General features: G+C 48.0%; 11 protein-coding genes across 23 annotated transcripts in view; 5 read left to right on the top strand and 6 right to left on the bottom strand.

The window, feature by feature from the left end:
- The window catches only part of dennd2a (DENN/MADD domain containing 2A), a 45,818-nt gene extending 43,334 nt beyond the window's left edge, over nt 1–2,484 (top strand). For both annotated transcript variants that reach the window (XM_031898522.1, XM_031898521.1), the window contains one exon: nt 1,760–2,484. In XM_031898522.1, the coding sequence (XP_031754382.1) occupies nt 1,760–1,788 (29 nt within the window). In that variant the 3' untranslated portion in view covers nt 1,789–2,484. The remainder of the gene's footprint in view (nt 1–1,759) is intronic.
- A 7,579-nt stretch (nt 2,485–10,063) lies between these two features.
- LOC100485794 (pseudouridine-metabolizing bifunctional protein C1861.05) lies at nt 10,064–25,705 on the bottom strand. The gene is made up of 19 exons (XM_031898520.1): nt 25,593–25,705; nt 22,132–22,235; nt 21,897–22,011; nt 21,617–21,791; nt 20,334–20,445; nt 20,155–20,261; nt 19,722–19,829; nt 19,454–19,593; nt 19,275–19,360; nt 17,861–18,003; nt 16,280–16,339; nt 15,634–15,700; nt 15,414–15,508; nt 15,209–15,337; nt 13,764–13,878; nt 13,552–13,689; nt 11,014–11,174; nt 10,748–10,836; nt 10,064–10,544 (listed from the first exon to the last, which is right to left on the bottom strand). Exons 2-19 carry the CDS (start codon nt 22,223–22,225, stop codon nt 10,316–10,318), a joined length of 2,163 nt encoding a protein of 720 aa, XP_031754380.1. The 5' UTR covers nt 22,226–22,235; nt 25,593–25,705; the 3' UTR covers nt 10,064–10,315.
- A 7,507-nt stretch (nt 25,706–33,212) lies between these two features.
- Nucleotides 33,213–43,915, top strand: mkrn1 (makorin ring finger protein 1). Of its 5 annotated transcripts, none has more exons than XM_004912456.4 (8): nt 33,213–33,418; nt 35,511–35,639; nt 35,718–35,929; nt 38,332–38,546; nt 39,943–40,157; nt 40,827–40,937; nt 41,067–41,208; nt 43,488–43,915. In XM_004912456.4, exons 1-8 carry the CDS (start codon nt 33,297–33,299, stop codon nt 43,695–43,697), a joined length of 1,356 nt encoding a protein of 451 aa, XP_004912513.1. In that variant the 5' UTR covers nt 33,213–33,296; the 3' UTR covers nt 43,698–43,915. The 5 variants fall into 5 exon arrangements, with proteins under 5 accessions (XP_004912513.1, XP_017948272.1, XP_017948274.1 ...); XM_018092783.2 differs by having other exon boundaries at nt 33,247–33,418; nt 35,574–35,639; XM_018092785.2 differs by having other exon boundaries at nt 33,248–33,418; nt 35,574–35,639; nt 35,718–35,821.
- A 2,618-nt stretch (nt 43,916–46,533) lies between these two features.
- On the bottom strand, nt 46,534–51,502 carry rab19 (RAB19, member RAS oncogene family). Of its 2 annotated transcripts, none has more exon segments than NM_001017246.2 (4): nt 46,534–47,299; nt 48,054–48,237; nt 48,554–48,834; nt 51,465–51,502. In NM_001017246.2, coding segments are annotated over 3 exon segments (642 nt in total). In that variant the 5' UTR covers nt 48,749–48,834; nt 51,465–51,502; the 3' UTR covers nt 46,534–47,036.
- Nucleotides 51,503–55,586: 4,084 nt separating this feature from the next.
- Nucleotides 55,587–69,178, top strand: slc37a3 (solute carrier family 37 member 3). The gene is made up of 15 exons (XM_002941610.5): nt 55,587–55,788; nt 59,171–59,353; nt 59,469–59,580; nt 59,659–59,751; nt 60,602–60,685; nt 60,776–60,921; nt 61,025–61,121; nt 62,523–62,607; nt 62,836–63,023; nt 65,258–65,399; nt 65,770–65,871; nt 67,682–67,729; nt 67,814–67,965; nt 68,068–68,133; nt 68,221–69,178. Exons 2-15 carry the CDS (start codon nt 59,253–59,255, stop codon nt 68,311–68,313), a joined length of 1,509 nt encoding a protein of 502 aa, XP_002941656.2. The 5' UTR covers nt 55,587–55,788; nt 59,171–59,252; the 3' UTR covers nt 68,314–69,178.
- Nucleotides 69,179–91,649: 22,471 nt separating this feature from the next.
- kdm7a (lysine (K)-specific demethylase 7A) lies at nt 91,650–147,032 on the top strand. Of its 2 annotated transcripts, NM_001079196.1 has the most exon segments (22): nt 91,690–91,845; nt 113,796–113,881; nt 122,889–123,006; nt 125,862–126,022; nt 127,408–127,549; nt 128,558–128,744; nt 129,006–129,168; nt 129,353–129,440; nt 129,957–130,063; nt 130,356–130,447; nt 132,925–133,014; nt 135,346–135,552; nt 138,673–138,797; nt 139,704–139,864; nt 139,952–140,049; nt 141,282–141,451; nt 141,541–141,702; nt 141,704–141,752; nt 141,754–141,766; nt 142,927–143,009; nt 143,678–143,963; nt 145,364–146,996. In NM_001079196.1, coding segments are annotated over 22 exon segments (2,784 nt in total). In that variant the 5' UTR covers nt 91,690–91,744; the 3' UTR covers nt 145,459–146,996.
- A 5,268-nt stretch (nt 147,033–152,300) lies between these two features.
- On the bottom strand, nt 152,301–165,781 carry LOC100485192 (cystine/glutamate transporter). The gene is made up of 12 exons (XM_031898518.1): nt 165,308–165,781; nt 162,704–162,830; nt 162,458–162,573; nt 162,178–162,303; nt 161,832–161,931; nt 156,551–156,595; nt 155,699–155,822; nt 155,378–155,481; nt 154,660–154,756; nt 153,676–153,825; nt 153,425–153,602; nt 152,301–152,580 (listed from the first exon to the last, which is right to left on the bottom strand). The coding sequence occupies exons 1-12, from the start codon at nt 165,528–165,530 to the stop codon at nt 152,516–152,518; spliced, it is 1,455 nt and encodes a 484-aa protein (XP_031754378.1). The 5' UTR covers nt 165,531–165,781; the 3' UTR covers nt 152,301–152,515.
- A 1,581-nt stretch (nt 165,782–167,362) lies between these two features.
- Nucleotides 167,363–175,848, bottom strand: sinhcaf (SIN3-HDAC complex associated factor). Of its 2 annotated transcripts, none has more exons than XM_002941602.5 (6): nt 175,688–175,848; nt 170,592–170,745; nt 170,329–170,428; nt 169,417–169,537; nt 169,184–169,334; nt 167,363–169,078 (listed from the first exon to the last, which is right to left on the bottom strand). In XM_002941602.5, exons 2-6 carry the CDS (start codon nt 170,717–170,719, stop codon nt 168,931–168,933), a joined length of 648 nt encoding a protein of 215 aa, XP_002941648.1. In that variant the 5' UTR covers nt 170,720–170,745; nt 175,688–175,848; the 3' UTR covers nt 167,363–168,930. The 2 variants fall into 2 exon arrangements, with proteins under 2 accessions (XP_002941648.1, XP_004912509.1); XM_004912452.4 differs by lacking the exon at nt 175,688–175,848 and adding an exon at nt 173,097–173,200.
- Nucleotides 175,849–178,857: 3,009 nt separating this feature from the next.
- dennd5b (DENN/MADD domain containing 5B) lies at nt 178,858–242,292 on the bottom strand. 4 transcript variants are annotated; one of them, XM_031897714.1, is made up of 23 exons: nt 241,996–242,292; nt 224,334–224,384; nt 222,320–222,429; nt 217,336–218,002; nt 215,007–215,194; nt 208,562–209,098; nt 206,534–206,765; nt 202,090–202,240; nt 200,362–200,455; nt 196,822–196,932; nt 194,664–194,795; nt 191,964–192,116; nt 191,677–191,755; nt 191,486–191,567; nt 187,648–187,776; nt 187,445–187,566; nt 185,941–186,086; nt 184,224–184,342; nt 183,930–184,117; nt 183,465–183,547; nt 183,104–183,230; nt 182,287–182,461; nt 178,858–181,712 (listed from the first exon to the last, which is right to left on the bottom strand). In XM_031897714.1, exons 1-23 carry the CDS (start codon nt 242,099–242,101, stop codon nt 181,529–181,531), a joined length of 3,966 nt encoding a protein of 1,321 aa, XP_031753574.1. In that variant the 5' UTR covers nt 242,102–242,292; the 3' UTR covers nt 178,858–181,528.
- A 9,927-nt stretch (nt 242,293–252,219) lies between these two features.
- etfbkmt (electron transfer flavoprotein subunit beta lysine methyltransferase) lies at nt 252,220–253,933 on the top strand. The gene is made up of 3 exons (XM_002941617.5): nt 252,220–252,881; nt 253,188–253,318; nt 253,477–253,933. The coding sequence occupies exons 1-3, from the start codon at nt 252,613–252,615 to the stop codon at nt 253,818–253,820; spliced, it is 744 nt and encodes a 247-aa protein (XP_002941663.1). The 5' UTR covers nt 252,220–252,612; the 3' UTR covers nt 253,821–253,933.
- A 1,983-nt stretch (nt 253,934–255,916) lies between these two features.
- amn1 (antagonist of mitotic exit network 1 homolog) lies at nt 255,917–270,628 on the bottom strand. 2 transcript variants are annotated; one of them, XM_031898517.1, is made up of 7 exons: nt 270,562–270,628; nt 269,834–269,966; nt 268,726–268,873; nt 258,653–258,870; nt 258,407–258,463; nt 257,707–257,818; nt 255,917–256,059 (listed from the first exon to the last, which is right to left on the bottom strand). In XM_031898517.1, the coding sequence occupies exons 1-7, from the start codon at nt 270,570–270,572 to the stop codon at nt 255,986–255,988; spliced, it is 753 nt and encodes a 250-aa protein (XP_031754377.1). In that variant the 5' UTR covers nt 270,573–270,628; the 3' UTR covers nt 255,917–255,985. The 2 variants fall into 2 exon arrangements, with proteins under 2 accessions (XP_031754377.1, XP_031754376.1); XM_031898516.1 differs by having other exon boundaries at nt 270,492–270,571.
- Between the last annotated feature and the right edge of the window lie 17,730 nt (nt 270,629–288,358).

Below are 288,358 nucleotides of genomic sequence, written 5' to 3'. Positions count from 1 at the left end.
TTCCCCCAGCCCCCCCCCCACTGTCACAGTGTAACCCCCATATCATATATGCACATAATGTAACTGTATAATATATAGGCACAGATATACCCCCCATCTTCCCCCCCCCCCACTGTCACAGTGTAACCCCCATATCATATATGCACATAATGTAACTGTATAATATATAGGCACAGATATACCCCCCATCTTTCCCCCAGCCCCCCCCCCCACTGTCACAGTGTAACCCCCATATCATATATGCACATAATGTAACTGTATAATATATAGGCACAGATATACCCCCCATCTTTCCCCCAGCCCCCCCCCCACTGTCACAGTGTAACCCCCATATCATATATGCACATAATGTAACTGTATAATATATAGGCACAGATATACCCCCCATCTTTCCCCCCCCACTGTCACAGTGTAACCCCATATCATATATGCACATAATGTAACTGTATAATATATAGGCACAGATATACCCCCCATCTTTCCCCCAGCCCCCCCCCCCCCCCCACTGTCACAGTGTAACCCCCATATCATATATGCACATAATGTAACTGTATAATATATAGGCACAGATATACCCCCATCTTTCCCCCAGCCCCCCCCCACTGTCACAGTGTAACCCCCATATCATATATGCACATAATGTAACTGTATAATATATAGGCACAGATATACCCCCCATCTTTCCCCCAGCCCCCCCCCCCACTGTCACAGTGTAACCCCCATATCATATATGCACATAATGTAACTGTATAATATATAGGCACAGATATACCCCCCATCTTTCCCCCCCCCCCCCCCCACTGTCACAGTGTAACCCCCATATCATATATGCACATAATGTAACTGTATAATATATAGGCACAGATATACCCCCCATCTTTCCCCCAGCCCCCCCCCCACTGTCACAGTGTAACCCCCATATCATATATGCACATAATGTAACTGTATAATATATAGGCACAGATATACCCCCCCATCTTTCCCCCAGCCCCCCCACTGTCACAGTGTAACCCCCATATCATATATGCACATAATGTAACTGTATAATATATAGGCACAGATATACCCCCCATCTTTCCCCCCCCCCCCCCCACTGTCACAGTGTAACCCCCATATCATATATGCACATAATGTAACTGTATAATATATAGGCACAGATATACCCCCCATCTTTCCCCCAGCCCCCCCCCCCCACTGTCACAGTGTAACCCCCATATCAAATATGCACATAATGTAACTGTATAATATATAGGCACAGATATACCCCCCATCTTTCCCCCAGCCCCCCCCCCCACTGTCACAGTGTAACCCCCATATCATATATGCACATAATGTAACTGTATAATATATAGGCACAGATATACCCCCCATCTTTCCCCCAGCCCCCCCCCCACTGTCACAGTGTAACCCCCATATCATATATGCACATAATGTAACTGTATAATATATAGGCACAGATATACCCCCCATCTTTCCCCCAGCCCCCCCCCACTGTCACAGTGTAACCCCCATATCATATATGCACATAATGTAACTGTATAATATATAGGCACAGATATACCCCCCATCTTTCCCCCAGCCCCCCCCCCCACTGTCACAGTGTAACCCCCATATCATATATGCACATAATGTAACTGTATAATATATAGATATATTCACCCTTATTCAGGGGTTGGTATTTTGGCCCAGTCTGTGTTGTTGGACTACAACTCCCAGAATTCCCAGTACTCATCTCTGACATTTCACTTTACTTTTTTAGGAAGCAAATTCTTTCGGAATAAGAAATAGGACGGAGCAGAATTAACAGCCCTGGATTTCCCAGAATCCTCTGGATTTCCCAGAATCCTCTGGATTTCCCAGAATCCTCTGGCTCTGGCAGTGCCTATTTGCCCCACTAACAAGGGGACGGATGTTGGCCGGCCAGGCTACGCGTTGTATTGTGCACTGGATAGGGATCTGATAAGCTCAGCATGGTGGGGGGGTGGGGGGGGGGGGCTGATTTGGAAATATTTATATTAAGGACAAATGAAATCCATCTCGGAATCAAGGGGAAGTAAAGTGATATTTACGAAGCAGTAACGCGTCGCTGAGGGATCATGGGAAGAGACTTATTTCCCCTTTAAATCCCGCCCCTGCTTGTACTGACCACTAGCCACGCCCCTTTCTCCGGCGGGTTCTGCCCGGCCCCGGCGCTGGTATTGATTCCTGGCAAAATTGTGACCTATTTATGCTGAGATTGTGTTTGTACAGGTGAACTTGTTATTATATGAATGAAATACTTGATTATACGGGGACTGTAGGGATCCTACCGGGGGGTGAACTACAAATCCCAGCATCCCTATTCAGCCTCATTGCTTAGAATGGCAGGAACCCCCCCTGGGTAAGTGAATCCAATCTCCCCCCAGTACTTACCCAGGTACAGAGCTCTGATTCTCTGTACTTCCTGCTCCTGGGCTGCTCTCTTTCCCATGGTCAGGCAGGAACCCCCCCTGGGTAAGTGAATCCAATCTCCCCCCAGTACTTACCCAGATACAGAGCTCTGATTCTCTGTACTTCCTGCTCCTGGGCTGCTCTCTTTCCCATGGTCAGGCAGGAACCTCCCCCTGGGTAAGTGAATCCAATCTCCCCCCAGTACTTACCCAGGTACAGAGCTCTGATTCTCTGTACTTCCTGCTCCTGGGCTGCTCTCTTTCCCATGGTCAGGCAGGAACCTCCCCCCTGGGTAAGTGAATCCAATCTCCCCCCAGTACTTACCCAGGTACAGAGCTCTGATTCTCTGTACTTCCTGCTCCTGGGCTGCTCTCTTTCCCATGGTCAGGCAGGAACCTCCCCCTGGGTAAGTGAATCCAATCTCCCCCCAGTACTTACCCAGGTACAGAGCTCTGATTCTCTGTACTTCCTGCTCCTGGGCTGCTCTCTTTCCCATGGTCAGACAGGAAACCCCCCCCCCCCCGCCCTGGGTAAGTGAATCCAATCTCCCCCCAGTACTTACCCAGGTACAGAGCTCTGGTTCTCTGTACTTCCTGCTCCTGGGCTGCTCTCTTTCCCATGGTCAGACAGGAATATCTTCCCCTTACTTACCCAGGTACAGAGCTCATATTCTCTTTACTTCAGTATTCTGGGCTGCTCTCTTTCCCATGGTCAGATAGGATCTTTTAGCTTGATAAGTGAAGTCTGCACCAACCCCAGCAGGGTCTATGGAGGACTAGGGGGCAGTAAAAGGTGGTAGCTTGGGGACAAACATTGTACTGGGGCCTGCAGGACACTAGTTACCGCTCTGATTCACTGTTCCTGGGCTGCTGTAACAAATAAATAATGAAGAATAGGCCATTCTATCAAATACTAAAAGTTAACCTGAAGGTTTATAGGAGAAACTGCTCCCTCTAGTGGCCAGTTATCAGTTTACCTACTTTCCATTTCCTATAAAGATCACTGCAGTAGAGAACCCACTCTGACCAGGGGAAGGAGAACAGCCCAGGAAGTAGAATGAATTAGAGCTCAGTACTTAGGCGACCATTAGTGACAGGACACCGGATTCATGTAACCAGGGGCAACTGCAAGTGGCTGCCTTATCCAATAACTGCAACTCTCCATATGCCAGCACTGCTGTTAGGGGATGCTGGGACATGTAGTTCATCAAGAGACGCCGTGTGTGTGTGACACTTGTTACCAGGGCAACTGCCTGCACCATAGGGTAACACTGGTGGCCAGACAGTCGTAGGTAGAAGCTGCCAGACAGTCGTAGGTAGAAGCTGCCATACAGTCGTAGGTAGAAGCTGCCATACAGCCCACCCCCTTGCTATGATGGGAACCTCAATAAATATGCTCCTCCCACTCCATTGACTAAACATTGGTGGATACAGACACAATGTACTATAGGCCTCCTGAAACCACTAATAATATCTCCTGTAATGCAGATGGACAGAGCTAGACAGCGCCCTCTGGGGGTAGTGCTGTGCATTAATGTATACTTATATATATAAATATCTATAAATATAATTTCTAATAAAACCTTGTGGCTTCTTTTCCTAAATGATTATGCTGGGGGGGGGGGGGGGCAACAGTTTTTTGAAACCCCTAAAGGTAAAGGTTTGACAGCTAAAGTTTATTCCAAACCTCCCATGGTTCTGTTGGGACTTCCCATGGTTCTGTTGGGACTTGCACTGGTTCTGTTGGGACTTGCACTGGTTCTGTTGGGACTTGCACTGGAAACTGGAGATGAAAGAGGTCCCCCCCCCCCCCCCCACATTCTGCAGACTCTAGGGATTGGGGGGGGGGCATTGAAGGGTCAATCCAATAAAAAGTGCCCTAAACCAGCGTTTTTCAACCGCTGTTCCGCGGCACACTAGTGTGCCGTGAGATGTTGCCTGGTGTGCCGTAGGCAGGGCTGCAATTTTTACTTTCAAAAAAAAATCCGGGCCCTGTCATTGGTTGCGCCCCGTGTGTACGGGTGACGTCAGTACGCACGGGGCGCAACGCTATAAAAGGGCCTGTGTGCGGCCGCGTGTAGGCAGAAGTGCAGAGTTGGCGCGCCTGAGGGGAAGATGCTGCTGAAGCCGCCGAAGAGTAAAATGCTGCTGGGCACCAATGTATTAGGGGGGGCCACGGGGCACACTGACTTATGGGGGCACTGCTGCTGGGCACCAATGTACTAGGGGGGCTGGCTCTTGGCACCAATGTACTAGGTGGGCACTGCTGCTGGGCACCAATGTACTAGGGGGGCACTGCTCTTGGCACCAATGTACTAGGGGGGCACTGCTGCTGGGCACCAATGTACTAGGGGGGCTGGCTCTTGGCACCAATGTACTGGGGGGCACTGCTGCTGGGCACCAATGTACTAGGGGGGCACTGCTCTTGGCACCAATGTACTAGGGGGGCACTGCTGCTGGGCACCAATGTACTAGGGGGGCACTGCTCTTGGCACCAATGTACTAGGGGGGCACTGCTGCTGGGCACCAATGTACTAGGGGGGCACTGCTGCTGGGCACCAATGTACTAGGGGGGCACTGCTCTTGGCACCAATGTACTAGGGGGGCACTGCTCTTGGCACCAATGTACTAGGGGGGCACTGCTGCTGGGCACCAATGTACTAGGGGGGCACTGCTCTTGGCACCAATGTACTAGGGGGGCACTGCTGCTGGGCACCAGTGTACTAGGGGGGCACTGCTCTTGGCACCAATGTACTAGGGGGGCACTGCTGCTGGGCACCAATGTACTAGGGGGGCACTGCTCTTGGCACCAATGTACTAGGGGGGCACTGCTGCTGGGCACCAATGTACTAGGGGGGCACTGCTCTTGGCACCAATGTACTAGGGGGGCACTGCTGCTGGGCACCAATGTACTAGGGGGGCACTGCTCTTGGCACCAATGTACTAGGGGGGCACTGCTGCTGGGCACCAATGTACTAGGGGGGCACTGCTCTTGGCACCAATGTACTAGGGGGGCACTGCTGCTGGGCACCAATGTACTAAGGGGGCACTGCTCTTGGCACCAAATGTACTAGGGGGCACTGCTGCTGGGCACCAATGTACTAGGGGGGGCACTGCTCTTGGCACCAATGTACTAGGGGGGCACTGCTGCTGGGCACCAATGTACTAGGGGGGGCACTGCTCTTGGCACCAATGTACTAGGGGGGCACTGCTGCTGGGCACCAGTGTACTAGGGGGGCACTGCTCTTGGCACCAATGTACTAGGGGGGCACTGCTGCTGGGCACCAATGTACTAGGGGGGCACTGCTCTTGGCACCAATGTACTAGGGGGGCACTGCTGCTGGGCACCAATGTACTAGGGGGGCACTGCTCTTGGCACCAATGTACTAGGGGGGCACTGCTGCTGGGCACCAGTGTACTAGGGGGGCACTGCTCTTGGCACCAATGTACTAGGGGGGCACTGCTCTTGGCACCAATGTACTAGGGGGGCACTGCTCTTGGCACCAATGTACTAGGGGGCACTGCTGCTGGGCACAGAGTTAAATTTTTTAACATTTTCTAATGGTGGTGTGCCTCGTGATTTTTTTCATGAAACAAGTGTGCCTCTGCCCAAAAAAGGTTGAAAAACACTGCCCTAAACTACAGATCCCAGCATCCTTAGCAAGCTAGAACCTGTTCTGAACCATCTAGAACCTGTTCTGAACCATCTAGAACCTGTTCTGAACCATCTAGAACCTGTTCTGAACCAGCTTTAGCGAAACTACAGATCCCAGCATCCTTAGCAAGCTAGAACCTGTTCTGAACCAACTATAGCGAAACTACAGACCCCAGCATCCTTAGCAAGCTAGAACCTGTTCTGAACCAACTATAGCGAAACTACAGACCCCAGCATCCTTAGCAAGCTAGAACCTGTTCTGAACCAACTATAGCGAAAGTACAGACCCCAGCATCCTTAGCAAGCTAGAACCTGTTCTGAACCAACTATAGCGAAACTACAGATCCCAGCATCCTTAGCAAGCTAGAACCTGTTCTGAACCAACTATAGCGAAACTACAGACCCCAGCATCCTTAGCAAGCTAGAACCTGTTCTGAACCAACTATAGCGAAACTACAGACCCCAGCATCCTTAGCAAGCTAGAACCTGTTCTGAACCAACTATAGCGAAACTACAGATCCCAGCATCCTTAGCAAGCTAGAACCTGTTCTGAACCAACTATAGCGAAACTACAGACCCCAGCATCCTTAGCAAGCTAGAACCTGTTCTGAACCAACTATAGCGAAACTACAGACCCCAGCATCCTTAGCAAGCTAGAACCTGTTCTGAACCAACTATAGCGAAACTACAGATCCCAGCATCCTTAGCAAGCTAGAACCTGTTCTGAACCAACTATAGCGAAACTACAGACCCCAGCATCCTTAGCAAGCTAGAACCTGTTCTGAACCAACTATAGCGAAACTACAGACCCCAGCATCCTTAGCAAGCTAGAACCTGTTCTGAACCAACTATAGCGAAACTACAGATCCCAGCATCCTTAGCAAGCTAGAACCTGTTCTGAACCAACTATAGCGAAACTACAGACCCCAGCATCCTTAGCAAGCTAGAACCTGTTCTGAACCAACTATAGCGAAACTACAGACCCCAGCATCCTTAGCAAGCTAGAACCTGTTCTGAACCAACTATAGCGAAACTACAGACCCCAGCATCCTTAGCAAGCTAGAACCTTCTGAACCAACTATAGCGAAACTACAGACCCCAGCATCCTTAGCAAGCTAGAACCTGTTCTGAACCAACTATAGCGAAAGTACAGATCCCGGCATCCTTAGCAAGCTAGAACCTGTTCTGAACCAACTATAGCGAAAGTACAGATCCCGGCATCCTTAGCAAGCTAGAACCTGTTCTGAACCGGCTATAGCGAAACTACAGATCCCGGCATCCTTAGCAAGCTAGAACCTGTTCTGAATCGGCTGTAGCGAAACTACAGATCCCAGCATCCTTAGCAAGCTAGAACTGTTCTGAACCAGCTATAGCGAAACTACAGTACCCAGCATCCCCTGAAATGTTAGTAGCGCCTGGAGTCACATGTCAGTATATTATGGGATATATAGAGCGTTTATCAAAATACAATATTCTGACCCTCTGATAAATACATAAATATACATTTATTCCGCTTGGTTGTGCATCAAAGGGCAAGTAGGCAAATGGGTTACATTAACAGTATAGAGGCGCTGTTATGCTATGAAGCCATGGCGGCCATCATTTGGCCCATTTTCTCACTGTGGCGCTGTTTTATTGCATCCCTATGGGAAAAGTGGCTGCTGGCTGAAAGTGGCGGGAAACGGTACTGCAACTGAATATATGTTTTATGTCAAGGGGAGTCCAATAGATTGGGGACAGTTGCGCAGTAGTTTTGAGAGACGGCACCTTGAGTGTTCTAAGGCAGCTTTGGAGGTGACAATATAAAGAAGCCCACGCTTGAGTATAATGTCCATATTTGGTCCCTTAGTTGGATACAGCAGCAGGTAAGTAGCAGACGAGGTTGGCAGTAGAAGCAAAGGTCAGTGTGATAAACAGCTTGGCTAAAACCATCTGTTCCACTTCCAAAGCCTAGAGTTGTGCTATTGGTTTGTATCTGTTCCGAGCTCTCCAGAAGGTCCTTCTTCAGGGGCTCACCATGTCGATTTCAAGAACCTTCTGAAGATTCTCATGGAACTGAGCTGTGGGAGAAGAAGAAGAAAGGCAACCTGAACCATCTTCTTCTCTTTAATGCTTAGATGAGAACCCAACTGGAAGACTTGCCCCAAACCTAGAGTCCATACCACCATCAGAACTTATCCTACAAAGATATAGGAGTGTGGAACATGGAATGCTCACCTAGATCAGACCCTCAACTACCAATATGAAGACCAAAGCCTACAGCAAACCTTCATTCAATGTTTAAACCAAAATTGACTTCAAGTCTAGTCTAGAACCTTCATTAGACCCTAAACCAGTGGTTCTATAACCTTGGGGCTGCTGTCCCCCTGGCAATAACAGGAGGTCTCAGCCTGAAGGCCAGTTAGGGTGACATTTAGGGAAAATGGCCATTGCCTTTCCCAGATACACCTGAAATTGTAGCTTGGAGGTCAGTTAGTGTGAGATTTGGATGTTGCCCCCCCCCCCAGTCCCATCATTGGACCCAGTTACCTGCCCTCCTGGTGACACTTTTCAGATTGCACTTGCCCTGGGGTATCTGGCAGCTGAAGAGTCCCAGGCAACCATCGCAGTCAGAAGGTTTGTTGCAGGAACGAGCAAAGATCCCATCACAGGAATGCTGGCCAAAGAGAACGCAGAGTTTGGGTTAGCCAATCAGATTTAAGCAACTAGTTCAACCTCTAGGTTTTTCATCACTCAAGACACCCAAAATGACTCCTCAATCTTCCTAATGGCAATTGCCCCGACCCTCATGGTCGCACTTGAGGACCAGGCCAAATTGTACTTATTGAACCACTTTAGGTCCATGGACATCTGATGCCCCATATACTTCCAACATTGGACTTTGGACAAGGGACCTTTACCTGGACCTAAAATGAAGCCTAAGGCAATGAGGTTCTCTATAAAAGCAATGCTCATTGGTGGCTACAGCTTAACAGATCTACAATACTGGGGGCTACAGTCAACAATAGCTACAAACCCACATGTTGGCCGCCCAACAGTCTCTTACCGTGTCCGCATTGAACGTGCCAAATCCCTTCAGCGGATGATTAGACCCAGAATCCTTCACCCTCAGCGAGTTCCCCTCTCCGGCCACTGTGTCCTTCTGTCCTTCAGCTCCACCAGCGGGTTTGATCCAGGAGTTCATACCCCCATCGGGGGTAACTACCCCGCTCTTGGTCATACGGCCTCCGGGAGTGATGCCCATTCTGTGGAGCATCTGGGGGGTCCTCGTGGGCAGTTTTCTACTGTCCCTTTTCTTACCGGCTCGAGTCAATGGACTGAGTTCCACCACCAAGATGGCAGCCCACAGCAGGTACCAGAGCTTCATGGTTCCTCTTTGCTTGGTCAGAAGTCTTCAGCACCCTCTTGGTATGGGATGGGACCTCTTGGTATGGGACGTTGGCCGATCTACCTCCCCAGCACCCATCTGTAGGGCTTATATAGCAACTCCGCTCCCCCCCACCCTTATTTTTCAATGACAACACAATTCCTCTACACACCTGGGGACTCACCACCACAATGGAAAATATCCTTCCATCCTGACATCACCCTTCATATACCCCCCCCCCACCCAACGCCACCACCCAAAGGAGCCCGTGCATTCTTTCCAACCCATCTTTCAACATTGAAGGTCCCAAATACAACACCGACCCCCTTCATCCCATAGTTCTGCACAAACCACATACGATGAGGTCATGGGTATCACCGTAACTACCATTGGATATGGTTGCTACCGCCGCCGCTGCCTGCAAAGCTGCCTGTACGGCCCTAAAGCGCACGGCTTAGCTCTCTTCTTAATAAGTCAACAGGGGATCTGCTATGGGGATTTCTATAGAGCTTTTGGGATTTAGGCAAAACAATGACCCCCCCTCCGCCCCCTTCTTGAGAACCACATCTGTTCCGTGCAGGTTTTCGCCCACTGGAATAACAGTCGGAGAAGTGAGGTCACAAATCGGTGCTTTATTTCTGTTCATCACAATCATTCTCTAACCCATAGAGCTTACAATCAAATGATAATGTCATAGGGACGGAGAGAAGAAAGTCATTGGCCCGAGGGATGGGGACGTCGGCAATGGAACCTATGGGAATTCAATACCTTCTACATTGCCCAGGGCTTCCTTAACTGGGTGTGGAGCTGCCATATTGATTCTATCAGTTGGCCAATGTTACCAAATCCATGGGCGTGTCTCCTCTAGGATTTTGACTGGTGGCTACTGGTGAGCAATGGGCCAATGGGCCACTGTTTGGGTTCTGGCCAGTCTATGGCTTCCACTTGTTGAGGGTTGACGCTGGCCGCAGAGATGAGGGACGAGATGGGCCCCTGGGAGCAGAGAGAGAGCCGAGCGGCTAGGAGCCCCATCCTCACACAGGTGTTTGGGTCCGACTGGGCAAGGACCCCGGACAGTAACCCGGCCATGAAGCTGCAGGAATGGAGAAAGAGACCCAGCTCATTATCGTTCCCTCCCCTGGACCCGCCCACATTTCTCCTGGTTCTGTGGCGAGAGAACTCCAGGGTTGGACCCAGAACCCATTCTCAGAACCGTTAGATAAAAATATATAGAAAAAGTTCAATTTTCCAATAATAATTAATGCCTATTGCCCAATCAGGATCCAGGATTTTTACCTGTCGCCGGCGCCGGATACATTGACGATTTCCTCCGCTGCAACAGGGGCTGCTGGGTAATATACGGCACACATTTCCCCGGTGTGGATCTGGCAGAGTAAGGACAATAAGATTATGATACAATTGAATTTCAATGTATTCAGTTGGACTTGTGGGTTTACTTGGCCTTTAAATGAATCAGTTCTAAAACCCTATTCAGCTTCGGGCATGCAAGGGTTAAAGCTTCTCCAGTGTTTGATTGGGCACAAGGTACCCAGGGTACTCACTTTTGTTTTGAGGCCAAGCGACAAAGTCCCCCTGTGTGAGTGGCCGCACAACAGGACGCCATTAGCACCGAGCGTCACGATCACACAGGCCAAATGTTCCAGCAGCGGCACGGAGAGGGTGAGCGCCATGTCCAGGGTGTCATCAAGGGCACGGGGAAGCTCTGGGCAGAAGAAGAGGAAGGAATGTTCTGGGCACACAATAAGCTGTACCCCCATACTGTACTGTCTAAGGGAAACACTATGGCACCCCCTACCCATATGTATAAATACAAATATACAGAGAAGGAATGTTCTGGGCACACAATAAGCTGTACCCCCATACTGTACTGTCTAAGGGAAACACTATGGCACCCCCTACCCATATGTATAAATACAAATATACAGAGAGGGAATGTTCTGGGCACACAATAAGCTGTACCCCCATACTGTACTGTCTAAGGGAAACACTATGGCACCCCCTACCCATATGTATAAATACAAATATACAGAGAAGGAATGTTCTGGGCACACAATAAGCTGTACCCCCATACTGTACTGTCTAAGGGAAACACTATGGCACCCCCTACCCATATGTATAAATACAAATATACAGAGAGGGAATGTTCTGGGCACACAATAAGCTGTACCCCCATACTGTACTGTCTAAGGGAAACACTATGGCACCCCCTACCCATATGTATAAATACAAATATACAGAGAGGGAATGTTCTGGGCACACAATAAGCTGTACCCCCATACTGTACTGTCTAAGGGAAACACTATGGCACCCCCTACCCATATGTATAAATACAAATATACAGAGAAGGAATGTTCTGGGCACACAATAAGCTGTACCCCCATACTGTACTGTCTAAGGGAAACACTATGGCACCCCCTACCCATATGTATAAATACAAATATACAGAGAAGGAATGTTCTGGGCACACAATAAGCTGTACCCCCATACTGTACTGTCTAAGGGAAACACTATGGCACCTCCTACCCATATGTATAAATACAAATATACAGAGAAGGAATGTTCTGGGCACACAATAAGCTGTACCCCCATACTGTACTGTCTAAGGGAAACACTATGGCACCTCCTAGCCATATGTATAAATACAAATATACAGAGAAGGAATGTTCTGGGCACACAATAAGCTGTACCCCCATACTGTACTGTCTAAGGGAAACACTATGGCACCCCCTACCCATATGTATAAATACAAATATACAGAGAAGGAATGTTCTGGGCACACAATAAGCTGTACCCCCATACTGTACTGTCTAAGGGAAACACTATGGCACCCCCTACCCATATGTATAAATACAAATATACAGAGAAGGAATGTTCTGGGCACACAATAAGCTGTACCCCCATACTGTACTGTCTAAGGGAAACACTATGGCACCCCCTACCCATATGTATAAATACAAATATACAGAGAGGGAATGTTCTGGGCACACAATAAGCTGTACCCCCATACTGTACTGTCTAAGGGAAACACTATGGCACCCCCTACCCATATGTATAAATACAAATATACAGAGAGGGAATGTTCTGGGCACACAATAAGCTGTACCCCCATACTGTACTGTCTAAGGGAAACACTATGGCACCCCCTACCCATATGTATAAATACAAATATACAGAGAAGGAATGTTCTGGGCACACAATAAGCTGTACCCCCATACTGTACTGTCTAAGGGAAACACTATGGCACCCCCTACCCATATGTATAAATACAAATATACAGAGAAGGAATGTTCTGGGCACACAATAAGCTGTACCCCCATACTGTACTGTCTAAGGGAAACACTATGGCACCTCCTACCCATATGTATAAATACAAATATACAGAGAAGGAATGTTCTGGGCACACAATAAGCTGTACCCCCATACTGTACTGTCTAAGGGAAACACTATGGCACCCCCTACCCATATGTATAAATACAAATATACAGAGAAGGAATGTTCTGGGCACACAATAAGCTGTACCCCCATACTGTACTGTCTAAGGGAAACACTATGGCACCCCCTACCCATATGTATAAATACAAATATACAGAGAAGGAATGTTCTGGGCACACAATAAGCTGTACCCCCATACTGTACTGTCTAAGGGAAACACTATGGCACCTCCTACCCATATGTATAAATACAAATATACAGAGAAGGAATGTTCTGGGCACACAATAAGCTGTACCCCCATACTGTACTGTCTAAGGGAAACACTATGGCACCCCCTACCCATATGTATAAATACAAATATACAGAGAAGGAATGTTCTGGGCACACAATAAGCTGTACCCCCATACTGTACTGTCTAAGGGAAACACTATGGCACCCCCTACCCATATGTATAAATACAAATATACAGAGAAGGAATGTTCTGGGTACACAATAAGCTGTACCCCCATACTGTACTGTCTAAGGGAAACACTATGGCACCCCCTACCCATATGTATAAATACAAATATACAGAGAAGGAATGCTCTGGGCACACACTAAGCTGTATATGGGTATTATGTCGGGTAGGACAGCCCCCCATATCTCACCTTGAGGCACGGGGTACCCCAGGGCCCTGTTGATCCCTATCAGCTCCTTGAGGTTTGGGGAGATGAAGCTCAGGGCTGTCCAGCTGTCCGAGAGGAACGGTTTACACGATTTATCCTCATCCGTCGGCTCAAAGCAAACTGCCGAACATGAAAACAATTGGGATTTGCTTCATCTATAGAGACACCTATAATAATATTGGGGGGGCACTGACCTGGCACCCCATGACGCCTGCTGAGCCCGCACACGTATTGGATGGTTGAGAGGGGAATGTTTCCATCTATACAGACCAGCCGGGCCTGGGCGAGACAGTCTGCAAACTGAGACACCTGAGGGGAACCATTAATACCATAGAAACACATGATGATGATGATGATTTTATCCCATTGGTCAGTGTACAGGATACAACATGGCCGCTCGCGTCACACTTTCCATCACCCCCCCCCCCCCTGCATGAAGTCTTTTCTTGGCCCTGTCACTCACAACAAATTTTAGGATTTTCCTGTCATCGAGAGGCTTTGGCAGATCCAGAGGCCTTAGCAACAAAGTGCCTGTAGGGGCGGAGCTACCCTGTAACTACCCCCCCCCCAGCCCCCGCTGCATTCCTGAGCTCCATGTAACTATTGCCCCATGCATAAAGGCCCCCAGTGCCCCAAAATAAAAGCCCCCCCCCAAAGGATCCAATCATGACAACTGTCAAATTATGCTGGGGGGCTTTTATTTTGGGGCACTAGGGATAGGGGGCCTTTAGTCATTTATAGATTAAAGGGTAAATATGCCACTTATCTTATAAGTAGTTTTACCTACAGATATATACAGATATGGGACCCATTATCCAGAATGCTCGGGACCTGGGGTTTTCCGGATATTGGATCTCCTACCTTAACTTTACTAAAACAATTATTTCAACAGTAATTTGACCCAATAGGGCTGTTCTGCCCCCAATAAGGGGTAATTATATCTTAGTTGGGATCAAGTACAGGTACTGTTTTATTATTACAGAGAAAAGGGAATCATTTAACCATGAAATAAACCCAATAGGGCTGTTCTGCCCCCAATAAGGGGTAATTATATCTTAGTTGGGATCAAGTACAGGTACTGTTTTATTATTACAGAGAAAAGGGAATCATTTAACCATTAAATAAACCCAATAGGGCTGTTCTGCCCCCAATAAGGGGTAATTATATCTTAGTTGGGATCAAGTACAGGTACTGTTTTATTATTACAGAGAAAAGGGAATCATTTAACCATTAAATAAACCCAATAGGGCTGTTCTGCCCCAATAAGGGGTAATTATATCTTAGTTGGGATCAAGTACAGGTACTGTTTTATTATTACAGAGAAAAGCAATCATTTATAATGGAGTCTATGGGAGATGGCCTTTCCGTAATTCGGAACTTTCTGGATAATGGGTTTCCGGATTAGGGGTCTGTATAAACATTCTGGACCATTCCAGGGAGGACAAACCTACAGTCAATCAGAGCATCAGAATGGACGCAGGGCTACACATACTTTAGGACATTGACCTGTATCCAATCAGAGAATTAGAACCTTCACAGGTTTAGATGTAACCTGTAGCCAATCAGGGTTGCATACTTTCACAGAGCTAGGGTTATTAGCCAATCAGGGAAACAGAACAATCAGATTGGTCCATCTTACATAGTTTTCAGTTATTTGCTGATGGATATCCATGTCCCCGAGTCCCAGGCTCAGCTCGCCGGTCCCGCTGATCACGGCGCAGTAGGTGGCGGTATTGTGGCCCTTTAGGCGGGCAACTCCGCCCATGTCCTGCAACAAGAAGGGTATTTAAAGGGGAAATTAACCCAATCACAAACCTTGGATTATGTATAAAGGTGAAACTCACCATATGGGAGCAATAGTGCATCACGGAGTTTGCGTGCTCGTCCTGCCCCAACGCGGAGATGAATAAGGGCTTGGCCCCCAGCCGGCACAGGCAATCTGTATAGAGTAGGGGTACACAGGGTTACAGTTTGTGGGGTTCCCACTTACCCTCTATCAGCTGGCACTTTCTAATATGAGTGGGTCCATCACTAGCCAGTCCAACCAGAATGAAAACTGCTCACCTGCAAGGTTCCGACCCACCCCTCCGAACGACTGGTGGACTTGCCCGGGGTTCGTCTGTCCTCCGAACTGTAGGGGGGGAAGCAAAATGGAACATCCCATTAATGGTGTTAATTGGCCTCAAAAAAGATCAGGGGAAAGTGTTGGAAGGGTTACTGCCTGCCCTGCTCTCATTTCCCTACAGAAATAGGGGTTGGTAGCACTAGGTAGGTACCTAATATATAGGGGCAGAGACAGGGGAAAGTGTTGGAAGGGTTACTGCCTGCCCTGCTCTCATTTCCCTACAGAAATAGGGGTTGGTAGCACTAGGTAGGTACCTAATATATAGGGGCAGAGACAGGGGAAAGTGTTGGAAGGGTTACTGCCTGCCCTGCTCTCATTTCCCTACAGAAATAGGGGTTGGTAGCACTAGGTAGGTACCTAATATATAGGGGCAGAGACAGGGGAAAGTGTTGGGAGGGTTACTGCCTGCCCTGCTCTCATTTCCCTACAGAAATAGGGGTTGGTAGCACTAGGTAGGTACCTAATATATAGGGGCAGAGACAGGGGAAAGTGTTGGAAGGGTTACTGCCTGCCCTGCTCTCATTTCCCTACAGAAATAGGGGTCGGTAGCACTAGGTAGGTACCTATAGGAAGCACAGGACTTACCACCATAGAGTCATGAGCTGCCTTGGCTATAAAGTCCACATTGATGCCGCCAATCACAACCTAGAATACATAATTATAATAATTATATAATTTTAAGGAAAAGTAGAAAATATTAACATAGCTTACTGTGTGCAGGAACAGCCCCCTAAGTTTGCCCATAGCCTGTACAGAGAGATACCATAAAACTATGGCACATAGGGATTCCCCTGTACTAAGCACAATTCAGCAGGAACAGCCCCCTAAGTTTGCCCATAGCCTGTACAGAGAGATACCATAAAACTATGGCAGCATAGGGATTCCCCCGTACTAAGCACAATTCAGCAGGAACAGCCCCCTAAGTTTGCCCATAGCCTGTACAGAGAGATACCATAAAACTATGGCACATAGGGATTCCCCTGTACTAAGCACAATTCAGCAGGAACAGCCCCCTAAGTTTGCTCATAGCCTGTACAGAGGGATACCATAAAACTATGGCACATAGGGATTCCCCTGTACTAAGCACAATTCAGCAGGAACAGCCCCCTAAGTTTGCTCATAGCCTGTACAGAGAGATACCATAAAACTATGGCACATAGGGATTCCCCTGTACTAAGCACAATTCAGCAGGAACAGACCCCTAAGTTTGCCCATAGCCTGTACAGAGAGATACCATAAAACTATGGCACATAGGGATTCCCCTGTACTAAGCACAATTCAGCAGGAACAGCCCCCTAAGTTTGCCCATAGCCTGTACAGAGAGATACCATAAAACTATGGCAGCATAGGGATTCCCCCGTACTAAGCACAATTCAGCAGGAACAGCCCCCTAAGTTTGCCCATAGCCTGTACAGAGAGATACCATAAAACTATGGCACATAGGGATTCCCCTGTACTAAGCACAATTCAGCAGGAACAGCCCCCTAAGTTTGCTCATAGCCTGTACAGAGGGATACCATAAAACTATGGCACATAGGGATTCCCCTGTACTAAGCACAATTCAGCAGGAACAGCCCCCTACGTTTGCTCATAGCCTGTACAGAGAGATACCATAAAACTATGGCACATAGGGATTCCCCTGTACTAAGCACAATTCAGCAGGAACAGCCCCCTAAGTTTGCCCATAGCCTGTACAGAGAGATACCATAAAACTATGGCAGCATAGGGATTCCCCCGTACTAAGCACAATTCAGCAGGAACAGCCCCCTAAGTTTGCCCATAGCCTGTACAGAGAGATACCATAAAACTATGGCACATAGGGATTCCCCTGTACTAAGCACAATTCAGCAGGAACAGCCCCCTAAGTTTGCTCATAGCCTGTACAGAGGGATACCATAAAACTATGGCACATAGGGATTCCCCTGTACTAAGCACAATTCAGCAGGAACAGCCCCCTACGTTTGCTCATAGCCTGTACAGAGAGATACCATAAAACTATGGCACATAGGGATTCCCCTGTACTAAGCACAATTCAGCAGGAACAGCCCCCTAAGTTTGCCCATAGCCTGTACAGAGAGATACCATAAAACTATGGCACATAGGGATTCCCCTGTACTAAGCACAATTCAGCAGGAACAGCTTAGAGTAACTGAAGTGATAACTTACTGGCCTGGAATCCATGGGGGGCTCACTCTCTGTGCCAGGGGTGCCAGGCTTTTTCCTCTGCCCACCCTTAGGATTTCTCAGCTGGCTGAGTGCAACAGCAATTCTGCTGCCCACCCTGGCATTATTCTTTATGAGTGCAATATCTAGACAAAACCCATGTAAGGAAACACTTCAGACACTTATCAAATTCCTTAATTGGTCCAAACTTACTGGTTTAAATTCCCAGAGACACCATATTATCATATACAGGTATAGGATCCCTTATCAGGAAACCTTTTATCTAGAGAGTTCTGAATTACGGAAAGGCCATCTCCCATAGACTCCATTATAAGCAAATAATTCCAATTTTTAAAAATGATTCCCTTTTCTCTGTAATAATAAAACAGTACCTGTACTTGATCCCAACTAAGATATAATTACCCCTTATTGGGGCAGAACAGCCCTATTGGGTTTATTTAATGGTTAAATGATTCCCTTTTCTCTGTAATAATAAAACAGTACCTGTACTTGATCCCAACTAAGATATAATTACCCCTTATTGGGGCAGAACAGCCCTATTGGGTTTATTTAATGGTTAAATGATTCCCTTTTCTCTGTAATAATAAAACAGTACCTGTACTTGATCCCAACTAAGATATAATTACCCCTTATTGGGGCAGAACAGTCCTATTGGGTTTATTTAATGGTTAAATGATTCCCTTTTCTCTGTAATAATAAAACAGTACCTGTACTTGATCCCAACTAAGATATAATTACCCCTTATTGGGGCAGAACAGCCCTATTGGGTTTATTTAATGGTTAAATGATTCCCTTTTCTCTGTAATAATAAAACAGTACCTTTACTTGATCCCAACTAAGATATAATTACCCCTTATTGGGGGCAGAACAGCCCTATTGGGTTTATTTAATGGTTAAATGATTCCCTTTTCTCTGTAATAATAAAACAGTACCTGTACTTGATCCCAACTAAGATATAATTACCCCTTATTGGGGCAGAACAGCCCTATTGGGTTTATTTCATGGTGAAATGATTCCCTTTTCTCTGTAATAATAAAACAGTACCTGTACTTGATCCCAACTAAGATATAATTACCCCTTATTGGGGCAGAACAGCCCTATTGGGTTTATTTAATGGTTAAATGATTCCCTTTTCTCTGTAATAATAAAACAGTACCTGTACTTGATCCCAACTAAGATATAATTACCCCTTATTGGGGCAGAACAGTCCTATTGGGTTTAAATGATTTTTTAGTAGACTTAAGGTATGGAGATCCAAATTATGGAAAGACCCCTTGTCCAGAAAACCCCAGGTCCCGAGCATTCTGGATAACAGGTCCCATACCTGTATATATAGAACACATTTCTATAGGGCCCCTATATATGCTGTGTATATGGGTTTCCATACAAAGGATACTGGACTCCAGGGACTGCCCCCCCGTCAGCTCATTCACTCTCTGCAGCAGGAATGGGGTCACTTCCTTTCCTTGCACCCCCTGAAGTCTAAAAAAAAAAAAAAACAATATTATTGGGGATAAATAATCAGATAAAATTGTTTTATTAGGGTTTACTTGTCCTTTAAAACTTACCACTCACCTGGCCTCCCTCAGAGCTTGCTGAACTGCCTCCTCGATCGCGTTCCCGGGGGCCGCGTGCTCCGCAGGGATGGGCACGGCCAATAGGATGCCGCTGCTGAGCCCCAGCTCCAATGAACGAGCTGATAGGACCCAAACATACTCATTAGGTAACAGTGACACCTAGTGGGCAGGGTGGAATATGAGCAACTTTGCCCCTCTTTGATATTGACTTTACTTGTCCTTTTTTTCTAGCATGCTGTAGTCCTGGCATTTGCTCACCAATAAGCTTTGCTGCTTCCACCTCGACACGGAGCCTTGAACCCGCTCTTGGGAGTGAAGAATGCTGGGAAATCCGTGGAGTCTCCAAAGGTAGAAACACAAACCCCTTCCGTTTCCTGAAACCATGATGTTATTAGTTTACTTTGACTTTATGCAGCAGTTTTACACCGCTAATAACACAAATATGTAACAATGTCGCCCCCTGGTGGAGAAGCTATAAGCTTATATTGCTGATACTGGAAGCATCTCCTGACTCTATGCTTCTTCTATGCTCGGTCCCATTGGAGAGAAGAACTGGGCAGAGAAGCATCAGGAGACTCTTCCAGCATCAGCAACATAAGCTTCTAGCAGTTTAAAACCGTGGAAACCATAATAACTAAAATCATGTCAACTGCAAATGTGCTCAGAAGAGCAATTTTACATTACAGAGAAGCAACTGACCAGATATTCCAAGGTCCGCCCAATATCCAGGATGGATTTCACTCCCGCGGAAATCACGGCCACCGGCGTCCGGCCCAGTTCAGTTAGGTCGGCGCTGACGTCCATGGCTAAAGGGGAAGCAATTGGGTCAGACAATCTTATTGTGAATATGGCCCACGTTTGGCTTTACTCGCACTTACTCTTCTCTCCTTCGTGGTGAACCCCCCCGACCCCTCCAGTCACAAACACAGGGATTCCAGCTCGATGCGCCGCGATCATTGTCCCCGATACTGTGCTGCCTCCTGAGAGACCCTGTAACATATATTCACTATGAATAGGCCCCATACTGTACTGGCAAACACTATGGCACCTCCTACCCATATGTATAAATACAAATATACAGAGAGGGAATGTTCTGGGCACACAATAAGCTGTACCCCCATACTGTACTGGCAAACACTATGGCACCTCCTACCCATATGTATAAATACAAATATACAGAGAGGGAATGTTCTGGGCACACAATAAGCTGTACCCCCATACTGTACTGTCTAAGGGAAATACTATGGCACCCCCTACCCATATGTATAAATACAAATATACAGAGAAGGAATGTTCTGGGCACACAATAATCTGTACCCCCATACTGTACTGTCTAAGGGAAACACTATGGCACCCCCTACCCATATGTATAAATACAAATATACAGAGAAGGAATGCTCTGGGCACACAATAAGCTGTACCCCCATACTGTACTGTCTAAGGGAAACACTATGGCACCCCCTACCCATATGTATAAATACAAATATACAGAGAAGGAATGCTCTGGGCACACAATAAGCTGTACCCCCATACTGTACTGTCTAAGGGAAACACTATGGCACCTCCTACCCATATGTATAAATACAAATATACAGAGAGGGAATGTTCTGGGCACACAATAAGCTGTACCCCATACTGTACTGTCTAAGGGAAACACTATGGCACCTCCTACCCATATGTATAAATACAAATATACAGAGAAGGAATGTTCTGGGCACACAATAAGCTGTACCCCCATACTGTACTGTCTAAGGGAAACACTATGGCACCCCCTACCCATATGTATAAATACAAATATACAGAGAAGGAATGCTCTGGGCACACAATAAGCTGTACCCCCATACTGTACTGTCTAAGGGAAACACTATGGCACCTCCTACCCATATGTATAAATACAAATATACAGAGAAGGAATGTTCTGGGCACACAATAAGCTGTACCCCCATACTGTACTGTCTAAGGGAAACACTATGGCACCTCCTACCCATATGTATAAATACAAATATACAGAGAGGGAATGTTCTGGGCACACAATAAGCTGTACCCCCATACTGTACTGTCTAAGGGAAACACTATGGCACCCCCTACCCATATGTATAAATACAAATATACAGAGAGGGAATGTTCTGGGCACACAATAAGCTGTACCCCCATACTGTACCTGACTTAGGACATATGGCAGGTCCCTACGAGACACTTTAACACAGTCTTTGCTTTGTGCCAGGAACTGCAGCTCCTCGTCACAGAGACCAACATGAAGCCTGCCCTGCAGGATGCCCACCGTGGCTGGCACAGAACCATTCGCCTTAACGATTTCCTCCACTTCCTTTGCCATTCTGTGAGTCAGTTAATGATAAAATCAGTGAAGCAACAAACTATATGGCAGCTCCCGGCCATTCATATAAATACAAATATACAGAGAAGGAATGCTCTGGGCCTACCTTATATTATAGGGATAGGGCATTCCATGTGTGATAATTGTGCTCTCCAGGGCCACAACCGGTTCCCTGGTGGCCAATGCCTCCTGCACTCGGGGGTGGATCCTGAGGGGCGCGTCTGTACAGCGGGGAGATGTTATTGGCTGGTTGCACATTAGCTGTGACCTATTAGCTCACAGCATGAAAGGATTTCATCAGCAAAGAGTTTGGGCCAACCGGCCAACTTTTGGCCACTTACCATGAAGACGTCTCTGCGGTGTCACTGTGGGCCCTGAGCGAACCCCGGCATTGGCTGCACTGGGAGCCCAACGTCTCAGCGCCGACACCCACATCGCTGTTACCCTGGAAACAGAGAAATAATGCCTTTTGCATGGTATCTATATTGGCCCTGGTTTCAGGTTGGTCTATGAACTTTCTCATGTTCTGATTGGCTACAGGTTGGATTAGCTCCATGGATGTTCTAATGCTCTGATTGGCTACAGGTTGGGTTAGCTCCATGGATGTTCTAATGCTCTGATTGGCTACAGGTTGGGTTAGCTCCATGGATGTTCTAATGCTCTGATTGGCTACAGGTTGGGTTAGCTCGTTAGATATTCTAATGCTCTGATTGGCTACAGGTTGGGTTAGCTCCATGGATGTTCTAATGCTCTGATTGGCTACAGGTTGGGTTAGTGCCATAGATATTCTAATGCTCTGATTGGCTACAGGTTGGGTTAGCTCCATGGATGTTCTAATGCTCTGATTGGCTACAGGTTGGGTTAGCTCCATGGATGATCTAATGCTCTGATTGGCTACAGGTTGGGTTAGCTCCATGGATGTTCTTATGCTCTATTTGGCTACAGGTTGGGTTAGCTCCATGGATGATCTAATGCTCTGATTGGCTACAGGTTGGGCTAGCTCCATGGATGTTCTAATGCTCTGATTGGCTACAGGTTGGGTTAGCTCCATGGATGTTCTAATGCTCTGATTGGCTACAGGTTGGGTTAGCTCCATAGATGTTCTAATGCTCTGATTGGCTACAGGTTGGTTTAGCTCCATTAATGTTCTAATGCTCTGATTGGCTACAGGTTGGGTTAGCTCCATTAATGTTCTAATGCACTGATTGGCTACAGGTTGGGTTAGCTCCATGGATGTTCTAATGGTCTGATTGGCTACAGGTTGGGTTAGCTCCATGGATGTTCTAATGGTCTGATTGGCTACAGGTTGGGTTAGCTCCATGGATGTTCTAATGCTCTGATTGGCTACGGGTTGGGTTAGCTCAATGGATGTTCTAATGCTCTGATTGGCTACAGGTTGGGTTAGCTCCATGGATGTTCTAATGCTCTGATTGGCTACAGGTTGGGTTAGATCCATTGATGTTCTAATGCTCTGATTGGCTACAGGTTGGGTTAGGTCCATGGATGTTCTAATGCTCTGATTGGCTACAGGTTGGGTTAGCTCCATGGATGTTCTATTGGTCTGATTGGCTATAGGTTGGGTTAGATCCATTGATGTTCTAATGCTCTGATTGGCTACAGGTTGGGTTAGATCCATTGATGTTCTAATGCTATGATTGGCTACAGGTTGGGTTAGATCCATTGATGTTCTAATGCTCTGATTGGCTACAGGTTGGGTTAGATCCATTGATGTTCTAATGCTCTGATTGGCTACAGGTTGGGTTAGGTCCATGGATGTTCTAATGCTCTGATTGGCTACAGGTTGGGTTAGATCCATTGATGTTCTAATGCTCTGATTGGCTACAGGTTGGGTTAGCTCCATGGATGTTCTAATGCTCTGATTGGCTACAGGTTGGGTTAGCTCCATAGATATTCTAATGCTCTGATTGGCTACAGGTTGGGTTAGCTCCAAGGATGTTCTAATGCTCTGATTGGCTACAGGTTGGGTTAGCTCCATGGATGTTCTTATGCTCTGATTGGCTACAGGTTGGGTTAGCTCCATGGATGTTCTAATGCTCTGATTGGCTACAGGTTGGGTTAGCTCCATAGATGTTCTAATGCTCTGATTGGCTACAGGTTGGGTTAGCTCCATTAATGTTCTAATGCTCTGATTGGCTACAGGTTGGGTTAGATCCATTGATGTTCTAATGCTCTGATTGGCTACAGGTTGGGTTAGGTCCATGGATGTTCTAATGCTCTGATTGGCTACAGGTTGGGTTAGATCCATTGATGTTCTAATGCTCTGATTGGCTACAGGTTGGGTTAGGTCCATGGATGTTCTAATGCTCTGATTGGCTACAGGTTGGGTTAGCTCCATGGATGTTCTATTGGTCTGATTGGCTATAGGTTGGGTTAGATCCATTGATGTTCTAATGCTCTGATTGGCTACAGGTTGGGTTAGATTCATTGATGTTCTAATGCTCTGATTGGCTACAGGTTGGGTTAGATCCATTGATGTTCTAATGCTCTGATTGGCTACAGGTTGGGTTAGATCCATTGATGTTCTAATGCTCTGATTGGCTACAGGTTGGGTTAGGTCCATGGATGTTCTAATGCTCTGATTGGCTACAGGTTGGGTTAGATCCATTGATGTTCTAATGCTCTGATTGGCTACAGGTTGGGTTAGCTCCATGGATGTTCTAATGCTCTGATTGGCTACAGGTTGGGTTAGCTCCATAGATATTCTAATGCTCTGATTGGCTACAGGTTGGGTTAGCTCCAAGGATGTTCTAATGCTCTGATTGGCTACAGGTTGGGTTAGCTCCATGGATGTTCTAATGCTCTGATTGGCTACAGGTTGGGTTAGCTCCATGGATGTTCTAATGCTCTGATTGGCTACAGGTTGGGTTAGCTCCATGGATGTTCTAATGCTCTGATTGGCTACAGGTTGGGTTAGCTCCATGGATGTTCTAATGCTCTGATTGGCTACAGGTTGGGTTAGCTCCATAGATGTTCTAATGCTCTGATTGGCTACAGGTTGGGTTAGCTCCATTAATGTTCTAATGCTCTGATTGGCTACAGGTTGGGTTAGCTCCATTAATGTTCTAATGCTCTGATTGGCTACAGGTTGGGTTAGATCCATTGATGTTCTAATGCTCTGATTGGCTACAGGTTGGGTTAGGTCCATGGATGTTCTTATGCTCTGATTGGCTACAGGTTGGGTTAGGTCCATGGATGTTCTAATGCTCTGATTGGCTACAGGTTGGGTTAGATCCATTGATGTTCTAATGCTCTGATTGGCTACAGGTTGGGTTAGATCCATTGATGTTCTAATGCTCTGATTGGCTACAGGTTGGGTACCTCTGTGACCTCCCTACATGCCCTCCTCCCAACTACAACTCCCAGACAACACACCAACGTTCAGTCTCTGGGTTTCTCCGCACTGCCGTTCCCCGTGGCATGCTGGGAATTGTAGACATATCCCATTGCCCTGTTTATACATTAACTCTACAGGGGTATTTCCCCTTTAAAAGTTCTTTCACTCTCTCCCATAATGCCCTATGACAATGTATAGAGAGACTATGGGGAGATCCCAGAGAAAGGGCAACTTAATCCTCACCTGCTATATGTACATACTGGGCTGCTGATTGGTGCTTTCGGGTGATGCAGACTGCACTGCTTTCTATACAGCCATGCAATGAATTGCTAATTGGCCAAACACGGTGTGGATTTCAGACGTGAGTGGGGGGGGGGTAAGTCGGCCGACCCTGGCTACTGCTTGTCCCCCCCTGACTCCCTTGTTTGGACTGAGTTCCCATCTTACCTCTGTGAGTTCAGGCTCCCAGGAGTCACTGGGCCCAACGTGTTTGTGGCTCTGGCCTGAGGGGCAGTTTAGGGGGAAAATCCCCTCCCCTCCCCGCATAGCTCTGCCCCACGCTCCCTAGCCCATACACTGTAGGTGATCATTAACTACTACAGCAGCTGGTATGGGGCGGGGCTGTACTGGTATGGGGCGGGGCTGTACTGGATGGGAGGGGTCAACCCCCTTTGGTCCTAATATGGGCAAGTGGGGGAAGGGTACTATCCTGTTATCTGACACCGGGACTGTAAAACCTTCCATGCTGCAAAACTACAACTCCCAGAATCCCCTGTGGATATACATGCAGAAGCCATACAAAGCAATGTAAATAGTGCAGACAGGCTCTGTAGCTCCTCAATAGGCTGCACTTGATAGGCCAGTTCTGCCAGGCTGTTTAAAGGCAGGAAAGACTATTCCGTGTTTATACAGGTCTGTCCCTGTGTGTGATTAAAAGGGATTCCCCTACTATACATTACTGGCAGCATGTGATTCCCTATAAATACTCTCCTATTAACCATGTGATCACCTCCTAATTAGCACCCATTCACCCACGGGCACCTACCCACCCCTTCTCTGCCAGGAACTTGCAGCTAAATGTGTCCCTTGACTTCACAGAGTACAGGGGAATCCCTATGTGCCATAGTTTTATGGTATCTCTCTGTACAGTCTATGAGCAAACTTAGGGGGCTGTTCCTGCTGAATTGTGCTTAGTACAGGGGAATCCCTATGTGCCATAGTTTTATGGTATCTCTCTGTACAGTCTATGAGCAAACTTAGGGGGCTGTTCCTGCTGAATTGTGCTTAGTACAGGGGAATCCCTATGTGCCATAGTTTTATGGTATCTCTCTGTACAGTCTATGAGCAAACTTAGGGGGCTGTTCCTGCTGAATTGTGCTTAGTACAGGGGAATCCCTATGTGCCATAGTTTTATGGTATCTCTCTGTACAGGCTATGAGCAAACTTAGGGGGCTGTTCCTGCTGAATTGTGCTTAGTACAGGGGAATCCCTATGTGCCATAGTTTTATGGTATCTCTCTGTACAGTCTATGAGCAAACTTAGGGGGCTGTTCCTGCTGAATTGTGCTTAGTACAGGGGAATCCCTATGTGCCATAGTTTTATGGTATCTCTCTGTACAGGCTATGAGCAAACTTAGGGGGCTGTTCCTGCTGAATTGTGCTTAGTACAGGGGAATCCCTATGTGCCATAGTTTTATGGTATCTCTCTGTACAGGCTATGAGCAAACTTAGGGGGCTGTTCCTGCTGAATTGTGCTTAGTACAGGGGAATCCCTATGTGCCATAGTTTTATGGTATCTCTCTGTACAGGCTATGAGCAAACTTAGGGGGCTGTTCCTGCTGAATTGTGCTTAGTACAGGGGAATCCCTATGTGCCATAGTTTTATGGTATCTCTCTGTACAGGCTATGAGCAAACTTAGGGGCTGTTCCTGCTGAATTGTGCTTAGTACAGGGGAATCCCTATGTGCCATAGTTTTATGGTATCTCTCTGTACAGGCTATGGGCAAACTTAGGGGGCTGTTCCTGCTGAATTGTGCTTAGTACAGGGGAATCCCTATGTGCCATAGTTTTATGGTATCTCTCTGTACAGGCTATGAGCAAACTTAGGGGGCTGTTCCTGCTGAATTGTGCTTAGTACAGGGGAATCCCTATGTGCCATAGTTTTATGGTATCCCTCTGTACAGGCTATGGGCAAACTTAGGGGGCTGTTCCTGCTGAATTGTGCCTAGTACAGGGGAATCTCTATGTGCCATAGTTTTATGGTATCTCTCTGTACAGGCTGTAGGCAAACTTAGGGGGCTGTTCCTGCTGAATTGTGCTTAGTACAGGGGAATCCCTATGTGCCATAGTTTTATGGTATCTCTCTGTACAGGCTATAGGCACACTTAGGGGGCTCTTCCTGCTGAATTGTGCTTAGTACAGGGGAATCCCTATGTGCCATAGTTTTATGGTATCTCTCTGTACAGGCTATAGGCACACTTAGGGGGCTCTTCCTGCTGAATTGTGCTTAGTACAGGGGAATCCCTATGCTGCCATAATTTTATGGTATCTCTCTGTACAGGCTATAGGCAAACTTAGGGGGCTGTTCCTGCTGAATTGTGCTTAGTACAGGGGAATCCCTATGTGCCATAGTTTTATGGTATCTCTCTGTACAGGCTATGGGCAAACTTAGGGGGCTGTTCCTGCTGAATTGTGCTTAGTACAGGGGAATCCCTATGTGCCATAGTTTTATGGTATCTCTCTGTACAGGCTATGGGCAAACTTAGGGGGCTGTTACTGCTGAATTGTGCTTAGTACAGGGGAATCCCTATGTGCCATAGTTTTATGGTATCTCTCTGTACAGGCTATGGGCAAACTTAGGGGGCTGTTCCTGCTGAATTGTGCTTAGTACAGGGGAATCCCTATGTGCCATAGTTTTATGGTATCTCTCTGTACAGGCTATGAGCAAACTTAGGGGGCTGTTCCTGCTGAATTGTGCTTAGTACAGGGGAATCCCTATGTGCCATAGTTTTATGGTATCTCTCTGTACAGGCTATGAGCAAACTTAGGGGCTGTTCCTGCTGAATTGTGCTTAGTACAGGGGAATCCCTATGTGCCATAGTTTTATGGTATCTCTCTGTACAGGCTATGGGCAAACTTAGGGGGCTGTTCCTGCTGAATTGTGCTTAGTACAGGGGAATCCCTATGTGCCATAGTTTTATGGTATCTCTCTGTACAGGCTATGAGCAAACTTAGGGGGCTGTTCCTGCTGAATTGTGCTTAGTACAGGGGAATCCCTATGTGCCATAGTTTTATGGTATCCCTCTGTACAGGCTATGGGCAAACTTAGGGGGCTGTTCCTGCTGAATTGTGCCTAGTACAGGGGAATCCCTATGTGCCATAGTTTTATGGTATCTCTCTGTACAGGCTGTAGGCAAACTTAGGGGGCTGTTCCTGCTGAATTGTGCTTAGTACAGGGGAATCCCTATGTGCCATAGTTTTATGGTATCTCTCTGTACAGGCTATGGGCAAACTTAGGGGGCTGTTCCTGCTGAATTGTGCTTAGTACAGGGGAATCCCTATGTGCCATAGTTTTATGGTATCTCTCTGTACAGGCTATGAGCAAACTTAGGGAGCTGTTCCTGCTGAATTGTGCTTAGTACAGGGGAATCCCTATGTGCCATAGTTTTATGGTATCTCTCTGTACAGGCTATGGGCAAACTTAGGGGGCTGTTCCTGCTGAATTGTGCTTAGTACAGGGGAATCCCTATGTGCCATAGTTTTATGGTATCTCTCTGTACAGGCTATGAGCAAACTTAGGGGGCTGTTCCTGCTGAATTGTGCTTAGTACAGGGGAATCCCTATGTGCCATAGTTTTATGGTATCTCTCTGTACAGGCTATGAGCAAACTTAGGGGGCTGTTTCTGCTGAATTGTGCTTAGTACAGGGGAATCCCTATGTGCCATAGTTTTATGGTATCTCTCTGTACAGGCTATGAGCAAACTTAGGGGGCTGTTCCTGCTGAATTGTGCTTAGTACAGGGGAATCCCTATGTGCCATAGTTTTATGGTATCTCTCTGTACAGGCTATGAGCAAACTTAGGGGGCTGTTTCTGCTGAATTGTGCTTAGTACAGGGGAATCCCTATGTGCCATAGTTTTATGGTATCTCTCTGTACAGGCTATGAGCAAACTTAGGGGGCTGTTCCTGCTGAATTGTGCTTAGTACAGGGGAATCCCTATGTGCCATAGTTTTATGGTATCTCTCTGTACAGGCTATGAGCAAACTTAGGGGGCTGTTTCTGCTGAATTGTGCTTAGTACAGGGGAATCCCTATGTGCCATAGTTTTATGGTATCTCTCTGTACAGGCTATGAGCAAACGTAGGGGGCTGTTACTGCTGAATTGTGCTTAGTACAGGGGAATCCCTATGTGCCATAGTTTTATGGTATCTCTCTGTACAGGCTATGGGCAAACTTAGGGGGCTGTTCCTGCTGAATTGTGCTTAGTACAGGGGAATCCCTATGTGCCATAGTTTTATGGTATCTCTCTGTACAGGCTATGAGCAAACTTAGGGGGCTGTTCCTGCTGAATTGTGCTTAGTACAGGGGAATCCCTATGTGCCATAGTTTTATGGTATCTCTCTGTACAGGCTATGAGCAAACTTAGGGGGCTGTTCCTGCTGAATTGTGCTTAGTACAGGGGAATCCCTATGTGCCATAGTTTTATGGTATCTCTCTGTACAGGCTATGAGCAAACTTAGGGGGCTGTTCCTGCTGAATTGTGCTTAGTACAGGGGAATCCCTATGTGCCATAGTTTTATGGTATCTCTCTGTACAGGCTATGAGCAAACTTAGGGGCTGTTCCTGCTGAATTGTGCTTAGTACAGGGGAATCCCTATGTGCCATAGTTTTATGGTATCTCTCTGTACAGGCTATGGGCAAACTTAGGGGGCTGTTCCTGCTGAATTGTGCTTAGTACAGGGGAATCCCTATGTGCCATAGTTTTATGGTATCTCTCTGTACAGGCTATGAGCAAACTTAGGGGGCTGTTCCTGCTGAATTGTGCTTAGTACAGGGGAATCCCTATGTGCCATAGTTTTATGGTATCCCTCTGTACAGGCTATGGGCAAACTTAGGGGGCTGTTCCTGCTGAATTGTGCCTAGTACAGGGGAATCTCTATGTGCCATAGTTTTATGGTATCTCTCTGTACAGGCTGTAGGCAAACTTAGGGGGCTGTTCCTGCTGAATTGTGCTTAGTACAGGGGAATCCCTATGTGCCATAGTTTTATGGTATCTCTCTGTACAGGCTATAGGCACACTTAGGGGGCTCTTCCTGCTGAATTGTGCTTAGTACAGGGGAATCCCTATGTGCCATAATTTTATGGTATCTCTCTGTACAGGCTATAGGCAAACTTAGGGGGCTGTTCCTGCTGAATTGTGCTTAGTACAGGGGAATCCCTATGTGCCATAGTTTTATGGTATCTCTCTGTACAGGCTATGGGCAAACTTAGGGGGCTGTTCCTGCTGAATTGTGCTTAGTACAGGGGAATCCCTATGTGCCATAGTTTTATGGTATCTCTCTGTACAGGCTATGGGCAAACTTAGGGGGCTGTTACTGCTGAATTGTGCTTAGTACAGGGGAATCCCTATGTGCCATAGTTTTATGGTATCTCTCTGTACAGGCTATGGGCAAACTTAGGGGGCTGTTCCTGCTGAATTGTGCTTAGTACAGGGGAATCCCTATGTGCCATAGTTTTATGGTATCTCTCTGTACAGGCTATGAGCAAACTTAGGGGGCTGTTCCTGCTGAATTGTGCTTAGTACAGGGGAATCCCTATGTGCCATAGTTTTATGGTATCTCTCTGTACAGGCTATGAGCAAACTTAGGGGCTGTTCCTGCTGAATTGTGCTTAGTACAGGGGAATCCCTATGTGCCATAGTTTTATGGTATCTCTCTGTACAGGCTATGGGCAAACTTAGGGGGCTGTTCCTGCTGAATTGTGCTTAGTACAGGGGAATCCCTATGTGCCATAGTTTTATGGTATCTCTCTGTACAGGCTATGAGCAAACTTAGGGGGCTGTTCCTGCTGAATTGTGCTTAGTACAGGGGAATCCCTATGTGCCATAGTTTTATGGTATCCCTCTGTACAGGCTATGGGCAAACTTAGGGGGCTGTTCCTGCTGAATTGTGCCTAGTACAGGGGAATCCCTATGTGCCATAGTTTTATGGTATCTCTCTGTACAGGCTGTAGGCAAACTTAGGGGGCTGTTCCTGCTGAATTGTGCTTAGTACAGGGGAATCCCTATGTGCCATAGTTTTATGGTATCTCTCTGTACAGGCTATGGGCAAACTTAGGGGGCTGTTCCTGCTGAATTGTGCTTAGTACAGGGGAATCCCTATGTGCCATAGTTTTATGGTATCTCTCTGTACAGGCTATGAGCAAACTTAGGGAGCTGTTCCTGCTGAATTGTGCTTAGTACAGGGGAATCCCTATGTGCCATAGTTTTATGGTATCTCTCTGTACAGGCTATGGGCAAACTTAGGGGGCTGTTCCTGCTGAATTGTGCTTAGTACAGGGGAATCCCTATGTGCCATAGTTTTATGGTATCTCTCTGTACAGGCTATGAGCAAACTTAGGGGGCTGTTCCTGCTGAATTGTGCTTAGTACAGGGGAATCCCTATGTGCCATAGTTTTATGGTATCTCTCTGTACAGGCTATGAGCAAACTTAGGGGGCTGTTTCTGCTGAATTGTGCTTAGTACAGGGGAATCCCTATGTGCCATAGTTTTATGGTATCTCTCTGTACAGGCTATGAGCAAACTTAGGGGGCTGTTCCTGCTGAATTGTGCTTAGTACAGGGGAATCCCTATGTGCCATAGTTTTATGGTATCTCTCTGTACAGGCTATGAGCAAACTTAGGGGGCTGTTTCTGCTGAATTGTGCTTAGTACAGGGGAATCCCTATGTGCCATAGTTTTATGGTATCTCTCTGTACAGGCTATGAGCAAACTTAGGGGGCTGTTCCTGCTGAATTGTGCTTAGTACAGGGGAATCCCTATGTGCCATAGTTTTATGGTATCTCTCTGTACAGGCTATGAGCAAACTTAGGGGGCTGTTTCTGCTGAATTGTGCTTAGTACAGGGGAATCCCTATGTGCCATAGTTTTATGGTATCTCTCTGTACAGGCTATGAGCAAACGTAGGGGGCTGTTACTGCTGAATTGTGCTTAGTACAGGGGAATCCCTATGTGCCATAGTTTTATGGTATCTCTCTGTACAGGCTATGGGCAAACTTAGGGGGCTGTTCCTGCTGAATTGTGCTTAGTACAGGGGAATCCCTATGTGCCATAGTTTTATGGTATCTCTCTGTACAGGCTATGGGCAAACTTAGGGGGCTGTTCCTGCTGAATTGTGCTTAGTACAGGGGAATCCCTATGTGCCATAGTTTTATGGTATCTCTCTGTACAGGCTATGAGCAAACTTAGGGGGCTGTTCCTGCTGAATTGTGCTTAGTACAGGGGAATCCCTATGTGCCATAGTTTTATGGTATCTCTCTGTACAGGCTATGAGCAAACTTAGGGGGCTGTTCCTGCTGAATTGTGCTTAGTACAGGGGAATCCCTATGTGCCATAGTTTTATGGTATCTCTCTGTACAGGCTATGGGCAAACTTAGGGGGCTGTTACTGCTGAATTGTACTTAGTACAGGGGAATCCCTATGTGCCATAGTTTTATGGTTTCATCACTAAATTCTGCTAACACTGCTGGTTCTGAGCTGTAATTATAAACAGACACAAATTTCACAAAAAGGAACCGATTCAGAATGGGATATTTCTCTAGGCAGACAATATGGCAGCTCCCGTACAGACACAATTGTACATGACAGGACTGTGAGGAGCCGCTAATGGAACCCAGTTACTATGACATCACGCTGCACTGAAGTAACCGCACTGTCAGTTCCCACAGAAATCCCAGGTTTAAAGAGGGCGGAGCCAGTAAATGTATTCCGCTATTGGCTAAAACGCCAATCAATTACTCAGAAGGGGGTTGGTCGAACTGAATCCACGCCCCCTCCCTTCTTTGGTTACCGGAAGTTTTGGAATCGGGCGCCTCAGCGCGCCGGAAGCATGTGACCGCGGAAGTTCCGGTGTTGTTTATAAGGGGGGGATAAACAGGAATGGCGGAGGCAGCGGCGGCTCCTGCACCTCTCACATCAGCAGCCGCGGCAGGGAAGGCCCCGCTGCCCGCTTTCCCCGATAATCCCCCCGTGGGTGGCTGGACTCGGCACGTCGCCTGCAGGTACTTAGCATCCGGGGGGGCGGGGGGGCTAGACGCACAGTGTTACCGGGGGGGGCTGTCAGGGGGGGGGGCTGTCAGGGGGGGGGGGCTGTCAGGGGGGGGGGGGGCTAGACGCACAGTGTTACCGGGGGGGCTGTCAGGGGAGGGGGGGCTAGACGCACAGTGTTACCGGGGGGGCTGTCAGGGGAGGGGGGGCTAGACGCACAGTGTTACCGGGGGGGCTGTCAGGGGAGGGGGGGCTAGACGCACAGTGTTACCGGGGGGCTGTCAGGGGAGGGGGGGCTGTCAGGGGAGGGGGGGCTAGACGCACCAGTGTTACCGGGGGCTGTCAGGGGAGGGGGGGCTAGACGCACAGTGTTACCGGGGGGCTGTCAGGGGAGGGGGGGCTAGACGCACAGTGTTACCGGGGGGCTGTCAGGGGAGGGGGGCTAGACGCACAGTGTTACCGGGGGGCTGTCAGGGGAGGGGGGGCTGTCAGGGGAGGGGGGGCTAGACGCACAGTGTTGCCGGGGGAGGGAGAGCAGCTCCATTGAGGGATGTGGGGAATAAACCTTCCGTCTGCTGAAACAGACAATGCTGATCATTTACTGATAACTGTCTGTGTGTTTAGCAGAGGGGATTCCCACTATTGTCTATGGCAGGGGATTATCAGGCGTTTAGTAGCTGCTACTAAGTAGCATGGGACTGGCGGGGCGCGGGTTCCGTAGGGCTGGGACTGGCGGGGAATGGGTTCCGTAGGGCTGGGACTGGCGGGGAATGGGTTCCGTAGGGCTGGGACTGGCGGGGAATGGGTTCCGTAGGGCTGGGACTGGCGGGGAATGGGTTCCGTAGGGCTGGGACTGGCGGGGCACGGGTTCCGTAGGGCTGGGACTGGCGGGGCACGGGTTCCGTAGGGCTGGGACTGGCGGGGCACGGGTTCCGTAGGGCTGGGACTGGCGGGGCACGGGTTCCGTAGGGCTGGGACTGGCGGGGCACGGGTTCCGTAGGGCTGGGACTGGCAGGAATGGGTTCCGTAGGGCTGGGACTGGCGGTGCACGGGTTCCGTAGGGCTGGGACTGGCGGTGCGTGGGTTCCGTAGGGCTGGGACTAGCGGGCATGGGTTCCATGAGGGTGGGACTGGCGGGGCACGGGTTCCGTAGGGCTGGGACTAGCGGGCATGGGTTCCATGAGGGTGGGACTGGCGGGGCACGGGTTCCGTAGGGCTGGGACTGGCGGGGCACGGGTTCCGTAGGGCTGGGACTGGCGGGGCACGGGTTCCGTAGGGCTGGGACTGGCGGGGCACGGGTTCCGTAGGGCTGGGACTGGCGGGGCACGGGTTCCGTAGGGCTGGGACTGGCAGGAATGGGTTCCGTAGGGCTGGGACTGGCGGTGCACGGGTTCCGTAGGGCTGGGACTGGCGGTGCGTGGGTTCCGTAGGGCTGGGACTAGCGGGCATGGGTTCCATGAGGGTGGGACTGGCGGGGCACGGGTTCCGTAGGGCTGGGACTAGCGGGCATGGGTTCCATGAGGGTGGGACTGGCGGGGCACGGGTTCCGTAGGGCTGGGACTGGCGGGCATGGGTTCCATGAGGGTGGGACTGGCGGGGCACGGGTTCCGTAGGGCTGGGACTGGCGGGCATGGGTTCCATGAGGGTGGGACTGGCGGGGCACGGGTTCCGTAGGGCTGGGACTGGCGGGGCACGGGTTCCGTAGGGCTGGGACTAGCGGGCATGGGTTCCGTGAGGGTGGGACTGGCATTCCAGGTGCATTAGGGCTGGGGGAAATTGATAAAGGTACTTTAGTTCAGGGGAATTGTGGGACAGGGTTAGCAGGGCGGGGCCAATATATTTAGGGGGGTATTTACTAGAGAGAGATCAGATGAGAGGGAAGCATTGGGAGCCCGTTAGTTCATGCAGTGAGAGACTGTTGGGGCAGGACTGTGAGTAAGTTTGCTGGAGGCACAGCCCTGTCCTTCTCAGTTAAAGGGTCGGCCAGATCAACCTTTTAGGGATTAAAGGGGGGTGTGAGGGTGCCGGCTCTGTCACTGTATAACGGAGAGTGATCCCTCTGTCTGATTGGTTGCTGGCTTGTCTGTCACGGTGTTTATGATGCAGGTACTTCATGCACGGCGTGTGTAAGGAAGGAAGTAATTGTCGTTATTCCCACGATCTCACCAGCAGCCGATCGACCATGATTTGCCGATATTTCCAGCGAGGCTGCTGCGCGTATGGAGACCGCTGCAGGTAAGTGAGCGCCACTGAGAGCTGTCTATTCCCCCAGTGTGAGCGCTCTCGGCTCATCTCTCTCTCCCTCGTTGCAAGGTACGAACATACCAAGCCACTTAAGGAAGATCTGATTGGAAATACCTCTACTGCGCGGAGCTGGCCGAGTGAGTCCCCCGCGGAACCGAGCAGCAATATAAACAGTAAGGCAGCTGAATTGGCAGCTAGTGAGCTGGCAGCTGGGGGTCCACAAGCTGAAGACTGGGTCAATGCCGTGGAGTTTGTTCCGGGGCAACTCTACAGTGGACGTGGTAATTGCTTGGGCGGGGAGCACCATACCAGCCAGGCAACCCCACAAGTTCCTTTGTTTTTACTTTCACTTTTATTTTTATATACTTTTTAATCACCCCCAGCTCATTATCATCTGAACTGTTCCCCCCCCCCCCCCAGGCTGCACATTTGGTTTGGCCAAGGCTTAAAGGGGTGTTTTACCTTTCTTCTTTCAAATGGGGGTCACTGACTCCGGCAGCCAAATACCTATTGCTCTGTGAGGCTCCAGTTTTATTGTTATTGTTACTTCTCTTTCTATTCAGACCATCTCCTATTCATATACAGGTATGGGATCCCTTATCTGGAAACCTGTTATCCAGAAAGTTCCGAATTACGGAAAAGCCGTTGCCCATAGACTCCATTTTTATCAAATAATCTAGAATTTTAAAACTGATTTTCTTTTATCTCTGTAATAATAAAACAGTACCTGTACTTGATCCCAACTAAGATATAATTACCCCTTATTGGGGCAGAACAGCCCTATTGGGTTTATTTAATGGTTAAATGATTCCCTTTTCTCTGTAATAATAAAACAGTACCTGTACTTGATCCCAACTAAGATATAATTACCCCTTATTGGGGCAGAACAGTCCTATTGGGTTTATTTAATGGTTAAATGATTCCCTTTTCTCTGTAATAATAAAACAGTACCTGTACTTGATCCCAACTAAGATATAATTACCCCTTATTGGGGCAGAACAGCCCTATTGGGTTTATTTCATGGTTAAATGATTCCCTTTTCTCTGTAATAATAAAACAGTACCTGTACTTGATCCCAACTAAGATATAATTACCCCTTATTGGGGCAGAACAGCCCTATTGGGTTTATTTAATGGTTAAATGATTCCCTTTTCTCTGTAATAATAAAACAGTACCTGTACTTGATCCCAACTAAGATATAATTACCCCTTATTGGGGCAGAACAGCCCTATTGGGTTTATTTCATGGTTAAATGATTCCCTTTTCTCTGTAATAATAAAACAGTACCTGTACTTGATCCCAACTAAGATATAATTACCCCTTATTGGGGCAGAACAGCCCTATTGGGTTTATTTAATGGTTAAATGATTCCCTTTTCTCTGTAATAATAAAACAGTACCTGTACTTGATCCCAACTAAGATATAATTACCCCTTATTGGGGCAGAACAGCCCTATTGGGGTTTAATGTTTTATTGATTTCTATAGTAGACTTAAGGTATGGAGTTCCAAATTATGGTCCGAGCATTCTGGATAACTGGTTCTATACCTGTACCAGTCTCTCATTGCAACTCTACCTTAGCAAGTCCCTGGTTGCTAAGGTTATTTAGACCCTAGCAACCAGATAACAGCTAAAATTCCAAACTGGAGAGTTGCTAAACAAATAGTAAAATAATTAAACCATAAATAAAAAATGAAGACCTGCTCTGTTCCATTTAATTGCCTTATGTTCAAGGTGCAGAAGAGCTTGCAATCACCACAGGTCTCCGTATTACAGGGGCAGATTTCCCAGAAATGAATGGGAAGTGTATCCAGAGACACTGGGCTCTAACGCCTACAGCCTTAAAGGGGTGGTTCATCTTCTAGTATGTTACAGAATGGCCAATACTTGGTCACTTTTCATTCAATTGACTATTTTCCTTCTTCTGACTCTTTGCAGCTTTCAAATGGGGGTCAGTGACCCCGGCAGCCAGAACCTATTGCTCTGAGCAGTATTACTATTGTTACTTTTTGTAACTTGTCTATTCAGCCCCTCTCCTATTCATATAACTGGGTCTCATCCAAACCACCCCCTGGTTACTAAGGTAACTGGGACCCTAGCAACCAAATAGCTGCTGAAACTCCAAACCGTTGAGCTGATAAATTAAAAATGAAATAACTAGAAAAAAAATGAAGACCAATTGCAAATTGTCTCAGAGTATCACTCTCTACATCATACTAAGTTAACATCTGCTTTACCAGCGACCTTTGGATTTTGCCGCACCCATTACTATCCGCTGGGTGGTTCCTGTATTAACCATTTCATGGGTTCATGCTGTATCTGCCCCACTTCATCTTCCTCCTTGGCAACTGGTGACTTGCAGTATGGGAGGAGCTGTGGGATTAGGGTGAAAAATCCAGTCCTATGTTTTTCAATGTGTTTTTTTTATTGGGGGGGGGGGGGGGGGGGGGGGCAGTAATAAGCATTTATCCTGCTTATACCCCCCCTTCCTTATATTGTATTTAATTACAGGTTGTTTTGGCCAATGTTTGTTCCTACATTCAATGTGTCACTGTCGCTTGATATGTCCCCCACCACCACCACAAAATGGATTCTCCCTGTTTGTATGCTTTTATTAATTTAATTGGTGTAGCCTTTTTGAGTTCACTGATTGGTTCTGCCTTTTTTTTTCCCCCCTCTGCCAGCCCCAGACGCCTACACTCAGGGAACTCAGAAAGAAGACGAGTGCAGGGAGCAGCCTGCCGACCCGGAGCTAAAGAAACAACTGTGCCCGTACGCCGCCGTGGGGGAATGCCGCTACGGGGAGAACTGCGTCTACCTGCATGGGGATCCATGTGACATGTGCGGGCTTCAGGTGCTCCATCCTGTGGATACAGCTCAGAGATCACAACACATAAAGGTAAGGCTTTGCAGCAGTTGCTTTTTGGCAGAAGCCACATCACCGTGTCACACTGCCCAATGAGCATCAGTAGCGTCCGCCAGTGGGGCGTGGTTATGTAACAGGCTGGGGCTGAGGCAGACAGGTAGTGGCCAGGGGTAAGGGCCAGGTAAATGACCTTGGGAGACCATATCCGGCCCACGGGCCATAGTTTGAGGACCCCTGTCTTAAACCTTCCTTGCCCTAATTTCACGAATGATGCTAAATCCCATAATAGTGATTCAGTGCATCCTTACTAATAGTAGTTATTGGGCCAGTTGCCATGGCGCTGCAATGCCAAGTAACTTTCACATTGCCTTTTAAAGGATAAGTTAAGCCTTTTATTTTAAAATCCCCTAAAATTAGTCTAAACAGCCCCCAGAATAACTAACTCCTTCTCCTCTTCCTCCTTCTCCTCTTCCTCCTTCTCCTCTTCCTCCTTCTCCTCTTCCTCCTTCTCCTCTTCCTCCTTCTCCTCCTCCTCCCTCCTCCCTCCCTCCTCCCTCCTCCCCTCCTCCCTCCTCCCTCCTCCCTCCTCCCTCCTCCCTCCTCCCTCCTTCCTCCTTCCTCCTTCCTCCTTCCTCCTTCCTCCTTCCTCCTTCCTCCTCCTTCCTCCTCCTCCCTCCTCCTCCTCCCTCCTCCTCCTCTATCCAACTATAAAGACCTCAGAGGTTCCCTGTGTGTATTCCTGATTATTAACTCAACTGTGAGCATGCCCAGTAGGCACCTCTCTGAGGTATTCATTGCTCAGAACGCAAAAGGGGCGGAGCTTCACACTAGACCAGGAAGTAGCAAAAAGCTGTAGTTGAACTGGCTGCAAGAGAAACCAAATAAATCTGGATGCAGAGAGAAAAGTATGTTCTGGGGGGTGTACAGAGTTTATTTAGATTTTAAAAAAACAAAAACAAAGGGGGGGTTGTTTATCTTTAACTTTTGGTGTGCTGTAGGGAGTGATGTTCTGAGACAATTTGCAATTGGTCATTTTTTATTTGTGGTTTTTGAGTTATTTAGCAGCTTTCCAGTTTGCAGTTTCGGCAGTCTGGTTGCCAGGGCCCAAATTACCCTAGCAACCATGCATTGATTTGAATAAAAGACCGGAATACCAATAGGCGAGGGCCTTAATAGAAAGAATTAGTAATAGAAAGTAGCCATAACAATAAATTTTGTTTTTGTTTTTTTAAATGGGGTCAGTGATCCCTATTTGAAAGCTGGAAATATTTTAAAGAAAAAGGCAAATAATTAAATGAAGACCAATTGAAAAGTTGCTTAGAATTAGGCTCACTATAACATACTAACGGTTAAAAACCTATGCAAACTGTGGAATTTGGCCTTTTCTTCCCCTTTATTATTCTGCCCCCCCCCCCCCCCCCCCCCCCAGTCTTGCATTGAGGCGCACGAGAAGGATATGGAACTGTCATTCGCCGTCCAGCGGAGCAAAGACATCGTGTGCGGGATCTGCATGGAGGTCGTGTACGAAAAGACCAACCCGGGCGAGAGGCGATTCGGCATCTTGTCCAACTGCAGCCACTCGTACTGTCTGAAATGTATCCGCAAGTGGCGCAGCGCCAAGCAGTTCGAAAGCAAGATCATCAAGTGAGCGCCGCTGGGCCGTACCATGGGCGGGGGGGTTGGTTATCAAAATAGGAGGGTCACTGACCTCTATGAGATGGAACAAAACTGCTCCTATTCATCTTCCAGTCCCATTGACGCCACTGGTTGCTAGGGACCTGTTTACCCTGGCAACCAGTGGTGAGAGCTGCTAAAATTCCAGTCTGTATCTGCTGCACTAAAAACTGAATTCATTGGTAACAAAACAGACCAAGTGGCCATTTTATCTCAGAATTATGGTCTGCGTCGTGAACTTCAGTCACTTCTTACCCCCTTTCCCATATGTAATAAAAGGCAGCGTGCTTGCAGTAACCCCTAGCAACCAATAAGATGTTTAACAGGTGGCCTGTAAATGCTTCCTGCTGATTGGTTGCTATTGGTTATTGCACCTGGGGTGCATGTTAACACTGGAGGCAAATGTTGCCCAAAGCAACTTGCAGGTGACATAACGAATTGCTGATTGGTTGCTATAGGCAGCATCACTGGTAACGTTTGTCGCCAATGTGCGCTTTAGGTTTTATTTGTTAAACCTGATTGGACAGTATGAATACTGTAACCCCGCCCATTGGTTCAGGTGGGGCAAAAATGGCTTATTTCTTATGAACCATTATTTATCTGCTTCCCCCACACACAATTCAACTTTTTATTTTCCAGATCTTGCCCAGAATGTCGTATCACTTCAAACTTCGTCATTCCAAGTGAATATTGGGTAGAAGAGAAAGAGGAGAAGCAGAAGCTGATCCAGAAGTACAAAGAGGCCATGAGGTAACGCTCCGAAGCTGCCAAAAAACTACAGCTCCCAGCATGCCTCACCCTTCATTATATGTTACATTGTTCTGGGGTTTGTAGTCCAGCAACAACCAAATAAATTTATTTATATTTTTCTTTGTGCAGTAACAAATCTTGCCGATATTTCGATGAAGGCCGCGGGACCTGCCCATTCGGGGGCAACTGCTTTTACAAACACGCTTACCCCGACGGCCGAATCGAGGAGCCGCAGCCTCGGCAAAAGAGCGGAATGTCCAGCAGATATCGGGTGAGGGGGGTTCTGGGGGATTGAATACGTTGAGCTCAAACAGAACTGGGACTTCTATGGGAGATGGCCCACAATTTGGGACTTTCTGGATAATGGGTTTCCGGATTTTTCCTTGGGCTGTCAGGGAATGCTGGGAAGTGTTTAGTAAAAACTACAGGCACCCGTTAAAATATACAGTGCTATTCTGAGACCATTTTCAATTAGTCTTTATTTTTTATTTTTTTTGGGAATTTAGCTGTTTGTTGAGCGGCTCCCCATTTTGGAATTTCAGCAGCTATCTGGTTGCTAGGGTCCAATTTAACCTAGCAACCAGGCAGTGGTTTCAAAGAGACGGGAATATGGCCCCAGCATTTCAAGTACACAGAGGCCCAAACAGCCCCTTACAGCAGCCCCTCTAGCTTTTGCCAGAACCCACACATTGCCAGTCCGGCCTTTGCAGGACCCACACATTGCCAGTCCGGCCTTTGCAGGACCCACACATTGCCAGTCCGGGCCTTTCCAGAACCCACAGATTGCCAGTCCGGCCTTTGCAGGACCCACACATTGCCAGTCCGGGCCTTTCCAGAACCCACACATTGCCAGTCCGGGCCTTTCCAGAACCCACACATTGCCAGTCCGGGCCTTTGCAGGACCCACACATTGCCAGTCCGGGCCTTTGCAGGACCCACACATTGCCAGTCCGGGCCTTTCCGGGACCCACACATTGCCAGTCCGGGCCTTTCCGGGACCCACACATTGCCAGTCCGGGCCTTTCCGGGACCCACACATTGCCAGTCCGGGCCTTTCCGGGACCCACACATTGCCAGTCCGGCAAGGCCTTGAGTGACCTTTTTTGAGTTTTTACTCCACGCTCCCCCTAGTGGCAGAAGTTATGTTTGAGTTAAAATTAAATAAAAGTGACACTAAGTACAAGTATGGGATCCGTTATCCAGAAACCCATTATCCAGAAAGTTCCAAATTACGGGAAGGCCATCTCCCATAGACTCCATTATAAGCAAATATTAAAAATGATACCCTTTTCTCTGTAATAATAAAACAGTACCTGTACTTGATCCCAACTAAGATATAATTACCCCTTATTGGGGCAGAACAGCCCTATTGGGTTTATTTAATGGTTAAATGATTCCCTTTTCTCTGTAATAATAAAACAGTACCTGTACTTGATCCCAACTAAGATATAATTACCCCTTATTGGGGCAGAACAGCCCTATTGGGTTTATTTAATGGTTAAATGATTCCCTTTTCTCTGTAATAATAAAACAGTACCTGTACTTGATCCCAACTAAGATGTAATTACCCCTTATTGGGGGCAGAACAGCCCTATTGGGTTTATTTAATGGTTAAATGATTCCCTTTTCTCTGTAATAATAAAACAGTACCTGTACTTGATCCCAACTAAGATATAATTACCCCTTATTGGGGCAGAACAGCCCTATTGGGTTTATTTAATGGTTAAATGATTCCCTTTTCTCTGTAATAATAAAACAGTACCTGTACTTGATCCCAACTAAGATATAATTACCCCTTATTGGGGCAGAACAGCCCTATTGGGTTTATTTCATGGTTAAATGATTCCCTTTTCTCTGTAATAATAAAACAGTACCTGTACTTGATCCCAACTAAGATATAATTACCCCTTATTGGGGCAGAACAGCCCTATTGGGTTTATTTCATGGTTAAATGATTCCCTTTTCTCTGTAATAATAAAACAGTACCTGTACTTGATCCCAACTAAGATATAATTACCCCTTATTGGGGGCAGAACAGCCCTATTGGGTTTATTTAATGGTTAAATGATTCCCTTTTCTCTGTAATAATAAAACAGTACCTGTACTTGATCCCAACTAAGATATAATTACCCCTTATTGGGGCAGAACAGTCCTATTGGGTTTATTTAATGGTTAAATGATTCCCTTTTCTCTGTAATAATAAAACAGTACCTGTACTTGATCCCAACTAAGATATAATTACCCCTTATTGGGGCAGAACAGCCCTATTGGGTTTATTTAATGGTTAAATGATTCCCTTTTCTCTGTAATAATAAAACAGTACCTGTACTTGATCCCAACTAAGATATAATTACCCCTTATTGGGGCAGAACAGCCCTATTGGGTTTATTTCATGGTTAAATGACTCCCTTTTCTCTGTAATAATAAAACAGTACCTGTACTTGATCCCAACTAAGATATAATTACCCCTTATTGGGGGCAGAACAGCCCTATTGGGTTTATTTCATGGTTAAATGATGCTACTTTCTCACCCCCCCCCCCCATCTCCAGTCCCAGCGCCGGAATCGGTTTTGGGACTTTGACGAGCGAGACGGCGCCGACCCGTTTGAGAATGACGAGGATGAAGTGGTGACGTTCGAGCTGGGGGAGATGCTGCTCATGCTATTGGCCGCGGGGGCAGACGAGGACCTGACGGACTCGGAGGACGAGTGGGATTTCTTCCATGACGACATGGACGATTTTTATGACCTGGACCTATAGCGCCAGTCAGAGGAGTTTGGACTGTCTGGGCGGCATCAGACAGTAGCTATTTCCTGTGGTGTTTGGCAGTGCCGGTGTTCCTCCCGAGGCAGGCCTATCAATTCCAGGTGCTGTTGTAATCATTTTTATCCCGATGTCTATTTACCCCCCCGGCCCCCCCGAGTGTGTGTTTCTGTTTCAAGAAAAAAAAAATAAAATTGAAAAAACAAAAATCAGCACAAAACAAAGTAATGTTAAAAAGCCGCACCATTTTGTATCTTTTGGATCAGAACCGTTGATCCGAGTGTCGACCACTCGCCCCGGTTAGTGCCCCCCCTTAACCACCCACAGTGTGTCACATGGGGCGAGTGATGTCACTAAAGATGGCTGACAGGAGAACTCCAAGTGGGGGGATTGGATTCTGCAGAATAAAGCGAATAGTTGGGTGATTATTCCCTAAGGTTTACTTTCCCTTTACATTCTTTATAAGACCCCCCCCATGCCGTATCTCTGTGTGGACTGAGGGAGGGAGCTAAAGGGCCCCTGGGCAGTTGGATAACCTGAGAGGGGGGGGGGGCTGGCGGCTAAAGGGCCCCTGGGCAGTTGGATAACCTGAGAGGGGGGGGGGGGCGGCTAAAGGGCCCCTGGGAAGTTGGATAACCTGAGAGGGGGGGGGGGGGGGGCTGGCTAAAGGGCCCCTGGGCAGTTGGATAACCTGGGGGGGGGGGGCTGGCTAAAGGGCCCCTGGGCAGTTGGATAACCTGAGGGGGGGGGCTGGCTAAAGGGCCCCTGGGAAGTTTGATAACCTGAGAGGGGGGGGGGGCTGGCTAAAGGGCCCCTGGGAAGTTGGATAACCTGAGGGGGGGCGGGGCTAAAGGGCCCCTGGGAAGTTGGATAACCTGAGGGGGGGGCGGGGCTAAAGGGCCCCTGGGAAGTTGGATAACCTGAGGGGGGGTGGGGCTAAAGGGCCCCTGGGAAGTTGGATAACCTGAGGGGGGGGCGGGGCTAAAGGGCCCCTGGGCAGTTGGATAACCTGAGGGGGGGGGCGGGCTAAAGGGCCCCTGGGAAGTTGGATAACCTGAGAGGGGTGGGGGGGCGGGCTAAAGGGCCCCTGGGAAGTTGGATAACCTGAGGGGGGGCGGGGCTAAAGGGCCCCTGGGAAGTTGGATAACCTGGGGGGGGGGGGCGGCGGCGGCTAAAGGGCCCCTGGGCAGTTGGATAATCTGTATAGATTGACTGGGCCTTTATCTAAATGTCATTTTCTGCCCTTGCTAAAAGCCCCACAACCCTGGCCAATGCTCTTGTTGAACTGGACCCCCGCAGAGGCCTCTGACCCAAACTACAGCTCCACACCCCAATATATCACCGCTCCCCTGTACCTCATAACAGCAGGGTGGGGGTCGGTGGCTGCCATTTTGTTCCTCCCCCAGGCTCTTTGGCCAATGGGGGTATGTGCAGGTAAAGCCAGGGCTAGTGCCCAACTTCTAGTTTTCCCTCTAGGACTACATGTGTGAGGGATCTATTGCGCTGCTATGGATTGTGGGAAAGTGACAGCTATAACATTCAGAGACAGCAGGACAGTCTGAAAGCCGTTCAGCCGCGGCGCACCTGTTCCCCCAGGCTCCCTGTACAAACAAACACCCTGCCCTTTATATAGTGTCTCTTTATAGATTCTGCCTCTGGCAAAGGGTAAAGTCTGTACGTGTAGCTGCAACAGAAGCGACTCTGGCCGCTCTTTCCTGCAGAGAGAGATCCCAATTACCCCCCTTTGTTTGATGTTGGGGGGGGGGGCTGAGCCTCTTGTAACTGTCCCCACCCCCTTCCTGAACTCTGTTGGTAAATAAAATGCTGTTAAGGTTCCAGGAGAGGCTTTATTACAACAAAACCTACAGCTGGGCAGTTGCAGTACCGCCTCTCACCAGTTTTCCCTCCATAGAGCTGCAATAGAACAGCGCCCCTATATATATATATATATATATAATCTTCTCCAATGGCATAGCTGGGAGCCCACTGAGCACGTGCAGTGCCACTGACACACAAGATGGCCGAACAAGATCCAAGATGGGTCAACTGGATCATTACTGCTATAGGGCTGGTACAGTATATAACATACAACAATAGTTTAGGGGGTGTGGCCCTTTAACACAAGACTAGCTGTTGCCCAATCAGAATGGCCGTTCTATTTCAGTCGCACCTGAAAGGAATGCCATTGTTTTTATTAACAAGCCGACCTCCCTTCCTTCCCATTCTGCCTCACCGGTCCCCAACCAGCGGTAAAACCAGTTTATTTACTTGCCCGCAGAGCTATGTCGCCAATCCCGTCCGGGCACAAGTCTAACCACGGGATTGGCCGCACAGGAAGCACGTGTCGCCCGAGCCAATCAGAACTAATACATTACCCAACTGTTTATTAACAGGGAGGTTTTACATAAAAATATCACTTGGGGGATCACGTGATCCTCCCAGCGGGGCAACATAGTAGCTGAGGCTGAAAAAGGACTCCAAATACAGATATTTTGTTCTGCAATAGCAATTCCAAGCAACTTTTCAATTGGTCCTCATTATTTCTTTCTTATAGTTTTTGAATTATTTCCCTTCTTCTTCTGACTCTTTGCAGCTTTCAAATGGGGGTCACTGACCCCGGCAGCCAAACCCTATTGCTCTGTGAGGCCCCAGTTTTATTATTATTGTTACTTTTTATTCCTTATCTTTCTATTCAGCCCCTCCCCTATTCATATACCAGCCTCTCCTCCAAACCACTGCCTGGTTGCTAAGGTAACTTGGACCCTAGCAACCAAAAACCTATTGCTCTGTGAGGCTCCAGTTTTATTGTTATTGTTACTTTTTATTCCTTATCTTTCTATTCAGCCCCTCCCCTATTCATATTCCTGTCTCTCATCCAAACCACTGCCTGGTTGCTAAGGTAACTTGGACCCTAGCAACCAAAAACCTATTGCTCTGTGAGGCTCCAGTTTTATTGTTATTGTTACTTTTTATTCCTTATCTTTCTATTCAGCCCCTCCCTTATTCATATACCAGCCTCTCCTCCAAACCACTCCCTGGTTGCTAAGGTAACTTGGACCTTAGCAACCAAAGAGCTGCTGAACTGAAAATGAAATAACTAAAAAACTACAAATAATAAAAAATGAAGACCAACTGCAAAATGTCTCAGAATATCACTCTCTACATCATACTGAAGGTTAACTCCTTAATGTCCGTCTCGTATAAACACTCAGGTCCCTGGGTGAGCTCGATGCAGGTACGTATTTAGAAAAAGTAGTCCGGTTGCTGTGCAACTTGCCCTTTACTCCATGGGATTAAGAGGCGGAGCAGCAGGAGGGCCGCCCCCGGCCGGATTTACTAACACAGGCAGTTCTTGTCCGGCTCCGGGGGGGCGAGGACGGGCTTGGAATCCAGCATGAAGCTGTTGCGGGGGCTCTCGCTGTGGTAGTGGAAGGTGTTGCGGGCGATGAGCTCTTTGGCCATCAGGAGAAACACCTCGTCCACGTTGTGGGACTCCTTGGCCGAGGTCTCCAGCACCGCCAGCAGCCCGTGCTTCTCCGCTAGAGTGCAAGCCTCCTCGAACAGGATCTGCCTCTTCTCCGCCAGGTCCGATTTATTCCCTTCCAATGGGGAGAGAGCGCAGGGTTAGCAGGTAATTACCCCCCCCCCCCCCGACTTGTCTCAAATGCCCCTCTAGGCCCTCAGTATGTGAAGGAGGTGAGCTGGGTTGGGTTGAAACCAGTTTAGAGTCAATGCACTGCTGGTTCTGACTCATGAAACATTGTAGTAGAAGCCCCCATCCCCCCCCCCCCCGGGTGCTACGTTGATACCCTGATTTGTCTCATGATTGTCCCTTTGGGGAGAAGAAAAGGAACAGGAGATGCTTCATGGCTCAGTAATAACCTATTTCATGGTATTAGGTGGGGGGCGGAGCATAGAAGCAATATGGCAGCTTCCACTGTGGGCAATTAGTACCTCAAACCTAATAACTGTGAACTTCGCCCCCCCCCCCAGAAGGAGCAGAAGTAAACTACTGGATAGGGGCGGGGCTGGCAGGATGGGGGGGGGGTCGGTATCATATGCACCAAAGATTTCTACGGTTTCCCATAACAACCAAGTGTATCCTGCCCTTTTTCTAACTTCAACAATTGTATGAACTAATAACTGCTGCTTGGTTGCTATGGGTTACAGGACCCCCTCCATCAACCCAACTTGATTTGCTTCTCATTGCAGCGGTCCAGCAAAGCCCCACCCCTCTAGATGACCATGGGATACAATTAACCCCCCCCAAGTGACCCTAAAAGAGACAGTCCCGCCTCTAGGGTTCCCCCTATGGGACCCCTGTACCCCCAAAGCCCCCACTGCAGAACCTACCAATCAGCATCATCATTAGGTTGGCGGCGCCGTATTTTTCAGCTTCGTAAATCCAGTGCGGCACCGACTCGAAGGACTGGCGGCGGGTGATGTCGTAGGCGATGATGGCGCCGTGGGCGCTACGGTAATAGCTCTGGGTGATGGTGCGGAACCTTTCCTGCCCGGCAGTGTCCCACACTTGCACCTATGGGTAGAGAAGGGGCAGAATATTAGCGGAATACTGGTACCAATTCGTCCCTTGTTCCTCGGGGGCGGGGCTATGCAAGTGAATTTTTCACTCCCTTGCTGAGAAGGTATCCAATCAGATTCCCCCCATACAGAAATCCTCCTTATCTGTAAGCCAAAGGCTCAGTTGAACCAGATATAGGTGGGGGGCAATAAACCCCACCTCCCTGGGGCATGTAGGGGTGGAGCTTCAATGATTATTTGTAAACATCCCTTGGACTACCCTTATTTCTATGGCAACCTGTGCCCCTATAGGCAGCACCGCAACCACTTACCTTCACCTTCTTCCCATTAATGTTCATGTTCCTGACGGTGAAATCCACCCCGATCGTGTTCTGCTGATTATGAGCGAAGACCCCCGACTGGAACCTGTGCACCACGCAAGTCTTCCCCACGTTGGAGTCCCCAATGAGGATGATCTTAAACAGGAAGTCAAAGGGGTCGTCCTCTAGGGAATTGCTCCCCGGCATTCTGTGCCCAATGTCCCAAAGGTACCGGAGAGTTCAAAATGGTTCCACTTGGTTCCAGGGGGAGGAGCACATTCTGCAGTCACAACCTGAGGTGAGAAGGGAGGTTATTCAGGTACTGCCCCCCAAACATCCTATCTGATCCCCCCCCCCCATTGTAAGCAGCAGTCCTGCCCTGCTTTATGGCTGAGATTCTAGCTATCTGTATAACAGAGCATTCTGTCACAGTGGCACAGATCCTATCTGATCCCCCCATTGTAAGCAGCAGTCCTGCCCTGCTTTATGGCTGAGATTCTAGCTATCTGTATAACAGAGCATTCTGTCACAGTGGCACAGATCCTATCTGATCCCCCCCCCCCATTGTAAGCAGCAGTCCTGCCCTGCTTTATGGCTGAGATTCTAGCTATCTGTATAACAGAGCATTCTGTCACAGTGGCACAGATCCTATCTGATCCCCCCATTGTAAGCAGCAGTCCTGCCCTGCTTTATGGCTGAGATTCTAGCTATCTGTATAACAGAGCATTCTGTCACAGTGGCACAGATCCTATCCCCCCCCCATTGTAAGCAGCAGTCCTGCCCTGCTTTATGGCTGAGATTCTAGCTATCTGTATAACAGAGCATTCTGTCACAGTGGCACAGATCCTATCTGATCCCCCCCATTGTAAGCAGCAGTCCTGCCCTGCTTTATGGCTGAGATTCTAGCTATCTGTATAACAGAGCATTCTGTCACAGTGGCACAGATCCTATCCCCCCCCCATTGTAAGCAGCAGTCCTGCCCTGCTTTATGGCTGAGATTCTAGCTATCTGTATAACAGAGCATTCTGTCACAGTGGCACAGATCCTATCTGATCCCCCCATTGTAAGCAGCCGGGGGGGGGATGAAAGCTATATATACCTGCGAGGGAGCTCAGTACCCACATGAATAGAAGTCTATGAAAAATTAAAGATCTTCCCATCATCCTTTTTTAATGCAAAAGTTTCAGTTACGGGAACCAAATGCAGCATTCACTATGTACTTGGAATATGTGCTGTGTGCGTGGGAGGAGAAGGAGAGTCCCACAGACCTAAATCTGCCAGTTTGTAAGGTGACAACTGTCATATCACTGCACCTCGACTGTCAGTCTTAGTTTAACTCATTTGTTCCTAGCTGGAACACCCACAGACTGCACAAAGGAAAGGGTTTAAATACTGGTTATCTTGCTTAATGGGCCTGCCATGGCATGTTCTGGGCACACAATAAGCTGTACCCCCATACTGTACTGTCTAAGGGAAACACTATGGCACCCCCTACCCATATGTATAAATACAAATATACAGAGAAGGAATGTTCTGGGCACACAATAAGCTGTACCCCCATACTGTACTGTCTAAGGGAAACACTATGGCACCTCCTACCCATATGTATAAATACAAATATACAGAGAAGGAATGTTCTGGGCACACAATAAGCTGTACCCCCATACTGTACTGTCTAAGGGAAACACTATGGCACCCCCTACCCATATGTATAAATACAAATATACAGAGAAGGAATGTTCTGGGCACACAATAAGCTGTACCCCCATACTGTACTGTCTAAGGGAAACACTATGGCACCTCCTACCCATATGTATAAATACAAATATACAGAGAAGGAATGTTCTGGGCACACAATAAGCTGTACCCCCATACTGTACTGTCTAAGGGAAACACTATGGCACCCCCTACCCATATGTATAAATACAAATATACAGAGAAGGAATGTTCTGGGCACACAATAAGCTGTACCCCCATACTGTACTGTCTAAGGGAAACACTATGGCACCTCCTACCCATATGTATAAATACAAATATACAGAGAAGGAATGTTCTGGGCACACAATAAGCTGTACCCCCATACTGTACTGTCTAAGGGAAACACTATGGCACCTCCTACCCATATGTATAAATACAAATATACAGAGAAGGAATGTTCTGGGCACACAATAAGCTGTACCCCCATACTGTACTGTCTAAGGGAAACACTATGGCACCTCCTACCCATATGTATAAATACAAATATACAGAGAAGGAATGCTCTGGGCACACATATATATATATATACAGTCTATAGAGCCATGCAGTGACACTATTTATAGTCTGTTTATACAAACACTCAGACAATGCCTGCCTATCAGGGTAGAAGTCACACTCCCGGCGGCTCTGACTCCCATATAAACTATTCTGGATCATGTGACTCCTGGTTTGAGATTTGCCCTGAAGCTCCGGGTGGGAAATTTCAGACTAGAAAATCAAGATTCAGGCAATGATTGTGTTTGTTTTAATGTAACAGATTGTGTTTGTGCCCTAAATCCCCCCGTGTAATAAAGCGACTCCTGAAATCCAAATACACTCAACTTGCCCTTTATTTTCTTATTAAATATTAATTCACGTGTAAAGGCAACATTATATCTATGTATTATTGTTATTAGCCGGTACTGCTTACTCCTGTGTACAAGCTGTGCCTGTCTGTAGTATCTGCCGCTTCTCTGCACTGCCGGTTCCGACTCCTGAAACAATGTAGCCGAAGCCTCGTAGCGACAATGAGGAATGAATGGAAAACCGCTTAGAATTAGATTTCCTTTCCTCATACAAAACAGTTTTTCCCGAGGTTGAGCTTCCCCTTTGATTCACTGCTATACACGACTCGCCAATACAATTAGGAAGGAGAGGAAAAGTCGCTCTCTGAGGGATATTTTACCTTTGAAGCCGACGCTGCTCCCTTAGTGGCCCCCGCGGCCGCCTCTTCCCCCAGAGGGTGTTGATAGATCCCTTACCTGGAGGCTCACCTGTCACACACACACACCTTGCTGGCTCTGCCCCTTACCTGGAGGAACAGGTGAGGCAGCTGTGAGGCATGCTGGGAGTTGTAGTCCAGGAACTGAGCAATAAGGAAACAATGAGAAGGAGAATTAATAACCTTACTGTGCTCTTGGATTTCCTTGGGTGCAAAGGTGGCCCTTCTAGGGCTCCTTATCTATAGTCACCGAGCCGGGGCCCCAGCCGCTGTAAATAATAGGGCCCGGCCGCTGTAAATAATAGGGCCCGGCCGCTGTAAATAATAGGGCCCGGCCGCTGTAAATAATAGGGCCCGGCTTTGGTTGCAGCCATCCCTGACCGACTACAGAGCCTCATTGTAACTGGGAATCCACTGGGGTTTGGCACAATGACTTTCTATGCAAGTGGCCACAAGGAAGCCTTTGTTGGGCCCCCGGGAAACCGCGTCACAGTCGGGGACAGCAGTGACACCGTCGGTTCAGACTCACGCCCCTCTGCCCTAATAACTAACGGCCGTAGGGGGGGCCTCAGTTAGGGGGGTATTTAATCGGATTCTCTATGTGTAATGAACTCCTCCTTATCTGCACAGCCTGAGACACAGTGGCCCCGAGGGGGAGGAGTTCATTGTTTCACAATAAAGGGGTAGTACACCTTTAAATTAACTCATACCAAGATGTCGACGATTTGCAATTGGTCTTCATTTTTTATGGTTTTTCAGTTATTTAGCTCTCCATTTTGGCAGCAATCTGGTTGCTAGGGTCCTTGCTTACCCTAGCAACCGGGCAGTGGTTTAAACAGGAGGTGGCAATATGAATAAGGGCTGAATAGAAAGATAAGGAATAAAAAGTAACAATAACAATAAAACTGGAGCCTCACAGAGCAATAGGTTTTGGCTGCCGGGGGCCGGTTATCCTGTTGCTAGGGTTCAAATTACCTTAGCAACCAGGGATGAGAGACTGGTATATGAATAGGGGAGGGGCTGAATAGAAAGATAAGGAATAAAAAGTAACAATAACGTTAAAACTGGAGCCTCACAGAGCAATAGGTTTTTGGTTGCTAGGGTCCAAGTTACCTTAGTAACCAGGGAGTGGTTTGGATGAGAGACAGGAATATGAATAGGGGAGGGGCTGAATAGAAAGATAAGGAATAAAAAGTAACAATAACAATAAAACTGGAGCCTCACAGAGCAATAGGTTTTGGCTGCCGGGGTCAGTTATCCTGTTGCTAGGGTCCAAATTACCTTAGCAACCAGGGATGAGAGACTGGTATATGAATAGGGGAGGGGCTGAATAGAAAGATAAGGAATAAAAAGTAACAATAAAACTGGAGCCTCACAGAGCAATAGGGTTTGGCTGCCGGGGTCAGTGACCCCCATTGGAAGAAGAAGGCAAATAATTCAAAAACTATAAGAAATAAATAATGAAGACCAATTGCAAAGTTGCTAGTTAACATAAAGGTGACCCGCCCCTTTAGTTGAATCTAAGCCAATCCGGAAAGGGAAAGCTAAAAACTAAAACATGATCTGTTTGGCCACTTTAATAGGGTTTAGCACCAATAAACCCCAGTGCTGCAGGGCCGGTTGCCAAGCGATGCATAAGAAGAGCGCATGGGTTGCCCCGGAAACCAGCAGATTGCCCTCTGCCCTGATTGGCTGTCAGCCCGTGCAGTGTTTTATAGATGCTTCAGGGCAATTATCCCTGCTTTGTAGTTGTTAATATTCACTTTATATTTGTGCTACATTGTATATGGGGGAGCGGCCATATTGTTCACTAGCAACCCAAGCCCCTCTTAATAGGCATTAAAGGGCCGGCTCACCTTTAACTGGTTAACGTTTAGTATTTAATATAGTGACCTATTCTTAGCAACTTTTCAGTTGGTCTTTTTTATTTGTAGTTTCTGACTTATTTCCCTTCTTCTTCTGCCTCTTTCCATCATTCTAATGGGGGTCACTGACCCCGGCAGCCATAACACTATCACTCTGTGAGGCTCCTGTTTAATTGTGTTTGTTACTTTGTACTTTGTACTTATCGTTCTATTTTCATATTCCTGTCTCTCATTCAAACCACTGCCTGGTTGCTAGGTTAAATTTGGCCCTAGCAATCAGATAGCGGCTGAGATTCCAACCATCCCATCCAGTCCTGGACCTTTGTTTACCCCCCTAGGTGACCCCCTAGTTATATTATATATAATAGAACTGGGAATATTAGAAGGGAAGATCCTCAGATGTATAGACAGATGAGAATTTCTGCTTTTTCCCTGTTCTCATCAACCAATTAACCCCCCTGTGATAATAAATGTCCCGCCCCTTCCTGCTTCATACCCTTTTCCATCTCTATTTTAGCTTGTCTCATCGTATGATGTAGAAAGTCATATTCTGAGACAATTTACAATCAGTCTTCATTTTGGTTGGCTATTTGGTTGCTAGGGTCCAAGTTACCTTAGCAACCAGGCAGTGGTTGGGATGAGAGACAGGTATATGAATAGGGGAGGGGCTGAATAGAAAGATAAGGAATAAAAAGTAACAATAACAATAAAACTGGAGCCTCACAGAGCAATAGGTTTTTGGTTGCTAGAGTCCAAATTACCTTAGCAACCGGGCAGTGGTTTGGATGAGAGATGGGTATATGAATAGGGGAGGGGCTGAATAGAAAGATAAGGAATAAAAAGTAACAATAACAATAACACTGGAGCCTCACAGAGCAATAGGTTTTTGGTTGCTAGAGTCCAAGTTACCTTAGCAACCAGGCAGTGGTTTGGATGAGAGACAGGAATATGAATAGGGGAGGGGCTGAATAGAAAGATAAGGAATAAAAAGTAATAATAACAATAAAACTGGAGCCTCACAGAGCAATAGGGTTTGGCTGCCGGGGTCAGTGACCCCCATTTAATCATATTAATACTTCAAAAACTATAAGAAATAAATAATAAAGACCAACTGAATAGTTGCTTAGAACTGACCATTCTATAACGTACTAAAAATGAACCTACCCCGGTCCGTATCAGAGTGCCCAGACCCCCAGCTCCACATTGGCCTCTGCAAGAAAACATTGTTATATTCAGTATCTACATCAGAGAGATCCAACCTCTGCTCTTGTTGAACTGCAACTCCCAGTAGCCAATGAACTTCCAGAACTGGTTGGTCCCTCTCTGCTCAGGGAAGATGTAATACCCACAGTTGCCACCAGGTGTCAGTCTTCTCCCAGCATTTTCACTCCTCAGTTATATTCTTAGCTACTTTTCCATTGGTCTTTATTTTTTTTTTTTTTTTTTAAATAATTTACTTTTCTCTTCTGCCCCAGCACCCAAAAAGTACGGTTCTGTGGGACTAGCGAGTAGGGCCCAGGGCAGGTCACAAGGGTACCGCCCGCTTTCCCTTTAATACTGGATAAGAGCACACACTTGCCCTTTAGACTTTGCAGCAGGGAGATTATTAAGCCAGATGTTGTTGTTCAGTTGCAACTCCCAACAGGGCTTATTGGGAGATTAGGTGTTGCCCCTAGTGAAGTCTGTACCAGGGGGTGACGGGAGTTCATTCGTTATTAGTCTGGGGCAGGTAGTGACCAGAGACCCTGGGCCTCAGGCCTCTGCATCAGTTTTTTACGCCTTTGCCTGGTTGCTAGGGACATGGGACCCTAGCAACCACATAAATGTTTAGATTCTAGACTAGAGTTGCTGGGCACAAACTTATAGAATTGAGAAGAAAAGACCAATTGCAATTGGTCAAAGGTCCCAGGGGGAATGTTTCCTTTACTATAAGAGGGAGGGGAGAGGCAAAGCTCCCAGGTAAGTCCCTGTGTGTGGGAGAGACCAACCCCTGTGCTGAGGGCACAGTCTCCCTCTGGTTAGTCTCAAGTCCCCTCAGAATTAGATGCCAATAAAAACACCGGAAGTGAGGGGTGCATAGGGAACCAGTTCCCCACCAGACAGCAGTCCCAGGGTCAGGCAGCCTTACTGTAACCCCCCCCCCCCGCATAGCTCCAGCCTAGGGACAAACTCAGTGACTGAGTGAGGCCATTGGGGGAGTAAGTGCAACTGTGTGTGCCCCTCACTCACTCACATACAGTCCCGGGCGGAACTACAACCCCCAGAATCCCCCGCGCCCTGACGTCACCATTCCAGGAAGTGCTGCAAGAATAGGGGCGGGGCTTGGTACGTTGGCAGCTGCTGGTCCGGGACCGATGAGCCGGGAGGGAAGGAGGCCGAGCTGCGGGGGAGCGGGGGCTGTGACTCGGAGTATCCCGGGCGGGGTAAGTACCCCTGTGCCTCCATGTACCCCTGTGCCTCCATGTACCCCTGTGCCCCTATGTACCCCTGTGCCTCCATGTACCCCTGTGCCTCCATGTACCCCTGTGCCTCCATGTACCCCTGTGCCTCCATGTACCCGCTGTGCCTCCATGTACCCCGTGCCCCTATGTACCCCTGTGCCTCCATGTACCCCCTGTGCCTCATGTCCCCTGTGCCCTATGTAACCCCTGTGCTCATGTACCCCTGTGCTCCATGTACGCCCTGTGCCTCCATTACCACCCTGTGCCCTCCATGTCCCCTGTGCCCTAATGTACCCCTGTGCCCTCCATGTACCCCTGTGCCCCTATGTACCCGCTGTGCCTCCATGTACCCTGTGCCTCCATGTACCTCCTGTTGCCCACATGTACCCTGTGCCTCATGTACCCTGTGCCTCCATGTAACCCCTGTGCCTCCATGTACCCCTGTGCCCCTATGTACCCCTGTGCCTCCATGTACCCCTGTGCCCCTATGTACCCCTGTGCCTCCATGTACCCCTGTGCCTCCATGTACCCCTGTGCCTCCATGTACCCCTGTGCCTCCATGTACCCCTGTGCCTCCATGTACCCCTGTGCCTCCATGTACCCCTGTGCCTCCATTACCCCTGTGCCTCCATGTACCCCTGTGCCTCCATGTACCCCTGTGCCTCCATGTACCCCTGTGCCTCCATGTACCCCTGTGCCTCCATGTACCCCTGTGCCTCCATGTACCCCTGTGCCTCCATGTACCCCTGTGCCCCTATGTACCCCTGTGCCCCATGTACCCCTGTGCCTCCATGTACCCCTGTGCCTCCATGTACCCCTGTGCCTCCATGTACCCTGTGCCTCCATGTACCCCTGTGCCTCCATGTACCCCTGTGCCTCCATGTACCCCTGTGCCTCCATGTACCCCTGTGCCTCCATGTACCCCTGTGCCTCCCATTGTACCCCTGTGCCTCCATGTACCCCTGTGCCTCCATGTACCCCTGTGCCTCCATGTACCCCTGTGCCCCCATGTACCCCTGTGCCTCCATGTACCCCTGTGCCTCCATGTACCCCTGTGCCTCCATGTACCCCTGTGCCTCCATGTACCCCTGTGCCTCCATGTACCCCTGTGCCTCCATGTACCCCTGTGCCTCCATGTACCCCTGTGCCTCCATGTACCCCTGTGCCTCCATGTACCCCTGTGCCCCTATGTACCCCTGTGCCTCCATGTACCCCTGTGCCCCTATGTACCCCCTGTGCCTCCATGTACCCCTGTGCCTCCATGTACCCCTGTGCCTCCATGTACCCCTGTGCCTCCATGTACCCCTGTGCCTCCATGTACCCCTGTGCCTCCATGTACCCCTGTGCCTCCATGTACCCCTGTGCCCCTATGTACCCCTGTGCCTCCATGTACCCCTGTGCCTCCATGTACCCCTGTGCCCCTATGTACCCTGTGCCTCCATGTACCCCTGTGCCTCCATGTACCCCTGTGCCTCCATGTACCCCTGTGCCTCCATGTACCCCTGTGCCTCCATGTACCCCTGTGCCTCCATGTACCCCTGTGCCCCTATGTACCCCTGTGCCTCCATGTACCCCTGTGCCCCTATGTACCCCTGTGCCTCCATGTATGTGCCCCTGTGCCTCCATGTACCCTGTGCTCCATGTACCCCTCCATGTACCCCTGTGCCTCCATGTACCCCTGTGCCCATGTACCCCCCTGTGCCCCTATGTACCCCTGTGCCCATATGTACCCCTGTGCCCCTATGTACCCCTGTGCCTCCATGTACCCCTGTGCCCCTAGGTACCCCTGTGCCCCCATGTACCCCTGTGCCTCCATGTACCCCTGTGCCCCATGTACCCCTGTGCCCTATGTACCCCTGTGCCTCCATGTACCCCTGTGCCTCCATGTACCCCTGTGCCCCTATGTACCCCTGTGCCATGTACCCTGTGCCTATGTACCCCTGTGTACCCTGTGCCCCATGTACCCCTGTGCCCCTATGTACCCCTGTGCCTCCATGTAACCCTGTGCCCCTATGTACCCCTGTGCCTCCATGTCCCCCTGTGCCCCTATGTACCCCTGTGCCTCCATGTACCCCTGTGCCCCTATGTACCCCTGCCCTGAACCCCTGTGCCTCCATGTACCCCTGTGCCTCCATGTACCCCTGTGCCCCTATGTACCCCTGTGCCCCTATGCCCCTATGTACCCCTGTGCCTCAGGCTGCCACTCACTCTATCCCTGTGCCTCAGGCTGCCAGTCACCCTATCCCTGTGCCTCAGGCTGCCAGTCACCCCAGTGCCTCCCTGTGCCTCAGGCTGCCAGTCACCCAGTGCCTCCCTGTGCCTCAGGCTGCCCCAGTGCCTCCCTGTGCCTCAGGCTAACACTTACCCCAATGCGTTCCTGTGCCTCAGGCTGCCAGTCACCCCAGTGCCTCCCTGTGCCTCAGGCTAACACTTACCCCAATGCGTTCCTGTGCCTCAGGCTGCCAGTCACCCCAATGCCTCCCTGTGCCTCAGGCTAACACTTACCCCAATGCGTTCCTGTGCCACAGGCTGCCAGTCACCCCAATGCCTCCCTGTGCCTCAGGCTAACACTTACCCCAATGCGTTCCTGTGCCTCAGGCTGCCAGTCACCCCAATGTGTTCCTGTGCCTCAGGCTAACACTTACCCCAATGCGTTCCTGTGCCTCAGGCTGCCAGTCACCCCAATGCGTTCCTGTGCCTCAGGCTGCCAGTCACCCTATCCCTGTGCCTCCCTTTCCCAGGTATCAGATACACAGTAGCTCCCTCCTCCCTCTGTTCATCTTCAGTATTTAGAGAAAGCCCCCCCCCCCCCCCCCCAACAGGCACAAAGGTGAATTCATGTGGAATCCCAGAAAGAGCCCCATTCACTCCCTCACACTGGCACATTCATCCCCGGTGCCCCCAGCTCTGCCCCGGCCCCCCCAAAGCCCCCCCCTGCCCCCCCCCAAAACCGCCACTGCCCCGTATGAATACGTTGGATCGGTTTGGCTGTAGTTTCTAGTTAAAGGCAAAGTAGACATAGAAGGGGGGGGCAGTTTCTTTTGATGTTGAAACCTACTGTCTGCAGTGGACTTGTCTGGCAGCTGGCACTAAGGAAATCTCCCAGAATGCTGTGTGGTACGGAGAGATTTGGGAGTCTCTAGTAAGCAAGGGGGGGGGGGGGACACTGAATTTCTTTATCATTTGCAAACAAAAGGAATTCTGGGAATGAATTCCAAACTCCTAAAAAGCTCACTTTAGCCTATAGGATGAAAATGGCATTTTTTTTTTAGGAGTTTGGAATTCATTCCCAGAATTCCTTTTGTTTGCTTGTATCTGTATGAGGCCGTCTCCCCAACCTTAATGATTTCTTTATCATTTGCAGAAACGGCAGCTGAAACCCTCGGTCACGAGCCGGCGGCGGTGACAGAAGCAGAAGTGGGCGGGGACCTGTGGCGCTTGCAATCATGGACTTCCCAGTAGGCTCCAGAAGGCTGGCCGGACGGAGGGGCTGCTTCTCCCAGTATTCCCATCACCACGTGGCCGTCTTTCTATTGACCTTCTTCAGGTAGGAGGCAAACGGCCGGACTCGGGGGGCTTCATACAATCTGTTGCTCAGTTGTTGCCCCAGAGTTGCCCCACCGCTTATCTCACTCACCCCCTTATCTGTTCTTCCCGCGCAGCTACGCGCTTCTCCACGCTTCCCGTAAGGCCTTCAGCAACGTCAAGGTCAGCATTTCCAGCCAATGGACGCCCCTCGGCCTGAACTCTACGTACATTGTGCTCCCGAACGAGGTGGGTGGGGCAAAGAATTGCAGCCAATGGCGCCGGGGCTGTTTGGATAAGTAGCTGACATTTGCTTTCTCCCGACAGACATGGAATGGGAATACGCTCTTCCCGGATACCAAAACCGCCACCATCTTCCTTGGGCTGCTGGACACAATCTTCCTTTTTGCCTACGCTGTGGTGAGTTACACGCAGAGCCGGGACGAGAGGTACCAGTTCCCATGGCAACAAGGCCGCCCAATCATTACAAACTCCACCCATGATCATTCCGGCCACTCGTCTCAAGTTCCGCCCCAACCTGGGGGTCCCTCCTCTTCCATGGGGTCCCTGACTATAATACCTCCTATACCCACCCCCCCAATGGCAGGTACAGGGTCAGACTGGGGGGTGAAGGGCCCACCGGGGCTCCCGCCCCAGGGGCCCTGCAGGGCCCCCCACCCAACGCCCTCCCCCGAGTGCGTAAATTTAACGTGTCAGGGCAGGAGCGGTCAGGCAGGGGGAGCGCCGCAAGGGTCGGGTCTGGGCCGCTGGGGCCCACCGGGATTTTTCCCGTTGTCCCGGTGGCCCAGTCTGACCCTGCCTAGGCCCCTGGGTAGTGAGGCCCTACAACAATTAAATGGGGCTCCATTTCTCCATAGCGATGCCTATGAGACACCCTGACCACTCCCCAATTATCCCAAGCTCCACCCATGATCCATCCCACACCACCTCCAATCATTACAAACTTCACCCATGATCATTCCAGACCCCAGCCACTCGTCTCAAGTTCCGCCCTACCTTGGGGGCCCCTCCTCTTCCATGGGGTCCCTGACTATAATACCTCCTATACCCACTGATGGCGGCCCTTATGGCAAGTACCCCTCACTCATCCTCTTGTCTCAACAGCCCCCCCTGCTGCTTGCTCACCTTGGGGCTAATCCCCCAGTAGCCCACTAGACACAACCCAATTCTGCCTTCCAGCCCTTGTGGCTCCCCGTACTTACCTTCCTACACCCCATTAATACAGAACCACTTACCTCCTGACTAACAGGGCCTCTTTATCAGTGGGATCATCGGGGACCGCCTCAACATGCGATTGGTCCTTACTTTTGGGATGTGTTCCTCGGCAATCACAGTAAGTAATTATTAGCCTTATTGTACCCCCATGTTGCCCTGTGAGTGTAGATTGCCCCATTAATCCCCATTGGGGCTGTTTGTGTTGCAGATGTTTGTGTTCGGGACACTCACCGAGTGGCTGCGCTTCTACAATAAGGTTTTCTACTGCCTGGTGTGGATTCTGAATGGCCTCCTGCAGTCTACCGGCTGGCCCTGCGTCGTGGCCGTCATGGGCAACTGGTTCGGGAAGTCGGGGTTGGTCCAGTTTTGTGTTTGAGCTAAATCTCCCCTACAGTGTTCCTCAGATTTACCCCGGAACCCACCATGGCCAAACTGACCCCCAACTCTTTCCCTGCAGGCGAGGATTTGTCTTTGGCCTATGGAGCGCCTGTGCCTCGGTGGGGAATATCCTGGGTGCCTTCCTTGCTTCTTCGGTGCTGCAATATGGCTATGAGGTAGGTGCCCAACGGCATCAACTTATCCTGTCTGTCTCTCCTGCGCCTACTTACCCTGCCGTTATCCCTTCATCTGATCATGTGATAATAGCAGGATAAATATAGGCCATAAGGTGCTTCTACTGACCTGTAATAAGATTTAGCTGGGGGAAGGATTTTGAACAGAACAGAACATTCCTTCTCTGTATATTTGTATTTATACATATGGGTAGGAGGTGCCATAGTGTTTCCCTTAGACAGTACAGTATGGGGGTACAGCTTATTGTGTGCCCAGAACATTCCCTCTCTGTATATTTGTATTTATACATATGGGTAGGGGGTGCCATAGTGTTTCCCTTAGACAGTACAGTATGAGGGTACAGCTTATTGTGTGCCCAGAACATTCCTTCTCTGTATATTTGTATTTATACATATGGGTAGGGGGTGCCATAGTGTTTCCCTTAGACAGTACAGTATGGGGGTACAGCTTATTGTGTGCCCAGAACATTCCCTCTCTGTATATTTGTATTTATACATATGGGTAGGAGGTGCCATAGTGTTTCCCTTAGACAGTACAGTATGGGGGTACAGCTTATTGTGTGCCCAGAACATTCCTTCTCTGTATTTTTGTATTTATACATATGGGTAGGGGGTGCCATAGTGTTTCCCTTAGACAGTACAGTATGAGGGTACAGCTTATTGTGTGCCCAGAACATTCCTTCTCTGTATATTTGTATTTATACATATGGGTAGGAGGTGCCATAGTGTTTCCCTTAGACAGTACAGTATGGGGGTACAGCTTATTGTGTGCCCAGAACATTCCTTCTCTGTATATTTGTATTTATACATATGGGTAGGGGGTGCCATAGTGTTTCCCTTAGACAGTACAGTATGGGGGTACAGCTTATTGTGTGCCCAGAACATTCCTTCTCTGTATATTTGTATTTATACATATGGGTAGGGGGTGCCATAGTGTTTCCCTTAGACAGTACAGTATGGGGGTACAGCTTATTGTGTGCCCAGAACATTCCTTCTCTGTATATTTGTATTTATACATATGGGTAGGGGGTGCCATAGTGTTTCCCTTAGACAGTACAGTATGGGGGTACAGCTTATTGTGTGCCCAGAACATTCCCTCTCTGTATATTTGTATTTATACATATGGGTAGGGGGTGCCATAGTGTTTCCCTTAGACAGTACAGTATGGGGGTACAGCTTATTGTGTGCCCAGAACATTCCTTCTCTGTATATTTGTATTTATACATATGGGTAGGAGGTGCCATAGTGTTTCCCTTAGACAGTACAGTATGGGGGTACAGCTTATTGTGTGCCCAGAACATTCCTTCTCTGTATATTAATAGATATGGGAGGGAGAGTATAACTTACTACATGACTAATTTTATAACCCCCCCTCTCTAACAGTACGCCTTCCTGGTGACTGCATCAGTGCAATTTGCTGGAGGAATAATCATCTTCTTTGGACTCGTCACATCCCCTAAAGAGTTAGGTATGTGGTATGATCCAAAAGGTATGCTGTTTTTGTCTATATACCTATTTGTAAGTTTAATCTCAATATTCACCTTTTGGATTACATAGGAACCCTAAGACTAGTTATTTGCAGTTGGTCGTGTTTTTATATTCTTTGTGGGTGTGAGCTATAGCTACATGAATGCAAGGGGGGGGGGGGTTGATTTTGTAACCCGTAGCAGCCAATAAGATGTTTGCTTTTATACAGGTCTCCCAGAGACCGGAGAGGGGGAGACGGACAGGGCAGCCCGAGAGGAAGGGGCAAACCGACCGCTCATCAGCGGAAATGACGACGGAGACGACGAATCAAATTATTCCATTCAGAGCGACGATGTTGTCAGCGCGCCCAAAGCCATTGGTTTCGTGCAGGCGTGCTGCCTGCCCGGGGTCCTATTGGTGAGGCTTAACCCCTTAGCTGCCAATGGCGTATACACAAACACACACAAACACTTCTTTTTTTCATTTTACCACTTTGTTTTTAGTTTCTTTTCCCTGTTTATTTTGACAGCGTGACTATTGGATCAGATATTCTGACCACTAATTACGCTGTCATGTGACTTATTGACTCGTGACTGTTTCTCACTGTTTTTTCACTGATTTGCACAATTTTTGTGGTTTTATTGCAGTTTTTATCCCCGTATTAGTGTTCCTGTTCTTAGCGTAGCTTTGCCAGGTGTAACTTTGGTGTAGGAAAATAACTTTAACTATTTTGAATTCATCTGAATGTGTATTTTCCAAAAATATATGGTTTTCTGGGGGTCTCTGTATAGTTAGGGGGGGATACGGCACATAATACGCTGTTGGGGGGTGAGAAATCCATATGTGCTATTTTCATTTTGGGGTCTGTATATACAACGTACGTCGGTATATCTATGCATATTGGGGATCAAACTGTTCAGTAGACCTTTGGGGTTTCTATTTGGGGGGATTTGCCTTTATCTGCAAGAAATTGTGTGAGATAAATGCGGCAAATTGCAACATTTTTATGCGATTTTCTGAAATGTCATAAAAGTTAGGAAAGCTTTGCGGCTTGGTACTTTGGAGTAGAAAGACATGGGTACCCATTATAGATTCGGGGGAATGTGTACTTTCCAAAAATATATGGCTTTCTGGGGTGAGCGTACTTTTTACTAACTTTATTCCACATATAATGATGTAAATGTGTTGATTTTGCAGGAAATGATTATATGGGGGTATGTTCCCATTGGGGCCCCTATTGGGGGGGCCACATACTTAGCTAAACCTATACATATTGGGCATCAAACTGTTCAGGGGACCCCTGGCGTTCATATTTAGGGGGTTTTATTTGGTTACTTTATGACCTGTAGGAGATAAGATTCTATAGACTGGAAGCTTAGAAGTGATTTTTTAAAAATTTCACAAATTTTGATAAAAAAAAACAATAACTTTAGGAAAGCATTGTGACTTGGTAGTTTGGAGCAGACAGAAAGTTGTGCCTATTCTGGATTCCCCAGAATCCGTTCTTTACAAAAATGTATAATTTTCTGGCATAAACTTTCTGTTAGTGGGAGTTTTGGCCCTAAAATCTAAAGTATGCAGCTTTCTGGCGCAGTGCTTTGGGAATTTGGTAGTGTCCTGCCGGGAGTTTGTGGCCTATACAAGTGAGAAATCCCCATAAAACTATATATATTTGGTATCGGCACGTTCAGGAGACATGGGACTTTGCAAATCAGTGGTAAATTCATGCATAACATAATTTTTGTCTCTGGTGTGTGTGTTTATATAATGGAAAATGTTATTTTTTTTTTATTTTTTAGACATTTAGAAGCCTGTATCTTGTTACAGAATTGGAATTACATAAACATTCGACCATATCTTGAAAGCTTAGGTTGTCCTGAAAAAAATGATATATTGTTTTCCTGGGTAAACTAAAAGTCCCCCCCTGAGGAAAGGCCCCTAAAGTGTAACTGTCTGGCAATACAAGTTCCGCTTTGACCAAAACGGCTGGCAGTGAAAGGGTTAAACAGCTGCTGTATTTTGGTTTAGATTGGGGGCCCTCCAGCTGGAGGCCCTGGGCCAGATGTGGGGTAATTTTTATGGTCCCCTCAGCCTGCTGATTAGATTTTTGTGTGTAATACAGTATATATCTGACATGCAGTCTGCCTATTGATCTGATCTGCCTATTACATGTACATGGCCAGGACTTCCACTAGGGGGCAGCACTGTACCGAGATCCAGCTGTACTCTGGATATAGGCGGCCATACACGGGCCGATTCTAGCTGCCAATATCGGTCCCTTAGACTGATTGGGCAGCTAATCGGCCCGTGTATGGGCACTAACGACGGGCCTGCCCGACCGATATCTGGCCTGAAATCGGGTAGATATCGATCGGGCAGGTTAAAAAATTTAGTCGGACCGACTTTGCCTATGCCCGTCGTTATAATTCGATCGTTTAGCCCCAGGGCCAACCCATAGGTGGGGATATTGGGAGAAGATCCACTCGCTTGGCGACATCGCCAAGTGAGCGGATCTGAAAGTGTATGGGCACCTTATCTGTCTCCCAGATCTCCCGTCTCTCACTGGCAGCATAAGATAACAATTGGAGGGCCCAGGGGCCCCAATGACTTTGCTCTCACTTAAGCACCATGTCTTCTTCTCCTCTGCACAGTACTCGCTTGCTTATGCCTGCCTCAAGCTGGTCAATTACTCCTTTTTCTTCTGGCTGCCCTTCTACCTGAGCAACAACTTCAAGTGGAAAGAAGCCGAGGCCGACCAGCTCTCCATCTGGTACGACATTGGAGGAATCATCGGTCAGTACCCTACAATAACTGCCGTAATGGCTTCCCATTAATGGTTCGGGAGATGCCACATACGGCTTTGCCACTCCTGTGGTCGGAATAGAAACACTCTCTAATGTACCACAAGGGCCACAAACCCCAAACTCCTGTTTCCTGGATTTACTGGAATCGATTTTACTTCCCGTTTTTAAAAAAAAACATGATTTGTGTAACCGATTGCGTAAGGTCCTTATGGGCCGTGGGAATGTAAGGAACACAGAGCTGTTACTGCCGGTATATTGGTCGGGCAGGTTCATCGCCGGGGCCCATACACAGGCCGGAGGGACCAAGTCGGCAGCTTTTATCAGAAGGGGTGTGTAAAAAATCTGTTTTTTGCTTGCAGGTGGGACAGTCCAAGGGTTAATCTCGGACTTAATGAAGATGAGATCCCCGGTGCTCACTGTGAGCCTGCTGTGTGCCGTGGGCTCCCTGTTTGGTTACAGCCGTAAGTACCGTGGTCAGTCTAGAGCAGTGGTTCCCAACCTTCCTAATGCCGTGACCCTGTAATACAGTTCCTCATGTTGTGGGGACCCCCAACCATAAAATTATTCCCAAGACCATCGGAAATATGTGTTTTCCAATGGTCTTAGGCGACCCCTGTGAAAGGGTTGTTCAACCCCCAAAGGGGTCCCGATTCACAGGTTGAGAACTGCTGATCTAGCCAGTGGGTAACAGAGCAGCTGGGCCCTCGTGTTTGGTCAGTTTTGATTGAACGTGTGTGTGCGAGGGGGGGGGAACGTGTGTGTGTGGGAGGAGAACGTGTGTGTGTGGGAGGAACGTGCGTGTGTGAAGGAACGTGCGTGTGTGCGCGGGGGGGGGGGGAACGTGCGTGTGTGCGCAATATCAAAAACAAAGCATTTTATGCTTATACTTTCCCTTTGAGGGGTGTTGGGCCCCGGTCATCTTCTCTAAGGGTGGCCATACACACTAATATCTCGCCAAGCGAGCGGATCTTCTGCAGATATCCCCACCTACGGGTGGGCAATATCGGGCTAATTCGGTCGTTAGGCCCTGGGGCCAAACGATCAAATTAGAACGCTGGGTATAGGCGCAGTCGGTTCAGGGACCGCATCAATGAGCCGATGCGGTTCCGGATCCAACTATATTTTTAAACCTGCCTGATCGATATCTGTCTGATTTCAGGCCAGATATTGGTCGGACAGGCCCGTCGGTAGTGCCCCTACACGGGCCGATAAGCTGCCGCGTCGGTCTAAGGGACTGATATCAGCAGCTACAATCGGCCCGTGTATGGGCCCGTCGGCCAATATCGTTTTTAGTACAGAGAGTGGCCAAATAGGAAGGGAAGTGCTTGATTCACTTATAGGGGTTGTTCACCTTTGAGTTAACTTATAGTATGATGTAGAGAGTGATAGTCTGAGACAATTTGCAATTAGTATTCATTCTTTATTTGGGTTTTTTTTAATTGTTTTACTATTTGTTTAGCAGCTCTCCGGTTTGGAATTTTAGCTGTATCTGTTTGCTAGGGTCAAAATGACCTTAGCAACCAGGGACTTGCTAAGGTAGAGTTGCAATGAGAGGCTGGAATAGGGGAGGGTCTGAATAGAAAGATCAGTAATAAAAAGTAACAATAATAAAACTGGAGCCTCACAGAGCAATAGGTTTTTGGTTGCTAGAGTCCAAGTTACCTTAGCAACCAGGCAGTGGTTAGATGAGAGACAGGAATATGAATAGGGGAGGGGCTGAATAGAAAGATAAGGAATAAAAAGTAACAATAACAATAAAACTGGAGCCTCACAGAGCAATAGGGTTTGGCTGCCGGGGTCAGTGACCCCCATTTGAAAGCTGCAAAAAGTCAGAAGAAGGCAAATAATTCAAAAACTGTACAAAATAAATAATGAAGACCAATTGAAAGGCTGCTTTCAACCCCTCCACTAACTTAAAAGTGAACCAAAGGGAGGGAAGTGACTGTACAACCCTAACAATATCCGATATAAATAAACAAACAGTGCGTCGCTGGGATTACTTCCCCTGCCAAATACTGAAGATAAAGGGGAACTTCCTCTATTGTAGAACGGGGCGCAGCCTAGATCTGATAGATCCGATTGCTCTGTTTGTGGTTATATCTGTGCCTGTTGTACCTCCCCCCCGTCACAACAACCGGATGCATCAGTCAGTTTGTGGTTACTTGCAATTTGGAAAAAGAGACAAATCACTGCCTTCTGGTACAAACAGGTGACAGAAAGGCTGCACGTGATTGGCTGTACCATCATTCTATGATCTTTCTTGTCTTTCAGATTCCCCTAACGACAAGGTTATAAATGCCTTTATCATGTCGGTGACAGGTAGGCATTAGCCCTGTTGTTTACTGTATCTTTTATATTGGGAAAAACGTATTTTATAAACATATTTTCCACGGTTCCCCGCAGGGTTCTTCGTCGGCGGCCCCTCCAACATGATCAGCTCGGCTATTTCTGCGGACCTTGGGCGCCAGGAAATGGTGAGGGGCAGCAGCGAGGCGTTGGCCACTGTCACGGGGATCGTGGATGGGACTGGGAGTATCGGAGCGGCATTGGGCCAGGTGAGGAAGCAGCGAGGTTGCCCCCTAGTGGCCGGCTGGAGAAGGGAAGCTGCATTACGTTACTGCCATAAAGTGAATAATATTAACCCTTTCTATTTGCAGACCCTGGTATCTTTAATCCAGAATGCTCTCAGCTGGATGTGGGTCTTCTATTTCTTCATATTCATGGTAAGATGCACCTACGGGCGACTTTTGCTTTTGCGTGATCTAACTGCCAGCCTACTATACCTTTCCCTTTACTCTGTCGCCCAACAGATCTGCATGACCGTCGTCTTCATGGTGCCCCTCGTGGTACGAGAAACGCGGGACTGGCTACGGCAGAGGCGGGCTTCGCGGCTGGCCAGGTGACTCACCGTTTTTCAGGGGACAATTAAACTGACCAAAATGACCGGAACTGACGGCGGGAAGGTCAATCCTCCGTGGGATGAGGAATAATTCGCTCCGTGCTGCGCCACTGATGATGGGACCTTAAAGACTGACGGACCTTCCTCCTTGGATCCAGATTTGTTTTACAGAACCGTCCACTCTGCAGTATTGAAGCTCTTAGAATAAATACGGTGTCCGGACGCCACGTGCAATAGTAGCCGGAGGCTCGGTTTACGGTGCAACTACGGTTTACTTCAAAAATCGTTTACCTGCGTAGTGAGAACCTGCTCTGAGGGGATTTTAACCCCTCCAGTAACTGTCCAGCTCTTTCCACAGGGAAGTGGATTTAGAGCATGGCCCTTTAAATACAATGGCCATTATTTTACTTTTTACTTACTACTCTTCCCATTGGCTGCTGCGGGATGCAATCCATAAGGGATGATTTACACTTGGTTTGTGTCATTGGCCTCTCTGTGCCTTCGGTTAAAAGCACCTCCCTCCTACAGCTGGAACTGGCACGTCCGCGTCGGCAGCATAAAACCTGCTGGCATTCGCAGGGTTAAAGAGAGACATTTTTACACTACTAATTCTTACCAAGTGGATTCCAGTTTCATCCCCCCCTATTATATACGATAATCGCTCTATTATCAAATCATTTGTACACATTTTGGGATGTAAGGGGTTTCTTTCTTTGTTTTGGGGGGGTGCGCTAGGGTGTAAAATCCAATATTCCGTTGGCACAAGGGGATTTATGTAGGCAGACTCATTTAATTCCGTTGTTAATTAGTTTGTTATAAGTTACCTTGCTTGGGAACCAGGGATTTTTAACTGACGTTTTCGCATTAAAGGGTAAGTAAAGCAATGAAGCAGGTATCCTCGACCCCCCTCTGTGTGGCCCCCCACCTGTCTGGCTGCTTTGATGGCTTACCTTTGTGTAAGCTTTAAATGGTATCAGTACTGAGATTAACTGGCCCCCTGCATGGTTATCACCTCAGATTCAGGCTGTAATCCCTCTGTATTGTTTAAAAATGTAATCCCCTGTACTGTTCACACCTTTTAATCCCTGCATTGTTCACCCCCTGCATTGTTCACACCTCAGGCTCAGGCTATAATCATTCCCATTGTTAACCTCTTCACACCTCAGACATTGTATGTACTGCCTGGCCTATGCTGCCTGTGTATAGGCAGCATAGTGTAGGCAGAGTATGGCACATAGGGCAGGCAGAGTATGGCACACACAGGCAGCATAGGACAGGCAGAGTGTTGCCTGTGTGTGCCATACTCTGCCTACCCTATGCTGCCTGTGGGAGGTGAACCTGGCAGGGGTTTGTTCTGGGAGTTTGTTAGCAGTATGAAATAGCCATTAAATGGTCCCTAAGGTGTGTAATTATATGCTGGGGGTTGCTCTGCTATCCACAGGGGAGGAGGAGGAGGCACATGGATTTAAGGGTGTGTCTTAATATGACATAATATAATTCTTTAACATATGAATGATGGTTGTTATCCCAGCAGCGACCATTGTGATAAAATGGGTGTGGTTTGAAGTGGGTTTGGTTTAAAATGGGGGAGTGGCCAAAACTGGCTTCCATCAGCGGCCCTCCAACCATGTATGCGAGAGAAATTCTGGCCCTCGGCACCGCAGAAGTTGGACAGCACTGAAGTAGAGAATCAGCGATGATGGGTGTCTTCCCACCTATCTGCCCTGAACAAGGGCCAATCTGAATACCTGTGCAAAAGAATAATCATTGCTAGACTTCTCCTTTAACAATATGATTGTGTCTTTTTTTTTTTTTTTAAATTGACTGTTCTATAATGTGCTTATTATATCTCGTCTGAAAATATCAGCTCGAATGGACATTCTTTGTTTCTAAGACACTCAGCCTGCAGCTTTGTGCCTTTATATGGGCACAGAACCCCTCAGTGGCTGCTAATATCCTTATCATTTACAGTAGGGGGTACATTATCCCTTATAATACATGAGTGATACTCAGAGTTCCCTGTATAACTCAGCCTGCAGCCTTGTGCCTTTATATGGGGGGCACAGAACCCCTCAGTGACTGCTAATATCCTTATCATTTACAGTAGGGGGTACATTATCCCTTATAATACATGAGTGATACTCAGAGTTCCCTGTATAACTCAGCCTGCAGCCTTGTGCCTTTATATGGGGGGCACAGAACCCCTCAGTGACTGCTAATATCCTTATCATTTACAGTAGGGGGTACATTATCCCTTATAATACATGAGTGATACTCAGAGTTCCCTGTATAACTCAGCCTTGTGCCTTGTGCCTTTATATGGCACATATAATGCAATGTGGTGTCTGACCCTCCCTGTTGCAGTGCTGAACTGCTTAGAATAATCATATCAATATATAGATTCGCTGGTGCTATAGTAAGGCAAGGGGGAGTCAGGGGAAGGGGCTGTAACTGAGGGACACTGTATACAGTTATTTTAATTATACTTCAATACTAAAGTAATAGAATGTGAAATTCCATGAACAGCAACAGTGTTATCTGAAGCACCATGAGTAAATTAATTCCTATAGATTTCAGCATCATATGGGGATTGGCGGGGGGGTGGGGGGGTTACGTGCATACGTTCTGACTGAAAAGGGAACAAAGGATCTGTTACCTGTGTGTGTGTGTAATTCTCCTGTATGGCCTGTAGAGGGAGCATTATATATCAGTCAGGCACTACAAGGTTATTATCTGGTTCAGATTGTCCTTTCAACAATACAGCTCTGAGCAGAATAAATACTGCTGTAATGTCTGTATCATATATGCACATAATGTAACTGTATAATATATAGGCACAGATATACCCCCCATCTTTCCCCCCAGCCCCCCCCCCACTGTCACAGTGTAACCCCCATATCATATATGCACATAATGTAACTGTATAATATATAGGCACAGATATACCCCCCATCTTTCCCCCAGCCCCCCCCCCCCCCACTGTCACAGTGTAACCCCCATATCATATATGCACATAATGTAACTGTATAATATATAGGCACAGATATACCCCCATCTTTCCCCAGCCCCCCCCCCACTGTCACAATGTAACCCCCATATCATATATGCACATAATGTAACTGTATAATATATAGGCACAGATATACCCCCATCTTTCCCCCAGCCCCCTCCCCCACTGTCACAGTGTAACCCCCATATCATATATGCACATAATGTAACTGTATAATATATAGGCACAGATATACCCCCATCTTCCCCCAGCCCCCCCCACTGTCACAGTGTAACCCCCATATCATATATGCACATAATGTAACTGTATAATATATAGGCACAGATATACCCCCATCTTTCCCCCAGCCCCCCACTGTCACAGTGTAACCCCCATATCATATATGCACATAATGTAACTGTATAATATATAGGCACAGATATACCCCCCATCTTTCCCCCAGCCCCCCCCCCCCCCACTGTCACAGTGTAACCCCCATATCATATATGCACATAATGTAACTGTATAATATAAAGCCACAGATATACCCCCCATCTTTCCCCCAGCCCCCCCCCCACTGTCACAATGTAACCCCCATATCATATATGCACATAATGTAACTGTATAATATATAGGCACAGATATACCCCCATCTTTCCCCCAGCCCCCTCCCCCACTGTCACAGTGTAACCCCCATATCATATATGCACATAATGTAACTGTATAATATATAGGCACAGATATACCCCCATCTTCCCCCCAGCCCCCCCCCACTGTCACAGTGTAACCCCCATATCATATATGCACATAATGTAACTGTATAATATATAGGCACAGATATACCCCATCTTTCCCCCAGCCCCCCCACTGTCACAGTGTAACCCCCATATCATATATGCACATAATGTAACTGTATAATATATAGGCACAGATATACCCCCATCTTTCCCCCAGCCCCCCCCCCACTGTCACAGTGTAACCCCCATATCATATATGCACATAATGTAACTGTATAATATATAGGCACAGATATACCCCATCTTCCCCCCCCCCCCACTGTCACAGTGTAACCCCCATATCATATATGCACATAATGTAACTATATAATATATAGGCACAGATATACCCCCCATCTTTCCCCCAGCCCCCACTGTCACAGTGTAACCCCCATATCATATATGCACATAATGTAACTGTATAATATATAGGCAGCAGATATACCCCCCATCTTTCCCCCAGCCCCACTGTCACAGTGTAACCCCATATCATATATGCACATAATGTAACTGTATAATATATAGGCACAGATATACCCCCCATCTTTCCCCCAGCCCCCCCCCCACTGTCACAGTGTAACCCCCATATCATATATGCACATAATGTAACTGTATAATATATAGGCACAGATATACCCCCCATCTTTCCCCCAGCCCCCCCCCCCACTGTCACAGTGTAACCCCCATATCATATATGCACATAATGTAACTGTATAATATATAGGCACAGATATACCCCCCATCTTTCCCCCAGCCCCCCCCCCCCACTGTCACAGTGTAACCCCCATATCATATATGCACATAATGTAACTGTATAATATATAGGCACAGATATACCCCCCATCTTTCCCCCAGCCCCCCCCCCCCACTGTCACAGTGTAACCCCCATATCATATATGCACATAATGTAACTGTATAATATATAGGCACAGATATACCCCCCATCTTCCCCCCCCCACTGTCACAGTGTAACCCCCATATCATATATGCACATAATGTAACTGTATAATATATAGGCACAGATATACCCCCATCTTTCCCCCAGCCCCCCCCCCCCCACTGTAACCCCCATATCATATATGCACATAATGTAACTGTATAATATATAGGCACAGATATACCCCCCATCTTCCCCCCCCCCCCACTGTCACAGTGTAACCCCCATAATCATATATGCACATAATGTAACTGTATAATATATAGGCACAGATATACCCCCATCTTTCCCCCAGCCCCCCCCCCCCACTGTCACAGGTGTAACCCCCATATCATATATGCACATAATGTAACTGTATAATATATAGGCACAGATATACCCCCCATCTTCCCCCCCCACTGTCACAGTGTAACCCCCATATCATATATGCCACATAATGTAACTGTATAATATATAGGCCACAGATATACCCCCATCTTTCCCCCCAGCCCCCCCCCCACAGTTCACAGTGTAACCCCCATAATCATATATGCCACATAATGTAACTGTATAATATATAGGCACAGATATAACCCCCATCTTTTCCCCCAGCCCCCCCCACTGTCACAGTGTAACCCCATATCATATATGCACATAATGTAACTGTATAATATATAGGCACAGATATACCCCCATCTTTCCCCAGCCCCCCCCCCACTGTCACAGTGTAACCCCCCATATCATATATGCACATAATGTAACTGTATAATATATAGGCACAGATATACCCCCATCTTTCCCCCAGCCCCCCCCCCCCACTGTCACAGTGTAACCCCCATATCATATATGCACATAATGTAACTGTATAATATATAGGCACAGATATACCCCCCATCTTTCCCCAGCCCCCCCCCCCCACTGTCACAGTGTAACCCCCATATCATATATGCACATAATGTAACTGTATAATATATAGGCACAGATATACCCCCATCTTTCCCCCAGCCCCCCCCCCCCACTGTCACAGTGTAACCCCCATATCATATATGCACATAATGTAACTGTATAATATATAGGCACAGATATACCCCCCATCTTTCCCCCAGCCCCCCCCCCACTGTCACAGTGTAACCCCCATATCATATATGCACATAATGTAACTGTATAATATATAGGCACAGATATACCCCCATCTTTCCCCCAGCCCCCCCCCACTGTCACAGTGTAACCCCCATATAATATATGCACATAATGTAACTGTATAATATATAGGCACAGATATACCCCCCATCTTTCCCCAGCCCCCCCCCCCCCACTGTCACAGTGTAACCCCCATATCATATATGCACATAATGTAACTGTATAATATATAGGCACAGATATACCCCCCATCTTTCCCCCAGCCCCCCCCCCACTGTCACAGTGTAACCCCCATATCATATATGCACATAATGTAACTGTATAATATATAGGCACAGATATACCCCCCATCTTTCCCCCAGCCCCCCCCCCCACTGTCACAGTGTAACCCCCATAATCATATATGCACATAATGTAACTGTATAATATATAGGCACAGATATACCCCCCTCTTCCCCCCCCCCACTGTCACAGTGTAACCCCCATATCATATATGCACATAATGTAACTGTATAATATATAGGCACAGATATACCCCCCATCTTTCCCCCAGCCCCCCCCCCCCCACTGTAACCCCCATATCATATATGCACATAATGTAACTGTATAATATATAGGCACAGATATACCCCCCATCTTTCCCCCCCCCCCCCACTGTCACAGTGTAACCCCCATATCATATATGCACATAATGTAACTGTATAATATATAGGCACAGATATACCCCCCATCTTTCCCCCCAGCCCCCCCCCACTGTCACAGTGTAACCCCCATATCATATATGCACATAATGTAACTGTATAATATATAGGCACAGATATACCCCCCATCTTTCCCCCAGCCCCCCCCCCCACTGTCACAGTGTAACCCCCATATCATATATGCACATAATGTAACTGTATAATATATAGGCACAGATATACCCCCATCTTTCCCCAGCCCCCCCCCCACTGTCACAGTGTAACCCCCATATCATATATGCACATAATGTAACTGTATAATATATAGGCACAGATATACCCCCATCTTTCCCCCAGCCCTCCCCCCCACTGTCACAGTGTAACCCCCATATCATATATGCACATAATGTAACTGTATAATATATAGGCACAGATATACCCCCATCTTTCTCCCCCCCCCCCCCACTGTCACAGTGTAACCCCATATCATATATGCACATAATGTAACTGTATAATATATAGGCACAGATATACCCCCCATCTTTCCCCCAGCCCCCCCCCACTGTCACAGTGTAACCCCCATATCATATATGCACATAATGTAACTGTATAATATATAGGCACAGATATACCCCCCATCTTTCCCCCAGCCCCCCCCCCCACTGTCACAGTGTAACCCCATATCATATATGCACATAATGTAACTGTATAATATATAGGCACAGATATACCCCCCCATCTTCCCCAGCCCCCCCCCCACTGTCACAGTGTAACCCCATATCATATATGCACATAATGTAACTGTATAATATATAGGCACAGATATACCCCCATCTTCCCCCCCCCCCACTGTCACAGTGTAACCCCCATATCATATATGCACATAATGTAACTGTATAATATATAGGCACAGATATACCCCCCATCTTTCCCCAGCCCCCCCCCCCCCCCACTGTAACCCCCATATCATATATGGCACATAATGTAACTGTATAATATATAGGGCACAGATATACCCCCCATTCTTCCCCCCCCCCCACTGTCACAGTGTAACCCCCATATCATATATGCACATAATGTAACTGTATAATATATAGGCACAGATATACCCCCCATCTTTCCCCCCCCCCCCCACTGTCACAGTGTAACCCCCATATCATATATGCACATATGTAACTGTATAATATATAGGCACAGATATACCCCATCTTTCCCCCAGCCCCCCCCCCCACCCACTGTCACAGTGTAACCCCCATATCATATATGCACATAATGTAACTGTATAATATATAGGCACAGATATACCCCCCATCTTCCCCCCCCCACTGTCACAGTGTAACCCCCATATCATATATGCACATAATGTAACTGTATAATATATAGGCACAGATATACCCCCATCTTTCTCCCCCCCCCCCCCCACTGTCACAGTGTAACCCCCATATCATATATGCACATAATGTAACTGTATAATATATAGGCACAGATATACCCCCCATCTTTCCCCCAGCCCCCCCCCCCACTGTCACAGTGTAACCCCCATATCATATATGCACATAATGTAACTGTATAATATATAGGCACAGATAGTGTTCCGACTCATAACATTATGTACAGAATTTGGCATAGACTCCAGTTATATAATATGTGAGCGAGGCCGGATCAGTCCCACGTTGCTGCTTGCGTTATGATTGGGGGCCGGTGCCAAGGATGAGTCAGTCGGGGGCTTAGGAACAACATAGAGGGGCACATTGGGAGACCAGTGAGCAATAACAGAATAATTCCGCCCTGGGCACCGTGCCCACGTTCTGCAGAGAAACCCAGGGTGGAATGGGCACTGCTACTGCTAAATTTCTAAGAGGATTCTGGGAGTTGTAGTTTAACAGCTGAGTTAGCAGCTTTCCTTTCTAACCAAGGGTCCCTATCTGTGGCTGAGGGCCCGGGGCTTATTCTTTCTCTGTCTAGCCCTGAAAGCAGAATACGCCTTGCAGGCTCCCCCAGTACAATCTCTCCCCCCCCCATTTATTTTACATTGGGAATTATATTCAAAAAGTATTTTCAGCAGCCGGATCTGATCCCTTGGGAATGACCCAAAAAGAAGAGGGGAGAAAAGATAATAAAGCCGCTGAGCGCCAGGTTCCCTGCGTGTCGGTTTTGACATTTCAGTCCCAATTAAGGTGCAGGGAGTGACAGGGCGCGGGGAGTGACAGGGCTGAATACATTAGGGTGGCATTAAAGGGACGCCAAGATGCTAATCACACTCGCCCTGGTACCAAAGGGAAAGTTCTAAGTCCATACAGAGCATTGAGAGAAAGCTGTACTGTAGCACAGGCAGAAGCATTTCTTATGTTGTTGCTGTTTGTAGTCAAAGAGGGATTAAAGCTCTTATAAAGTTATTATTATTATTATTAGATAACATGACTTGCAGTACCACTTTTCACCAGCATGTTCTTCAATAGACTGCAAGAGAACAGCGCCCCCATCTATGGCTAATGTACGGCAAACCCACAGATGTTTATCCCATCATTGGGATATAAATAGGAGAAAGGTGGTGGTGAGTCTGCCTTCATCTCCCATCATCTTCCTCAGTGATTCATCCAATGGAAATACAGTAATATCAGAAAATTATTACAGCACAGCTATTCCCTTGTATTAAGCACAATTCAGCAGGAACAGCCCCCTAAGTTTGCTCATAGCCTGTACAGAGAGATACCATAAAACTATGGTAGCATAGGGATTCCCCTGTACTAAGCACAATTCAGCAGGAACAGACCCCTAAGTTTGCTCATAGCCTGTACAGAGAGATACCATAAAACTATGGCACATAGGGATTCCCCTGTACTAAGCACAATTCAGCAGGAACAGCCCCCTAAGTTTGCTCATAGCCTGTACAGAGAGATACCGTAAAACTATGGCACATAGGGATTCCCCTGTACTAAGCACAATTCAGCAGGAACAGCCCCCTAAGTTTGCTCATAGCCTGTACAGAGAGATACCGTAAAACTATGGCACATAGGGATTCCCCTGTACTAAGCACAATTCAGCAGGAACAGCCCCCTAAGTTTGCTCATAGCCTGTACAGAGAGATACCGTAAAACTATGGCACATAGGGATTCCCCTGTACTAAGCACAATTCAGCAGGAACAGCCCCCTAAGTTTGCCCATAGCCTGTACAGAGAGATACCATAAAGCTATGGCACATAGGGATTCCCCTGTACTAAGCACAATTCAGCAGGAACAGCCCCCCTAAGTTTGCTCATAGCCCGTACAGAGAGATACCATAAAACTATGGCACATACGGATTCCCTTGTACTAAGCACAATTCAGCAGGAACAGCCCCCTAAGTTTGCTCATAGCCTGTACAGAGAGATACCATAAAACTATGGCAGCATAGGGATTCCCCTGTACTAAGCACAATTCAGCAGGAACAGCCCCCTAAAGGTGGCCATACACGCACCGATATTATCGTACGAAACCTCGTTTCGTACGATAATCGGTGCGTGTATGGCATGTCAGCGAGCCGACCGATATCGCAGGAAGCTGCTGAAATCGGTCGGCTCGCCGATCGGCCAAGTTAGAAAATTTTGATCGGGCGCCATAGAAGGCGCCTGACCAAAATTCTCCCTTCAGAGCTGAATCGGCAGAAGGAGGTAGAAATCCTATTGTTTCTACCTCCTTACCTGCCGATTCAGCCCTGAATGGTGTGTGGCGGATCTGACGATGTTTCGTGCGACCGACGGTCGTACGAAACATCGTGAGATCGCCACGTGTATGGCCAGCTTAAGTTTGCTCATAGCCTGTACAGAGAGATACCATAAAACTATGGCACATAGGGATTCCCCTGTACTAAGCACAATTCAGTGGGAACAACACTTAAAAGTGAATTTACGGAGCAGAAACCCCAGTGTATAAGGTACTTTTTGGAACCAGCAGGCCGGCACGTGTTACTTATGCAGTGCTGTGGGGGAACAGGGGCACATTGTGCAGTAATGACGCTGTGGCTGGGGAAGGGTTAATCGCCGGAGGCTCGGGGACTAAATTACCCGGCTGAGCGCTGACAGACAGACAGGGATCCCCTCCATTCTCACAGCAGCCCTGAAACTAACAAGCCAAGAGGCATAACCTCACCTGTGAAGGTGGCGGCACAACGCGGGGATTGCCGGGCGTTTGGGCAGCGCCCCAACAAGCCGAATGTGAGGGAGCGGCACCGGCCTCATTATTCCAACACGTAACTATGGCTGAATAAATAAGGCCTTGTGGGAGTGGGGCCCCCATCAATGTTCCCTCTAATTCATTTAATTTGTTTGCACATTTTCAAAACCCAGGTCAGAGTAAATATAAAACGTTGTGTTTTTGCACCAAATTCTTTGTGTGCGCGGCCCCAGCTATGAGGGAACCTTGGCCCCCATCTCATTTAGGCAGCCGGTGACAAGGGGTCCTGAATCTCATCTCCATACGAGATGTCAGCACAACGGCGAGTCTCATTAATCACATCCCCGACGCGGGGGGCACAGGGACCCACTGTCTGTACTGCAAAACCAGCGCTCCCCTCGGCTAACAGCCCAAAATGTACATTTCTAAAAACTATTTTATATATTAATAAATTCAAATTTTATCCCCTGCGTACAATGGGGGGATCAGATAGGATCTGTGCCACTGTGACAGAATGCTCTGTTATACAGATAGCTAGAATCTCAGCCATAAAGCAGGGCAGGACTGCTGCTTACAATGGGGGGATCAGATAGGATCTGTGCCACTGTGACAGAATGCTCTGTTATACAGATAGCTAGAATCTCAGCCATAAAGCAGGGCAGGACTGCTGCTTACAATGGGGGGATCAGATAGGATCTGTGCCACTGTGACAGAATGCTCTGTTATACAGATAGCTAGAATCTCAGCCATAAAGCAGGGCAGGACTGCTGCTTACAATGGGGGGGGGGGGGGGGGGGGGATCAGATAGGATCTGTGCCACTGTGACAGAATGCTCTGTTATACAGATAGCTAGAATCTCAGTCATAAAGCAGGGCAGGACTGCTGCTTACAATGGGGGGGATCAGATAGGATCTGTGCCACTGTGACAGAATGCTCTGTTATACAGATAGCTAGAATCTCAGTCATAAAGCAGGGCAGGACTGCTGCTAACAATGGGGGGGATCAGATAGGATCTGTGCCACTGTGACAGAATGCTCTGTTATACAGATAGCTAGAATCTCAGCCATAAAGCAGGGCAGGACTGCTGCTTACAATGGGGGGATCAGATAGGATCTGTGCCACTGTGACAGAATGCTCAGTTATACAGATAGCTAGAATCTCAGCCATAAAGCAGGGCAGGACTGCTGCTTACAATGGGGGGGGATCAGATAGGATCTGTGCCACTGTGACAGAATGCTCTGTTATACAGATAGCTAGAATCTCAGCCATAAAGCAGGGCAGGACTGCTGCTTACAATGGGGGGATCAGATAGGATCTGTGCCACTGTGACAGAATGCTCTGTTATACAGATAGCTAGAATCTCAGCCATAAAGCAGGGCAGGACTGCTGCTTACAATGGGGGGATCAGATAGGATCTGTGCCACTGTGACAGAATGCTCTGTTATACAGATAGCTAGAATCTCAGCCATAAAGCAGGGCAGGACTGCTGCTTACAATGGGGGGGTCAGATAGGATCTGTGCCACTGTGACAGAAGGCTCTGTTATACAGATAGCTAGAATCTCAGCCATAAAGCAGGGCAGGACTGCTGCTTACAATGGGGGGGGATCAGATAGGATCTGTGCCACTGTGACAGAATGCTCTGTTATACAGATAGCTAGAATCTCAGCCATAAAGCAGGGCAGGACTGCTGCTTACAATGGGGGGATCAGATAGGATCTGTGCCACTGTGACAGAATGCTCTGTTATACAGATAGCTAGAATCTCAGCCATAAAGCAGGGCAGGACTGCTGCTTACAATGGGGGGATCAGATAGGATCTGTGCCACTGTGACAGAATGCTCTGTTATACAGATAGCTAGAATCTCAGCCATAAAGCAGGGCAGGACTGCTGCTTACAATGGGGGGATCAGATAGGATCTGTGCCACTGTGACAGAATGCTCTGTTATACAGATAGCTAGAATCTCAGCCATAAAGCAGGGCAGGACTGCTGCTTACAATGGGTTGGTGATACAAAGTAACATGAAGCCGTTCTTCTTCAGCAGTAATGCCCCCCTGTGGGAAAAATCTGACTGATTGTTTTCAGGTGGGGGGGGACCCAGCTGTGTGCAGCACCTGCATGGGGGGCATTGGATCATTGCCTATAAGTGCAGAACAAACACTATGAGGTCAGTGCCGGGGTCGCTGGAAGATGCAGGTGTGGGATGAAGCTGGGGACCCCCCCCCTCCATATATTCTGCCCTTTTAATTCTCTTTATTGAATTCAAACGCTCAACTCAAAATAACAGGCAATGAACCCAATCGTTGCCTCCTCTTTGGCCGATGTGTGCAAAGTCAGAGCCCAACGTTTCCCCACGACTTCCGCACGCCCTGCGGATACTCAGAAAAACAAACATGGGTCCCGGAAGGCATCCATCACTCACCTCCAAACCTGCCACTCTCCGTCTGTCTCCCCAGCCCCGTCTGGACAAGAGGTCAGCGAAGTTTATCTTAGGAAGCTCCTTGTGTACAGGCCTGGGGGGTCAGCAGCCCCTTGCACAAAGGGTCTTATGTCTCCTCTAAGGAGCGCTGCCAAGTGCCACTTAATTAGAGAGAAACTCATTAGCTTCATAACAGACTGATTTATTGCAGCAGCGCCCGACTGTACGGCTAATGGCTGCCCCCATCCACAGCCGCCATTACTGTGTCCTATTGGCTCCCAATCAGGCCCCCAACAGTCACCCCAATGTTTCTATATATCTGTAACCTTGTTATGGGCTAAGGGGGCCCAGCCTGAAGGCCAGTTAGGGGGGGATTTGGGGTGAGTGCTTATTTGTGCCCTGGGTACCCCTGGAACTATAGCGGGGTGTCTGTTACCCCAATGTTTCTATATATCTGTAACCTTGTTATGGGCTAAGGGGGCCCAGCCTGAAGGGCAGTTAGGGGGGGATTTGGGGTGAGTGCTTATTTGTGCCCTGGGTACCCCTGGAACTATAGCAGGGTGACTGTTACCCCAATGTTTCTATATATCTGTAACCTTGTTATGGGCTAAGGGGGCCCAGCCTGAAGGCCAGTTAGGGGGGGATTTGGGGTGAGTGCTTATTTGTGCCCTGGGTACCCCTGGAACTATAGCAGGGTGACTGTTACCCCAATGTTTCTATATATCTGTAACCTTGTTATGGGCTAAGGGGGCCCAGCCTGAAGGCCAGTTAGGGGGGGATTTGGGGTGAGTGCTTATTTGTGCCCTGGGTACCCCTGGAACTATAGCAGGGTGACTGTTACCCCAATGTTTCTATATATCTGTAACCTTGTTATGGGCTAAGGGGGCCCAGCCTGAAGGCCAGTTAGGGGGGGGATTTGGGGTGAGTGCTTATTTGTGCCCTGGGTACCCCTGGAACTATAGCAGGGTGACTGTTACCCCAATGTTTCTATATATCTGTAACCTTGTTATGGGCTAAGGGGGCCCAGCCTGAAGGCCAGTTAGGGGGGGATTTGGGGTGAGTGCTTATTTGTGCCCTGGGTACCCCTGGAACTATAGCGGGGTGACTGTTACCCCAATGTAAAACCTTGGTATGTGAGATGCTGTGACAGCTTGGTTGTCAGATAGACGCTGACAGATAAACCCGCCAATCTAACTACTCTCAAAGCCAAAGCATAGGTGGAATTTATGCCCCACATCAGCCCGGGCCTGGGGAGTAGTACGCATGCGCGCTGGTTAATAATAAAGAGCCTGTGTGCGGCACATGTTCCATTCTCCTTTCCACAGAGCTCCCCCTGCAGGAAGGCCTCATCGTGTCCTTACTTCCCCCCCCTGCCCGGCGTCTTCGTCTCCACAACAACGGCGGAATCCCGCCAATCAGCGCGCCCCTCACGTCCGGCACGTCCCTTGGCTGGCAGCGCCGCCTGCCCTACGGCCTAAGCGAAGGGAGGGGGAGCGGGATAGTCCATTCCTCCGCGGAGGGGGTGCTTGCGTCAGTGTAGCGCAATAATCCGCAATGAATAAACATTCATCGGCAGCTCTGTTTGGATATTAAGTACATCGAAGGCGATTACACAACCCACGTTTTCGTTGCAATTTTTAGACTGACTCCCCTTGCCCGAAATCGTAGTTAAAATGAACTCCCCCGTGTGTAGGAATGGGGCGCTCCGCCACTGGGTTACCACAGGATCCTGTGTATTTTATTCATGTGGGAGCTATTTTTGTGTTGGGGAAATGTGCAGCTTTTTATGGGCACTGCCATGAGGGTCTCATATTATATCCCTCCTGCCTGTGTCTTACCTCAGCCCCCTCTCAGGTGGAAACTGCCCTGGCTTTGTCCCAAATATCACTAGTGTTAGTGTAGGTTTAAAGGGGAAGTAAACCCTAGAATTTTGTCTAAAGAAAGACATTTCTGTCACAAGGCTGATTTATGTTTAAGTGCTGTGTTAATAAACGTGTCCTGAATAATCCCTTTCCGCCTTGTGAAACTCAGAAAATGGTGTTTTTTTCCATTTCGAGCTCATTTCTGAAACAAGCAGGTCCGGATTAACCGGTTCAGCAGAACCAGAGTCCTGCCAGTGGTCGTATTTATAGCCGACAAACAATACATACGGTTGCACGGCGTTATCTAATCGCGATCTTTTGAAAAAAGTGAACAGTAATAATGTAAATATATAACATTTCCATCATGTTTTGTGTCATTTTCCTTCTCTGCGATGAGATTCAATTATAAGGTAACTTGGTTTCATGTAGTTAATGTAGGTCACGTGTAGGCCTGGAATATGATTTAATATAGGCCCTGCATTTCAAGTAGACATAGGCCCAAACAGCCCCCCAGCCCAATAAATAGTGACTGTCTGTGGCACCTTACAGACCCCTGGCATTCCCAGTACCAAGAGGCACAAACAGCCCCCCCAGCCCAATAAATAGTGACTGTCTGTGGCACCTTACAGCCCCCCTGGCATTCCCAGTACCCAGAGGCACAAACAGCCCCCCCCCCAGCCCAATAAATAGTGACTGTCTGTGGCACCTTACAGCCCCCCTGGCATTCCCAGTACCCAGAGGCACAAACAGCCCCCCCAGCCCAATAAATAGTGACTGTCTGTGGCACCTTACAGCCCCCCTGGCATTCCCAGTACCCAGAGGCACAAACAGCCCCCCCAGCCCAATAAATAGTGACTGTCTGTGACACCTTACAGCCCCCCTGGCATTCCCAGTACCCAGAGGCACAAACAGCCCCCCCAGCCCAATAAATAGTGACTGTCTGTGGCACCTTACAGCCCCCCTGGCATTCCCAGTACCCAGAGGCACAAACAGCCCCCCAGCCCAATAAATAGTGACTGTCTGTGGCACCTTGCAGCCCCCCTGGCATTCCCAGTACCCAGAGGCACAAACAGCCCCCCCAGCCCAATAAATAGTGACTGTCAGTGGCACCTTACAGCCCCCCTGGCATTCCCAGTACCCAGAGGCACAAACAGCCCCCCCAGCCCAATAAATAGTGACTGTCTGTGGCACCTTGCAGCCCCCCTGGCATTCCCAGTACCCAGAGGCACAAACAGCCCCCCCAGCCCAATAAATAGTGACTGTCAGTGGCACCTTACAGCCCTCCTGGCATTCCCAGTACCCAGAGGCACAAACAGCCCCCCCAGCCCAATAAATTGTGAATGTCTGTGGCACCGTACAGCCCCCCTGGCATTCCCAGTACCCAGAGGCACAAACAGCCCCCCCAGCCCAATAAATAGTGACTGTCAGTGGCACCTTACAGCTCCCCTGGCATTCCCAGTACCCAGAGGCACAAACAGCCCCCCCAGCCCAATAAATTGTGAATGTCTGTGGCACCTTACAGCCCCCCTGGCATTCCCAGTACCCAGAGGCACAAACAGCCCCCCAGCCCAATAAATTGTGAATGTCTGTGGCACCGTACAGCCCCCCTGGCATTCCCAGTACCCAGAGGCACAAATAGCCCCCCCCATAGCCCAACAAATAGTGACTGTCTGTGGCACCTTACAGCCCCCCTGGCATTCCCAGTACCCAGAGGCACAAACAGCCCCCCCAGCCCAATAAATAGTGACTGTCTGTGGCACCTTACAGCAGCCCCACTGGTATTTGCCAGAACCCACAGTTTGCCAGTCTTGTACTTAGAAAGTCACAATGAGTAGTGCTGCAGATTCAGCCTTGACCAGGCCCTTGTGTCAATATATATATATATATATATATATATATTCAAGGCAGATGTGTTTTTTTGTATAAAGCTGGTGCCGATAAAATCATACGAATCCTAGTTTTGTACGATTTTTGGGTGTGTGGGCTCTCAAGTATCTTCCCAAAACTACTGGTATTTTTTTTTCTTTTAATACCATTTATAGTGTATTTTTTGGCCAAGAACCGCCAGTACTGGCACTAAATTTAAATTAAGGGCAGAGGCAGCATGGGGCCCTTCTCCACTGAATATGCTCACAGAGAAACCACCCCTGTGATGGAAGTTTATCCTAAAAACTATAAGAACATAATGAAAACTGTTACTGGAGGAGCATCTCAGACTGTAGGTGGACAGGCAGTGGCCAAGATGTATTGGGTTTATTTCTTGGGCCTTTGTGAGTCTGCAGCGAAATCCGCATGTAAATCCCCCCCGGCTTATTCCACATCCTTCTGCCGAGAGCTCAGAGCAATGAGGAGAGGCGATGTGACAGGCAGCATGTGCTGAGCGAGCGGCACACAGCAGCACTACAGAGATTTGCAAATGGGAAACCTTTCAGCACCTCCGCTGATCCACAGAGATTTTATTCCGTTGGAAATAATAGAGACTCATAAGGGAACAGCTGATGATGAGGGGAGAAAAGACCAACTGAGGCTCTCGCTGGATTTTCATAACCATAAACGCCTACCACTCTCATAAACCCCAAACCGGAGCTCTAGATCAGCATTATATTTTATTACCCACTGAGGAATTCTTTGTCTACCTCCCTCGCTTCCTTTTTTTCTATATCATACTCTATTATACAGATAGCTAGAATCTCAGCCATAAAGCAGGGCAGGACTGCTGCTTACAATGGGGGGATCAGATAGGATCTGTGCCACTGTGACAGAATGCTCTGTTATACAGATAGCTAGAATCTCAGCCATAAAGCAGGGTAGGATTGCTGCTTACAATGGGGGGATCAGATAGGATCTGTGCCACTGTGACAGAATGCTCTGTTATACAGATAGCTAGAATCTCAGCCATAAAGCAGGGTAGGACTGCTGCTTACAATGGGGGGGGGGGGGGGGGGGATCAGATAGGATCTGTGCCACTGTGACAGAATGCTCTGTTATTCAGATAGCTAGAATCTCAGCCATAAAGCAGGGCAGGACTGCTGCTTACAATGGGGGGATCAGATAGGATCTGTGCCACTGTGACAGAATGCTCTGTTATACAGATAGCTAGAATCTCAGCCATAAAGCAGGGCAGGGCTGCTGCTTACAATGGGGGGGGATCAGATAGGATCTGTGCCACTGTGACAGAATGCTCTGTTATACAGATAGCTAGAATCTCAGCCATAAAGCAGGGCAGGACTGCTGCTTACAATGGGGGGATCAGATAGGATCTGTGCCACTGTGACAGAATGCTCTGTTATACAGATAGCTAGAATCTCAGCCATAAAGCAGGGCAGGGCTGCCATAATAATTACAAATATATTAATATTTCACAAGGTAGCAGCATGCACTTTAGTTGCCATGTCACCTCCAAGAAAACATTTACCCGGATGAAAATAGGAACTAATATAACCAAGAGGTTAAAACTACCAACCAAAATAAACAAATACCATATTGTAGGAAGGAAAAATGTGGACTTTGAAGTTTAGTTGCTGGGCAAACACTGAACCTTTCCCTATTCACATGGAAACTGACAGCCCCGCTGACACCTGGAAAATTCATTTCAGCTCAATCAGAGTTGTTTTTTTGTAAATGGACCTGCTATTGAAAGCAAAGCCCACCTGTCCATTGCTGTCCTCTGCACTGCTGGTTCTGACTACATGTATCACTGAAACCATAATACATGTTACCCCAATGTTTCTATATATCTGTAACCTTGTTATGGGCTAAGGGGGCCCAGCCTGAAGGCCAGTTAGGGGGGGATTTGGGTTGAGTGCTTATTTGTGCCCTGGGTACCCCTGGAACTATAGCGGGGTGACTGTTACCCCAATGTTTCTATATATCTGTAACCTTATTATGGGCTAAGGGGGCCCAGCCTGAAGGCCAGTTAGAGAGGGATTTGGGGTGAGTGCTTATTTGTGCCCTGGGTACCCCTGGAACTATAGCGGGGTGACTGTTACCCCAATGTTACTATATATCTGTAACCTTGTTATGGGCTAAGGGGGCCCAGCCTGAAGGCCAGTTAGGGGGGGATTTGGGGTGAGTGCTTATTTGTGCCCTGGGTACCCCTGGAACTATAGCGGCTGCCTGTTACCCCAATGTTTCTATATATCTGTAACCTTGTTATGGGCTAAGGGGGCCCAGCCTGAAGGCCAATTAGGGTGAGATTCGCATTGAGTGCTTATTGACTGCCCTGGAACTATAGCCAGTTGATCGTTACCTCAATGTTTCTGTAAATCAATTTAAATGGATTGGGCCCAGCCCGAAAGCCAATAATAGTGATATCTAGGGAGAGTGCTTATGTGGTGTACTAAGAGTCACAAAAAATCTGCAAACTTCTATTTTAGAGCATAACAACTAAAATTATTTTCATATTCCCAAACTTATATCCTAAATATGTTTTGTTACCTATACCCACATGTAAGAATACTTGCATTGTACTATCAAGAGCTAAGGTGCAGCACAGTAGGACCAAATCTGCCCATAAAATTTGCCCATAAATACGCTGACACTTTCTAGGGATATAAAGAACTTTTAATGCTTTCAGGTATCTTGGCCCAAATCTTTGTTTTATTTTCATTACATAGGAGCATTAGATGCAACGCACCCACAGTGTGGCCAGTGGAATCCGCACCCATGCTAAGTAGATACCCCAGGAGGGGGCAATTGGACAGGGGTCTCGCTATGGAGTAGAAGAGCGGAAGTAACTTTCCCAATAATGATGTACTGAGAAATGACTGAACTGCAAGTCTGTTCCTTGACACATTGTGTAATAGAACACTGGGGGTTTGTGTGGGTGTCTGGGGAGGAGGAGGAGGAGGTTTGGGGAAGAAGAAGAAAAAGATCTGTGACGTCCTGGCATGAAAAGTGTGGATCCTGAATCACCAGATTGTTCTTTTTCTTTATTTCAGGAACCCTGCGTGGGTGGAATCTGTGACTCAGTGATTTCCTCTCCGCTCCATAAGAGGACAGTGTCTTGCCAGTTTCTGGACGCGGCGGATGAGGTGCCCTTTGCCAGACTCGTATAAAGTTTCCTTTTCAGCTTTTAGATTGGATTTTCCAAGCCACCAATACGGTTGGGGAAAACTAATAGGTACATCGGATGATATTGATTTTGCACTTTTCCTAAAGTAAACTCCAAGGGCCACAAGGGCCCTCGTTAGACCACTCATATATATATATATATTTTTTTTTTAATAAAAAGATAATTACAATACAATATTTTGTTTCAGCTCTGCAGCACCCATGGTTGGTGGCAGGGTCCCTTACACCCTGATTGCCATCTTGCCCACCCAGGCAGGTAGGGCATGCCAAGGGCAGGGGTACCCCCTAGCTCCGCTGCTGGATTCAGATGCAATTGCTGCCCCTTAAAGCTGCCACTCTAGGCATGTACCCTCAGGTACCATCATAGACATGGCCCTACAGACATGGGCACTCTGCCCCTTGTAAGTTCCATATTACACCACTACACACTTATGTAAGAGGCAGTTGGAGGCCCATTTCTCTTTGCCCAAGCATTGAAAATTTCTCATTTTGAAAATATGAGGCAATAAAGAATATTGCTTAAGACTTAGACAAGACTTAAGAACACATTGGGGCAGTCTCTAGAACCCTCTTACCACCTGACAGGCCAAGTTACCTGATCATCAGTTACCAGGCAAATCAGGTCATTTACAGGCAGGGGTTTAGAAAACAAGTGACTCCCAAGAGTCTGAGTGCAGATCTATATGCATGACTGCCATTAGACCATTTTGTTTCAAGTTTATTGTCATATACAAATAACAATGAAGCATCATTACTGTAATGAAATTTTTTTGACCCGTGTGTGCAGAATGTCAGCAGTTCAGAAGCCTGATGGCTTTTTGGGAGCTTATCTGACCGAGTATGGGCACCCCAATGGGCCTACCAGACCGAGATCTGGCCTTAAATTGGGCAGATCTCGGTCGGGCAGGTTTGATTTTCTGTTGGATCTTGGACCGCTTGGGGACAGCCCCGAGGCCACCCCCATTCTTCGCCCCCCGCGCGCATGCGCGAACACCTGAAACCAGTGGGTTTTGCTCCCATACGGAGCAGTGGGGAGAGGTCCCCATTGCTCCATATGGGAGCAAAATTTAAAAATGCCGCCCCTAAGTTTGTGCAACCCTAGGCTCGGGCCTTTGTGGCCTCGCCACAAATCCGGGCCTGCCTGGGGAGTTTTTGGCCCCTTAACCACCCAAGGTGGCTCCAATGCCACCCCCCCCCGTGCATACTTTTACAGGGGGTCATCACTACTGTAGAGAGCTCAATTGTGCTTTCTGCACTAGCAGAGCCAAATTTCCATTTTAAAACCTGAAAGTTCAACTCTTAAAGTTACCTAGAGCAATTTTTTGCCACCCCTGGTAACTTTGGGGGCACTGCCTGAACTCGCCTCACGGTAGCAGCGCCCCTGGGGACTGAATCAGCATGTTGATGTCGGTCTGATGGCGACATTTAAAGGAGAAGGAAAGTAATAGCCACTTGGGGGTGTCAGTTTGTTAGGGAACCCCTATTGTTTATAATTACTAAGCAAAGACCCTGGGCCAGCATTCCTCTTCCCTGAAAAACCCAGGCCTGAGGTGGCCTTTACTATGCTGCCCCACTCCGTGCATTACTATTTCAGCGTCGGGGTAGATCAAGGGTGGTGTGGATTGCTAATGCGGAGGGTGCAATTGTGCACTAGAAAAGACAATTTTTCGGAATTTTGGCATTTAATGTTACAAGGAGCGGCTTTTTGCCATCCATGGTACCCAGAGTGCCCCTGGCTAGGTTACATCTTTTTGACTCTCAGTGTGTGTGTCTCAGTGTTGTGCGGGCAAGTCTGAAACCCAAGGGACAAGTCACTGGGCTAGCACAAAACTTTCCCAGCTGGTCTTTGGCCTTACTCTTTCAACAGCCCTCCACGTCCAACACCTCACACTACAGCATTTCCCCCTTAGCCCTTTCCTTTATACACTTGCACCATGGCGGCAGCGGAAGCTGGCAGCAGAGTTGACAGAGAATTATAATTGCAAGTGATTTATTCATTGTAACTATAGAGGATGCAGACCCAGTGTCGGACTGGCCCCCCAGGTTACCAGGAAAGCTCCCAGGGGGCCCAGGTGTCAGTGGGCCCTCCTGCTCCTGACCATTTGGCCTGTTTCATGGCCATTCCCTATTTCTGAATGGGATCAAAGAGGAGAAACAGATGGAAGAATAGATGCTGGCATGTAAATAAAAGCGACTAGGAGAATAAAGAGGTTGGGTGGGGAAAGGAGGAAAAATAGTTTGGAGATTGGGACTATGGTCTAAGGTTTTCAGATGGGCCCCTGGGGTCCCAGTACGACACTGTGCAGACCCCACGGTGGGGGCACCTCTGGACAGGTGGGCCCGGACCACAAGGTCTGCGTCCTCTATAGCTTTATCGGGGGGAAAGTGAGGGGCGGGTAGGTGGGTGCAGGGCCGGAACTAGGGGTAGGCAGAACAGGCAGCAACAATTAGGGGGCACCAGGCAGGAACCTCTCCTGCCTACCCCTAGTCCTCCTTTTTTGCCATTGCCCCCGCCACTTTTCATCGGAGGGGGGTGAGGTGGCCGACCGGGTTGCCTAGGGTGCCCGGTCGGCTTGGCCCACCCCTGGGTGGGTGCGGAATGGATGGGCCAGGTAGTGCTTGTGTTGCAGGGGGGACTCGCCCTGATCTAGAAACGCCATTGGATATATTGATAGTATACCAAATATTTAAGGGGAATAAAGTAAACAATGTCGCACTGTTATTTCCTAAAATAAAAGAAGATTAAAGGAATTAGGGATAAAAGGAGTGGGAAGCCAGACGCAGGCAGGCTGTGTGACATGCCAACAAAATAACATGTATGTGCGAAGTGACACCTACTTCCAGACTCCCGGCGGCTCTGTCACCTCTGGCAGCTGTTACAGTGCGGAACCTGAGCGCAGGAGCTGCCATTGTGATTGCAAAACAGAAGCAATGGGGGAAGGGGCAGAGGTAAAGGCTGCACCTGTTATAGGGACTAGATGCTAGTTTCAGATGCTACATTTTATCCAATGGGTGTATGAAATTCACAGAGGCAAAATTAATGTTTTACTTTCCCTTTAAGGTAATAATAGGTGTTGCATTGTGTTACAACTTCTCCTTTAGAGCGGAGTTACTACTGCGTTGCCAAGGAGACAGACACACGGATGACACGATGCCTCGGTAATCATTAGAGACGAGTAGTAAGGAAATTCGCTGTCACTCCGCACATGTTCGGGGACTCGGGGATTTCCGGACACTCTTTGCCAGCGTTCGGATCTTTCCGCCAGCAGAGGGAAACTCCGCCTCCGCGATTAGCTCTCCAGCCAATGAGGAGGCAGGAGCTAAGGCAGAGTGTGTAGAGGCCGCTGTGCCTCGACGCATGCGTACTGGCTCCCCTCCCCCGCTCTAAGGCTTGTGTGCGATGTCTGGGCTGGAGAGTGGGTTTTAAAGATGGCCGGAGCGGCTCCAGTCTACTGTGTGTGCCGGCAGCCGTACGATGTGAGCCGCTTTATGATCGAATGTGACATCTGCAAGGACTGGTTCCACAGCAGGTGAGGAGAGTGGGGTGCAGCTGGGGGGAGCCGGGGTGCCGGGGGGTCGCTGTGTACAGGGGGGAGTGTGAGTGGGACTTGGGGGAGGGAGCATAACAACAATAAGGTGCTCTGAGGTAATGGGGGAAGTCAGCACCTAGCCTGTCCCTGGCACTGGGGGGCCCCCTCTAGCTCAGGGGTACAGGGGAACTCTCTGGGGGGGCTGCCTGGGGGGCTCAGGGGACTTTAGCTTAGGGAAAGTCATAAGCAGAGACTGAACATGCTGCCCCCCCCCCCCTGCTATACCCTAAGGGGGGGGTCTGTATTATAGTGACATACAGGGCAGCCCTGCCCCCTCTCCACTGAGACCCCTAAACTCTTATACACTTTGTAACCCTCACTCCCCCCCCCTTTTGCATAACAAGTATTTCAAAGGGTTATGGGGACCCCCCCAAAAAAAAAACTTATTGTGTGTTTTCTCTTCCATTGAGACCTTATTACCTATTGATGGTGCCCATATTATATATGATGGGGGGGTCACCATTAAACTCTTAATTGGGGGTTCCCCTCAGCCTAAAGTGGGCTCCCCACGACTTGGGGGTTTTATCAGGTTTGGTGTTTGAGTGTTATAGTGGGGGTGACTGATGTGCCCCCCCCAGTTTCCTTGTCCTTAAGCTTTTGACTTTGTCTGGGACCCCCTAATAAAGCACCCAATGGTACTGGGGCAACGTGTAATCTGCGGGGGCAACTAACTGCCCCTTATGCCCCAGTTATAGGGGAGCAGTGGCTGTTGGATCTTTCTGTTCTCCAGTGGTCCAACAACTTTCCTGAGCCACTTACCCCCCCCCCCCCTTGTGCTTTGATCAGACTCATTATCTATTAAGGGGGTAATTGTTGGTGCCCTGTTACCCCTCTCCCTTTCATGTTCCGCCACTGACCCCTCCGCAGAACTTTTTATTGGTGTCTGGCAGCACTTTCTACTACTGCTTTGTGCTGCCCCCCCCCCCCCCCATGCTTATTAGTGATTGTGCCAGAATGTTATTGTGTCCCCAATGGATGTAACCATCTGTATATGCCCCGCTACAGACCACTAAGAGTTAATCATTAACCCCTGAGGGGCAAGAAGAGTTTTAATGTTCTATAGCCCCGGCCGCTGTCATGGGAGCTGCTGTTCCTGTTTAGGGACATTTAAACAAAGGAAGTAGTTTGAGCCGTGTCCTGCTGTCCCCATGCTTTGCCTCCATACTGCCCCCTTGCACTTTGCTCAACGCGTTTCGCACATGCTTGTTGCACCAGTTTTGCTTTTCCTTTTTGCTCCTCAGCTTTGTTTTCAGGCATTATTTAGCTGTTGGTGGGTGGGTTGGGGGGGGTATTTGCTGAGCCACTGCTGGGGGAGGAGGTTGTGATTGTCAGGGGGTGCTGATGATTAACAGCAGGGCTGTGAGTGAGGACATTTAAATCCTCCCAGCTAACAAAAACACAAGAGATCAGAGTGCCCTCCGTTGCCCCTGGTGGCTACACACTGCAAGTGCAGGCCTCTGTCCTTGTCCCTCCTGCTGCCCTGTGTGTGTGTGTATATGTGTGTGTGTTTCTGTTCCCTGGTTTAAATGGAACAGGGAGTTTTCTGGCCGAGCAGCTGCACATCATGTCAGTCAGCGTAAGGACGGAGCGTCCCTGGAGTTCAGTCGCCCGCACTTTTATTCCGTTCCAGAACCAGCTGTGCCAGTACAAAAACAACTATTTGCTCATGCAATTTGTCGACCGCCGGGAATAAATATCCAATGTTTTTTTTTTCTCGTTATAAAGTAGAACAAGTAGGAGGTGAGCAGCCCCGCTGGTGTAACCTTAAAGGAACAGGAACACCAAAAAATAAAAATGTATCAAAGTATTGAAAGTATAATGCACTGTTGCCCTGCACTGGAAAAAGTTGTGTGTCTGCTTTACAAACACACTATAGTTTATATATATATATATATATATATATATATATATATATATATATATACACACCCCGCTGTGTAGCCCCGGGGGGCAGCCATTCCTGCACTGGTACAGCTGGGGTGTTTGCTACAGAAACCCTACTATAGTTTATATAAATACCCCGCTGTGTAGCCCCGGGGGCAGCCATTCCTGCACTGGTACAGCTGGGGTGTTTGCTACAGAAACCCTACTATAGTTTATATAAATACCCCGGGGGCAGCCATTCAATAGGAGAATTGGCACAGGTTACATAGCAGATAACAGATAAACTCTGTAGAATACAATGGTGTTTTATCAGTTATCGACTTTATAACCTGAGCCTTTTTTCCAGTTTGAACGGCTGCCCCCGGGGCTACACAGCAGAGTATTTATATAAACTATAGTAGGGTTTCTGTAGCAAACACCCCAGCTGTACCAGTGCAGGAATGGCTGCCCCCGGGGCTACACAGCGGGGCATTTATATAAACTATAGTAGGGTTTCTGTAGCAAACACCCCAGCTGTACCGGTGCAGGAATGGCTGCTCCCGGGGCTACACAGCGGGATATTTATATAAACTATAGTAGGGTTTCTGTAGCAAACACCCCAGCTGTACCGGTGCAGGAATGGCTGCCCCCGGGGCTACACAGCGGGGTATTTATATAAACTATAGTAGGGTTTCTGTAGCAAACACCCCAGCTGTACCAGTGCAGGAATGGCTGCCCCCGGGGCTACACAGCGGGGTATTTATATAAACTATAGTAGGGTTTCTGTAGCAAACACCCCAGCTGTACCAGTGCAGGAATGGCTGCCCCCGGGCTACACAGCGGGGTATTTATATAAACTATAGTAGGGTTTCTGTAGCAAACACCCCAGCTGTACCAGTGCAGGAATGGCTGCCCCCGGGGCTACACAGCGGGGTATTTATATAAACTATAGTAGGGTTTCTGTAGCAAACACCCCAGCTGTACCAGTGCAGGAATGGCTGCCCCCGGGGCTACACAGCGGGGTATTTATATAAACTATAGTAGGGTTTCTGTAGCAAACACCCCAGCTGTACCAGTGCAGGAATGGCTGCCCCCGGGGCTACACAGCGGGGCATTTATATAAACTATAGTAGGGTTTCTGTAGCAAACACCCCAGCTGTACCGGTGCAGGAATGGCTGCCCCCGGGGCTACACAGTGGGGTATTTATATAAACTATAGTAGGGTTTCTGTAGCAAACACCCCAGCTGTACCAGTGCAGGAACGGCTGCCCCCGGGGCTACACAGCGGGGGTATTTATATAAACTATAGTAGGGTTTCTGTAGCAAACACCCCAGCTGTACCGGTGCAGGAATGGTTGCCCCGGGGCTACACAGCGGGGTATTTATATAAACTATAGTAGGGTTTCTGTAGCAAACACCCCAGCTGTACCAGTGCAGGAATGGCTGCCCCCGGGGCTACACAGCGGGGTATTTATATAAACTATAGTAGGGTTTCTGTAGCAAACACCCCAGCTGTACCAGTGCAGGAATGGCTGCCCCCGGGGCTACACAGCGGGGGTATTTATATAAACTATAGTAGGGTTTCTGTAGCAAACACCCCAGCTGTACCAGTGCAGGAATGGCTGCCCCCGGGCTACACAGCGGGGGTATTTATATAAACTATAGTAGGGTTTCTGTAGCAAACACCCCAGCTGTACCAGTGCAGGAATGGCTGCCCCCGGGGCTACACAGCGGGGTATTTATATAAACTATAGTAGGGTTTCTGTAGCAAACACCCCAGCTGTACCAGTGCAGGAATGGCTGCCCCCGGGGCTACACAGCGGGGCATTTATATAAACTATAGTAGGGTTTCTGTAGCAAACACCCCAGCTGTACCGGTGCAGGAATGGCTGCCCCCGGGGCTACACAGTGGGGTATTTATATAAACTATAGTAGGGTTTCTGTAGCAAACACCCCAGCTGTACCAGTGCAGGAACGGCTGCCCCCGGGGCTACACAGCGGGGTATTTATATAAACTATAGTAGGGTTTCTGTAGCAAACACCCCAGCTGTACCGGTGCAGGAATGGTTGCCCCCGGGGCTACACAGCGGGGTATTTATATAAACTATAGTAGGGTTTCTGTAGCAAACACCCCAGCTGTACCAGTGCAGGAACGGCTGCCCCCGGGGCTACACAGCGGGGTATTTATATAAACTATAGTAGGGTTTCTGTAGCAAACACCCCAGCTGTACTGGTGCAGGAATGGCTGCCCCGGGGCTACACAGCGGGGTATTTATATAAACTATAGTAGGGTTTCTGTAGCAAACACCCCAGCTGTACCGGTGCAGGGCAACAGGACATTATATTTTCATTACATTGACACATTGTCATTTTTTGGTGTTACTGTTCCTTTAAGCCTTTTCATCTGCCGTTCCAGCCTGAGCAGCTGCAAGTGATTTATTATTACTTTTTATTTTAATGGAAGTCAGACGGAGGGCAGGCGACCTGCTTTCTGACCTGGTGATAAGGCTCAGAGTTTTTGTTATTCGTTTTAACTAGTTTTACCTCTGTTCTTTTGTGTATTCACCCTTTATTTATATGGGAGTGCTGTGAGCGTCATACATACCCACCTTTGTATTGTATTGGGCACCCACAGGGGACACACATTACTGTAGAGAAATAACTATAAATCTACAGTTACAAAGATGAATTGCCTTGTGCTGTGAGACTCCAGGAGGTCCCTACCCCAAAGAGCTTACAGTCTGTCGGCACTGTGAAAAGCCCCACCGCCACTGTTTTGCACCAGTGCATTGCTCAGAATTGTAAAACATCTGTTGTTGTTTTATCTAACAATAAAAGACAATGGCTTGTGTGCTGTGTGTATATAGGTGTGTGAGTGACTGAAAGAATCCACGGCTAAGGCAAAGGGATAATTGGCCGTCCTTATGTACAAACAGGTGTAGCGTCGCGCCTTTATATACTAAATTTCCCTGGGGCCCAGACTGAACCTGATGTATCCTTATCATTTACAGTAGGGGGTACATTATCCCTTATAATACATGAGTGATACTCAGAGTTCCCTGTATAACTCAGCCTGCAGCCTTGTGCCTTTATATGGGGGGCACAGAACCCCTCGGTGACTGCTAATATCCTTATCATTTACAGTAGGGGGTACATTATCCCTTATAATACATGAGTGATACTCAGAGTTCCCTGTATAACTCAGCCTGCAGCCTTGTGCCTTTATATGGGGGGCACAGAACCCCTCAGTGACTGCTAATATCCTTATCATTTACAGTAGGGGGTACATTATCCCTTATAATACATGAGTGATACTCAGAGTTCCCTGTATAACTCAGCCTGCAGCCTTGTGCCTTTATATGGGGGGCAAAGAACCCCTCAGTGACTGCTAATATCCTTATCATTTACAGTAGGGGGTACATTATCCCTTATAATACATGAGTGATACTCAGAGTTCCCTGTATAACTCAGCCTGCAGCCTTGTGCCTTTATATGGGGGGCACAGAACCCCTCAGTGACTGCTAATATCCTTATCATTTACAGTAGGGGGTACATTATCCCTTATAATACATGAGTGATACTCAGAGTTCTCTCAAGGCCTTGGCTTGGGGGTTATAACTGTATATAGGGGTGAGTGCCCTGGGCAAGATGGACGCAGTACGACGGTGACATTAGATAGATATGGCGGATCATGAAGGTGAGGTTAGGGCAAGACAGCGATACTTTATACCTGGTTTGGCCAGTTGGCCGCCCGTCAGCTGCTGTAACTTCCACCTCCCTCCAATAGAAACCTCAGGCCCCACCCAGTGTGTAATTACTGGCACACACGCCGCGCTTTGGACTGCCGAGCAGAAAACCCTGTGCATTCCGCGCCGTGCCTGCGCTTTCATTGCCTCCATAACCGGCTCTCGGAATCTGTTGCTATGTAAATATTTTGCACGTTTGTACAATTATACCTCGCAGCATTGGCCTGCGTTCCATAATTCCCCCTCCCTTCCCGCCGTCACCCCCAGAATGAGTTCATTTTCTTGAAACTTCACTGCTCAGACAAGTGCCGAATCTGCCTTGATTGGTGCCGCGCTTCAAGGACTATTTCCCTATTACACTGAGACTCGTTAGGGCTTTTATTGAAATGAATCTGTATTACTTATAGGAGTATACTTCCCCTTTAGTCCTCTGTTTTTGCAGTGATTAAATGGGGAGTATACCCCCTTATTCAGCACAAGTTCCATTATTCGCCTGTACGTACCTTTTACCTATTAAGTATGAAATGCCCAAATGCATCTGGACCTTTCCTTTGTCTAAAATGAGATAAACAGAACCACTCGCCGCTGAGACCCAAACTGTCTCCGGAAGCTGTGCCAGGACAAGACTGCTCACCCAGAGCCCTGGATTTTTAAGACTCGCACTACTTCATATGACAGTTAGAGATGCAAGTATGGGGTGGCAGATACCAGTAGAAATCTACCTGAAGAGGAGTGGAATAATGGCCTCTGACTGTCCATGGTTTGGGTCCCTGGGTCCAGTAAAACCTGGCAGTTCCATGTTTTGGGGGGCCCTTCCCTGTTGCAGCACAATAATGCCCCCATACACAGGTCCGTACAGAATGGGTTTGCTGAAATGGGAAGAACTTGACTGCACCTGACACCCCTGAGTCCTGACCCCCAACCCAACTGAACCCCTGTGGGATGAACTGGAACCCCGACTGTGAGCCTGATCCCCAACATCAGTGCCCAACCTCTGACTGAATGGCAGCAACTCCCAGCAACATCTAGTTGGGGACCTTCCCAGAAGGACAGGGGCAGTTATAGCAGCAAAGGGAGGGGCAACCCAACTGAACCCCTGTGGGATGGAACCCCGACTGTGAGCCTGATCCCCAACATCAGTGCCCAACCTCACTAATGCTCTTGTGGCTGAATGGGAGCAACTCCCAGCAACATCTAGTGGGGACCTTCCCAGAAGGACAGGGGCAGTTATAGCAGCAAAGGGAGGGGCAACCCAACTGAACCCCTGTGGGATGGAACCCCAGCTGTGAGCCTGATCCCCAACATCAGTGCCCAACCTCTGACTGAATGGGAGCAACTCCCAGCAACATCTAGTGGGGACTTTCCCAGAAGGGTAGGGGCAGTTATAGCAGCAAAGGGAGGGGCAACCCAACTGAACCCCTGTGGGATGAATTGGAACCCCGACTGTGAGCCTGATCCCCAACATCACTGCCCAACCTCACTAATGCCCCTGTGGCTGAATGGGAGCAACTCCCAGTAACATCTAGTGGGGACCTTCCCAGAAGGGCAGGGGCAGTTATAGCAGCAAAGGGAGGGGCAACTCAACTGAACCCCTGTGGGATGGAACCCCGACTGTGAGCCTGATCCCCAACATCAGTGCCCAACCTCACTAATGCCCCTGTGGCTGAATGGGAGCAACTCCCAGCAACATCTAGTGGGGACCTTCCCAGAAGGGCAGGGGCAGTTATAGCAGCAATGGGAGGGGCAACCCAACTGACCCCCTGTGGGATGAATTGGAACCCCGACTGTGAGCCTGACCCCCAACATCAGTGCCCAACCTCTGACTGAATGGAACCAACTCCCAGCAACATCTAGTGCGAACTTTCCCAGAAGTGTAGGGGCAGTTATAGCAGCAATGGGAGGGGCAAGTTCATATTAACCCCTTGGTTTGGGGAAGAGATGTTGTGCAGGCAGGGCTCCCCATATTTTTGCCCATGTAGCATCCATATTTTTGTTTTTTTCTTACACTACGTATATGACCATGATGACTGTATGTGCTCTAAGGGGCACCTAAAGGATAGGCAGTATTTGTTGGGGTGCTAAAAGGGTGCTAAAGATGCTTTGAGAGACGTAAGGACCCTGATTATACTGCTTATGGCTTCTGGTTGCCAAGAAAGCTACAAACACTGTAAAGGTGGTCATAAACGCACAGATAATATGATATAATTGGTGCATGTATGGTGGGGGTCAAGGCAACTGATATTGGATATCCGTCGATCGGGCAGGACTGAAAATTTTGATTTAGCGCCTTTGGAGGTACCCAAACATTGTAACATTGATGCTGAATCGTCTGTTTTTTTGTGTTTTTTTAATGGTTTCTCAGCTATTTAGCTTTTTGTTCAGCGGCTCTCCATTTGGTATTTTAGCAGCTATCTGGTTGCTAGGGTCTTTTTTTTTTTTTTTACCCTATTACCAGGCAGAGGTTTACAAAAGAAATGGGAATATAAATAGTAGAGGGCCTGCACAGAAAGATAAATAATAATAATAATAATAAAAATGTAGCCTTATAGAGCAATAGAATGTGGCTGCCGGGGTCACTGACCCCCATTTGAAAGCTGAAAAGTATCAGAAGAGAAGGGCAAGTAATTCAAAAACTATAAAACATAATGAAGACCAATTGCAAAATTGCTAGGAATAGGGCATTTTATAACATACTAAGAGTTAATGTAAAGGTGACCCACCCCTTTAACATTAGTAGAGTTGGATGGTACCAATGGTCGTGGGAAAGAGCGTAATTGTAGCGTGTATGGCCCCTGTGTTACAGTGTTTATGGTATATCCCTAGGGATTTATTATTCTCTACCTTGAATAAATGTATTTCTCACATTCTCCCGGCAGACTTGGGGCGTCATTTAAATCACCCGGGACCCCGCAACTTGTAGGGAACAGTCAGGTGTTCCCAGTGTCTATCCTCTGGGGAATTTCATTAATGACTCCATCTGCGCTCCTGGAAACCCGCCGCTGGGTGTGCCATATATCAGTGGGAAATATTAGCTATAAAGATAATTGGCTAGTTTGCTTGCCCTTTTTATGTTTACAGTGAAATAGGCTATGCAATAACCAATCAAATGTTTGCTTGATACAGTCAATGCTGCCTTCTGATTGGTTGTTGTGGGTTACCGAGCACTGAAGCCCTGTTATTACATTCCCCTAATACATAGGGCAGTGATCCCCAAGCAGGGGTTATTTGGCATCCCCAAAAGAACTTTTTTTTCATGCTTCTGTGGTAAACAAAAAGGTTAGGGATCCCCGACAATGGGGGGTGATTTATCAGCGTTCGAATTAAAAATTTTCCCACTATTCCAAACTCTCTCTATTTGAATTATGGTTTAAAAACTCAAAGTTTGATAGAAACTCGAATGTAAAACTTGGTTTGTGGGTTTATGTAGAAGTCAGTGGCAGTTATCCTAAAAATTCAAGCCATTGTTTAATATGAAAATCAGATTTTTTTTAAAATAAATAAGCAAACATTTGAGTTTTTGGGGGGTTTTTTTTGTATACATTATGGGGCACTGAATGATGTGTACATAATAGGGCCCTGAATGATGTGTATATATTAGGGCCCCGAATGATGTGTACACATAAGGCCCCCGAATGATGTGTACGTAATAGGGCCCCGAATCATGTATACATAATAGGGCCCCGAATGATGTATACATAATAGGGCCCCGGATGATGTACAGTATACATAATAGGGCCCCGAATGATGTGTACATAATAGGGCCCCAAATGATGTGTGCATAATAGGGCCCCGAATGATGTATACGTAATAGGGCCCCCGCAGAGCCTCCCTTACACCCACACTCCCAAATATGGCCCTGGTACTAAAAGCCAGAGTAGTACCGGAGGGAGGGCTGGCTGTTTTACCCCCCCAATTCTTTGGGGGGGGGGGGGGCGGGATCAGATTCCACCACATGTGGGGAGCTTGGAAGTGGAAAGCAATGAGCCAGACATGGCCGCCACCAACCCCATTGTGCCTTTGGTGGGTAAGTGTGGTTGCGCCGCGTTGACGTAGCCAAACTTGGTCGTACTTACTGAACCACGCTAGCGAGTTTTGCCACGTGAGTTGCGACCGTTTCTCTTCGTGACCAGGTATTGGTCCAAGTGCAGTATGTTGCATTGCCAGGGCCCAGGTGATTGGCTGCCTTTGGCTTGCGTGCCATGCTGGGAAGGAAGAATCTCACAGAGAGGTGAGAGGATAATTAATTTCTGGATTCAGACTCCAGCCGCCTGTAGAACAAAGGCCGGCGAGATGCACTGTGACAAACCTTTTGTCTGCGTGACTGATTGTGCATTAAAATCCTTCATGAATAGCCCCCCCAAACAGCCCCCTCTCCCCGGATAGAGAGATGCTCCATTCCCTGCAGCCGTGTTTGCTCAGAGCTCCCCAGGAGCCCCTCGCTAGGAATTCCAAATGAGACCCAGTCTCTGCGCTCGGCCAAATTGCATTTTATTCAATTTATTGGCAGCGTGTTTGCCCAGAGCTGGGCCTGTGGGGGCCACACACTGAAATTAATCCCCGAATGCCTCGCGCCTGTGGGGTCTGCAGGGGGCAGGAGTCCCACGAGGGCACAGGCCGCACGTTCCTTTGTACTAAGAACCTAGCAAAGGGGAAACACTGATCCCAACTAAGATATAATTACCCCTTATTGGGGGCAGAACAGCCCTATTGGGTTTATTTAATGGTTAAATGATTCCCTTTTCTCTGTAATAATAAAACAGTACCTGTACTTGATCCCAACTAAGATATAATTACCCCTTATTGGGGGCAGAACAGCCCTATTGGGTTTATTTAATGGTTAAATGATTCCCTTTTCTCTGTAATAATAAAACAGTACCTGTACTTGATCCCAACTAAGATATAATTACCCCTTATTGGGGCAGAACAGCCCTATTGGGTTTATTTAATGGTTAAATGATTCCCTTTTCTCTGTAATAATAAAACAGTACCTGTACTTGATCCCAACTAAGATATAATTACCCCTTATTGGGGGCAGAACAGCCCTATTGGGTTTATTTCATGGTTAAATGATTCCCTTTTCTCTGTAATAATAAAACAGTACCTGTACTTGATCCCAACTAAGATATAATTACCCCTTATTGGGGCAGAACAGCCCTATTGGGTTTATTTAATGGTTAAATGATTCCCTTTTCTCTGTAATAATAAAACAGTACCTGTACTTGATCCCAACTAAGATATAATTACCCTTTATTGGGTAATGTTTTACTGATTTATATACTAACATATATAGTCCATTCTATAACATACTAAAAGTTAACCTGAAGGTGGGCCACCCCCAAACATTTTTAAAAAAACATTTTCCATCCCGCCCACTTTTGACATCACTTCCAATTTGACAGCACTTCCTGCTTAATGGTGGTCAGCGCGTTGCGGGTTGGGTCGGGTAGCTGGTCCAAGTGGGTAAAAATGCAGGTCCGTGTTTGAAAAATTGGTTCTGCACAGGAGAATACCCCCAAATTGTGGCCCCCAAAGGGGTGGAGCTTATTATAAAGTGGGCTGAATTTTAGTGCATAGGTGGAATGTCCGGGTTTAAATGGGCATAACCGGGGCAGACTGGGTCTTGTCCTATATTACTCCATTTTGGGGTGGTCCAATGTTGCAAGATATGAATCTTTATACCCTCGTACTATACTTTCTATGGGCAGTGGCGGAACTACCGGGGACGGTTTTGGAAAGCCCTGTGTAATTAGGTGCCAATTAATCGCATTGGCGCTGCCCCTGCGTCTTTGTCTCCACACGGCGCCGGGTGATTGAGAATAAATGGGTTCTGCTCGTTCTTCTCCTCGCCGTGTAATGTGTTATATTGATGTGTAATTAATGTCATAAGTGCATAAATGGAATCATTAGCTCAGGAGGATTTCCCAGCATCTGGGTTGTGGCCCATATTAACCCCGCGTGTTCTGCGTCACCTACATGTCTCATGTGGGCCGTCCTTAATGTATGTCTTTATTAAAGTCGGATTATGTGTGTTGGCCATGAAATCTTGCCAAGCCAATCACAGACCTCTTAACAAATAAGTGGAGAGTGCTAGCCCCCCGACACCCCCCCGGCCATCATGTCCGCCCTCCTACATTGTGAGCCACGTAGCCATTGTGATCAGACCGGTGGGATAGGGCAATAACCGGTTACAGCTGCCACTGAATGGGGCACAACATGGAGCAATGGCGGGGAAGTTGTGACATTTTAAAGGGAAAGTTAAAATTTTAACTACATAGATACAGGCAGGTTTTGACTAATTCTTAACCCTATGTTCATTGGGACCAGATGCATTTTTTTCTTGTGGCGGGGGAAGTTCTTTTGGTGGAGTTCTGGTAGCTGGCCCGGTACTGGGTTTTCCAGGTGGAACGGATCATGGACCCGACTTCCAGAACTGCTAGGAGGAGTCGTGCTTTGGGCAGTGCCAGGGATAGCAATAGTATTGCCTTTAGGGGACCTTACTCAGGCCATGAAAAGCTGCCAACTTGCCCACTTCGGACTGAACCAACAGCTTATTGGATTTTGTATGTATGTGGCCGAATATTGACCAGATATAGTATCTGCATGATCTGATTGCTGGTCCCCAACTGAGTAAAGGTCCCCATACATGTGAAGATTCACTCGCTTGCTCGTCAAGCGAGCGGATCTTCACCCGATATCCCCACCTACGGGTGGGCGATATCGGGGAACATGTATGCGAATTATAATGGCGGCAATGGGGCAGTCAGTTCGGGGAACATGTAGGCGAATTATAATGGCGGCAATGGGGCAGGTGGGCGATATCGGGGAACATGTAGGCGAATTATAATGGCGGCAATGGGGCAGTCAGTTCGGGGAGCATGTAGGCGAATTATAATGGCGGCAATGGGGCAGTCAGTTCGGGGACTGCATCAACGAGCCATTGTGGTCCCCGATCCGACTGAATCTTTTAACCTGCCCCATCGATATCTGCCCAATTTCAGGCCAGATATCGGTCGGGTATGGCCGTTGTTTCTGCCCCTACATGGGCTGATAAGCTGCCGAATTGGACCAAGGGACGGATATCTGCAGCTACAATCGGCCCGTGTATGGGGACCTTAAGATCAGTGCAAGACTTGAGGGTCAGTGACCCTAGCAACGAGCAAGCATTTGGAGATTTTTACATTAATTCACTTTGAGGGTGCTGGGAGTTAGCTTTTTTGGTGGAGAGCTTCTGGGGGTAGGTGGATAGTCAGTTGCCATATAAAAAGGAAAGCATAAAGACCAATATAAAGGTTGCCGTGCCTTTTGCTTAGCGTATTGACGTTGATCCATTTCTCCTGGTGATTAGCGAGACGGGGGCGCACGATGGCCTAATTGTTCCGTGTCGGAGAGAGGCGGGGAGAATAGATTTAATCACAAGCTGCTCGGCGAGGCGGGGGGCTAATTCCCTGAGAACGCAATGTCTCTCCCCTGCCTGTGCCCAGACTGCATTCAGCTGCCGGATTGGGGCACTCCCGAGCCAGGGGACGTTCTGTTCCTCCCAGTACTCCCTGCCCTTCTCTAGCTGCTTCCAGCGGCGGCAGAAAGGGTTGCACTTTGTATTATTGTGGTTTCCAAGCTCGAGGTGCATTGTGGGAGGGTTAAATAAGGTTTTCAGTCTCCCAGTTAAAGGGGAAGTCCACCCTTCACAACTGAATATTATCAAATTATACACTGCAATTTTGTTTTTTGTTTTTTTTTAGTTTGCGCAGTTGTTGTATAATTTTCCCCACTTGTGACTACATTTATTATTTGCATTCAAAAACCCAGTAACTAAATGTGTCAGACTGTAACCGTTGCTTTAGTAAAGCCCAGGGGGCACGATCAGTAGGAGCCCAGATGCCCAACATGGCAAGCATGGCTAGGGGAAGAGTCCTCGGAGAAAGGGGAGGTTGTTGGGGCAGATTCTGCAGAAAGGAAGATGCCCAGCTATTGGCATGGAAGCCAGGGGGTATTGCCTACTAGGGAGAAAGGTGCTTTCATTTATTAAAGGGAAACTATACCCCCACTTCGGACTGAACCAACAACTTATTGGATTGTGTATGTATGTGGCCGAATATTGACCAGATATAGTATCTGTATGATCTGATTGCTGGTCTCCAACTGAGTAAAGGTCCCCATACACGTGTAGATTCACTCGCTTGGGAGGTTGCCAAGCGAGCGGATCTTCACCCGATATCCCCACCTACGGGTGGGCGATATCGGGGAACATGTAGGCGAATTATAATGGCGGCAATGGGGCAGGTGGGCAATATCGGGGAACATGTAGGCGAATTATAATGGCGGCAATGGGGCAGGTGGGCCATATCGGGGAACATATATATATATATCAGTAAATATTGCCCTTTTACATCCTTTCCCTTGAGCCGCCATTTAGTGTTGGGCTGTGCGCTCCCTCAGAGATCAGCTGACAGGAAGTGATGCAGCTCTAACTGTAACAGGTAGTAGTGTGGGAACAAAAGGCGGAACGCTGCCCATTCATTGGCTGATGGGGCCTAGCATGTATGTGTGCCTTGGCTTGTTTGTGTGCACTGTGACTCCTATGATCCCAGGGGGCGGGGCTTAATTCTAAAATGGCAGTTTCCTATTTAGGATTACCCAATGGCACATACTGCTAAAAATGTATAGGCTTAAGCCACACAGTGCTGATCCTCAGCTTACCGACAACCCCAGGCCCTATGTGGCCGTTGACTGGCATGGGTCCTTCTGACCCATATCTGGCCATTTATAAAGTGAATTATGGGTCATTGGGTTTGAGATGCTGTGCGTGTGTTCCTCACATTCCCCCCCCCCCCTGCCTGTGACACTTGATTTATGGTTCCAGGATGCCCTCCTTGTGTAATGGCTGCTGGATAAGATCTGGCTTTGAAGTAGAGGATAAGCCCCCCCTTAGGTAACCAGTTTAGATCAGATAAGCTGCCGGCCTGCGCTACAGTGGTTATATCTCCCTCCCATACTGAGCACTGGGTATAAATACTGTACTGCGTGTGCACTGCCTGCTGGGATTTATCCCCTGCCATATGGGCCATATGTCCCGCTCATTCATTATTCTCATACGTCAGCAGCGCTGGGCTTAAAGGAACAGTAACACCAATAAAGTAAACTGTGAAATGAGTCCATGAGAGATGACTTGTCCTGTAATCCAGAGCTTTCTGGACTGAGCCGCTGGGGTACTGGGAAAAAACCCGGTGGGCCCTGGCAGCCCAGATCCAATCCCCCCTCTGCGGGGGGTGTGAAGGCGGCAGGGGCCATTGGGGGATGCAGGGGTCCCTGAGGCAGAAGCCCCGGTGGGCCCTGCACCACCAGCCCGACCCTGTTTCTGGATAGCGGGTTTCCAAACAACGGGGCCCTGCAGGTGCCCCCACCAGCGCATCCCCTAGCCCCACCGCAGGGTCCCCCACCCGATGTCCTCCCCTGAGTGTGTGTAAGTTTAACGCGTCAGGGGAGGAATGGTTGGGCAGGGAGGGCGCCGGCAATGGTCGGGTCTTGGCCGCCAAGGCCCACTGGGATTTTTTCCGGTGTCCCAGCGGCTCAGTCCGATCCTGCATACATGCTAGGCCCCATCAGCCAATGAATGGGCAGAGTTCTGCCTTGTGTTCCCACACTACTTCCTGTTACAGTTAGAGCTGCATCACTTCCTGTCAGCTGATCTCTGAGGGAGCACACAGCCCATCACTAAATGGCGGCTCAAGGGAAAGGATGTAAAAGGACAATATTTACTGATATATATATTCCAGTTTGGGGAGATTCTTTAATAGGTCCCTTTTATATGATATAAACTGTCTGTTGGTTACGTATTCATTCTGGGGGTGTAGTTTTCCTTTAATAACTAACCCAGTCATTGCTGGAAGGCCATTCCCAGCTTTGGCTTCTCTAACAACAGGAAATACAAAGTAAATTTTCTTATTTTTCGTGATTAATTGCCGAGTGAAACGTGCCCAAAATGTGGCAACTGGGTGGAACACTGGCTGGCAAACCCGGCTGGGTTCTAACTTGTAAGAATCCCTAGGAACACGCTGTGCATCTGGAATCCCTGCCATAAAGCGAGGTGGGGCTGCTCTTTGCATGCAAGGAAGGAAGTGCCAAGGGATACAGTCCTCCATGCCCAAGGGACTATATTGATCCCCCCAAAATGGCCCCCCAGTGATTATTGCTAACCTCCTCCTCTTCTGTAAGAAATGCCCCAGTAATCACTGAAGGAGTTTTTACTGTACAGGTATGGGATCCATTATCCAGAAAGCTCTGAGTTACGGAACACCCATCTCCCATGAATTCCCTTTTCCCTGTAGCAATAAAACAGTACCTGTACTTGATCCCAACTAAGATATAATTACCCCTTATTGGGGCAGAACAGCCCTATTGGGTTTATTTCATGGTTAAATGATTCCCTTTTCTCTGTAATAATAAAACAGTACCTGTACTTGATCCCAACTAAGATATAATTACCCCTTATTGGGGCAGAACAGCCCTATTGGGTTTATTTAATGGTTAAATGATTCCCTTTTCTCTGTAATAATAAAACCGTACCTGTACTTGATCCCAACTAAGATATAATTACCCCTTATTGGGGGCAGAACAGCCCTATTGGGGTTATTTAATGGTTAAATGATTCCCTTTTCTCTGTAATAATAAAACAGTATCTGTACTTGATCCCAACTAAGATATAATTACCCCTTATTGGGGGCAGAACAGCCCTATTGGGTTTATTTAATGGTTAAATGATTCCCTTTTCTCTGTAATAATAAAACAGTACCTGTACTTGATCCCAACTAAGATATAATTACCCCTTATTGGGGCAGAACAGCCCTATTGGGTTTATTTAATGGTTAAATGATTCCCTTTTCTCTGTAATAATAAAACAGTACCTGTACTTGATCCCAACTAAGATATAATTACCCCTTATTGGGGGCAGAACAGCCCTATTGGGTTTATTTCATGGTTAAATGATTCCCTTTTCTCTGTAATAATAAAACAGTACCTGTACTTGATCCCAACTAAGATATAATTACCCCTTATTGGGGGCAGAACTGGGTTTATTTCATATATTTTTTTTTATTTATTTCAAGCTCTTCTCCTTTATATAATTCCTAAGAGAAGGGAGGTGTAATAGAATAGCAGCAGGGAGCACCTAGGTGTCCTTGGTCTCCCTGTGCCTCGGTGATCGCCTACCCCGCCTGCCTTGCCTTTCTCTCTTTCTGTCTAGTTTAATAGGAATTATTGCCCTAATTACAATGTAGTGCCTGTTTCCTGTAATTAACATCAAAGCGCCACTCTTTCTGTCTCAGTGGTTCCACTAGGATATTTACAACTGGAGTTTATAAAAGCATTTGGATCCCCCCCCCCCCCACCCCCAGCCCTTCCCTGCAAGTCTGAAAAAGTAAAAATTTAAACAAATAGGCAGCTTCTTGTGTTAATGCGTCGCATGCGTTTGTGGGGGCTTGGTTAGCAGAGAAAAATGTAAACATTGCGACTCAAGACACATTGTACGAGGTCCTGAGAGACCACAGTAGCGGGAGCCTTCAGCGCTGACCGCAAATGAGCCCGTAATGTCTGCAGCTGGAAATATTAGGCTTGTCGGATACTTAAAGCTTAGGAAAGTGCCTTCTACCCCTTGTAATGACAGACATGGAATGTTCCACTGTATTTAAAGGGCCAGTAACACCAGGAAGTGAATGTGCCCTGAAACCATTTACATATAATGCTCCCTTAGCTTATTGTGTGCCCAGAACATTCCTTCTCTGTATATTTGTATTTATACCTATGGGTAGGGGGTGCCATAGTGTTTCCCTTAGACAGTACAGTATGGGGGTACAGCTTATTGTGTGCCCAGAACATTCCTTCTCTGTATATTTGTATTTATACATATGGGTAGGAGGTGCCATAGTGTTTCCCTTAGACAGTACAGTATGGGGGTACAGCTTATTGTGTGCCCAGAACATTCCTTCTCTGTATATTTGTATTTATACCTATGGGTAGGAGGTGCCATAGTGTTTCCCTTAGACAGTACAGTATGGGGGTACAGCTTATTGTGTGCCCAGAACATTCCTTCTCTGTATATTTGTATTTATACATATGGGTAGGGGGTGCCATAGTGTTTCCCTTAGACAGTACAGTATGGGGGTACAGCTTATTGTGTGCCCAGAACATTCCTTCTCTCTATATTTGTATTTATACATATGGGTAGGGGGTGCCATAGTGTTTCCCTTAGACAGTACAGTATGGGGGTACAGCTTATTGTGTGCCTAGAACATTCCTTCTCTGTATATTTGTATTTATACATATGGGTAGGAGGTGCCATAGTGTTTCCCTTAGACAGTACAGTATAGGGGTACAGCTTATTGTGTGCCCAGAACATTCCTTCTCTGTATATTTGTATTTATACATATGGGTAGGGGGTGCCATAGTGTTTCCCTTAGACAGTACAGTATGGGGGTACAGCTTATTGTGTGCCCAGAACATTCCTTCTCTGTATATTTGTATTTATACATATGGGTAGGAGGTGCCATAGTGTTTCCCTTCGTTATAAGGTTATCTGAACTGGGTCAACTGCATTTTTGCACCTGCCTGAAGTTTCATGTGTCAGGTTGTAATCTCCGTACAGCTAAGCAGTGACTGTGATTCCCTTGGGTTGATTCCAGTAGTGACTCATAGTGAGATTCTTAATGTTAATTCTCAATATAATTTCAGATTTTTCTCAAAACAAGTACGCATTGGTTTGCACAGTCAATGGTTTCTAGTAAAGACGTGTGAATCATTTTATTGAAAACTGCTGCCGCAAATGCTCACTTTTGGTAAACATAATATTTCTTAGTAGTTATACCGCTGGGGGTATTCCCCTGTACTAAGCACAATTCAGCAGGAACAGCCCCCTAAGTTTGCTCATAGCCTGTACAGAGAGATACCATAAAACTATGGCACATAGGGATTCCCCTGTACTAAGCACAATTCAGCAGGAACAGCCCCCTAAGTTTGCTCATAGCCTGTACAGAGAGATGCCATAAAACTATGGCAGCATAGGGATTCCCCTGTACTAAGCACAATTCAGCAGGAACAGCCCCCTAAGTTTGCTCATAGCCTGTACAGAGAGATACCATAAAACTATGGCACATAGGGATTCCCCTGTACTAAGCACAATTCAGCAGGAACAGCCCCCTAAGTTTGCTCATAGCCTGTACAGAGAGATACCATAAAACTATGGCACATAGGGATTCCCCTGTACTAAGCACAATTCAGCAGGAACAGCCCCCTAAGTTTGCCCATAGCCTGTCCAGAGAGATACCATAAAACTATGGCACTTGGGGATTCCCCTGTACTAAGCACAATTCAGCAGGAACAGCCCCCTAAATTTGCCCATAGCCTGTACAGAGAGATACCATAAACCTATGGCACTTAGGGATTCCCCTGTACTAAGCACAATTCAGCAGGAACAGCCCCCTAAGTTTGCTCATAGCCTTTACAGAGAGATGCCATAAAACTATGGCAGCATAGGGATTCCCCTGTACTAAGCACAATTCAGCAGGAACAGCCCCCTAAGTATGCTCATAGCCTGTACTGAAAGATACCATAAAACTATGGCACATAGGGATTCCCCTGTACTAAGCACAATTCAGCAGGAACAGCCCCCTAAGTTTGCCCATAGCCTGTCCAGAGAGATACCATAAAACTATGGCACATAGGGATTCCCCTGTACTAAGCACAATTCAGCAGGAACAGCCCCCTAAGTTTGCTCATAGCCTGTACAGAGAGATACCATAAAACTATGGTACATAGGGATTCCCCTGTACTAAGCACAATTCAGCAGGAACAGCCCCCTAAGTTTGCTCATAGTCTGTACAGAGAGATACCATAAACCTATGGCACTTAGGGGGCTGTTCCTGCTGAACTGTGCTTAGTACAGGGGAATCCCTAAGTGCCATAGGTTTATGGTATCTCTCTGTACAGGCTATGGGCAAATTTAGGGGCTGTTCCTGCTGAATTGTGCTTAGTACAGGGGAATCCCTAAGTTTAGTTGTAGTCTGTGCTGTAAAGGGCATATAGAGCCAACTTTTTCATGGGTTTATGAATATTCTGGTTTCTGCTACATTGATATAATATTGTTTTGTAAAGAGTTACTCTGCAGTGCATCTGGGAAAGTTTATCTATGGTGTTTGTCTCTTTGGTTCTTGGCCATAACCATTTCCGACCAGGCTTTCATCACTGCCTTTAATCCAGCCTTCACATCCTTAGCCGAGTTGCCCTTCCGAGCATCAGACTAGTTAGTTGGCCGGCCAACAAAGCAGACTTAATGTAGCGTTGAGCGTTTACGAGCAGCCGTTTCCCCATAATATTTACTGTGGCTCTTGGTGCCGCTCTCGGGGTATCTTGTACAAATAACAGATTTTCACTCCGCTGGGTTTGGGTAGCAAAGCAAAGGCAACAGAACTTCTGTTTGTCATCAGCCTCGCACGTGGCCGGGACGTGTGTGTATAGCAGCCTCCTGGATTGTGTTGTGTGTTTGTCTCATTAGGCCGCCTGTTTATTCTGGGAGATGTATGTAACATGCCAACATATGTTGCCTGTCCTGCCTCTGAGCCACAGATTTATGTGGCAAATGGAACCTCAGGGCCTGGAGGGGGTTAATGAACCACCATTGGCAGAGGGGGGTATTTCTGTTTGGGGAGGCTAATTAAAGGCATTTGCTATACAGTATGCCAGTGTATAATACCCCAGAACCCACAGCAGGATAAATACAGTGCCAATTCCATGTATAATACCCCAGAACCCACAGCGGGATAAATACAGTGCCAATTCCATGTATAATACCCAGAACACAGCGGATAATACAGTGCCATCCATGTAATACCCAGAACCCACAGCAGGATAAATACAGTGCCAATTCCATGTATAATACCCCAGAACCCACAGCGGGATAAATACCAGTGCCAATTCCATGTATAATACCCCAGAACCCACAGCGGGATAAATACAGTGCCAATTCCATGTATAATACCCACCCAGAAACCACACAGCGGGATAAATACAGTGCCAATTCCATGTATAATACCCCAGAACACACAGCGGGATAAATACAGTGCCAATTCCATGTATAATACCCCAGAACCCACAGCGGGATAAATACAGTGCCAATTCCATGTATAATACCCCAGAACCCACAGCGGGATAAATACAGTGCCAATTCCATGTATAATACCCCAGAACACACAGCGGGATAAATACAGTGCCAATTCCATGTATAATACCCCAGAACACACAGCGGGATAAATACAGTGCCAATTCCATGTATAATACCCCAGAACCCACAGCGGGATAAATACAGTGCCAATTCCATGTATAATACCCCAGAACCCACAGCGGGATAAATACAGTGCCAATTCCATGTATAATACCCCAGAACACACAGCAGGATAAATACAGTGCCAATTCCATGTATAATACCCCAGAACACACAGCAGGATAAATACAGTACCAGTTCCATGTATAATACCCCAGAACCCACAGCAGGATAAATACAGTGCCAATTCCATGTATAATACCCCAGAACCCACAGCAGGATAAATACAGCGCCAATTCCATGTATAATACCCCAGAACCCACAGCGGGATAAATACAGCGCCAATTCCATGTATAATACCCCAGAACCCACAGCAGGATAAATACAGCGCCAATTCCATGTATAATACCCCAGAACCCACAGCGGGATAAATACAATGCCAATTCCATGTATAATACCCCAGAACCCACAGCAGGATAAATACAGTGCCAATTCCATGTATAATACCCCAGAACCCACAGCGGGATAAATACAGTGCCAATTCCATGTATAATACCCCAGACCCCACAGCAGGATAAATACAGTGCCAATTCCATGTATAATACCCCAGAACCCACAGCAGGATAAATACAGTGCCAATTCCATGTATAATACCCCAGAACCCACAGCGGGATAAATACAGTGCCAATTCCATGGATAATACCCCAGAACCCACAGCAGGATAAATACAGTGCCAATTCCATGTATAATACCCCAGAACCCACAGCGGGATAAATACAGTGCCAATTCCATGTATAATACCCCAGAACCCACAGCGGGATAAATACAGTACCAATTCCATGTATAATACCCCAGAACCCACAGCAGGATAAATACAGTGCCAATTCCATGTATAATACCCCAGAACCCACAGCAGGATAAATACAGTGTTGTAGTCTGGATTAATCATGGTTCTTCCCTCTGTCTCTTTCCAGCTGTGTCAAAGTTGAGGAGCACCAAGCGGCGGATATTGACCTGTATCACTGTCCCAACTGTGAAGTTCTTCATGGCCCGTCGCAATGTAAGTACCCAGCGCACCCCACTCTCCCAATCTCCGTTCCTCCCACAGGAACGGTTGTCATTTCTGAAGTCTCTATAATCATTTTCCTTCTTCACGTGTTTATACATCACTGAATACAGCTGAAGCTGCCCATATACATTGTGAGTTTAATAGGTGTGTGCTGGCCAAATGATCCTGACCAATAGGTGATCCCGACCAATATCTATGTACCATGTTGGCCAGTGCCTGGTGTGTCAGCAGGGGCCACAGTTGCCCTTCCTTTCCCACTGTAATGATCAGGATGTATCTATCAGTTTGGATGTTTTTCATGCTCTAAAGCCAGTGTTGGACTAGGGTGCCTGGGGCCTACCGCGGCTGCCACCCTGAAGGTCCCCCACACCACTTTAGGTCCCCCCTGTCCCAGTTGTGAGCTGTTGCCACAATCTGCCACCTCCCTCCGTGGTCGGGGGTGCGCCAATACTTAAGGTGGCCATACACGGGCCGATTGTAGCTGCCAATAACGGTCCCTGATTCGGCAGCTTATTGGCCCGTGTAGGGGCAGCAAGGACGGGCCTGCCCCACCGACATCTGGCTTGAATTCAGTTAAAAACTTTAGTCGGATCGGGGAGCGCATTGGCTCGTTGATGCGGCCCCCGAACCGACTGGGCCCATTACCGTCGCTATAATTCGATCGTTTGGTCCCAGGGCCAAACGACCGAATAAGCCTAAATTTGCCCGATATCGCCCACCCGTAGGTGGGGATATTGGGAGAAGATCTGCTCGCTTAGCGACCTGGCCAAGCGAGCGGATCTTAACGTGTATGGCCACCTTTAGAGCGGCTCTAGGTCAGCAGGGCCCACCGGGTTTTTTCCCAGTGTCCCGCTGGCCCAGTCCGACCTTGTCTACTCTGCTTGTAACTTTCAGTAAAATTGGGTGACCCTTAACCCTTTTATCACCTCCTTCCGCCTGTCAGCAAGATGTTCAGTACTAGGCAGAAAGTACAAATCTGCCTTTGCCGTCATGGCGGTCGATACAAGAGCTGAAAGTATTGGGTTTTGCACGGTTTTGCCTGTGTCTGAGCACAATCATCACTTTCGCCTAGAACAGAGGCGATTTACAGCCTCATTTTTCTTTCAAGTCCCCCAAAGACCAATGATTAATTGCTGGGCGAATCCAAAGGACAGAGAAAGAACTTTCCGAGCTGAATAAACAGCCTCTCCTCTAGGACACAATGAGACCCAGTATAGAATACAGGCCTTGTGTTCTGCAGGGGCTGCACCGCTGGCCTAGGCTGATAAAAACCCCCTTGGGACCCCTGAGCCAGGGTGCTGGGGAAGAAAAGCCAAATTGTTTGAACCTCAGCGGATATATTGGTTATTGTGATCCGGGAGTAACAGAATCTCTTAATGGCCGCGGCCACCTCGCCTGCACCTTCATCTTCAGAGCCGCGGAGTCTGCTGGGCTTTTTGTCTTCAAGGGAAATTGATTTTGGAGGAAGGTTAAGCTCAGCGCATGTAGATGGGAATTCATTGTAATGGAGAAATAACTCGATCACGGATCCTGCGCCAGTCTGGTGTTCCTTCCCTAATGAAACACGAGTAATGGGCCCGGGAAGCCCCCAGCTCCTGCCCTTAATGGATTTCTTTGGTGATAATATAATCCCAGGCAAAGTGATACGATCCGGCTGCAGGAAAGGTTCTGGGAAACAGGTTGGGTCTAACGTTCTGCTGCGTGAGTTATGGGGCTCGAACAACTGGCCTTCAGGCTGGGCCCCCTTGGCTCATAACAAGGTTACAGATATATAGAAACATTGGGGTAACAGTCACCCCGCTATAGTTCCAGGGGTACCCAGGGCACAAATAAGCACTCACCCCAAATCCCCCCCTAACTGGCCTTCAGGCTGGGCCCCCTTAGCCCATAACAAGGTTACAGATATATAGAAACATTGGGGTAACAGTCACCCCGCTATAGTTCCAGGGGTACCCAGGGCACAAATAAGCACTCACCCCAAATCCCCCCCTAACTGGCCTTCAGGCTGGGCCCCCTTAGCCCATAACAAGGTTACAGATATATAGAAACATTGGGGTAACAGTCACCCCACTATAGTTCCAGGGGTACCCAGGGCACAAATAAGCACTCACCCCAAATCCCCCCCTAACTGGCCTTCAGGCTGGGCCCCCTTAGCCCATAACAAGGTTACAGATATATAGAAACATTGGGGTAACAGTCACCCCACTATAGTTCCAGGGGTACCCAGGGCACAAATAAGCACTCACCCCAAATCCCCCCCTAACTGGCCTTCAGGCTGGGCCCCCTTAGCCCATAACAAGGTTACAGATATATAGAAACATTGGGGTAACAGTCACCCCGCTATAGTTCCAGGGGTACCCAGGGCACAAATAAGCACTCACCCCAAATCCCCCCCTAACTGGCCTTCAGGCTGGGCCCCCTTAGCCCATAACAAGGTTACAGATATATAGAAACATTGGGGTAACAGTCACCCCGCTATAGTTCCAGGGGTACCCAGGGCACAAATAAGCACTCACCCCAAATCCCCCCTAACTGGCCTTCAGGCTGGGCCCCCTTAGCCCATAACAAGGTTACAGATATATAGAAACATTGGGGTAACAGTCACCCCGCTATAGTTCCAGGGGTACCCAGGGCACAAATAAGCACTCACCCCAAATCCCCCCTAACTGGCCTTCAGGCTGGGCCCCCTTAGCCCATAACAAGGTTACAGATATATAGAAACATTGGGGTAACAGTCACCCCGCTATAGTTCCAGGGGTACCCAGGGCACAAATAAGCACTCACCCCAAATCCCCCCTAACTGGCCTTCAGGCTGGGCCCCCTTAGCCCATAACAAGGTTACAGATATATAGAAACATTGGGGTAACAGTCACCCCGCTATAGTTCCAGGGGTACCCAGGGCACAAATAATTACTAATCTGTTTGCAGTGGGCTGTGGGAAGGTTACAGCTGACCTGGCCTAGATGGGCAGACTTGCCTGTAACAGAGGGGCTTAATGGCTGTTACAGAGGAGGAAGGAAGTGGGGCAGGCAAAGGTTTGTACGAGCGGCAGGAAACCGGATCTTCGGCCGTTATGCGGCGCGGGCGGCTAATTATAAACCTTTTCCTGCGGAGGAAATGTCAGACTTTTAGTTTCATTGTCGCGTAACCAAAACATCTCACAATCCCTCTCGGGAGCGTTACATCAGAGAGGAAATAGAGACTCTCTCTCTCTGGGGCCCGGCGTATGGAGGACGTGCAGGCTTCAGCCGACCAATCAGGAAATGCGTAACATTCAATTCTGCCCCTGTTCTTATATGGAATGAAATTCATTATGGTGTCACAATAGTGCCTACTGGGCGTTCCAAACCCGTGGGTCGTAACCCTATAATGGGCTCCTGTGTTGTTTGCCCCCAAACAATGTAGGTCTCTATAATAATATATTGCATAAACAGCCCATATGTAAAGCCCTGCTTCATCTAAATAAACCATTTTCATATAAATATACTTTTTTAGTAGTATGTGCCATTGGGTAATCCTAAATAGGAAACTGCCATTTTAAGTACGAAGGGCCGCCCCCTGGGATCATAGGAGTCACAGTGCACACAAACAAGCCAAGGCACACATACATGCTAGGCCCCATCAGCCAATGAATGGGCAGAGTTCTGCCTTTTACTCCCACACTACTTCCTGTTACAGTGAGAGCTGCATCACTTCCTGTCAGCTGATCTCTGAGGGAGCGCACAGCCCATCACTAAATGGCGGCTCAAGGGAAAGGATGTAAAAGGGCAATATTTACTGATATATATATTCCAGTTTGGTCCCATAACATAATAAAAACTGTCTGTTGGTTACGTATTCATTCTGAGGGTATAGTTTCCCTTTATGGCCTTAGTTCAGTTTTCCAAAGCCCCCACCCCACTGCTGATTCAAAGATGGAATGTGGGTGCCTTAATTGGAACCCTGGTTGAAAATCTTGGATTGTAGCTCCCCTGTGAGTAGCGCAGTTGAATGGCGGAAGTGAGTACGCCTGCAGGTTCTGCTTGGCCAAGAATGACAGTTTTGTTGGTATGTTGAGTATCCTGCGGGGGCTTGTTGTAGCCTGTCCCAGGGAGGGGCCCTATATATATATATATATATATAAGTTTGTATTTTACAAAGTTGTTGGATTGTTTATGGTATACAGAGAAGGAATGTTCTGGGCACACAATAAGCTGTACCCCTATACTGTACTGTGTAAGGGAAACACTATGGCACCCCCTACCCATATGTATAAATACAAATATACAGAGAAGGAATGTTCTGGGCACACAATAAGCTGTACCCCCATACTGTACTGTCTAAGGGAAACACTATGGCACCCCCTACCCATATGTATAAATACAAATATACAGAGGAGGAATGTTCTGGGCACACAATAAGCTGTACCCCCATACTGTACTGTCTAAGGGAAACACTATGGCACCCCCTACCCATATGTATAAATACAAATATACAGAGAGGGAATGTTCTGGGCACACAATAAGCTGTACCCCCATACTGTACTGTCTAAGGGAAACACTATGGCACCCCCTACCCATATGTATAAATACAAATATACAGAGAGGGAATGTTCTGGGCACACAATAAGCTGTACCCCCATACTGTACTGTCTAAGGAAACACTATGGCACCCCCTACCCATATGTATAAATACAAATATACAGAGAGGGAATGTTCTGGGCACACAATAAGCTGTACCCCTATACTGTACTGTGTAAGGGAAACACTATGGCACCCCCTACCCATATGTATAAATACAAATATACAGAGAAGGAATGTTCTGGGCACACAATAAGCTGTACCCCTATACTGTACTGTGTAAGGGAAACACTATGGCACCCCCTACCCATATGTATAAATACAAATATACAGAGAAGGAATGTTCTGGGCACACAATAAGCTGTACCCCCATACTGTACTGTCTAAGGGAAACACTATGGCACCCCCTACCCATATGTATAAATACAAATATACAGAGAGGGAATGTTCTGGGCACACAATAAGCTGTACCCCCATACTGTACTGTCTAAGGGAAACACTATGGCACCCCCTACCCATATGTATAAATACAAATATACAGAGAAGGAATGTTCTGGGCACACAATAAGCTGTACCCCATACTGTACTGTCTAAGGGAAACACTATGGCACCCCCTACCCATATGTATAAATACAAATATACAGAGAAGGAATGTTCTGGGCACACAATAAGCTGTACCCCATACTGTACTGTCTAAGGGAAACACTATGGCACCTCCTACCCATATGTATAAATACAAATATACAGAGAAGGAATGTTCTGGGCACACAATAAGCTGTACCCCCATACTGTACTGTCTAAGGGAAACACTATGGCACCCCCTACCCATATGTATAAATACAAATATACAGAGAGGGAATGTTCTGGGCACACAATTAGATAACAGGTCCTATACCTGCAGCTAATGTTGTGGTGTTGCATGAATGGCCTGGGAGTCCACACCTGTCCCCTAGCAATATGAGCAGAACTGTGCCGCCCCTGGTGTGGCCCTCGCAGACCCCCCGTCGCTGCCCTGTAATAGACCTTGACCTAAATTCTCTTGTTCCAGGGAGCTGCCTTTACTCAAACCTCTCTTGTTTAGCCCCAGCGCCGAGTGACAATGGATTGAATTACACTCAGAGACGCCGGAGAGTTTAACTGCCTGCCGCTGGCTCTGTGCCGAGAAAATCCAACTGCCAGCAGCAGAGACCGCCGCTCTGTATTCTTCCATAGAAAATGTCATTTTATGGCTCAAATAAATCCCCAAGTCCTTTTATTTTCTGCCTTATGCCATTTGGTTTTCATGGGGATTTGTACACCCACTGCCCTGTAATTGCTTTCCCGCCTTTGTGTGATTATTTAATCACCATCTTGAGTGTCAGATTAAAGGGGAAATAAGACCACTAATAATGGGCAATACATATCTAAAAGGGCTTCAGATAGTCAGGGGGTTCAATACCATTTCTTCTCAATGCCAGACAAGTGTGGGGGGGAAATGTGATGTATAATAAGGCTGTGTACGTCACACAGTCAGGAGTCGGATGTGGGCCATTGCAGGAATAATAACGCACGTTACTCACCCTGTGTGTTTTCTCTCTCCTAGGTACTTAGCTCTTTATTCTGCAGTGCCCCCTACTGGCGGCCGGGCTGGAATAACTTCAAGCTTGCCCCCACAGTGCTCCAGTACCTACCGGGAGGGTCTTTTACTCAACTGTGGGACTGTGTGCTGCCGACCTGTACTCCGCTCTCCAGAGAACCAATCACTTCTAATAAACCCCCCTTTGCCTCCCAAGCTTGGGCAGAGGGGGGCCATTAAGGGGGATTAACCCGTTCAACTTATGTGATTGATATCGAAGGCTGCGCCGCTGGTTCTGACTCATGAAACAGTGTAGCCGGAGCCTGATAATTAACCGATCTGATTGAAGACGGGGGTTCCACTGCATTGTTTCAAGAGTCGGAACTAGAGAAGAGCAATTACATTTGCACGTAACTTTTAAACCAATAGGAAACTGGTTAGAATTGGGCAAAAGTGTATTTTGGGGTCTTTCCCTTGGCTACTTGCCCTGATTGGGCCATATTTCCTTTTGTGCAGACCCCGACAGAAATGGGACTCCCCGCACCAATGCTTTATTCCTTAAGGTGGCCATACACGGGCCGACTATAGCTGCCGATATCGGTCCCTTGGACCGATTCGGCAGCTAATCGGCCCGTGTATGGGGAGAGCAGATCGGCCTGGCCGACCGATATCTGGCCTGAAATTGGCCAGGTCTCGATCGGCCAGGTTAGAAAATCTGTTCGGATCGGGGGCTGCATCGGCTCGTTGATGCGGTCCCCGATCCGACTGCCCCATTGCCGCCCACATAATCCGATCGTCTGGCCCCAGGGCCAAACGATCGGATTATTATTTTTTTTACCTAAATGGTCCCCGATATCGCCCACCCGTAGGTGGGGATATCGGGGGAAGATCCGCTCACTTGGCGACATCGCCAAGCGAGCGGATCTGCTGGTGTATGGCCACCTTAAGTAATAAACCCAGATAAATTGGATTTATCACTGGCTAATCCCTAGGATCGTATTCTGTAAAGGGAGCTGCCATCAAATTACTCTTTGGCTAATGGCTTAGGCCAGGGGCCACTCCGGGCCACCAGAGGCAGCAGCTTGAGGCTACAATTTGCACGGAATGGCTAAGGCTTATCTAGATCCAAGCGTGTTTGCCTCAGGAACCCAGGCTTGACTTGAATTCGTATTTTTTTTTTCCTGGTTATATTGGGTTTTAATCCTTAGATCCAGTTTCATGTACCTTGAGCACCAAAGGGTTAAAGCATTCCGACCTGCGACCCACGGAACTATATAACCTCATCTCTTTGCTCAGCAATGTTCTGCAGACTGTAATGGCAACAAAACAGTCAATGCCAAGGGTTTGATTGACATGAAAGGAGTTCAATCCAATTGCAAGGCAGGAATCCAATTTATAGGGCAAATCGTTCTTTTCCGTCACCTGGTGCCGCCGGGTTTTCTTTTAACCAAATCACTTTCCCCCTCTGTCTGCCGTTATCAGCCGGAAATTCATTAGTGTTCTTGTGATCTCATCATATGCATGCTGGGAATCTCCGCTCCAGAGTGGCCGATCTGCCCCACTGCCAGTATTCAGAATTTTAATGGGTTCTGTGCCCATATAAAGGCACAAGGCTGCAGGCTGAGTTATACAGGGAACTCTGAGTATCACTCATGTATTATAAGGGATAATGTACCCCCTACTGTAAATGATAAGGATATTAGCAGTCACTGAGGGGTTCTGTGCCCATATAAAGGCACAAGGCTGCAGGCTGAGTTATACAGGGAACTCTGAGTATCACTCATGTATTATACGGGATAATGTACCCCCTACTGTAAATGATAAGGATATTAGCAGTCACTGAGGGGTTCTGTGCCCCCCATATAAAGGCACAAGGCTGCAGGCTGAGTTATACAGGGAACTCTGAGTATCACTCATGTATTATACGGGATAATGTACCCCCTACTGTAAATGATAAGGATATTAGCAGTCACTGAGGGGTTCTGTGCCCCCCATATAAAGGCACAAGGCTGCAGGCTGAGTTATACAGGGAACTCTGAGTATCACTCATGTATTATAAGGGATAATGTACCCCCTACTGTAAATGATAAGGATATTAGCAGTCACTGAGGGGTTCTGTGCCCCCCATATAAAGGCACAAGGCTGCAGGCTGAGTTATACAGGGAACTCTGAGTATCACTCATGTATTATAAGGGATAATGTACCCCCTACTGTAAATGATAAGGATATTAGCAGTCACTGAGGGGTTCTGTGCCCATATAAAGGCACAAGGCTGCAGGCTGAGGGATAATGTACCTGCTTTTTATAACGTGCAGTTGTTATGGTTTATGCAAGTATATCCTTCCTATCTGGACATTCTGCTCTCTGCATTAGCCAAGCTCATATAATATTGGTCACTTGCCAAATGGGCTAAATGTCATTTGGATCCAAGTTTATCTGCCCCTGAGCCAAGTTCACTTGTTTGTTTGCCCTTGCATAACTGGACATTGTGATCTTTTCTGCACAGGCCCCGTATCCCGTGCCATTAATTGTACTAATAAGTAATTACCCCCCTTTGATATATTTTATTTTTAAGCGTTTAGTGGTTTTGTATCTCTGCTTTTCTATTTTTGCCTCCATGTTGTTTGTAGTCGTTGCCTTATCTTGTCATACACCCTAATTTAACTGTTTCTTTGCCAACTGTGTCTGCAGCACATTGCTGAGCTGACTTTTGGCAGAGAAGAGGTTAAAATAGTTAGATTGGGTGTGGGGGGGTGCATTAGTTTCCTAACTCTCTCTTTCTCTGAATATATTACATCTATATACTGATGCACAACATTGCTCTGGTTCCACCTTAAATTGTAGTAGGGGCACCTACTGATTTGCTCTCTTTACATCTTTGCAGTGAAGAAGAGACGAAACTGGCACAGACATGACTACACTGAGCCTGACGATGGTACGAAGCCGGTGCAAGCGGGAACGAGAACTTTTATACAGCAGCTGCAGGCACGGTCGTTCCCAAGGTAAAGAGCTTCCAATGGGGGGGATCAGATAGGATCTGTGCCACTGTGACAGAATGCTCTGTTATACAGATAGCTAGAATCTCAGCCATAAAGCAGGGCAGGACTGCTGCTTACAATGGGGGATCAGATAGGATCTGTGCCACTGTGACAGAATGCTCTGTTATACAGATAGCTAGAATCTCAGCCATAAAGCAGGGCAGGACTGCTGCTTACAATGGGGGGATCAGATAGGATCTGTGCCACTGTGACAGAATGCTCTGTTATACAGATAGCTAGAATCTCAGCCATAAAGCAGGGCAGGACTGCTGCTTACAATGGGGGGATCAGATAGGATCTGTCCCACTGTGACAGAATGCTCTGTTATACAGATAGCTAGAATCTCAGCCATAAAGCAGGGCAGGACTGCTGCTTACAATGGGGGGGATCAGATAGGATCTGTGCCACTGTGACAGAATGCTCTGTTATACAGATAGCTAGAATCTCAGCCATAAAGCAGGGCAGGACTGCTGCTTACAATGGGGGGGGGGGGGATCAGATAGGATCTGTGCCACTGTGACAGAATGCTCTGTTATACAGATAGCTAGAATCTCAGCCATAAAGCAGGGCAGGACTGCTGCTTACAATGGGGGGATCAGATAGGATCTGTCCCACTGTGACAGAATGCTCTGTTATACAGATAGCTAGAATCTCAGCCATAAAGCAGGGCAGGACTGCTGCTTACAATGGGGGGGATCAGATAGGATCTGTGCCACTGTGACAGAATGCTCTGTTATACAGATAGCTAGAATCTCAGCCATAAAGCAGGGCAGGACTGCTGCTTACAATGGGGGGGGGGGGGGGATCAGATAGGATCTGTGCCACTGTGACAGAATGCTCTGTTATACAGATAGCTAGAATCTCAGCCATAAAGCAGGGCAGGACTGCTGCTTACAATGGGGGGATCAGATAGGATCTGTGCCACTGTGACAGAATGCTCTGTTATACAGATAGCTAGAATCTCAGCCATAAAGCAGGGCAGGACTGCTGCTTACAATGGGGGGATCAGATAGGATCTGTGCCACTGTGACAGAATGCTCTGTTATACAGATAGCTAGAATCTCAGCCATAAAGCAGGGCAGGACTGCTGCTTACAATGGGGGGATCAGATAGGATCTGTGCCACTGTGACAGAATGCTCTGTTATAAAGATAGCTAGAATCTCAGCCATAAAGCAGGGCAGGACTGCTGCTTACAATGGGGGAGGGGGGGATAGGATCTGTGCCACTGTGACAGAATGCTCTGTTATACAGATAGCTAGAATCTCAGCCATAAAGCAGGGTAGGACTGCTGCTTACAATGGGAGGATCAGATAGGATCTGTGCCACTGTGACAGAATGCTCTGTTATACAGATAACTAGAATCTCAGCCATAAAGCAGGGCAGGACTGCTGCTTACAATGGGGGGGGGGGGGGATCAGATAGGATCTGTGCCACTGTGACAGAATGCTCTGTTATACAGATAGCTAGAATCTCAGCCATAAAGCAGGGCAGGACTGCTGCTTACAATGGGGGGATCAGATAGGATCTGTCCCACTGTGACAGAATGCTCTGTTATACAGATAGCTAGAATCTCAGCCATAAAGCAGGGCAGGACTGCTGCTTACAATGGGGGGGATCAGATAGGATCTGTGCCACTGTGACAGAATGCTCTGTTATACAGATAGCTAGAATCTCAGCCATAAAGCAGGGCAGGACTGCTGCTTACAATGGGGGGGGGGGGATCAGATAGGATCTGTGCCACTGTGACAGAATGCTCTGTTATACAGATAGCTAGAATCTCAGCCATAAAGCAGGGCAGGACTGCTGCTTACAATGGGGGGATCAGATAGGATCTGTGCCACTGTGACAGAATGCTCTGTTATACAGATAGCTAGAATCTCAGCCATAAAGCAGGGCAGGACTGCTGCTTACAATGGGGGGATCAGATAGGATCTGTGCCACTGTGACAGAATGCTCTGTTATAAAGATAGCTAGAATCTCAGCCATAAAGCAGGGCAGGACTGCTGCTTACAATGGGGGAGGGGGGGATAGGATCTGTGCCACTGTGACAGAATGCTCTGTTATACAGATAGCTAGAATCTCAGCCATAAAGCAGGGTAGGACTGCTGCTTACAATGGGAGGATCAGATAGGATCTGTGCCACTGTGACAGAATGCTCTGTTATACAGATAGCTAGAATCTCAGCCATAAAGCAGGGCAGGACTGCTGCTTACAATGGGGGGATCAGATAGGATCTGTGCCACTGTGACAGAATGCTCTGTTATACAGATAGCTAGAATCTCAGCCATAAAGCAGGGCAGGACTGCTGCTTACAATGGGGGAGGGGGGGATAGGATCTGTGCCACTGTGACAGAATGCTCTGTTATACAGATAGCTAGAATCTCAGCCATAAAGCAGGGCAGGACTGCTGCTTACAATGGGGGGGATAGGATCTGTGCCACTGTGACAGAATGCTCTGTTATACAGATAGCTAGAATCTCAGCCATAAAGCAGGGCAGGACTGCTGCTTACAATGGGGGGATCAGATAGGATCTGTGCCACTGTGACAGAATGCTCTGTTATACAGATAGCTAGAATCCCAGCCATAAAGCAGGGTAGGACTGCTGCTTACAATGGGGGGATCAGATAGGATCTGTGCCACTGTGACAGAATGCTCTGTTATACAGATAGCTAGAATCTCAGCCATAAAGCAGGGCAGGACTGCTGCTTACAATGGGGGGGATCAGATAGGATCTGTGCCACTGTGACAGAATGCTCTGTTATACAGATAGCTAGAATCTCAGCCATTAAGCATTGCGGTTCCTATCTGTGATTGCAGCGCTGATGATCTCCTCCTGAAGATGAATGGGAGCCAGCTGACGCAGAGGTACCTGGAGAAACAAGGCTTCAACCTTCCCATTATGGTGCCCAGACTGGACGACTTGGGCCTCCGGCTGCCACCTCCTACATTCTCAGTGATGGACGTGGAGCGATATGTGGGTAAGCGCCAGTTGCGTTTTCATCAGATTTGAAAGGACGGGACTTAGTGATTGTAGTTGGACTGTTGGCCGACAGGAAGGCAAGGTGGCAAGAGTAACGCTCTATAATCGTGTTGCAACTCTTATCCTTTGGCTGTCAGGGAGCGCCGTACAACTGACAGTTCCACATTAAATACATAATGGGCCCTGCAAAATCTCTCCGGCCCCTGGGGCCCCTCCGCGGCTAATACGAGCCTTGTGGATAACGCAGCGCCTCGCCCCGAAGACTGAACCGGCAAATTATATCCCGATTCCCTTTGTGTTGGTGCAGATGCCTATTCAGCGCTCGGAATGTGATCCCATTAATCCACTGTATGGATCTCCAGCCTTCTGTTTGCCGCACAGGGCTAGTAAGCCGGACGGTTTAATCTGCCTTTGGCTGCCGGCCCATATGCTTATTAGGTTTCCCATAGAATCCTGCTTCGTCTTCAGCGTGACATTAGCAATCACTCGATACCCCAGTGCCGCCTTGGCTCCCACTTTGTAAAGGGAGCAGATGGTTTAATGCCCTTGGGCAAAGGAGGAGGCACGGCAATGGGTTAAAGCCGAGGCCTTGCCCGCTCTGTACGGCTGGAGAACGTAGGGCTGGGAGGGGAGGAATTCTACCCTGGAAACTAGCTGTGCAGGGGATTCTGGGAGTTGTAGTACAACCAATAACTGACCGGTGATATCAACTTAGTACTTAGTCTCATTACAGCCGATAGTGAGAAACCCAACAGCTGGCGCGGCATTGTCCCCACATAACGGCCGTATATCAAATTACAGCGCCGCTTAACTGGATACGGCTAATTGCTAATTGATCACTAAAGAGCATTTGTGACTTCAAAACGAGGCGATTTATAACGTTTCATTACTTGCACCCCCCCCCTCCATTCTCATTGAAAATTGTAAAAATTCCCTGCTACGGATTAGCGCCGACAGCTGCTGAAGTTGTGGCTCCCAAGGGCCCCCCGCAATGTCCTCATAAACCCTTCCGCACTCGCGAGGCACTCGGTAATATTAAACCGCCAAGACATTTTCTCATTGTTTTTATTTTGTTCTATTGCTCAGAATTAAGTTTTTTTCCCCCCCCCCCCCACCATTGTGTCATCGCCAGGCAGGGGCGAGTGTGGAAATAAAGGGAATAAGGAGTAATAAAGGCAAAGAGAAGCCTCAAATGCTTATGGTGCTTCCCAGGCTGGGAAGAGTTGCCCCTGCCAGGGGGTGTTAAAGGGTCGGGCAAGGTGGGGGCAGCAGTGGCAATGGGCATCTGTCTCAATAGGAAAAGATTGGGTCATTCTGATGCTTAAAGCTCCGCCCCTTGCTATCGGAATTCATCCATTAAATCTATTTACTGTCACCCAACAGGCGGAGAAAAGATCATCGACGTCATCGACGTGGCCAGGCAAGCGGACAGCAAAATGAAGCTGAAAAACTTCGTCAAGTATTTCATGAACCCCGACCGCCCCAAAGTATTAAACGTCATCAGCCTGGAATTCTCCGACACCAAGTGAGTGGAACCGTTCTACCTGTGGAAGCAAACGGGCGATGGAACGTTCCTGTAGGGGACCCAGTCATGTGATCCCATACAATGTCATTGGGGCTCATTTATAAATTTGCACCTGGGCAGCAACCAATCAGTGGCATTTCCAGCCAGCTGCAGGTGGAGCAATGAAAGCAATCATCTGATTGGTTGCCATGAGTTAAGGTGGCCATACGTGTTAAGATCCGCTCGCTTAGCGAGGTCGCCAAGCGAGTGGATCTTCTCCCGATATCCCCACCTATGGGTGGGCGGTATTGGGTGAATTTAGGCTAATTAGGTGGTTTGGCCCTGGGGCCAAACGGTCGAATTAGAATGCCGGAATAGGGGCATTTGGTTTCGGGGACCGCATCAACGAGCCAATGCGGTCCCCGATCCGACTAGATTTTTTAACCTGCATGATTGATATCTGGCTGATTTCAGGCCAGAAGTCGGTCGGGCACAGGGTCGGACTGGGGGGTAAAGGGCCCACCGGTGCTCCTGCCCCAAGGGCCCTACAGGTGCCTCCCCCCCCCCCGCAGGGTGCTCCCCTGAACGTGTACATTTAACGCGTCAGGGGAGGAGCGCTGGGGTAGGGGGAGCGCCAGCAAGGGTTGGGTCTGGGCCACCGGGGCCCGCCAGGATTTTTCTCGGTGTCCCGGCGACCCAGTCCGACCCTGGTCGGGCAGGCTGGTCGTTTGTGCCCCTAAACGGGCCGATTAGCTGTCCAGGGGCAAATTTGCCCATTGTTTAAACACGGTAAGGGTAATTTATAAAGAGTTATGGTTGGGCCCCTCATCGTCCATTGTTGGTTGTGGGTTGCAAGGACTTTGGCAACGTTTCTAATATTCCTGAAACCCACAGCAGCTAATCACATGTTGCCTTTAGTTATAGCTGCCCCAGGTGAGTACAAGACAACTGCTGATTGGCTGCTGGGGGGCAATATGGTTATTAGGTTGACCTGGGTTGTGGCATTAACGCTCCTTGCCATGTGTTTAGGATGGCGGATCTGGTGAAGGTGCCGGACATCAGCAAGAAACTGTCTTGGGTGGAAAACTACTGGCCCGATGATTCGTTCTTCACCAAGCCCTTTGTCCAGAAGTATTGCCTGATGGGGGTCCAGGACAGTTACACAGACTTCCATATAGATTTTGGAGGCACTTCGGTCTGGTATCATGTCCTGTGGGTAAGTGGCCGACCCAGTAGAGGTCTCCTAGCCATGGTAGCCACTATATCTGGCTAGCCAGAATTTTTGGTAGTTTATTGGACCTTCTATGAGGGCAAACTGACAGTTGAGGACCACACAGACCTCTATTATGATCCAATCATTGTTCATGGAGGGCTAGTAGATACCCAGCTGGAATGAGGGGGGCATGTATATAGGATTGCTGGACCCGTAGCCCCTCAAATACTCTTAACACTGTCTGTATTTGTCCGTTCCTTTCAGGGGGAGAAGGTTTTCTACTTGATAAAGCCCTCTGACGAGAACCTCGCACTGTATGAATCTTGGAGCTCTTCCGTTACCCAAAGTGAGGAGTTTTTTGGGGACAAAGTGGACAAATGCTACAAATGCGTTGTTAAGCAAGGACACACGCTGTTCGTCCCAACAGGTAACGCTGCCTTATCATTGGATGTTATGGATTTCTGTCAACCAATGATGTTAAGCATATAGAGAACCCGCCTCTTAAAGGGACTATTCAGCTTATTACTATGGAATTGGTCTTCTCCCCACTGCTTTTCCTGGTTAGGAATGGGGGCACAAGGGGCCCTGCCTAACCCTCTGTATCATTGCAGGTTGGATACACGCTGTTCTCACGTCTCAGGATTGCATGGCCTTTGGTGGGAACTTTCTGCACAATCTGAACATTGGCATGCAACTCAGGTATGGCCCCCGGCAGGGCATCCCGTCTATCCAGCCAATCCAAATGTTCACCTTTCTCTACAATAGGGATTAAATTGTTTACAGTTTTGATCTTTTATTATGTTTATTTGAACTTTTTTTTTGCAAAACTAACATAGTAATATAGTAAGTTGGGTTGAAAAAAGACACTTGTCCATCACGTTCAACCATAATGCCTATATATAACCTGCCTAACTGCAGGCTATCTCCCATAACCCTGTATTCCCTCACTTGCTAAATACCCCTCCAGCCCCTTCTTAAAGCTATATAATGTATCGGCCAGTACCACTGATTCAGGGGGGGATCCCACAACTTCACAGCTCTCACAGTAACAAACCCTTTCCCAATATTTAAATGGAACCCCCCACACAATTATCTACAAGCTCCTTCTCCATTATGGATTTGCCCAGTGCAGTCCCATTATGGGTATAAGTAGCTTTATAACTATTATGGCTCTGAGTGCCTCGTCCAATCGGATTGTCTCTTTCCCCCCCGTAGGTGTTACGAGATGGAAAAGAGGCTGAAGACACCTGATCTCTTCAAGTTTCCTTTTTTCGAGGCAATTTGCTGGTTTGTGGCCAAAAATCTCCTGGAAACCTTGAAAGGTAATTTTCTTTATTTTTGTCCCCTTTGGGGCAGAGCTCTATAGGCTGATGGCTGTAAATCAGAAGCTCCTCCCACCATTGGGGTAGTGCTTTAGCGGCCAATAGATTTAATGGCAGGATTTAATAGCCCATAATGCCTTGCAGACTGAACCTTGGCTAGTGTAAGATTAAACCCTGTAAATATACCATGTTCCCATCTCCTCCTCTGGTTGCCCACATTTGTACTTGTATCCACTGCACAATAAAATTAATATTATGTACCCCCCCCCCCCCTCAATGTCACTTTATCCAGAACTAAAAGAAGATGGATTCCATCCGCCAAACTACTTAAAGCATGGGGTGAAAGCACTTATTTCTGCTCTGAAGAGCTGGATGAAGAAAGAGGTGAGTTCTTACTTGGACAGAATCTGTGGGTATAGAAGGAGGGCTTAGACAGTATGGCAACTCCCTTTCATATGTATAAATACAAATATACAGAGAAGGAATGTTCTGGGCACACAATAAGCTGTACCCCCATACTGTACTGTCTAAGGGAAACACTATGGCACCTCCTACCCATATGTATAAATACAAATATACAGAGAAGGAATGTTCTGGGCACACAATAAGCTGTACCCCCATACTGTACTGTCTAAGGGAAACACTATGGCACCCCCTACAAATATGTATAAATACAAATATACAGAGAAGGAATGTTCTGGGCACACAATAAGCTGTACCCCCATACTGTACTGTCTAAGGGAAACACTATGGCACCCCCTACCCATATGTATAAATACAAATATACAGAGAAGGAATGTTCTGGGCACACAATAAGCTGTACCCCCATACTGTACTGTCTAAGGGAAACACTATGGCACCCCCTACCCATATGTATAAATACAAATATACAGAGAAGGAATGTTCTGGGCACACAATAAGCTGTACCCCCATACTGTACTGTCTAAGGGAAACACTAGGGCACCCCCTACCCATATGTATAAATACAAATATACAGAGAAGGAATGTTCTGGGCACACAATAAGCTGTACCCCCATACTGTACTGTCTAAGGGAAACACTATGGCACCCCCTACCCATATGTATAAATACAAATATACAGAGAAGGAATGTTCTGGGCACACAATAAGCTGTACCCCATACTGTACTGTCTAAGGGAAACACTATGGCACCCCCTACCCATATGTATAAATACAAATATACAGAGAAGGAATGTTCTGGGCACACAATAAGCTGTACCCCCATACTGTACTGTCTAAGGGAAACACTATGGCACCTCCTACCCATATGTATAAATACAAATATACAGAGAAGGAATGTTCTGGGCACACAATAAGCTGTACCCCCATACTGTACTGTCTAAGGGAAACACTATGGCACCTCCTACCCATATGTATAAATACAAATATACAGAGAAGGAATGTTCTGGGCACACAATAAGCTGTACCCCCATACTGTACTGTCTAAGGGAAACACTATGGCACCTCCTACCCATATGTATAAATACAAATATACAGAGAAGGAATGTTCTGGGCACACAATAAGCTGTACCCCCATACTGTACTGTCTAAGGGAAACACTATGGCACCTCCTACCCATATGTATAAATACAAATATACAGAGAAGGAATGTTCTGGGCACACAATAAGCTGTACCCCCATACTGTACTGTCTAAGGGAAACACTAGGGCACCCCCTACCCATATGTATAAATACAAATATACAGAGAAGGAATGTTCTGGGCACACAATTAGCTGTACCCCCATACTGTACTGTCTAAGGGAAACACTATGGCACCCCCTACCCATATGTATAAATACAAATATACAGAGAAGGAATGTTCTGGGCACACAATAAGCTGTACCCCCATACTGTACTGTCTAAGGGAAACACTATGGCACCTCCTACCCATATGTATAAATACAAATATACAGAGAAGGAATGTTCTGGGCACACAATAAGCTGTACCCCCATACTGTACTGTCTAAGGGAAACACTATGGCACCTCCTACCCATATGTATAAATACAAATATACAGAGAAGGAATGTTCTGGGCACACAATAAGCTGTACCCCCATACTGTACTGTCTAAGGGAAACACTATGGCACCTCCTACCCATATGTATAAATACAAATATACAGAGAAGGAATGTTCTGGGCACACAATAAGCTGTACCCCCATACTGTACTGTCTAAGGGAAACACTATGGCACCTCCTACCCATATGTATAAATACAAATATACAGAGAAGGAATGTTCTGGGCACACAATAAGCTGTACCCCCATACTGTACTGTCTAAGGGAAACACTATGGCACCCCCTACCCATATGTATAAATATAAATATACAGAGAAGGAATGCTCTGGGCACACAATAAGCTGTACCCCCATACTGTACTGTCTAAGGGAAACACTATGGCACCCCCTACCCATATGTATAAATACAAATATACAGAGAAGGAATGTTCTGGGCACACAATAAGCTGTACCCCCATACTGTACTGTCTAAGGGAAACACTATGGCACCCCCTACCCATATGTATAAATACAAATATACAGAGAAGGAATGTTCTGGGCACACAATAAGCTGTACCCCCATACTGTACTGTCTAAGGGAAATACTATGGCACCCCCTACCCATATGTATAAATACAAATATACAGAGAGGGAATGTTCTGGGCACACAATAAGCTGTACCCCCATACTGTACTGTCTAAGGGAAACACTATGGCACCCCCTACCCATATGTATAAATACAAATATACAGAGAGGGAATGTTCTGGGCACACAATAAGCTGTACCCCCATACTGTACTGGCACTGCTTTATCACTGATATACTCAGCCCGTTTCCCTTTCATTACAGTCAGTAGCAGAACACGCGTTTGAAATCCCAGATAACATCAGACCTGGGCATCTCATTAAAGAGCTTTCAAAAGTAATTCGCTCGGTCGAGGTAAGGATACCAACCTAAAAGCTTTCTTGCCTTATGTTTCCCTCCTTTGTATGCAGCAGGACAGCAAGATGATTGACATTTATGTTTATAGATAGATATAGATGTTAAGGTGGCCATACACGCACCGATATTATCGTACGAAACCTCGTTTCGTACGATAATCGGTGCGTGTATGGCATGTCAGCGAGCCGACCGATATCGCAGGAAGCTGCTGAAATCGGTCGGCTCGCCGATCGGCCAAGTTAGAAAATTTTGATCGGGTGCCATAGAAGGCGCCTGACCAAAATTCTCCCTTCAGAGCTGAATCGGCAGAAGGAGGTAGAAATCCTATTGTTTCTACCTCCTTACCTGCCGATTCAGCCCTGAATGGTGTGTGGCGGATCTGACGATGTTTCGTGCGACCGACGGTCGTACGAAACATCGTGAGATCGCCACGTGTATGGCCAGCTTTAGATAGATGTTAGATATATATATATATATATATATATAGATACAGATAGATAGATGTTAGATAGATAGATGTTAGATAGATAGATGTTAGATAGATAGATGTTAGATAGATAGATGTTAGATAGATAGATGTTAGATAGATAGATGTTAGATAGATAGATGTTAGATAGATAGATGTTAGATAGATAGATGTTAGATAGATAGATGTTAGATAGATGTTAGATATTGGATAGATGATATTGGATAGATGATATTGGATAGATGATATTGGATAGATGATATTGGATAGATGATATTGGATAGATGATATTGGATAGATGATATTGGATAGATGATATTGGATAGATGATATTGGATAGATGATATTGGATAGATGATATTGGATAGATGATATTGGATAGATGATATTGGATAGATATTGGATAGATATTGGATAGATATTGGATAGATATTGGATAGATATTGGATAGATATTGGATAGATATTGGATAGATATTGGATAGATATTGGATAGATATTGGATAGATATTGGATAGATATTGGATAGATATTGGATAGATATTGGATAGATAGAGATAGATATTGGATAGATAGAGATAGATATTGGATAGATAGAGATAGATATTGGATAGATAGAGATAGATATTGGATAGATAGAGATAGATAGAGATAGATAGAGATAGATAGAGATATTAGATAGATAGATAGAGATATTAGATAGATAGATAGATATAGATATAGATATTAGATAGATAGATATAGATATTAGATAGATAGATATAGATATTAGATAGATAGATATAGATATTAGATAGATATAGATATTAGATAGATATAGATATTAGATGATAGATAGATATAGATATTAGATAGATAGATATAGATATTAGATAGATAGATATAGATATTAGATAGATAGATATAGATATTAGATAGATAGATAGATATAGATATTAGATAGATAGATAGATGGATATTAGATAGATAGATGGATATTAGATAGATGGATATTAGATAGATAGATGGATATTAGATAGATAGATGGATATTAGATAGATAGATAGATATAGATATTAGATAGATATAGATATTAGATGATAGATAGATATAGATATTAGATAGATAGATAGATATCTATATCTATCTATCTAATATCTATATTAGATAGATAGATATAGATATTAGATAGATAGATATAGATATTAGATAGATAGATAGATAGATATAGATATTAGATAGATAGATGGATATTAGATAGATAGATGGATATTAGATAGATAGATGGATATTAGATAGATATATATTAGATGGATATTAGATAGATATATATTAGATAGTAGAACCCTTCTACTATGTCTTCTTCTTAGGGATCTCGTACAGTATCTTATGGCCCATAGGCTGATTATAATGTAATTATTCTAAAGGCCACATTTAGTCTCTGTACTGAGCACTAACATGGAAGGTTACATTAAACGGCAGTTGGGGGAGGCAAGCTCCACCCCAGCACTCACCGCCACTTACATTGGCTTCCCCCACTCTATCACGGGAGATTTGCTCAATTAGCAGATACCCTGGGACACACGGTGGGGGGGCTGAGCTTTTATTAATCATTGGGAAGAGCTGCAATGGGCATGCATTATTTATTAAAGCTGCTTTTTTTTAGCTTAATTAAATAGAGGGAGCCAATTAAAGATAAACGAGGGTGGTTATTCCTCACCTTGGTTTCAGTCAATGTACAGAAGGGCAGCGGTTCCCAAGCTGTGTAGTTGGTCCCACCCCTCCTGGGAAGCCCCTCCCACCTCAGTGAAGCATGGTCATCTTCTGCAGTGGCCCCGTGTTATGAAATTGACTTTATTTTCCTTTATTTCTTCTCTCCCACAGGAGGAAGGGAACAGGCCGGTCAAATCTCAGGGAATTCACGGCCACTGCCCAGTCTCCCGCTCCTCGCACGAGAAATCCTCGCACCATTCCGGGCGGAAAGCGCGGCGCCTTCGAGACCATTCCACCAAAACCCCCACCAACCTCGATATTCTGGAGCATCATACGCGGGAGGTTCTGAAAAGGCTTGAAATGTCCCCGTGGGAAGAGGTTCGTGTTCTTATTCAGGCAAAACCGGAGTCTGTACAGGGAACTGCCTACTTCTAAATTTAGTATATGTAGTCAGAACCAGCAGTGCAAGGAAGGGAAAGGGACAGACACAGTGACAGTTACACATAACTATAAACCCAGTGAGAATGAGGAATGAATGGGTATTGGGGAGTTGTATCAGGAGTCAGAACCAGCAGTGCAGAGAAGGGAAAGGGACAGACACAGTGACAGTTACACATAACTATAAACCCAGTGAGAATGAGGAATGAATGGGTATTGGGGAGTTGTATCAGGAGTCAGAACCAGCAGTGCAGGGAAGGGAAAGGGACAGGCACAGTGACAGTTACACACAACTATAAACCCAGTGAGAATGAGGGATGAATGGGTATTGGGGAGTTGTATCAGGAGTCAGAACCAGCAGTGCAGGGAAGGGAAAGGGACAGACACAGTGACAGTTACACATAACTATAAACCCAGTGAGAATGAGGGATGAATGGATATTGGGGAGTTGTATCAGGAGTCAGAACCAGCAGTGCAGGGAAGGGAAAGGGACAGGCACAGTGACAGTTACACACAACTATAAACCCAGTGAGAATGAGGGATGAATGGGTATTGGGGAGTTGTATCAGGAGTCAGAACCAGCAGTGCAGGGAAGGGAAAGGGACAGACACAGTGACAGTTACACACAACTATAAACCCAGTGAGAATGAGGGATGAATGGATATTGGGGAGTTGTATCAGGAGTCAGAACCAGCAGTGCAGGGAAGGGAAAGGGACAGACACAGTGACAGTTACACATAACTATAAACCCAGTGAGAATGAGGAATGAATGGATATTGGGGAGTTGTATCAGGAGTCAGAACCAGCAGTGCAGGGAAGGGAAAGGGACAGACACAGTGACAGTTACACATAACTATAAACCCAGTGAGAATGAGGGATGAATGGATATTGGGGAGTTGTATCAGGAGTCAGAACCAGCAGTGCAGGGAAGGGAAAGGGACAGACACAGTGACAGTTACACATAACTATAAACCCAGTGAGAATGAGGGATGAATGGGTATTGGGGAGTTGTATCAGGAGTCAGAACCAGCAGTGCAGGGAAGGGAAAGGGACAGACACAGTGACAGTTACACATAACTATAAACCCAGTGAGAATGAGGAATGAATGGGTATTGGGGAGTTGTATCAGGAGTCAGAACCAGCAGTGCAGGGAAGGGAAAGGGACAGACACAGTGACAGTTACACATAACTATAAACCCAGTGAGAATGAGGAATGAATGGGTATTGGGGAGTTGTATCAGGAGTCAGAACCAGCAGTGAAGGGAAAGGGACAGACACAGTGACAGTTACACATAACTATAAACCCAGTGAGAATGAGGAATGAATGGGTATTGGGGAGTTGTATCAGGAGTCAGAACCAGCAGTGCAGGGAAGGGAAAGGGACAGACACAGTGACAGTTACACATAACTATAAACCCAGTGAGAATGAGGAATGAATGGATATTGGGGAGTTGTATCAGGAGTCAGAACCAGCAGTGCAGGGAAGGGAAAGGGACAGACACAGTGACAGTTACACATAACTATAAACCCAGTGAGAATGAGGAATGAATGGATATTGGGGAGTTGTATCAGGAGTCAGAACCAGCAGTGCAGGGAAGGGAAAGGGACAGACACAGTGACAGTTACACATAACTATAAACCCAGTGAGAATGAGGAATGAATGGATATTGGGGAGTTGTATCAGGAGTCAGAACCAGCAGTGCAGGGAAGGGAAAGGGACAGGCACAGTGACAGTTACACATAACTATAAACCCAGTGAGAATGAGGAATGAATGGATATTGGGGAGTTGTATCAGGAGTCAGAACCAGCAGTGCATGGAAGGGAAAGGGACAGACACAGTGACAGTTACACATAACTATAAACCCAGTGAGAATGAGGAATGAATGGATATTGGGGAGTTGTATCAGGAGTCAGAACCAGCAGTGCAGGGAAGGGAAAGGGACAGACACAGTGACAGTTACACATAACTATAAACCCAGTGAGAATGAGGAATGAATGGATATTGGGGAGTTGTATCAGGAGTCAGAACCAGCAGTGCAGGGAAGGGACAGACACAGTGACAGTTACACATAACTATAAACCCAGTGAGAATGAGGAATGAATGGATATTGGGGAGTTGTATCAGGAGTCAGAACCAGCAGTGCAGGGAAGGGAAAGGGACAGACAGTGACAGTTACACATAACTATAAACCCAGTGAGAATGAGGAATGAATGGATATTGGGGAGTTGTATCAGGAGTCAGAACCAGCAGTGCAGGGAAGGGAAAGGGACAGACACAGTGACAGTTACACATAACTATAAACCCAGTGAGAATGAGGAATGAATGGATATTGGGGAGTTGTATCAGGAGTCAGAACCAGCAGTGCAGGGAAGGGAAAGGGACAGACACAGTGACAGTTACACATAACTATAAACCCAGTGAGTGAGGAATGAATGGATATTGGGGAGTTGTATCAGGAGTCAGAACCAGCAGTGCAGGGAAGGGAAAGGGACAGACACAGTGACAGTTACACATAACTATAAACCCAGTGAGAATGAGGGATGAATGGATATTGGGGAGTTGTATCAGGAGTCAGAACCAGCAGTGCAGGGAAGGGAAAGGGACAGACACAGTGACAGTTACACATAACTATAAACCCAGTGAGAATGAGGGATGAATGGATATTGGGGAGTTGTATCAGGAGTCAGAACCAGCAGTGCAGGGAAGGCAAAGGGACAGACACAGTGACAGTTACACATAACTATAAACCCAGTGAGAATGAGGAATGAATGGATATTGGGGAGTTGTATCAGGAGTCAGAACCAGCAGTGCAGGGAAGGGAAAGGGACAGACTTTTAACTGATTGAAATGTACATTGTGAAGTTGCTTAGAATCACGTTTTCTTTCATTAGACAAAATCATATAATTTTGTTATGGTTTGGTGGACTTCACCTTTAAAAGTAAAACAAAGCCCCTCTTTGGGAAGCAGAACTTGCACTCTCTGCAGTCTCCTGGTGTTTTTTACAGTATAATAATGAGGTCTCCCTATCTCATCGCTTCTTTGCTTTGCCTTTACCAGGACGCCGGCACCTATAAACTGAATATGAGATTCAATAAGCCGCTGCTGCCGTCTTCGACAGAGCCTGACCAGAAAGTGAGGGATAATGGGATCCGCCTCCTGCTCTCCAACGGACGAATCATCAGGTGGGAACATAATATTAAAGGGCATGTAAACCCTGCTGCACTGCTCAACCAAACCTTAAGTGGTTGCTGGACTACAAACCCCAGAATAATGTAACATATAATAAAGGCTGAGGCATGCTGGGAGCTGTAGTCCAGCAACATCAGGGTTGGATTCTTAAAGCAATATTGCCCAATAAAACTGCATTAAAATGCAAGAAATCCCCCAATGAGAATCCCAGCTGATGTGAGTAAATCCGGCTCCCTGTTCTCTGTTCCTGCAATTGGAGTTGGGAGCAATAAGCACAGTTTCCCAGCACTGAACAAGTCTGTCCCTTTATCCCCATGTCTGATTCCTGTGCCATATAATGACGGGAAAAATGCCATCATTATCTCTATATGTAAGGTACCAGCAAGGGGCCTGACACAGTGCTGGGAATCAGCATTCTCATTGGTCACTTCTCTTGCATTTATAATGAAGTTTTTGGTCTGTAGGATTCTCATTGGTGAACTTTATTGCATCTATAATGTTTTTCTCCAACTTCTACACATATTGGGGGGCCAGAATTTGTGCTCATTCTGCCCCCCTAGTACTCCACCAATGCACCAGTGAAACACCACTGGGTTGGACTGTGGGGCGTAACAGGGCCGGGGGGGGGGGGGGTCTTCTTCCAGTGCCCTAGCAAGCCAGTCTGACCCTGCAGACCCTCTTCTATTCATTTTCCTGTCACTGTTTCCAACCGGTGAATGGTTGCTAGGTTAAAGTGGACCCTAGCAACCAGATAGCTGCAGAAATTCCAAACTGGAGAGCTGCTGCGCAAAAAGCTAAATAATTAAAAAAACTACTAATAATAATAAATGAAGACCAATTGCAAATGGTCTTTAGAATAATTTTCAAGTCATTTATTTAACATGGACTGTTTCCCGCAGAGATGAAAGGCAGCCGTTTACTGACCGGAGCCTCTACACGGCGGACAGCGAGGATGAGGATGACCGGGCGAGGTCGAGGAAGGCAAAGGACATTAAGCAGGAGAAGCCATGCTCGACCTCTGGGATGGAGGATAAAGCGGAAACGCAGAAACCACTTAACAGTAAGTACAATCCCTCGGCCGGGGGTGCGGGGAGTCGTTACGGCCTTAGGTTTATTTCCCCCATCTTCTCTATATTTCCCGCCGCAGTGTTCTTCGAAAGCGTCAAGTCGGAGCTCAGGAACGGATCCTCAGAATATTCCGATATTTCTGATTCCGAGGGATCCGAAGACAATTGCACTAACCAGGTATGGGAGGAAGTAAATGGTAATAAATAGGGGGGGGGGGTTGTTTATCATGCTGTGTAAAAAGTAGAGTTGCCCAGGGCAACCAATCAGCAATTAGATATCAACAGCAAAGCATCTGATTGGCTGCAACATCACCAGTTATGTTTCCCTCCACTTTTTACAGGATAAATACACCCCTTAGTAGGGGGGTCCCTGTTCCCCCTTGTGAGGATGACATATTGGCTCCTTGCACACATTAGTCGGCCAATTGCTTTAATTACATGGGAATGGGGCATCTAGGGCACTTTGGCGCTCAGCCGTCCTGCGTGATGGACCGGGGGCTCGGGGATAATCAATAGGTTATTATGAATAATAAATGGTCATTCAATCTTACGACCTATTTCCCCTCTGTACGAGTCCCATGTTGTCAGATTTCCCGACATTTCTGTCCTCTCTGCTGGGAAGTGGTGGCCGGGCTGTGAAACCTTATACCAGCCGTGCCCCCCCACTTGCTAATGGACTTTCCCATCACTTAACGGGGTAGTTCACCTTTAAATTAACTCTTAGTGTGATGTAGACGTTGATATTCTGTTCAGCAGCTCTCCAGTTGGGTATTTCAGCCGCTTTCTGGTTGCTTAGGGTCTGGTTTACCCTAGCAACCAGGCAGTGGTTTAAATGAGAGAGTGTAATAAGAATAGGAGACAGCTTGCATAGAGAGATAATTAATAAAAAAGTAACAATAGCAATAAAATTGTAGGGGGCTAGGGTCAGTGACCCCCGTTTAAATATGGCAAATGCAGAAGAGGAAGGCAAATAATTCAAAAACGGCAATATTAATATTATTTACAAAGTTGCTAGGAATAGGGTATTCTCTAACATACTAAAGGGTAATATAAAGCTGAACTACCCATTTAATTAGATATTTTACTCGCCAGCCCCATCTAGTGGCCTGAGCTTAAATATCCTTGTTCAGGGGCTTTTAAAGGGAAAATATACCCCCAGAATGAATACTTTATCAACAGTTTATATGATATTAAGTAACTATTAAAGAATCTCCCCAAACTGGAATATATATATCAGTAAATATTGCCCTTTTACATCCTTTCCCTTGAGCCCCGCCATTTAGTGATGGGCTGTGTGCTCCCTCAGAGATCAGCTGACGGGAAGTGATGTAACTGTAACAGGAAGTAGTGTGGGAGCAAAAGGCAGTAGTATTACTGTTAATAAGGAATATATATTGTCTGATTCAGCAGAAACACTTCTCCGAGGAATCGGAAAGCTCAGGTGATGATGATGATGAGGAGGAGGAGGAGGAGGAGGAGCGGCAGGAACCCATTCGTAACCTTAAAGAGGAACACAGCGGGAGGAGATTGCCCTGTGATCCTAATTTCCCATGGCCTGATCATGATTCTCCCCAGAAACGGTAAAGCGCTGCCCTTTTTTTGCCTGATAGGGAATGCTGGGAGTTGTAGTTCAGTCAGGGTAACCGAGGTGCTTATTGTTGTCTCTTAGTGAATGTCCTACCTCGACCAGCATGGAACAGGAAGCTGTACAAGGCATGCTCTCCATGGCCTCATTGCACTACCCGAGCGCTCTCCCCACCCCGGCAAAGAGCACAGACTGCAACATAAGGGGGGGCTACCCCCAACTGCACATCCGAGTCTCCCACTGGCACCCAGGCTTCCCGGCCCCTCCCAACGGAACTTTCACACTGCCCCTAACTCAGGTTCAGCCTGCGGTTTGTGCCTTTCCTGGGGGGTACGGATTTCCGTAGGGGGTACGTGATACTCAGAGTTCCTGTATAACTCAGCCTGCAGCCTTGTGCCTTTATATGGGGGCACAGAACCCCTCAGTGACTGCTAATATCCTTATCATTTACAGTAGGGGGTACATTATCCCTTATAATACATGAGTGATACTCAGAGCCTTGTGCCTTTATATGGGGGGCACAGAACCCCCTCAGTGACTGCTAATATCCTTATCATTTACAGTAGGGGGTACATTATCCTTATAATACATGAGTGATACTCAGAGTTCCCTGTATAACTCAGCCTGCAGCCTTGTGCCTTTATATGGGGGGCACAGAACCCCTCAGTGACTGCTAATATCCTTATCATTTACAGTAGGGGGTACATTATCCCTTATAATACATGAGTGATACTCAGAGTTCCCTGTATAACCCAGCCTGCAGCCTTGTGCCTTTATATGGGCACAGAACCCCTCAATGACTGCTAATATCCTTATCATTTACAGTAGGGGGTACATTATCCCTTATAATACATGAGTGATACTCGGAGTTCCCTGTATAACTCAGCCTGCAGCCTTGTGCCTTTATATGGGGGGCACAGAACCCCTCAGTGACTGCTAATATCCTTATCATTTACAGTAGGGGGTACATTATCCCTTATAATACATGAGTGATACTCAGAGTTCCCTGTATAACTCAGCCTGCAGCCTTGTGCCTTTATATGGGGCACAGAACCCCTCAATGACTGCTAATATCCTTATCATTTACAGTAGGGGGTACATTATCCCTTATAATACATGAGTGATACTCGGAGTTCCCTGTATAACTCAGCCTGCAGCCTTGTGCCTTTATATGGGGGGCTTCAGTGACTGCTATATCCTTATCATTTACAGTAGGGGGTACAGTATCCCTTATAATACATGAGTGATACTCAGAGTTCCCTGTATAACTCAGCCTGCAGCCTTGTGCCTTTATATGGGGGGCACAGAACCCCTCAGTGACTGCTAATATCCTTATCATTTACAGTAGGAGGTACATTATCCCTTTGAGGGAAGGAAGAGTAATTGTAAATTTCCTTCTCCATTAAAGTAAATTTCTGTGGGCTTTGGGGCCAAGTTGGCTAATATTGTTGTACATCTTCCCCCAATCAGATCACCATGTGAAAGATGAAGGAGAATTCTCTGCTTTGGACTGGATTCGGCAGCCAGATGCTTCCTGCAGATTAAGCCCCCAGGTGAGTGAATTTATCTGTTTTTAATCCATTTTAATGGTAAGAGGTAGGTACAGTGGGTTCCCTGGGTATCTGGGGGGGGGGGGGGGTACTTTGTGTGCAGGGGGAGGGGGGCAGTAGGTACAGTGGGTTCCCTGGGTATCTGGGGGGCTACTTTGTGTGCAGGGGGAGAGGGGGGGCAGTAGGTACAGGGGTTCCCTGGGTATCTGGGGGGGGGGTACTTTGTGTGCAGGGGGAGAGGAGGGGCAGTAGGTACAGTGGGTTTCCTGGGTATCTGGGGGGGGTACTTTGTGTGCAGGGGGAGGGGGGGTAGTAGGTACAGTGGGTTCCCTGGGTATCTGGGGGGCTACTTTGTGTGCAGGGGGAGAGGGGGGGCAGTAGGTACAGTGGGTTCCCTGGGTATCTGGGGGGGGTACTTTGTGTGCAGGGGGGAGAGGGGGGCAGTAGGTACAGTGGGTTCCCTGGGTATCTGGGGGGGTACTTTGTGTGCAGGGGGAGAGGGGGGGCAGTAGGTACAGTGGGTTCCCTGGGTATCTGGGGGGTACTTTGTGTGCAGGGGGAGAGGGGGGGCAGTATGTACAGGGGGTTCCCTGGGTATCTGGGGAGAGGGTGGGAAACTATAGTTGCCCCATGCGCTAATATATATCTATATGTATGTAATTCCGTCCCAGGATTCATGCCAAGTTCCCCAGTCGTTGCGGAGGGAATTCGCGCACGAGGAGTACGAGAAGGCGCCGGAAGACAAGCACTACTTGGAGATCGAGCACTGGGACTCGGCAGAATATCAGCCTGAGAAATACGACCCGGAGTCGAGCATGAGTTCCGGCGAATGCCATCTGAGCGACGGCAGCCTCAGTCCTACCCGCATATACGGAGACACCGCGGCGGCCGTGCCCTTGCACCCGACCAAGCGACCGGCCTCCAACCCCCCTCCTATCAGCAACCAGGCAACTAAAGGTACCGGGACCTCCCGTGTGTGTGTGTGTGGGGGGGGGGGGGGTAACACTGTGTATATTATATAATATAATATACACTTTGGTCATTTCCCTATGGGACCAAACTGTAAATTATATCCTTATAAATGGTGCTTAGTGATGTCACCGGTTATAATCTGAGCTTAGTGATGTAATATCTGTCACATGACTCACTAAAACTGGTATATTATAATAAATAAAGTACCCCCTGTTGTAAAACATGAGGATACAAGTATAGGACCCGTTATCCAGAATGCTCGGGACCAAGGGAATTCCGGATATGGGGTCTTTCCATAATTTGGATCTCCATACCTTAAATCTACTAAAAAAACAATAAAACATTAAATAAACCCAATAGGGCTGTTCTGCCCCAATAAGGGGTAATTATATCTTAGTTGGGATCAAGTACAGGTACTGTTTTATTATTACAGAGAAAAGGGAATCATTTAACCATGAAATAAACCCAATAGGGCTGTTCTGCCCCAATAAGGGGTAATTATATCTTAGTTGGGATCAAGTACAGGTACTGTTTTATTATTACAGAGAAAAGGGAATCATTTAACCATTAAATAAACCCAATAGGGCTGTTCTGCCCCCAATAAGGGGTAATTATATCTTAGTTGGGATCAAGTACAGGTACTGTTTTATTATTACAGAGAAAAGGGAATCATTTAACCATGAAATAAACCCAATAGGGCTGTTCTGCCCCCAATAAGGGGTAATTATATCTTAGTTGGGATCAAGTACAGGTACTGTTTTATTATTACAGAGAAAAGGGAATCATTTAACCATTAAATAAACCCAATAGGGCTGTTCTGCCCCAATAAGGGGTAATTATATCTTAGTTGGGATCAAGTACAGGTACTGTTTTATTATTACAGAGAAAAGGGAATCATTTAACCATGAAATAAACCCAATAGGGCTGTTCTGCCCCAATAAGGGGTAATTATATCTTAGTTGGGATCAAGTACAGGTACTGTTTTATTATTACAGAGAAAAGGGAATCATTTAACCATGAAATAAACCCAATAGGGCTGTTCTACCCCAATAAGGGGTAATTATATCTTAGTTGGGATCAAGTACAGGTACTGTTTTATTATTACAGAGAAAAGGGAATCATTTAACCATTAAATAAACCCAATAGGGCTGTTCTGCCCCAATAAGGGGTAATTATATCTTAGTTGGGATCAAGTACAGGTACTGTTTTATTATTACAGAGAAAAGCAATCATTTTTAAAAATTAGAATTATTTGCTTATAATGGAGTCTATGGGAGATGGCCTTCCTGTAATTCGGAGCTTTCTGGATAAGGGATCCCATACCTGTATTACAATACTTTATTCACTATATTATCTTTCTCTTCTTACCCCCCCCCCCCCCATAGGCAAACGGCCAAAGAAGGGCATGGCGACAGCCAAGCAACGCCTCGGCAAAATCTTGAAGCTCAACCGCAACGGCCACGCGCGTTTCTTCGTCTGACGCCCCGGCCGCCACTCACCCCATTATTCCCGCGCATAACAGTATTGGGGCGACCGGAGGCCTGGCGCTTCTGCCCGTCGCCCAATGACGCTGAACTGAAACACATATCCCATCAAGCACTGCCGCTAGAACAAAGATGGCCGCTCGTACACTGTGCCACACCCACTCAGCAATAACCAGAGAATGCTCATGCCTGGACTTGTTTTTTTTTTTGGGGGGGGGTCACCCCGCTAACGCAGAAGGTTACAGATGACGCGGTCGAGATCAGCAGGTGTCGAAAAGAGGGGGGGGGGGCGCAACGGTCTTCAGTAATTTATTTCAGACAGATTTCTAAATAATTTTTTTTTTCCTTTTTTTGGAAGTTTTTTTTAAAAAAAAATATTTATTTCAAAGACTTTCTGAATTTTCGGGGGGGGGGGGGTTTACGCAATGTGAAGGTTTTTATTTTTGTGGGTTTTAATATCTTATTTGCCCCGGTGTGAGGCGAAACCACGGGGGGGGGGGGGGAAGAAGAAAAAGGGGGTGGGGGTACTGTTTGATTTTAACCCTTGCTATTCAGGTTGTAGTCTTAAACAGGGATTTAATGCGTTTTGGTTATTTTTTTTTCTCTTTTTTTTTTTTTTGTAATTATTTTTAAATTAATATGGAATCCATATTTTTATTTTGCTATCAATGTTTTTTTTTTTTTTTTTGTGCTGATTTTATTGATTCTTGATAAGCTGTTGGCTCGGTGGCAGCCGGGTATAAAGTCAACACTGTATTCTGTTTTACTATGTGGGGGGGCGGGGCTTAACGGATGCCACGTAGATCTTCCTGGAAGACGCAAGGGCTACGCCATCTTGCCGTGACGGTGTGTGTTGTATTTTTTATATATTTTGTTACCAGTCGGCATAAAAAAAGGAATTCGCGTCTCGGCCCTTCGGGGGGCGCCGCAGGTTCTGATGATTTGTGTTGGTGCTATGAAACAAAGGGGAACTTATCCACTCAAAAAAATGTCGTTGATGGACTTTTGCTTCGTTATTTGAAACTCGTCTCCCAAAGAGAAGAAGAAAAAAACAAAAACATCTCTGCGCTAACGAACACGGAAACCTAATTGGTTCTGCTTAACGGCTTCGTTGATCTTTTTTTTTTTTGTTCATTTTTGGAAAAGCTTTAAAGACGCGGCAGCATTTTTTTTTGATACCAACTTAACGAGGATCTCAGGGTAATTAATTCGGAGCGCGGCGGAACGGAGCCATTTGTGGTTATTATTATTATTATTGCGACAACTCCATCACTCTTCCATCGATCGTTCGGCATTAAACGTTTCCAGGGCGGGGCTCAAAGACGGGGCGACGCCCACCAGATTCTGAGCCTTTTCTCACCATTTTTTATTTGTTAATTAATTTCCATGTTTTGTGTTTCCTTTTCATTTCTCTATGTACCCGTGTGTTTGTACCCACATCTCTGTGCCACTCTCTGCCAGTTGGAACACATGCCAGTCTCGATTCCCCTTGTACATAATTGCTGATTTTAGATTTTTGTATTTTCTGTAATATAAAATTAAATATTTAACACTCTCCCTTCCCCTTTAATTTAAGTGCATGTTTCGATCGTTATGAATTTTATTTTTTATTTTGATTGCCATTGATTAATTTTGTTGGTGCCGACTGTACTTTCAATCCCGCCAGGTCTGTGGGGAGTTGGGGAAGAAACAGCTATGAGATTATGGTGACGGTGGTTGTGGGTAACCCATCCCCCGGCATGTTATTTGTTTATTATAAACCATATTATTGTTGGTGTCACCAAAACCTCACCCATGGTGAGTCTGCTACAGTGACCCCCTGTTTTAGGGGGTCTACCTCAACATTTCTCCCCTCTCCCCATTGGGAAGAGAGCAGCCCAGGAACAAGGAAGTACAAAGAATGAGACAGGAAGTGGAATCCCTCCCCTCTCCCCATTGGAAAGAAAGCAGCCCAGGAACAGGAAGTACAGAGAAAGAGGCAGGAAGTAGAAAGAGAGCAGCCCAGGAACAGGAAGTACAGAGAATGAGGCAGAAGTAGAAAGAGAGCAGCCCAGGAACAAGGAAGTACAGAGAATGAGGCAGGAAGTAGAATTCCTCCCCCTCTCCCAATTGGAAAGAAAGCAGCCCAGGAACAAGCAAGTATAGAGAATGAGGCAGGAAGTAGAAAGAGAGCAGCCCAGGAACAAGGAAGTACAGAGAAGGAGGCAGGAAGTAGAATCCTTCCCCTCTTCTATTGGGAAGAGAGCAGCCCAGGAACAAGGAAGTACAGAGAATGAGGCAGGAAGTAGAATCCTTCCCCTCTGCCTATTGGGAAGAAAGCAGCCCAGGAACAAGGAAGTACAGAGAAGGAGGCAGGAAGTAGAATCCTTCCCCTCTGCCTATTGGGAAGAAAGCAGCCCAGGAACAAGGAAGTACAGAGAAGGAGGCAGGAAGTAGAATCCTTCCCCTCTGCCTATTGGGAAGAAAGCAGCCCAGGAACAAGGAAGTACAGAGAAGGAGGCAGGAAGTAGAATCCTTCCCCTCTGCCTATTGGGAAGAAAGCAGCCCAGGAACAAGGAAGTACAGAGAATGAGGCAGGAAGTAGAATCCTTCCCCTCTGCCTATTGGGAAGAAAGCAGCCCAGGAACAAGGAAGTACAGAGAAGGAGGCAGGAAGTAGAATCCTACCCCTCTGCCTATTGGGAAGAAAGCAGCCCAGGAACAAGGAAGTACAGAGAATGAGGCAGGAAGTAGAATCCTTCTCCTCTCTCCATTGGAAAGAAAAAACCCAGGAACAAGGAAGTACAGAGAATTAGGCAGGAAGTAGAAAGAGAGCAGCCCAGGAACAAGGAAGTACAGAGAATGAGGCAGGAAGTAGAAAGAGTAGACCAGGGCAAGGAAGTACAGAGAATGAGGCAGGAAGTAGAAAGAGTAGACCAGGGACAAGGAAGTACAGAGAATGAGGCAGGAAGTAGAAAGAGTAGACCAGGGACAAGGAAGTAGAAAGAGTACACCAGGGACAAGGAAGTACAGAGAATGAGGCAGGAAGTAGAAAGAGAGCAGCCCAGGAACAAGGAAGTACAGAGAATGAGGCAGGAAGTAGAAAGAGTAGACCAGGGACAAGGAAGTACAGAGAATGAGGCAGAAAGTAGAAAGAGTAGACCAGGGACAAGGAAGTACAGAGAATGAGGCAGGAAGTAGAAAGAGAGCAGCCCAGGAACAAGGAAGTACAGAGAATGAGGCAGGAAGTAGAAAGAGTAGACCAGGGACAAGGAAGTACAGAGAATGAGGCAGGAAGTAGAAAGAGAGCAGCCCAGGAACAAGGAAGTACAGAGAATGAGGCAGGAAGTAGAATCCCTCTCCTCTCCCTATTGGAAAAAGAGCAGCCCAGGAACAAGGAAGTACAGAAATTGAGGCAGGAAATAGAATCCCTCCCCTCCTTCTAATGCAAACAGTGCAGCCCATGAGTAGGAAATATATATATCTCTGTTCCCTATGAGACACAATATGAGTCCATGAGCGGGAAGTACAGGGAATCAGAACTCTGTACCTGGGCTCTACCAGTACCGGGTACTGACCATGGGAAAGACAGCAGCCCAGGAGCAGGAAGCATATAAGAGCCCTCTCCTTATTGGGCACACTTTATCTGGACCTTTCAATGGGAAAGAAAGCAGCCCAGAGCCAGCAAACAGAGCAGCCTATCAGTAGGGAGTTTATTGGACATGGAAAAGACTATTAGCTCAGAGGCTCCGCCTCTTATTGACAATAATCAAAGGGGAACTTCACCCAAACACAACTTTAGCTAATTTGCAACATGCATCAATTAAAAAATATGTAGTCTTTTTGTGATATTTAATGTAATAATCTGGTTTGGAATGGCTCCCTAAGCCCCGCCCCCTGTTTTCCGGCTGATCCGGCTGACTACTTTGAGACTCATAGTCGACCGTCCTCAGCCTGCCTTTAGGAACATCCCAGTGCAATGCATTGTGGGTTGTGTAGTTCCTGCATGCTGTCTGTAAGCTGTTACAATTTGTAACATCAATGTTTTAGTCCCTCCTCCCCTGCCAGGATTTCACATGATACAGGAAGAGAGGAGCTGGATTTCAGCATATAAAATGGTATTTTTCTATTGAACACAGAGGGGCCCAGAGGCAGAAAGTTCCATTTTTACTTAGAATCCCTTCTCGCTCCCTATTGGAGACATAGTGACCAGGAGCAGGAAGTACAGAGTACCTAGGCTCCGCCTCTCTTACTGACCATGGGAAAGAGAGCAGCCTATGAGCAGGAAATATATAGGATCTCTCTCCTCTCCCTATTGGCAGAGAACGGCCCATGAGCGGGGAGTTAGGCGAATGGCAGCTCTGTATGTAGCTAATTACACTTTATTTAATGCAGTTGGGTGCAACTTACCCTTTAAGCTGGAGTTCCGTGGAGTTACTCGGTTCTAGTATACTGATAGCTCAGTGTTTGATACCCAAATTCTGTATTTGAATGATGTTCCAAGGGGGGAACCAATAAGAAGGAAGGGAGTGGGTGGGGTCATATTGATTGGGGGCGGGATTTGGCCACAATGCGGGATATGGGAGGGCCCATTGTGCAGCGATGGGCGGATATGGGATTGTTTTTTTCTACGGTGCTGGATAGTATTAGTGAATGCGTCATTCATGTTGACAGTCCCTTAAAGGGAAAGTAATATGAAAAAAATGTGGCTAGAAATGGTGTATTTTATATATTGTACTTACTGTACCACCCTATACCAGCAATGCCCCAGGCCTTCACCGTTGCCCCCAGCAGCTCCCCATCTTGGATCTTGTTCGGCCATCTTTTGCGTGTCAGTGGCACCGCACGTGCTCAGTGGTCTCTGGACTGTGTTGACTTTCCCTTTAAAAGGTGTTGAACTGACCAGCAGGGGCACTGGGAAAAAAAAGGGGGGGCACACAAAGCGTATCAGCTCCTGACTGGGGCGGGGGCCCCGGTGGGTCCAAGACACCCCAGACACGAAGCCCAAGGCAAACCCTGTAGCAGTGGAAGTATGTGCCTCTGATGAACCTCACTTCCTGCTTGATGATTTCCCACGCCCCCTAAGCTTAGCTCCTCCCCCAGCTGCAGCCCAGAGCCCACTGAGCATGTGCAGAGCCACTGACACACAAAAAATGGCCGAACAAGATCCAAGATAGGGAGCTGCTGGGGGCAACTGTGAAGGCCTGGGGCATTACTGTTACCTCAGATGGACAAACCTATGCAAACGGCGTGTTCCTTTCTACGGCGCGCCGGGGATCACTCACCTTTTGTAGCTTTTTCTACTTGTTGGGACTTTGCCATAAACATTCGGATACCAAAGTACCCTGACGGTCCCCCCCCCCCACCGACGCCGACTCCTGGCTGGGATTAGGCAATGTGGTATTGATAAATATTGCATGGGGTTGGGGGGGGGGGGTGTTGGTTATACTGGTGCACCATTGTAATTAATTCACTGCCATGTTATTTTGCTTTTAGCTGAAATACTGTGCCAGTATTATGCATACAGCGCCCCCTACCTTATTTCTAAGGATTTTCTGCCCTTTGGCAGGTGAACAGGATAAAGAGAAACAATGGAGCCATTATGGCTATTGGCCCTTCCCCGTGAGGAGTGGGCACCCAAGCCAACTCTATTTGGGGGGGGGCATAGGGACTGTGAGGTGCAGCTCTCACCACCAGGAGGCAGGACACTAGGAAAAGAACTGCCCCCCTGCAATGATACCACCCCCTCCCCCATACTGCCCCTGAGGGGGTACAGAACAGGCCCATAAGTGGCAGACACACTGGGATTCTAGAAGCTTTACATCATGGAGGCTTCCCTTACTGGCCCTTGACTCCTCCTCTTGGGCGGTCCTAGAGCGCCATCTAGTGCTTGCAGATGTATATTGCCCCCATATAGATTCCTTTTAGGCTTTACCCCCTTCTCTCCCTGCACTAAAACCTCCAATGGGTCATGATTGAACCCCAAGGCAGGGAACTGCGGTCTAGTGGTGATGACCATGGATGGATAATACATATATCTATGGAAATAGAATAGAATATCTATAGATAGATAGATAGATAGATGATTGATAGATATATAGATAGATGATAGATAGATTGATAGATAGATGATAGATAGATGATAGATAGATAGATAGATAGATGATAGATAGATAGATAGATAGATGATAGATAGATAGATAGACAGACAGACAGAGGCAGACAGACAGACAGACAGACAGATAGAGAGATAGACAGACAGATAGACAGACAGATAGATAGACAGATAGATACAGTAGATAGAATTCCCAGAATAAATGTAGAATAAGGGATACAATCCTAGGACTTAGTAGGAAGCCAATCAGAATATTCTAAACAGCCAATCACAACATTAGAACCCTCCCAGTGCAAGCAGCCAATTAGAGCATAAGAATACTCACCAAAGGGGGAGGGGCTTGTGCTGACAGTTATAACTATCCTGTTCACCTACAGGCAGGGGCTGGTACTTACCCCACTCTGTTTATTTGCCCCCCCTGACTGGGGCATTGGAGATATCCCCCCACAATGAATAGGTTCCTTTGCTTTGTGCCCCCCCAAACTTTCCTATGATTTTGTGGCCCCCCCTTGTGTAAAGTGTAAATATGGAGATTGTACAGAAGCTTCTGGAACAAGATCATTTCACCCTTTCACTGCCTGTGTCTTTTCTTTGTCGCTTTTTTTTTCAATGCTGATATTTTTCTCATTTCAGGGGGCTACTTGCCCTTTACCTGCAAACACTGGGAGCAGGTTTTTCTCTCCAGAAACCCATATTGCGCCCCCCAGTGGCCAAGTTGGTATCAGCACATTCATCTGGAAATCCATAATCAGGCAAAATGGCCTTTTTAATTAAAAAAAAAAAAAAGCTAAGCAAATGGTTTCCATAGTAACAAGAATATTGAGCTTAAGGTAAAGTTCTACAGAAGCTACAGGCGTTGAAGGGATGATGTCGGCAGTCATGTGATGGTCATGTGTCTCTGCTTCCTGTGTGGCTGAAAACGGCAGTCCTGCCTTGCTTTATGGCAGGGATTGTAGTCATTTAGTAGGTGGCAATTTCCTGCGGTGTCACTTCCATCAGAACCTGCAGCTTCACAGTCAGACCATCTGGATATTTGGAATAAAAGCAAAATACAAGTCAGGTTCTTTCAGGGCCATTGGAAATCACGGGGCCCCTCCCCCTCGGCAACTCCCCCAATGGCCCCTCCCATCAGTACAAAGGACACACAGACATGAGACATTGGTAGCCAGCAGTGCCCCCCCTAATACTTTGGAAGTCAGCAGGGGCCCCCTAGAACATTGGTAGCCAGAAGTGCCCCCCTAATACATTGGTAGCCAGCAGTGCCCCCCTAAAACATTGGTAGCCAGCAGTGCCCCCCATTACACTGGAAGTCAGCAGGGGCCCCCTAATACATTAGTAGCCAGCAGAGCAGTGCCCCCCTAATACATTGGCAGTCAGCAGCGGCCCTCTAATACATTGGTAGCCAGCCCAGCAGTGCCCCCCCTAATACATTGGTAGTCAGCGGGGGCCCCCAAAAAAATTGGTAGCCAGCAGTGCCCCCCCAGTGTATTGGTAGCCAGCAGTGCCCCCCCAGTGTATTGGTAGCCAGCAGTGCCCCCCCAGTGTATTGGTAGCCAGCAGTGCCCCCCCAGTGTATTGGTAGCCAGCAGTGCCCCCCCCCCAATGCATTGGTAGCCAGCCCAACCCAACTTTAGCAGAGTGAGCAGTGTAAAATGGGGGTCATTCCTAATCTGGTCATACAACTCCATAGAGCAAATAAGCACTGCCATCTAGTGGCCTAGTCCTGAATAACACCATGCTCCAGAAATAATTGTAGTGTTGGAAGTGAAAGAACTGTTTCTGGGTTTATTTCCCCTTTAATTCCCCAAATCCCAACAAAGCTCACCCTGGTCTATACCCGGGGCAACTTGGGTGAATGTACAGACTTACTGATGGCCTCCCTCCATGGCCCGGGCAGCCGTGACTTGTGCACCATAAGGAGATAGACGGGCAGCCCGGCGAGGGTGATGGCACAACTCATGCCCGTATTCACCGGGTCTGAATACAGAGACATCCCCACGATGAACAGGCAGGTTATGGTGAATATGAAGGGGATGATCAGCGGAACCTGCAATGATAATTCCGTTACTCATTAACAGAAACGAGAGTGTGCGGCGCTGCCTACTGGTGGGGCAACTTACCTTGAAAGGTCGGGGCAGGTCGGGGTATCTATAGCGATGTACAATGAGGCCGAGAGTCGTCAGACCCATAAACAGCCAACGGGAAAAGCTGTTAAAGTTCAAGAGGCCGTAAAGGTCACCGATAGCGATCATCAGAAAAACCAGAGGCATCTGGGAAAGGGCAAACAATAAGCTGTACCCCCATACTGTACTGTAGGGAAACACTATGGCACCCCCTACCCATATGTATAAATACAAATATACAGAGAAGGAATGTTCTGGGCACACAATAAGCTGTACCCCCATACTATACTGTCTAAGGTAAACACTATGGCACCCCCTACCCATATGTATAAATACAAATATACAGAGAAGGAATGTTCTGGGCACACAATAAGCTGTACCCCCATACTGTACTGTCTAAGGGAAACACTATGGCACCTCCTACCCATATGTATAAATACAAATATACAGAGAGGGAATGTTCTGGGCACACAATAAGCTGTACCCCCATACTGTACTGTAGGGAAACACTATGGCACCTCCTACCCATATGTATAAATACAAATATAAAGAGAAGGAATGTTCTGGGCAAACAATAAGCTGTACCCCCATACTGTACTGTAGGGAAACACTATGGCACCCCCTACCCATATGTATAAATACAAATATACAGAGAAGGAATGTTCTGGGCACACAATAAGCTGTACCCCCATACTGTACTGTCTAAGGGAAACACTATGGCACCCCCTACCCATATGTATAAATACAAATATACAGAGAAGGAATGTTCTGGGCACACAATAAGCTGTACCCCCATACTGTACTGTCTAAGGGAAACACTATGGCACCCCCTACCCATATGTATAAATACAAATATACAGAGAAGGAATGTTCTGGGCACACAATAAGCTGTACCCCCATACTGTACTGTCTAAGGGAAACACTATGGCACCCCCTACCCATATGTATAAATACAAATATACAGGGAGGAAAGGTATTTACCATTAAAATTAGGGCTGGGAGTGGCGTGTGCTTTTTGATGTGAATCATGGCAAGTAATGGAGGCCCTTGACCCTCTCTGGAGGCTGCAAACAACATCCTAGCTCAGAAGGAGAAACAGAGATATATTTTATTCTTCTAGATGGATAGATTAGAAAAATAGATTATAGACTAATAGATGATAGAAACAGACAGAGACACAGAAAAAAAGCTCAACTGGATAATATATAAAGGGATTCATGGGAATGGGATAGGGGCCTTAGATTGTAAGCTCACTGGGGCAGGGACTGATGGGAATGGGATAGGGACCTTAGATTGTAAGCTCACTGGGGCAGGGACTGATGGGAATGGGATAGGGACCTTAGATTGTAAACTCACTGGGGGCAGGGGCTGATGGGAATGGGATAGGGACCTTAGATTGTAAGCTCACTGGGGCAGGGGCTGATGGGAATGGGATAGGGACCTTAGATTGTAAGCTCACTGGGGCAGGGACTGATGGGAATGGGATAGGGACCTTAGATTGTAAACTCACTGGGGCAGGGGCTGATGGGAATGGGATAGGGACCTTAGATTGTAAGCTCACTGGGGCAGGGGCTGATGGGAATGGGATAGGGACCTTAGATTGTAAGCTCACTGGGGCAGGGGCTGATGGGAATGGGATAGGGTCCTTAGATTGTAAGCTCACTGGGGCAGGGACTGAGCCCCTAATAAGGAACATTACCGGGCAGATGCAAAGATCCCTCCGTTTAAGGACCCGAAACACGACATGGCCACCAGGATGGGGATGACGGATGAGATGCGGCCGAGTGTCCGTTCTGCAAAGCTCTGTAAGTAACAAAGTCAGTTCCTATTGGAGCATTAATTACCCGTCCCCCCCCCCCCGTCCCCATATACAGTGTAGGGAAAGGTTGTTTCTTTGGGGGATCAGGGAAGGAACCCATTAACCTGCAAATTAACTTTCACTACAGTGGGGTAACTGGGAGGGACTGGAGCCTCAGCCAATCATTTACCCCCTTACCGAAACATTGGGATTCCTACTCACCACAGCTACAGCCTCCGAGCTGAGAATCTCATTGGGCGTCAGAACCGTGTAATAGGCGACGTTTGTCAGAACATAGCAGATTGTGACTACTGTCAGCGACACGATCACCGTTATAGGGATATTCCTACAGATAGAGAAATATAATATATTTGTTATTGTGTGCCCAGAGCATTCCTTCTCTGTATATTTGTATTTATACATATGGGTAGGGGGTGCCATAGTGTTTCCCTTAGACAGTACAGTATGGGGGTACAGCTTATTGTGTGCCCAGAACATTCCTTCTCTGTATATTTGTATTTATACATATGGGTAGGGGGTGCCATAGTGTTTCCCTTAGACAGTACAGTATGGGGGTACAGCTTATTGTGTGCCCAGAACATTCCTTCTCTGTATATTTGTATTTATACATATGGTAGGGGGTGCCATAGTGTTTCCCTTAGACAGTTACAGTATGGGGGTACAGCTTATTGTGTGCCCAGAACATTCCTTCTCTGTAATTTGTATTTATACATATGGGTAGGGGGGTGCCATAGTGTTCCCTTAGACAGTACAGTATGGGGGTACAGCTTATTGTGTGCCCAGAGCATTCCTTCTCTGTATATTTGTATTTTATACATATGGGTAGGGGGGTGCCATAGTGTTTCCCTTAGACAGTACAGTATGGGGGTACAGCTTATTGTGTGCCCAGAACATTCCTTCTCTGTATATTTGTATTTATACATATGGGTAGGGGGTGCCATAGTGTTTCCCTTAGACAGTACAGTATGGGGGTACAGCTTATTGTGTGCCCAGAACATTCCCTCTCTGTATATTTGTATTTATATAAACAAATGTATATCACTTGTAAATTACCTCTCAGGATCGACTATTTCTTCAGTAACAAAAGTGATATAAAACCTGCAATAAAGGTTAGAAAAACAAGATGTAAATTGCTTTCCCAAAGAAAGTGGTATAGTGTATATATACTGTATAGTGGGCCCGTTATAGTGTATATACTGTATAGCGGGCCCGTTATAGTGTATATATACTGTATAGTGGGCCCGTTATAGTGTATATATACTGTATAGTGGGCCCGTTATAGTGTATATATACTGTATAGTGGGCCCGTTATAGTGTATATACTGTATAGTGGGCCCGTTATAGTGTATATACTGTATAGTGGGCCCGTTATAGTGTGTATATACTGTATAGTGGCCCGTTATAGTGTATATATACTGTATAGTGGGCGCCCGATATAGTGTATATATACTGTATAGTGGGCCCGTTATAGTGTATATATACTGTATAGTGGGCCCGTTATAGTGTGTATATACTGTATAGTGGGCCCGTTATAGTGTGTATATACTGTATAGTGGCCGATATAGTGTATATATACTGTATAGTGGGCCCGTTATAGTGTATATATACTGTATAGTGGGCCCGTTATAGTGTATATACTGTATAGTGGGCCCGTTAGAGTGTATATATACTGTATAGTGGGCCCGTTATAGTGTATATATACTGTATAGTGGGCCCGTTATTTAGTGTAATACTGTATAGTGGGCCCGTTATAGTGTATATATACTGTATAGTGCGCCCGTAATAGTGTGTATATACTGTATAGTGGGCCCGTTATAGTGTGTATATACTGTATAGTAGGCCCGTTATAGTGCTATATATACTGAGTAGGTGGCCGTTATAGTGTATATATACTGTATAGTGGCCCGTTATAGTGTATATATACTGTATAGATGTGGGCCCGTTATAGTGCTATATATACTGTATAGTGGGCCCGTTATAGTGTAGTATACTTGTATAGTGGGCCCGTTATAGTGTATATACTGTATAGTGTGCCGTTATAGGGTGTATATACTGTATAGGTGGCCCGTTATAGTGTATATATACTGTATAGTGGGCCTGTCTATAAGTGTATATATACTGTATAGTGGCCCCGTTATAGTGTATATATACTGTATAGTGAGCCCGTTATAGTGTGTATATACTGTATAGTGGGCCCGTTATAGTGTGTATATACTGTATAGTGGGCCCGTTATAGTGCTGTTATATATACTGTATAGTGGGGCCGTAATAGTGTTATACTGTATACGGGGCCTGTTATAGTGTATATATACTGTATAGTGGGCCCGTTATAGTGTGTATCATACTGTATAGTGGGGAACCCCGTTATAGTGTATATATATACTGTATAGTGGGGTGTTTTTGTATTAGGTTATTCTCTGTATAGTGGCCCTTTATAGTGTATATATACTGTATAGTGGCCCGTTATAGTGTATATATACTGTATAGTGGGCCCATTATAGTGTGGCTATATTACGTATAGTGGGCCCTTATAGTGTGTATATACTAGGTATAGTGGGCCCGTTATAGTGTATATATACTGTATAGTGGGCCCATTATAGTGTATATACTGTATACGTGGCCCGTTATAGTGTGTATATACTGTATATTGGGCCCGTTATAGTGTGTATATACTGTATAGTGTGCCCGTTATAGTGTGTATATACTGTATAGTGGCCTGTTATAGTGTATATTAACTGTATAGTGGGCCCGTTATAGTGTGTATATACTGTATAGTGGGCCCGTTATAGTGTGTATATACTGTATAGTGTGCCCGTTATAGTGTGTATATACTGTATAGTGTGCCTGATAGTGTGTATATACTGTATAGTGGCCCGTTATAGTGTATATATACTGTATAGTGGGCCCGTTATAGCGTGTGGTATATACTGTATAGTGTGCCGGGTTATAGTGTGTATATACTGTATAGTGGGCCTGTTATAGTGTGCTATATACTGTAAGTGGGCCCGTTATAGTGTATATACTGTATAGTGCGGCCCGTTATAGTGTATATATACTGTATAGTGGGCCCGTTATAGTGTATATAAACTGTATAGTGGGCCCGTTATAGTGTGTATATACTGTATAGGTGGGCCTGTTATAGTGTGTATATACTGTATAGTGGGCCCGTTATAGTGTTAGATATACTGTATAGTGGGCCCGTTATAGTGTTAATACTGTATAGTGGGCCCGTTTATAGTGTATATATACTGTATAGTGGGCCGTTATAGTGTGTATATACTGTATAGTGTGCCCGTTGAATATATAGTGTGTATATACTGTATAGTGGCCGTATATAGTGTGTATATACTGTATAGTGGGCCCGTATAGTGTGTATATACTGTATAGTGTGCCCGTTATAGTGTATATATACTGTATAGTGGGCCGTATATAGTGTGTATATACTGTATAGTTGTGCCCGTTATAGTGTGTATATACTGTATATGGGCCTGTTATAGGTGTGTATATACTGTATAGTAGGGCCCGTTATAGTGTGTAGATTATACTGTATAGTGGCCCCAGTTTATAGTGTGTATATACTGTATAGTGTGCCCGTTATAGTGTATATATACTGTATAGTGGGCCCGTTATAGTGTGTATATACTGTATAGTGGCGCCTGTTATAGTGTGTATATACTGTATAGTGGGCCTGTTATAGTGTGTATATACTGTATAGTGGGCCCGTTATAGTGTGTATATACTGTATAGTGGGCCCGTTATAGTGTGTATATACTGTATAGTGGGCCTGTTATAGTGTGTATATACTGTATAGTGGGCCCGTTATAGTGTATATATACTGTATAGTGGGCCGTTATAGTGTATATATACTGTATAGTGGGCCCGTTATAGTGTATATATACTGTATAGTGGGCCCGTATAGTGTATATATACTGTATAGTGGGCCGTTTATAGTGTATATATACTGTATAGTGGGCCCGTTATAGTGTATATATACTGTATAGTGGGCCCGTTATAGTGTATATATACTGTATAGTGGGCGTGTAATAGACTGTATAGTGGGCCCGTTATAGTGTATATAGACTGTATAGTGGGCCCGTTATATGTATATACTGTATAGTGGGCCTCTTATAGTGTATATAGACTGTATAGTGGGCCCGTTATAGTGTATATATACTGTATAGTGGGCCCGTTATAGTGTATATACTGTATAGTGGGCCCGTTATAGTGTATATAGACTGTATCGTTATAGTGTATATACTGTATAGTGGGCCCGTTTATAGTGTATATATACTGTATAGTGGGCCCGTTATAGTGTATATATACTGTATAGTGGGCCCGTTATAGTGTATATATACTGTATAGTGGGCCCGTTATAGTGTATATATACTGTATAGTGGGCCCGTTATAGTGTATATATACTGTATAGTGGGCCCGTTATAGTGTTATACTGTATAGTGGGCCCGTTATAGTGTATATATACTGTATAGTGGGCCCGTTATAGTGTGTATATACTGTATAGTGGGCCCGTCGTATAGTGTGTATATACTGTATAGTGGGCCCGTTATAGTGTATATATACTGTATAGTGGGCCCGTTATAGTGTGTATATACTGTATAGTGGGCCCGTTATAGTGTATATATACTGTATAGTGGGCCCGTTATAGTGTATATATACTGTATAGTGGGCCCGTTATAGTGTATATATACTGTATAGTGGGCCCGTTATAGTGTATATATACTGTATAGTGGGCCCGTTATAGTGTATATAGACTGTATAGTGGGCCCGTTATAGTGTATATATACTGTATAGTGGGCCCGTTATAGTGTAATATAGACTGTATAGTGGGCCCGTTATAGTGTATATATACTGTATAGTGGGCCCGTTATAGTGTGTATATACTGTATAGTGGGCCCGTTATAGTGTATATATACTGTATAGTGGCCCGTTATAGTGTGTATATACTGTATAGTGGGCCCGTGTAGTGTATATATACTGTATAGTGGGCCCGTTATAGTGTATATACTGTATAGTGTGCCCGTTATAGTGTGTATATACTGTATAGTGGGCCCGTTATAGTGTGTATATACTGTATAGTGGGCCCGTATAGTGTGTATATACTGTATAGTGGGCCCGTTATAGTGTATATATACTGTATAGTGGGCCCGTTATAGTGTATATATACTGTATAGTGGGCCCGTTATAGTGTATATATACTGTATAGTGGGCCCGTTATAGTGTATATTTACTGTATAGTGTGCCCGTTATAGTGTGTATATACGTGTATAGTGGGCCCGTTATAGTGTGTATATACTGTATAGTGGCCCGTTATAGTGTATATACTGTATAGTGTGCCCGTTATAGCTGTGTATATACTGTATAGTGGGCCCGTTATAGGTGTATATACTGTATAGTGGGCCCGTTATAGTGTGTATATACTGTATAGTGGCCCGTTATAGTGTATATACTGTATAGTGTGCCCGTTATAGTGTGTATATACTGTATAGTGGGCCCGTTATAGTGTGTATATACTGTATAGTGGGCCCGTTATAGTGTGTATATACTGTATAGTGGGCCCGTTATAGTGTATATATACTGTAATAGTGGGCCCGTTATTATGTATATATACTGCTATAGTGGGCCCGTTATAGTGTGTATAGACTGTATAGTCGGCCCGTTATAGTGTGTATAGACTGTATAGTGGGCCCGTTATAGTGTATATATACTGTATAGTGGGGCCGTTATAGTGTATATACTGTATAGTGTGCCCGGTATAGTGCTTATATACTGTATAGTGGGCCCGTTATAGTGTATATACTGTATAGTGTGCCGCTATAGTGTTATACTTATAGTGCCTATAGTGTATATACTGTATAGTGGCCCGTGTATAGTGTGGTATATACTGTATAGTGGGCCGTTATAGTGTGTATATACTGTATAGTGGGCCCGTTATAGTGTATATACTGTATAGTGTGCCCGTTATAGTGTGTATATACTGTATAGTGGGCCCGTTATAGTGTGTATATACTGTATAGTGGGCCCGTTATAGTGGTTATATACTGCTATAGTGCCCGTTATAGTGTATATATACTGTATAGTGGGCCCGTTATAGTGTATATATACTGTATTAGTGGGCCCGTTATAGTGTGTATAGACTGTATAGTGGGCCCGTTATAGTGTGTATATACTGTATAGTGGGCCCGTTATATGGTGTATATTATGTATAGTGGGCCCGTTATAGTGTATATACTGTATAGTGGGCCCGTTATAGTGTGTATATACTGTATATTGCGCCCCAACTGATGTTACTGCCCCCCCAGATCTGACCCATCCATACCATCCCGCAAAGGCAAACAATCCAGAATAAAACGCCAGGGGGATTTTGTCCAGCGCTAAAGAATCCGTATGGAATGCGTCCTGGAAGTTCTCTGTGCGTCCTGTGAAAAAAACGCAAGGCTTGACCGCCCAATAGAAACGCCCGATTCATCTCTAGTCATGGTAGCCAGGGGTATTTGTAGCCCCTCCCAATGACATCATGATGGGCAAAGAAGCAGCTTCTTGCCTGCGTCTTCCCAAAGATGGAAGGGAAGATACTGGTGGCACAGCATGATGATGTCACTCCTGGCAATGAAGCCAATGAGTATATATGGATCTGCCCACGTATGGGAGGGGCTTCTACTTACCCGCGCCTAGTGCCATCAGCCCAGGAACGATAACAAGCCCAATGGCGATCAGCTTGGAGGCGGCAAAAGCCGTCTGGACATTGGCCGACCAACTGACACTCCAGCAGTTCAGGGCTACGATGAAGGCTAAGGATAATGCAAAGGCTGCAGCTTAGGGAGGAGTTTGTTTATACAGAGCTCCTTGCTTTCATTTGAATAAATACCCTGTACTTATGGAAATATTTGCCACTATCGCTCCTTACTCTGTGGCAGTTGCCGGGGGGGGGTGGCGGATACTCACAGACGCAGAGGGCGCTGATCATCTTGACGGCGACATCCGGCGCGTGACACGGCACAAAGAATGGTTCTATAAGGTACCGCCCAAAGGCCAAACTCACCACGGCGTTAATAGACGGCCTGGAAAATACCCCATGGGGGTGAAGTGTCATCCTCTGGGCGCTGATAAATGGGAATAACAACACTGACAGAAAGTGAGCCTGGCCAGAAGGGCGGCTGGGGGGTCATTCACTGCAGGGGGGAAACTTACCGGATCATGACATATTCTGCCCAGAGCCTGAGGAAAGCCGGCAAGGGGCCCAGGGTCTCCAAAAGGTAAATGTAATGCCCCCCCGACTTCTTGATTGTCGTGGCAAGATCAGCGTAGGACAGAGCCCCTAATGCACAGAGAGTGAGGGCAATAAATATAACTGCCCCTATAGGTACCTACCTAGTGCTACCAACCCCTATTTCTGTAGGGAAATGAGAGCAGGGCAGGCAGTAACCCTTCCAACACTTTCCCCTGTCTCTGCCCCTATATATTAGGTACCTACCTAGTGCTACCAACCCCTATTTCTGTAGGGAAATGAGAGCAGGGCAGGCAGTAACCCTTCCAACACTTTCCCCTGTTCTCTGCCCCTATATATTAGGTACCTACCTAGTGCTACCAACCCCTATTTCTGTAGGGAAATTGAGAGCAGGGCAGGCAGTAACCCTTCCAACACTTTCCCTGTCTCTGCCCTATATATTAGGTACCTACCTAGTGCTACCACCCCTATTTCTGTAGGGAAATGAGAGCAGGGCAGGCAGTAACCCTTCCAACACTTTCCCCTGTCTCTGCCCCTATATATTAGGTACCTACCTAGTGCTACCAACCCCTATTTCTGTAGGGAAATGAGAGCGAGAGCAGGCAAGTAACCCTTCCAACACTTTCCCCCTGTCTCTGCCCCTATATATTAGGTACCTACCTAGTGCTACCAACCCCTATTTCTGTAGGGAAATGAGAGCGGAGGCAGGCAGTAACCCTCCCAACACTTTCCCCTGTCTCTTGGCCCCTATATATTAGGTACCTACCTAGTGCTACCAACCCCTATTTCTGTAGGGAAATGAGAGCGGAGCAGGCAGTAACCCTCCCAACACTTTCCCCTGTCTCTGCCCCTATATATTAGGTACCTACCTAGTGCTCCAAACCCCTATTTCTGTAGGCGAAATGAGAGCAGGGCAGGCAGTAACCCTTCCCCACCCCTTCCCCTGTCCTTGCCCCTATATATTAGGTACCTACCTAGTGCTACCAACCCCTATTTCTGTAGGGAAATGAGAGCAGGGCAGGCAGTAACCCTTCCCACCCCTTCCCCTGTCTCTGCCCCTATATATTAGGTACCTACCTAGTGCTACCAACCCCTATTTCTGTAGGGAAATGAGAGCAGGGCAGGCAGTAACCCTTTCCAACACTTTCCCCTGTCTCTGCCCCTATATATTAGGTACCTACCTAGTGCTACCAACCCCTATTTCTGTAGGGAAATGAGAGCAGAGCAGGCAGTAACCCTTCCAACACTTTCCCTTGTCTCTGCCCCTATATATTAGGTACCTACCTAGTGCTACCAACCCCTATTTCTGTAGGGAAATGAGAGCAGGGCAGGCAGGTAACCCTTTCCAACACTTTTCCCCTGTCTCTGCCCCTATATATTAGGGTACCTACCTAGTGCTACCAACCCCTATTTCTGTAGGGAAATGAGAGCAGGGCAGGCAGTAACCCTTCCAACACTTTCCCCTGTCTCTGCCCCTATATATTAGGTACCTACCTAGTGCTACCAACCCCTATTTCTGTAGGGAAATGAGAGCAGAGCAGGGCAGTAACCCTTCCAACACTTCCCTTGTCTCTGCCCCTATATATTAGGTACCTACCTAGTGCTACCAACCCCTATTTCTGTAGGGAAATGAGAGCAGGGCAGGCAAGTAACCCTTCCAACACTTTCCCCTGTCTCTGCCCCGATATATTAGGTACCTACCTAGTGCTACCAACCCCTATTTCTGTAGGGAAATGAGAGCAGGGCAGGCAGTAACCCTTCCAACACTTTCCCTTGTCTCTGCCCCTATATATTAGGTACCTACCTAGTGCTACCAAACCCCTATTTCTGTAGGGAAATGAGAGCAGGGCAGGCAGTAAACCCTTCCAACACTTTCCCCTGTCTCTGCCCCTATATATTAGGTACCTACCTAGTGCTACCAACCCCTATTTCTGTAGGGAAATGAGAGCAGGGCAGGCAGTAACCCTTCCAACACTTTCCCTGTCTCTGCCCCTATATATTAGGTACCTACCTAGTGCTACCAAACCCCTATTTCTGTAGGGAAAATGAGAGCAGGGCAGGCAAGTAACCCTTCCAACACTTTCCCCTGTCTCTGCCCCCTATATATTAGGTACCTACTAGTGCTACCAACCCCTATTTCTGTAGGGAAAATGAGAGCAGGGCAGGCAGTAACCCTTCCAACACTTTCCCCTGTCTCTGCCCTATATATTAGGTACCTACCTAGTGCTACCAACCCCTATTTCTGTAGGAAATGGAGGCAGGCAGGGGCAGTCAGTAACCCTTCCAACACTTTCCCCTGTCTCTGCCCCATATATATTAGGTACCTACCTAGTGCTACCAACCCCTATTTCTGTAGGGAAATGAGAGCAGGGCAGGCAGTAACCTTCCAACACTTTCCCCCTGTCTCTGCCCCTATATATTAGGTACCTACCTAGTGCTACCAACCCCTATTTCTGTAGGGAAATGAGAGCAGGGCAGGCAGTAACCCTTCCAACACTTTCCCCTGTCTCTGCCCCTATATATTAGGTACCTACCTAGTGCTACCAACCCCTATTTCGCAGACTCACCGCACATGGAGAGGATCCCGCAGGCGACCCAGATGACCAGAGACAGACCCACATTCCCCGAGTTCTTCAGAACCCCTTTAGGAGAGATAAAGATTCCGCTCCCTATGATGGTCCCAATAGTGAGAGACAGAGCCCTAAGCAGAGTGATTTTCCTTCGCAAATAGACTGCCCCCTCGCCATTCCTGCTGCCCTCCTGCCCCGGGGGTGGCTGGGAAGCCCCCATTGCTCATATATAATGGGGGGGATTAGCTCCTCTTCTGCTCTGTGCCGACTGTAGAACTTTTCCACCCGGACTGGGTCTCATTTGGAGTAAAAAGGAAATTGTCCTGCAGTGACTCCCAGCCGCGACCCCCCCTGTAGTGCGTGCAGGATATACAAGTTCAGTTCCCCCCGCTGGGGCCCTTCTGCGCATAAACACTGGGAGAGGCCAAGAGCAGAGAGCGATGCACATGTACTGCCAGCTGTGTGACTGGGTACAGCGCCGTCTGGGGGAACAAACATCTGTTGCACCGAGTTATCTTCTAACCCTGCACTTCCCAACAAACATGATTAGCTTTAAAGGGGAAGTCTACCTTCATTATACATAGTGACTATGTGCCATAGTTTTATGGTATCTCTATGTACAGGCTATGGGCAAACTTAGGGGGCTGTTCCTGCTGAATTGTGCTTAGTACAGGGGAATCCCTATGTGCCATAGTTTTATGGTATCTCTCCTGGTAACGGCTATGGGCAAACTTAGGGGCTGTTCACTGCTGAATTGTGCTTGGTACAGGGAAATCCCTATGTGCCGGACTCAATTATGTATCTCTCTGTACAGGCTATGGGCAAAACTAGGGGGCTGTTTCCTGCTGAATTGTGCTTAGTAGCAGGGGAATCCCTATGTGCCATAGTTTTATGGTATCTCTCTGTACAGGCTATGAGCAACTTAGGGGGCTGTTCCTGGCGTTAATTGTGCTTAGTACAGGGAATCCCTATGTGCCATAGTTTTATGGTATCTCTCTGTACAGGCTATGAGCAAACTTAGGGGGCTGTTCCTGCTGAATTGTGCAACAGAAATCCCTATGTGCCATAGTTTTATGGTATCTCTATGTACAGGCTATGGGCACAACTTAGGGGCTTTCCTGCTGAATTGTGCTTAGTACAGGGGAATCCCTATGTGCCATAGTTTTATGGTGTCTCTCTGTACAGGCTATGGGCAAAACGTAGGGGGCTGTTCCTGCTGAATTGTGCTTAGTACTGGGGAATCCCTATGTGCCATAGTTTTATGGTATCCTCTGTACAGGCTATGGGCAAACGTAGGGGGCTGTTCCTGCTGAATTCGCTTAGTACAGGGAATCCCTATGTGCCATAATTTTATGGTTTCTCTCTGTACAGGCTATGAGCAAACTTAGGGGGCTGTTCCTGCTGAATTGTGCTTAGTACAGGGGAATCCCTATGTGCCATAGTTTTATGGTATCTCTCTGTACAGGCTATGGGCAAACTTAGGGGGCTGTTCCTGCTGAATTGTGCTTAGTACAGGGGAATCCCTATGTGCCATAGTTTTATGGTATCTCATATTAAGGCTATGGGCAAACTCAGGGGGCTCCATAGGGGTAAGTGGCTTTATATACTGTTGGCAGTTTCTGCCCTGCATAAAGCTCCATTGTTATCAGTTCCCGAGCCACAGATTCCCCGCTGTAGTGTGAATGCCCCGACCTACTTTTCCCTTTAACCCTTTCCATACTCGCTCACAGATCCACCAATGAGTATATTCCCCCTTCCACCTCGGTTTGGAGAGAAAACATTCAGATAAAGTACGGGCCAGGAATCAGCGTGGGACGGGCCCTCGGGGACACAGCTGGACGGCTCCTCGGAGACTATGTTTTACCAGGTGGGGTGTAAGTTATTTACAAAAGCAAGAACCACAGAAATCCCCTACAGGGGAGGTTTATTCAGTTGCACAAGGCCCAAGCTGTAGGCGACGGTGCTCATTGGGCAAATCCAGGCCTATCAGCAACACTGAGTGCAAACACCGCCCCCTGCTGGCAGCCCCGAACACAAACACACAGATATATATATATATATAAAGTTTATTGTAGGAAGAATAATATTCCTTATACAGAAACTACAAAATCTTCATGATAAAAAAATCCATGTATAAACATGAGCGTCGGAAATCTCACACGGAGATCAACAGGTTAAAAAAAAAAAAAAAGATTCAGGGGGGTCACACACTACCCCCCCCCCCCCCCCGAAACAATTCCCGGGCTTCCCAGGATCCGGAAAGTCCTATTTAGCTGCCGAAACACGATGAGCCGAACCGTAACGAGGAGGATAAAGGGAATGGAACAAGTATAAATTAGATTCCGATAAACCTTAACGAAGCTTCTTCATTTGGCAGAGACTCCTCCCCTTTCGCCAAGTCTGAGCGGTGCCCTCTGCATAGCGAGGAACAACATGGCTGCCATGAACCCCTCTGGGCAACAAACAGTTAAACCCTACCCCCCCCCCCCCCCCCCCCCCCCAGGGCCAGTTCAGTTTAATATCTAGTATGTTACAGAATGCCCTATGCTAAGCGTCTTTTCAATTGGTCTTCTCTTTACAACATCCAAGGGGGCAGTTAATAACCCCAGCAGATGGGGGGTTCATTCATTTTTAGTATTTTATTCAACCCACTGCCTGGGTGCTAGGGCTAACTGGACCCTAGCAACCCCATGGCTGCAGCAATGCCAAACTGGGCAGCTACTGGAAAGCAAGGGTAAATAATTAAAAACCCATATAGAGTGAAGACCAATTAAAAAAAGGCTTAGAATATAAATACATTATAGTAAAAGGGACAAGAAGACCCTTTAATGAAACTTGGGGTTCATTGCCCCGTCTCCCCCTTTACAGAACAGAGCAGGGGGCATTTAAGTCCCCCAATACCCCATTATAGCTGCCCTTCTGATGCAAGACAAACCTGCCCAGTAATCCCCCTATATACAGGCAGGAAGGGCACATAGTACCCAAATGTAGGATTCTGATTGGAGCACGTTCCTGCATCTGTAATTAGCTTGGCTCCACCTACCAGGAGGGAAGATTGCTCTTGTGCCAAGTCTCACAGTGACCCCTTAAGGGGTGGAAGGAAGGGATTAAATCCAATAGCAATCAGACTCACTGCTGCCCCCTACAGGGAACTTAATGATAGTGACCCCCCCAACTAATGCTTTACTGCATAGTTAAAGAAACAGGCACGGAGGAGACTCCGCCTCAAAAAACAAACTGGCGGCACAAAGGAAATGTCATATTTACACCCACAAAAATACTCTCATAGAAATGCATAGACTTCAGTTACAAATAAAAATAGTGGCCTCGGCGTCAGTATTATACACATACAATATAAAAAATACTAGCCCATAGCTTATGTACACGAGTCCGCTCATCTAGTCAGTACGAGGAAAGGAAAAAACCGTATCACCCACGGGCAAATCTCTTGCTGCCCCCCCCCAGGGCGGGTAAGAGCCATAATATATACGTTAAATATATTATATATCTACATACAGTAGGAAACTGGCATCGACAGGGGGAAAAATAATAAATTGCAGCGAGTTCTTTGGCAGATGGGCCCCAAAGCCCTCACCCCCCCAAGAAACACAAATTCTCCTTTATGTCGGTCTGAGCTGCTGGGGGTCCACGGGCTCCGTTTGTTGGGTCTCCGGCTTCTTATTGGAGCAGCAGGGTTTGAAGAGCTGAGCGTCGATGAGCAACTCCCCGTAGCGGCCTTCATAGACGATCCCACAGCACACCTTCTGCCTGCAGCGAGAAGATTAAAAACTTGTAGTTCCCCTTTAAAAGGTAAATGACAGTTGAGGCGCTCCATCTAGTGGCGATCGGGTAGAATGCATCCCCAAAACTCACCTTTTCCAGTAGGTGGGGTCTAGGAAGGAGAAGCCGGAGTGGGTGCTGGGTGCAGCCCTCAGCTCCGTGTCGGTGTCGGTATCGGAGTGATTGCTGCAGGAGGAGGAATGCTCTGGGGAGGCGCTGGATGCAGTGCTGTGGGCTCCGGAATCTGCATTAGGCATAAAGGGGAAGGTCAGACGGAGAAACACCACTTTGCAACATAACTCAAGTTATGGGGGGTCCCTACTTACACAGACTGCTCTTCAGCTCTGCCCCCTGCTTGTTCTGCAGTCTCCGAGAAGCAAAGGGTCGGATCTTTTTGGGTCGCACCCGCATCGCTTTTAGATTCGGCCCTCCCCGGGCATCGACCACCTGTGAATACAAACTAGAATTATACAGAGAAGGAATGTTCTGGGCACACAATAAGCTGTACCCCCATACTGTACTGTCTAAGGGAAACACTATGGCACCCCCTACCCATATGTATAAATACAAATATACAGAGAGGGAATGTTCTGGGCACACAATAAGCTGTACCCCCATACTGTACTGTCTAAGGGAAACACTATGGCACCCCCTACCCATATGTATAAATACAAATATACAGAGAAGGAATGTTCTGGGCACACAATAAGCTGTACCCCCATACTGTACTGTCTAAGGGAAACACTATGGCACCCCCTACCCATATGTATAAATACAAATATACAGAGAAGGAATGTTCTGGGCACACAATAAGCTGTACCCCCATACTGTACTGTCTAAGGGAAACACTATGGCACCCCCTACCCATATGTATAAATACAAATATACAGAGAAGGAATGTTCTGGGCACACAATAAGCTGTACCCCCATACTGTACTGTCTAAGGGAAACACTATGGCACCCCCTACCCATATGTATAAATACAAATATACAGAGAAGGAATGTTCTGGGCACACAATAAGCTGTACCCCCATACTGTACTGTCTAAGGGAAACACTATGGCACCCCCTACCCATATGTATAAATACAAATATACAGAGAAGGAATGTTCTGGGCACACAATAAGCTGTACCCCCATACTGTACTGTCTAAGGGAAACACTATGGCACCTCCTACCCATATGTATAAATACAAATATACAGAGAGGGAATGTTGGTTAATGTGTGTAACTGACGTACATGATTCCAGTTCTTCTTGGACCCATTGGGGAGTTTCTTCCATCTTTTCACCAGCAGGACACAAGCATTACAGATATCCCCCGTGCGGCTTTCATGAATCCTAATAGAAGAAGAGGCAGCGTTAGTGTTTCACATGGGGGGGGGGCTCATGTTCCAGGGTAAGAGAAAGACCCCTCAGCAGGTAGGTGGATATAATCCCTCTCGTTGCGCTGCAGTTGTGGGAGGATACACAGCTCCCCCTGCTGGCACACACAGGTACTTACCCAAAACAGCTCTGGAAGTCGCCCTCGTAGCGCCGACTGTCGGTGAATCGGGAGCTGGAGGATTTGGCTTTGCAGATGCAGCAGCCCCGGGAGCTCCGGTAGGTCTTGGGCTTGTAGAACCCAATCATCTTCTCTTACAGAATAGTGCAGGCAGCTGCCGTGATACAGAGGGGAGAGCAAACGGGTCAGGGGGGGCGGGAAGTGAATGCCCCAGATGGGGCAAAAGACAAAACATACAATCACTTTCAAAGGGGGACACAGACCGATCCCACTTTGTTCTATTCTATCACATTGTATCACATTGTATCAATCACACTGTATCACATTGTATCAATCACATTGTATCAATCACATTGTATCAATCACATTGTATCAATCACATTCCTACTGCTAGCAGTTTTGTACCAAAGGATATTTATCTTTTTGGGGGGTTGGTGGGGGAATACCCCTTTAATAGGAAAAATTAATAAAGGGGAAGCTCATCATAGCAACATTTTTACACAATTAGCCTTCATTTTTGTATGGTTTTTAAGCCACTATCTGGTTGCTAGGGCCCAATTTACCCTAGCGACCAAGCAGTGGTTTAAGCAACAGACAACAACATGAATATAAGAGGAACAGAAAGAAGTCATAAAAAGCAACAATAACTGATCTGTAGCACAAAGCAAACATTTTTGGTTGCCGGGGTCACAGTTACCCCCCCCCCCCCTCCCATTCGAAGCCAGAAAAATAGAAGGGGCAAAAAAATGAAGACCAATTAAAATATTACGAACCATTAGACATTCTATAACATACAAGGCACTCTATGGTCAGGTTATTCCTGTTGGTGGAAACATTTATTTATGGAGATGGGAAGTATTAACAAAGGTTAAGGACCCGCAAACAGCCTTCCCATCAGCCCCTGCCCCAGTGAGCTTACAATCTAAGGTCCCTATCCCATTCCCATCAGTCCCTGCCCCAGTGAGCTTACAATCTAAGGTCCCTATCCCATTCCCATCAGCCCCTGCCCCAGTGAGCTTACAATCTAAGGTCCCTATCCCATTCCCATCAGCCCCTGCCCCAGTGAGCTTACAATCTAAGGTCCCTATCCCATTCCCATCAGTCCCTGCCCCAGTGAGCTTACAATCTAAGGTCCCTATCACATTCCCATCAGTCCCTGCCCCAGTGAGCTTACAATCTAAGGTCCCTATCACATTCCCATCAGTCCCTGCCCTAGTGAGCTTACAATCTAAGGTCCCTATCCCATTCCCATCAGTCCCTGCCCCAGTGAGCTTACAATCTAAGGTCCCTATCCCATTCCCATCAGTCCCTGCCCCAGTGAGCTTACAATCTAAGGTCCCTATCCCATTCCCATCAGCCCCTGCCACAGTGAGCTTACAATCTAAGGTCCCTATCCCATTCCCATCAGCCCCTGCCCCAGTCAGCTTACAATCTAAGGCCCCTATCCCATTCCCATCAGTCCCTGCCCCAGTGAGCTTACAATCTAAGGTCCCTATCCCATTCCCATCAGCCCCTGCCCCAGTGAGCTTACAATCTAAGGTCCCTATCCCATTCCCATCAGCCCCTGCCCCAGTGAGCTTACAATCTAAGGTCCCTATCCCATTCCCATCAGCCCCTGCCCCAGTGAGCTTACAATCTAAGGTCCCTATCCCATTCCCATCAGTCCCTGCCCCAGTGAGCTTACAATCTAAGGTCCCTATCCCATTCCCATCAGTCCCTGCCCCAGTGAGCTTACAATCTAAGGTCCCTATCCCATTCCCATCAGTCCCTGCCCCAGTGAGCTTACAATCTGAGGTCCCTATACACAAGGGCCAATAGTACGAGGAGCCAGCTGACCCGCCTGTATGATTTGAGGGCATGGAGGAAGCCAGGGGGCCATCGAGCACTCTGATCAGATGGCTGAAGAGGACAAGCCCACTCTGTATTAGCGCCTGACCCCCCGGGGTCCCCAGAGCAGCCATTCTAAGATGGTCACTTTCCCAAAAGAAATAACTGAATCAAAGGCAACAGCACCACCCGCAGGACAAATGGCCACTGAAAGGTCCTGGCAGGGAAACTCTATACAACTTTGAATTCAAACCTTTGGTGAGTGTGTACCCATGATGCACTGCTAATCCATTTACCCAGAATTCTCTAGTCTCAAAGAAGGGAACTATCACAACTGTGTCCCTCAGCCAAAACTCATGCATGGGTTAATTTCCCCTTTAATGGGGGTCTGTACAAGCAATGCCCAATAAAGTGCACTCAGATCAGCAGGGATCTATCCAGTCTCAGTAACAGGTTGCCAGCCCATAACTAGGCCAGTTACTATCACTGGGGGGCCAATGGGCAATACAATAACATTAGACATGACCCCCCTATAGAAATAAGAGCCCCCCAGCACCCCAATCTTACTGGGCCACTTCTAGATAAGAGGCACAAACTGCCCCGGATAAGAGCACTTCTCTGAGTTACTGTTACCCCCCCCCCAAAAAAAGGCATCAGTTGCCCCATGCTCCCACTCACCTTTGCCCCCGGGGGAATAAGCAGATAAATCCGATGGAGTTGCCAGGGACCAAACATAGAACTAAACAAATCCGGTAGTGAATCTGCCCCAGTAACATACCCTGCGGTGGGCGGGGCTATAGGGGCATGGGGGGGGGGGGGGGGGTGTTGTGTCTACGTGCAGCTTCCTCCCCCCCCCCCCCAGCCAAAACACCCCTCCCCCTCCTACATGCGGTCTCCCAGCCCGAACCCCCAGATCGGCAGCATGAGTGTCGTACATTGCGCCAACAACTGGCGCTACAGACGCACAGGGCTGCACACTAGCGCTACAGACGCAGAGGGCTGCACACTAGCGCTACAGACGCACAGGGCTACACACTAGCGCTACAGACGCACAGACTGCTACTAATAGCGCTGCACGTCCAGCCCGCACACCGGGGGGTTAATGTCACAGCCGGGTGTCGGTACGTGACAGTCGTGCAATTACACTAGTGCCCGGCACTCTGTATGGGACACAAGCGCCACAAAAAGCCCAACACTCACTGTATCACTAGTGGCGCAAACGGGCCCGTCACTAAGCGACACCGAGCTGATCAGCGCTGGGCACATACACAGCTCCAATGCCCTCTGTGATGCCACAGGTACCACCCAGGTAACTATAGGGCTGGGCACCCTGTCCCCCCCATACCCCACAGGCTGGAGGGCACCCTGTCCCCCCCATACCCCACAGGCTGGAGGGCACCCTGTCCCCCCCATACCCCACAGGCTGGAGGGCACCCTGTCCCCCCCATGCCCCACAGGCTGGAGGGCACCCTGTCCCCCCCATGCCCCACAGGCTGGAGGGCACCCTGTCCCCCCCATGCCCCACAGGCTGGAGGGCACCCTGTCCCCCCCATGCCCCACAGGCTGGAGGGCACCCTGTCCCCCCATGCCCCACAGGCTGGAGGGCACCCTGTCCCCCCCATACCCCACAGGCTGGAGGGCACCCTGTCCCCCCCATACCCCACAGGCTGGAGGGCACCCTGTCCCCCCCATACCCCACAGGCTGGAGGGCACCCTGTCCCCCCCATACCCCACAGGCTGGAGGGCACCCTGTCCCCCCCATACCCCACAGGCTGGAGGGCACCCTGTCCCCCCCATACCCCACAGGCTGGAGGGCACCCTGTCCCCCCCATACCCCACAGGCTGGAGGGCACCCTGTCACCCCCATACCCCGCTGGAAGGGACCCCGTCCCCCCCATACCCCACAGGCTGGAGGCACCCCGTCACCCCCATACCCCACAGGCTGGAGGGCACCCTGTCCCCCCCCATACCCCCACAGGCTGGAGGGACCAGCCCCCCCCCCATACCCCACAGGGCTGGAGGGACCAGCCCCCCCCCCATACCCCACAGGCTGGAGGGACAGCCCCCCCCCCATACCCCACAGGCTGGAGGGACCAGCCCCCCCCCATACCCCACAGGCTGGAGGGCACCCCGTCCCCCCCATACCCCACAGGCTGGAGGGCACCCCGTTCCCCCCCCATACCCACAGGCTGGGGGGCACCCCCGTCCCCCCCCATACCCCACAGGCTGGAGGGCACCCCGTCCCCCCCCATACCCCACAGGCTGGAGGGCACCCCGTCCCCCCCATACCCCACAGGCTGGAGGGCACCCCCGTCCCCCCCATACCCCACAGGCTGGGAGGGCACCCGTCCCCCATACCCAAGGTGGAGGCACCCCGCCCCCCCATACCCCACAGGCTGGAGGGCACCCCGTCCCCCCCATCCCCACAGGCTGGAGGGCACCCCGTCCCCCCCATACCCACAGGCTGGAGGGCACCCCGTCCCCCCCATACCCCACAGGCTGGAGGGCACCCCGTCCCCCCCATACCCCACAGGCTGGAGGGCACCCCGTCCCCCCCATACCCCACAGGCTGGAGGGCACCCCGTCCCCCCCATACCCCACAGGCTGGAGGGCACCCCGTCTCCCCCCCATACCCCACAGGCTGGAGGGCACCCTGTCCCCCCCATACCCCACAGGCTGGAGGGCACCCTGTCCCCCCCATACCCCACAGGCTGGAGGGCACCCTGTCCCCCCATACCCCACAGGCTGGAGGGACCAGCCCCCCCCATACCCCACAGGCTGGAGGGACCAGCCCCCCCCATACCCCACAGGCTGGAGGGCACCCTGTCCCCCCCATACCCCACAGGCTGGAGGGCACCCTGTCCCCCCATACCCCACAGGCTGGAGGGACCAGCCCCCCCCCCCATACCCCACAGGCTGGAGGGACCAGCCCCCCCGGAGCAGCCACATGGCCTCGCTGGCGGCGCCAAGCTAGTGCCACTCACCCCGCTACAGAGACACCGGGGCCCCCCAGCCCGTATGTTACTCCCCCCAGCAGCCCCGGCCCTGCAGCCCCCATAGTAGCCCCATAGGAGCCCATAGTAGCCCCATAGTAGCCCATAGTAGCCCATAGTAGCCCCATAGGAGCAGCCCCACAGCCGTGCGGTTGGGGATACAAAGTAACAGAGAGTAACAATGGGGCCGTGTAACGGGGTGTCGGAGCCGCAAAGTGCCGGGAAGTTCCCCGCAGGCACAGGGGGCAGTGTCAGGGCTGCCAGTCGCTTTCTTACCTCGGAACCCAAGTCGCAGGACACTCGGCACAGTCGCAGGTACCAAATCGCACTCCCAGGGGCCAGCGCTCAGGGGCCAGCGCCACACTCACAGCCGCACTGCGCAGGCGCCATTCCCACGCTCTTGTTCTACTCAATCAAACTCATTTGCATGGGCGCCCTGACGTCACCCTTCCCGCGTCTCCACTCGCCTTATTTGGAAGAAGGTCCGGGCGGGAAAAATCAAAAGAGGGGCGGGGCGATCACAACCATGGCAACCGGGGCTTCCAAACAACAAGGGGGCGTGGCAAAGGAGCTCAAAGACTCACAACAATGACGGTGATAGGCGCCAAGGCTGGAGTGGAAGGGATTTACAGGCTGTGATTGGTCGCTTGCCGGACTGGGTCAAGCAGATGGCGGCGGAGGGAGATTTCACAGCTATAGGAAACAATGGAGCTTCCCATAGATACACACTGACAGCTGTTGTTTGTTTTGTCTCTAATTGGGTCAAACCAACTTCACCGTGTCCTACATCTTACAACTCCCAGAATGAGTAGTAACTTCTCAGCGGAGAGGCTGTCTGGGGAGGATGCTGGGAACTGTAGTTCAGGAGCAGGAAGTCTGGGGTCCCATTCTGATGAGGTTGAGAGTTGCAGTCTGACAACAACTGGAGGGCCACAGGTTGGCTATTTGCTGTGTACTCAGCCAATGTAATGTGCCCAAGGCTAAATGCCCAGTGGGGCAACTACCAGGGGCCCAGGGAGTGCAACTGCCCCTCCTAATCTGCCCTGATACTAATACTATACCCAGTGCATCTCTATAGGGCCCTGCTCTGTAACCTCTAGCCCGGGGATGTGGCTGAACTACAACACTCAGCATTCTTCAACCAATAATCAAGAAGCAGGACATGCTGGGAGTTGTAGCCTAGCAACACCTGCTGGCCCATGGTTCAAAGACTGGGCTTTAGGCCACCGGCCCACCAGCCAATACTGCTTTGCCCATGGTTTGGGGCAAATTGCCCAAAGCTGCCCCTCCTTACCTGACATGAACATATACAAGCCAGTTCCCAAGATGGCACTGCCTCCCATAGTTCTTAAAGGGTTAAGTTAACTTTTAGTATGTTATAGAATGGCCAATTCTAAGCAACTTTTCAATTGGTCTTCATTTTTTTCTTTTTATAGTTTTTGAGTTATTTGCTTTACTCTTCTGACTCCAGTTTTCAAATGGGGGGTCACTGACCCCATCATCAAGTCAAATTGCTCTGTAGGGGTACAAAGGTATTGTTATTGCGAGTTTTTGTTACCCCTCTTTCTATTCAGGCGACCTCCTATTTATATTCCAGTATCTCATTCAAATCAATGCACGGTTGCTAGGGTATCTAAGACCATAGCAACCAGATTGCAAATACTGCAAACTAGAGAGCTGCTGAATAAAAAGCTCAATAACTAAAAAAACGCAAACAATAAAAAAATGAAGACTAATTGCAAATTGTTTTTAGAATATCACAGGTGAACAGCCCCTGTAATGCCCAATAGGTGGGATTCTGCTGGGCTGCGCCATGTACTTTCTGGGGGGGGGGGTCACAGATTTTCCCACTGCAGACGCCGGTGATGTTTCTGTATCTCAGACTTTATTTGTTTTGCAGAATGTGAAAAGGAAGCGAGTGACTGCGCCTTGAGAGCGGATGAAAGGACCTGCAGGTAATCGGATACGCGGCGCATTCCTTGGATTCCTTGTGAGCAATGAGATTTACTGTGAGTATTCAGGTGCCCAACACTGCCCCGTCCCCTCCTCCCTGATACCTGCACTCAGGGGAGTATAGTATCCCTTATAATACATGAGTGATACTCAGAGTTCCCTGTATAACTCAGCCTGCAGCCTTGTGCCTTTATATGGGCACAGAACCCCTCAGTGACTGCTAATATCCTTATCATTTACAGTAGGGGGTACATTATCCCTTATAATACATGAGTGATACTCAGAGTTCCCTGTATAACTCAGCCTGCAGCCTTGTGCCTTTATATGGGGGGCACAGAACCCCTCAGTGACTGCTAATATCCTTATCATTTACAGTAGGGGGTACATTATCCCTTATAATACATGAGTGATACTCAGAGTTCCCTGTATAACTCAGCCTGCAGCCTTGTGCCTTTATATGGGGGCACAGAACCCCTCAGTGACTGCTAATATCCTTATCATTTACAGTAGGGGGTACATTATCCCTTATAATACATGAGTGATACTCAGAGTTCCCTGTATAACTCAGCCTGCAGCCTTGTGCCTTTATATGGGGGGCACAGAACCCCTCAGTGACTGCTAATATCCTTATCGTTTACAGTAGGGGGTACATTATCCCTTATAATACATGAGTGATACTCAGAGTTCCCTGTATAACTCAGCCTGCAGCCTTGTGCCTTTATATGGGCACAGAACCCCTCAGTGACTGCTAATATCCTTATCATTTACAGTAGGGGGTACATTATCCCTTATAATACATGAGTGATACTCAGAGTTCCCTGTATAACTCAGCCTGCAGCCTTGTGCCTTTATATGGGGGGGCACAGAACCCCTCAGTGACTGCTAATATCCTTATCGTTTACAGTAGGGGTACATTATCCCTTATAATACATGAGTGATACTCAGAGTTCCCTGTATAACTCAGCCTGCAGCCTTGTGCCTTTATATGGGCACAGAACCCCTCAGTGACTGCTAATATCCTTATCATTTACAGTAGGGGGTACATTATCCCTTATAATACATGAGTGATACTCAGAGTTCCCTGTATAACTCAGCCGGCAGCCTTGTGCCTTTATATGGGCCCAGAACCCCTCAGTGACTGCTAATATCCTTATCATTTACAGTAGGGGGTACATTATCCCTTATAATACATGAGTGATACTCAGAGTTCCCTGTATAACTCAGCCTGCAGCCTTGTGCCTTTATATGGGCACAGAACCCCTCAGTGACTGCTAATATCCTTATCATTTACAGTAGGGGGTACATTATCCCTTATAATACATGAGTGATACTCAGAGTTCCCTGTATAACTCAGCCTGCAGCCTTGTGGCTTTATATGGGCACAGAACCCCTCAGTGACTGCTAATATCCATATAAAAGGACAAATAGAATACCACAGGCTTTAGTTCCCCTTTAAAGAAATCTTTAAATAAATAAAGAGCAAAGAGATTTTGTAGCAAGAAAAAAAGAACATTTTATTATGAGGGAAAGCAGTTACATTGAACGGATTTCGTAAGAAAAAAGGAAAGCAAACCTACTCTGCTCCCCCCTGTTTATTTGAGCCAACAGGGCAGGCAACACAGGGGGCAACAAGGCGGCACTCTTGCCCCGGCCTTTGCCCACGATGCAGACGTCGGAGAGCAGGTAGTTTTACAGCAAACCCAATACCTAGACATTATGTTGGAAATGCCAAGGGCCAGTGTTAGGGAGGGGCCCGGAGAGCATTGGCCCCTAAGCATCAGAAGGGGCCCCGGCTACGAGTCCTTAGTAACAACTGTTCATTCCGATGCTCATTAAACAACAGCAGGAGGGTCGCAGGGAGAAAATACCCCAATAATGTCACATTCCCCCCCTCCTGCATTTCCAGGGGGCCCCCCCTCCGTAGCCCTGGGCGTGCAGCTAAAGTGCATTTATTCAGAATACTTTGCAGTAAGAGCAAAACCCAGTGGATATGCATTCAGTAGTTCAACACAAGCCCCCCCCCCCCCCCCCCCCCCCCCCCCAAAAGAAAAACCCCAACAAAAGGCATTTAATGTAACGAGTCTCCGGCGCCGCTGATCCAAACAACAGAACCTTCGAAAAGTAGCACAAAGTAATAATTAAAGGTACAGTGTCTCGTAATGCAGCCAATCAGAGATCATTCCCAGCGCATTCCCAGCAGTCATTAAAGGAACAGTACAAGGTCTCATTCAGGCTGAGGGGGAGCCATGCACGAAGGGGGGGGGGCTCAGTAGTACCGGATCCAAGCGAGTGGGGATAACTATAGATACAGTGTAACCGACAGCCAATGGGATGGGCTTCTCCTCCAGAATAAAAGCAAAATGCCCTATAATTAGAATACTGCAACGGGGATTAAAGGGCAAGTCATTTTATTAGAGAACAATATATAATTCCCGCCCATGGGAATACAAAGCAGCAGTTTATATGCAATTGGCCACTCGATAGATGCTTAAGCCTCTGCCCATTGGTCATGGGATCACTGGGGTGCACATCCCCCTGTGTAACCCCCCTTCTTCCCAATGTGATTGGGTCAGTCCAACAGATCCGATCTGAAGCTAGCAGTGTTTCTTAAAGGGGAAGTTCACCCCTTACACAGAAGCCGACAGCCAACCAGGCAGTACCATGGATATTACAGTACATTGTGCCAATACTTTGGTGGACTACTATACCCATAATGCTCAGCTAGACAAGCATGTAATAACCCGGAGGTTCTACGATGTTCCAGAACACAGAGACAGACAGCTGTTACCTCTGGAACAGAGAGGGGAGAGTTAATACTGATAACAGGGCCCTAGAGACCCAGTAAAAAAGCTTTAGCCATCACTGTCTCTTTAAGAATCCAACCCTGCTGATACTGGACTACATCTCCCAGCATGCTTCAAACCCCCCGATTAATACAAAGGTTTATGTTCCCCTTTAGACAACTGCAGCTGTAGTTGAACTAGAACCCCCACCGCTAGAACCAATGAAAAAGGCAGGAATGGACCAATCGTCTTACTGCCTGGTCACGTGACACTGAATGTCTCTGCTTAGCCTTACAAGGGGTAGTTCATCTTAAACTGAAATTTTCGTATGATATAGAGCATGAGACAATTTGCAATTGGTCTTTATTTTTTTTTTAATGATTTAGTCTTTTGTTCAGCAGCTCTGCAGTTAGGAAACTATAAAAAATAAGAAATGAAGACCAATTGAAAGTTGCAAAGTTAACTTAATCCCACAATGCAATGAAGACCAGTTTGGTGCAAATATAGTAACCCACTGCAGCCAATCAGATGCTTCCTTTCAGCCAGCTCAGCCCCATAGGCAGTTACACTGAGATGAAACACTTGCAACAGCTCCTCTGCAACTCCCGGCACCCTGAAATGGGCGGGGAGTGTCCAGCAGGAGGAGGGGCTGCACATTTAAACCTTTTGATACGTTAAATAAAATAATCAAGTACAATGGGGGGGGGGACCTCGGATTAGGCATTTTACATTCACAAAAAATATATATATTATATTAATATACAAGACGGCCATCGTGAGACTACGGCTTAATACTCTCAGCGGTTTCTGACAACATAAATTAGGGAGAAAAATAGCAATCCCGGGTTTTTGAGGTATTTTTATCACTTTCGTAGGGTCCCAGGCAGCTTACCTTTAGGCCATACCAAGTACATTATATGGGGGGGGGGGTATGTTCTAAAGGGAAAGCATTAGGCATCTTATAGATAAAGGGCAAGTAACTCAGCTACCAAGATCCTCACAGGCGAGCAGAGGATGCTGGGAGTTGGAATACAGTCGGAAAAAAGGGAAAAATCCTTGGAATTCCACCTGGTAATTATAATGTTATTTTTTTTTTTTCTTCTTCTTCTTAAAAAAAACTACAGCAGTATTTACACACACCACAGGAAAAATACTCTATTGTACTAAATATCTGATTCAAATTTACTATATGACACTGCAGCGTTGCCCCCAGAGCAACAATACTGAGTTCCGCGCGCTCCGGGTGTGCCTTTTAATCCGGAACCAAATCCCAAGGTTCTGAGACTAGAAAGGAAGGGGGGGGGGGGCGTCTGAAGCACTTGGTTCCCACGAGCGTCGAGGGGTGCCCTGGCCAACGGAGAGGTTCAGAAGCAAACAAGGGTTAAACGTCGACGCCTTTAACAAGGGAGCCCTCCAGCACGATGTTGAAATCCTGTAAGGTCTGCAGCACCCGTATGAGCGAGTTGACCGTCATGGGGTCTCGGAGAAGGGCGTTCTCCTCGTACATCCTGGTGATGGCCGGGCACTCAGCCAGCAGGGGGATCCAGAGGGCCAGTAAGTGATCCCTGCAATGAGCCAATAGGGACTGAGTATTTAACCCTTCAGTGTAAAAAATAAACCAATAATCATATTCTACCCCTATGGTGTAAAATAGACTATAGTGTAAAGTACAGACCCCAGGACTCTGGACTGGGCCAGCGGGACACAAGGAAAAAACCAAGTGGGCCCCACCGACCCAGACCAGAATGGCACTAACACCCCCCAACACTTTTGTAGCCCCCCCCCCCCATGTCCTGTTGCTCAGGCACTTGGATATCTCCAGATGGGACACAAGGAAAAAAACCATGTGGAACCCAACCGACCCAGACCAGAATGGCACTAACCCCCCCTGCACTAACACCCCCCAACACTTTTGTAGCCCCCCTTCCCCAGCCCACCTCCCAATGTCCTGTTGCTCAGGCACTGGGATATCTCCGGACGGGACACAAGGAAAAAAACCAAGTGGGCCCCACCGACCCAGACCAGTATGGCACTATATCCCCCTGCACTAACCCCTCCCAACACTTTTGTAGCCCCCCCCAATGTCCTGATCCTAAGGTACTGGGATATCTCCGGACTTGGGCACCTTAAGCCACGTACCTTGCCCCTAGGCAGACCAAGAGCTGGAATTTCCCATCTTTTCCAATGTGCCGGGGGGCTGCCACGATCGCATTCACGTAGTGGCAGAAGGTCTTGCAGGACGACCTCGGGATCAGATGATCCGCTTCACCGTCCCCTATTTGGTCGGTAGTTTCAAAGTAAGCCACGGCCTTCTCTGTGGATATAGAATAGTTACATCACATTGCTGCAACATGCTCTCTTTATATTAAACCTGCCAATAAATCTGGGTGATTTGTTGGCAATATTTATTGCCCCATGCATGGGCCAATTACCTGCTGACTTGGTCTGAAGGGACCAGTTATATCTGCCCTGGTTTGGGCAGTAAAGTGCTAAAATCAAAGAGGCTGCACTACACTTCCAGGACCTGTAGGTGGCAGTATAAGCGCCCAATAACCACAGAATTACAAAGCTGAAGCCCAAAGTGGCAGCTTAATGGTCCGATTTTGATATTCCTGGCTGTGAGTGAGAGCGGAGACTCGCTGGGCCCGGCCAATTCCGCAGCAGAGTTACGTAGCCAAAAATAGCTGCATTAGCCAATAGTGAATCATCAGTCCTCGGTCTTTGTCCTACATTAATGTAATAGAGCAGTGTCCGGCCATTCGCAGCAAAGGACGAACACTGGAAATGGAATGGGCTTGTATGGGGGGGGATTGGGAGCTATTTCCCTGGTGGGGAGAACTTTAACCCATGGTGTCCTGTGCCTCATAGTGATTGGACAACAGGAACTAAGGCATAAAATATAAGATACACAAAGACCAGTTCACAGTTAAACCCAATATATTCCATGCGTTTGTACCTATGAAGTCCCAGATGAAGACGCTTTTCTGGAATATCCGAGCGGATTTGAATCCGTGGTGAAAGAGCTGCTCCAGAGCCGAGACGAGGCCACTCTCTCCGCACAGCAGGACGGTCAGGCTGCCTCTCTGCAGGGAGATAAAGGGATGAGAACCTTACGTGGATTAGATGGTCTGTAGCCATAAGAATAGCTGCCATAGGACACTAGGAATTCTCAAAGTAGCCAATGGTAAGAACCGCAGAAGGCTCAGTTGTCCTACATCTCCCAGAATCCCTTGTAAAACACAGAGCAACTGTTTAACACGTGGAGCTGAAATTCTGGGTCTCCGTGTACAATAACCGACAGTATACAGGGGCCGTACCTCTTTCTCAGGTTTGTGGAAATGTTTCACTATGTTGTTTATGGCTTCTCCGATACCTTCCTGGATCTGCCCAGCATTTGGTTCTGCAAGAAACAGGGCAAGTGTTATTAGATAGACACATTGCCATAGTGTTGCAGCCCAGCCCAGTAACTGGTTTAGGGGTTCCCTGCTCCTCCCCTTCTAAGCTTCCATCAGAGTGTTCTAGTCGTGTTCTAGTCCCACCCACTGCTTGCGTTACTGACTTCCTGCCTCTTTCCTATAAGCTTCCATCAGAGTGTTCTAGTCCCACCCACTGCCTGAGTTACAGACTTCCTGCCTCTTTCCTATAGGCTTCCATCAGAGTGTTCAGGTCCCACCCACTGCCTGAGTTACAGGCTCCCTGCCCCACCCCGTTATCTTCCATGAGAGTGTTTTAGTCCCGCCCACTCCTTGAGTTACAGAGCCCCTCCCCCTTAACAAACGTACTGATATTTTTTCCTGTAAGGGAGGTTATGCTTAGTCTGCGCGCCACGGTGGGAGATTTCTGCTGGGGAGGGGTGCGGCTTTGTTTCCCAAGATCATCATCCGACGTGGGGGTTATCAGTTCACCAATCAAAACTCTTTCTAGGCTCCCGTCATCTACCCCTTTCCCCAGCCAGCGGCCACACGGGAACCTTAACGACAGAGAACAAATCATACACTGAACGGCAGACAAGATGGCGGCTGCCATGATGAATAAGTCAGAAATAAAGGCTGATTATTGGCTTAATGATTCCCTACTTGTACGTGTGTCCCGTGATCTCACTTCGGACCACGACGCAGTCGACGAGCCACTTGGCCAAAAGGCCGGAGTTGTCGTGACCCAGCTGAACTGTAGTCATTTTGCCCAAATTCTGGCTCTGGAAGAGAAGCACAAGATTAAACCCTTTGCCCCGATCACCCCCGCCTGCGCCATTACTGTACATAGGGCCCAGGGAACGGCCATCATGGATGTTTCTAACTAGCCAATCATTCTATACACAGACTGGTTTCCATGCCAGGGTAAGGGATAATACCCGACTGGGCCAGTGGGACACCAGGAAAAAAAACCCGGTGAGTTCTGCCGACCCAGACGCAATCCCCACCGGCTCAGCTGTTGCCATTGGCCCCCCGCAGCCCTCTCTCCCCCAATAGCGCAAAAGATTGTGAGCAGGAGGGTGGGGCTGGAAGTGGGTGAGCAATCTGGGGGGGGGGGCTGTGGGCCTCGCACACCCCAAGTTGGAAAGACTATTTTTAACCTGTACATCACTACAATATGCCCCCGGCCCTTTATTATCATGAGTTGGGACCTGTGCTTTCCGCCTATTGTTTTAATTTAGAAAATAATAAATATATATATATACTTTTTTTATTTCTTGCTCTAAACATGGAAGTAAAACCACTTTCACTTTCCAACTTCCTGGTTCTGCCGAGTCACTGTTTGCGGAGGAGAAGGTAGTAACACAAATAACCAGTGCACAGCTAAAGGTCCCCATACACAGGCCGATTCTAGCTGCCGATATGGGTCCCTTAGTCAGATTCTGCAGCTTATCAGCCCGTGTATGGGCACTACCGACGGCCTGCCCGACCGATATCTGGCCTGAAATCGGGCAGGTATCGATCGGGCAGGTTAGAAAATCTAGTTGGATCGGGGACCGTATCGGCTCGTTGATGCGGTCCCTGAACTGACTTTGCCTATACCCATCATTATAATTCGATCACTTGGCCCCAGGGCCAAACGACCGAATTAGCCTGGATTCTCCCGATATCGGCCACCCGTAGGTGGGGGATATCGGGAGAAGATCCGCTCGCTTGGCAATGTGATCTGAAGGTCTGTGGCCACCTTAAGCCAACTGTATACAGATCTGCAGAGCCTAACGAAAGGCTTCTGGTTTGTACCAAGCTCCTTACAGGGGTGGAGAAGGGTAGAATGAAAAAAAAAATGACATTTAGGAATCGACAGGATACAATTTTGACACAAGTGGTATTTATTGTGTAAGTGCCGTGTAAGCATTCCTACTAACCAGTCATTCTGCTGATCAGGGAGGACACAGAGAGGAAACGCCATACTGCCTAGCAGGCATTCCTGTGCATTATAGTGACCCCCCCCCCCCGAATGCCTTGCCTACTAAGCGCTTCTGTGTAACACTAACCCTGCGGGGAAAATGGATCTCTGGCTTTCCAGTGTTTGTTGTACTGTTAGAAAGTGCAGGTTTTAGAATGGCTATTTGGGTGTCACCTTGGGTGGCTGCCAAGTCAACCAGTCCATCCTCACCGGGATAATGGGAAACCGCTCCATCCTTACCGGGATAATGGGAAACCGCTCCATCCTTACCGGGATAATGGGGAAGCCAATGGGTCTTTCAAGCCATATGACATGATGAATTAACGGAAAATTCAGGGCCACATCTAATAAACCCAGGTTGCAGGGCTAGACTTCTAGCTGGGAACCCCGCCCCACCCTGCTGTCGTCACCAACCTCAAAGGTCATCTCCAGCAGGTTTTTGGGAATCTGCATGACCCCGGTGTCCCCCAGCTCCCCCGACACACAAATCCACGGGTTGGACGTGGTGATGGCGTTGCTCAGTTTTTTGATGGGGATGATCACAACCCTGTAAGGAACCACTGGAACAGAAAGGCAACCTTTATATATACATTCAATGTCATGGAATATGGTACTTCTTCAGGTATGGACTCCCTGCCCCTCCCCCTGTGTAAGCTGCCATTAAGGATTTCTAGTCCCGCCCACTTCTTCAGGTATAGCCTCCCTGCCCCTCCCCCTGTGTAAGCTGCCATTAAGGATTTCTAGTCCCGCCCACTTCTTCAGGTAAAGCCTCCCTGCCCCTCCCCCTGTGTAAGCTGCCATTAAGGATTTCTAGTCCCGCCCACTTCTTCAGGTATAGACTCCCTTGCCCCTCCCCCTGTGTAAGCTGCCATTAAGGATTTCTAGTCCCGCCCACTTCTTCAGGTATAGCCTCCCTGCCCCTCCCCCTGTGTAAGCTGCCATTAAGGATTTCTAGTCCCGCCCACTTCTTCAGGTAAAGCCTCCCTGCCCCTCCCCCTGTGTAAGCTGCCATTAAGGATTTCTAGTCCCGCCCACTTCTTCAGGTATAGACTCCCTTGCCCCTCCCCCTGTGTAAGCTGCCATTAAGGATTTCTAGTCCCGCCCACTTCTTCAGGTATAGACTCCCATCTCCTCCCCTGTGTAAGCAGCCATAAAAGTTTTCTAGTCCCACCCACTTCTTCAGGTATAGACTCCCATCTCCTCCCCTGTGTAAGCTGCCATTAAGGATTTCTAGTCCCGCCCACTTCTTCAGGTATAGCCTCCTTGCCCCTCCCCCTGTATAAGCTGCCATTAAGGATTTCTAGTCCCGCCCACTTCTTCAGGTATAGACTCCCATCTCCTCCCCTGTGTAAGCTGCCATAAAAGTTTTCTAGTCCCACCCACTTCTCCAGGTATAGACTCCCTGCCCCTCCCCCTGTGTAAGCTGCCATTAAGGTTTCCTAGTCCCACCCACTTCTTCAGGTATAGACTCCCTGCCCCTCCCCCTGTGTAAGCTGCCATTAAGGTTTTCTAGTCCCACCCACTTCTCCAGGTATAGACTCCCTGCCCCTCCCCCTGTGTAAGCTGCCATTAACGTTTTATAGTCCCACCCACTTCTTCAGGTACAGACTTCCTGCCCCTCCCCCCCGTGTAAGCTGCCATTAAAGTTTTCTAGTCCCACCCACTTCTTCAGGTATAGACTCCCTGCCCCTCCCCCTGTGTAAGCTGCCATTAAAGTTTTCTAGTCCCACCCATTTCTTCAGGTATGTACTCCCTGCCCCTCCCCCTGGGTAAACTGCCATTAAGGTTTTCTAGTCCCACCCACTTCTCGGTGATGACTTATGGGGTGCATTGATCTGCCTGTCACAGCCACTCACTGCTCTTTCCCAACATAGGCCGTTCGCCTGGCTACCCCCGATAATGTCTGAGGGCCACTTACTGATAGTGGTAAAGACGCTGGTGAAGCAGAAGTAATCCACGGCATTGAGAGACAGGAGATGGTAGAGAAACTGCTCCTTCTCCTCCTCGCAGCGGAGAAATGCGTAGCGCTTGTACAGCTTCCTGTAAGCGGGAATGAAGATCAACATGGCCGCCCCATGCATCTCTCAGGTAAGTTATAAAGCCACACCCCCTTGCTCTTACCTGGTGAGGGACTGATTGGTCAGAAGCTGCTTGAGGTGCTGAGACAGGAGCTTCTTCTCCAGGGACAACCGTATCCACCCGCGAGCTCGGCCCACGTCCGTCTTGATCTCACTCAGGTTCTGGATATGCCTGGGGGGGTAGAACACGGCTAGAACTCAGCTAGAACGTGGCTAGAACGTGGCTAGAACGCGGCTAGGATACTAATGAACACTGTTCCCCTATCAATAGTGTGATATATACAGTAAATAATGCATTCCCAATGAGAGGCCCCGATCATATTTGTATTTCTATCTATATAAATATTTGATAAGAGCGTCTAGATCAATAATTCATGGCTCGGCCCGTGGGTCCAGGTCAGTATGAGGGGCACGTCCGCACAGAACCCAAACTAACGATAGAATAGAGGGGTCTGATGGAGGAACAAAGGAAAGAGATCCAAAAAAAACATTTTGGCACAAAATAAAGCAATAAAGTGGCAGCCATTAGTATGCAGAGAGGCGCCTGGAATTAGCCGGCGGGTATGTAAGTCACACGTGGGTGCACTCAGCCAATTAATCCCACTGCTGAACTTACTGGCTTTAATCAATCCAATTTGTGTGCAATTTCAGGGATTTCTGCCCTTTGTGCCCCTAAATGTTCATTTGGGCTTTTATATATTAAATTAACAGTCTGTATCTTTCATACTAAATAGAATCTTTCATTAGTGGGAATAACCCAAACACACAGCATAAAAAAACCACAGCAGTCCTGCCCTGCTTTATGGCTGAGATTCTAGCTATCTGTATAACAGAGCATTCTGTCACAGTGGCACAGATCCTATCTGATCCCCCCCATTGTAAGCAGCAGTCCTGCCCTGCTTTATGGCTGAGATTCTAGCTATCTGTATAACAGAGCATTCTGTCACAGTGGCACAGATCCTATCTGATCCCCCCATTGTAAGCAGCAGTCCTGCCCTGCTTTATGGCTGAGATTCTAGCTATCTGTATAACAGAGCATTCTGTCACAGTGGCACAGATCCTATCTGATCCCCCCCCATTGTAAGCAGCAGTCCTGCCCTGCTTTATGGCTGAGATTCTAGCTATCTGTATAACAGAGCATTCTGTCACAGTGGCACAGATCCTATCCCCCCCATTGTAAGCAGCAGTCCTGCCCTGCTTTATGGCTGAGATTCTAGCTATCTGTATAACAGAGCATTCTGTCACAGTGGCACAGATCCTATCTGATCCCCCCCCATTGTAAGCAGCAGTCCTGCCCTGCTTTATGGCTGAGATTCTAGCTATCTGTATAACAGAGCATTCTGTCACAGTGGCACAGATCCTATCTGATCCCCCCCCATTGTAAGCAGCAGTCCTGCCCTGCTTTATGGCTGAGATTCTAGCTATCTGTATAACAGAGCATTCTGTCACAGTGGCACAGATCCTATCTGATCCCCCCCCATTGTAAGCAGCAGTCCTGCCCTGCTTTATGGCTGAGATTCTAGCTATCTGTATAACAGAGCATTCTGTCACAGTGGCACAGATCCTATCTGATCCCCCCATTGTAAGCAGCAGTCCTGCCCTGCTTTATGGCTGAGATTCTAGCTATCTGTATAACAGAGCATTCTGTCACAGTGGCACAGATCCTATCTGATCCCCCCATTGTAAGCAGCAGTCCTGTCCTGCTTTATGGCTGAGATTCTAGCTATCTGTATAACAGAGCATTCTGTCACAGTGGCACAGATCCTATCTGATCCCCCCCCATTGTAAGCAGCAGTCCTGCCCTGCTTTATGGCTGAGATTCTAGCTATCTGTATAACAGAGCATTCTGTCACAGTGGCACAGATCCTATCTGATCCCCCCCCATTGTAAGCAGCAGTCCTGCCCTGCTTTATGGCTGAGATTCTAGCTATCTGTATAACAGAGCATTCTGTCACAGTGGCACAGATCCTATCTGATCCCCCCCCATTGTAAGCAGCAGTCCTGCCCTGCTTTATGGCTGAGATTCTAGCTATCTGTATAACAGAGCATTCTGTCACAGTGGCACAGATCCTATCCCCCCCATTGTAAGCAGCAGTCCTGCCCTGCTTTATGGCTGAGATTCTAGCTATCTGTATAACAGAGCATTCTGTCACAGTGGCACAGATCCTATCTGATCCCCCCCCATTGTAAGCAGCAGTCCTGCCCTGCTTTATGGCTGAGATTCTAGCTATCTGTATAACAGAGCATTCTGTCACAGTGGCACAGATCCTATCCCCCCCATTGTAAGCAGCAGTCCTGCCCTGCTTTATGGCTGAGATTCTAGCTATCTGTATAACAGAGCATTCTGTCACAGTGGCACAGATCCTATCTGATCCCCCCCCATTGTAAGCAGCAGTCCTGCCCTGCTTTATGGCTGAGAGTCTAGATATCTGTATAACAGAGCATTCTGTCACAGTGGCACAGATCCTATCCCCCCCATTGTAAGCAGCAGTCCTGCCCTGCTTTATGGCTGAGATTCTAGCTATCTGTATAACAGAGCATTCTGTCACAGTGGCACAGATCCTATCTGATCCCCCCATTGTAAGCAGCAGTCCTGCCCTGCTTTATGGCTGAGATTCTAGCTATCTGTATAACAGAGCATTCTGTCACAGTGGCACAGATCCTATCTGATCCCCCCATTGTAAGCAGCAGTCCTGCCCTGCTTTATGGCTGAGATTCTAGCTATCTGTATAACAGAGCATTCTGTCACAGTGGCACAGATCCTATCTGATCCCCCCCATTGTACGCAGCAGTCCTGCCCTGCTTTATGGCTGAGATTCTAGCTATCTGTATAACAGAGCATTCTGTCACAGTGGCACAGATCCTATCTGATCCCCCCCATTGTAAGCAGCAGTCCTGCCCTGCTTTATGGCTGAGAGTCTAGATATCTGTATAACAGAGCATTCTGTCACAGTGGCACAGATCCTATCCCCCCCATTGTAAGCAGCAGTCCTGCCCTGCTTTATGGCTGAGATTCTAGCTATCTGTATAACAGAGCATTCTGTCACAGTGGCACAGATCCTATCTGATCCCCCCATTGTAAGCAGCAGTCCTGCCCTGCTTTATGGCTGAGATTCTAGCTATCTGTATAACAGAGCATTCTGTCACAGTGGCACAGATCCTATCTGATCCCCCCCATTGTAAGCAGCAGTCCTGCCCTGCTTTATGGCTGAGATTCTAGCTATCTGTATAACAGAGCATTCTGTCACAGTGGCACAGATCCTATCTGATCCCCCCATTGTAAGCAGCAGTCCTGCCCTGCTTTATGGCTGAGATTCTAGCTATCTGTATAACAGAGCATTCTGTCACAGTGGCACAGATCCTATCTGATCCCCCCCATTGTAAGCAGCAGTCCTGCCCTGCTTTATGGCTGAGATTCTAGCTATCTGTATAACAGAGCATTCTGTCACAGTGGCACAGATCCTATCTGATCCCCCATTGTAAGCAGCAGTCCTGCCCTGCTTTATGGCTGAGATTCTAGCTATCTGTATAACAGAGCATTCTGTCACAGTGGCACAGATCCTATCTGATCCCCCCCATTGTAAGCAGCAGTCCTGCCCTGCTTTATGGCTGAGATTCTAGCTATCTGTATAACAGAGCATTCTGTCACAGTGGCACAGATCCTATCTGATCCCCCATTGTAAGCAGCAGTCCTGCCCTGCTTTATGGCTGAGATTCTAGCTATCTGTATAACAGAGCATTCTGTCACAGTGGCACAGATCCTATCTGATCCCCCCATTGTAAGCAGCAGTCCTGCCCTGCTTTATGGCTGAGATTCTAGCTATCTGTATAACAGAGCATTCTGTCACAGTGGCAGGGATCATGGCTACTACAACACTTACCTCATGTCTTGGATGAGCGACACTCGTAGAGACGGCAAACTGACGCCGGTATCTGACTTCCTCCTGTCTGGCCCTGGGGCCGCTGCAAATTGGGAAAGGAATAAATTACCAGTTACAATAACAAACAGCGAGGCGCCAAGTTGAGGCGCCAAGTTATTCAGTCGTTGCTATACGCAGGGCGCGACAATTACTTGGCGACTCCGCTGTGCGCTCCAATCGCTCCTCTCTCTCCTGGAACTGAACCAGGTGCGACCACAGCGCCGACTTGCCCTAAAAATGGGGAAAAAAAAGCAAAGTGTTAAAATATTTCCTTTTACTTTGATATTATTAACCCTTTCAGTGGAGCAGACATTTTCTCATTCGCTATACAAAGAAACATGAGAAACCAAGAATCGGACTGCGGCCGAGTGTTCCACAATCCCAGTGGGTTATGTTCAGAACCGGATTCAGCCACATTGCAAATAACCATGAAATGTACCTGTTTAACAAGCAGGCCGTGACTCCATATTCTCTCTAACAGGTCACACAGGCTGGCAATCAGTGTGTTCTCTTCTAACCCAGTTATATTGGCCTCTCCGTGGCCCAACTCCACAGCTTCGTGGCCCATTTTTTCCACCAACATCCGCTTTGTCTAAGGGAACATAATTAGGAGTCACAGCATCTTAATATTAATTAGATATTAACATAAATATTACTAGAAATATGGCAAAAGCACTCACTTCAAATCCCCCCTAACTGGCCTTCAGGCTGGGCCCCCTTAGCCCATAACAAGGTTACAGATATATAGAAACATTGGGGTAACAGTCACCCCGCTATAGTTCCAGGGGTACCCAGGGCACAAATAAGCACTCACCCCAAATCCCCCCCTAACTGGCCTTCAGGCTGGGCCCCCTTAGCCCATAACAAGGTTACAGATATATAGAAACATTGGGGTAACAGTCACCCCGCTATAGTTCCAGGGGTACCCAGGGCACAAATAAGCACTCACCCCAAATCCCCCCCTAACTGGCCTTCAGGCTGGGCCCCCTTAGCCCATAACAAGGTTACAGATATATAGAAACATTGGGGTAACAGTCACCCCGCTATAGTTCCAGGGGTACCCAGGGCACAATTAAGCACTCACCCCAAATCCCCCCCTAACTGGCCTTCAGGCTGGGCCCCCTTAGCCCATAACAAGGTTACAGATATATAGAAACATTGGGGTAACAGTCACCCCGCTATAGTTCCAGGGGTACCCAGGGCACAATTAAGCACTCACCCCAAATCCCCCCCTAACTGGCCTTCAGGCTGGGCCCCCTTAGCCCATAACAAGGTTACAGATATATAGAAACATTGGGGTAACAGTCACCCCACTATAGTTCCAGGGGTACCCAGGGCACAAATAAGCACTCACCCCAAATCCCCCCCTAACTGGCCTTCAGGCTGGGCCCCCTTAGCCCATAACAAGGTTACAGATATATAGAAACATTGGGGTAACATATAGTTAAATACTCAGGAAATCAGTATAATGTAAAGATTTAGTTTTCAACTTTAGGTCTCTCTCTTTTGCTAATAACCCAGAGGAAAGGAAAGGGTTAAAGCTCGGTACCCTGGGCGCCCCGCTCTTTATGTGCAGATTAATAGACATGAAACCCTGGCGCCATTTCAAGAGCCTCTCACTCTGACGGCCGCTGGGGAGTCCCAGGCACATCAATACGGTCACTAATTCATCTCCTTCACACAGAAACCATTTAAAACTGAACGACCAGGGTAAGGGCGTCTCTTTATCACATCTTGTCATTTTATATGTCAACCTCAGCGGTCATAAACATTTTTCACAGAAATTTTATTTTAAATGAATTAGTGTCCAGTTAATTTTAAGCAGGAATATAAAATAAAGAGAAATCTGCTGCCATTGCAGAACTACAGTTCCCATCAGCCTCAACAACTTCTGATATCCTTACGTATTATAAGAGATATAATACACGAGTGATACTCAGAGTTCCCTGTATAACTCAGCCTGCAGCCTTGTGCCTTTATATGGGGGGCACAGAACCCCTCAGTGACTGCTAATATCCTTATCATTTACAGTAGGGGGTACATTATCCCTTATAATACATGAGTGATACTCAGAGTTCCCTGTATAACTCAGCCTGCAGCCTTGTGCCTTTATATGGGGGGCACAGAACCCCTCAGTGACTGCTAATATCCTTATCATTTACAGTAGGGGGTACATTATCCCTTATAATACATGAGTGATACTCAGAGTTCCCTGTATAACTCAGCCTGCAGCCTTGTGCCTTTATATGGGCACAGAACCCCTCAGTGACTGCTAATATCCTTATCATTTACAGTAGGGGGTACATTATCCCTTATAATACATGAGTGATACTCAGAGTTCCCTGTATAACTCAGCCTGCAGCCTTGTGCCTTTATATGGGGGGCACAGAACCCCTCAGTGACTGCTAATATCCTTATCATTTACAGTAGGGGGTACATTATCCCTTATAATACATGAGTGATACTCAGAGTTCCCTGTATAACTCAGCCTGCAGCCTTGTGCCTTTATATGGGGGGCACAGAACCCCTCAGTGACTGCTAATATCCTTATCATTTACAGTAGGGGGTACATTATCCCTTATAATAAATGAGTGATACTCAGAGTTCCCTGTATAACTCAGCCTGCAGCCTTGTGCCTTTATATGGGCACAGAACCCCTCAGTGACTGCTAATATCCTTATCATTTACAGTAGGGGGTACATTATCCCTTATAATACATGAGTGATACTCAGAGTTCCCTGTATAACTCAGCCTGCAGCCTTGTGCCTTTATATGGGGGGCACAGAACCCCTCAGTGACTGCTAATATCCTTATCATTTACAGTAGGGGGTACATTATCCCTTATAATACATGAGTGATACTCAGAGTTCCCTGTATAACTCAGCCTGCAGCCTTGTGCCTTTATATGGGGGGCACAGAACCCCTCAGTGACTGCTAATATCCTTATCATTTACAGTAGGGGGTACATTATCCCTTATAATACATGAGTGATACTCAGAGTTCCCTGTATAACTCAGCCTGCAGCCTTGTGCCTTTATATGGGGGGCACAGAACCCCTCAGTGACTGCTAATATCCTTATCATTTACAGTAGGGGGTACATTATCCCTTATAATACATGAGTGATACTCAGGGACTTACCTTCATACGACATTCTTTTAATAATCCTTCAACAAACTTGGAGTTAGTCTGAGCAATAACCGCCGGGGAGAGATCAGATAATTTCGGTTGCCTGACAGTTTTGCCCAGACTCCTGGCTTCCTGCATGTATTTCTGAAAAGGGGAAAATACACAATTATTAGCATTTCACTCCAGCTCCCAGACAGGAGGTGCATCAACCCAAAACAAGGGAGTGATGTGAGTACAAATATGTGGTTATGTGCATTGTCTGGGCCTAAAGGGTACAAATTCCTCATCAGAGGCTGCACTCCCCAGCTGTTGCAAACTACAACTCCCAGCATGCTCTGGCAGACATGTCTCTTGGGAATTGTAGTTTACCATAATCAAAGACAGCAGCTTGTGTTATAACACACAACTTATGTGGCAATGTGAGAGTTAAACAGCAACTTTTATTTATATGTAAAATGACTGAATGAAATAGTATTGTAGCAATGCTATAGTAGCAGTGGGGGGATAATAGCCTCTGGGAAGGGACTGGGGCTGTGGGATAGCAGGTATAGTAGGGAGAGATGGTGCCTATAGTAGCAGTGGGGGGGATAATAGCCTCTGGGAAGGGACTGGGGCTGTGGGATAGCAGGTATAGTAGGGAGAGATGGTGCCTATAGTAACAGTGGGGGGATAATAGCCTCTGGGAAGGGACTGGGGCTGTGGGATAGCAGGTATAGTAGGGAGAGATGGTGCCTATAGTAGCAGTGGGGGGATAATAGCCTCTGGGAAGGGACTGGGGCTGTGGGATAGCAGGTATAGTAGGGAGAGATGGTGCCTATAGTAGCAGGGGGGGATAATAGCCTCTGGGAAGGGACTGGGGCTGTGGGATAGCAGGTATAGTAGGGAGAGATGGTGCCTATAGTAGCAGTGGGGGGATAATAGCCTCTGGGAAGGGACTGGGGCTGTGGGATAGCAGGTATAGTAGGGAGAGATGGTGCCTATAGTAGCAGTGGGGGGATAATAGCCTCTGGGAAGGGACTGGGGCTGTGGGATAGCAGGTATAGTAGGGAGAGATGGTGCCTATAGTAGCAGTGGGGGGATAATAGCCTCTGGGAAGGGACTGGGGCTGTGGGATAGCAGGTATAGTAGGGAGAGATGGTGCCTATAGTAGCAGTGGGGGGATAATAGCCTCTGGGAAGGGACTGGGGCTGTGGGATAGCAGGTATAGTAGGGAGAGATGGTGCCTATAGTAGCAGTGGGGGGATAATAGCCTCTGGGAAGGGACTGGGGCTGTGGGATAGCAGGTATAGTAGGGAGAGATGCTGCCTATAGTAGCAGTGGGATAATAGCCTCTGGGAAGGGACTGGGGCTGTGGGATAGCAGGTATAGTAGGGAGAGATGGTGCCTATAGTAGCAGTGGGGGGATAATAGCCTCTGGGAAGGGACTGGGGCTGTGGGATAGCAGGTATAGTAGGGAGAGATGGTGCCTATAGTAGCAGTGGGGGGATAATAGCCTCTGGGAAGGGACTGGGGCTGTGGGATAGCAGGTATAGTAGGGAGAGATGGTGCCTATAGTAGCAGTGGGGGGATAATAGCCTCTGGGAAGGGACTGGGGCTGTGGGATAGCAGGTATAGTAGGGAGAGATGGTGCCTATAGTAGCAGTGGGGGGATAATAGCCTCTGGGAAGGGACTGGGGCTGTGGGATAGCAGGTATAGTAGGGAGAGATGGTGCCTATAGTAGGAGTAAGGAGAGTCACTATGATATATTGGACAATATGACTTTATATAAATAATGGGAACTGGCTAGTAATAATGGCGGCACTAAGGCAATAGGAGATTGGGGGCCACACACGACTACACATACAAAATGCTACTGTTCAGTAACAGAGGTACAGGGCTGCCACTTTCGGGATTATTATTCCCAGAAACTGAACTAATCTGCTAATATAAATATAAAGGGCAAGAAAGGGAGGAAATAGAATAAAAAGACAGGGCTATTAGTAGAGAGATGCGCTTTCTTATGAAGACAAAGGGTAAGTAATCCCTGTGAGCAGCAGCCCTGCCCCACTCATTCTAATGCAAACCCAGGAGAGGGAATAAAGGGTAAGTTTGCACACGCGGGGCTGGCGTAGGCCTGTTAGTGTGCAGCAGTCACTATGGGGGGGGGGGAGAAGGGCGGAGCCAACGTACCAGGCAGCACTCAGAGTAGGATTTTTTTGGAGGCCGTGCTGGAGGGGGGGACCCCTGATCCCACTCCCAGAAAGCCATAGAGTTCTGCCGGATCACTATCTCCTCAGAGGGCTAGCGAGGAGACGGATAGCGGCAGAAATGAAGATGGAGCAAAGTAACAGAAAGAGACAGACGGGCATGCACGTTGGGGGGGGGGAGAAAAAAAAACAGAAAAAACGTAAATATGGGAAAGCAAAACATGTCAACAAAGGTTACATGGTATCCAAGCAACGGAGAAATAAATATGGCGGAGACGGCAAAGCGCAGACGGGACATTTACGCTATATTTGCCCCCCTCTCAATTCCTTCATTTCAACTGACACCCCGTACAGCTGCCGGGGGGTGACCTTAACAGATTGTAAGATCAACCGCCCCACCCTTGCATGAAAGCCCCCAGCCCTGCTGCTGACAAAGGGTTTATCCCCCCCCCCGGTGGGAATTGGGCCGTACTGCATTAATTATTAAGATGCTTTGTTTGTCCGGGGGGGTGGGGGGGCGGGGGGGAATCCATATTACATTTATCATAACAGATAAAGGCTTTCTGCGCCTTGAGCTGCTGTAGTCCCTGCAGTATACACCAGTGTGGGCGGGGTTCCTTCTTTCAAAAGGCTCCACCTACTATGATTGACAGGGGGGTTACAGGGGTTGTAAACTCTACCACAACTCTGTCCCACTGGGGGGGATTTCTTGCAGTTTTATTGGGCAATATTGCTTTAAGAATCCAACCCTGATGTTGCTGGACTACAGCTCCCAGCATGCCTCACCCTTCATTATATGTTACATTATTCTGGGGTTTGTAGTCCGGCAGCTACTGAATAAAGTTTGGTTGAGCAGTGTAGTAGGGTTTACTTCCCCTTTAAAGCTTCTTGCTATGTATGATAATTCTACATCAGTGTGTGGGAGGAGGGCCAATGGCTATGCCCCGCCCCCTAGCCAGAGTGGCATAATATACCCTCCCTGCCATAGCCATGCCAGCCGGGCACCCGCGGGATCCATGCAGGGGCCACACACCATGCACAATCCACCCCCCTGCACCACATGACTGGGAAGTGGCACCAAGGCATGTGATTAAAGGGGAACTCCAACCAAAAGTTGTTTTTTGTGATGAAAAAAAAATATATAATGCTAAGAAATGTTCCCAAATACATTAATATTATCGCTGGTTTATTGGCAGGAAATGCTGAGAGAGAAATAACTGTAGCTGACCAATCAATGCTGTCTCTGTATAGCGACCAATGAATGGATTTGCCCAGGAACTTCCCAAAATAGAACCAATGTGACCTCCCGGATCAATGGGTTCCTGAAGGGAAGGGCAACCCCGGCGCACACACTGCTGGCTTCCTGGAAGCGGCCGCAACCTTTTAGCATCCGAGTCTGATAAAATGTGAAACCTCAGCTGTATTCATTCCCCCAGCAAATTAGTTGCTTTACTGCACTGCAGCAAACAAGTATTAAAGGGGAAATACTTATACAACTCCCCAATACCCATTCATCCCTCATTCTCACTGGGTTTATAGTTATGTGTAACTGTCACTGTGTCTGTCCCTTTCCCTTCCCTGCACTGCTGGTTCTGACTCCTGATACAACTCCCCAATATCCATTCATCCCTCATTCTCACTGGGTTTATAGTTATGTGTAACTGTCACTGTGTCTGTCCCTTTCCCTTCCCTGCACTGCTGGTTCTGACTCCTGATACAACTCCCCAATATCCATTCATTCCTCATTCTCACTGGGTTTATAGTTATGTGTAACTGTCACTGTGTCTGTCCCTATCCCTTCCCTGCACTGCTGGTTCTGACTCCTGATACAACTCCCCAATATCCATTCATCCCTCATTCTCACTGGGTTTATAGTTATGTGTAACTGTCACTGTGTCTGTCCCTTTCCCTTCCCTGCACTGCTGGTTCTGACTCCTGATACAACTCCCCAATATCCATTCATTCCTCATTCTCACTGGGTTTATAGTTATGTGTAACTGTCACTGTGTCTGTCCCTTTCCCTTCCCTGCACTGCTGGTTCTGACTCCTGATACAACTCCCCAATACCCATTCATTCCTCATTCTCACTGGGTTTATAGTTATGTGTAACTGTCACTGTGTCTGTCCCTTTCCCTTCCCTGCACTGCTGGTTCTGACTCCTGATACAACTCCCCAATATCCATTCATTCCTCATTCTCACTGGGTTTATAGTTATGTGTAACTGTCACTGTGTCTGTCCCTTTCCCTTCCCTGCACTGCTGGTTCTGACTCCTGATACAACTCCCCAATACCCATTCATTCCTCATTCTCACTGGGTTTATAGTTATGTGTAACTGTCACTGTGTCTGTCCCTTTCCCTTCCCTGCACTGCTGGTTCTGACTCCTGATACAACTCCCCTATATCCATTCATTCCTCATTCTCACTGGGTTTATAGTTATGTGTAACTGTCACTGTGTCTGTCCCTTTCCCTTCCCTGCACTGCTGGTTCTGACTCCTGATACAACTCCCCAATACCCATTCATTCCTCATTCTCACTGGGTTTATAGTTATGTGTAACTGTCACTGTGTCTGTCCCTTTCCCTTCCCTGCACTGCTGGTTCTGACTCCTGATACAACTCGGCCCAATATCCATTCATCCCTCATTCTCACTGGGTTTATAGTTATGTGTAACTGTCACTGTGTCTGTCCCTTTCCCTTCCCTGCACTGCTGGTTCTGACTCCTGATACAACTCCCCTATATCCATTCATTCCTCATTCTCACTGGGTTTATAGTTATGTGTAACTGTCACTGTGTCTGTCCCTTTCCCTTCCCTGCACTGCTGGTTCTGACTCCTGATACAACTCCCCAATATCCATTCATCCCTCATTCTCACTGGGTTTATAGTTATGTGTAACTGTCACTGTGTCTGTCCCTTTCCCTTCCCTGCACTGCTGGTTCTGACTCCTGATACAACTCCCCTATATCCATTCATTCCTCATTCTCACTGGGTTTATAGTTATGCGTAACTATCAGGAGTCAGAGGCAGCAGTGCAGAGAAGAGAAAGGGACATGTTTTTTAGGCAAGTATCTGTTTTCGGGTGCAGTTGCCCTTTAATCAGTAAGTATAACATGGCAGAAATATACAGTAGAAATACAGCACAACTCCTGCGACTGAAGAAAATGATGATGGCAGTAGAAAGATAAAGGAGAAATCCAATTAGGATGCTACTGCTCTAAAGGGATATTAAAGGGGATGTGACAGTTGTGACAGCTCAGCCGGCTCAGGGTGGGCACACACATTGCCCAAGGTTGGGCAAATTAAACCTGTCAGATTGAGATGTTGTCAATTCTAGGCCGTATATTGGTCGGGGGCCCATACACAGGCAGATAAGTTGCCGAATCCATCTGACGGACCCGAGTCAGCAGCTGAAATCTGCCCATGTATGGCCCCCCCACTTTGGGGAGGAAATGGATTATTCCATAGCGTAAATGGGAGTTCAGTGTTGGGCATAAAGCTAGCAATCACTGTACCTATTACCTACCTCCCTTAAGTCATTGTCTAGGCCCAGGTGCTCAGAGTGCTGCCGCAGTTTGTCTTTCCTCCGCTGCGCCGTCGCACTACGGCTCACCCATCGGCTGTCAATAAAAGATACAACATGTACAGGGAGCAACAGGGGCGGGTTGGGGGGCTCCTACCCATATGTATAAATACAAATATACAGAGAAGGAATGTTCTGGGCACACAATAAGCTGTACCCCCATACTGTACTGTCTAAGGGAAACACTATGGCACCCCCTACCCATATGTATAAATACAAATATACAGAGAAGGAATGTTCTGGGCACACAATAAGCTGTACCCCCATACTGTACTGTCTAAGGGAAACACTATGGCACCCCCTACCCATATGTATAAATACAAATATACAGAGAGGGAATGCTCTGGGCACACAATAAGCTGTACCCCCATACTGTACTGTCTAAGAGAAACACTATGGCACCTCCTACCCATATGTATAAATACAAATATACAGAGAAGGAATGTTCTGGGCACACAATAAGCTGTACCCCCATACTGTACTGTCTAAGGGAAACACTATGGCACCCCCTACCCATATGTATAAATACAAATATACAGAGAAGGAATGTTCTGGGCACACAATAAGCTGTACCCCCATACTGTACTGTCTAAGGGAAACACTATGGCACCTCCTACCCATATGTATAAATACAAATATACAGAGAAGGAATGTTCTGGGCACACAATAAGCTGTACCCCCATACTGTACTGTCTAAGGGAAACACTATGGCACCCCCTACCCATATGTATAAATACAAATATACAGAGAAGGAATGTTCTGGGCACACAATAAGCTGTACCCCCATACTGTACTGTCTAAGGCAGCGTTTTTCAACCACTGTTCCGCGGCACACTAGTGTGCCGCGAGATGTTGCCTGGTGTGCCGTAGGCAGGGCACCAATGTACTAGGGGGGCACTGCTCTTGGCACCAATGTACTAGGGGGGCACTGCTGCTGGGCACAGAGTTAAATTTTTTTAACATTTTCTAATGGTGGTGTGCCTCGTGATTTTTTTCATGAAACAAGTGTGCCTTTGCCCAAAAAAGGTTGAAAAACACTGGTCTAAGGGAAACACTATGGCACCTCCTACCCATATGTATAAATACAAATATACAGAGAAGGAATGTTCTGGGCACACAATAAGCTGTACCCCCATACTGTACTGTCTAAGGGAAACACTATGGCACCCCCTACCCATATGTATAAATACAAATATACAGAGAAGGAATGTTCTGGGCACACAATAAGCTGTACCCCCATACTGTACTGTCTAAGGGAAACACTATGGCACCCCCTACCCATATGTATAAATACAAATATACAGAGAGGGAATGTTCTGGGCACACAATAAGCTGTACCCCCATACTGTACTGTCTAAGGGAAACACTATGGCACCTCCTACCCATATGTATACATACAAATATACAGAGAAGGAATGTTCTGGGCACACAATAAGCTGTACCCCCATACTGTACTGTCTAAGGGAAACACTATGGCACCCCCTACCCATATGTATAAATACAAATATACAGAGAGGGAATGTTCTGGGCACACAATAAGCTGTACCTCCATACTGTACTGTCTAAGGGAAACACTATGGCACCCCCTACCCATATGTATAAATACAAATATACAGAGAAGGAATGTTCTGGGCACACAATAAGCTGTACCCCCTTTTCCCTGGCACCCACTTGTTATTGGTCGGTCCGGTCATCAGGACGTCGGACTGCAGCTTGGGGAAGAAGCCCTGCTCGTACTTGCCCTGGCCGATCTTCATATCCAGCAGGTGGGGGTGGATGGCCGTATGATCGATCTTGGTAAGCCGCTGCTCGATGGCCTGGGCTGTAAAACAGATTTATTAGGAATCCCGCCGTACAACACACACTTAGCACGGGAAGGCGCGTCGATGTTTATTGACACGTGTGCTTGGGTTAATAGCCGGCGCTTATTGCAGAGACGCTACAAGCCATTAAGTTTCAATATACCATACTCCTACACTGGTATATACTGGGAACCAGACCAATGCATTGGTATCCCCCTGAGGAGGGGACCCCCATCACCCCTGCTGCTATGGGAAAGGGACCCTGACTGTACTACATATATACAGATTAGCAGATTACAAAGAAGCCGCTGTTGCCGAGTTTACATTGGGCGCCCAGGGGTGAGGTTGCCCCGCTTGCCTTTATGACTAGTGAATACATTTGCCCCCCTGCTGTTGCCTCGGATCAGCTTTATTCTTCTCATTTCCCGAGAAGGCAAACGGTGGCCCCCGACCCTTAGCCGCTTGTGTAATGAAAAACTGTGCCCCTTGGAGTAGGAATTTGCCCCCCAGTATAATTAGCGGCCGGGCGCTCACTATTGACACTTCCCTTGTGATTCAAGCGCTCGGTCTGATCCCTAACAACAAGCAAGTGGGTTAACCAAACGGTGTATAAATTCAACTGTTAGTATGTTATAGAAAAGCTTATTCTAAGCAACTTTTCAATTGGTCATTATTTATTTCTGATTTTTTTTTTTCTTCTCTTTTGCAGCTTTCAAATGGGGGTCACTGACCCTGACAGCAAAATAACTATTGTTCGATGAGGCTACAATTTTATTATTATTGCTACTTTCATTGCTTATTATTTTTCTGTTCAGGTTCTCTCCTATTCATATACAGGTATGGGATCCCTTATCCGGAAACCTGTTATCCAGAAAGTTCCGAATTACGGAAAGGCCATCTCCCAAAGACACCATTATAAGCAAATAATTCTAATTTTTAAAAATGATTTCCTTTTTCTCTGTAATAATAAAACAGTACCTGTACTTGATCCCAACTAAGATATAATTACCCCTTATTGGGGGCAGAACAGCCCTATTGGGTTTATTTAATGGTTAAATGATTCCCTTTTCTCTGTAATAATAAAACAGTACCTGTACTTGATCCCAACTAAGATATAATTACCCCTTATTGGGGCAGAACAGCCCTATTGGGTTTATTTCATGGTTAAATGATTCCCTTTTCTCTGTAATAATAAAACAGTACCTGTACTTGATCCCAACTAAGATATAATTACCCCTTATTGGGGGCAGAACAGCCCTATTGGGTTTATTTAATGGTTAAATGATTCCCTTTTCTCTGTAATAATAAAACAGTACCTGTACTTGATCCCAACTAAGATATAATTACCCCTTATTGGGGCAGAACAGCCCTATTGGGTTTATTTAATGGTTAAATGATTCCCTTTTCTCTGTAATAATAAAACAGTACCTGTACTTGATCCCAACTAAGATATAATTACCCCTTATTGGGGCAGAACAGCCCTATTAGGTTTATTTAATGGTTAAATGATTCCCTTTTCTCTGTAATAATAAAACAGTACCTGTACTTGATCCCAACTAAGATATAATTCCCCCTTATTGGGGCAGAACAGCCCTATTGGGTTTATTTAATGGTTAAATGATTCCCTTTTCTCTGTAATAATAAAACAGTACCTGTACTTGATCCCAACTAAGATATAATTACCCCTTATTGGGGACAGAACAGCCCTATTGGGTTTATTTAATGGTTAAATGATTCCCTTTTCTCTGTAATAATAAAACAGTACCTGTACTTGATCCCAACTAAGATATAATTACCCCTTATTGGGGACAGAACAGCCCTATTGGGTTTATTTCATGGTTAAATGATTCCCTTTTCTCTGTAATAATAAAACAGTACCTGTACTTGATCCCAACTAAGATATAATTCCCCCTTATTGGGGCAGAACAGCCCTATTGGGTTTATTTAATATTTTAATGTTTTTTTAACAGACTTAAGTTATGGAAATCCAAATTACGGAAAGATCCCTTACCTAACAGGCCTATACCTGTACCAGTCTCTCATTCAAACCGCTCCCTGGTTGCTTAGGTAATTTGAACCCTAGCAACCAGATAGCTGCTAAAAATCCCCAACTGGAGAGCTGCTGAACACCAATTGAAGTAATTCAAAATCCACAAGTAGTAAAAAATGAAGACCAATTGCAACCTGTCTAAGAATATTATTGCCTACATCATACTGAAGGTTATCTGCAAGGTAAAAATACCCTTTTAAAGGAGATTATGATGGTGTATTTATAAAGCGCCTACACGACCAGTTCTCACAGCTGTGGTGACCGAGGTCGGTGTCTCGTGATTACAAGTGAAACCGATTTACACTTCCTCAATATAAAGTTCCCTTTCTCTCAGATTTCCCTACAGAGCTGCGTATTCCGGTGTATTTGCAGCAGTGTGGTGCAGCAAGGCCCTAATTAGCCCCATCAATCTCCCCGCTGTGCAGCTGTTAGTGATTAGCGCATCCAGCTGGGAGAGGTTTCCAATGCGGCGCGTTCCGTATCCAATCGCTCAATCACCGCCTCCCTAGCAGAACCGCAGCATGGCAGTTACACCGGCGTGCGTAATGGGCCAGGATAAGGGAAACCATTAATTAACAAGGGGCACCAATCATATTGGCAGCGGTTGTTTCCGTAGAGACACGGCGCTGAATGAAGGAAGCCATTAACATCCCACCCTGCAGGGGGGGGCACGGCAGCATGAATAAATACTAATAAAGGTGATGTCTGAATTCAATTAAAGGGGTTGTTCAGCAGCTCTCCAGTTTGAAGCTTCAGTAGCCAGAGGTGTGCAGGGCCCACCGGGGCTATGGCCCCAGGGACACTGCACCCCCCAAGGTGCCTCCTCCGGCCGCATCCCCCCCGTGCAGGGTCCCCCGCAGCTGGGCACCCCTAATCCCCCCACCACTGCTGGGCACCCCTAATCCCCCCCCGCTGCTGGGCACCCCCAATCCCCCCCCCGCCGCTGGGCACCCCCAATACCCTCCCGCTTCTGGGCACCCCCAATACCCTCCCGCCTCTGGGCACCCCCAATCCCCCTCCCGCCTCTGGGCACCCCCAATCCCCCCCCCCGCAGGGGCCCCTGTCTGTCGTCCTCTCCTGAACGCGCGTATGTGAAATGCATCAGGGGAGGACATTGGAGGCCAGAGGAAGCAGCAATAGGGTCCGGTATGGGCCACTGGGGCCCACCAGGTATTTTCCCGGTGTCCCGGCGGCCCAGTCCGACCCTGTCAGCAGCTATTTGGTTGCTAGGGTCCAAGTTACCAGGGAATGGTTTGGATGAGAGGCTGGTATATGAATAGGGGAGGGGCTGAATAAAAAAGAAAACTATAAAGAGTAACATTAACAATAAAACTGGAGCCTCACAGAGCAATAGGTGACATCTGATTGGCAGTTGGTGGCTACGCCCCTTTTTTCTAATCTGGAACTGCAGTTACCCAGTGACTAACTCTGCAAAGTTTAACAACCCTGGAATTAATACTTAAATAATGGCATAAGTTTAAATATAAATCAATGAAATGTAATGGGTGGAAATGGATTGGCTGTTGGAGGCTCCGCCTACTTTTCCTAACCTTTAACCTTAGTCCCCCGGTCTGGGGGCACTGGCATTAAATGTGTGAGATTGGCAGCAGTTACAATTTCCCTGCTGAAATCACGTAAAGAAATTTGATTGGCTGTTTGTAGCTCCACCTACCTTTGGGTATCCATTTTCATTCATGGTGACCCCATGATTATGTGATTCAAGTTTGGGGGGTGTGGCCTCAAAGCTGTAAGATTGGCAGCAGTTTAAAATTCCCCATTAAAGTCAATGGGTGAAATTTGATTGGCTGTTGTTGGCTCCTCCCACATTGGGTCATCCAACAAATGTCTCTGTTTCATTCAGGGTGACCCCATGATTATGTTACTCGAGGTTGGGGGGTGCAGCTTCAAAGTTGTAAGAGTGACAGCGGTTGGAAAATCTTCCCTGTCAAAGTCAATGGGACAATTGGGGGGTTCAGGGCGGCGCCACCAAAAGACGGGGGGTGGGATCACTTAGAAACGCACAAGCAACCTGCTCCGCTATAGGGCGAAGAGGTGTGGGGAGTTTGGAATAAGTTGAAGAAGCGTATGTGGGTTTTTTAACCCAACATAATAAAGACCAATTGAAAAGTTGCTCAGAACTGGCCGTTCTATAACATACTAAGAGTTAACTTAAAGGTGCACCACCCCATTAAGGGAACAATATGGCCGCTCCAGGCCACCATCCTGCTTACACAGAGCCAGACCCGTGGCTGTAGACACAAACCTGCCTCCTTCAGGGCGGTGCATTTCTTATAATTGGAGGACCTGAGCGCGGGGGCGCGGCCGTTGTACAGCCTCAACTTCTGGATGCGGGAATCGAACACGCGCAGCAGCGGCTCCTTCTCGTCCCACAGGGACATAATTTTATTGTCTATGAAGGTGGCAAACATCTGCGTCTCGATGAAACGGGACAGGAACGGCAGGTACGGCTCCGGCTGGTCGGACAGAAAGGAAGCCTGCGATTGGAGGAGGAGACAGGTCAGTCTGAGGTGTCAAACAAATACGGTAATGCTAATAAAGGGGAACTAATCCTGCTTGGTCTTGTAACACACTGGGGCTCATTTATATGCACCTGGGCGGTAACCAATGGCAACCAATCAGATGTTTGCTTCTGTTGCCCTACCCACAGCTGGCTGTAAAAGCCTAACCGCCAACTGGTTGCTACAGATCACTGCCCAGATATAGATTTGCCCAGTGTTTATACCTAGAATCCCTGCCATAAAGCAACACAGCACTGCTGCTGCTCGTCAGGAAGAGAATAGAAACAGTGAAAAAAAAAAACCCTATCTGTAAGATAACTTTTAGTATAAAATGTCCTATTCTAAGCAACTTTTCAATTGGTCTTCATTATCTATCTATGACCTATTTGCTCTTTTGTATCTAACTCTTCAGCAGCTTTCAAATGGGGGTCACTGACCCCGGCAGCCAAACCCTATTGCTCTGTGAGGCTCCAGTTTTATTGTTACTTTTTATTCCTTATCTTTCTATTCAGCCCCTCCCCTATTCATATACCAGTCTCTCATCCCTGGTTGCTAAGGTAATTTGAACCCTAGCAACAGGATAACTGACCCCGGCAGCCAAAACCTATTGCTCTGTGAGGCTCCAGTTTTATTGTTACTTTTTATTCCTTATCTTTCTATTCAGCCCCTCCCCTATTCATATACCAGTCTCTCATCCCTGGTTGCTAAGGTAATTTGAACCCTAGCAACAGGATAACTGACCCCGGCAGCCAAAACCTATTGCTCTGTGAGGCTCCAGTTTTATTGTTACTGTTACTTTTTATTCCTTATCTTTCTATTCAGCCCCTCCCCTATTCATATTCCTGTCTGTCATCCAAACCACTCCCTGGTTACTAAGGTAACTTGGACCCTAGTAACCAGATAGCTGCTGAACAAAAAGTGAAATAACAAAAAAACTACAAATAATAAAAAATAAAGACCAATTACAAATTGTCTCAGAATATCACTCTCTACATCAAACTAAGAGTTAAGTCAAAAGTAAATAACCTCTATCAACTTATTTGCCTTCCTCTTCTGACACTTTGCAGCTTTAAAATGGGGGTCACTGATCCCGGCAGCCAAACCCTATTGCTCTGTGAGGCTCCAGTTTTATTGTTACTTTTTATTCCTTATCTTTCTATTCAGATTCAGCCCCTCCCCTATTCATATACCTGTCTCTCATCCAAACCCCTCCGTGGTTGCTAAGGTAATTGGAGCCCTAGCAACAGGATAACTGACCCCGGCAGCCAAACCCTATTGCTCTGTGAGGCTCCAGTTTTATTGTTATTGGTACTTTTTATTACTTATCTTTCAATCGAGGCCCTCCTCTATTCATATTCCGGTTTCTCTTTTAAAATACTGCCTGGTTGCTAGGTTAAAGAAGAACCTATCAACTAGTCTAAGAACCCTTTTTTTCGTCTAACTCTATGCAGCTTTCAAATGGGGGTCACTGACCCCGGGAGCCAAACCCTATTGCTCTGTGAGGCTCCAGTTTTATTGTTATTGTTACTTTTTATCATGTGTTTACCTATTAAGGCCCAGCCTCTCATTCAAACTGCTCCCTGGTTGCTAAGGTCATTTGGACCCTAGTAACCAGATAGCTGCTGAACAAAAACCAAAATAACTCAAAAACCACAAATAATAAAATATGAGGACCAATTGCAAACTGTCTCAGAATATCAATCTCTACATCAAAGTAAAAGTTAATTTAAAGGGAAACCACCCCACACATCAAAACGCGGTTTGGCGGTCACCTTGTCGAAGTTCTGCATCTGCTCCCTGTTGTTGAGCCACGACTCCATATCGTGGGCCGACTGAATCACGAAGGCCTCGTAGTCGGAGAACATCTGTGTGAAGCGATTGGCGAAGACCTCCCGGAGCTGCACGTTGAGTTTGTAGTCCTGAAGCTCCTTCTCGGCGCATTGGACTTTCTGCTCGTCCTCCGCGTCCACTAGGGGCGCCGCCAGGTTGATTTTATCCATGGTTATCCCCGTCCGCTTAGTCAGCGCCTGGAGCCGGGCGATGGTCTCGTTGCCCTTTAGCAGTTCGTACATGTTGATGTTGTTGCCGGAGAGGTTGCCGTTCTTCTTGTCGTTGACCCAGTCGTCCAGGGCCAGGCTCTTCAGCTTGGTGGCGCTCTCGCTGCAGTGCAAGTTGCCCTCGGGGGGGATCCCGTATTGCAGCAGGACCTCCGAGATTTCCTGAATGAATTCCAGCTTGTTGGGAAACTGGGGGAACTCCTCGGGCAGCTCGATGAAATGGTTATCGATATCCACAAAGCACAGGTTGGCCTGCGAGAGAGAGAGAAGCGCTGTTACTAATACAGAGCACAGGGCATCTGTCTATATCTCCATTTATAGGAGGAGAAGGAATGTTCTGGGCACACAATAAGCTGTACCCCCATACTGTACTGTCTAAGGGAAACACTATGGCACCCCCTACCCATATGTATAAATACAAATATACAGAGACGGAATGTTCTGGGCACACAATAAGCTGTACCCCCATACTGTACTGTCTAAGGGAAACACTATGGCACCCCCTACCCATATGTATAAATACAAATATACAGAGAAGGAATGTTCTGGGCACACAATAAGCTGTACCCCCATACTGTACTGTCTAAGGGAAACACTATGGCACCCCCTACCCATATGTATAAATACAAATATACAGAGAGGGAATGTTCTGGGCACACAATAAGCTGTACCCCCATACTGTACTGTCTAAGGGAAACACTATGGCACCCCCTACCCATATGTATAAATACAAATATACAGAGAAGGAATGTTCTGGGCACACAATAAGCTGTACCCCCATACTGTACTGTCTAAGGGAAACACTATGGCACCCCCTACCCATATGTATAAATACAAATATACAGAGAAGGAATGTTCTGGGCACACAATAAGCTGTACCCCCATACTGTACTGTCTAAGGGAAACACTATGGCACCCCCTACCCATATGTATAAATACAAATATACAGAGAGGGAATGTTCTGGGCACACAATAAGCTGTACCCCCATACTGTACTGTCTAAGGGAAACACTATGGCACCCCCTACCCATATGTATAAATACAAATATACAGAGAAGGAATGTTCTGGGCACACAATAAGCTGTACCCCCATACTGTACTGTCTAAGGGAAACACTATGGCACCCCCTACCCATATGTATAAATACAAATATACAGAGAAGGAATGTTCTGGGCACACAATAAGCTGTACCCCCATACTGTACTGTCTAAGGGAAACACTATGGCACCCCCTACCCATATGTATAAATACAAATATACAGAGAGGGAATGTTCTGGGCACACAATAAGCTGTACCCCCATACTGTACTGTCTAAGGGAAACACTATGGCACCCCCTACCCATATGTATAAATACAAATATACAGAGAGGGAATGTTCTGGGCACACAATAAGCTGTACCCCCATACTGTACTGTCTAAGGGAAACACTATGGCACCCCCTACCCATATGTATAAATACAAATATACAGAGAAGGAATGTTCTGGGCACACAATAAGCTGTACCCCCATACTGTACTGCTTATCCAAGGGGAAATAAACAGAAGGGAAAACCTAGTGCTAAACATGTTACACAGCTGACAGGAGTAAGAAGCTGCTGAATAAGCCACTTAATGACAATCTTCAAGCTCTTCGCTTTCGGCAGTGATGCCATTCAGCCCCCTATTAGCCAGTGTGTAATTAGATATCCTTCAGCCCCGTCTCAGCATCTCTGTTGTGCTGTTACTTAGCTCTGCTTCTCTGCTCAAGAACATCTCCGCCGCAGCAAATTCTCCAATTACTTCTAAATAAACCCCAAGTGACGAGTGAGAGAAACTACTGACCCTTTATTCTTATGGCTGCGCCTTCAGCAGTAAGCCCCGCCCCCAGAACCTGAGGTCACCCAAACTTAATTATAGGTGGTCATCTATTAAATTTCTATCTTTTGTCTAAAAAAAAAAATATTCCACATTCTCACTGGGTTTATAGTTATGTGTAACTGTCACTGTGTCTGTCCCTTTCCCTTCCCTGCACTGCTGGTTCTGACTCCTGATACAACTCCCCAATACCCATTCATTCCTCATTCTCACTGGGTTTATAGTTATGTGTAACTGTCACTGTGTCTGTCCCTTTCCCTTCCCTGCACTGCTGGTTCTGACTCCTGATACAACTCCCCAATATCCATTCATTCCTCATTCTCACTGGGTTTATAGTTATGTGTAACTGTCACTGTGTCTGTCCCTTTCCCTTCCCTGCACTGCTGGTTCTGACTCCTGATACAACTCCCCAATACCCATTCATTCCTCATTCTCACTGGGTTTATAGTTATGTGTAACTGTCACTGTGTCTGTCCCTTTCCCTTCCCTGCACTGCTGGTTCTGACTCCTGATACAACTCCTCAATATCCATTCATTCCTCATTCTCACTGGGTTTATAGTTATGTGTAACTGTCACTGTGTCTGTCCCTTTCCCTTCCCTGCACTGCTGGTTCTGACTCCTGATACAACTCCCCAATATCCATACTGTGACAGAATGCTCTGTTATACAGATAGCTGGAATATCAGCCATAAAGCAGGGCAGGACTGCTGCTTACAATGGGAGGGGGGGGGGGGGGGGGGGATCAGATAGAGCATTCTGTCACAGTGGCACAGATCCTATCTGATCCCCCCATTGTAAGCAGCAGTCCTGCCCTGCTTTATGGCTGAGATTCTAGCTATCTGTATAACAGAGCATTCTGTCACAGTGGCACAGATCCTATCTGATCCCCCCCCCATTGTAAGCAGCAGTCCTGCCCTGCTTTATGGCTGAGATTCTAGCTATCTGTATAACAGAGCATTCTGTCACAGTGGCACAGATCCTATCTGATCCCCCCATTGTAAGCAGCAGTCCTGCCCTGCTTTATGGCTGAGATTCTAGCTATCTGTATAACAGAGCATTCTGTCACAGTGGCACAGACCCTATCTGATCCCCCCATTGTAAGCAGCAGTCCTGCCCTGCTTTATGGCTGAGATTCTAGCTATCTGTATAACAGAGCATTCTGTCACAGTGGCACAGATCCTATCTGATCCCCCCCCATTGTAAGCAGCAGTCCTGCCCTGCTTTATGGCTGAGATTCTAGCTATCTGTATAACAGAGCATTCTGTCACAGTGGCACAGATCCTATCTGATCCCCCCATTGTAAGCAGCAGTCCTGCCCTGCTTTATGGCTGAGATTCTAGCTATCTGTATAACAGAGCATTCTGTCACAGTGGCACAGATCCTATCTGATCCCCCCATTGTAAGCAGCAGTCCTGCCCTGCTTTATGGCTGAGATTCTAGCTATCTGTATAACAGAGCATTCTGTCACAGTGGCACAGATCCTATCTGATCCCCCCATTGTAAGCAGCAGTCCTGCCCTGCTTTATGGCTGAGATTCTAGCTATCTGTATAACAGAGCATTCTGTCACAGTGGCACAGATCCTATCTGATCCCCCCATTGTACGCAGCAGTCCTGCCCTGCTTTATGGCTGAGATTCTAGCTATCTGTATAACAGAGCATTCTGTCACAGTGGCACAGATCCTATCTGATCCCCCCATTGTAAGCAGCAGTCCTGCCCTGCTTTATGGCTGAGATTCTAGCTATCTGTATAACAGAGCATTCTGTCACAGTGGCACAGACCCTATCTGATCCCCCCATTGTAAGCAGCAGTCCTGCCCTGCTTTATGGCTGAGATTCTAGCTATCTGTATAACAGAGCATTCTGTCACAGTGGCACAGATCCTATCTGATCCCCCCCCCATTGTAAGCAGCAGTCCTGCCCTGCTTTATGGCTGAGATTCTAGCTATCTGTATAACAGAGCATTCTGTCACAGTGGCACAGATCCTATCTGATCCCCCCATTGTAAGCAGCAGTCCTGCCCTGCTTTATGGCTGAGATTCTAGCTATCTGTATAACAGAGCATTCTGTCACAGTGGCACAGATCCTATCTGATCCCCCCCCCATTGTAAGCAGCAGTCCTGCCCTGCTTTATGGCTGAGATTCTAGCTATCTGTATAACAGAGCATTCTGTCACAGTGGCACAGATCCTATCTGATCCCCCCATTGTAAGCAGCAGTCCTGCCCTGCTTTATGGCTGAGATTCTAGCTATCTGTATAACAGAGCATTCTGTCACAGTGGCACAGATCCTATCTGATCCCCCCATTGTAAGCAGCAGTCCTGCCCTGCTTTATGGCTGAGATTCTAGCTATCTGTATAACAGAGCATTCTGTCACAGTGGCACAGATCCTATCTGATCCCCCCATTGTAAGCAGCAGTCCTGCCCTGCTTTATGGCTGAGATTCTAGCTATCTGTATAACAGAGCATTCTGTCACAGTGGCACAGATCCTATCTGATCCCCCCATTGTAAGCAGCAGTCCTGCCCTGCTTTATGGCTGAGATTCTAGCTATCACCTTTCCAGTGATATTAAACAGAGTTGTCCGGAGAGGGAACGGCAATTAATATTATATCTTTACAGTCCAACTGGGAATAGAAATTCGATGTCTGCCTTGTGCGTAGGCTCCTGCCAAATCACATCTTATGACTCAGTAGCTCTGCCCGCCGGCACCCCTGCAGCCTCAGTCAGTTTGTGTCACAGGAAGGCAACACGGATATCAGGAAGGAGCCGTCATTTCACCTCCTACACTGGGAATTCCTGGGCTCTCCTTCATGTGGAGCTCGGATGTTTCTATCACTGGGGGAATCAGTAACCAGGACGCGGCTTCTCCTCATGGTTTCAAGCTCGAGATGTTCTATACTTCGGGAATCAGTAAACTGCAAGGAAACAGCCCCTAAGTTTGCCCCATAGCCTCGTACAGAGAGAGTACCAAAAACTATAAATTCCCTTACTAAGCAATTCAGGAACAGCTCCCTGTTTGCATGGCTGTACAGAGAGATACCATTAACTATGGCAATAGGGATTCCCTGTACTGAGCACAATTGAGCCAGGAACTAGCCCTCCCGTGTCTTTGCCATAGCCATTGTTTCAGAGAGATACTTAAACATCGCAATAGGGATCCCTGTACTGTAGACCAATTATGCCAGGACAGCCCCCTACAGTTTTGTCATGCCTGTACGAGAGGATCCATTAACTATGGCACCTAGGGTTCCCTATGTATGACACATGAGCAGAAGCCCTAGGTTTGCCATTAGCTGTACAGAGATGATACCAAAACTTGGACATAGGGATCCTGTATGAGACAACTGAGCAGGAACAGCCCCCTAAGTTGCCCATAGCCTGTCTAGAGATGATACCATAACTATGGACATAGGGTTCCTGTATGAGCACATGAGCAGGACAGCCCCCTAAGTTGCCTGCCTTTCAGAGAAATCCATAAACTCTGGCAACAAGGATTTCCTGTACTAAGCACTTCGCAGGAACAAGGCCCCTAGTTTGCTCTGCCTGTACAGAGAGATACCTTAAAGCACTATGGCACATAGGATATCCCTTGTACTGAGCAAATTTGAGCCAGACAGCCCCTAAGTTTGCCACTAGCTGTACAGGAGTACCCATAGAAACAAAGGGCTTAGGATTACTCCATGTACTAAGCACATTCAGCAGAAAGCCCCTAAGTTTTGCTCATAGCGTTGTACAGAGGATCCTAAAACTATCGCACATAGGATTTACGCCATGTACCTGAGCACATATGGGGTCAGAACAGTCCCCCTGTTTGCCCGCTGGGATACTAGATGAGGATACCGAAAACATATGGCACAGGGATTCCTGGCTATAAGCCATTGAGCAGTGACAGCTCCCTAAGTTTTCCATGCCTGCGTTACGAGAGATACATTAAACTATGGAATGGTATTCCTGCACAATTGAGCAGGAACAGCCCCTAAGTTTGCCCATAGCCTGTACAGAGAGATACCATAAAACTATGGCACATAGGGATTCCCCTGTACAAAGCACAATTGAGCAGGAACAGCCCCCTAAGTTTGCCCATAGCCTGTACAGAGAGATACCATAAAACTATGGCACATAGGGATTCCCCTGTACTAAGCACAATTCAGCAGGAACAGCCCCCTAAGTTTGCCCATAGCCTGTACAGAGAGATACCATAAAACTATGGCACATAGGGATTCCCCTGTACTAAGCACAATTCAGCAGGAACAGCCCCCTAAGTTTGCCCATAGCCTGTACAGAGAGATACTATAAAAGTTACTTGCCTCTTGAGGAAGTTCAAGTTTGGAGCGGTCGGTCCCTTCTTTGGACTGAAGACCCATCAGGTACGGAACAGGCGCATCGAGGAAATGCAGAAGGGAGGCGGGTAGGATGGGAACGTAGACGTGCTGCCATTGAAAGGGGAATAGGAGAGAGGTGATGCCCTCTGCCACTGTCATTAGCCGCTGGTAGTCTGTGCCGGGGGGGGGGAACGAGAAGAAATATGAACAAAATCATAATATAAAAGTGGATACTAAGAAAAGGAGATATAAAGATACAAACAAATAAAGGGAAAGTTCTGGTTGCCAGGGCTCACTGACCCTAGAAACCAAATATCACTTTCCATTTTACTTTAAAAAGAGGCATTCTATGTGAGGCTGTATGGGGGGGGGGTGTGTGACAATGCCCTAAGGTGACCAATAGGAAACTGGCGTTTATCTGCATCATATCAGAAAAAACTTTATATAGAAGTGAACTTTCCCTTTAGCGACAATAAGGAGTCACGTTCCCCTGCAGAGCGGATTTGGCCCAATCCTTCAGGAGAGGGAAAGTAGGGCAAGTGCAGATTAAGGGTTTTTCATCCCCGTGAAAATAATCATTTTAACCTAATGTGATCCCCGGAACAGAAATAAATGATTTCCAAATAAATGTTATCGCCGTTACCCCTGCAGCTCAGGCAGCAGGATTAAAGGGGAACAAATATACCCGGCCGGCCAATGAGTAACAAGCAAATCTGCCCATAGAACAGAAACGGAACGGTAGGGATAGCTTTCCCTTTAATAGCTCGGCTCTGTAATGGCATTTTCCCTTACGCAGCCGCTTCCACGGGGTGTCGGGTAAAGGAAAGGGCTTAATTATTAATCAGCAGGTAATGTAAGCTCCAAGCCTGGCAAGGCAGGGGTTAAACAGCCTCACTGCAGCTACTGACCACTCACTAAGCCCGGCCTGGCCTAGATTGCTCAAGATGGCGTCACTGCTCCTTTCTCGGCCAATAGGAAGCCAGCCCTGAAAGCCTTTGTTCCAAAAAGTCCCTCATTTCCATGTGGGCCCTCTCGCAGCCGAATTAAAGGGCCAATGACTGTAAGAGGATAAGGCACAAGGCACACGTCTCGGCTGAAATATCCCGACTGCCCTGTGTGCCGCCTGTCACTCCCATAATGCAAACTGTCAGCTTGTGACAGGCAGTTATCAGCCTGTAAACGTCAACGACTGGATTTCCTACGGGTGAGTGATTTATGTTGCAGCACCACAGCCTCCTAACGTCTACGGGCCCCTCTCTGTGCTAGGGCTTTACTGAGAGAGTCTGGGAGCAATCTGGGCCCCCTTTTCCCCAGGCCCAACCATGGCCCTTTTGCCCCTACCACGGCCCCTTTCCCCCCCCCAGGCCCTACCACGGGCCCTTTTCCCCCCAGGCCCTACCACGGGCCCTTTTCCCCCCAGGCCCTACCACGGCCCCTTTCCCCCCCAGGCCCTACCACGGCCCCTTTTCCCCCCAGGCCCTACCACGGCCCTTTTCGCCCCAGGCCCAGCCACGGCCCTTTCCCCCCCAGGCCCAGCCACGGCCCTTTTCCCCCCCAGGCCCAGCCACGGCCCTTTTCCCCCCAGGCCCCACCATGGCCCTTTCCCCCCAGGCCCCACCATGGACCTTTTTCCCCCCAGGCCCTACCATGGCCCTTTTACCCCCAGGCCCAGCCATGGCCCTTTTACCCCCAGGCCCTACCATGGCCCTTTTACCCCCAGGCCCACCTGACGCCCCCTTTCCCCAAGGCCCTACCATGGCCCTTTTACCCCCAGGTCCACCCGCTGCCCCCAGGCCCACCAATTGTCATGGAGTCTGCTGTATTTTAGGGGTACACCACCACTAGAAACCTTATGCTTGGGATTCTGTACCAGCCCATGGCCCCAAGATCTGTGCCTCTGAAGATGCCCTGTAGCCTCCCCTGAACATGCTCTGGGCTGCTATCACTTCCCTGAGCTTGGGACCCACGCACAATACAGTCTATATACAATATATCAGTCACAATACAAAGTATATACAATATATCAGTCACAATACAAGGCTGATTAGAAAATAATTCACAATACATGGCAGCATAGAACCCACTGCAGTCTGCATCAAAACAGATTCATAAACAGCCCTGTACGGCAGCTGATCCTCACTTTGTTTGATGATTTCCCACTCCCCTTAAGCTTACCTTCCCAGCAGCAGCCCAGAGCCCACTGAGCACGTGCAGTGCCATTGACACAGAAAAGATGGCCAAACAAGATCCAAGTTGGGAAATAATTGGGCAAATGTGTAGGGGATGGGGGGGGGGGGGGGGAGACGGAACCCACCTTGGGAATAGAGCAGGATCTGCATTTCCAGCAGGACGCAGGTAAAAAGCTGCACGAGGTTTTCCAGTCCCAACAACTCAAAGGTCTCCCTGAGGGGGTAGTCGGAGAGGGGCAGCTCGCTGGGCCCCGGCCTCTGGCACACAATAGCCTCGTATACCCCGTAGAACTTGAGCGACCTCCCCGGGGGGGGCAGCGGCACCTCGTACAGAATGTTATGGATGTAGCTCTCCAGCGGCAGCGGCGGGGGCTGCGGCGAGGTGACCGCCTTGTACAACTGCGTCAGGAACTTCCTGCACGACTGCATGAACGGCAGCGGCGTGATCAGACAGATGCACTTGGAGACGTACAGCGTGTCCTTACTGATGTCGTACGAGTTGTAGCGCTGGGACTTGGCCAATGAGGCGTCGTCGCTCTCGTCCGCGCTGCTCGCCAGCGAGTCCATGCTGCACGACGACGAGGCGTAGACGCTGTTACTCTGCTCCGCGTTGTGCATCTGGTACAGCGTCTGCATGGCGGCGCAGATCTGCCGGCTCGTCACCTCCTCGTAAAAGGTCAGCACGAAGCCGTAGGTGCGCGAGCCGTCCTCCCGCGTGATGATGAACGAATGGAACTCCGGGTCCCTGTCGTCGGCCTGTGTCCGGAACGATAGGCCCTTGGGCATGCACAGCTGCGGGGGGAAACCATATGTGTGTAACTATACAGAGAGGGAATGTTCTGGGCACACAATAAGCTGTACCCCCATACTGTACTGTCTAAGGGAAACACTATGGCACCCCCTACCCATATGTATAAATACAAATATACAGAGAGGGAATGTTCTGGGCACACAATAAGCTGTACCCCCATACTGTACTGTCTAAGGGAAACACTATGGCACCTCCTACCCATATGTATAAATACAAATATACAGAGAAGGAATGTTCTGGGCACACAATAAGCTGTACCCCCATACTGTACTGTCTAAGGGAAACACTATGGCACCTCCTACCCATATGTATAAATACAAATATACAGAGAAGGAATGTTCTGGGCACACAATAAGCTGTACCCCCATACTGTACTGTCTAAGGGAAACACTATGGCACCCCCTACCCATATGTATAAATACAAATATACAGAGAAGGAATGCTCTGGGCACACAATAAGCTGTACCCCCATACTGTACTGTCTAAGGGAAACACTATGGCACCCCCCTACCCATATGTATAAATACAAATATACAGAGAAGGAATGTTCTGGGCACACAATAAGCTGTACCCCCATACTGTACTGTCTAAGGGAAACACTATGGCACCTCCCTCCCATATGTATAAATACAAATATACAGAGAAGGAATGTTCTGGGCACACAATAAGCTGTACCCCCATACTGTACTGTCTAAGGGAAACACTATGGCACCTCCCTCCCATATGTATAAATACAAATATACAGAGAAGGAATGCTCTGGGCACACAATAAGCTGTACCCCCATACTGTACTGTCTAAGGGAAACACTACGGCACCTCCTACCCATATGTATAAATACAAATATACAGAGAAGGAATGTTCTGGGCACACAATAAGCTGTACCCCCTTACTGTACTGTCTAAGGGAAACACTATGGCACCTCCCTCCCATATGTATAAATACAAATATACAGAGAAGGAATGTTCTGGGCACACAATAAGCTGTACCCCCTTACTGTACTGTCTAAGGGAAACACTATGGCACCTCCCTCCCATATGTATAAATACAAATATACAGAGAAGGAATGTTCTGGGCACACAATAAGCTGTACCCCCTTACTGTACTGTCTAAGGGAAACACTATGGCACCCCCTACAGATATGTATAAATACAAATATACAGAGAAGGAATGCTCTGGGCACACAATAAGCTGTACCCCCATACTGTACTGTCTAAGGGAAACACTATGGCACCCCCTACAGATATGTATAAATACAAATATACAGAGAAGGAATGCTCTGGGCACACAATAAGCTGTACCCCCATACTGTACTGTCTAAGGGAAACACTATGGCACCTCCCTCCCATATGTATAAATACAAATATACAGAGAAGGAATGTTCTGGGCACACAATAAGCTGTACCCCCATACTGTACTGTCTAAGGGAAACACTATGGCACCCCCTACCCATATGTATAAATACAAATATACAGAGAAGGAATGTTCTGGGCACACAATAAGCTGTACCCCCATACTGTACTGTCTAAGGGAAACACTATGGCACCCCCTACCCATATGTATAAATACAAATATACAGAGAGGGAATGTTCTGGGCACACAATAACCTGTACCCCCATACTGTACTGTCTAAGGGAAACACTATGGCACCCCCTACCCATATGTATAAATACAAATATACAGAGAAGGAATGCTCTGGGCACACAATAAGCTATTCACTCACACACCATTCTGCCCATATGATTATTAGATAAATGTACTTAATATTCTGCCCCGCTCTCTCTATGACATTTAAGGCTGTGACACAATCACAGGAAAGACAAATTGGGCAGCTGAGCTCAGATCTTTTATTTATCCCCCCCCTCCCCTCGTGCAACAGCACCGTTACCCAATCAGATTGCTTGCAGGGACATTTGATTTTTTAATGCAGCTGCCCCACAGAATGGGGTTTTGTTTTATCCCGGAGTCGCCCACAGGAAAGGCAGGTGGGAGAGGAGAAAGCTCCCTGTGTTTATCAATTACCCCCCCCCCCCCCCCCGTCTGCCTATTCAATGGCAGCTCCCGCAGATGTGCCGCTGACATCACTGGCAGTCGTAGTGTGAATGCAGAAGAGCCTGTAACCAGCAGAGATGGTAATGGTACACATGGTGGGGGGGGGGGGGGTAACACCAGCACCTACACTTCCTTATGCCCCTTTTACCCCTATTACCCTCAAATCTGTTTTTCTGTACTTCCCCAGGCAGGAGGGATTGTAGATTGATGGGGTTGGGGAAGGGGCAGGGCCTGCAGGGAGCCTGTGGGCGGGGCTTAGTTCTGACATGCAGGAGGTGCTGCTCACACACACAGACGGACACACACACAGACGAACACACCACACACGACGCACACAACACACACAGACGGAACCACACACACAGAACACAACACACACCACAGAGACACACACACACACGACAACAACACACACGACGGACACACACACACACAACACACAGACACACACACACGGACACACACACACACACACACACAGACGAACCACACACACCACCACACGACGGACACACACACACAGACGGAACAACCACACACAGGCACACACACACACACAGCGGACACAACACAAGACACACACACAAGAGGACACACACACACACACACACACACACAGACGGACACACACACACCAGACGGACACACACGACCACAGACGGACACACACACACACACACAGACGGACACACACACACACAGACGGACACACACACACACACGGAACACACACACACCACACACACAGACGGACACACACACACACACAGCACGGACACACACACAAAGACGGACCACACACAACAGACGAACACACACACAGCGGACACACACACACACACACGACGACACACACACACACGGACGACACACACCAACACACACACACACACACACAGGACGGACACACACACACACAGACGGCACACACACACACAACGACGGACACACACACACACACAGACGGACACACACACACACACACACGGACACACACACACACAGACGGGGACACACACACACACACACACACACAGACGGACACACACACACACAGACGGACACACACTATATATATATATAAAAAGAATTCAGCAGTCGCACTCACAGGTCTTAAATGAAAATAAAAAGTTGTTTATTGCCAAAAAGGGTGATATATATATATACACACATCTAAGACAGCTAAGGCTGCCTGTTCTGTCTCACTGCAGACTGGAGAGAAGCAATTTTCTCCTAATTTCTATCATCTTGCTGCCCAATAACAAAAAAAAGATAAACAAAATTGCTTCCCGCAGACTCCTGGGAAGGGACCGACATGATGGGAATATTAAACTGTGTCCTTTCCTGCAGGGATTTTGCTGTGACTTTTATTTAAAGGGAAACTCAACCCACATTCTCACTGGGTTTATAGTTATGTGTAACTGTCACTGTGTCTGTCCCTTTCCCTTCCCTGCACTGCTGGTTCTGACTCCTGATACAACTCCCCAATATCCATTCATCCCTCATTCTCACTGGGTTTATAGTGATGTGTAACTGTCACTGGTGTCTGGTCCCTGTCCCTCTCTGCCACTGCTGGGTTCTGACTCCTGATTAACTCCCCAATATCCATTCATCCTCGATCTCACTGGGTTTATAGTTATGTGTAACTTGTCACTGTGGTCATGTCCCTTTCCCTTCCCTGGCACTGGCTGGTTGCTGACTCCTGATACCAACTCCCCAATATCCATTCATCCCTACATGCTCACTGGGTTTATAGTATGTGTAACTGTCACTGGTGTCTGTCCTTTTCCCTCCCTGGCACTGCTCGGTTTCTGGACTCCTGATACAACTCCTCAATATCCATTCATTCCTCATTCTCACTGGGTTTATAGTTAATGCTGTGAACGGTCACTGTGCCTGTCCCCTTTCCCTTCTCTGCACTGCTGGTTCTGACTCCTGAATAAACTCCCCAATATCCATTCATTCCTCATTCTCACTGGGTTTATAGTTATGTGTAACTGTCACTGTGTCTGTCCCTTTCCCTTCCCTGCACTGCTGGTTCTGACTCCTGATACAACTCCCCAATATCCATTCATCCCTCATTCTCACTGGGTTTATAGTTATGTGTAACTGTCACTGTGCCTGTCCCTTTCCCTTCCCTGCACTGCTGGTTCTGACTCCTGATACAACTCCCCAATATCCATTCATTCCTCATTACGCAGCAGGTGAAGTCTCCCATATTTACGGTACAAGAAAGCCCCGGACTCACCATGTTGACAGCATCTTGATCGAATGGACTCCACTCGACGTTCTGCGGATAGTGGGCCAGAACTTTAGACTTGAAGGTTCTCCTCAGTGGACTCTGCTCAAAGTTTTCCCCTGCAACATTGTCACATTGAGTTAATTAGATCCGCATTGCAACAAGCCAAAAACACATGTAGGCGTTTGAACCGACCAATAGAAACGCAGCACTCGGATACAATCAGTAATAATAAAGTGAGTGTGAGCCTTTGTGATCCAGGTTTCTGTATAATACAAACAAGGCTAATTATACACAGAACAGCGCTTACCTGAGGACACAGGGCAATGTGCCTGCCGCCATTTTTATTACCCACAATGCAGCATTTACAGCCAGAAATCTGGCATAATAGAGAGCTTCCTGAGTATCCCCCTCAATTTGGGTTCCGTGCACCAATCAGAATCAGTTGTGGCAAACCAATCACAAGTTGCGGTGCATGTTACCTATGGCACACAGCGTCCAATCCAATTGGCTCAAGCAAACCCTGAAATTACCATTAGGGGCCACACTGCTGTCAATTTACAGTTTGAAATTTCAGAAGGATTCCGGTTGCTAGTGTTCTGTTCACCTTAGCAACCAGGCAGTGGTTTAAATGTGAGACTGGAATATGAATAGGGGAGGGGTTGAATAAAAAAATAAGTAATAAACAGTAACAATAACAATAAAATTGAAGCCTTATGGGGCAATAGCTTTTTGGCTGCCGGGGGTCAGCGACCCCCATTTGAAAGCTGTAGCACGGAAGGCAACTCAACTATAACAAATACATAATGAAGACCAATTGCAAAGTTGCTAGGAATAGGATATTCTATAACATATGACACTGCCTAAAGGAATGGTGGGGGGGGGCAGACTTTGGACCATCCCACTAGCAGCCCCCCCACAGCATTTAGAAGACTGGACAGTTCTGGTTTTGATGGAGGCAAATACAGCTAAAGGGCAAATATACCCAGGACACTCATTTCTTCCCATGGACTTTTCCCAGCAGTCGCCCCCCCCCTTTATTATCCATAGAATTATCAGTGCCCTTAGGGATGGAGGGTACCGCAGAGTTAACTCCTGAGCAAATACCTAATGGGTTAACCCTATATATGCACAGGGCTTACAGCGCCCCCCCTCCCACACTGTGTGTGTAACGGATCATTAAGTAGATAATTCCGCCCTGGGTTTATCTAGAAATAACTCACAGCTAAAGAGAAACGCAAATAAAGCTGCAATCTCTATCAACATTCCTGGCACTTTGATGATAACGGAGAGATAAGAATTTAAGAATTAGACCCCCCCCCCCCCCAACGCCAATAATTATTCCTACCCTAGAAAAGTCCGGATAAATTACAGCAGTAAAGACAGATTTTTGGGGAGCAGACAGAACCCAGATATAGGAAGCACGATTAGCCAATCGGTGGCAGCTAAAGGGTAAGTATTGTCCCAGATGTGATAAGATAGGAGGGGGGGACAGAAAGCAAAACATCTTGGCACAAGCAGAGAGTGGATTTGGGGGGGGGGGGGATATGGGGGTGCTGGGGGGGCACCGGGACCAGGGGTGGAATGTAGATCTCTTCCTTCATTTCTTTTTGCATTAATACTAAAGCCTATCTATCAAGGCTCCATTACAGGCCCTGCCATTGGCCATCACCAGAGGCAGAAGCCAATCAGACTGCACATAAGGACTTTGAGAGCAGTCATTGGCCAGATCATGACATAACTGGGCCATTAACCCTTTAGGCTAATGCCCCGTGGAGGGATTAGTTGCCAGTGATACCGCGGGCGACTAATCTCTCCGTAGGGGGGTTCGGGCCTTAGATCTCTGCTTGTTCAGACAAGATGTTTTGGATTAACTAAGAGTGGGGGTCAGTCAGTCGGGGGGGGGGACCCCCGGAGGGAGTGAGGAAGCAGCGGCAGGAAAGAGTGCAGAATTACTAAGGAGCAAATCTCAAGTGGCCCCGTGATTGGTGGGGTGAGCGGACTAGCGGCCAGCCCGGTTTACCTGTGTCGTGGCCCTTGCCATGCCGGTCTGCTTCGAGCCACTGGTACAAAACTATATGACAAACGAAAAAAGGGACACATGAACAATGAATGGAGAAGCAAATGGTTAGTAGCACGGCCGTGATATACACAGGGGCAGCGGCCAATGAGCAAACAGAAATGTTATGTACATGGATACACTGTGGCACAGCCCTGTGTCATGTATAAACTACATGGGCCTATTGCCTTACTGTTCCTGCTGAATTGTGCTTAGTACAGGGGAATCCCTATGTGCCATAGTTTTATGGGATCTCGCTGTACAGGCTATGAGCAAACTTAGGGGGCTGTTCCTGCTGAATTGTGCTTAGTACAGGGGAATCCCTATGTGCCATAGTTTTATGGTATCTCTCTGTACAGGCTATGAGCAAACTTAGGGGGCTGTTCCTGCTGAATTGTGCTTAGTACAGGGGAATCCCTATGTGCCATAGTTTTATGGTATCTCTCTGTACAGGCTATGGGCAAACATAGGGGGCTGTTCCTGCTGAATTGTGCTTAGTACAGGGGAATCCCTATGTGCCATAGTTTTATGGTATCTCTCTGTACAGGCTATGGGCAAACTTAGGGGGCTGTTCCTGCTGAATTGTGCTTAGTACAGGAGAATCCCTATGTGCCATAGTTTTATGGTATCTCTCTGTACAGGCTATGGGCAAACTTAGGGGGCTGTTCCTGCTGAATTGTGCTTAGTACAGGGGAATCCCTATGTGCCATAGTTTTATGGTATCTCTCTGTACAGGCTATGGGCAAACTTAGGGGGCTGTTCCTGCTGAATTGTGCTTAGTACAGGGGGATCCCTGTGTGCCATAGTTGTGTGGTATCTCCTGAAATCTATAGGCCAGGTCCCTATAAGCAATTAAAGCAGGTCACAGACAGCAGTTTGGTCAATTGAAGTGAAACTCGGGGGGCAATGGCTGAGAGTGTAGGCGGCAGCTGTTATTTTCACAAAGAGACGCCGCAGTTTCAATAGAGACAGCTGCTCATTCACAGCTAAGAGTGACGCCCCTTCCTTACACACTATCTGGAGGGGCAACAAAAATAAAGGGAGAGGGGGGAATATATAACGTTAAACTCCAATAGTTATCAGTCTTCAGTTACACCATGTGACTCACAGAGAATGATGGGTAGAAAATAAACACACACTGTAATGGGCTAATGGGATGAGACAGAACTCATATACACAGCCCCCCAAGTACATGTTGTCGAGCCCAACCCCCAAAACACTGACACCTTCGTACCTCAGTATTACCCAGGTACCCATTTGGTTGCTAGGGTCCAAATTGCCTTAGCAACCAGAGAGTGGTTTGAATGAAAGACTGGTATATGAATTGGACTAAGGAATAAAAAGTAACAATAACAATAAAATCTAGAGCCTCACGGGCCGATAGTTTTTTGGCTGTCGGGGTCAGTGCCCCCCCGTCTCACTCGTCTGCCTTACTCCATCTGCTCCAATGTGCTCCATCCTTCCCTATTCATTCTCTGCTACTAAGTCCAAGTTGTAGCTTTCTGAATTCTCTCCCTATCACTATGAGAAGTTTCTGGTACCGACCTGTTTCTGCTCCATTACAAAAGAACCCCGTGTGGCCTTTTGTTACCCCACAACAACTGTGGCAATTGCGCTGCTACAAATGCAGCAGGTCCGACAGTACAAGCTCATTGGCTGAAGGAACCATCCGAGGCCCCTCACTTGGTCCGGACACAAAAACATCCGGATCAGCCGTTCCCAATCTGTGCCAAGAATATCTAGGGCAGTAAATAAGTGTTTGCCCGAGTCTCACCCCGACTGACCTTCAAGTTGGGCGCCCGGAAGCCTCACACAGTGGCACCCACCCAAATCCCAGTCTAAGTGGCCTTCAGGCCGGGGCCCCCCAGGGGAGAGGATGCCAGAGCCAAGCGCTCCGATTAACCCTTATAGAGCTGAACTGGTATCCGAATTATACATTAAAATTAACTTTCAGAATGGTGTAGAGAATGATATTATGAGACAACTTGCAATTGGTCTTCATTTTTAATTATTTGTCGTTTTTTAGTTATTTCACTTTTTGTTCGCCAGCTGTCTGGTTGCTAGGGTCCAAATTACCTTAGTAACCAGGCAGTGGTTTGACTGGGAGACTGATATATAAATAGGGGAGGGGCTGAATAGAAAAAAAGGTCATAGAAATTAACAATAACAATAAAACTGGAGCCTCACAGAGCAATAGGGTTTGGCTGCCGGGGTCAGTGACCCCCATTTGAAAGTTGGACGGAAGCAAAAGGCAAATAATTTAAAAAAGTATGACAAAAAGATAATGAAGACCAATTAAAAAGTTGCAGAATATGTGTCAATCTTTAATGTACTAAAAGTTAACGTGAAGGTGAACCTACCCCTTTACTAATGTTTTAATTGCTTTAGAAGGGATAACGTTGCCTTTAATCTGCCTTTATTATTATTAACATTTATTTATAAAGCGCCAACATATCCGCAGCGCTGTACAATAAGTGGGTGTCTGGGCCCAAGACACCATCAGTTATTATCATTTTTATGACAAAGTGTTTAGTTCCCCTTTAAAACTGCCTTTCCCAGTTGCACCCCCCCCTTTCCGGGGGGGCGGGGGGCATAATTACGGAACACAGCCGCGCCGCTGAGACGTGTCAAACGCGCCAGATCCTGACTCATGTTCTGCGCATAAATTTAATTCTCTGAGAAGCTGCGGAATAAATCGAGCAAACTGGGCCAATCAACCTGCGAGTCGGGCATTAAAGGGCCAGTACCAAAGCTGGAAGGCAACCGGCCCTCCTGGGGGTTTGTGGGACGGCAGCGAGCAATGTATAGGGCCACTGACCAATCAGAAGCGTCGTAGGACTGATAAATGAAACAAAGATCAGGGGAAATAGCCCCGGGCTGGAATGGACCCCCTAGGGCTTTGTCCACAAGCCAGACAGCAACTTGCCTGCCCAGAGCCCACTGAGCATGTGCGGTGCCGCTGACACACAAAAGATGGCCGAACAAGGAGAGCCAATACCAAAGCTGTTAAGGCAACCGGCCCTCCTGGTGGTTTGTGCGATGGCGGGAAGCACCCCCTGAACTTGATACAGCAAAGTCAGGGGAAACGGCTGGTATAGGGCCACTGACCAATCAGAAGCACTGTAGTACTGATAAATTAAACAAACATCAGGGGTAATAGCCCCGGGATGGAATGGACCCCCTAGGGCCCATCAGAGAGCCTGAAAATTGGCTCAGACCTATAATAGCTTTATCCACAAGCCAAACAGCACAGAGCCCACTGAGCACGTGCAGGGCCACCGACACACAAACGATGGCTGAACAAGAAGAGCTGCAACTGTGAAGCCCTGGATCGTTACTGCTATAGGGCTGCTGCACCTAGAACAGCAAATAAAATACAGCAGATTCATTTAAGGCTTAACTTCTCCTTTAATGAAGGAATCCAAGGAGCAGCTCAGCCAAATGCGGCCGGTGACCTTGCACCAAAAGAATTCATTATCACTACTGGAATTCCAGAAGCCGCGTACTGCTTTATATAGAGCTTCCCATTGGCTGCGCCAGATGTTCCTATACACGCGCTGCATCTGGGTCCGGATGCGCTTTTTTGTTTCAGGGTTACAGGGGGCAAGTAAGTGCACCAATCGGCCCTAGTAAGGGTTAATTTAAAGCTGAACAACCCCTTTAATGCTGAAGAGCAGCCTCAGAGATAGGGGAACGGATGGGGTGGGGGCAATAGGGCTGAATTAATTCATAGCGGAATAAAACTAAAGCTTTAATCTCTGTCAATAAAAAATAAACACAGGCCCCCGGGGGCCGCATTGTGCCACTGTGTTATACCGTATTTGGTTCTGCAGGGGGGTATCAAGGTATAAACTCCACGACTTGAGGGGAAAGAGTCAGACTGGTGTACCCGGGGCCCACTGAGTACCCACCTAAGGGCCCATTGGCGCTTCTCCCACTCTGCTTACTTACTGTGAAAAAATAAATATGGCTGTGCGTTCCAAAGTGGAATGCACAGCCATCTTTATTTTTTCACAGCAAGTATGCAGTGGCGTGGGAGCGGCTGGGGGCAAAGATGGGTGCAGACAGGTGTCAGGGCCCACTGGGTTTTCTCCTGGTAGCCTGGTGGGCCAGTTCGACCCTGTGAGGGGAGGATATACCCCTGCTATAAGTCAGGAACACAATAAACCATGTTTTTCTGCATATAAAGCCGCTATTAATATGCTGGAGATGCCATACTGCTTGCTTTGTCTAATAAAAACAACTGGCTCCTGTGTCACTCGGGGCAACTATGGGCAGACAAGAGCTGGCACAAGTCTCTGGGAGGCCATTTTGGATGCTTCGGCACCCACAAGCACCCTGTGTGCCATTCCGATGGCTGGGAGACACAGGGTTGTACAAACATTTATCCTTTGCAGAATCCATAATGGCCCGGTACAATGGCTACTGAGCCGATCTATACGGAGATTTATCCTAATGAGTTGCTCTGGGGCCGGACGACAAAGGAGAAGCTTTTAATAATGATCGGTCCAACCGCAGGGCCCCCGGGCACAGCAATGATTTGCAGCACATTAAAGCCACATCGCGGCACCGATACCCGGCTACTGGCAGGGGGGCCGCAACCTGGCACAGAGCCACACACAGGAGCTTCTAGCCCAGAGAGCATTTCTGACTGCGGCTGGAAGTGAAGCAACCGAGGCCAAACAGAATGCTGGCTCCTAGCCCATCCAGCCGTGATAGGGCGCCCGAAGGAATTCCCAACAACTTCCCCTTTAATCAATAATCATAATGTCTCTTGGTGTTACTGAAGAATCTTATATATTATATATATATATATATATATATATATATCTCTGTATATTTGTATTTATACATATGGGTAGGAGGTGCCATAGTGTTTCCCTTAGACAGTACAGTATGGGGGTACAGCTTATTGTGTGTCCAGAACATTCCTTCTCTGTATATTTGTATTTATACATATGGGTAGGGGGTGCCATAGTGTTTCCCTTAGACAGTACAGTATGGGGGTACAGCTTATTGTGTGCCCAGAACATTCCTTCTCTGTATATTTGTATTTATACATATGGGTAGGGGGTGCCATAGTGTTTCCCTTAGACAGTACAGTATGGGGGTACAGCTTATTGTGTGCCCAGAACATTCCTTCTCTGTATATTTGTATTTATACATATGGGAGGGAGGTGCCATAGTGTTTCCCTTAGACAGTACAGTATGGGGGTACAGCTTATTGTGAGCCCAGAACATTCCTTCTCTGTATATTTGTATTTATACATATGGGAGGGAGGTGCCATAGTGTTTCCCTTAGACAGTACAGTATGGGGGTACAGCTTATTGTGTGCCCAGAACATTCCTTCTCTGTATATTTGTATTTATACATATGGGTAGGGGGTGCCATAGTGTTTCCCTTAGACAGTACAGTATGGGGGTACAGCTTATTGTGAGCCCAGAACATTCCTTCTCTGTATATTTGTATTTATACATATGGGAGGGATGTGCCATAGTGTTTCCCTTAGACAGTACAGTATGGGGGTACAGCTTATTGTGTGCCCAGAACATTCCTTCTCTGTATATTTGTATTTATACATATGGGTAGGGGGTGCCATAGTGTTTCCCTTAGACAGTACAGTATGGGGGTACAGCTTATTGTGTGCCCAGAACATTCCTTCTCTGTATATTTGTATTTATACATATGGGTAGGGGGTGCCATAGTGTTTCCCTTAGACAGTACAGTATGGGGGCACAGCTTATTGTGTGCCCAGAACATTCCTTCTCTGTATATTTGTATTTATACATATGGGTAGGGGGTGCCATATTGTTTCCCTTAGACAGTACAGTATGGGGGTACAGCTTATTGTGTGCCCAGAACATTCCCTCTCTGTATATTTGTATTTATACATATGGGTAGGGGGTGCCATAGTGTTTCCCTTAGACAGTACAGTATGGGGGCACAGCTTATTGTGTGCCCAGAACATTCCTTCTCTGTATATTTGTATTTATACATATGGGTAGGGGGTGCCATAGTGTTTCCCTTAGACAGTACAGTATGGGGGTACAGCTTATTGTGTGCCCAGAACATTCCTTCTCTGTATATTTGTATTTATACATATGGGTAGGGGGTGCCATAGTGTTTCCCTTAGACAGTACAGTATGGGGGTACAGCTTATTGTGTGCCCAGAGCCGGGGGTATAATACGGGCGAGTGCTGTGCAGCTGCTTGTGTTGATATAAACAGTGTGAGAAGGCGCCGCGGCTCTGGCAGAGGGATAATGAGAGCAAATTACAGGCGCCCGCAAATGACTCCTTCTGCTCGAAGGACACGCAGCGACTTACGGCGGCGAATAAAGAAAATCATATTCCTGATGGCCCCCCCCCCAGAGACACAGCCAAGGGGCCACACAGGGATACCCCTCCGCTCGTTGCCTTATTGTATTATACGATTTGGGGGCCATATTCTCATTCTGACGCTTTAACCCTTCGTCGTTTGATTGCCCCCCGAGGCACCGAAATTAAAGTCAAATCTTGATGATAACGAGCAACGCTTAAGCCCCGCCCCCTCCCGGCGGTTACAGGAGGTATAATTAGCAGAAAGATTAAGGGGAAGTGAGAAACGTAACAAACACGTGTTGGTTTCAGGTACTCGCCCTGACACCCTGCCTGTAAGTAAGGGGGGCAATTAGCGTGGGTCCCGCTCAGGACCCATAGAGGGGAGGGGTTTCAGTGATGGAGAGAGGTCTAGATCTCCCAAACAGTACCAAGTCCATAAAGACAGAACCTCTATAGGGCACTTCCTGCCCATTATCAAGCACTGTGGCAGCGCCACTGTAGGGGGCTGGGAGTTGCACCTCAACAACAACCACCACCCAAAGGGCTGTAGGATGGGAAAATAATGCCCTACTACCCCTGTCATTCCCAACACGCAAGGCACGGAGGGGTCAGTCGCGCCATGGGGCAATTTTACCTGGTACTGCATGAAATGAGATGGGGGCAGATACATGGAGGGCAATAGGGCAACATCCAAGCTCTGGAATTACCACCTGGAGGACAAAGAGTCACCTTCTCCAGGCTCCGCCCATTCTCCTGATTTCTATTTTCTATGGATAATTCCGGCAAGCACCTACATATCCGCACTGCACCTCCTCCCCCCTCTCGTGAAAGTCAAATAGAATTCCGAAGCCTCCCATTCCTCAGATCAATGGCCCTCGTTATCATAATTAGCGCATCCAGCATTCTTCCACTGGCAGAAATCTGCCCCCCCCCCACCCCGGGGGTCCCGAGGGACGGCCGCTCCGAGCATGTCGGCTGATGTTGTTCCTGGGTTTCCAGCTGGGAGAGGGAATATCTCTGGGCCTCCGACGCATTTATCCTTCTCCTGTTCAAGTCAGTGGGTTATTGAACTGAAATCAAAATGCTGCTCGGCGGTGGCCCTTTAAATCCATTGTGCACAATTACCCCCGGCAGGCAAGCAGGAAGGCAGGAAAGAAGGAAGGCAAGAAGGCAAGCAGTAAGGCAGGAAGGCAAGCAGTAAGGCAGGAAGGCAAGCAGTAAGGCAGGCAGGAAGGAAGGAAGGCAAGCAGTAAGGCAGGAAGGCAAGCAGTAAGGCAGGAAGGCAAGCAGTAAGGCAAGAAGGCAAGCAGTAAGGCAAGAAGGCAAGCAGTAAGGCAAGAAGGCAAGCAGTAAGGCAGGAAGGCAAGCAGTAAGGCAGGCAGGAAGGAAGGCAGGAAGGCAAGTAGTAAGGAAGGCAGGAAGGAAGGAAGGCAAGAAGGCAAGCAGTAAGGCAGGAAGGCAAGCAGTAAGGCAGGAAGGAAGGAAGGCAAGCAGTAAGGCAGGAAGGCAGGCAGGAAGGAAGGAAGGCAAGCAGTAAGGCAAGAAGGCAAGCAGTAAGGCAGGAAGGCAAGCAGTAAGGCAGGCAGGAAGGAAGGAAGGCAGGAAGGCAAGCAGGAAGGCAGGCAGGAAGGAAGGAAGGAAGGAAGGCAAGCAGTAAGGCAGGAAGGCAAGCAGTAAGGCAGGCAGGAAGGAAGGAAGGCAAGCAGGAAGGAAGGAATGTAGGAAGGCAGGCAGGAAGGAAGGCAAGCAGTAAGGCAGGCAGGAAGGAAGGCAAGCAGGAAGGAAGGAATGTAGGAAGGCAGGCAGGCAGGAAAGCAGTAAGGCAAGCAGGCAGGCAGGCAGGAATGCAGGCAGGCAGGGAACACGCTAATCCCTTCCAACAACCTTGCTGCTGTTACATTGCCGCCGGGCAGGTTTCTCCGAAGGCTCAGAGGCTGATTAGTCCTGACAATTCCACGGTAGGTTCCTGCCAGGCCGAGGGGATGAGCTAAATCCGGGGGTCCCCGGGGGCAAATGGCAGCGAATGAGGATCCAAATCTGCCTTCTCTCTCGCCTTATAGGGTCAAAAGGAATCACAAAGTAACGCAGGAATGCAACATTGTATTGCTGGGAGCCCATGTCGGCTGTAGGTCATTATCAAGCTCAGCTCGTTACTGCGCTACGTGGGATTCTGCCAGCACAGTCTGACCCTGACCCACAGAGCTTACAATCTAAGGGGATTAACTGACCTGCCCACATGTGACAAGGGTCACGGCCCAGAGTCCTGCGCAGAACAAATTTTTAAATACCGGACCCGCAACCCACATGTTTACTCGCTTGGCCCGCTACCCGACCCGCAACTTCCGTATCCGCATCCCGACCCGTGACCTGCTGACGGCCATTTAACAGGAAGTGCTGTTGCTGCAAGCCGGAAGTGACGTCGTCCGAAGTGGGCGGGGTTGTTTAAAGGAGTAAAATATAGATAATATAGGTAATATAATATTACAAGTATGGATACGGCTCACAACCCGCAGATCTGCCGACCCGCATCCGAGAATCCTACACCACTGCAGGGTTCTAGCCCCACAGGCCGGCCCCTAGCCCCCATAGCAGGCCGGCCCCTAGCCCCCATAGCAGGCCGGCCCCTAGCCCCCATAGCAGGCCGGCCCCTAGCCCCCATAGCAGGCCGGCCCCTAGCCCCCATAGCAGGCCGGCCCATAGCCCCCATAGCAGGCCGGCCCATAGCCCCCATAGCAGGCCGGCCCATAGCCCCCATAGCAGGCCGGCCCATAGCCCCCATAGCAGGCCGGCCCATAGCCCCCATAGCAGGCCGGCCCAAAGCCCCCATAGCAGGCTGGCCCATAGACCCACAGGCTGGCCCATAGCCCCACAGGCTGGCCCATAGCCCCCCAGGCTGGCCCTAATTACGCTTTCCAAGGTACTTTTCCCCATTACAGGTACCAACGGCACGTCTGTACATACCTGCAGCTACATGTGACTGCTCTGGCAGTGGGAATCGGCAGTTGCAGGCAAGCTCGTACGTGCCGACCCGCAGCCACATGTCTGGCCAAAGAGCAGGCCGGTGGCTGCAGAGATTAATGTCACCTTCAGCCCACAACCCCGCAGGCACCCGTAACTTTACTTTAATGTTAAGAATAATTCGGGGCCCTCACTGTTGCTAGGTAGGTTTCTGGGCGACAGCTACAGAGCTCTGTGCCAGTTTTTGCCAATTCCCATTGATTCCTGTAGGAACAACAACATTGCACATTTTATGCAAGAAATCCCAGTATATCAACCCAGCTGCTTTCTACTGTGTCTGACAGACTGGAAGGCAATTATCTGTCGGCTCCTTGTGAATCTCTCAGGCCAATCACGTTCAGCTTTTTTAACCCACTCCCAAGCGATAACCACAGGCCGGGAATCTCAAGGCAAATCACTCAACTGCAAATGCTTATATAGAGAGGGCCCTTATGTACAAAGCTACATTCTGGGAGCCTCTGCTGCATTGCAGTTTATTAGAGGAGCAACAGAATAGCAAGGAAACGGCATTGTTCCCAGAGCATTCCTTCTCTGTATATTTGTATTTATACATATGGGTAGGAGGTGCCATAGTGTTTCCCTTAGACAGTACAGTATGGGGGTACAGCTTATTGTGTGCCCAGAACATTCCTTCTCTGTATATTTGTATTTATACATATGGGTAGGGGGTGCCATAGTGTTTCCCTTAGACAGTACAGTATGGGGGTACAGCTTATTGTGTGCCCAGAACATTCCTTCTCTGTATATTTGTATTTATACATATGGGTAGGAGGTGCCATAGTGTTTCCCTTAGACAGTACAGTATGGGGGTACAGCTTATTGTGTGCCCAGAACATTCCTTCTCTGTATATTTGTATTTATACATATGGGTAGGGGGTGCCATAGTGTTTCCCTTAGACAGTACAGTATGGGGGTACAGCTTATTGTGTGCCCAGAACATTCCCTCTCTGTATATTTGTATTTATACATATGGGTAGGGGGTGCCATAGTGTTTCCCTTAGACAGTACAGTATGGGGGTACAGCTTATTGTGTGCCCAGAACATTCCCTCTCTGTATATTTGTATTTATACATATGGGTAGGGGGTGCCATAGTGTTTCCCTTAGACAGTACAGTATGGGGCTACAGCTTATTGTGTGCCCAGAACATTCCCTCTCTGTATATTTGTATTTATACATATGGGTAGGGGGTGCCATAGTGTTTCCCTTAGACAGTACAGTATGGGGGTACAGCTTATTGTGTGCCCAGAACATTCCCTCTCTGTATATTTGTATTTATACATATGGGTAGGGGGTGCCATAGTGTTTCCCTTAGACAGTACAGTATGGGGGTACAGCTTATTGTGTGCCCAGAACATTCCCTCTCTGTATATTTGTATTTATACATATGGGTAGGGGGTGCCATAGTGTTTCCCTTAGACAGTACAGTATGGGGGTACAGCTTATTGTGTGCCCAGAACATTCCTTCTCTGTATATTTGTATTTATACATATGGGTAGGGGGTGTGTATATATATATATATATATAGGAGGGGGGGGGCGCTAAAGATTGCACCATAAGATGCAGAGAGATAAGGAGAGAAAACAATAGGCAGAGCCAGTATGTAATGACCAACTTGGCCAACTTACTATTGGCTACAAAGTTAATGATCGATCTGAAATAAAACACAACAGACAGGGTCACTTGGGGTTGTTTAATCCTCCCTGTACCCAGCTCTGATTAAACAAGTCCCTAAATGCACAATAAACACAACACAGACCCCCCCTTGGCCATTAAAACAGGGAATAGCACTTTACTGGCGGACAAACACCCAGCTAAACACAATGGGCCCCGTCAGGCACAGATTTCCCTACTATACGTTCAGTGGTTTTGTTTGCTCTGCCCCAGCTAAGCCTTCTTACCGCTCCCCCATTCACAAACAGAATAACGGCATTAGGTGCCGGCGCTGCCCATTCTCTCGGCCCGACTCGCGGGCACATCTGCTTCTGGCAAACAGATGGCAACTGGCAGGGACTGTAGGATTAGGTCTCGGTGCAGAAATCTCGGCTCCACTGTCCATCAGCATCAGGCGTCTCATTGTGAAGCGCTGACCCACGCAAACCCATTATCCTTCTCTATAAAGGGCATATATGCGCTCAGATAGGAACCCGGCGAAGCTCATTCACATATATTCAATTATTCATACAGCATCCGATCTGTATCAGGCGAGCAATCTGATATGTGCTCTTATATTAGCTAGAATCTCAGCCATAAAGCAGGGCAGGACTGCTGCTTACAATGGGGGGATCAGATAGGATCTGTGCCACTGTGACAGAATGCTCTGTTATACAGATAGCTAGAATCTCAGCCATAAAGCAGGGCAGGACTGCTGCTTACAATGGGGGGGATCAGATAGGATCTGTGCCACTGTGACAGAATGCTCTGTTATACAGATAGCTAGAATCTCAGCCATAAAGCAGGGCAGGACTGCTGCTTACAATGGGGGGGATCAGATAGGATCTGTGCCACTGTGACAGAATGCTCTGTTATACAGATAGCTAGAATCTCAGCCATAAAGCAGGGCAGGACTGCTGCTTACAATGGGGGGGATCAGATAGGATCTGTGCCACTGTGACAGAATGCTCTGTTATACAGATAGCTAGAATCTCAGCCATAAAGCAGGGCAGGACTGCTGCTTACAATGGGGGGGGGATCAGATAGGATCTGTGCCACTGTGACAGAATGCTCTGTTATACAGATAGCTAGAATCTCAGCCATAAAGCAGGGCAGGACTGCTGCTTACAATGGGGGGGATCAGATAGGATCTGTGCCACTGTGAAACAAAAAGCTGTACCCCCATACTGTACTGTCTAAGGGAAACACTATGGCACCCCCTACCCATATGTATAAATACAAATATACAGAGAGGGAATGTTCTGGGCACACAATAAGCTGTACCCCCATACTGTACTGTCTAAGGGAAACACTATGGCACCCCTACCCATATGTATAAATACAAATATACAGAGAGGGAATGTTCTGGGCACACAATAAGCTGTACCCCCATACTGTACTGTCTAAGGGAAACACTATGGCACCCCCTACCCATATGTATAAATACAAATATACAGAGAAGGAATGTTCTGGGCACACAATAAGCTGTACCCCCATACTGTACTGTCTAAGGGAAACACTATGGCACCCCCTACCCATATGTATAAATACAAATATACAGAGAAGGAATGTTCTGGGCACACAATAAGCTGTACCCCCATACTGTACTGTCTAAGGGAAACACTATGGCACCCCCTACCCATATGTATAAATACAAATATACAGAGAAGGAATGTTCTGGACACACAATAAGCTGTACCCCCATACTGTACTGTCTAAGGGAAACACTATGGCACCCCCTACCCATATGTATAAATACAAATATACAGAGAAGGAATGTTCTGGGCACACAATAAGCTGTACCCCCATACTGTACTGTCTAAGGGAAACACTATGGCAGCTCACAATGGGCAGATAAACAATATTTACCCCCCAGCCCCCGGGGCAGATATCAGTCGGCCCAGGCTTGTATCTCGCTAGTGACACACATGACTGTACAGGTGCCAGACTCACGTTCCAGGTATCAGAAAAGCAAAGTACAAAGGTGGTTTCTCTGGGCCGTGACGCAGCGCCACATAAACGCTTTATCATCGGAACCCGTGAATGAAAGGAACTCACTGATCAAAGACTTGGAATAAAAAGCCAAATATGTACATTATATTCTTCCTGCTGTTCCTGGCCAATCAGGAACCGGCTTCATTAGCTCTGTAACCCTATTATTATTCTACAGGGGCCAATATGGGAGGGGCTTCGTATCTCGGAAACTCTAGCCCCCCATTATCCCATCCTTGTCCCTGAGCATTCCCTTGCCTTACTATTAGCCTGACCCCGCTACGCACACATTAAGGGATGCAAACAAATGGCTAAACTCTGCACAATAAAGCCAGGGGGGGGCGGGGGGGCGCTGAATGCCATCACATTTACAAGCACCTTGTAAACCCATTCTTTTTGGGAAGGCAGGGGGGATGGGGGGCAGATGAATAGAAGTGATTGGTCGGCACATTGAAATAACATTGCACCAACATCACCCACCCGGCATCGCGGCTGCACGAAAGCCCCCCCCCCCATCCTAATGGAACCTTCCCTGGCCTATTGAGACAGCCGGGCATTAGGCCTCCTTATGTCACTGACCCAAGGGGGATAGGATCTGGAAAGAGAAGAGAACCCAGAACAGCACCCCAAGTCCAAAGTGATGCAGGCAGCACCAATCAATCTCACACTCTCAGCTCCAGCACCTTATTATTATTATATAGGAACTTCTAGATTCATCAGTTCCAGCATCTTATTATAAAGGAACTACTAGATCAACCCACTCTAGAACCTTATTATATAGGAACTACTATATCCACATGCTCTAGAACCATATTATCAATTAGCTCTAGCACCTTATTATATAGGAACTACTATATACAAGCGCTTTAGAACCATATTATCAATTAGCTCTAGCACCTTATTACATCGGAACTACTATATACACGCGCTCTAGAACCATATTATCAATTAGCTCTAGCACCTTATTATATAGGAACTACTATATCCACACGCTCTAGAACCATATTATCAATTAGCTCTAGCACCTTATTATATAGGAACTACTATATCCACACACTCTAGAAGCATATTATCAATTAGCTCTAGCACCTTATTATATAGGAACTACTATATACACGCGCTTTAGAACCATATTATCAATTAGCTCTAGCACCTTATTACATCGGAACTACTATATACACGCGCTCTAGAACCATATTATCAATTAGCTCTAGCACCTTATTACATCGGAACTACTATATACACGCGCTGTAGAACCATATTATCAAATATGTCCTATGGTCTTAGGAATAACTTTATGGTTGGGGGTCACCGCAATACGAGGAACTGTATTAAAGGGTTGTGGCATTGGGAAGGTTGAGAACCACTGCTCTAGAACCTTATTTTCTCTGTAATAATAAAACAGTACCTGTACTTGATCCCAACTAAGATATAATTACCCCTTATTGGGGCAGAACAGCCCTATTGGGTTTATTTCATGGTTAAATGATCCCCTTTTCTCTGTAATAATAAAACAGTACCTGTACTTGATCCCAACTAAGATATAATTACCCCTTATTGGGGCAGAACAGCCCTATTGGGTTTATTTCATGGTTAAATGATTCCCTTTTCTCTGTAATAATAAAACAGTACCTGTACTTGATCCCAACTAAGATATAATTACCCCTTATTACATAAGATATGGACATCCAAGTTACGGAAAGACCCCTTATCCGGAAAACCCCTGGTCCCCAGCATCCTTAATAACAAGTCCAATACCTACATATTATTCCGATCTACAACCTTATTATTATTATATAGGATTGTCTGTATCCGTCCGCTCTAGCACTTTATTATATAGGAACTTCTATATGCATCTACTCTGGAACATTGTTTTCCAACAGTGCTAGCACCTTGTTATCATTGTACAGAAACTACTATATCCATTTGCTCTACAAATTATTTTTATTATATAGGATTGTCTATATCCCTCCCAGTCTAGAAACTTGTAATCCATCAGCTCTAGCACCTTATTTTAAAGGAACTTCTATATTCATCATATTTAGCACCTTCTTATTATTGTATATAACAATATCAACTATATCATTCCAAGCTACAAACCTTATTATTATTATTATTATTATAATATAGAATTGCCTATATCCATCCGCTCTAGCACTTTATTATTCATCACCTCTAGCACCTTATTATAAAGGAACTTTCTATATTTATCAGCTTGAGAAGATGATCAGCTCTAGCACCCCCATATTAGTGTATAGGATATTCTATCTAACCCAGCAATTACATAGGAACAGCTGTATATTAGTTAAGAGAAAAGCCAAAAACCCCATTTGTAGGGTGACACCTCGCACTTACCCCCAGACCCCCCCCCCCCCCCACACAGTAGGCAGTTTTATCTATTGAGTCACGACCCAATCTCCTTCCGTTGCATCATCAGAGCAACGTATTCCATTAATCTGGATTTCTGGCCCAGAGTGGGAAATAATAACCCTTTACTTGCCCTCTTTAACCAGAAATAGTGAAACCCTGGCATTTGGCCGATTTCTGCAACAGAAGGACTGTGCTTGGTCTGGATCCTGAACCCAAACGCACCCACAAGTCTGATAGAACCCTAGAACCGCCCCCCCATGACACACAGTAGCAATAAGTGCCACAAACACTACTGCAGAAACTCTAACCCCAATGGGTCCTGAAAGTACCCTCAGCCTGGCACCCAGTGCAGTTTGCAGTAACCCCCCCCCGCCCCAGACTGGAACAAGAATATAACAGCCCAGAACCCTGAACAGTCTTTGTCTTTATACAGGCGATCAGCGATGCATTTATTAATTCTGCACCTGGCAAAGCAATAACAGCATCACCCCAGCCTGGCACCGACATGCCAATAAGGACAAAGGGCACCCCCAGAGACTACAGCACAGTCACAACTGGTGCCAATAGGGCACCCCATCAATGTCGACATTCTTAGGATTAGTGTTCCCTTTAGAGCTATTATCCATTCCCCCCAAGTTGGCACCAAAACACCTGTGCCCCAAGGGAACCTGCCCCAATCAGTGCCAGAGAGAGGGGGCACAGGGACATGAACAGGGGCGCCCACTCCCAGCCCCACTCAGTGCCAGAACAGGGGCGCCCACTCCCAGCCCCACTCAGCGCCAGAACAGGGGCGCCCACTCCCAGCCCCACTCAGTGCCAGAACCGGGGCGCCCACTCCCAGCCCCACTCAGTGCCAGAACCGGGGCGCCCACTCCCAGCCCCACTCAGTGCCAGAACAGGTACACTCAGTGCCAGGGATGGGGGTGAAGCATTATAGGAGATACCTTGTCCCAGTACCATGGGTCCCCCTGACCCAGTTCAGTGCAGGGAATAGGGGGTCCCCCTGACCCAGCTCAGTGCAGGGAATAGGGGGGCCCCTGACCCAGCTCAGTGCAGGGAATAGGGGGGCCCCTGACCCAGCTCAGTGCAGGGAATAGGGGGGCCCCTGACCCAGCTCAGTGCAGGGAATAGGGGGGCCCCTGACCCAGTTCAGTGAGGGGAATAGGGGGGCCCCTGACCCAGCTCAGTGAGGGGAATAGGGGGGCCCCTGACCCAGTTCAGTGAGGGGAATAGGGGGGCCCCTGACCCAGCTCAGTGCAGGGAATAGGGGGGCCCCTGACCCAGCTCAGTGCAGGGAATAGGGGGGCCCCTGACCCAGTTCAGTGCAGGGAATAGGGGGGCCCCTGACCCAGTTCAGTGCAGGGAATAGGGGGGCCCCTGACCCAGCTCAGTGAGGGGAATAGGGGGGCCCCTGACCCAGCTCAGTGCAGGGAATAGGGGGGCCCCTGACCCAGTTCAGTGCAGGGAATAGGGGGGCCCCTGACCCAGCTCAGTGAGGGGAATAGGGGGGCCCCTGACCCAGCTCAGTGAGGGGAATAGGGGGGCCCCTGACCCAGCTCAGTGAGGGGAATAGGGGGGCCCCTGACCCAGCTCAGTGAGGGGAATAGGGGGGCCCCTGACCCAGTTCAGTGCAGGGAATAGGGGGGCCCCTGACCCAGCTCAGTGAGGGGAATAGGGGGGCCCCTGACCCAGCTCAGTGAGGGGAATAGGGGGGCCCCTGACCCAGTTCAGTGCAGGGAATAGGGGGGCCCCTGACCCAGCTCAGTGAGGGGAATAGGGGGGCCCCTGACCCAGCTCAGTGAGGGGAATAGGGGGGCCCCTGACCCAGCTCAGTGAGGGGAATAGGGGGGCCCCTGACCCAGCTCAGTGAGGGGAATAGGGGGGCCCCTGACCCAGCTCAGTGAGGGGAATAGGGGGGCCCCTGACCCAGTTCAGTGCAGGGAATAGGGGGGCCCCTGACCCAGCTCAGTGAGGGGAATAGGGGGGCCCCTGACCCAGTTCAGTGCAGGGAATAGGGGGGCCCCTGACCCAGCTCAGTGAGGGGAATAGGGGGGCCCCTGACCCAGCTCAGTGAGGGGAATAGGGGGGCCCCTGACCCAGCTCAGTGAGGGGAATAGGGGGGCCCCTGACCCAGCTCAGTGAGGGGAATAGGGGGGCCCCTGACCCAGCTCAGTGAGGGGAATAGGGGGGCCCCTGACCCAGCTCAGTGAGGGGAATAGGGGGGCCCCTGACCCAGCTCAGTGAGGGGAATAGGGGGGCACCATAGAACCCTTACCCGCCAGTTCATCCGGTTCGAGCCCACTGTCCGCGTCCGTCCCGCAGATAACGAAGTAATGAGCCAGGCGGCAGGGGGGTCCGGCCGTGCCCGAGGGGCCGCTCATTGTGCCGGTACCGGTGGGAGCACTTGAGTCCCCCTGTATCCGCTCTCAGCGCCGGGCCCCCGGCCTGTCCATTCTGGGCCCCTCCTGTCAGCCCGCAGCTCCGCTACATACACACCGGTCTCCTCTCCGATCCCTGCGCGGCCCCGATACCCAGAGCGCGCAACCAGCTCCGCCCCCTCTGTGAGATCGGCCGCTAAGCCCCGCCCACCCATCTGTGCGCTTATCTTGTGTCTCCGCCCATCTCCGCGGCCGCTGCGGTTTAACCACTTCCCTGCCGCTGCGGAGCCGGAAAGCACTGACCTGCCCATTGCTCTGATTTATGGATTTGTCTTTAATACAAATACCCGGCAGTGTCTCTTCCCATTAATATAGAGGTGTCATTGTACAGCTAAGCCCTTGGAGCTCACCCACAGAGCTTGCACTCTTTATACTCTTATTAATGGGACCTTGTTCCGAAGGTGTTGGTTTGGGAATTGAACCTGGGTCCCCATATAGCAGCAGTGAAGGGGTTCCCTACCAAGAGAGGGGGAATGAGTGATACATTGGGGGTGGGGAGGAAAGGGGATCTCACCATCAGCGTAGGAAGGGGTTCCTTACTGTAAGGGCAGTCAGGTTATGGGGTTCCCTACCAAGAGAGGGGGAATGAGTGATACATTGGAGGTGGGGAGGAAAGGAGATCTCACCATCAGCATAGGAAGGGGTTCCTTACTGTAAGGGCAGTCAGGTTATGGGGTTCCCTACCCAGAGAGGGGGAATGAGTGATACATTGGGGGTGGGGAGGAAAGGGGATCTCACCATCAGCGTAGGAAGGGGTTCCTTACTGTAAGGGCAGTCAGGTTATGGGGTTCCCTACCAAGAGAGGGGGAATGAGTGATACATTGGAGGTGGGGAGGAAAGGAGATCTCACCATCAGCATAGGAAGGGGTTCCTTACTGTAAGGGCAGTCAGGTTATGGGGTTCCCTACCCAGAGAGGGGGAATGAGTGATACATTGGGGGTGGGGAGGAAAGGGGATCTCACCATCAGCATAGGAAGGGGTTCCTTACTGTAAGGGCAGTCAGGTTATGGGGTTCCCTACCCAGAGAGGGGGAATGAGTGATACATTGGGGGTGGGGGGAAAGGGGATCTCACCATCAGCATAGGAAGGGGTTCCTAACTGTAATGGCAGTCAGGTTATGGGGTTCCCTACCCAGAGAGGGGGAATGAGTGATACATTGGGGGTGGGGAGGAAAGGGGATCTCACCATCAGCATAGGAAGGGGTTCCTTACTGTAAGGGCAGTCAGGTTATGGGGTTCCCTACCAAGAGAGGGGGAATGAGTGATACATTGGGGGTGGGGGGGAAAGGGGATCTCACCATCAGCATAGGATGGGGTTCCTTACTGTAATGGCAGTCAGGTTATGGGGTTCCCTACCCAGAGAGGGGGAATGAGTGATACATTGGGGGTGGGGAGGAAAGGGGATCTCACCATCAGCATAGGAAGGGGTTCCTAACTGTAATGGCAGTCAGGTTATGGGGTTCCCTACCCAGAGAGGGGGAATGAGTGATTCATTGGGGGTGGGGGGAAAGGGGATCTCACCATCAGCATAGGAAGGGGTTCCTAACTGTAATGGCAGTCAGGTTATGGGGTTCCCTACCCAGAGAGGGGGAATGAGTGATTCATTGGGGGTGGGGAGGAAAGGGGATCTCACCATCAGCATAGGAAGGGGTTCCTTACTGTAAGGGCAGTCAGGTTATGGGGTTCCCTACCCAGAGAGGGGGAATGAGTGATACATTGGGGGTGGGGGGAAAGGGGATCTCACCATCAGCATAGGAAGGGGTTCCTTACTGTAATGGCAGTCAGGTTATGGGGTTCCCTACCCAGAGAGGGGGAATGAGTGATACATTGGGGGTGGGGAGGAAAGGGGATCTCACCATCAGCATAGGAAGGGGTTCCTTACTGTAAGGGCAGTAAGGTTATGGGGTTCCCTACCCAGAGAGGGGGAATGAGTGATACATTGGGGGTGGGGGGGAAAGGGGATCTCACCATCAGCATAGGAAGGGGTTCCTTACTGTAAGGACAGTCAGGTTATGGGATTCCCTACCCAGAGAGGGGGAATGAGTGATACATTGGGGGTGGGGAGGAAAGGGGATCTCACCATCAGCATAGGAAGGGGTTCCTTACTGTAAGGGCAGTAAGGTTATGGGGTTCCCTACCCAGAGAGGGGGAATGAGTGATACATTGGGGGTGGGGGGGAAAGGGGATCTCACCATCAGCATAGGAAGGGGTTCCTTACTGTAAGGACAGTCAGGTTATGGGATTCCCTACCCAGAGAGGGGGAATGAGTGATACATTGGGGGTGGGGGGCAAAGGGGATCTCACCATCAGCATAGGAAGTGGTTCCTTACTGTAAGGACAGTCAGGTTATGGGGTTCCCTACCCAGAGAGGGGGAATGAGTGATACATTGGGGGTGGGGAGGAAAGGGGATCTCACCATCAGCATAGGAAGGGGTTCCTTACTGTAAGGGCAGTCAGGTTATGGGGTTCCCTACCCAGAGAGGGGGAATGAGTGATACATTGGGGGTGCGGAGGGAAGGGGATCTCACCATCAGCATAGGAAGGGGTTCCTTACTGTAAGGGCAGTCAGGTTATGGGGTTCCCTACCCAGAGAGGGGAAATGAGTGATACATTGGGGGTGGGGAGGAAAGGGGATCTCATCATCAGCATAGGAAGGGGTTCCTTACTGTAAGGGCAGTCAGGTTATGGGGTTCCCTACCCAGAGAGGGGGAATGAGTGATACATTGGGGGTGGGGAGGAAAGGGGATCTCATCATCAGCATAGGAAGGGGTTCCTTACTGTAAGGGCAATCAGGTTATGGGGTTCCCTACCCAGAGAGGGGGAATGAGTGATACATTGGGGGTGGGGGGGGGAAGGGGATCTTACCATCAGCATAGGAAGGGGTTCCTTACTGTAAGGGCAGTCAGGTTTTGGGGTTCCCTACCCAGAGAGGGGGAATGAGTGATACATTGGGGGTGAGGGGGAAAGGGGATCTCACCATCAGCATAGGAAGGGGTTCCTTACTGTAAGGGCAGTCAGGTTATGGGGTTCCCTACCCAGAGAGGGGGAATGAGTGATACATTGGGGGTGGGGAGGAAAGGGGATCTCATCATCAGCATAGGAAGGGGTTCCTTACTGTAAGGGCAATCAGGTTATGGGGTTCTCTACCAAGAGAGGGGGAATGAGTGATACATTGGGGGTGGGGAGGAAAGGGGATCTCACCATCAGCATAGGAAGGGGTTCCTTACTGTAAGGGCAGTCAGGTTATGGGGTTCCCTACCCAGAGAGGGGGAATGAGTAATACATTGGGGGTGGGGAGGAAAGGGGATCTCACCATCAGCATAGGAAGGGGTTCCTTACTGTAAGGGCAGTCAGGTTATGGGGTTCCCTATCCAGAGAGGGGGAATGAGTGATACATTGGGGGTGGGGGGGAAAGGGGATCTCACCATCAGCATAGGAAGGGGTTCCTTACTGTAAGGACAGTCAGGTTATGGGATTCCCTACCCAGAGGGGGGGAATGTGTGATACATTGGGGGTGGGGGGAAAGGGGATCTCACCATCAGCATAGGAAGGGGTTCCTTACTGTAAGGGCAGTCAGGTTATGGGGTTCCCTACCCAGAGAGGGGGAATGAATGATACATTGGGGGTGGGGAGGAAAGGGGATCTCACCATCAGCATAGGAAGGGGTTCCTTACTGTAAGGGCAGTCAGGTTATGGGGTTCCCTACCCAGAGAGGGGGAATGAGTGATACATTGGGGGTGGGGAGGAAAGGGGATCTCATCATCAGCATAGGAAGGGGTTCCTTACTGTAAGGGCAGTCAGGTTATGGGGTTCCCTACCCAGAGAGGGGGAATGAGTGATACATTGGGGGTGGGGAGGAAAGGGGATCTCACCATCAGCATAGGAAGGGGTTCCTTACTGTAAGGGCAGTCAGGTTATGGGGTTCCCTACCCAGAGAGGGGGAATGAGTGATACATTGGGGGTGGGGAGGAAAGGGGATCTCACCATCAGCATACGAAGGGGTTCCTTACTGTAAGGGCAGTCAGGTTATGGGGTTCCCTACCCAGAGAGGGGGAATGAGTGATACATTGGGGGTGGGGGGGAAAGGGGATCTCACCATCAGCATAGGAAGGGGTTCCTTACTGTAAGGGCAGTCAGGTTATGGGGTTCCCTACCCAGAGAGGGGGAATGAGTGATACATTGGGGGTGGGGAGGAAAGGGGATCTCACCATCAGCATAGGAAGGGGTTCCTTACTGTAAGGGCAGTCAGGTTATGGGGTTCCCTACCCAGAGAGGGGGAATGAGTGATACATTGGGGGTGGGGAGGAAAGGGGATCTCACCATCAGCATACGAAGGGGTTCCTTACTGTAAGGGCAGTCAGGTTATGGGGTTCCCTACCCAGAGAGGGGGAATGAGTGATACATTGGGGGTGGGGGGGAAAGGGGAAAGGGGGGGGAAAGGGGATCTCACCATCAGCATACGAAGGGGTTCCTTACTGTAAGGGCAGTCAGGTTATGGGATTCCCTACCAAATTCTCAACAGACATTTGGCTGTTTGGTTTGAACCTCAATAAGTTTCTGACTGCACAGCGAGTTTGGGAGCTGCTAGCGAGTTTTGCATGTAATCTAAAGTGTTGCATGTAAATTTAAGTGTATAGCAGGCGTTTAAAACAAAAAAGGCGTTTGAAACTTAAAAGGCACTATACAAGGGATTGCACTCGGGAGACTGTAAGTACCCAGTTGCAATATGAGTTGCAGTATGATTGCTGGTGTTACTCAGTGTGCATCTTGTCGCATGTATGGGGTCCTGGAGCAGCAGTTCCATGCAGCATTTACTTGTGAGAGATGCAGGTGGGTTTTCCTCTTGGAATCTGAGGTGCAGAATCTAAGGGGGGAACTGGCAGCACTGAGGGCAGCTGCAAACATGGGGGAGAACAGGAGGCTCACTGAGCAACCACTGGCAGGGGCCGGTGTAGTGGGGGGGGGAGAAGGGACAGTGGGGGTTAATGAGGGAGACAAATTTGTAACAGTTAAGAGGGGCAGTAGGGGACACAAGGGTAGGGGGGCTGGTTCAAAGCTTGTACAAACCAACAGATTTGCCGCGTTAGGTGAAGATGCTGGGGAAGGCAGCTCTGAGCTGGCATGTATGGAGCGGGCTGACTCTCAGAGCACCCTGGGAGCCGGCACCTCTAATACAGGTGGGGGGAGTAGTGCTAGGAAGGGAAGGCAGGTTATAGTTGTAGGGGATTCAATTATTAGAAAGGTGGATAGGGTAATTTGTCGCAAAGACCCTACATGCCGAACTGTGTGTTGCTTGCCTGGTGCTAGGGTTCGGCATGTGGTGGAACGAGTGGACAGATTGTTGGGAGGGGCTGGGGAAGACCCGGCGGTCTTGGTACACATAGGTACCAATGACAAAGTTAGAGGAGGGGGGGAAGTCCTCAAGAACGATTTTAAAAAGCTAGGTGCGAAGTTGAGGGCGAGGACTTCCAAGGTAATTTTCTCAGAGATATTCCCTGTGCCACGAGCAACATTAAGAAGGCAGCGGGAGCTCAGGGAGATTAATGCGTGGCTGAGAGATTGGTGCAGGGAGGAGGGCTTTGGGTTTCTCCAGAACTGGGCTGATTTCTCAATCGGCTACAGGCTCTTTGCCAGGGATGGGCTGCACCTCAATGATGATGGGGCAGCTGCTTTGGGGGAAAAGATGGCTAGAGGGTTGGAGGAGATTTTAAACTAGGAGTGGGGGGGGAGGGTGCAGCGGGAAATTCTGTGGTAGACAGGATAGATGAGGTAGTGGGCATAGTAAGGAAAATTGGGGGAGGAGACTTGCTTCGGGATACTGATAATGGCAGGGAGGCCCATAAGTTGTTTACACGTCATTCTCACGCCGGAACCAGTATTAAATGTATGTTTACCAATGCAAGGAGTCTGACTGGTAAAATGGGAGAGCTGGAGGTACTGGCGTTGGAGCGGAAATATGATGTGATTGGTGTTGCTGAAACTTGGTTGAATGAGTCTCATGACTGGGCTGTTAATATTGGGGGGTATACATTGTTTCGGAGGGACAGGGGCAATAGAAAAGGAGGAGGAGTGTGTCTGTTCATTAAGCACGACTTAAAAGCAAATATTAAGGAGGAAGTGATGGGGGTAACAGAGGGAGCTGAATCCTTATGGGTTGAGCTTCTCACAGATAGTAAAGAATCTACCAAGCTAATTGTAGGGGTATGCTATAGACCCCCTAATGTAAGCGAAGAGGAGGAGGCCCAGCTCCTGTTGCAAATAGAAAAGGCTGCTAGTTTGGGGCAAGTGATAATAATGGGGGATTTTAATTACCCTGATATTGACTGGGGCAATAGTACTGCCAGGACAGTAACTGGGAACAAGTTTATAAACTTGCTGCATGACAACTTTATGTCACAGGTTGTTGAGGAGCCAACCAGGAACAATGCTATACTGGATCTAGTGATCTCTAATGACCCAGAACGTATAGCAAATGTGCAAGTGGTTGAACCCCTGGGTAATAGTGACCATAATGTTATTTCATTTGATGTTTGGTGCAGGAAACAAATTTACACGGGGGCAACAAAGACACTGAATTTTAGGAAGGCAAATTTTAGCTCCTTAAGGGCAGCGCTTCAGGGCATAGATTGGGGCATTATGTTTTCTGATAAAAATACAGAGCAGAAATGGTTGTCATTTAAAATGATATTAAATCATTACTGTTCTCAATTCATTCCATTAATAAGAAAAAGTAGAAGTGTTAAGAATCACCCCATGTGGCTTAACTCTGAGGTAAAGAAGTTAATAGGGAAAAAAAGGAAAGCTTTTAAGAAATATAAGTCAGAGGGGACAGTAGCTGCGTTTAATGAATATAAACACTATAACAAGTGTTGTAAAACAGCAATCCGGAAGGCAAAGATAGAAAATGAGGAGCGCATCGCGGCCGAGGCCAAAACTAACCCCAAAAAGTTTTTTAAGTATATTAATAGTAAAAAGATGCAGGTTGAGGGTGTGGCCCCATTGAGTTATAATAACAATATGGTTACAGCGGATACAGAAAAGGCAGATGTGCTTAACCAGTTCTTTTCTTCTGTGTATACAGTAGGGGGAGCCAGTGGGCCAAGTCCCACCCAATAGCTTCACTGTTGCCTCAGCTCCAACTACACAGTGGTTGGCACAGGATATGGTGCTTAAAGGGTTACACACGATAAATGTAAACAAGGCACCTGGGCCAGATGGAATACACCCTCGGGTACTGAGAGAGCTAGGGGCAGAATTGCAGTGGCCCTTGTTTCTGATATTCTCAGACTCTCTTTCATCAGGTATGGTACCTAGTGATTGGAAGAAGGCGAATGTCACTCCCATATTTAAAAAGGGAATAAGATCTCAGCCTGGCAATTATAGGCCTGTAAGTTTGACATCCGTGGTGGGCAAGTTATTTGAAGGCTTGTTAAGGGATCACATTCAAAATTATGTAGTGGAGAATGGCATTATGAGCAGTAATCAGCATGGCTTTATGAAGGACAGGTCATGTCAGACCAATTTAATTGCTTTTTATGATGAGGTAAGTAAGAAGCTGGACAGTGGGGATGCAGTAGATATAATCTATTTGGATTTTGCCAAAGCATTTGATACCGTTCCCCACAAACGACTGCTTTCTAAGCTAAGGTCTATTGGTCTTAGTGAAGCCGTTTGCACATGGATAGAAAACTGGCTACAGGATCGGGTACAGAGGGTGGTTGTTAATGGCACATTCTCTACTTGGAGTAAGGTTCTCAGTGGGGTCCCTCAGGGTTCTGTACTGGGTCCACTTTTGTTTAATTTGTTCATAAATGACTTAGGGGAGGGTATTATGAGTAATGTATCAGTGTTTGCAGATGACACAAAACTCTGCAGACCAGTCAATTCTATCCAGGATGTGACATCCCTGCAGCAGGATCTTGACCAACTGGCAATCTGGGCAGCTAAGTGGCAGATGAGATTTAATGTGGATAAATGTAAGGTCATGCACCTGGGATGTAAAAATATGCAAGCCCCGTATAACCTTAATGGGACTGCACTAGGCAAATCCATAATGGAGAAGGACCTTGGAGTCCTTGTAGATAATAAACTTGGCTGTAGCAAGCAATGCCAGGCAGCAGCTGCAAGGGCAAACAAGGTTCTGAGCTGTATTAAAAGGGGTATAGATTCACGGGAGGAGGGGGTTATTCTTCCCCTTTACAGAGCACTGGTAAGGCCCCATCTAGAATATGCTGTTCAGTTTTGGTCTCCAGTGCTCAAACGGGACATTATTGAGCTAGAGAGGGTCCAGAGAAGGGCAACTAAGCTGGTAAAGGGTATGGAAAGTCTCGGTTATGAAGAAAGACTGGCCAAGTTGGGTCTGTTTACACTGGAGAAGAGGCGCTTAAGAGGTGACATGATAACTATGTATAAATATATAAGGGGATCATATAATAACCTCTCTAATGTTTTATTTACCAGTAGGTCCTTCCAACGGACACGAGGGAACCCACTCCGTTTAGAAGAAGGGAGGTTCCATTTAAATATTCGGAAAGGATTTTTTACAGTGAGAGCTGTGAAGTTGTGGAATTCCCTCCCCGAATCAGTCGTACTGGCTGATACATTATATAGCTTTAAGAAGGGGCTGGATGGATTCTTAGCAAGTGAGGGAATACACGGTTATGGGAGATAGCTCTTAGTACAAGTGAGGGAATACAGGGGTAGGGGAGATAGCTCTCAGTACAAGTGAGGGAATACAGGGGTAGGGGAGATAGCTCTCAGTACAAGTGAGGGAATACAGGGTTATGGGAGATAGCTCTTAGTACAAGTTGATACAGGGACTGGTCCGATTGCCATCTTGGAGTCAGGAAGGAATTTTTTCCCCTCTGAGGCAAATTAGAGAGGCTTCAGATGGGGTTTTTTGCCTTCCTCTGGATCAACTTGTAGTTAGGCAGGTTAGGTATAGGCATTATGGTTGAACTTGATGGACGTATGTCTTTTTTCAACCCAACTTACTATGTTACTATGTAAGAGAGGGGGAATGAGTGATACATTGGGGGTGGGGAGGGAAGGGGATCTCACCATCAGCATACGAAGGGGTTCCTTACTGTAAGGGCAGTCAGGGTATGGGGTTCCCTACCCAGAGAGGGGGAATGAGTGATACATTGGGGGTGGGGAGGAAAGGGGATCTCACCATCAGCATAGGAAGGGGTTCCTTACTGTAAGGGCAGTCAGGTTATGGGGTTCCCTACCCAGAGAGGGGGAATGAGTGATACATTGGGGGTGGGGAGGAAAGGGGATCTCAACATCAGCATAGGAAGGGGCTCCTTACTGTAAGGGCAGTCAGGTTATTGAATGAGACATAAGGACTTTCCCAGGGAAGATTATTGTATTCACCCCCCCCCCCCCCACCACCATTAAAGTGAGGTCAATAAATCTGCACAACTGAACTACATATCCCAGAATCCTCTAAACCAGCAGCGATTTTCCTGTTCCTGCCCCAGTGACCCTAGAATTACCGTTCGGTTTCTCTCCCCAAGCGGAACACGACTGCTCTCTACTGGCAGCAAGTGGGAACTACAAGCGGCCGGAATCTCTGCCTTTATTGTCATTTCTTGATGGAATGTTGGGGAACCCACTGGCCATTTTTACTGTCTTCCTTGGTTGCCAAGGTTAGCGACCCTAGCAACTAGCAGAGTTTCAGGGACTCTTGGTGTAATGCAGTTCTTTATTATTTTATTTTTGTTTAATAGGAAAGATCTATTATATCTATATTATATCTCTATTCTCTCTTATATACCCCTCTTATATACCCCTCTTGCTTGTTGCTATAATGATCTGTACCCCCAATACCCCACACTATTGCCCCATTACCCCCTCCTCCTCTGAACCCCCTCTCACCCCACTTTAACTCTTACATAACAAATCACTGCTTCCAAACTGCAAATAGGCTTGGGAATTTTAACAGCTCCCTGGTTGCTAGGGTCAGTGACCGTAGCAACAGACGGCTAATTCCATCCAGAGCGGCTAGGGTTAAAGCAGATACCTCAGCCAACTTCCGGCAAATAGAGACCAGAAGGGGGAGGAGCTTCCCAGGGAAGCCATGTTGGAGATTCGTGGGGCTCCGCTCTGGTGGGGACCTTGTTCCCGATAGAATGTGACATTAACGCGCTCTAGCGCCACCTGCCTGCCGGGCTCTATAGCACAGCCTTCCCGTTCATTCTTATTACTGAGCACCGGCGCCACCTACCGACCAATTGCTATTGTGCAGCAGTTTTTACACAAGGCTTTCATATACAGCGGAATCCGTAGCGCAACAGAACGCAGCGCACTAGCGCCACCTCACGGCAGCGGAGATCGGAGCCTTAATTCGCACAGGTTCTCTCCGCAGCGCCACCTACCGCAGAGCTGCGAAATACAACAAGACCAACATACACTAACGCATATACTAGCGCCACCTACCGGGAGATCTCTATAATGCTGCTCGCCTGCAGATTCATAAGGCAGAGCGTCAGCGCCACCTTTCGGCTGAACTATATAGAACAAACACGGAGCAGCAACAGCGCCACCTGTCCGCGGAGCTTTATATTGCAACATACCGAGGTGGTGTCTGATCCCCTGACCCCAGAGATCCGTCTGCGCCTCCTCACTCAGCGCTGTGAGTTTTGGCATCAAAAACCCGAGCTGTGGCCCTACGGGGACCCGTACTGGGCCATTTACTGGCCAGGGGGACAAGCGCTGGTCAGGTGAGTGCAGTATAAGCTGGGCAAGTTGCTGCTATTGCAAATGATTGTTGGTGATTGTGCGCCACCTAGTGGCTCTTTGCGAAACTGAAGAAAATTCCAATACTGATTTTGCCCTTTTCTCTTGCAGAATTTGGGGCAATTTCCAACCAACTTGTTATTCTCTGAGTCCAAAGCAACTGAATTATATTCTCTGTTATCCCCTGTGCAGTATAGTGAAAGGGCCCCCCATTGTCCCCCCAGTGACCCATTACAAATGTTTTTTTTTTATTCCTATTTGTGTCTTATTAATAACCCTCTGTATCCCAGGTTCCTATTGGATAACCCCCAGATTGTGAGGGGGGGCAGCGTTCTGGATCTTGGCTGTGGCTGTGGCGCTGCTGCTATTGCTGCTGGGATGGGCGGAGCCTCCTATGTTCTGGCCAATGACATCGATCCTGGTAAGGAGTCTTTACTATCAATCAGTCCCTGGGAGGCTGGTAAGGGTTAATATTACCTCTGGGCAGACAATAAGCGATTCCCTGCATTTATTTATAGAGAAATGATGTTTCTCAGGCTGTAAGTAGTGTTTAACCCTTTCACCCCCTGTCCGTTCCAGTTGCCGGCGAAGCCTTTAAACTGAATTGTGAGCTGAACAGCACGAAACCCTTGGATTTCCAGGCAGAGAACCTGATTGGCCAGGAGGTGGCGCCCTGGAGTTTGATTGTCCTGGGAGACATGTTTTATGATGAAGATCTGGCAGATCTGCTCCACGATTGGCTGGGGAGGTGCGTCGGACGTCACGGTACCAAAGTGCTTATTGGGGACCCGGGCAGAACCCAGTTTGCCAGTCACCCTGTCCGGCGGCACCTGCGCCAACTCGCCCAATATTCCCTGTCGGAATCCACCAAGCGAGAAAATTATGGACTCACCAGTAGCGGCGTCTGGAGCTACGAGCCTTGATTGGATGGGAGAACTGGGCATTATGGGTATGAAAGGAACGGCTTCTGTACAGCATGGGTTTCCCCTGTGAGAAAATGTAGCATTAAAGGGTTAAATTCACTCACCATGAAAAATGAACTAATTTGTCTCAGTGCGACTGTAATTCTCCTGCTGTAAGTGAAAACTTCTTCTGATTCTCTGTACTTCCTGCTCCTGGGCTGCTCTCTTTCCCATGGTCAGACAGGAACCTCCCCCTGGGTAAGTGAATCCAATCTCCCCCCAGTACTTACCCAGGTACAGAGCTCTGATTCTCTGTACTTCCTGCTCCTGGGCTGCTCTCTTTCCCATGGTCAGACAGGAACCTCCCCCTGGGTAAGTGAATCCAATCTCCCCCCAGTACTTACCCAGGTACAGAGCTCTGATTCTCTGTACTTCCTGCTTCCTGGGCTGCTCTCTTTCCCATGGTCAGACAGGAACCTCCCCCTGGGTAAGTGAATCCAATCTCCCCCCAGTACTTACCCAGGTACAGAGCTCTGATTCTCTGTACTTCCTGCTCCTGGGCTGCTCTCTTTCCCATGGTCAGGCAGGAACCTCCCCCTGGGTAAGTGAATCCAATCCCCCCAGTACTTACCCAGGTATGGAGCTCTGATTCTCTGTACTTCCTGCTCCTGGGCTGCTCTCTTTCCCATGGTCAGGCAGGAACCTCCCCCTGGGTAAGTGAATCCAATCTCCCCCAGTACTTACCCAGGTACAGAGCTCTGATTCTCTGTACTTCCTGCTCCTGGGCTGCTCTCTTTCCCATGGTCAGGCAGGAACCTCCCCCTGGGTAAGTGAATCCAATCTCCCCCAGTACTTACCCAGGTACAGAGCTCTGATTCTCTGTACTTCCTGCTCCTGGGCTGCTCTCTTTCCCATGGTCAGGCAGGAACCTCCCCCCTGGGTAAGTGAATCCAATCCCCCCCCAGTACTTACCCAGATACAGAGCTCTGATTCTCTGTACTTCCTGCTCCTGGGCTGCTCTCTTTCCCATGGTCAGGCAGGAACCTCCCCCTGGGTAAGTGAATCCAATCCCCCCCCAGTACTTACCCAGGTACAGAGCTCTGATTCTCTGTACTTCCTGCTCCTGGGCTGCTCTCTTTCCCATGGTCAGGCAGGAACCTCCCCCTGGGTAAGTGAATCCAATCTCCCCCCAGTACTTACCCAGGTACAGAGCTCTGATTCTCTGTACTTCCTGCTCCTGGGCTGCTCTCTTTCCCATGGTCAGGCAGGAACCTCCCCCTGGGTAAGTGAATCCAATCTCCCCCCAGTACTTACCCAGGTACAGAGCTCTGATTCTCTGTACTTCCTTCTCCTGGGCTGCTCTCTTTCCCATGGTCAGGCAGGAACCTCCCCTGGGTAAGTGAATCCAATCTCCCCCCAGTACTTACCCAGGTACAGAGCTCTGATTCTCTGTACTTCCTGCTCCTGGGCTGCTCTCTTTCCGATGGTCAGGCAGGAACCTCCCCCTGGGTAAGTGAATCCAATCTCCCCCCAGTACTTACCCAGGTACAGAGCTCTGATTCTCTGTACTTCCTGCTCCTGGGCTGCTCTCTTTCCCATGGTCACGCAGGAACCTCCCCCTGGGTAAGTGAATCCAATCTCCCCCCAGTACTTACCCAGGTACAGAGCTCTGATTCTCTGTACTTCCTGCTCCTGGGCTGCTCTCTTTCCCATGGTCAGGCAGGAACCCCCCCTGGGTAAGTGAATCCAATCTCCCCCCAGTACTTACCCAGGTACAGAGCTCTGATTCTCTGTACTTCCTGCTCCTGGGCTGCTCTCTTTCCCATGGTCATGTGACAGAATGTGCTTCCTGTTATATTTAACTGTGTCTTTATGTCTATTATTCATCAACTCAGCAGCTGATTGGGCAATGTTAGTATCCTCTACTGGATGTCATTGGTCAGGACATAGGGGCAGATCTGTACATTACAGACCCTGCAGCTGTTACTGTCACTTCAATGGGCGTCAATGTGTCATTTTATTTATAGTCACAACCCGAGGGTCCCATAATTAGATCCTTACGCCGCTGGTTGGGGGTCCCATCACCACCTTAAATACAGACAAATGATACACAGAAATATGAATACAGTTAATGTTTTATTGGAATGTAAGCCCCTCCCACCCTTTTTTGGGGTGCTGGGAACCCGTCAGTAAATGGTCCAGGTGACTTGTTTCAGTTTGTTGGACCCGGCCATGTGGTCCAGAATCTCCCGGGACCAACCTGAAAGAGAAACCCAAGCAAATACAGAGAAAGAGCTGGTGGGGGATGCTGGGAATTGTAGTTTAGTCACCCTGACTATGGGGCAATGGCAATGTAAATGTCGTATATTGAGGCAGGAGATGAAAGAGAAGAGATCACAGCCCGGTGGGGGTGGGGGGGGCAGGGGGTTGCTAGGGGTGGTGAGGGTGGGCAGGGGGTTGCTAGGGGTGGGGAGGGGGGGGCATCTGTCTGGACATGTGATCTCTAAGCCTTTTGGGAGGAATGAAGGAATGCAGTACCGCAAAATAGCCATAAGGTGTCACTGTTGCCCCAAACCACAGCAAATGCCCATGACTTTGCTAAATGCGAAAAGACTAAAAGAGAAACAGAACCAACACTTGGGGGGGGGGGGGTTGGGGGGCATCTGGTGTCCTGCACTGAGGGTCAATAGGCCAAGGACACCGGCTGGACAGCTGCTCCCCCCCCCCAGGGAACAAACCATGTGACTGGGGCTCATCAATCACCTCCTTTTCAGTAAATCCAATCCAGCAGGTCAGGGGGAAATCACAGACCCCCAAGTGGTGCCTAATAGGGCGATAACTGTGCCGGTGTGGGTGCTGCCAGTGCCACCCCAATAAGCTGTACCCCCATACTGTACTGTCTTATGGAAACACTATGGCACCCCCTACCCATATGTATAAATACAAATATACAGAGAAGGAATGTTCTGGGCACACAATAAGCTGTACCCCCATACTGTACTGTCTTATGGAAACACTATGGCACCCCCTACCCATATGTATAAATACAAATATACAGAGAAGGAATGTTCTGGGCACACAATAAGCTGTACCCCCATACTGTACTGTCTAAGGGAAACACTATGGCACCCCCTACCCATATGTATAAATACAAATATACAGAGAGGGAATGCTCTGGGCACACAATAAGCTGTACCCCCATACTGTACTGTCTAAGGGAAACACTATGGCACCCCCTACCCATATGTATAAATACAAATATACAGAGAAGGAATGTTCTGGGCACACAATAAGCTGTACCCCCATACTGTACTGTCTAAGGGAAACACTATGGCACCCCCTACCCATATGTATAAATACAAATATACAGAGAGGGAATGCTCTGGGCACACAATAAGCTGTACCCCCATACTGTACTGTCTAAGGGAAACACTATGGCACCCCCTACCCATATGTATAAATACAAATATACAGAGAAGGAATGTTCTGGGCACACAATAAGCTGTACCCCCATACTGTACTGTCTAAGGGAAACACTATGGCACCCCCTACCCATATGTATAAATACAAATATACAGAGAAGGAATGTTCTGGGCACACAATAAGCTGTACCCCCATACTGTACTGTCTAAGGGAAACACTATGGCACCTCCCTCCCATATGTTTAAATACAAATATACAGAGAGGGAATGTTCTGGGCACACAATAAGCTGTACCCCCATACTGTACTGTCTAAGGGAAACACTATGGCACCTCCTACCCATATGTATAAATACAAATATACAGAGAGGGAATGTTCTGGGCACACAATAAGCTGTACCCCCATACTGTACTGTCTAAGGGAAACACTATGGCACCTCCTACCCATATGTATAAATACAAATATACCTCTCATTATGGGACTGACCTGTGACGAGGGGGCACCCATGGAAGAGGAAGATGTTGATGTGGGGGCAGGAGAGGACGATATGTTCCACAGCTCTGTCCGTCAGGAAAACACAGCGGCTCATGAGCACTTCCTGTGAGGAATGTAGGGAAATGGGGTTCAGGTTTAGAGCTTTGATTCCTTCTACTTCCTGTTCCTGGGCTGCTCTCTTCCCCATGGTCAGGAGGAGGGGTGAAGCCCAGGTACAGTTCTAAGCCAATGGCCTTCCTCCTGTTCAGCTGTTTGCAGTGATCCCTATGGATCGGATGAGAACGAGGAGCACATCTCAATAGCACCCCAAGTGGTAGGACAGGGAACAGCACCCTAAATACCCCAAATAAGGCAATTTTCATATCTATGTATTGAGCTCTCAGTGAGGCCAAAGGGTTAAACATATATACCAATCACCTCGGCCCAGAGACCAAGCCGGGGAGTCTCACTCGGGCCAGAAGAGCCAAATAAAGGGGAAGTAAAACTGTGGGATCAATAATGACATAATTAAAGAGACAGTACCTCTTTATTTTAACGTCTTGCATGTTATAGATACTTAGCGGCTTTTCAGTTGGTCTTCATTTTTTTATTGTATGGGATATAAATTATTTGCCTTCCTGTTCAGCTTCCGCCTTAGATATTAATTGGAATAAGAACTGTGAATAAAAGACAGATGAGAGTGATACTTTACCTTTAATGTTTGTGCGCATCTGCCGCTCACCAGGGCTCGAACGCCATCGTCTGTGACCTGCGAAGGGAAGAATATACAGTCAGCACCGACCAATAGGGAGCGACTCCAGCTACTTCCTTCCCAGCTCATTATAACACTGGGGCATCTAATCCCTGGGGGGAGGCGCTGTTCTATTGCAGTCTATGGAGGACTGCAGGTGAGAGGTGGTACTACAAGGCACTTTAATAAAGCACAATAATATGAGACCTTGGTTGCTGAGAAGTCGACGCTCTGTAGGAAGCTGCAGTTCTGCCCCAGGGCCCGCAGGGACCCGTCGCCGATACCGGAGCAGCCACCCAGGTTAATGACTTGCAGGAGGCGGCAGTTGAGGGCGACGGACAGGACCCCGTGGTCGGTGACATTGGAGCATCTTTTCATAGAGATCACATGGAGACTGGGGCAGGACTGGGCCAATGCTGAGAGACCTACAAACACAGAGCAGATTCCTAATAAGCCCCTCCCACTAACCTTGTTATGCAGTTATTAACAAGCCCCTCCCACTAACTTTGTTATGCAGTTATTAACAAGCCCCTCCCACTAACCTTGTTATGCAGTTACTAAAAAGCCCCTCCCACTAACCTTGTTATACAGTTACTAACAAGTCCCTCCCACTAACCTTGTTATACAGTTACTAACAAGTCCCTCCCACTAACCTTGTTATACAGTTACTAATAAGCCCCTCCCACTAACCTTGTTATACAGTTACTAATAAGCCCCTCCCACTAACCTTGTTATACAGTTACTAATAAGCCCCTCCCACTAACCTTGTTATACAGTTACTAACATGCCCCTCCCACTACCCTTATTACTATCAAGATTATCAACAAGTTTAAACAAGCTTATTATTAAATAATACTATCATTTAAAGGGGAAGTCAGGTTGGTATGGATCAACTTGTTGGATCTTGGTTGAATCCTTTGATGCTACTACTTGGATACTTACTGGCGTATTGTGATGGTATCTCTCTGTACAGGCTATGGGCAAACTTATGGGGCTGTTCCTGCTGAATTGTGCTTAGTACAGGGGAATCCCTATGTGCCATAGTTTTATGGTATCTCTCTGTACAGGCTATGAGCAAACTTAGGGGGCTGTTCCTGCTGAATTGTGCTTAGTACAGGGGAATCCCTATGTGCCATAGTTTTATGGTATCTCTCTGTACAGGCTATGAGCAAACTTAGGGGGCTGTTCCTGCTGAATTGTGCTTAGTACAGGGGAATCCCTATGTGCCATAGATTTATGGTATCTCTCTGTACAGGCTATGAGCAAACTTAGGGGGCTGTTCCTGCTGAATTGTGCTTAGTACAGGGGAATCCCTATGTGCCATAGTTTTATGGTATCTCTCTGTACAGGCTATGGGCAAACTTATGGGGCTGTTCCTGCTGAATTGTGCTTAGTACAGGGGAATCCCTATGTGCCATAGTTTTATGGTATCTCTCTGTACAGGCTATGGGCAAACTTATGGGGCTGTTCCTGCTGAATTGTGCTTAGTACAGGGGAATCCCTATGTGCCATCGTTTTATGGTATCTCTCTGTACAGGCTATGGGCAAACTTATGGGGCTGTTCCTGCTGAATTGTGCTTAGTACAGGGGAATCCCTATGTGCCATAGTTTTATGGTATCTCTCTGTACAGGCTATGTGCAAACTTAGGGGGCTGTTCCTGCTGAATTGTGCTTAGTACAGGGGAATCCCTATGTGCCATAGTTTTATGGTATCTCTCTGTACAGGCTATGGGCAAACTTATGGGGCTGTTCCTGCTGAATTGTGCTTAGTACAGGGGAATCCCTATGTGCCATAGTTTTATGGTATCTCCCTGTACAGGCTATGAGCAAACTTAGGGGGCTGTTCCTGCTGAATTGTGCTTAGTACAGGGGAATCCCTATGTGCCATAGTTTTATGGTATCTCTCTGTACAGGCTATGAGCAAACTTATGGGGCTGTTCCTGCTGAATTGTGCTTAGTACACAGTCATAATAACAAACACAGATGAAGCATCAGATCATGACAGTAAGTGAAGTCTCAATTCAGCTGTGTCTAAATTCATGATTCAAAACAGAATATACTGGGTATCCCTAGAGTGAGTCAGGAAATAAAAATAAAAACATCCTTCCCCCAGGGGCAGTGAGTTTATATTTTAACAACTCCTTCTGTTCTCTGGTTCTAACTCTTGACATAAAGTGGCAGGAGTCTGTTTTCACGACTAGATTGTTTTAGAGGTCGGAACCAGCAGTGCAGAGAAGGGAAAGGGACAGACACAGTGACAGTTACACATAACTATAAACCCAGTGAGAATGAGGAATGAATGGATATTGGGGAGTTGTATCAGGAGTCAGAACCAGCAGTGCAGGGAAGGGAAAGGGACAGACACAGTGACAGTTACACATAACTATAAACCCAGTGAGAATGAGGAATGAATGGATATTGGGGAGTTGTATCAGGAGTCAGAACCAGCAGTGCAGGGAAGGGAAAGGGACAGACACAGTGACAGTTACACATAACTATAAACCCAGTGAGAATGAGGGATGAATGGATATTGGGGAGTTGTATCAGGAGTCAGAACCAGCAGTGCAGGGAAGGGAAAGGGACAGACACAGTGACAGTTACACATAACTATAAACCCAGTGAGAATGAGGGATGAATGGATATTGGGGAGTTGTATCAGGAGTCAGAACCAGCAGTGCAGGGAAGGGAAAGGGACAGACACAGTGACAGTTACACATAACTATAAACCCAGTGAGAATGAGGAATGAATGGATATTGGGGAGTTGTATCAGAGCGGCAGCCAATCACAAATGAATGCTCCATGGTGACAGAATCTGATTGGCTGCTGCTCAGACTGGGGGCAGTGAGTTTATATTTTAACATCTCCTTCTGTTCTCTGGTTCTGACTCTTGAAATAAAGTGCCAATTGATTGTCAATTCAACGCGCTTTGTGCCTTCTAAAACTATTTTGACACTAGTGTCAGGGGCAGGCAGTGGTGCTACCATTTCCTAAGTGCCAACATTTCCCAAGTGCTAGGAAGAAGGGAATGGCAGTTGGACAAGGCACTGACAAGGCTACAAACTATCTCCTATCAACACTGAACAACGTGGAATCGCAAGAAAACAACTTTGCTTTTTCATGGTAGTTTGTTATTTCCTACCCCAAAATGTTTTATCCTGCCCTCCTCCTCTTTGCACTTTCATGTTTCCTAAAACATCTCCAGCCGCTCCCTCCATCCAGTCAGAGAGGTACAGCGATCACTGCCTCTCTCCTCTCCTTCCCTCTCAGCACATGGAGTCTTTAAATTGCTCTGCTCCGTAACCCCAGGTAACTCTTTCTCCTCATATAAAACAAAAACGTACAAATCCCGCTCTCACCTTGCATTCCTCTCCTTCCTGTTACTCGCTGCCGGTGACATTTCCCCCAACCCCGGCCCTTACCCCATCCCTGTTCTGTTAGGGACACATTCCCCAAACCCACCCTGTACCCCTCTGAAGTACAGAACCCTTACCCCTATACCCAAACCCACCCTGTACCCCTCTGAAGTACAGACCCCTTACCCCTATACCCAAACCCACCCTGTACCCCTTTAAAGTACAGACCCCTTACCCCTATACCCAAACCCACCCTGTACCCCTATAAAGTACAGACCCCTTACCCCTATACCCAAACCCACCCTGTACCCCTATAAAGTACAGACCCCTTACCCCTATACCCAAACCCACCCTGTACCCCTCTGAAGTACAGACCCCTTACCCCTATACCCAAACCCACCCTGTACCCCTTTAAAGTACAGACCCCTTACCCCTATACCCAAACCCACCCTGTACCCCTATAAAGTACAGACCCCTTACCCCTATACCCAAACCCACCCTGTACCCCTATAAAGTACAGACCCCTTACCCCTATACCCAAACCCACCCTGTACCCCTTTAAAGTACAGACCCCTTACCCCTATACCCAAACCCACCCTGTACCCCTCTGAAGTACAGACCCCTTACCCCTATACCCAAACCCACCCTGTACCCCTACAAAGTACAGACCCCTTACCCCTATACCCAAACCCACCCTGTACCCCTACAAAGTACAGACCCCTTACCCCTATACCCAAACCCACCCTGTACCCCTATAAAGTACAGACCCCTTACCCCTATACCCAAACCCACCCTGTACCCTACAAAGTACAGACCCCTTACCCCTATACCCAAACCCACCCTGTACCCCTACAAAGTACAGACCCCTTACCCCTATACCCAAACCCACCCTGTACCCCTACAAAGTACAGACCCCTTACCCCTATACCCAAACCCACCCTGTACCCCTACAAAGTACAGACCCCTTACCCCTGTACCCAAAGCCTCTATTCACATTCCCTGTGCCTCTGGAATTCCCGCTCCGTCTGCAACAAACTCCCCCCCATCCATGACCTTTTCATCGCTAAATCACTTAACTTACTTGCAATAACGGAGACCTGGCTTTCCCCTACTGACACTGCCTCCCCCGCTGCTCTGCCCTTTGGGGGGCTACACCTCACTCACACTCCCAGGCCTGGAAACAGGGCAGGGGGTGGGGTAGGGCTCCTTCTCTCCCCCCGCTATTCATTTAAAGCCCTTCCACCTCCTCCTTCTCTTTCATTTTCCCCATTTGAGGTTCACTCTATTAGGCTTCTCCCCTGTTTCGCTTCGCATTGCGCCCATATACCGACCTCCTGGCCCGACCTCACAATTCTTTGACAACGTTTCTGCCTGGCTTCCTTACTTCCTTTCCTCTGACTCCCCATCTATTGTACTAGGTGACTGTAACATACCTGTTAACAACCCTAATGCCCCTGCTACCTCTAAACTCCTCTCACTAACATCCCCCCCCTTTGGGTTATCTCTGTGCTCTGACTCCCCCTCTCTCTCTAATGGAAACTCCCTGGATCTTATATTTACAAAATGTTGTTCTACCTCCAACTTCACTAACTCCCCTTTCCCCCTCTCTGATCCCAATCTGCTCACATTTCAACTCTCGCTAACTCCCCCTACACCCCCTGCTGCCCCCCAAACATACACATACCGAGACCTGCAATCCCTAAACACGTCACATCTCTCTTCTACCTTTGACTCTCTTCATTCTAACATCCTAACTGTCTCTTGTCCTAATCAGGCCCCTCTGTCTACTACAGCCACTCGCCCCTGCCCTCAATGTGCTTGCTCCTGCCAAGACTAAACGTGTGAGGCCCAAACCACTCCAACCCTGGCACCCTGCTCATACCCACCCTGGCACCCTGCTCATACCCACCCTGGCACACTGCTCATACCCACCCTGGCACACTGCTCATACCCACCCTGGCACCCTGCTCATACCCACCCTGGCACCCTGCTCATACCCACCCTGGCACCCTGCTCATACCCACCCTGGCACCCTGCTCATACCCACCCTGGCACCCTGCTCATACCCACCCTGGCACACTGCTCATACCCACCCTGGCACCCTGCTCATACCCACCCTGGCACCCTGCTCATACCCACCCTGGCACACTGCTCATACCCACCCTGGCACACTGCTCATACCCACCCTGGCACACTGCTCATACCCACCCTGGCACACTGCTCATACCCACCCTGGCACACTGCTCATACCCACCCTGGCACCCTGCTCATACCCACCCTGGCACCCTGCTCATACCCACCCTGGCACACTGCTCATACCCACCCTGGCACACTGCTCATACCAAATCCTTCCAAAAACAGTCACGTACACTTGAGCGCCGCTGGCGCAAATCAAGGTCAGAGTCAGATTTCTGCAGCTACAAATCTGCTCTGCTCTCCTACAACACCCCCCTCTGCCAAGCTAAACAAACCTACTTCACTGCACTTATTAACCCCCTCTCTAACCAACCTGCCCAACTCTTCTCTCCCTTTAACTCTCTGCTGCCCCCTCCTCCACCCCCTCCGTGTGCTTCAGTCACTGCTCAAGCTATTGCTGAGCACTTTAAAAATAAAACTGACACCATCCGAAGTGACATTGCACAACTAAATCCCCATAACCATTCCCCTCCCTCCCTACATGCTCCCCAGTCTCTTCTTGGCTCCTTCTCCCCAGTGACTGAAGAGGAAGTCTCAAAACTGCTGTCTTCCTCCCACCTTACTACCTGCCCGCTTGATCCCATTCCTACCAAACGTCTACGTAATGCCAACCCCTGTCTTATCAAAGCCTTAACTCATCTATTCAATCTCTCGCTCTCTACTGGAATCTTTCCCTCCCAACTGAAACATGCACTGGTAACCCCTATTCTGAAAAAACCCTCCCTAGATCCTTCCAATCCTACTAACCTCCGACCTCTCTCTCTGCTCCCATTCATCTCCAAACTGCTTGAGCGCCTAGTTTCCTACTGACCGACCTCTCTCTCTGCTCCCATTCATCTCCAAACTGCTTGAGCGCCTAGTTTCCTACTGACCGACCTCTCTCTCTGCTCCCATTCATCTCCAAACTGCTTGAGCGCCTAGTTTCCTACTGACCGACCTCTCTCTCTGCTCCCATTCATCTCCAAACTGCTTGAGCGCCTAGTTTCCTACTGACCGACCTCTCTCTCTGCTCCCATTCATCTCCAAACTGCTTGAGCGCCTAGTTTCCTACTGACCGACCTCTCTCTCTGCTCCCATTCATCTCCAAACTGCTTGAGCGCCTAGTTTCCTACTGACCGACCTATCTCTCTGCTCCCATTCATCTCCAAACTGCTTGAGCGCCTAGTATACAACCGACTGACGCTATTCCTCTCTGACAATAACGTCCTGGATCCCCTACAATCTGGTTTTAGACAACAACATTCCACCGAAACTGCTCTAACCCGACTAACAAATGACCTCCTTTCAACTAAAGCCAAAAAACACTACTCGCTACTGATACTTCTCGATCTCTCTGCTGCTTTTGACACTGTGGATCCCCCTCTTCTCCCCCAGACTCTCCGCTCTCTTGGCCTTCGTGACACTGCCTTATCCTGGTTTTCATCTTATCTCTCAGATCGATCCTTCAGTGTCTCTTACAATGGGGAATCACCTTCTCCCCTGCCTCTTTCTGTCGGGGTTCCTCAAGGCTCTGTCCTGGGCCCCTTACTATTTTCTCTCTAAACCTCCTCACTTGGCAAATTAATCAGTTCTTTTGGCTTTCAGTACGTGACAATACTCAGATCTATCTTTCCTCTCCTGATCTCAACCCAGAGCTTCTAACTGGCGTCTCTCCCTGCCTGGCCGCTATCTCCACTTGGATGTCCCAACGTTACCTGAAATTAACCCTCTCTAAAACTGAACTGGTTCTCTTTCCCCCATCCAACGCCCACATTGTTCCCGAGGTATCTATAACGGTTAACAATTCTACCATCACTCCATCTTCCCAGGCCCGGAGCCTTGGGGTTATCCTTGATTCTGCCCTGTCCTTCACCCCTCATATCCAATCACTTATCAAATCATGTCACTTTCACCTAAGAAATATCTCCAAAATCTGATAATTTATCACCCAAGATGCTGCCAAAATTCTTATTCACTCTCTTATAATATCTCGCCTGGACTACTGTAACTCCCTATTAATTGGCCTTCCCCTCCAAAGACTGTCCCCTCTCCAGTCCATAATGAATACTGCTGCCCGGCTCATACACCTCTCCAACCGCTCCTCCTCTGCCGTGCCACTCTGCCAGTCCCCCTGCCGTGCCACTCTGCCAATCCCTGCACTGGCTTCCCCTACCATCCAGGATAAAATTCAAGCTATTGACCCTCACATATAAAGCAGTCCATAACTCTGCCCCACCCTACATCTCTGAACTCATCTCTAGGTACCATCCAACCCGCTTGTTACCCCCCTACTGACCTGCTCCCCAACTCCTCTCTCATTCCCTCCTCACACGCTCGCATTCAAGCCTTTGCAAGGGCTGCCCCCCTTCTCTGGAATTCGCTCCCACAAACTGTCAGACTTTCTCCCAATCTCTCTGACTTCAAGAAATCTCTAAAAACACATTTATTTAGAGAGGCTTACCCTAATCTAGTTTAGCAATACCCTGTGCCACACCTCTCACAACTCTGGTCATGCCCATTCCCACACCTTGTGTCTCAACACTTTCTCCTTGTAGATTGTAAGCTCTTTTGGGCAGGGCTCTCTTCCCCTCTTGTATCGGTTACTGATTGCTTTATATGTTACTCCTTGTAGAGTGTAAGCTCTTTTGGGCAGGGCTCTCTTCCCCTCTTGTATCGGTTACTGATTGCTTTATATGTTACTCCTTGTAGAGTGTAAGCTCTTTTGGGCAGGGCCCTCTTCACCTCTTGTATCGGTTACTGATTGCTTTATATGTTACTCCTTGTAGAGTGTAAGCTCTTTTGGGCAGGGCCCTCTTCACCTCTTGTATCGGTTACTGATTGCTTTATATGTTACTCCTTGTAGAGAGTAAGCTCTTTTGGGCAGGGCTCCCTTCCCCTCCTGTATCGGTTACTGATTGCTTTATATGTTACTCCTTGTAGATTGTAAGCTCTTTTGGGCAGGGCTCCCTTCCCCTCCTGTATCGGTTACTGATTGCTTTATATGTTACTCCTTGTAGAGTGTAAGCTCTTTTGGGCAGGGCTCCCTTCCCCTCCTGTATCGGTTACTGATTGCTTTATATGTTACTCCTTGTAGAGTGTAAGCTCTTTTGGGCAGGGCTCCCTTCCCCTCTTGTATCGGTTACTGATTGCTTTATATGTTACTCCTTGTAGAGTGTAAGCTCTTTTGGGCTGGGCCCCCTTCCCCTCTTGTATCGGTTACTGATTGCTTTATATGTTACTCCTTGTAGAGTGTAAGCTCTTTTGGGCAGGGCTCTCTTCCCCTCCTGTATCGGTTATTGATTGCTTTATATGTTACTCTGTATGTCCAATGTATGTAACCCACTTATTGTACAGCGCTGCGGAATATGTTGGCGCTTTATAAATAAATGTTAATGTAATGTAATGTAATATTTTAATTCCAAAATGTCTGTCCTGCCGGGTATCTGCAGGAGGTGGCGCTGTTCTGTTGGGACCTGTGGAGATAACGGGGACTGCCAGAAACAGTGATTTCAGAAAGATTCCCGGCTGCATCCCCCCCCTCCTACTTATACGTGAGAGGCCATGAAACAGAAGGAAGGAATCGACTGTTTATTTTGGGAGCTCTAAGTATTCCTGTCTGTCACGTACACCGGCCCCTCAGCTACAGGCATATCACTCCCACTGCTGGCGTCTCTCTAACCCACCTACTGTACATATATATACCACCCCCCCAAACAGAACATCAGAGTCTGCAACCTCCTACCCATATCTATATAAATACAAATATACAGAGAGGGAATGTTCTGGGCACACAATAAGCTGTACCCCCATACTGTACTGTCTAAGGGAAACACTATGGCACCCCCTACCCATATGTATAAATACAAATATACAGAGAAGGAATGTTCTGGGCACACAATAAGCTGTACCCCCATACTGTACTGTCTAAGGGAAACACTATGGCACCTCCTACCCATATGTATAAATACAAATATACAGAGAAGGAATGTTCTGGGCACACAATAAGCTGTACCCCCATACTGTACTGTCTAAGGGAAACACTATGACACCCCCTACCCATATGTATAAATACAAATATACAGAGAAGGAATGTTCTGGGCACACAATAAGCTGTACCCCCATACTGTACTGTCTAAGGGAAACACTATGGCACCCCCTACCCATATGTATAAATACAAATATACAGAGAAGGAATGTTCTGGGCACACAATAAGCTGTACCCCCATACTGTACTGTCTAAGGGAAACACTATGGCACCCCCTACCCATATGTATAAATACAAATATACAGAGAAGGAATGCTCTGGGCACACAATAAGCTGTACCCCCATACTGTACTGTCTAAGGGAAACACTATGGCACCCCCTACCCATATGTATAAATACAAATATACAGAGAAGGAATGCTCTGGGCACACAATAAGCTGTACCGCGCACATTCACTATATTGCCTCAGGGAGTTGCCTACATTGCAGTTTACTTTCCCCAGACACTGGCAGGGTGCCTGCTGCCGCCGCTGCTAGAGCTGAAACATGAGAAGGTTCTGGCTCCGAGGCTGGAAACAGACACAGGAGCTGGTTTCATACTGACAGATATAGATATAATATATATATAAAGGGGAAATAGACACTGCGTCGGGCCAGCCATTATCATTTCTAATGACCAGGGACCTTACAATAATTTAACCCATAAGGGTTTACAGAGTAAGAGCAGGACCCGAGGGCCCAAGAGCTTACAATCTAAAGCCGCTCACCTTCAGAAGTGACCAGTGGTCTCTCCTCCCCCTTGTGCGCATTTACATTAATTTCCTTTAGTTGGCGGCAGCGAGACAGCAGCCGAAGAGACAGGTCGGAGATGTCGCACTCTCGGAGGTCCAGTTTCAGCACCCAGGGGTGCAGCACCTGCAAGGGGAGCATTGAGGGAACAGACATTCAAGGTCCAAAATATGGTTCCGGGGCTCTGATTGGCTACAGGTAGATTTGGACCTGTGGGGTTGCAAGAAAAAACTCAACCCACTCACCCTGGTTTGGGTACTAAGCTTCTTATGCTCTGATTGGCTACAGGTTGGGCTAGCCCTGTGATGGATCTAATGCTTTGATTGGCTTCAGGTTGGGCTAGCCCTATGTAGGTTCTAATGCTCTGATTGGCTACAGGTTGGGCTAGCTCTATGTAGGTTCTAATGATCTGATTGGCTACAGGTTGGGCTAGCCCTATGTAGGTTCTAATGCTCTAATTGGCTACAGGTTGGGCTAGCCCTGTGATGGATCTAATGGTCTGATTGGCTACAGGTTGGGCTAGCCCTGTGATGGATCTAATGCTCTGATTGGCTACAGGTTGGGCTAGCCCTATGTAGGTTCTACTGCTCTGATTGGCTACAGGTTGGGCTAGCCCTGTGATGGATCTAATGCTCTGATTGGCTACAGGTTGGGCTAGCCCTATGTAGGTTCTAATGCTCTGATTGGCTACAGGTTGGGCTAGCCCTATGTAGGTTCTAATGCTCTGATTGGCTACAGGTTGGGCTAGCCCTATGTAGGTTCTAATGCTCTGATTGGCTACAGGTTGGGCTAGCCCTATGTAGGTTCTAATGCTCTGATTGGCTACAGGTTGGGCTAGCCCTATGAAGGTTCTAATGCTCTGATTGGCTACAGGTTGGGCTAGCCCTGTGATGGATCTAATGCTCTGATTGGCTACAGGTTGGGCTAGCCCTATGTAGGTTCTACTGCTCTGATTGGCTACAGGTTAGTCTAGCCCTATGTAGGTTCTAATGCTCTGATTGGCTACAAGTTGGGCTAGCCCTATGTAGGTTCTAATGCTCTGATTGGCTACAGGTTAGCCCTGCTAATGGTTATACAATAACTAACCTGACTGATGTTTGAGTCGGTGATGAGCCCATGGACACTCAGCAGTTTTATCAGCTTGTCCTTAATGTGCGGAGGCAGCGGGTCAATCTGAGAGTCATAATGGGAGAGGCTTTTGGCCAGAGACAGCACACACCTGCGGAGAGACAGGGGTAGTTATTATATGGGTAAAGATGGGCAGGTCGGCAGCGTTAAGGTGGGAGCTGCCATACAAACCGGTGCCCGGGGCCGGAAGCTTTAATAACACGTAATGCAGCTGCCATCAGAGCCCAAGTGTCAGGGGCAGAGAAAGGCGCTATCACCAAACAGGTTATTAGTAACCCATAGCAACCTTAAACATGGGGGTAACAATAGAAAAGGAAGGGATATCTTTCCCTTGGAACTGGAGGGGAGATGTTGCTTAAATACAAGTACACCCTATAATTCAGCCGGGCAACCGGTATATTCCATTAGCAAATGTGGCAGCTCAGCCAATCAGCTATCAGCGTTCATTATTCTAAATATTCCAAGACTGATCAAAGCTCTTTGCTGATTGGTTGCCATGGGTAGAGCCTGTAAACACAAATGACATCTCCCTTCTCGCTATACCCTAGAGCCCAACCTTGTTTGTGAGCCCACCCTGCCCGTTTGGCCGTAATTAGCCCCCCGTAGGGACACTTACAAGTCCAGCAGCTGTTCCACCCCCCCGCAGAACATTGTTACCCAGTTCCCAGCCCAGGAACCAGCCGTACCATGTGACCATCACACCACGTGATTACAGGGACTGATTCTAGGGAGCGACGGCAACCGCCCGCCCGTCACAAAACAAGGCCAAATACGGCAACCAATCAAGGGAAGTTTGTTTACGGTTCGCAGTTTGTAGACGCTCCCTAACTGAAAGGATTTCTGGGTAATGTAGTTCTTTTCTCTCTGTGGGATTGAACTAAAGGCAATGAGAGCGGCTGCTTGTGCAGAGTGAGAGGCAAAGTCTGTAGGGGAAGGGTTGTCGGACTCCGGCTGGGATGGGGGGGGTCATACACTGAGGCTGCTGGGAGTTCTATTTGAGGCTCTGGGGGAAACTGCTTTTGGTTCTGGACTAGAAGTCGTGGTCGGTCTGTTGCTATGGGACACTTATGTAGGCAAGTCGGTGCCCCCGATTTCCCCTGGAGTTACACGCTTTTCTGCCCCTGGACTCTGCCATTTTTTTCTGTCGATTTCAGTGCCAGTGGCACAGATCCTATCTGATCCCCCCATTGTAAGCAGCAGTCCTGCCCTGCTTTATGGCTGAGATTCTAGCTATCTGTATAACAGAGCATTCTGTCACAGTGGCACAGATCCTATCTGATCCCCCCCCATTGTAAGCAGCAGTCCTGCCCTGCTTTATGGCTGAGATTCTAGCTATCTGTATAACAGAGCATTCTGTCACAGTGGCACAGATCCTATCTGATCCCCCCCATTGTAAGCAGCAGTCCTGCCCTGCTTTATGGCTGAGATTCTAGCTATCTGTATAACAGAGCATTCTGTCACAGTGGCACAGATCCTATCTGATCCCCCCCCCATTGTAAGCAGCAGTCCTGCCCTGCTTTATGGCTGAGATTCTAGCTATCTGTATAACAGAGCATTCTGTCACAGTGGCACAGATCCTATCTGATCCCCCCATTGTAAGCAGCAGTCCTGCCCTGCTTTATGGCTGAGATTCTAGCTATCTGTATAACAGAGCATTCTGTCACAGTGGCACAGATCCTATCTGATCCCCCCATTGTAAGCAGCAGTCCTGCCCTGCTTTATGGCTGAGATTCTAGCTATCTGTATAACAGAGCATTCTGTCACAGTGGCACAGATCCTATCTGATCCCCCCATTGTAAGCAGCAGTCCTGCCCTGCTTTATGGCTGAGATTCTAGCTATCTGTATAACAGAGCATTCTGTCACAGTGGCACAGATCCTATCTGATCCCCCCATTGTAAGCAGCAGTCCTGCCCTGCTTTATGGCTGAGATTCTAGCTATCTGTATAACAGAGCATTCTGTCACAGTGGCACAGATCCTATCTGATCCCCCCCCCCATTGTAAGCAGCAGTCCTGCCCTGCTTTATGGCTGAGATTCTAGCTATCTGTATAACAGAGCATTCTGTCACAGTGGCACAGATCCTATCTGATCCCCCCATTGTAAGCAGCAGTCCTGCCCTGCTTTATGGCTGAGATTCTAGCTATCTGTATAACAGAGCATTCTGTCACAGTGGCACAGATCCTATCTGATCCCCCCCATTGTAAGCAGCAGTCCTGCCCTGCTTTATGGCTGAGATTCTAGCTATCTGTATAACAGAGCATTCTGTCACAGTGGCACAGATCCTATCTGATCCCCCCATTGTAAGCAGCAGTCCTGCCCTGCTTTATGGCTGAGATTCTAGCTATCTGTATAACAGAGCATTCTGTCACAGTGGTACAGATCCTATCTGATCCCCCCATTGTAAGCAGCAGTCCTGCCCTGCTTTATGGCTGAGATTCTAGCTATCTGTATAACAGAGCATTCTGTCACAGTGGCACAGATCCTATCTGATCCCCCCATTGTAAGCAGCAGTCCTGCCCTGCTTTATGGCTGAGATTCTAGCTATCTGTATAACAGAGCATTCTGTCACAGTGGTACAGATCCTATCTGATCCCCCCATTGTAAGCAGCAGTCCTGCCCTGCTTTATGGCTGAGATTCTAGCTATCTGTATAACAGAGCATTCTGTCACAGTGGCACAGATCCTATCTGATCCCCCCATTGTAAGCAGCAGTCCTGCCCTGCTTTATGGCTGAGATTCTAGCTATCTGTATAACAGAGCATTCTGTCACAGTGGCACAGATCCTATCTGATCCCCCCCCATTGTAAGCAGCAGTCCTGCCCTGCTTTATGGCTGAGATTCTAGCTATCTGTATAACAGAGCATTCTGTCACAGTGGCACAGATCCTATCTGATCCCCCCCATTGTAAGCAGCAGTCCTGCCCTGCTTTATGGCTGAGATTCTAGCTATCTGTATAACAGAGCATTCTGTCACAGTGGCACAGATCCTACCTGATCCCCCATTGTAAGCAGCAGTCCTGCCCTGCTTTATGGCTGAGATTCTAGCTATCTGTATAACAGAGCATTCTGTCACAGTGGCACAGATCCTATCTGATCCCCCCCATTGTAAGCAGCAGTCCTGCCCTGCTTTATGGCTGAGATTCTAGCTATCTGTATAACAGAGCATTCTGTCACAGTGGCACAGATCCTATCTGACCCCCCCATTGTAAGCAGCAGTCCTGCCCTGCTTTATGGCTGAGATTCTAGCTATCTGTATAACAGAGCATTCTGTCACAGTGGCACAGATCCTATCTGATCCCCCCATTGTAAGCAGCAGTCCTGCCCTGCTTTATGGCTGAGATTCTAGCTATCTGTATAACAGAGCATTCTGTCACAGTGGCACAGATCCTATCTGATCCCCCCATTGTAAGCAGCAGTCCTGCCCTGCTTTATGGCTGAGATTCTAGCTAACACATTGCAGGAAGGAAACTCATTAGAAGTACATAACAATGAGTGAATTGTGTATTATGTAAAGTTTATTTTAAGTATGATGTTTCATGTTCTCAAATAAAGGGCAGTTGGGGGATGTATCCAGTTGAACAGCTGAAGGGAAGCAGATGTCTCCTTTAGATACAAACATGAGCCTGAGGGGGATGTGGGGCTGATAGTGAGCGGCAGGCAGACAGTTGTGTATCTAGGGAAAAGCAGTAAATGAAGCCTGAGCCCTGGAAAGCAAAGCAACGTTTGTTTATTCTTCGTTATCAGTGGATTTTGCTGGAGCTCAAATAATAATTATCTCAGACAAGGACAGGGCCAGCGCTTCTTTGTTTTCTTTTATTTGCCCTTCAAATATTGTTCATTTGTAGTCGAACTGAAACCAGTAACTCAGGGTGCTACAGGGTGACCCAGGGTGCTACAGGGTGACTCAGGGTGCTACAGGGTTATCCAGGGTGCTACAGGGTGACTCAGGGTGCTACAGGGTGACTCAGGGTGCTACAGGGTGACTCAGGGTGCTACAGGGTTATCCAGGGTGCTACAGGGTTATCCAGGGTGCTACAGGGTTATCCAGGGTGCTACAGGGTGACTCAGGGTGCTACAGGGTTATCCAGGGTGCTACAGGGTGACCCAGGGTGCTACAGGGTGACTCAGGGTGCTACAGGGTGACCCAAGGTGCTACAGGGTGACCCAAGGTGCTACAGGGTGACCCAGGGTGCTACAGGGTTACTCAGGGTGTTACAGGGTGCTACAGGGTGACCCAGGGTGCTACAAGGAGCTACAGGGTGACTCAGGGTGACTCAGGGTGCTACAGGGTATCTCAGGGTGCTACAGGGTGACCCAGGGCGCTACAGGGTTATCCAGGGTGACTTGGTGCTACAGGGTGACTCAGGGTGCTACAGGGTGACCCAGGGTGCTACAGGGTGACTCAGGGTGCTACAGGGTTATCCAGGGTGCTACAGGGTGACTCAGGGTGCTACAGGGTGACTCAGGGTGCTACAGGGTGACTCAGGGTGCTACAGGGTTATCCAGGGTGCTACAGGGTTATCCAGGGTGCTACAGGGTGACTCAGGGTGCTACAGGGTTATCCAGGGTGCTACAGGGTGACCCAGGGTGCTACAGGGTGACTCAGGGTGCTACAGGGTGACCCAAGGTGCTACAGGGTGACCCAGTGTGCTACAGGGTGACCCAGGGTGCTACAGGGTTACTCAGGGTGACCCAGGGTGCTACAAGGAGCTACAGGGTGACTCAGGGTGCTACAGGGTATCTCAGGGTGCTACAGGGTGACCCAGGGCGCTACAGGGTTATCCAGGGTGACTTGGTGCTACAGGGTGACCCAGGGTGCTACAGGGTGACCCAGGGTGCTACAGGGTGACCCAGGGTGCTACAGGGTGACCCAGGGTGCTACAGGGTGACTCAGGGTGCTACAGGGTGACTCAGGGTGCTACAGGGTGACCCAGGGCGCTACAGGGTTATCCAGGGTGACTTGGTGCTACAGGGTTATCCAGGGTGACTTGGTGCTACAGGGTTATACAGGGTATCCCAGGGTGCTACAGGGTGACTCGGGGTGCTACAGGGTGACTCAGGGTGCTACAGGGTTACTCAGGGTGCTACAGGGTTACTCAGGGTGCTACAGGGTTATCCAGGGTGCTACAGGGTGGCCCAGAGCTGGAATGATATATTAGGTTCACCTTTAAGTACTTTTTTTAGTAGTTTATACAATGCCCCATCCCTAGCAGCTTTGCAGTTGGTCTTCATTATTTATTTATTTTTTGTAGTTTTTGAATTTGTTTCCATTCCTCTTCTGAATCTTTCCAGCTTTCAAATGGATTAGCCATTATATATTGCTGTCTTCAAGGCCTGACATCCCATAATAGTTGTTTTTCCTTAAGAAGTATCCTTGGGCAGCATGTATATCTTGTAACCAGTCTTATCCTTTTGCTGACACATCCCACACTGGTCAGCCATGAAGCACAAATAGTCTCTAACCACATTATTTTGGCTTTGCACATTTCCACCATTACTGACCCCGGCCACTAAATGCCATTCCTCTATATAGCTGCAATGTTATTGCTATTGTGGCTTTTTATTTTTCTTTATATGCCGACCTTCTTCTATTCATATTCCTCGCTCTTGCTCAAACCACTGTCTGGTTGCTAGGGTTAATTACCCTCTGGCAACCAGATAAAAGCAGCTCAACAAACAAAAAAACGAACTCAAAAACCATTAAAAATGAAGACCAAATGCAAATTGTCTTACAATATCAATATCTACGTCCCCATTAACCAATGGAATCATCCGTAATAATGACCCATAATGGTCCTGTCCTCAGAATAAACCTTTGCCTGAAAAGTGGAAAAGAAATGTTTTTTATTTTGGAAGATAGTGTCCCCCCGGTGTGAGGGTTTAGGGTGTTGGGGAGCAAGCGAGTAACATACTAGGAGGGGCAAATACTCAAGGCAGCTCTCCAGTTGGGAATTACAGCAGCTATCTGGTTGCTAGGGTGTGAATTATATATGGGGGTTAAGAGATGGAGGAACTTTTTTGGATAAAAAACACTGGGCAACTTTGTTCCTGGGCAATAACCCATAGCAACCAATCAGGTGTTTGATTTTATTGTTCTGCTTGCAGCTGGCCCTAAAAGAAAAACTCATTGGTTGCTATGGGTTACTGCCCAGGTGCAAATTTGCCCAGCTAATTGTAATTATCCAGTCTTGGGTTTATTTACCCTTTATCTTGTGGGAAAAAAACATCTTTTCTTTCTACAGGATGAATCTCAGCTGCTTTGGTTTATTTTTCCCTCCCTAAATTCTGCTCTTTACTCCCCCAGTTTCCCATTCCTGCTCCCAATGAGACATCCCCGTTCCATTAACCAGACTGGGACGGACTCTTTGATAGAAAAGTCCAATTAAGAACATGGAAATATCTCTTTTATACCGGAGAAACGTGCCGGTGCTTGTTTAGAATTCCAAGGAAATGATTTTTATCTAGAAGAAAACAAAGATTTCCGAGTCTTCGGAGGAACAGGCAGATGAAGGCTGAAAGAGGTCTTTGTTCCACCTCGGGGAGGATCGGGTTCCTCGCTCACAGCGGGAGTTCTGACTGCTGAACCTTCTCCGTGTTGGGAGTCAGAAATGAATCTCTCCAGCAAGTTCTTGGGCCCATTGACTGCTTTGTGTAATTCCCCCCCAAAAACTACAAGTGACCTTATATCCTGCTTAGAATAACTCCAGGGCCTGATGTAAAGATGATACCTACACCATCTGTCCTTCTATATAGGAAATCCAGGCTTTCATTTTTCTTTAAGGAATTCTTTTGTGTCCGCAGTTTGCCCTTTGACCCTCCTGCTGCAGCCTAAACTGACCCCTGCACAACATGCAAACATCTCATTCAGTCCTTCAGCCTCATAAAAACCAAAAGTCTGTCAAATTCTATAGATTTCTCTCCAGACCTCAATCTTCATCTAAATTGTAAGCTCACTGGGTTAGGGACTGATGGAAATGTGATAGGGACCTTAGATTGTAAGCTCACTGGGGCAGGGACTGATGGAAATGTGATAGGGACCTTAGATTGTAAGCTCACTGGGGCAGGGGCTGATGGGAATGGGATAGGGACCTTAGATTGTAAGCTCACTGGGGCAGGGACTGATGGGAATGTGATAGGGACCTTAGATTGTAAGCTCACTGGGGCAGGGGCTGATGGGAATGGGATAGGGACCTTAGATTGTAAGCTCACTGGGGCAGGGGCTGATGGGAATGGGATAGGGCCCTTAGATTGTAAGCTCACTGGGGCAGGGACTGATGGGAATGGGATAGGGACCTTAGATTGTAAGCTCACTGGGGCAGGGACTGATGGGAATGGGATAGGGACCTTAGATTGTAAGCTCACTGGGGCAGGGACTGATGGAAATGTGATAGGGACCTTAGATTGTAAGCTCACTGGGGCAGGGGCTGATGGGAATGGGATAGGGACCTTAGATTGTAAGCTCACTGGGGCAGGGGCTGATGGGAATGGGATAGGGCCCTTAGATTGTAAGCTCACTGGGGCAGGGACTGATGGGAATGGGATAGGGACCTTAGATTGTAAGCTCACTGGGGCAGGGACTGATGGAAATGTGATAGGGACCTTAGATTGTAAGCTCACTGGGGCAGGGGCTGATGGGAATGGGATAGGGACCTTAGATTGTAAGCTCACTGGGGCAGGGGCTGATGGGAATGGGATAGGGCCCTTAGATTGTAAGCTCACTGGGGCAGGGACTGATGGGAATGGGATAGGGACCTTAGATTGTAAGCTCACTGGGGCAGGGACTGATGGAAATGTGATAGGGACCTTAGATTGTAAGCTCACTGGGGCAGGGACTGATGGGATAGGGACCTTAGATTGTAAGCTCACTGGGGCAGGGACTGATGGGAATGGGATAGGGACCTTAGATTGTAAGCTCACTGGGGCAGGGAGTGATGGGAATGGGATAGGGACCTTAGATTGTAAGCTCATTGGGGCAGGGGCTGATGGGAATGGGATAGGGACCTTAGATTGTAAGCTCACTGGGGCAGGGGCTGATGGGAATGGGATAGAGACCTTAGATTGTAAGCTCACTGGGGCAGGGACTGATGGAAATGGGATAGAGACCTTAGATTGTAAGCTCACTGGGACAGGGGCTGATGGGAATGTGATAGGGACCTTAGATTGTAAGCTCACTGGGGCAGGGACTGATGGGAATGGGATAGAGACCTTAGATTGTAAGCTCACTGGGACAGGGGCTGATGGGGATGTGATAGGGACCTTAGATTGTAAGCTCACTGGGGCAGGGACTGATGGGAATGGGATAGGGACCTTAGATTGTAAGCTCCCTGGGGCAGGGACTGATGGGAATGGGATAGGGACCTTAGATTGTAAGCTCACTGGGACAGGGGCTGATGGGAATGTGATAGGGACCTTAGATTGTAAGCTCACTGGGGCAGGGACTGATGGGAATGGGATAAAGACCTTAGATTGTAAGCTCACTGGGGCAGGGACTGATGGGAATGTGATAGGGACCTTAGATTGTAAGCTCACTGGGGCAGGGACTGATGGGAATGGGATAGGGACCTTAGATTGTAAGCTCACTGGGGCAGGGGCTGATGGGAATGGGATAGGGACCTTAGATTGTAAGCTCCCTGGGGCAGGGACTGATGGGAATGGGATAGGGACCTTAGATTGTAAGCTCACTGGGGCAGGGGCTGATGGGAATGGGATAGGGACCTTAGATTGTAAGCTCCACTGGGGCAGGGACTGATGGGAATGGGATAGGGGCCTTAGATTGTAAGCTCACTGGGGCAGGGACTGATGGGAATGGGATAGGGACCTTAGATTGTAAGCTCACTGGGGCAGGGGCTGATGGGAATGAGATAGGGACCTTAGATTGTAAGCTCACTGGGGCAGGGACTGATGGGAATGGGATAGGGACCTTAGATTGTAAGCTCACTGGGACAGGGACTGATGGGATAGGGACCTTAGATTGTAAGCTCACTGGGGCAGGGACTGATGGGAATGGGATAGGGACCTTAGATTGTAAGCTCACTGGGGCAGGGACTGATGGGAATGGGATAGGGACCTTAGATTGTAAGCTCACTGGGGCAGGGGCTGATGGGAATGATGATGGTGAAACCTGAGGGACTGTTGAAAATGTTGGTGGAACGTGAGGTACAGGGGAAGATGTTAGGGCAGTGATCCCCAACCAGTGGCTCGGGGGTAACATGTTGCTTGCCAGCCCTTTGGATGTTGCTCCCAGTGGCCTCAAAGCAGGTGCTTATTTTTGAATTTCTGGTTAGGAGGCTTTGGTTGCATAAAAACCCAGTGTAATTGCCAAACAGATCCTTCTGTAGGCTGCCAGTCAGCATAGGGGCTATCACATAGCCAATTATAGCTGTTATTGGCACCTCCAGGAACTTTTTCTATGCTTGTGTTGCTCTCCAAAACTTTTCCCTTTTGAATGTGGCTCATGGGTATAAAAGGTTGGGGATCCCTGTGTTAGGGTAACCTGAGGGACAGGGGAAGGTGTTGGGGGGACCTGAGGGACAGGGGAAGGTGTTGGGGGGACCTGAGGGACAGGGGAAGGTGTTGGCGGAACCTGAGGGACAGGGGAAGATGTTGGGGGGACCTGAGGGACAGGGGAAGGTGTTGGGGGGACCTGAGGGACAGGGGAAGGTGTTGGCGGAACATGAGGGACAGGGGAAGATGTTGGGGGGACCTGAGGGACAGGGGAAGGTGTTGGGGGGACCTGAGGGACAGGGGAAGGTGTTGGGGGGACCTGAGGGACAGGCGAAGGTGTTGGCGGAACCTGAGGGACAGGGGAAGATGTTGGCGGAACCTGAGGGACAGGGGAAGATGTTGGTGGAACCTGAGGGACAGGGGAAGGTGTTGGGGGGACCTGAGGGACAGGGGAAGGTGTTGGGGGGACCTGAGGGACAGGGAAAGGTGTTGGCGGAACCTGAGGGACAGGGGAAGGTGTTGGCGGAACCTGAGGGACAGGGGAAGGTGTTGGTGGAACCCGAGGGCAGGGGAAGATGTTGGCGGAACCCGAGGGACAGGGGAAGATGTTGGCGGAACCTGAGGGACAGGGGAAGATGTTGGCGGAACCTGAGGGACAGGCGAAGGTGTTGGCGGAACCTGAGGGACAGGGGAAGATGTTGGCGGAACCTGAGGGACAGGGGAAGATGTTGGCGGAACCTGAGGGACAGGGGAAGATGTTGGCGGAACCTGAGGGACAGGGGAAGGTGTTGGCGGAACCTGAGGGACAGCGGAAGGTGTTGGCGGAACCTGAGGGACAGGGGAAGGTGTTGGCGGAACCTGAGGGACAGGGGAAGGTGTTGCCGGAACCTGAGGGACAGGGGAAGGTGTTGCCGGAACCTGAGGGACAGCGGAAGGTGTTGGCGGAACCTGAGGGACAGGGGAAGGTGTTGGCGGAACCTGAGGGACAGGGGAAGATGTTGGCGGAACCTGAGGGACAGGGGAAGATGTTGGCGGAACCTGAGGGACAGGGGAAGGTGTTGGCGGAACCTGAGGGACAGGGGAAGGTGTTGGCGGAACCTGAGGGACAGGGGAAGGTGTTGGCGGAACCTGAGGGACAGGGGAAGGTGTTGGCGGAACCTGAGGGACAGGGGAAGGTGTTGGCGGAACCTGAGGGACACGGGAAGGTGTTGGCGGAACCTGAGGGACAGGGGAAGGTGTTGGCGGAACCCGTTGGCGGAACCCGAGGGCAGGGGAAGGTGTTGGCGGAACCCGAGGGCAGGGGAAGATGTTGGCGGAACCCGAGGGACAGGGGAAGGTGTTGGCGGAACCCGAGGGACAGGGGAAGGTGTTGGCGGAACCCGAGGGACAGGGGAAGGTGTTGGCGGAACCCGAGGGACAGGGGAAGGTGTTGGCGGAACCCGAGGGACAGGGGAAGGTGTTGGCGGAACCTGAGGGACAGGGGAAGATAAATATAAATAAATTGTTTTAGAGAGATTTAGGTAGTGCTAGCAGTCAGTCTGTAACTTGGGAAAGGACAGAGGATTGAGGTCAGGAGAAGACACGTAGAGTTGGGTCATCAGCATTGCTACTGAAGTCCAAATGGCTGAATAGGTTTTGCTAAAGAAGTAACATAGAATGGGGACAGCAGAGGGCCCGGGGGGGGGGATCATGGGGCTTTGCCAGGAGAAGATCCCCATATCTTACATAAATGTCCAGAGTGTCGGTGCTTTCCAGATGTTCCCAGTCTGTAACCACAAGTCACAATGTCTCAAATGATATGTTATCTTATGTGCAGTCAGTCTCAGAGTCTGAGAAGTTGTGTCTCGGCACAATCCTACATCTCACAACACAGTCTGTGAGCACATCATGCACTTTATGTATTAACTCTTAATTTTCCTTACAGTATGCAAATGGGAAAGTACCAGCAGCAACTAAGGGGTTAAATAGGTGGGTGAGTGCAGGGCTGGGTCCATCACAGTTGGGGTTAGGGGGGTGAGTAGGTGTAGGGTCATAAGAACAAGAGTGCTATATGGTGTGAGACACAGTAGGAAGGAGGTCCCTGCCCCATAGAGCTTACAATCTAAATGACCGTGTAACAGGCACAAAATGGAAGGCTGGACAATTGCAGGAGAAATACAAAAGACATGTGAGGTCCGACTCTGTTACCCTTCCCCTAAATCATTTCTTATAGGAACTCCCACTTCCTCCCCAGCTGCTCAGTATCTGCTCTTCGACTTTACTCTCTCTCTGCTCATTTGTTCCACCTGTGAGTCTCTGGGGCAGAGAGGGGCCCCTGGCAGGGTTGGGGCGTCTGACCCTTTCCAGATGGCGAGAATATCTGGTTTCACATTTATCCCCCCACTGTTACTATAGGCACCATCTCTCCCTACTATACCTGCTATCCCACAGCCCCAGTCCCTTCCCAGAGGCTATTATCCCCCCCACTGCTACTATAGGCACCATCTCTCCCTACTATACCTGCTATCCCACAGCCCCAGTCCCTTCCCAGAGGCTATTATCCCCCCACTGCTACTATAGGCACCATCTCTCCCTACTATACCTGCTATCCCACAGCCCCAGTCCCTTCCCAGAGGCTATTATCCCCCCACTGTTACTATAGGCACCATCTCTCCCTACTATACCTGCTATCCCACAGCCCCAGTCCCTTCCCAGAGGCTATTATCCCCCCACTGCTACTATAGGCACCATCTCTCCCTACTATACCTGCTATCCCACAGCCCCAGTCCCTTCCCAGAGGCTATTATCCCCCCACTGCTACTATAGGCACCATCTCTCCCTACTATACCTGCTATCCCACAGCCCCAGTCCCTTCCCAGAGGCTATTATCCCACTGCTACTATAGGCACCATCTTTCCCTACTATACCTGCTATCCCACAGCCCCAGTCCCTTCCCAGAGGCTATTATCCCCCCACTGCTACTATAGGCACCATCTCTCCCTACTATACCTGCTATCCCACAGCCCCAGTCCCTTCCCAGAGGCTATTATCCCACTGCTACTATAGGCACCATCTCTCCCTACTATACCTGCTATCCCACAGCCCCAGTCCCTTCCCAGAGGCTATTATCCCACTGTTACTATAGGCACCATCTCTCCCTACTATACCTGCTATCCCACAGCCCCAGTCCCTTCCCAGAGGCTATTATCCCACTGTTACTATAGGCACCATCTCTCCCTACTATACCTGCTATCCCACAGCCCCAGTCCCTTCCCAGAGGCTATTATCCCCCCACTGCTACTATAGGCACCATCTCTCCCTACTATACCTGCTATCCCACAGCCCCAGTCCCTTCCCAGAGGCTATTATCCCCCCACTGCTACTATAGGCACCATCTCTCCCTACTATACCTGCTATCCCACAGCCCCAGTCCCTTCCCAGAGGCTATTATCCCCCCACTGCTACTATAGGTACCATCTCTCCCTACTATACCTGCTATCCCACAGCCCCAGTCCCTTCCCAGAGGCTATTATCCCCCCACTGCTACTATAGGCACCATCTCTCCCTACTATACCTGCTATCCCACAGCCCCAGTCCCTTCCCAGAGGCTATTATCCCCCCACTGCTACTATAGGCACCATCTCTCCCTACTATACCTGCTATCCCACAGCCCCAGTCCCTTCCCAGAGGCTATTATCCCCCCCACTGCTACTATAGGCACCATCTCTCCCTACTATACCTGCTATCCCACAGCCCCAGTCCCTTCCCAGAGGCTATTATCCCCCCACTGCTACTATAGGCACCATCTCTCCCTACTATACCTGCTATCCCACAGCCCCAGTCCCTTCCCAGAGGCTATTATCCCCCCACTGCTACTATAGGCACCATCTCTCCCTACTATACCTGCTATCCCACAGCCCCAGTCCCTTCCCAGAGGCTATTATCCCCCCACTGCTACTATAGGCACCATCTCTCCCTACTATACCTGCTATCCCACAGCCCCAGTCCCTTCCCAGAGGCTATTATCCCCCCACTGCTACTATAGGCACCATCTCTCCCTACTATACCTGCTATCCCACAGCCCCAGTCCCTTCCCAGAGGCTATTATCCCACTGCTACTATAGGCACCATCTCTCCCTACTATACCTGCTATCCCACAGCCCCAGTCCATTCTGATATTTCGGGGTCATTACCCCTTTGTTCAGTTAAATATTAAGTTTCCTATGAAACGGGTTTATAAGCCAAGGTCGGTTCTGTACTTGTACCCTGGGAGTGTGAGTTTAGTGTTTACAGTGGAACAAAATGAAATAAACAAATTCCCCAAATTCCGAATCTGCGACTCACACAGTGGCCCCGCCCCTTCCCAGGGCAGAAATGCTTTGTATCTTACCCCCCCACATCTCTTGCTCTTATCTGCTCCCAACACTCAGAGAAATACTTTTTAGCAACATCGATCTTCATTTTTTATTTTTAATCATTTCTTTTCCTCTTCTGACTCTTTGCGGCTTCCAAATGGGGGTCAGTGACCCCGGCAGGCAAACCCTATTGCTCTGTGTGAGGCTTCAATTTCATTGTTATTGTTTTTATTATTTATTTTATTTTATTATTTATCCTTCTACTCAGACCCACTCCTATTCATATTATAGTTTCTCATTTTAGCCACTGCTTGGTTGCTAGCCTAATTGGACCTTAGCAACCATCTAAAAAAAAACATATCTAAAGTTCTAAACTGGAGAGTTTCTGAATAAAAAGCTAATTAACTCAAAAACCACAAATTATAAAAAAATGAAGACCATCTGCAAATTGTTTCAGAATAGCACTCTCTAAAACAGTGGGTGCTGGGAGTTGTAGTCCAACATTAGCTGGAAGCTTTCAGCTGATACAGTGCAAACACAATTATCCTATAATAAAAGGGAAGATTGACTGGAAAGTCATTTTTAAAAATGCTATGAAACACTAAGACTATTTGATCTTGTTGTTGTCTCATCTGCCCGTTCATGCTCTGTTGTGCCCAAACAAGCCCCCAACCCACCCAGCTACGAGCTTTCCCCCTCTCGTGGTCTGCCAATAGTACAAATAAGCCCTCACGCCAAATCCCCCCCCAACTGGCCTTCAGGCTGGGCCCCCTTAGCCCATAACAAGGTTACAGATATATAGAAACATTGGGGTAACAGTCACCCCGCTATAGTTCCAGGGGTACCCAGGGCACAAATAAGCACTCACCCCAAATCCCCCCCTAACTGGCCTTCAGGCTGGGCCCCCTTAGCCCATAACAAGGTTACAGATATATAGAAACATTGGGGTAACAGTCACCCCGCTATAGTTCCAGGGGTACCCAGGGCACAAATAAGCACTCACCCCAAATCCCCCCCTAACTGGCCTTCAGGCTGGGCCCCCTTAGCCCATAACAAGGTTACAGATATATAGAAACATTGGGGTAACAGTCACCCCGCTATAGTTCCAGGGGTACCCAGGGCACAAATAAGCACTCACCCCAAATCCCCCCCTAACTGGCCTTCAGGCTGGGCCCCCTTAGCCCATAACAAGGTTACAGATATATAGAAACATTGGGGTAACAGTCACCCCGCTATAGTTCCAGGGGTACCCAGGGCACAAATAAGCACTCACCCCAAATCCCCCCCTAACTGGCCTTCAGGCTGGGCCCCCTTAGCCCATAACAAGGTTACAGATATATAGAAACATTGGGGTAACAGTCACCCCGCTATAGTTCCAGGGGTACCCAGGGCACAAATAAGCACTCACCCCAAATCCCCCCCTAACTGGCCTTCAGGCTGGGCCCCCTTAGCCCATAACAAGGTTACAGATATATAGAAACATTGGGGTAACAGTCACCCTGCTAAAGTTCCAGGGGTACCCAGGGCACAAATAAGCACTCACCCCAAATCCCCCCTAACTGGCCTTCAGGCTGGGCCCCCTTAGCCCATAACAAGGTTACAGATATATAGAAACATTGGGGTAACAGTCACCCCGCTATAGTTCCAGGGGTACCCAGGGCACAAATAAGCACTCACCCCAAATCCCCCCCTAACTGGCCTTCAGGCTGGGCCCCCTTAGCCCATAACAAGGTTACAGATATATAGAAACATTGGGGTAACAGTCACCCCGCTATAGTTCCAGCTGTGACCCCATATCTCCCCCTAAATAGAGCTGGACATTAATCAACATTGGAGCTATATGTTTTTAACTTGACTTTAGCATGTACTTTCACTTTCCAGACCAATAGACATTTATTACATTGACACAAGGATTTCACAATGCGCCACCTTAGTTTCATCGGTAATGTCATAAAATAAATCACAGAGACTGTATTGGGGTCAGGGTATCGGGGTCTCCTGAAATGAACCTAAATATTAGAAGTGCACCCTAGGGCATTTTCATCATCAAAAATCATTTTGGGGGTGCCATGGCAGGTTTTACCATATTTTGTGAGTTGAGCAGTAATTACTATCAGTTTTCCGAGTTGGTTGTAGCCTGATTTCTTAGAGGTCCTATGAAGACCTCTAATAGGTAGAGGTCCCATAAAAGTAAAAAAATTACAGAAAGTCACACAAGGTAGTTCCTCTGTAGTAGTGGTTCCAAAGTCACAAGGCTGATGGTTAAGGACCCTGAGTATTAGTTGGAGGGCCCAGTATGAAGGCCAGTTATGGTGAGATTTAGGAAGAATGCCTACCGGCTCCCCTAGGTAATGGGAAAAGCCCGGTATGAAGGCCAGTTATGGTGAGATTTAGGGAGAACACCTACTGGCTCCACTAGGTAATGGGAAAAGCCCAGTATGAAGGCCAGTTATGGTGAGATTTAGGGAGAACACCTACTGGCTCCACTAGGTAATGGGAAAAGCCCAGTATGAAGCCCAGTTATGGTGAAATTTAGGGAGAACGCCTACTGGCTCCCCTAGGTAATGGGAAAAGCCCGGTATGAAGGCCAGTTATGGTGAAATTTAGGGAGAACGCCTACTGGCTCCCCTAGGTAATGGGAAAAGCCCGGTATGAAGCCCAGTTAAGGTGAAATTTAGGGAGAACGCCTACTGGCTCCCCTAGGTAATGGGAAAAGCCCGGTATGAAGGCCAGTTATGGTGAAATTTAGGGAGAACGCCTACTGGCTCCCCTAGATAATGGGAAAAGCCCGGTATGAAGGCCAGTTATGGTGAAATTTAGGGAGAACGCCTACTGGCTCCCCTAGGTAATGGGAAAAGCCCGGTATGAAGGCCAGTTATGGTGAAATTTAGGGAGAACGCCTACTGCTCCCCTAGGTAATGGGAAAAGCCCGGTATGAAGGCCAGTTATGGGGAAATTTAGGGAGAACGCCTACTGGCTCCCCTAGGTAATGGGAAAAGCCCGGTATGAAGGCCAGTTATGGGGAAATTTAGGGAGAACGCCTACTGGCTCCCCTAGGTAATGGGAAAAGCCCGGTATGAAGGCCAGTTATGGGGAAATTTAGGGAGAACGCCTACTGGCTCCCCTAGGGAATGGGAAAAGCCCGGTATGAAGGCCAGTTATGGTGAAATTTAGGGAGAATGCCTACTGGCTCCCCTAGGGAATGGGAAAAGCCCGGTATGAAGGCCAGTTATGGTGAAATTTAGGGAGAATGCCTACTGGCTCCCCTAGGTAATGGGAAAAGCCGGGTATGAAGGCCAGTTATGGTGAAATCATAACTATTCTTTTGTCGACCGCGGCTATTCTTTTGTCGACCGCGGCTATTCTTTTTATACGTGCCCCTATTCTTTTGCTGCCAATGTTTTAGGGGGCCCTGGGTACCAATGTTTTAGGGATCCCTGGCTACCAATGTCTGTGTGTCCTTTGTATTGATGGGAGGGGTCACTGGGGGCGTGGCCATTGGGGGCGTGCGAGGAGGGGGGCCCAGAAAATTTTGTTGTGAGGGGCCCTGTGATTTCTGTAGTTTCCTGTCCAGCTTCGAGGGAACGATGGTCTTGAATGCTGAGCTGTAATCTACAAACATACGTGTCTCTCTTCTCCAGGTGCGAGAGAGCAGTAATGTCAGGGCTACGGCGCCATCAGTGGACCTGTTGTGGCGATATGCGAATTGTAGAGGGTCCAGTGAGTCCAGTAGAGCAGAGCAGATGAAGTCCTTAACCAGCCCAAAGCATCTGCTCACGATGGGGGTCAGGGCTACCGGTCGCCAGTCATTCAGTGATGAGACTGTGGATGTTTTGGGTACCGGGACGATGGCCGCCATTTTGGCTGACTTAATTGTCTAAGTTAATTGTCTTCCTGAGTTGGTAGTTGGCGTGTCTGTAGTCCGAGGAGGCAAAGGCAGAGTTTCGTGCCGCCAATACTGTTTATCCATGGTTTTTGATATGGGTTGGAATTGTCAACTTTTATCATTATAATTAGCAAGCTGTTTGAATTTTGTGATTGCGCCCAGACAAGGACAGGCTCGGCTAAGGCCGGACATCATGCTAGCAAAAACATTCGCTTTGGTTTTACTTATCCTTTGCTGGTCACCACTTCTCATTCTTATAATGTACAGCTTGTAATTCACTCGACATAGAACTATTAAGACTATATTTGCCTTCTGTAGTAGTCTTTGCCTACTCAACTCCATGGGGAATCCCCTGATTCAATTACACCATAAACTGATCACAGGATTCCAAAATATTAAGCAACTGCTAAAGGTCAGGGGAAGAGGTTTGGGTGAAGGAACCATCTTGCTCCCTGTTGCTCCATCTTGTTCATATCATTAAATATATAAAGGAGTTTTGTAACTATGTAAAAGGCACGCTTAGATAATTCATAGTTGACAAAGGACAGGGTCGGACTGGGCCGCTGGGACACCGGGAAAAATCCTGGTGGGCCCCAGCGACCCAGACCCAACCCTTGCCGGTGGTCCCCCTGCCCTGATGCATTAAATTTACGCGCTATGGGTAGGACGTCGGGTGGGGGACCCTGCGAGGGGGGTTAGGGGGGCCCCTCTGGGGGGGGGACGCGGGCACCTGTAGGGCCCCTGGGGCAGGAGCCCCGGTGGGCCCTTCACCCCCCAGTCTGACCCTGACAAAGGATCTCACCCCTTTGCAAATATTGTGT

This window comes from Xenopus tropicalis, chromosome 3 (assembly GCF_000004195.4).
Source record: "Xenopus tropicalis strain Nigerian chromosome 3, UCB_Xtro_10.0, whole genome shotgun sequence".
Lineage (NCBI taxonomy): Eukaryota > Metazoa > Chordata > Amphibia > Anura > Pipidae > Xenopus > Xenopus tropicalis.
Note: the sequence above shows the minus strand (reverse complement) of the source record. Positions and strands in the feature narration are given on the sequence as shown.

What these genes read in the sequence shown, in the direction of transcription:
- etfbkmt (XM_002941617.5), top strand. Translation starts at nt 252,613, where the DNA reads ATGCTGCTCGCCTGCAGATTCATAAGGCAGAGCGTCAGCGCCACCTTT. An exon ending in GGGGGACAAGCGCTGGTCAG is followed by an intron (nt 252,882 to 253,187) that starts GTGAGTGCAGTA and finishes TCTGTATCCCAG; the next exon opens with GTTCCTATTGGATAACCCCC. An exon ending in GGCCAATGACATCGATCCTG is followed by an intron (nt 253,319 to 253,476) that starts GTAAGGAGTCTT and finishes TGTCCGTTCCAG; the next exon opens with TTGCCGGCGAAGCCTTTAAA.
- rab19 (XM_012959096.3), bottom strand. Translation starts at nt 48,748, where the DNA reads ATGCCGGGGAGCAATTCCCTAGAGGACGACCCCTTTGACTTCCTGTTT. An exon ending in TTAATGGGAAGAAGGTGAAG is followed by an intron (nt 48,238 to 48,553) that starts GTAAGTGGTTGC and finishes CTCTACCCATAG; the next exon opens with GTGCAAGTGTGGGACACTGC. An exon ending in CCTAATGATGATGCTGATTG is followed by an intron (nt 47,300 to 48,053) that starts GTAGGTTCTGCA and finishes CCCCATTGGAAG; the next exon opens with GGAATAAATCGGACCTGGCG.
- amn1 (XM_031898516.1), bottom strand. Translation starts at nt 270,526, where the DNA reads ATGTTCTGCGGGGGGGTGGAACAGCTGCTGGACTT. An exon ending in GATGCGCACAAACATTAAAG is followed by an intron (nt 257,819 to 258,406) that starts GTAAAGTATCAC and finishes CATTCCTCACAG; the next exon opens with GAAGTGCTCATGAGCCGCTG. An exon ending in TGGGTGCCCCCTCGTCACAG is followed by an intron (nt 256,060 to 257,706) that starts GTCAGTCCCATA and finishes TTTCTCTTTCAG; the next exon opens with GTTGGTCCCGGGAGATTCTG.
- dennd5b (XM_031897714.1), bottom strand. Translation starts at nt 242,101, where the DNA reads ATGAGCGGCCCCTCGGGCACGGCCGGACCCCCCTGCCGCCTGGCTCAT. An exon ending in CCTACTCTGAGTGCTGCCTG is followed by an intron (nt 194,796 to 196,821) that starts GTACGTTGGCTC and finishes TCCCCTTTTCAG; the next exon opens with AAATACATGCAGGAAGCCAG. An exon ending in ACGGCCTGCTTGTTAAACAG is followed by an intron (nt 191,756 to 191,963) that starts GTACATTTCATG and finishes CCCCATTTTTAG; the next exon opens with GGCAAGTCGGCGCTGTGGTC.
- kdm7a (XM_031898075.1), top strand. Translation starts at nt 91,745, where the DNA reads ATGGCCGGAGCGGCTCCAGTCTACTGTGTGTGCCGGCAGCCGTACGAT. An exon ending in CTGGAATTCTCCGACACCAA is followed by an intron (nt 127,550 to 128,557) that starts GTGAGTGGAACC and finishes CCATGTGTTTAG; the next exon opens with GATGGCGGATCTGGTGAAGG. An exon ending in CTCCCACTGGCACCCAGGCT is followed by an intron (nt 141,711 to 142,917) that starts TCCCGGCCCCTC and finishes TGTACATCTTCC; the next exon opens with CCCAATCAGATCACCATGTG.
- sinhcaf (XM_002941602.5), bottom strand. Translation starts at nt 170,719, where the DNA reads ATGATTGGGTTCTACAAGCCCAAGACCTACCGGAGCTCCCGGGGCTGC. An exon ending in GACTTCCAGAGCTGTTTTGG is followed by an intron (nt 170,429 to 170,591) that starts GTAAGTACCTGT and finishes TTCTTCTATTAG; the next exon opens with GATTCATGAAAGCCGCACGG. An exon ending in GACCCCACCTACTGGAAAAG is followed by an intron (nt 169,079 to 169,183) that starts GTGAGTTTTGGG and finishes TTCTCGCTGCAG; the next exon opens with GCAGAAGGTGTGCTGTGGGA.
- mkrn1 (XM_004912456.4), top strand. Translation starts at nt 33,297, where the DNA reads ATGGCGGAGGCAGCGGCGGCTCCTGCACCTCTCACATCAGCAGCCGCG. An exon ending in GCGTATGGAGACCGCTGCAG is followed by an intron (nt 35,640 to 35,717) that starts GTAAGTGAGCGC and finishes CCTCGTTGCAAG; the next exon opens with GTACGAACATACCAAGCCAC. An exon ending in TTCGAAAGCAAGATCATCAA is followed by an intron (nt 40,158 to 40,826) that starts GTGAGCGCCGCT and finishes TTTATTTTCCAG; the next exon opens with ATCTTGCCCAGAATGTCGTA.
- LOC100485192 (XM_031898518.1), bottom strand. Translation starts at nt 165,530, where the DNA reads ATGGGGGCTTCCCAGCCACCCCCGGGGCAGGAGGGCAGCAGGAATGGC. An exon ending in TTGTTTGCCTTTGCGGGATG is followed by an intron (nt 156,596 to 161,831) that starts GTATGGATGGGT and finishes CCTTTATTGCAG; the next exon opens with GTTTTATATCACTTTTGTTA. An exon ending in GGGATCTTTGCATCTGCCCG is followed by an intron (nt 154,757 to 155,377) that starts GTAATGTTCCTT and finishes CTTCTGAGCTAG; the next exon opens with GATGTTGTTTGCAGCCTCCA.
- slc37a3 (XM_002941610.5), top strand. Translation starts at nt 59,253, where the DNA reads ATGGACTTCCCAGTAGGCTCCAGAAGGCTGGCCGGACGGAGGGGCTGC. An exon ending in AACTGGTTCGGGAAGTCGGG is followed by an intron (nt 60,922 to 61,024) that starts GTTGGTCCAGTT and finishes CTTTCCCTGCAG; the next exon opens with GCGAGGATTTGTCTTTGGCC. An exon ending in TGCTGCAATATGGCTATGAG is followed by an intron (nt 61,122 to 62,522) that starts GTAGGTGCCCAA and finishes CCTCTCTAACAG; the next exon opens with TACGCCTTCCTGGTGACTGC.
- LOC100485794 (XM_031898520.1), bottom strand. Translation starts at nt 22,225, where the DNA reads ATGTGGGTGTCGGCGCTGAGACGTTGGGCTCCCAGTGCAGCCAATGCC. An exon ending in TCACCACGAAGGAGAGAAGA is followed by an intron (nt 20,262 to 20,333) that starts GTAAGTGCGAGT and finishes CTTCCCCTTTAG; the next exon opens with CCATGGACGTCAGCGCCGAC. An exon ending in GGTGGGTCGGAACCTTGCAG is followed by an intron (nt 15,509 to 15,633) that starts GTGAGCAGTTTT and finishes TACTCTATACAG; the next exon opens with ATTGCCTGTGCCGGCTGGGG.